This window comes from Myotis yumanensis, unplaced genomic scaffold, assembly GCF_028538775.1.
Source record: "Myotis yumanensis isolate MYYU_CA2020_CCGP unplaced genomic scaffold, mMyoYum1.0.hap1 SCAF_10, whole genome shotgun sequence".
Classification (NCBI taxonomy): Eukaryota; Metazoa; Chordata; class Mammalia; order Chiroptera; family Vespertilionidae; genus Myotis; species Myotis yumanensis.
The window spans coordinates 55,148,959-55,437,316 of NW_027223761.1; the positions used below are offsets into that span (position 1 = coordinate 55,148,959).

The following is a 288,358-nucleotide window of genomic DNA, read 5'->3' on the forward strand; positions in this document are numbered from 1 at the left end:
ACTCAACCATTGAGCCATGCTGGCCGGGTTGTATCCCCATGGGTAACATCAATTGCAGAGAGGCAAACAATAGCCTTTATTTTAAAAGATTATATGGACAACCTACTAGAGCACCATCTGACATACAAAGAAATACAAGAGATGGTCCCTGCCTTCAAAGTACTTTACAGTTTTAAGTACCAGAATTTCAAAAAGTATTGTTAAAAAATAACATAGAGTTTTCACAAAGAAAAATAAAATACTGATACTTTGTGTCATACATAGAGGCACCTCACCAAGGAAGAACACACCCGAATAGCAGTAAGAACTCTATGGATGTAGCTACACCTCCAAATGAATAATTGTTTGAGTCTCATTATGGTCAACAAATAGAACATTGTAGTTAGATTTGGACTTAGGTAAGAGAAGAAGTAGGCCCTACGTTTTGGAGTCCAATAATGTAATCTAAATGGGCGATAAGCAGAATGCAAAAATGATGAACTCCTCTTCTGTTTTTATATTTTAATCAAAATAATGATCATTTATTAGAAAAAAATTAAGGCTAATTGAAGCTCAAGGAGGCTGAGGAGACAATAAGAATTTAGCTACTTTCCATGAATTCCAGGCTCATGGAACTATAATAACTTGTAGATATTACAGAATTGTGGAGCCTATGGATAGTTTTATGTGCTCATGGATAGTTTGAGAGGATCAGAAGCTTGAGATCAGACTCATGTTGTTCCAATATTTTTAAAAAATGAAGTGTAAAAGACCATTTCTACAAACTATAGACTGAGGTGGCCTGGGATGGTAAGCCAAAAATTCGATATGGGAGTCAGTTATTTGTTCCCTCAAAATATTGCAGTTTCACACTAGCATTCTAGATGCTGAGGGAAAATATAAAGATGACAAATAGGCCATAGATTTTGCCTCTAAGAAACTGGAAGTTTAATAGGGAGTTAAGGAAGTAAACCCAAAGCAAGCAAATCAATAAGAAATGAATTCTAAATATTTTTGTCTTGCTTTCTTCTTTTCTTAAAAAATATTTTTATTGATTTCAAATAGGAAGGGAGAGGGAGAGAGAGATAGAAACATTAATGATGAGAGAGAATCATTGATCGGCTGCTTCCTGCACACCCTCTACTGGGGATCGAGCCTGCTACCCGGGCATGTACCCTGACTGGGAATCAAACCATGATCTTCTGGTTCATAGGTTGATGCTCAACCACTGAGCCACACTGGATAGGTTTGCTTTCTTCTTTAAGGAGAAGATGCAGTGCTTTGAAATTTCTCTCTGCCAAGTCTTTCATTTACTATTTATTCAATATTTTATTGTAAAACGTTTGTTCTATGTGCAAGGGACTGTGCTACGTGGTACAGAAAATAAAGAAGAATCAGAAGTAGATTTTGCCTACAGTGAGAGGGAGTTGTATTAAATTTTTTAAATGTAAGTGTCTTAGCTTGTCGGGGCTGATATAACAAAAATACCACAGACCGAGTGACTTAAACAACAAACAATTATTTCTCACTGTTTTGGAAGCTGGGGAGTCCATGATGAAGGCACCTGCTGATTCCATGTCAGGTGAGGACCTGCTTCCTGGTTCACAGCCCGTGCCTTTGGGCTGTGTTCTCACAAGGTGGAAGCTATTGATAGAAGTCCTTGGTGTCTCTTTTATAAAAGCACTAATCCCTTTCCTGATGGCTCCATCTCGTTATCTAGTCACATCCCAGAGGCCCCATCTCCTAATACCACCACATTGTGAGTTAGAATTTCAACATGAATTTGGGGTGGGTGGGAACGACGAAATCAGTCTATTTGCTATTAGTGATGACGATCAGCTTGCATTCGTTCATTTAAAACAAGCTGTACAGTTGCACATCTATGCATTTGAAAAAGGAGGGACCTGCAGAGTATTATGGTAAGTAAAATAAGCCAGCCAGAGAAAGATAAATATCACATGATCTTACTTATATGTGGAATCTAATGAACAAAGTAAACTGATGAATAAAATAGAACCGGAGGCATGGAAACATGGAACAGACTATGGAATCTCAGAGGGAAGGGGAACAGGAGCCAGGTGGAGGGAGATTAAACAAAGAATTTATATGCATCACCCATGGACACAGACAATAGGATGGTGAAGGTCTGGGGCAGGATGGGAACTGGGTGGAGGGGGCTATGGGGAAAAAACTGGGGACATCTGTAATATTCTCAACAATAAAGATTATAAAAAAGAAAAAGGGCGGGTCATGCAGCCCACAAGGGCAAAGGAAAATAAACTGAGAAGAATAGCCAGTTGTTTCACAGGTAGCCTGCCCCTGGGGTTGTTGTGTTTGGCTGAGACAATGGTAAATACTAAACAAATCTCATTTACCTTCCTTTTCATTTCCCATCATCCTTTGAAGTTAGGTTGGGGACAGGTTCTGAACATGGATATAAGCAGAGAAATGTAAACCACTTCAAGCCCTGGCCCTTTAAAAGAAGAACAATTAATCAGTAACTACTAAAGCTACGCATATGCCTGCCCCATGACCTAATAACTCCTAGAAATATGCTCAAGAGAAACAAAAGCATATGCCTACAAAAAGACAAACAAAAGAATGATCAGGCCCGCCCATGTGGCTTAGTGATTGAACATCAACCCATGAACAAAGCAAAAGGTTGCTGGTTTGATTCTCAGTTAAGGCACATGCCAGAATTTTGGGCTCCATCCCCAATAGGGGGAGTGCAGGAGGCAGCCAATCAATGCTTCTCTCTCATTGGTGTTTCTACCTCTCTATCCCTCTCCCTTCCTCTCTCTCTGAAAATCAATCAAAACATATTTTTTTTAAAAAAAAGAATGATCAGATTAGGTTTAGTCCTAATAGACCAAAATTTACAATAACCCAAATGTCCTGGAATGAAAAAAAATTGTGCTGTGTTCATACAGTAGAGTATTACATAGCTATAAAAAAGAATGAATTATAGTTATACACACTAACATGCACGAACTCTTGAGTGAGAGAAGCCAGACATAAAGAAAATATTAATGTACTAGAGGCCCAGTGCAAGAAATTTGTGCACGGGTAGGGTCCCTAGGCCTGGCTGGTGATCAGGGCCGATTGGGGCCTTCTGGCTGCCTGCCAGGGCCTTCCTTCATTCTGTGCTGCCCCCTGGTGGTCAGTGCACATCATAGTGAGTGGTTGAACTCCCAGTAGGTCAAACTCCCGAGGGGACAATTTGCATATTAGCCTTTTATTATATAGGATGCTTTCATTAATGTAAATGTGAGAAAAAGGCAAAATGAAGCTATGGTGATAGGAGTCAGGATAAAGGCTATCTATGTTCACAGGAATATTCACTGGGAAGGGGCACAGAGAACCTCCTGGCATGATAGAAAACTCTTTTCTGGATAGTTGTCTCAGAAGTGAAGGTAAATGCAAAACATTCATAAAGCTGTACACTTAAATTTCTTGTATTTTACTATGTGTAACAACTAAAAATTATGCATAAAATAATCAAATAAGGGGGGGGGGAACCTACCACTGAAGGCCCAATAAAGATAGTATAGCTCAGTGGTCGGCAAACTCATTAGTCAACAGAGCCAAATATCAACAGTACAACGATTGAAATTTCTTTTGAAAGCCAAATTTTTTAAACTTAAACTATATAGGTAGGTACATTGTTATTAACTTAATTAGGGTACTCCTAAGGCTTAGGAAGAGCCACACTCAAGGGGCCAAAGAGCCGCATGTGGCTCACGAGCCGCAGTTTGCCGACCACTGGTATAGCTTAACTTTCTTGGCTAATAGCCACAAACTGCCAAGATCAGAAACCAGGTTTTGTCAGCACACCAAGGGAGGCTCTGTCACAAAACAAGGCTAAGCGACACAAAACAAGCTTATAAATAAATGTATACATCAAAATTCCCATTTATTAAATGACAGGGAGAGTAAAAAGAAGCCCTCTCATACAAACTAGGGTGTTGATGTTGCTATGATCAAGCCCTTTCTCTCCCTCGAGACAGGCCTGCATGGGAAATCAAGCCAGAAGCAAAGTTGGTTTGGAGTATGTGTTCTCAGTAAAAGGACATTTGTTAGATGGATCACATGCTTAGTGACATCCTTCCAACAGAGCTCCCTTGTGTATCCACGCCATCATAAAGATGGTTTTGTCAGTGCAAGGTCCTTGCACTGCAGTTTCCACACCCCTAAGCATATGCCTGAATTGCCTCAGCGGCTGTCCCTTTTTGTATTTCCATTCCTATCAACTTTTCTTTTAGGCATGTTATTGACGCAGTCTAACTTTTTAGACAGACGTGACTGGCTTTTGAGGCATTACTTTTAGATATTTGTTTCTAACTATTCTATGTGGATTTTGTATTTTTCATCTCAAAGAATAATCATAAATCTTTTACTTTCAAATTATGTGGTGGGAGCAGTAGGAGTTTGAAGTGGGGGAGGCTGGTATCCTTCTCCATATTCTCCAAGTGCTGATAACATCATCAAACTAATACAGACGCTGGGAAGTCTAAGGACAGTGTGCCTGGATGTTTTGTAAGGTTATTTGAGAGCATTTTGTAGACTTCTTGAAGGCTTGGAGGACAGAGAGAAAATTCTTATCAGAGGATGGAGAAAAAGGCACCCTTGTTATGTAGTGGAGAAAAATTTGGCAACACTTTTGCCTGCTGAATTGTGGAAAATAAAAAATATCTCTGACACACTGGTGCATTTGGTGAAGGAAAGTTCCAGGCAGAACGTTAAAAGTATCAGTCGATTTTTAAAAATTATGTGTGATAACACATAGGTAGAGATAAGAATAAAGAATTGTTTAATTTTTAAGAATTTAGAGGCAATATAAAAAACCTAGTAAAAAATAAAACTGTTTTCATTCCCAGTTTCTCCAGATGCTAAAATAATAATAATAATAATAATAATAATAATAAATCTGAAAGTAAAGATTGCTTTAAGGCAAAGATTCAATCCAGGGTGCAACTGTAAGACTCTTCTTTAAGACTGTAGAGATATTTAAGACTATTCTCCTTAGACTCCGTCAGCTTGATAAGAGGGCTTCTAAATATTTCACGGGCATTTTCCAACAGTTTGCTGACTCTCAGCTTGAGATGGAAAATGTCTTCCTCAAAGAGATTTGTGGGTACGGTCTTTTAAAAATAGAGTGGTTATAATTTGATATATAGAAATCCCCCCAACTTTTAAAGAGCATTATATTGGCAGAAGCGCTACCTGCGTGGACCAAAAGAGTATAAGAATCTCACAATACAAACTTTCAATGCTTATATGGCAAAAATTTATTTACATCTTAAAATGGAATATAATATTTAAAATAAAATAACGTGAAGAACAATGTGAAGTTACGTTGCAACCAAAATTAGCAGCAAAATCAGAATTATATGCAGCTATTTTGAAAAGCTTGCCTATTATCAACAAAGAGAATGTGTATCTTGCTGGGGTCCAGCCCCAGCAGGTCTGTGGGTTCCCAAAGGTGTGGACGGAGTTGGCGAAGAATGAAGGACACGGAGACAGCGTTCAGTTGGTCATCATAGCCAGGTTCCTTCTTTATTGTCTCTTACATCTGTATTTATATCATTTGATCCTATAAGCATGCCTCTATAATCACATCATGGTATGTTTTGGGTAACGTTCTACAGTTCCTTGTTTCTTATCTGACCTTTGCCAAAAATCCTGTCTCTATCTAGTTCTGTTGATTTTAATCTTGTCTAGGTTAATCTCTGTGTTCCATTAAAAGGGCTATTCCAAGGTCACTATTCTACTGCTCTACTGATAGGCTACAAGGAAGTGACTGAAGGAGATTATCCTTCCCAGTAAAGGTTATGTCCTCCCAGCCGTGCTGCTTGCCTTCCCTGGGACTGCCCTGTGTCGGTGGATCTCCAGGGGTATAGGCTTTGGTGCTTTCCCTGGTGGGCAGACCCCTGGGGATGTGGGCCCAACAAGTCCCAAATTTATTGCCAACAGTCTTAGTCCAAGTTCTTCATAAGTAGTACATGGTATTTCTGTAACACTAGGGGGATTTACAGATTTATTCTCTTCCTTAGTCCTGTTAACCCCTAACGTGGCGAAACAACCTTTCTTGGGGAGGTGGTCCTGGTTAAAACACATAGCGCTTAAGAGGGGGAGCAATCATATGTCATATACGCCAGGTCCCTTGAAACATAAGCTGTGCATCTGTTTCTTCCCTGCAGCGACTGTGTCAAGCAGCAAGGGTGGACCGGCTCCCGGCAAATTCCCCCATTTTTATTTTTTAAATGACAGCGTGTGTAAATCAGCGGCCACCTCTCGGATTGGGTTGTTTAAGAAAACCTGTTTGTGATTTTGCTAACAGGTCAGTCCGAGGCTTAACCCTATATCGGCTACCCATAGTATCTGAATGCTGCTGGAATCAAGGTGCCCCTGTGGCTTTGTCATTGTGCTCATGCCTGACACACATTTTGTCAATGACTGCATGTAAAACTGAATACTTTGGTTTGTTAAGTCCTCTGCATGAGATTCTTTTCCATCGATATCTTCAAACCAGAATCTTTCAAGGGCAACAATTTTCAGCTTGGCAGATCTTCAAAGCCTTTGAATTCAGCCACAAATTGCCAAATTAGTTTCCTTCATTTGCTGTGTGTCTTCTTTGAAGAAACTCTTTGCTGCACCTCGTTGATGAACCCCAAAGCTTTTTTTTTCTTATTTTTTTTTAATGAAAAGAAGCAACATTGAAGTCTCAAGAGAGTATCTAGTCAAGCTACTGGTCATAGGCACATTGGCGGCCTAAAAGTATAAATGGCCCATGCAGACACAGTCTGTAACATCACCATTAAATGTGGTGGCAACTTGATGAGGAGCCTTTCTTTTAAAAAAAAAACAGCCTGCCCTAACTGGTTTGGCTCAGTGGATAGAGCGTCAGCCTACGAACTGAAGAATCCCAGGTTCGATTCCGGTCAAGGCATGTACCTTGGTTGCGGGCACATCCCCAGTAAGGGGGGGTGTGCAGGAGGCAGCTGATTGATGTCTCTCTCTCATCGATGTTTCTAACTCTCTATCCCTCTCCCCTCCTCTCTGTAAAAAAATCAATAAAATATATTTTTTAGAAAACAGCCTGATAAGTCTTATATATAATACCATATAAAGCAATATACAAATGTAAACTACTGGTTTACAAACTGCCCCATTTTGCAATTTTCCCCCCCAATCTAAAAGCCCAGATAATCTTCCCTGAGACCTGTATCAATGCCTTCCCATTCTGGAGTCTCTACAGCAGCGACAGCAAAAATACAGAGTACCCTTTCAATTCCTTTGAATCTGAAAGTTGGTCTGAAATTGTCTCTTTGCCATCCAACTCATTAACACTGTCATCTAACACCTGTGGCAACAATAACTGTGCCCTTCCCTTCTCAAATATCTTTAAGCTTCAAGTCTCCATTTAACAGTTAATTAAAATAAATTGCCTGCTTTTAATTGTATATACAAATTTTCCTTAGTTTTTGGTATTTTCTGTGCCACATGGTAAACATTATAATGTTTATTATCATGCACACAAACCACATGAGCTATTGCATTCAAAAGCAACTGATAGCAACCACATTAATTGTTTGGTGATGAAAATGCTATTCTTTAAGTTTTATACATCCTAACATGATAGTTTATTATGTATATTTGGCATTTTACTTTATTTTAAACATGTTAGCAATTTTGGGGTTGATGTGTAACACATTTTATCTTTTTCCTTTTAAAAACAGGCTCCCATTTGGAAATTTCTTGCAGAACATCAGATTTTCACAGATGGATTATTGAAATTAGGTAGGATAATTGCTCTTCCTGTAATTTCTGAGGACAAATTCATGCTGTATTTCTGATTCATATCTTCATTGGAGAATTTTAAAAAAATCATTGTAATTATCTGCTCCTATCCTACCATTGTATATTAGGTGTGTTACAGGGCAGGGGGAGGATAACTTGAGCATGAGAGCTGTATTAGGTCCTGAGGAAGCTGCTGGAATAACTGCACAGGACTTTAGGTTGTCCCCTTGGAAAGGGGAAGGTATATTTATCTGTGGGAAGCAGGATGTGCTCTGATATTTGGGTAGCCAGAGGCATAGAACTGTGTAGGGCAATGCTGGTTGCCCCCAGTATCTGTTCTTATTTTGCTCAGTAATGAAATCTGAAAAATTAGCTGGCAGTAGTCCAACCAATAAACAAAGACTACATTTCCCAGCCTCTCTTGCAACCAAGTGTGGCCATGTGACTAAACTTGGGCCAATGGGATGTAAAGAGAAGTACTTTGCATACATCTTTTGGGAAGTTTTCTTAAAGAGAAGTATGTCCTCTTTTGCTGGTTTTCCTGCCTAGCATGTGAATGTCATGGCTCGAGGTGAAGCAGCCCTCTTATAAGTCAGGGTGGAAATCACAGGTAACAGCAGAGCAATATGTCAGGAGGAGTCTGGGATCCCTGATGGTTATGGAGCCACTGTCTTAGCCTAAGTCAGTTTATATTTACCTGAGTGAGAAATTGGTATGTCTTCACCACTGTTATTTTGGGCTTTTCATCTAATGACTCTTCCTCTTTCGTTTCCTTTAAACGACTATCTTGTATTATCTTATTGACTTTCTGCTATCTTATATTATTATTACATCTAGCTTATATTATCTTGTTTAGATTTCTTGTTTATAGTCCATCTTCCCTCTCTAGAATGCTAGCGGTAGGGAACTCAATTAGCTTACCCTTTGCAGTATTCTAAGCCATTCACCTTGACAACCATATTCATTGTAATGCTTGCTGCAAGAGAGGCATATAACCAGTTGTTTTGGTTAACATATGATAGAAAAGCATTTCTTGAGTTTTACGTTAAAGTAACAGTATTACTGTTAACAGTTTAACGGCAATCACTGATAGGCTGCTTAGATTAATATTTCCTTCATTCATTGTTTTAGAAGGGACTATTGGGAAGGGGGAAAAAAACCCCAAACCTAATACTATTCCAATGACTGAGCTGAAGAAGTGGGAGTTTCTTAACATTCAGATGGCATTTGACTGTCATTTCATAAAGGATTTTCCTTAAGCAAGGATACTACATGGCCTCCCCATTTCTTTCCAAGTGACGAACATCCTTAATATCAGCCAAGCCAATCATTTTTAATACCGGTAAGTTTTTTTAAATGGCATATTTAGAGCTAGCATAAATCACCATGCTTTTCAAAGGTGTACTTTCAGAAGCCCAGAATATAAACACTAGATCTTCTTTCTTAGACTTTAGTTTTGTGTGTCCCATCTTACAAAGCAAATCGACAGTCATTCAGAGGCAGCAACTTCACGAAAGATGTGTAGGGGTTCTCTACAGTGTCATCCACCAAGATCTACTCTACGTTCTCTGCGATTATTTGTCTTTTGTCACTGCTTAAAGAGAAGAGAACTGCTTTCTTTCTTGTTTTGATGTCCTCTTATGTAGAAGATATTCTCACTTTCATATTGTGGATCCTGAGAAAAAAGATACCTACTGAGAAGGACTTGCCTGGGCTCAATTGAAACAAAGAAACAAACAAAAAAAACAGAGCCTACAGCCATTTCTACACAGGGGCCTCTCACGCAACCCACACTTCAGGGAGAATCCTGCACTAAGGTGCCCGCCTTCTGCACTAGCTGGCTGCCTGCACCGTGTTCCTGTTATCTGAGCCAGCTCTTATAAGGAAGTTCCTGGAGTAGCATGCCAGCCAACAGGACTGAGGCTTTCCCTGTCTAACTGGACCTGTGCAGCTATATATGATCATCCTCACCAATCACTCAAAGAGTCTCCATTCTGACTGATTAATAAAACTTAAAGGATTTGGAGTCCTCATTTGCATGCGGACAAACTAATCAGGTACTTCTGTCTACATAAGTCAGCTCCTCTCTGGCACCTTTCCTATTTGTGGAAGACTGAAAACTGTGTTCCCTGGCCCCAGCAGACCAGCACAGGGCAGAGCAGTGCAGACCAGAGCAGAGTGGAACTGCCTAGCAGGAAAGGGGCCTGGTCCCAGGGCCCCCTGTAGCAGTGCTGTTCCACGGCTACTGCTGCTTCATAATTGAGCTGTAACACTCTTGAGCTGTTTCACAGCTGTGCTGTATCACAGTTGAGCTGTTTGCACTCAATAAAGTTTCCTTCTTCACCGCACACTAAACTGGGAATTCCTGTTGGTGTTGAATTGACACCGACAACCATCAGTTGGCAATATCATTAAAAACTTTAGTGACTTCATCATTCATTGCAACTCCATAAGCCATAGCACAGTGCCTATGGCTGTAGTGGCAGCTCTGGCTCTGTGGCACTGGAAGGAGGAGAAGGAGGGGTGGGTGGAAAACTTGTCTCTCTTGTTCACATGTGAACCTACGGTTCCTGTAAAATAGAATGTGCTCAGTAAATATTTGTAGAATAAATGAAGGAAGACTATATTAAAATAGGGTTCATAATGTTAACGTAAAAACCACTGAAACCTGTAAAGAATTTTTGTGAGTTTATTTGAGCCAAACTGTCGACATATGCCGGGAAGCAGAACCTCAACGAATCGAGATAATGCTCCGGAGAATGGTGGGGTTACATTTGTATTTATACATTTGCAATAAAAGGAGGGACATAGGTGGGTTACATGAAATTCATTGGTGATAGATTAAGGAGGAGGGATAAAGCAAAACAGGGAAACCCCTGGGATTGGATAAAAAGTAAAATGATGAACACATACTTAGGTGGGTGCAGGATCAATTAACATGATAATGAAGGAATTTGTGGTATCTGTCCTGGCGCCCAGCACATTTGGTTGTGCCCCAGGGGCTCCGGAAGAAGGAAAGTTAGAAGTTTCCCAGACATTTCAAGGGTGTGTTATCATAGATGCAAAAAAGACAGAGAGGCTCGGTTAAGGTAAAGGTTGACCTTGTCACTGGCCTAGGACCTAACTGCCCACCATAACTACTTTTAGTTAAAATTTAATTTCAGACCTGATTTCTGGGCCTCATCCTCCGGAAATTCTGTTTCTTTGTTATGGGATGGGGCCACAACATTAGTAACAAAGAAACAGAATTTCTGGAGGATGAGGCCCAGAAATCAGGATTTTAAAAAGATTCCCAGGTGATTCTAATGTGCAGCCAAGGTTGAGAACCACTGATCTAAAGGTAAGAAGCTCCTGCATTAAGAAACTATAGAATTTAGAATTCCAAGGAAACCGGTAGGTTATTGTAGGTGAGGAAACTGACATGTAGAGTGGTTGTATGACTCGTAGGACACACAGCTCCCTTGTCATGCCAGTTGTTGGCAAAGCTCTCTAGTCAGGTGTGTACTAATTGGATGATGAGCACTTGTCCTGGGTGCAACAGACAGGACTGCTCAGTGTCCCAGCGATTGTACAGGATGACCTATGGCCCTTTCCCCACGCAGGAAGTGTATGGAGAGAGCAAACATTTCTCAAGCCCTCTCAGGCCCCACAGAGCTTAGAAAGCCCAGCAATTGGGAGCAGTGCCGTTGCAACCAGCAGGCAGCCTTAGCTAGTCATTACCTGGCACTCTAGAGAAGGGGAGCTGCCCAGTGTAGTCGTCAGGCTCTCCCCTGGCAACCAGCTTCCCTCCCCAGCTCCCAACAAAAACTTTTAATCCCTTTCTTCCACTGCCCTTAGTTCGACTTGGCCGTGCTTGGAGAGGACAGGGACTGTCGCGCCATGTGACCCAAGTCACCAACGTTGCACATCCAACCCAGCCTTCTGTTTCCAGGGCGGGGCCGAGGGCGGCAGGCGCGTCCCAGAGCAGCGCGCGCACACCTTCCGCGCCGCGCGCCGGGCCGGATTTGGAGAGGCGGGCGCGCGCCTCCGCCGGAGGCCCCGCTGGCGGGAGCGCGCACGCTCCGCCTCTCCCCGCCTCCCGGTGCGCGCCCCGCCCCCTCGAGCTGCGATACGCCGAGTGCTCAACATCCGAGGACTTCGGCCCCGAGTAACCCCGTTCGCGTGACCTTTCCCCTCCATCCCCCACCTCCCGGGGCCCGCCCCCGGCGCCCGCGGTGGTTGGGCGCGCGCACGCGTCCTCCTTCCCACCTCCCTCCCAACTTCGGCTCACCCCTCGGCGTCCCCTCCGCGCTTCTCCTCGTCATGGCGGCGCTCAGCAAGTCCATCCCTCATAACTGCTACGAGATCGGCCACACTTGGCACCCGTCCTGCGGGGTTTCCTTCTTGCAGATCACGGGAGGCGCCCTGGAGGAGTCCCTGAGGATCTATATCCCTCTGTACTTGGTGAGACCCGGCAGCCCCTCCCCCGGGGCGAGTTTAGTGTGGAGGGGTGGGCCGGGGGTGCAGTCCTGCTCCCGAGAGGCTTGGGGGACTCGCCCTGTGTCTGTTTCTCATTTGGAGGGGTCAGAGTGTTGGTTGTTTTTTTTTGGGGGGGGGCGAGGGTATTGGGGTAGGGGAGGTCCCAAGGGGGCAGATGTCCCAAATCCTACTGGGGGGGGGGGGGGCGGGAGGAGAAAGGGGAGGGGAATTAAAGGTTGACCTGTCATCTAAATGTCTGCTTTCGGGGGAGAGGATGGGCTCCCAAGTCTGGGATTAAGTTTAGAACACTTAAAATTGTTACTACAGGGACCTGCGTAATTTTTGCTCGCTCCTGCCTGGAGGTGGAGAGGTCAGTGAGGCGACGAGAAATGACCTGCAATCTTTCCTCATATAAAATCCCTCTGTTCCCCCCATCCTCATTTTTTTTTTTTTTTTAAAAAGGACGTATTTGACAGCAAGTCCATGTGACCACAGATCTTATCTCAGTTTGGAATGGCAGGATTGTGGCTTGAGGCTTTTGCACGTTTTTTGCAAGCTCACAAAGCAGACACCTGGTTGAGTGCGTGGTGATTTAAAGGGTGTTCCCAGTCTTAGAGTCAGTGAAGGTGATTAGAGTTAGTGAAGTTTATGTCAACGAGGTCCTCTAATTACTCAGCTTTACATGTAGGGCAATCCTGAGTTTGGAGTTTTTAATAGAGGATATTTGAAAATATGTGTATGTATCACTGAGAAATGGTAAGGAAGTTTGTTCTTAAATGCTCTCACCAGGATCGTTTTTGTTTTTTAATGCCCTGGTCCTTGGTATTAAAGATTTATTACTTTGGTTATTGAAGTTCAGTCTCTTTATTTTGTCGCCCAATAGCTTCTGTGTCCTAAGAAGGCAGAGGTCATGTTGTTTGTGTTTCCTGAAAGTTTCATTCAGTATTCAATGGGTAGTTAATTCTTACCTCTCATTCAGTAATGATTTCAATTTATACCCTACTGTGCCTAGAAATGTGTCATAGCCATACTTGTAGTATTTTAACAGTTTGATTATTTATTACAGAGATAACACAGGAGAAGATGGTAACTATCTCTGAGATTTCAGAAGCCAGTTTTATTTTTATCATATAGACTGGTGCTTTCAAACTTGACCATGTTAGGAATCTCCTGGGCAAGCATGTTAAAATAGGGGTTCTGATTTAGCAGGTCTGGGTGGGGCCCGGGATTTTGCATGCCTAACAAATTGCCAGGTAATATAGATGCTGCTAGACTAAGAGCCACACTTTGAATAGTAAGGATTGAGAGTGGAAGCCAATAATAATAAACTTGTTATTGGAGCTGGAAATTTATCCCTTGATTTTCTTTGGCAAAGATTCCTGTTTATCTGCTCTTCCACATGAATGTGGTCAGCCTGTAGTTCAGTGTTTGTTTTTTTCTTCATAGAACACCTACAAACATTTTTGAGCCCTTGGTATGTTCAATAATACAAAAAGGTTGCTTCTGGCCGAAACCGGTTTGGCTCAGTGGATAGAGCATCGGCCTCCGGACTGAAAGGTCCCAGGTTTGATTCCGGTCAAGGGCATGTACCTGGGTTACGGGCACATCCCCAGTAGGAGATGTGCAGGAGGCAGCTGATGGATGTTTCTCTCTCATCAATGTTTCTAACTCTCTATCTCTCTCCCTTCCTCTCTGTAAAATATCAATAAAATATATTTTAAAAAAAAAAAAAGATTGTTTCTGCCCTTATAGGGTTATGATGTAGGTGAGGAGAGAGCTTATGCTATGTAATTTCTCTTCTGGAAATCCATAATACTTTTATGCAACCCTACTCATTCATTCGACAACTGTTTGCTGAGTGTTTGACTGTTGTCATATCTACACCCTAGACAACTTATTGGTATCTTCTATGATAGAAAGTTCAGGGGAGCAACAGGTATTTCTGTTCTTCTCTTCCAGTAGTTGAGGTGGGAGCAGGAAAGGTTTTGGGGAGAGGAAAGGTTTGTGTTTTACTGTTTTATGTCTTCAACTTAAGTAAATATTCTTGAGGGTAAATTCTCCATCTTATTTGGCCTGTATTCCTTATAGCTGTGTATTTCAAACTTTGGGTTGCTACTCAGAAGTGGTTGTGAAATAAAATTAGTTGGAATTGACCAGTATTTTATTTTAAGTGAAATAGAAGAGAAGAGAAAATAATTAGAGTCCATTGCAGGCGCTAAGCATAAACATTATTTCAAGACAGTTTTATTTTAGATATATTTGTATGTGTGGCTGGGGCTACTTAGAGCATATATAGCAACACTTTGCTCTTTATGAGTGTTGGGTAGTTGTTGATTACATGTGTAACATCAGGTGTCAAGATACAAGTTGGTAGGGGAAGAAGTGGCCTTTTAAAAGGGATTAGAGGCATGAATTTGAATCTCTGCTCCATCAGTTACTAGCTGTTTGACTTTTTGCATGTTACTTTGACTTTCTCTGTAAGAATTGAAGACATATCATTCATATATATATATGTATATATGTATATGTATGTGTGTATATATATATACATATATATATATAGTTAATCCTTACCGGAGGATATTTTCCCATTGATTTTTAGAGAGAGTGGAGGTAGGGGGAGAGGCACAGAAAGAGAAACAGTGATGTGAGAGAGACACATGGATTGATTGCCTTCCGCACCAGGGCCGGTACATGCCCTTGACCTAAATCGAACCCAGTATTCTTCAGTCCTCAGGCCGACGCTCTATTCACTGAGCCAAACCAGCTAGGGCTGTATCACATATTTTCTAGTTCATAATAGGTCTTGAATAATTAGGCCATTTTTTTTGCAGAAGATTATTATAACCATGTTTTAGGGCTACTGTGAGGACATAAATGGGGTAATAGTGTGTAGGAATAGCAGCTATCACATAGTAGGGCCCTAATAAAGTGTTGGAATTATTAAATATAGTGCATTCAACATAATCAATGTCTCTATCTCCTGTTAGAATGGTGGTTTGTATTCAGTGCTAGCACAGTACCTCAGTGAGTGCTTAATAAGTATCTGAATGAGTACACGAATGAATGAAGGAATAACTCAGGAGTAAAGAGATATTCCACAGTTCTAAAATGGAAGGACAGTCTTAGAGGCATTTGACAAGAGGTATTTCACAGAAAGAATGAACAAGACTTAGAGACTGACAATATTAGGGGTAAGTGCGCTGACTGGTTTATGCTTCTAGGATTTCAAGTCATTGATGCTGTTGCCATCATTGATAGAAGTTTTGAAGGCAAACTGATTTCGGGGGAAAATTTTAATTGTGTGTTTTCTGGAGCTTTATAAGACCCATTTTATAAATGGGTCTTGTATATTTGCTTTTTATTTGAAATATTAACCTTATGTTTTGTACTAAACTGATTGCTTTTGTTCCTTTCATATTTCTTCTTTTGTTCAATGCACCTACTCTCATGCTTCTTTTTCGTTTTGGCGTCCACAGCTGTTCTTAGTATTTACCTTATAATGCTTAAGCCATGTTGAAATGTGGATGCACTAAGTCCTTTCAATAGTGAATCTTTGTGTTTTCATAATTTGTAAAAAACATCCATCTTCATCATCAATTCATTTCATGTAGTTTTTTTTAAAAAGAATCCTACATATGTTGTAAAATATACTAACATTTTATGCATGTACCAAAAACGTATTTCAGGAAGTTATATTTTGTTTCTTGAATGTTAGTTATTTGCTGGGGTCCAGCCCCAGCAGGTCCAGGGGTCCCCAAAGGTGTGGACAGAGTAGACGAAGAAGGAATGACACGGAGACAGCCTTCAGCTGACCAGCAGCCTAGCCAGGATCTCCAGCCAAGTTCTGGTCAGGATCTCCAGCAAAGTTCTGTCTCTAGGTTCTCCAGATTCTCCAGCCAAGTCCTGTCTCTAGGTTCTGTCTAGGATCTCCAGCCAATTTCTGTCTCTAGGATCTTTAGCGAAGTTCTGGAGCCAGGTTCTGTTAGCATGCTGGCTCGGAGTCTTCTTAATCGCTCTTTTCTTCTCCTTGATAATGTCTATACTCTGGCTTCAGCTCCCATGTGTTTTTGTGGATCCCTTTCACATTCTGAATACCAATTTCTTTTAAGATTTCCGTCAGGTAGACCACAGGCTGTTTTGTGATGTCCACCAAGTCCTTAAGATTATAATACTGATGTTTCTCAAAAGCCGAAAATAGCATGTCTAAAACACATTGTTTATCAGCTCGAGCTCGTTTTCCATCTTCTTTCTTTTTCCTTTCATATTCAATATTGTATTGATGATTGGCAACAGGTTTGTAATTGGTTGTCACAACTTTGTCCAGTTGTTGTGATAACCGTACAGGTTTAGAAGATTCTATTTGCAGTCTCTTTAATCTCATGTAGTTTTCACTTGCAGCAGGTCGGCATTCAGCTCTTTGTACCACTATTCCTTCCAATGAAAGCTTATCTGATGAGCTTTCAGTAAATACTGTTAATGGTTGTCCTCCAACACTTTGCAAGACAAATGGGTGTTCTCTAGGAGCGCTGACTGAAGCTGGTTTTCCACCAATATCATGAATATTTGCAAGATCTTCATTCAAAGTAAATGACACCTCAGTCCTTCCTTGATTCTTGGCAATCCGCAGTTTCCCGACTTCACCTCTTCCAGGGGCTTTAGCCCACTGCTGTGACAAATATTTAGGAACCTTGACCAGCCACACTCTGGTGTTCTGCTTGGCTCCGGTCAGGTCGAGTTCCCCACGCTTGGCCATGGGTCTGTTGCCAGAAGAGGAGTGCGACCCAAAGCAGGGCTCGGGTGCTGGGTGCTGGGTGCTCGGGTGCTGGGGACTAGGGGCGAGTGTCCGGAGCACGACTTGAGCCGTGGAGAGAGGCCGACGCTTCGGCGCCCAGCTGGGGCTGTTTTCTCTCCGCGCACCCACGGAGAAGGAGACTTGAACCGGTTCCTGCAATCTGGGAGGCGCTATTGGGATTGAGAAATAATCAAAGACAGACATAAAATAGATCAAAAGCTGGGCCTGGGTGGGCTTCTGTCCTCTTCTGGTTTACCTAGGGGTCCCTGTTCGGGTGCCAATTGTTGGGGTCCAACACCAACGGGTCCAGGGGTCCCCAAAGGTGTGGACGAAGTCGGCGAAGAAGGAATGACACGGAGACAGCCCTCAGTTGATCAGCAGCCTAGTCAGGACCTCAAGCCAGGATCTCCAGCCAAAGTTCTGGTCGGGATCTCCAGCCAAGTTCTGGTTAGGATCTGATCAGGATCTGATGTTTATTGTCTTGTTACATCTGTATTTATACCAGTTGATTTTAATCCTGTCAATTTCTATTGCAAAGGTTAGGGCATTTCTTATCTCCATTCCAGGGAGTAAAGATTATGTAGCTTAAGCGTGATTGTTTGTAGTTAAAGTGATTAACTACCCGCCTGGCACTTAGTTAAGGGGTTGTATCCCCTCCCTAACCTCAGGGAAAAATCCCCACCTGGGGAAACAACCTTTCTTGGAGAGGTGACCTTGGTTAAAACACATGGCATGGCGCTAAGGAGAGCAAACATATTAAGAACAATATGCTATATATGCCAGGTCCCTTGAAACATATGCTGTGTAGATGTTTCTTTCCTGCAGCGACTGTGTCAAGCAGCAAGGATGGACTGGCTTCCGGCACTTTCTTACTTTTGCTATTCCTAGGTGACTTAACTCAGGACCACCAGATAAGGGTATTGGCATTTACCTTTAGCTAACTCCAAAGTAGAGCCTTCTGCACTTTTGGGGAAGGAATGAATTAAAAACCTGCTTTTAAAATTGACCTTTAGATGTTTGTTTACACCCTTCTTCAGAATATGAAAATGTTTACTTAATATTTACTTCCTTTGAACCTTTTAATCTAACAATTTTGTTATATTATAGAGGCTCAATTAATCATCTCCAGACTGAATTAAAACTTAAGTAAGAGCGGGAATTTTTAGGATTAAAAAACGATTTATGGACAGTTTAGTTGCTAAAGACTTGAAAACCATTCACTGAAGAAATCAGTTCAGTGATATTGAATACGGTGTTGTTTTTTTAAATGTGCTCACAGTTTTATGGGAAAAATGGCAATTCTACAAAACTTCTAAAACTTAAGTACACTTTCAAGAGGCTGTTCAGATTTCTGTACTTCAATATGGCTTAGGTGGCAGGATCCTGGATTCTGGGATCAAATTGCCTGTTAGAATTCTAGCTTACTACTTATTAGCTGGGTAACCTCAGATAAATGATCTAATCATTCTTAGCCTCAATTTCTGTGTCTGTAGTATTGGAGGGAAGGTAAATTTTCACTCCAGATATCTTTGTGAGGATTTAATGAGTTATAATATGTAAAGTGCTTCTGGCACATAGTATGGACTGAGTATTTAAAGGCAGTGGATTAGCAGTTCTTTTTAGAGAAAATGAGATCAGCAATGAGACTTTTTAGATTTTGGTAATAAGCAGGACTTTTGTAGGCCATATGGAGAGAGAGAGAAGATCATTAAGGAATACCAACTGCTGAGAATATCTGTCTGGATTATTTGACCTTTGGAAATCATGGAATTTTTAAATAATGTGGACTATTCCCCTTGTGATTTTTGCCTGAAGCCTACTTTAGGGGGTGGAATTGAGGGACTCTTTTATCTTTCTATTCAATGAGTAAATGATGATTATTATACTATTTGTTATTCCTTTGGAGATGTAACAGTCATTTGGTCTTTTTCTTTTAAATGAGCAATTAAATGATGAATTTTCCTGTTCATTAATGTGACATTTTTTTTTTTAATCTTTATTGTTCAGATTATTACATTTGTTCCTCTTTTTTCCCCCCATAACTCCCCTCCTTCCACTCCCACCCCACCCTCCACCCTCACTCCCCACCCACTGAGTTCATCCATAGGTGCATGATTTTTGTCCAGTCACTTCCCGCATCTCCCACACCCCTTTTCCCCCCAAGAATAGTCAGTCCATTCCCTTTCTATGTCCCTGATTCATTATAGTCACCAGTTCATTTTGTACATCAGGTTATTTATTCACTTGATTCTTAGATTCATTTGTTGATAGATGCATATTTGTTGTTTATAATTTGTATCTTTACCTTTTTCTTCTTCTTCCTCTTCTTAAAGGATACCTTTCAGCATTTCATATAATACTGGTTTGGCGGTGATGAACTCCTTTAGTTTTTCCTTATCTGTGAAGCTCTTTATCTGACCTTCAATTCTGAATGATAGCTTTGCTGGATAAAGTAATCTTGGTTGTAGGTTCTTGGTATTCAGCACTTTGAATATTTCTTGCCATTCCCTTCTGGCCTGCAAAGTTTCTGTTGAGAAATCAGCTGACAGTCGTATGGGTATTCCCTTGTAGGTAATTGAGCCTCTTTCTCTTGCTGCTTTTAAGATTTTCTCTTTGTCTTTTGCTCTTGGCATTTTAATGATGATGTGTCTTGGTGTGGTCCTCTTTGGATTCCTTTTGTTTGGGGTTCTCTGCGCTTCTTGGACCTGTAAGTCCATTTCTTTCTCCAGGTGGGGGAAGTTTTCTGCCATTATTTCTTGAAATAGGTTTTCAATATCTTGCTGTCTCTCATCTTCTGGCACTCCAATGACTCTGATATTAGTCCGCTTAAAGCTGTCCCAGAGGCTCCTTACACTATCTTCACACTTTCGGATTCTTTTTTCATTTTGCTTTTCCAATTGGGTGTTTTTTGTCGAATCTTTGGTTTGATTCTTGTGCTCCTCTGGTCTGCTATTGGGTATAATATTCTTTATTTCAGTCCGTGTATGCTTACTTTCTAATTTCTTTATCGTAGCATCGAGGGTCTCATTAGTTTTCATGAGGCTCTGCACAAATTTATGGCAAGCCCTCAAAATTGCGATTCTTAGCTCCATATCCTCCATTTCTGTCATGTTTTTTTGTCTCCGCATCTTTTATGCTTTCTCGGTGCACCCCCTTGTGGTCTCTGTGCGCAGTCTTGTTCTAGCCAAGCCTTAATTGTTGTAGTTAACACTAGAGGGATTTGACCACCAGGCCGACTGGCTGTGGAAATCAGCTGTGGGAAAACTTCAGTCCTCAGGGGAGGTGCTAGTCCAGCCCTTGCCTGAGGCGATCGGCAAATGGCTGTGCGCAGGGTTTGGGCGGGGCGGGCTCAACAGGGCGGGGGGAGGGAGCAGCTATGGCCGCTCTCAGTCCGTCCCCAGGGGCTCTGCCTCTCTGTCCCAGCAATCGCTGCAAACCTCGGAGGGGCCGTAGCCAGACAGTCCCGCTTCTCCCGTTTGAGTCTGGGTCCCTAGAGACTCGCCCGGATCTGTAGCCCAGAGTCTGAGACTCGCTCCTGATTGAAAACGACAATCTCGCCCTCAGCCGCCAGCCCGCTTTGCGCGCGCGCACCCTCACCACCGCACCGCCGTACCTTTAAATTTTCCACACTGCGCCTCCGCTGAGCGTCGGAATGCTGTTGTTTTTGCTTCTAGTTGAAGAGACTCTCCTCAGCCAGCCTTCCCGTGGTTCTGGTTGATGTCCGCTCCGACTTTTAGTTGTATTTTTGAAGTGGTTGTCCACGGCGGCAGTCTCCGGTGTTTACCTATGCCGCCATCTTCGATTCTAATGTGACATTTTGAGTTTGTTGAACTTGTTTTTATTTATTTATTTTTTAAAAGATTTGTGTATGCATGTATTTATTTATTTATTTTGCTGCTGTTGTTGTTGTTAATCCTCACCGGAGGATGTTTTTCCATTGATTTTTTTTAGAGAGAGTGGAAGGAAAGGGGAGAGACAGAGAGAGAGGGAAACATCCAGGTGAGAGAGACACATTGATTGGTTGTCTCTACCCCTACTGGGGCCGGGGCCAGGGCTGGAAATCGAGCCTGCAACTGAGGTAATCTCAGACAAATGATCTAACCATTTTTACAATTCCTTGACCGGAATTGAACCTGGAACCCTTCATTCTGCAGGCCAGCGCTCTATCCATTGAGCCACATAGGCTAGGGCTGAAGTTGTTTTTATATGTGACTTGTTTGTTATTCTTTGGCTGAGTTATTCTTGAGTGCAAAGAACAGTTCGAGTACATCATTCACAGTTGGAAGTTGAAGATTTACTATTGCACTAAACACTTTCTCAACCTATTTCTGTAGCAACTATCTCTGAATATAGCTGGCCCAATCTGGCTTACTTTTGTTTGACCCTTTAGTTATCATAGATCAGGAAAAAACATTAATTAATATTGGAATATAGGATTTTAATAATTATGATTCATTCCTGTTCATATTTCTGAGTTAGTAGATTCTTTTTTTCCCCAGCTTACTTTATTTTTAATTTTTAAAAAATTGTTTATTGTTGAAAGTATTACATATGTCTCCTTTTTCCCCCTTGACCTCTCCCGCCCACTCTCGCTCCCTGCCCCCCCCGCCCCCCCAGCACAGGCCCTCATCCCCCTACTGTCTGTGTCCATTGGTTATGTTTATATGCATGCATACAAGTCCTTTGGCTTATCTCTTACCCTCTCCCCCCAAAAAACAGATATTTGGTTGATTAAAAAAAATTAAAAAGCCTTCAAATTCTTAAGTATTTTTCAATGCCAACATTATTTCCTTTTGCCTGCTCTTTAGAAAATTCTCTTCAAATCAAAAGGAGTGCTCCTCTGTCTGGGACAGTTTATCTTCTTCAATAAAATAATACATTTTGGTAGAGAGAGAAAAACCCACCTGGAGGAATGAGGGAGCCAAGTTCACACTGGTACTCCCTGTTGTAACAGATCTTCCATCAGGTTGTCTTTGTACCCAACTCTCTAATTGACTCACTGTGATACAGATTATTTTGATAACCAAACCTCTTATTTACTATTTAGAAAATTATATTTGTCATGAATTTTTGACTCTTTAAAACATAGTTTTGATTATCTGCTGATAAATATTGATGGAAAAAATATGCACTAATGGAGGAGGAATAAGATTTGATGATTAGGTTTAGTAATAGCTGAACCTGTACTATTAGTATTGGAATATTTGTTTCCTATTCAATTACCAGTTATTTAATGAGTCTGCTATTTTTAAGGTGCTGTGTATAGCACCTATGTGCTGTGTTGTATGGTGGAGAATAAGAAAATGCACCGGAGCCCTCACTGGTTTGGCTCAGTGGATATAGCGTTGGCCTGCAGACCGAAGGATCCCAAGTTCAATTCCGGTCAAGGGCATGTACCTCGGTTGCAGGCTCCTCCCCAGCCCAGGCCCTGGTTAAAGCTCGTGCAGGAGGCAACCAATTGTGTTTCTCTCACATCAATATTTCTCTCTGTCTATCCCTCTCTCTCTTACTCTCTGTAAAAATAAATGGAAAAATATCCTCGGGTGAGAATTAATTAGGAAAAAGCAAAAAAGAAAATGCACCAGACATACTTCTTTTGTTGAGAGTTTATAGTCTAGGTGGGAAGATTAAGCATGTATTATCCTGTCATAAAAAGTCATGAGTTAAATACTGTATGCTATAGATAAAATGGTTTGAGAGATCATAGGTAGAAGATCACATTTGACTGAGAGATAAGGGGAGAGGTGGCAGTTTAATACCGGACCTTGAAGGAAAAGTAGGATTTGGAAAGGTAGAAATGGTGGTGGAGTGGCTTGAGCAAAGACGTTCAGGTAGAATAGAATATGGTATGCTTTGAGGAATGGCACATGAAATTTAGGCTTTACTTGATGTAGTAGGCAGTCAATAAAGGTTGCCAACAGGGGGTAGTATGCTTGAAGTTGTTTCATAAAGTTAATGTGGCAGTGGTAGATAGACCTGTGAGATTTAGTGGCTCAGATGTAAAGTAGGGGCAGAGTCAAATGAAGCTAGGAGATTTTTAAGCCTTGTTGCTAGGATGGTGGAAGGTAGTGCCTTGGGAAAAGGCACATATTTTCAGTGAAATATGTTGATTGCTTGGGGGCCTGTTGAGTTATATCTACTAGTGCAGTATATGAGTGGAGAATGACCAGGAGGCATTGAGAAACTCGGAGCTGCTGTTCTAGAGAGAAGGTGGGGCTAGAGATTTAGGTTTAGATATCCTAAGAAAGTTGAAGCTCTGGTAGGTCAGCAAGGAGGTGAGGTCCTTCCTTAGGTCGACTGAATGTTTAGAAAGAGAAGACAACGGAGGAATGCTCAGTGTGGAGTAGAGGAGGAAGAAAGGAAGAGAGCAGCAGTTAGATACGAAGTTGAGAAGACAGCGTTTCAGAGCTGTCTTGAGCAGGGAGTCTTGGGAGGTATTGTTAAGAGGTGGGAAGAACATGGACTTCAATCTAGGTCCTGCCACTTATTAACGTTGTAACCTTGAGCAAGGTTCTTAACATATGGGAATGTCAGTATTCCCATCGATAAAATGGGAGTAATATACCTATCTCATATCCTTTAAAAATATAAATCAGCTCTTGTTATTCTTCTGCTCAGAACTCTCAGGTGTCTTTCCATCGCAATAAAATGGGAAAATCTTTACCTCAGTAAAATGAGAGCCTTATGCAATCTGGCCGTTGCTTGTTTGATTGCATTTCAGACCATTTTCCCTTTTGCGTGTTCACTTCTAATAGACATAATCACACTATTTATGTTTTTTTTTTTTGTAATCTGTTTTGTTATTTAGTGTAGAGCTCTTGATTTCTGAGGAATATCTTAAATCGGACAACAAGTTGTCAAAAAAGCACATGAAAACTTTAAGGAGTGAATGACTAGAGAAAAAATATCTTGCCTCATCTTTGTGCATAAGCAGTATAAGTAATATTGCTTTTATTGATTATGAAGGACGACCTGGGTTGAAAGTCTAGAACACAAACTTATGTTCCATAAACTTATCTGTATAAGCTTTACTACTGTTAAAAATATGATAAAACTTTGATATAGATTTATAATTTATTCATGAACTATCTACCAGGCATTATGCTAGGTGATAATTAGGAAAGGGGAGTTAATTTAAGTGACTGCTTAACAAAGAGCTAAATAAAAAGTCTTGGAAAGTCTTTTCAAATGTGTTGCTACAGTTTCTTGTATTACTTGTATAGTATAGTGAATGTGAAATAAGTTTACATCCTTAAGGACTATACTAGGTACATAGTAATTCATAATATTATTTGATGCTTTGATAATTAAGAGTCTTAAAATATTTTATCATAACGTGGTATTGTATTGAAGATTTGTTTAAATCTCTATTGACCCTAGGCCCGTGGTTGGCCAACCATGGCTCGCGAGCCACATGCGGCTCTTTGGCCCCTTGAGTGTGGCTCTTCCACAAAATACCATGTGCGGGCGCACACGTACAGTGCGATTGAAACTTCGTGGCCCATGCGCAGAAGTCGGTATTTTGTGGAAGAGCCACACTCAAGGGGCCAAAGAGCCGCATGTGGCTCTCGAGCCGTGGTTTGCCGAGCCGCAGTTTGCCGACCACTGCGCCTAACTTTTAAATTGTCTTTTGATTAATCACCAACCCTAGCTTCCTTTCTACTAATGGATCTCTTCTAAAAGAGTGTTGTGATTTGAGATACTTTTCGTGTGTTTTTTATTCATGCTTAATATGAGATGAATCTGTTTTATCTTGGGAAACTAGGAGTATAGTTAATAAGTATTTGTTAATGGCCCTTATTTGTTATTCAAATTAGCATTGTGAATTGACAATACAAATCACATGAGGCTCTTATAATTATACTTGAGGAGAATCAATAATTCAAGTGAATGAATACAGGTTTTAAGTAATTTTGTTTTCAACAGTATCGAAAAATATTCAGTAAAATTAATTTATGTATGAAATTATGAAAAGAAGGAAGAATGCTAGATCAAGTGTCATCAGATTAGAGCAGGTTCCTTTCTAAGAATGCTGAGTTTACAGTGTTTTCAGCTTATTACCATTTATTTTGTATAGTCTTTTGACTCATTACAGGTGTCAGGTTGCTTTTGTTTCTTGATTCCAACTAGATCTTTAGAGTTTGGATTGTGATTAGCCCGGTTTGGGAGTTGTTTTGAAGGATTCTGTATCTGTTGGCAGTGACAGAGGGAGGCTTGTTTGGATCGTTCTTGATTTCTAAACCTTGAAGAAAGTAGACCTGTATCTCAGAAACTTGCAAGCCCAGAAGACATTGAATTAATCAGGATCAGACTGAGTTTCAGATTGTGCTTACAGTTCCATTTGGAGCGCATGGAGTGTTACAGTAACTATTTACTTTGAATCTGCATTTCCTCTCACTCCCTCTTTTCTACCCTCATTTTATTGTTTAATATTACAGATTGCCTACAATGTGTCAGAAATACCAGGGCATGGGAATAAGATGAGATATAGATGGACATTTATAGTTAAGGGAAAGATGTATACTGTGTGTGTGTGTGTGTGTGTGTGTGTGTGTGTGTGGTTTGGGAAGGCTTTCCCAATGAAGTGACTTAGTGAGTATATGAATATACAGTATATGAAGTGAATATGTACTTGGCCAGTCAGAAAGAGGGGTTATTTGATGATTTCTTAAATCCAATACCCTGGCCAAGAATTTGATTTTTTCCCTTTAGACTTTGGGCTTTACTTAAACTTGAAGCTAATGGCAGTAATAAAGCATTTCAGACCATACAAATACCTTAACAGAGTCTCTGAAATTGAACCTCTATTCTAATAAAATCTGTATTTTAAATTAACGTAGTCAGAAAATTTTAGTTACAAATGTTAGACAAACTGTCTTAATAAGTTTGTCTTCACCCCTTTAAAGGTTGTTGTAGACAAAATTGTGAGGTCTGGGTAGATAAGCATGTTTATAACGTCCCTCCCCCCCTTTTTTTCATTATGGTTAATTTTGTGGTTAAATTTATCTTGTGGTTTAGGTAGGTGGTCAGGGTTCTCCATATCAAAAAATAGTAAGTGATTTTGTGCCTGTCAAATAATTGATGGCCTAATTTTTAGTCTTCAGTATAGTGAGTTTTAGCAAATGTGTGAGTACAGTTGCAGTTTAAACCTTTTGAGAATGGCTTCTCTTCTGTTAATGGATTGAATATATCAACAAATGGTGAAGCAATTTGGTATTTTTTAGTCAGCATAGTCCCCTGATATCTGTGACTTCTCTTGATCAAATTGTCTCTACTTCTCTGACTTGAATTCTTAGTTTGCTTGAGTTCTGTTTAGAGGATTTGATTCAATACACCTAATATTCTTATTGGAGAGACTGGAATATTTGTACGTGCCTTCTATCTTTCATATGAATAAAGTTCTTCATTAAGATATGTATTATTAGAATTTTTCTTCATTAATAAAGGTATTTCTTTTTAGAGCTCATGATATTTATACTTATGTCTGCAGAAGATAGTAAGGTATAAAAATGTTTTGGATTAAGATTATTGTATTGCATGGTGAGTTATATCAGTATGTTGAAGTAACAATTGTGTATTTCTAAGACTATCCCTACATTACCTAAAATATTAATATTGCTCAATTTAGAACATGGCTATAATGTATGCAGGACTCAATCTGAGTCATGTTTTTGACCATATTTTTTCTCAATATTATATCTAAAGTATATTTTCAGATTTATCTTTAAAGTCTGTGTTAAATGCCATATCAGTTTGAAAGTGGCTCCTTTTAGAGAGTAAGAATACTATAAGGCTTATTTTGATGGTCATCACTAAAACTTAATTGCATGATTTTCATTATAGGGAGGCTTCATAGTAAGTAGCTAAAGAAAACTTTTGAAGATTTTCTTGTGTTCTCTGGTATATAATATTAACAGAGTTGCCCTAGGTTTTTAGTTTGTTGTTTTCTTTTGGGGGGGGGGGTTGTTTTTAATAATCTGGTTGTATACCATGAGACAGCATGGTGTAGTGCATTGGACATAAGTTATAAGATCTGAGACTTTTTTTGCTCTCAAATTTATAGTATGACTCAGTGTCCTCATCTATAAACAGATGACAATCTATATTTTCTAACTCATTTTATGAAGTCAACATTACTCTGATATCAAAACTTGGCAAGAATAACACACACACACACACACACACACACACACCAATATCTGATGAATATAGGTGCAAAAAGCCTAAACAAAATACTAGCAAATTGAATGCAGTACATTAAAATGAGAACACATCACAATCAAGTGGGGTTTATTCCAGGGGTGCAAGAATGGTTCAAATACACAAATCGATCAATGCAATATACCACATTAACAATATAAATGATAAAAAACATATGCTTCTATCAATATATGCAGAAAAGCACCTGACAATATACAACATCCTTTTATGATGAAAACATTCAATAAAATGGGTATAAAAGGAAAGTACCTCAACATAATAAAGACCAGATATGACAGATCCTCAGCTAATATCATACTCAGTGGTGAGAACGGAAAGCTTTTCCTCTGAGATCTGGGAGAAGACAAGGATACCCACTCTTACCACTACTATTCAACGTAGTACAAGATGTCCTACCCAGAGCAATCAGGCAAGAGAAAGAAATAAAAGGCATCCAGGTTGGTAATGAAGAAGTAAAATTATCACTTTTTGCAGATGGCATGATTCTTTATACAGAAAACCTTAAAGGTTCCACGAAGCCTTATTGTTTCTAATTGCTATTACAATAAGCACATACAGTAAGGTTGCAGGGTATAAAATCAATGTACAAAAATATATTGGGTTTCTATATACTAAAAATGAAATTTCAGAAAAAGAAATGAAAAAAAAACAAAAAACAAACAAAAACAACTCCATTTGCAATTGCAACAGCAACAACAAAATACCCAGGAAGAAACAACAAAGGATGTGAAGGACCTATACACTGATAAATAGAAGACATTATTGAATGAAATTAAAGAAGGCACAAAGAAATGGAAAGATATTAAAAGAAATGGAAGAAGATACAAAAAATGGAAAGGTATTCTGTGTTCATGGATTGAAAGAATTAGCATAGTTAAAAATGTTTATGTTACCCAAAGCAATATACAAATTTAATGCAATCCCCATCACAATCCCAATGGTATTTTTCAAAGAAATAGGACCAAAAAAATTATCAAATTGGTGGGGAACCACAGAGTTCTCCAAATAGCTAAAGCAATACTGAGAAAAAAGAACAAAGTTGTAGGTATCACACTCCCTGACTTCATATTATACTACAAGGCTACAGTAATCAAAACAATGGGTATCCTGACCAGGTGGCTCAGTTGGTTGGAGCATTGTTCCCTACACCAAAAGGTTGCAGGTTCCATTCCCGGTCAGGGCACATATCTAAGTTGTGGGTTCAATCCCCAGTCGAGGCATGTATGGCTGGCAACTTATTGAGGTTTCCCTCTCACATCAATGTTTTTCTTTCCCTTCCTCTCTCTCAAAAAAAATAAAAAAATAAAAACAATAAAAACAATAAAAACATCCTTGGGTGAGGATTAAAAACACCACCAATGTTTTTTTCCCTAAGTAATTGGGTGAATGTGATGCTATTACTGGAGGTAGAAAACCCAGTAATAAAAGCATTTTTGGGAAATATAACAAGTTCTACTTTGGACATGCTGGTTTTTTTTTTTTTTTTTTTTTTTTTATGCCTATGGCACATTCTTATTGACATGCCAAAGACATTTAAAATATGGGGTAAGAATTTAGGAGAGAGGTTGGAGTTAAAATAGGAATTCCTGCTTTTTGAAATAATAGATGATCCTGCAAGAGAGAGCATATGTAGAATGAGTAGAGATCTGAGGAAGACTCTTAACAAGGAAATAGCATTTTGAGATATAATGGGAGAATGAAAAAAATGCACTGTCATAGAAGCCATAGAAACTATACTCTTCTGTCAAAATTCTACCTGTTTGTCAAGATTCATCTTAGAAGGTTTAGTGACATCTTCCATACATCATCATCTGCCCAGTCCCATCTCCTTTAATCATTCTCTAAATGTGTTTCTATAGCAGTTTCTTCTTCCTCTTAACTTAGCATTTACCACACTGCCATATTGTAGATTATTGTTTATGATTTTATATTCCTTGAAGGAAAGGGTTAGATTTTATTCATCATTATTTTTCCCGTGTATGGCATAATTCTTAGTAACAATTTAATTGCATAAAATTGGGGATAGAGTAAGGAAATAACTCAAGAGGTTATTGGATTGGTTGGTCATACTGACCTTAGGGAAAGTGTTATCTCTAGACTTAGGGGAGAGTGAATAGAGAGTTCTCTAGTCTTCTCTCAAGTCAGTCTTGCTTTTTTCTATACTCTATTCCTCATTCCCCAATTATGTCTTTTAAATGTTTGTTCCTTTGATACTACTATTTCATCATGATGGATAAGTATTCATTCATGGTGACCTGTAAGAATTCCACTATTTTTCCAATTTAGCTTGTATTCCCTTCTCAGTGCACTAATGCCTACAGTCACTCTTTGCTAAACTTCCAAGGCTCTTTGTATTACATTGCTAACATTTAATCCTTCTTCAATTCCTCTACCCATTTCTTATCATATGTTATGATTGATAAGATTTTTACTTCTTATAACATTAAATTGTTTTGTTTTAATTTAGAAACCTTTCTTTTTTTTTTTTTAAATATATTTTATTGATTTTTTACAGAGAGAAAGGGAAAGAGAGATAGAGAGTTAGAAACATCGATGAGAGAGAAACACCGATCAGCTGCCTCCTACATGCCTCCTACTGCGGATGTTCCCGTAACCAAGGTACATGCCCTTGACTGGAATCGAACCTGGGACCCTTCAGTCCGCAGGCCGACGCTCTATCCACCGAGCCAAACCGGCTAGGGCTAGAAACCTTTCTTTTAAATTCAAAGTTCACATACAAAAATGTTTAAACACAAATATGTTTTCAATCTCAATTTAAAAGATAAGTCAATGAAGACTCAAAGGTTGATAATCTTTATAAAATATTTTTGTGAGGATAATATCCCTGATGAACATGAATGCTAAAATCCTCAACAAAATATTAGCAAATTGGACCCAGAAATACATTAAAAAGATCATACACCATGACCAAGTGGGATTTATTCTGGGGATGCAAGGCTGGTACAATATTCGCAAATCAGTAAATGCAATCACATAAACAGATTGCAAGACAAAAATCACATGATGATATCCATTGATGCAGAAAAAGCATTCAACAAAATCCAACACCCTTTTTACTCTCAGTAAAGTGGGATTAGAGGGATCATACCTCAACATAATAAAAGCCATATATGACAAACCTACAGCCAACATCATACTCAATGGGCAAAACCTAAAACTATTTCTCCTAAGAACCACTCTTGTTTAACATAGTACTGGAAGTCCTAGCCATAGTGGTCAGACAAGTAGAAAAAATAAAAGAGATACAAATTAGAAAGGAGGAAAAACTGTCATTATTCACAGATGACATGATATTGTACATAGAAAACCCTAAAGACTTCATCAAAAAACTACTAGATTTAATAAATGAATTTGGCAGGATACAAAATTAACACCCAGAAAACTATAACATTTTTATACACCAACTAGAGGCCCAGTGCACGAAATTCTTGTGTGTGTGTGTGGGAGGGTGTCCCTCAGCCCAGCCTGCGCCCTCTTGCAATCCAGGACCCCTCAGGTAGTGTCCCTAGGTCTGGCTGGAGATCAGGGCCTATTGGGGCTTTCCTTCCCCTGGCTGCCGGCAACTGACCCCACCCCTGCTGCTGCCACTGTTTGCCATCTGTGCAGCGCTACCCCCCTCTCCTCCACCACTGATCGCCTCCCTCTCCTAGGTGACAGGCGTGGGGTGCGATCACTTGACTGGCCTGGGCCTCCCTCTGCAGGGTGATCGCTGGCCAGCCCCGCACACCCGCCACAGCGTTGCTGGCTGGTGGCCTGGGCTTCCCTTTTTGGGGTGATCAATCACAGAGCCCCTCCTCCTCTCTAATCGATTGCCCCACTGGCTGGCTGGTGGAGCCCTGCCATTAATTGCCCTGCAGAGCATGGCCTGGGCCTCCCTCTGCAGGGCAATGTAGGGTGATGGTGGGGCTCCCCGACCAATCATATCACACCCGCCTTGGCTGGCCTGGTGCTAATGCATGTCATAGCATGGTCATCTGGAAGGTCGTCTAGACTCGTTCTGCTGTTTGGTCTATTTGCATATTATGCTTTTATTATTATAGATAATGAACTCTCAGAAAGAGAAACTAAAAAGAAAAATTCCACTTACCATTGCAACAAAAAATTAAGATACTTAGGAATAAACTTACCCAAGGAGGTAAAAGACCTGTACTCTGAAAACTAAAGGACTTTGAAAACAGATATACTAGTAGAGGAGGATATAAACAAGGAAGAATATACCATGTTCATGGATTGGTAGAATCAACATCATTAAAATGTCCATACTACCCAAAACAAGCTATAGATTCATGCAATCCCTACTAAAATACCAATGGCATATTTCACAGATATAGAGCAAACACTCCAAAAATTTATATGGAACCAAAAAAGACCACCAATAGCTGTAACAATCTTGAGAAAGAAGAACAAAGTTGGAGGAATCACAATACCAGATATCAAGCTATACTACAAAGCCACTGTTCTCAAAACAGCCTGGTCCTGGAACAAGAACAGGCATATAGATCCATGGAACAGAACAGAAACCCCAGATTTTGAACCACATCATTATGCTCAATTAATATTTGACAAAGGAGGCAGGAGCATACAATGGAATAAAGACATATAATAAATGGTGTTGGGAAAATTGGATAGGTACACACACAAAAATGAAACTAGACCACCAACTTACACCACACACAAGAATAAACTGAAAATGGATAAAAGACTTAAATGTAAGTTGTGAAACCATAAAAATCTTAGAAGAAACCATAGGCAACAAAATCTCAGACATTTCTCATAGCAATATGTCTACCGATATATTTCCTAGGGCAAAGGAAATGAAGGAGAAAATAAATGAGACTACATCAAAATAAAAAGCTTCTGCACAGTAAAAGAAACCATCAACAAAATGAAAAGAGAGCCCACTGCATGGGTGAATATATTTGCCAATGATACATCCAATAAGGGGTTAATTTTCAAAATATATAGGGAACTCATACAACTTAATAAACGGAAAACAAACAGTCCAATTAAAAAATGGAGAAAGGACCTAAATAGACATTTCTCCAAAGTGGACATACAGAAGGCCAAGAGCCATATGAAAAAAATACTCAAAGTCACTAATTATCTGAGAGATGCAAATTAAAATGACAATGAGGTATAACCCACATCTGTCAGAATGGCTGTCATCAACAAATGACAAGTGTTGGTGAGGATGTGGAGAAAAGGAAACCCTAGTACACTGCTGGTGGGAATGCAGACTGGCGCAGCTACTGTGGAGAACAGTATGGAGTTTCCTCAAAAAATTAAAAATGGAACTCCCATTTGACCCAGTGATCCCAATTCTAGGAATATATCCCAAGAAATCAGAAACATCAATCAGAAAGGACATATGCACCCCTATGTTCATAGCAGCACAATTTACAATAGCTAAGATTTGGAAACAACCCAAGTGCCCATCAGCACATGAGTGGATTAAAAAACAATGGTACATTTACATAATGGACTACTACGCAGCTGTTAAAAAGAAAGAACTCTTACCATTTGCAACAGCATGGATGGACCTGGAGACTATTATGCTAAGTGAAATAAGCCAGTCAGAGAAAAATAAGTATCTCATGATCCCACTCATATGTGGATTGTAATGAACAAAACAAATTGATAAACAAAATAGATCCAGAGACATAGAAGCATGGAACAGACTGTCAAATCTCAGAGGGAAAACAGGGGAAGGTGGATGGATGGGAAGAGATCAACTAAAGAACTTGTAGGCATAACCCATGGACACAGTGGGGAAGACCTGGTGTAGGGGGTGGGGACGGGCTAGAAGAGGTCAATGGGGGAAAAAAGGAAATGTATGTACTACTTTCAACAATAAAAGATAAAAAATAAAAGTGTTATTCTTAAAAAAAATAATTTCTGTGAAACTTCTGCAATCCTCTGTTCAGGAACTTGTGCCCGTTTCTGTTTTGTAGTATATACCAACATATATTATGCTAGATTCTTAATATGTATTTATTTTCCAGGTCATTTTTTTTCTTTAATGCCTTCGGTAGACCAAAATCTTTCATTTTATTTTACTTTTCATACTTTTTAAAAAAATATCTAGCATGGGTTTTGTCAGACAATAACCATCTTTGAATAACTGAATGAATTTCTCTGGTTTCTGTCCTTGAGTTTCTCTAATATCCAGGCTGATAAGATCTGTAATGTATTTTTATTTTAGCATTCAACTTCAATTTGAGTTAACTTTATTTTTCCCCCTTAAAATATATTTAATTTTCTTTTTAAATATACTTTTATTTTATTGAATTCAGAGAGAGGAAGAGAGAGGGAGAGAGAGATAGAAATACCAATGATGAAAGAGAATCATGGATTGGCTGCTTCCTGCATGCCCCCTACTGGGGATCAAGCCCACAACCTGGGCATGTGCCCTGACTGGGAATCGAACTGTGACCTCTTGGTTCATAGGTCGACGCTCAACCACAGAGCCACACCGGCCGGGCTATATTCTGTTTTTCGTTTAAAACTTTTTTCTTATTAATCCTCACTTGATATTTTTCCATTTATATTTTTTTTACTTTAAAAATATATCTTTATTGATTTCAGAGGGAGGAAGGGAGAGGGAGAGAGAGAAATATCAATGATGAGAGAGCATCATCGATGAACTGCCTCCTGCAAACCCCCCGGGGATCTGTCCCACAACTGGGGCACCCTGACCAGAATTGAAACCTAACTTCCTGGTTCATTGGTTGATACTCAATCACTGAGCAACAGGCTCCATTGAGAATGAAAGGGAGGGAGTTGAGACAGAGAGAAACATTGATGTGAGAGAGGCACATCGATTGGTTCTTCCCACTAACACCCTGACCGTCTGAGGGATGGACCTGCAACCCAGCTACATGCCCTTGACTAGGAATTGAACCATGATCCTTAGGTAGGCTGGCTGACATTCTACCACTAAGCAACACTGGCCAGGGCTAAAACTGTTTTTTAAGGCATCATAAGTATTTACCTCAACATTTGGTGGTTACTCATTATATGACCCATGTCATAATTTCTTTGTGTATTTTTTACCCATTATACCTTCAATAAACTAAAGTGTTTTCTGTTCTTGAAATTATATTTTTATAGAGGTGCCAGTAAAATACCAGTTTTTACTTTAATTTAAAAATATATGCTGTTATTTAGTAGCTTCCATCTAATTTAAGTGGAAAAGTTGGTTGGATTAAAGAAAAACTTTCTCTTTTCAGATTGCAGCAATTCTCCGGAAACGAAAATTAGACTATTATTTACACAGACTACTCCCTGAGATCCTGCAATCTGCTTCATTTCTGACTGCTAATGGGGCCTTGTATATGGCCTTCTTTTGCATTTTAAGGTTGGTACTCATAATCGCTACTGGAGGTTAATACAAATTCCTGTGTTGAAACGGAAACGAACAGATGTTTATATAAATGTTGTGCAGGTCACTGCTTGTATATTTTTTTCTCTTTCTGAAGTGACATTTATTTATCCCAAGGAAAGCTTGTAAAACTGGGAGTTGTGGGCCTCTTGGTCTAAAGATGTAACATAAACTTCAAATTATTGCTGTGATTAAATAGCAAAAGTATTTTACTTTATCACACATTTTCTGAGGGCTACTGTGTTTACCAAGTTGTTGATGAGGATTTCTTAACTTTTCAATTTCATAAATGATGAATTCAAAGCAGTTGTCCATGATATAGGTTTAAGTCAACATGCAGTGAACAACTTCAAAAGGACTATAAACTGTCCGTGTTTAAATATAAAATAGTAAGTTAACTTCTGGCATATCCTACTGATGAAACTTTTGGTCCTGATTCAATCTTATGCACATTACTTGCAGACATGCTTCAAACAATGTAGATGTAGTTGGAATTTAGTTTTTAGTCCTGTGATATGCCTAACATATTTATTAAATATTTACTTTTTATCTTTCCCCCCACTGAATATTGAAAACCCAAATTAGTGTGTTTTTAATCTGTGAAGTTGAAAATACTAACTTTATATTGCCCTCATATTAGTGTGATCCAATTTAATGTCGTTCAAAGTTCTGCAGGGATGTTAGCAGAAAGTAAAAATATTTCCAAATGTCTTTTAGAGATATTTCCCTTAAAACATTAATATTTATAGATGTTCAGATTATGCATAAAATAATTGATAAGGTTTATACTATTGTGAGTACGTCATGTCTTTAAATTGACCTGGAAATCTGTGTAAGAAACTCTTTATCAGGTGGTCTCTGGAAAGTTTCTAACATTTGTTAAAACTCTAAAAATAAAGTTATAAGATAACTAGGTTTTTAAAAAATTACAGTAATAATAAATTGCTATTGCAGCATATTTCTTTAGGTTCCATGAACTTGTTTGGTTAAGTTGTAGAAACGTAAACTACTTATAATAAGGTAACATCAGTATTTCTCCAGTAATTGACTCATTGAGTTATTTTTCTTTAATTTTTACATTCAGTAACTTCTTAAGTTCCTTGTGGATTTTATATTGGATGGGGGACTACTAATAATTTTCTCAGGCAGAAGGTTTCTGATGTCCGTTTCGGAAATATCCATGTTATATATGCTTAGTAGGTTTTCTAATTCTTTAAAGCTAAGTTTCATTTCAAAAGATCATTTCATCTTTATTCTTAGCCTTATCTGTGTATATCTCAGGAACATACTGTCTTTGAAAGGAAAAAAAAAGTCTTTCCAACATCTCCATTTTTTTTTCTCTTTAAAAATCTAAGCATCTAATGGTTTTATATAATGTGTGAGACACTATGCAGAGTCTTACTTTCAAGGGACATATTCTAGTAAGTGAAAAATTATATAAACATATAACTAAAAGTAGGAAACATTTTTTTAGTAAGTGCTGTAAGAAAGAGTTATCAAGGGTAATAGAAGCAAAGAGGGAGAGACATTTGTTGAATATTATGTGTAAAAAATGATAGTAATTATTGTAATAACAGTTAATATTTTCTTTGTATTTTCTATATGCTGTGTATGGTGCTAGGAAATATTTCATGTAGTCCTCATAACAATATGAGATCAGTAATATTTTTCTCATTTGATAGATAAGGAAGTTGAGAACACAGAGGGTTTGCATAATGAGTGGTGTTGGATCCAGGAATCTCTAAATGAATATGATTGGCTAAATTATTAGAGGAAGAGATATGTTAGTTTGCTATTGTCGTCTGGTGAGAGATGGTGAGGGTCTTATCTAAGACTAGGGGCAGTAGGTTGGAGAGGAATTTGAGAGGATAATTGCATATGAAATGATTTTTAATGTATGAGGTAAGGGAGAAGGAGAAGCCAAGGATGTCTCCAACTGTCACATATGCGTGGGTAGGTAGTTGTTGCCAGTAACCTAGGAAAATAGGGGAGAGAGAACAAGTTCATGAGGAAGGAGAGAGAGATCATGAGTTTATCTTTGGATATGTTGAGTTGGAGGTGCTGTGGACATTTTGATAGAGTGTGAACTGAGAAGGGGAGCTTCTATTTGTAATAACTGAAATGACAAACCAGAAATTTCATATGAACATTCCAAATTTGAATTTCAGGAGGATACTTGGAAAATTCTACTCATGGAGTCCCGGTTTTGGTGCCGCTTTGCCAGCATCTTATATGGCCATTCTAATTGAAAGAAAAAGCAGGTAAACTTTTACATATCTATATATTTAATTGAACTGATTTACTGTCCCCCATGTCAACTAGAATTTTTTTTTCTAGTTGCTTATCGTTTATTGTAGTCCAGGTACGAGAAATATTTCCACATATCTTTTTCAATCTTGCAGATATATTATGGCAAATTTAATTTTATACTGTCATTATTTATGTTTATTAAGCCTAAAAATATAAAGATTAACATTATAGAGCAATAATACCAATTAGTCTTTATTTACTAAAAAATTAGAGAATTCTTTGGTGTACCTAACTAAAACATGGCATGCACAAATTGTAATTAAAAATTTTTTCCATGCCCTAACTGGTTTGACTCAGTGGATGGAGCATCGGCCTGTGGACTGAGGAGTCCCGGGTTCTATTCCGGTCAAGGGCATGTACCTTGGTTGCGGGCACATCCCCAGTACGGGGTGTGCAGGAGGCAGCTGATTGATGTTTCTCTTTCATCGATGTTTCTAATTCTGTATCCCTCTCCCTTCCTCTCTGTAAAAAATAAATAAAATATGTGTGGATTCTGGAGCTGTTCTATTTACAGCTTAGCTAGCTCTGCCATCTATTATGTGACTTCTGTGGCTTATTCCTTACCTGAAAAATGGATAGTGATAATTTACTCAGATAGTTATCCAGAGAATTAAATAAGTGAATATAGGTAAAAGTGCCTAGAACGGTGCTTGACACACGGTGTTATGTTAAGTGTTAAGTATTCTTACTGTTTTTTTGCTCATGAGTAATGACAGTTATTCTGGTGGTTCCTGATCAATTTAAAAATGTGAATATTGGTTTTGGAAATATGATTTAAAAATATGTTACTCATACTTAGGTCTTATTTTTGTAATTTTAGTTTAAAGTAATTAAACATTTCAGTGAAGAACAGAATTTGTTTAACTATAACACCAAAGTAAAATTGTGCTATTGATATTAAAAGCTATAACTTCTTTTTAAAAATATATATTTTTATTGATTTCAGAGAAGAAGGGAGAGAGGTAGAGATAGAAACATCAATGATGAGAGAGTCATTGATCAGCTGCCTCCTGCACGCCCCCTTCTGGGGACTGAGCCCAAAACCTGGGCATGTGTCCTGACTGGGAATCAAACCATGACCTCCTGGTTCATAGGTCGACTCTCAACCACTGAGCCACACTGACTGGGCAAAAACTATAACTTCTTAAGGCATAAGGAGGTTTCTTGTAACTGATGTGATTACTTGGATTTTGGTTACTAATTTATGTTCTATTATTTTTTTTTACTTTTGATAGGGAACTTTATTTAAAAAAAAAAAAGCTTTCTGCTTTTATTACCTTTAAGTGAGCTACTGCCCTAGTGTTTTGTTTGTAGATACTAAGTATTCACAAAAATTTATAAACCTGTTTTAAATATTAATTGGAGTGGTTTTACTGTTTCAAAAACTTATTAAAAAATTTAAGTCTAGCTTCTCTGTAAGTACTATACCTTGGTTGCTGAAGAAAAATTGACCCTTACCTTAATGTGATTGTTACATAGTTGAACTCTGTGATATATGTTGATTTACTTCTGTTTATTAGGTAATGCAATAAATGCCTGGAAATAGTTCTTTAGTTCTTTCATTGAGAGTTTTATATGTATATGTATGTATCAACCACAAATCCTAGTTTGGGGTCTAATTAAAACTTTAAATTTTAGTTTTTTAGTATTGTTGAGAAGCTAGTGACTCTTTTTATAAAGCAGATTTTAAAAATGTTTTTGGGATTAACCTTAAAACATAACAAAGCAAGTCTTTTTGCTCTATTTTAAGGAAGTCTGGTCTGTGTTTATCTGGAATTGTGTAAAAGTTAACTTAGACTTTTTTTTGGTCTTGAAAAATTATTTTTTACTTATCACAACATTTAAATATTTTAATAAATTAAGCATCAATATCCTTTAATAGATTATAACTAATTTATAAAGGTTGAAATTATTTATATTTTAAAATTATTATAGCTAGTGCCTAAAAGGAAGCATATTAATATTATAGTTTTTACTTTAGGGAAAAGAAGTTTATAATTATTAGAGAATTCACAAGGAAAATCAATGATATGTTGGTGCGGATAGCCAGGAGGCAGCTTGAAATGTGAGTGTAGATTCAGGAGAAGCATGGTAGTTATAAAAATGAAATTGGGGAGTTTTTTTCTTATAAGTGGTCATTGAAGCTATGAGAGAAGATCACAGTACGAAAGCCCAGAATACGAGGTCTGAGGTTAGAAGTTGGGAAACAACAACATTTAAGGAGTTAGTTGTCAATTGAAACATTCTGTCTCTTTTAAAATAAATATTAGTAATATACATTGAGTGACCAGATTATTATGACCACCTGACGTTTGTAGGCAAATTAGCTGTACATTGCATCGTATGGGATATGGAAGCCGAAGGCCTGTTCGAACACCTTTGCTGTCTGCAGTTATCAAGATAAAACGTCTCCAATTCGCACAGGAACACAAGGATTGGACAGTCGAGCATTGGAAAAAAGTCATGTGGTCCGATGAATCACGTTTCCAGTTGCATCATGCAGATGGCAGAGTGAGAATTTGGCGGAAACGGCTTAAAGCATGCACCCCACATGCATGAGTATAACCCTTCAAGCTGGTGGGGGCAGTGTTATGGTTTGGGGCATGTTTTCCTGGCATGATTTGGGCCCTTTAATTCATGTGGAACAACGTCTGAATAACACAACATACCTAAGTATCGTTGCTGATCAAGTTCATCCTATCATGTTGATGGTGATCCCAATGGAGATGGCTTCTTCCAACAAGACAATGCGCCATGCCACGGTGCTCGTATTGTGCAGGAGTGGTTTCAAGAACATGAGGGAGACTTTACCTTGCTTAGGTGGCCTCCACAATCACCAGATCTCAATCCAATTGAGCATTTGTGGGACGAAGTTAAAAGAGCCATCAGGCAGCTGGTTCCACAATCATCAAATCTCACAGAACTGAACAGTGCTATTCATCAGGCATGGTGTCAGATTCCTTGCATCACCTTTCAACATCTTGTGGAGTCAATGCCAAGAAGAATCGCCGCAGTATTGAAGGCAAACGTGGCCCAACGAAGTACTGATGGGGTGGTCATAATAATCTGGCCACTCAGTGTATGTGAAAGAGTGGAAGAAATGTTATGTGAGGGGTTAGCATTATTTTCCAATTAGCAGCAATAGTTCTAATTTTTAAATCTCTAAAGATTTTATTTAATAGTGAAATCATTACTGAGATTATACATTTTGGACTCAATTGTATAATTTGTTTTTTAAAAAATAATGAAGTAAGAACATACAATATGATTATACACACATATATACACATGTACGTATGGCGGATATATATATATATTCATAAATATATCTTCATCTATATTGGTTTAACTTATTTCCTCCCCATCCATCCATCCGTCTGTCCATCCATCCATCCATTTTTTCCAGTCTCCCTCTCTCCCTTTATAGAATTAAGCATGCTTTGCCAGCTAGTTCTTGACACTTTGTAAGGGTGCAGCTTACTTAAATCTTAATCACATCACGGTGGGGTTCTGAGAAGCTTTGAAGTTGTTTCCAGGGTTGCTTAAAAAATTTGTGCCACAATGAACTGTGATCATAGTAACTCAGCAGGAAGCATTGGTAACATCTAGTTTATCTCTAGGTGGGCTGTTAAGAACTAGTCTTCTCTTTCTTTTTCTAGGAAGTGCTTTGTTTGTGGTTCAGAAAGAAGTTGTTCTATGGATTTTGTTTTGTGGAATTGCTTTGGGATTTGCTTTGATTTTTAGTACTAGTTTAGGTAAATTAAAACTACAGGGTGCTCAAGAAATGGACGTGGATTAAAATATCAAAAACTGCTTATTTATTCTAAGCTTACTCAAGGGTTAGTTGTTAAATTTCACTGTTGTAGTTATGAAATTTCTAAAGTAATTATGACCAAAATGAATGGATTAAATATAAATACAAATGTAAATATAAATATAAAAGAATACCATATATTTTAGCCTTCTGAAAAATTTAATGTATTATCTAATATGATCACTGACTCTTGCTCTAGACTATAAGTCTATCTTATTTGCTTTTATACCATAAGAAAGTAATTTTATACTCTTCTAAAACATTCTGGCAGATGAAAATCTATTTTATCTTGAAAGACTGAGATGATTAAATAGCATCTTCAGTAAACCGTTACAATGTTTAGGAACTTTCACTGTTTCTTCTTTTGTTTGTTTGTTAGGATTCTAGCACCACCAGAGGCTGATGCTATATAAAACTGTTCTCATTTCTAACCCCAATCAGTATATTGTTAGCTAGCTTAAAGTTTCATTTTTGCATCTTTGAAGTCTTTGTCATGTGAGATTAGATATGGAAGGTTCATTATGTTTTTCTTTAATCTGTAATTTCTCCTCATATGTAGATCACATAAATATTTTTATAAGTATGTATGTATATATATATATAATAAAAATATTTATTTATTTATTTTTTAAAAATGTATTTTATTGATTTTTTACAGAGAGGAAGGGAGAGGGATAGAGAGTTAGAAACATCAATGAGAGAGAAACATTGATCAGCTGCCTCTTGCACACCCCCTACTGGGGATGTGCCCACAACCAAGGTACATGCCCTTGACCGGAATCAAACCTGGGACCCTTCAGTCCACAGGCCGAGGCTCTATCCACTGAGCCAAATTGGTTAGGGCAATATTTATAATTTAGAAGTTATACCATTTCTACTGTACTCCCTGGTAACTTTAGTTATGAAATGTGTTACAAACAGTGTAACTGAGAAGTTTGAGAAGGTTAGCTAAAGTAATATATATATATATATATATATATAGTCCCCCCCCCCCCCCAAAAAAAAATCCCAAAACATTATTATTCATCTAATTTGGTACAAGAATGTTATTCAAAGGTAATAATACCTGGAATTTCTGCATAGTGTGTGGATACCTTTTAATCTACTAAGATGTTAAGAAAACTTAATTATTTAAGTATTTCCTCACAGGAATAAAGGTATTTTGATTATACATAGTTCCTGCAGTAGTGGTTCTTAATACTTTTTTAGGTAGTACCACTTTATGTGCATACCAACTGAAATTTCATGCAAATTTAAGAGATTGATCTCTTTCTCTTACCAAAAAAAAAAAAAAAGAAGCTTATTTGTGGTTTAAAGAAATACTTGACTAGCTGAGGTTCACCAATCTTTTAATCTAGTGATTCTCAGTAGAATAGGAGTATTTGTGTATCAGAATCTCCTGTGAAATGCAAAGTTGTTGTCCTTGACCCCAGCCCTTCCTCTTTAGGCCTACACCACCTTTTGTTCTAGTTGGCAGCATCCCCTTTCCCATCATTGTTGGTGTGACATTTTAATATGTAACTTAATTTCCAGAGAAAATTTACTGCGGAGAGAGTGACCTGTTTGTTGTCAGACTTAGGCTAGATATAGTCAAGTGTTAAATAATAGAATAGCGTTCACTTACCTTATTAGTTTCTTATGATACGAACATCTCTAAAGATGTGATTAAACAAATTATTGTTCTGATGTTCTACCCCTACCAAACTGACATTGGAGAGGAGGCTGGAGACACTGCACCAGGGACACCTACCAGAGGCGACTGGCTATATCATGAGCACATCATGCCCTTCACAGATACCTTCCTCTCTTTCATGAGGCTACAAGCTCTGGTTGGAATTTAGATAAAGCTGGAAAGGAGATAATTTTCATTATTTGGGAATAATAAATTGAAACTCCAGACCAGAAAAGACATAATCTAGTCACACTACATCATCTGCTTTTTCCCAATAGTAAGAGTATGTCAAGGCTTTATTCATTCTCAGAGCATAGAAGCCTTTAGGATACAGAATTGCAGAACTTAAAGGCAGTTTAGTAAAGATTTTCTGCTTTAGAAGCAGTGCACTAGAAAGAACACAAAATGAGTTAGGTGAACTGACTCCTAATTCCAATTTGTCTTTTTTACAACTTTTATATTTTTAAGGAAACCACTTCTCTGATTCTTGGCTATTGGTACAGTGAGGATAATAGTATCTGCATTACACTTCAGAGGACTATTTTCTTTGTTTTCAAAAAAATTTTTTTCAATTACAGTTTCCATTCAATATTATTTTATATTAGTTTCAGATGTACAGCATAGTGATTAGAGGATCATATACCACTACAGAACTATTGAGAGGATAAAATCTGACTTCAAAAAATATCTATATATTGTAAATTGGTAAATTTTATGCAAATGTCAGATCATTTGAGTGAGTCTGTGCTTGCTAATACACCATCTTTTGTGATTATCCAAATAATAAGAGGCTAATATGCAAATCAACCGAACGGCAGAACGACCGATTGCTATGACGCACACTGACCACCAGAGGGCAGATGCTCAATGCAGGAGCTGTCCCCTGGTGGTTAGTGTGCTCCCACAGAAGCCGGGCTTATGGCTGGTGAGTGCAGGGGCAGTGGCGGGAGTCTCTCCCACTTCCGCAGCAGCGCTAAGGCTGTCCGACTGACGGCTTAGGCCAGGAGCGGGGAGCGGGCCTAAGCCATCAGTCGGACATTCCCCAAGGACTCTTGGACTGCGAGAGGGCGCAGGCCGGGCTGAGGGACCCACCCCTCTCCCCGAGTGCATGAATTTTGTCCACTGGGCCTTTAGTCTATAACAGCTGTGGGCAAACTACGGCCCGCGGGCCGGATCCAGTCCGTTTGAAATGAATAAAACTAAAAAAAAAAAAAAAAGACCGTGCCCTTTTATGTAATGATGTTTACTTTGAATTTATATTAGTTCACACAAACACTCCATCCATGCTTTTGTTCCGGCCCTCCGGTCCAGTTTAAGAACCCATTGTGGCCCTCAAATCAAAAAGTTTGCCCACCCCTGGTCTATAATATTCTATCTAATAATAGACAAACATGGTAATTAACCGTACCTCCGACACACGTCCCATTGGCTAATCAGGGCGATATGCAAATGAACTGCCAACCAAGATGGCGGTTAACTGCCAACAAAGATGGCAGTTAATTTGTATACATAGGCGCAATCTTGGGAGGCGAAAGGGATCGGAAACCCAGGCAGCAGGCAAGAGGTGGGGGGCGGGCAAAGGCGGCACTGCCAGCCGCCTTTGCCCACCCCCTAGCAGGTGATCGCCATTGGAAAGCCTGGCGGCAGGCGAGGCAATAACCCCAGGCCGGGGGTGCGGGCTGCCTGCGGCCGGTGATCGGTGATCGCATTGTGGATCGGAGGGAGAGAGCCCGGGCGCAGGCCAGCCGGCACCCCCGGACTCCCCGGGGCATGGGGTGCGGGCTGGCCTGCTTCCCCGCGATCGCCATGGTGATCAGAGGCAGAGAGAGCCTGGGCGCAGGCCAGCTGGCTCCCCCCGACCCCCCGGGGCTGGGGGTGCCGGCTCGCCTGCTTCCCCGTGATCACCATGGCACCCCCAGCACCTCAGCACCTGAGATGCAAAGGTTGGGGATGAAATGACTTTTCTCAACCACATCTGCAAATACCCTGGGGAAGGCATCACGAAGAGTTCACAACTGTCTTACTTGGCGAGGAAGAAAACAGTTGGCAACGGAAACAATCCCTTACATCAAAGTTAAGGTCCCTCTGAGTAAAAAAGAATATTTCCAAAGTAAAGGAGGGAGCAGGCAAAAATAATAGGTTCTCATGACTTCCACTGAAGTTTGAGCATATGACAGAGTCAAAACGAACATACAAATTAAAACAGACAGTGGACATTCAAATGACCCGAATCAACTGTCACTGTTTGTCCCAATAGCAGCAATGCTTATGTGATAATATAGTTTAACAAACATACAAAACAAGTCACATGATAAGAGAGGTTCGGCTTCTAAAGTAAATTGAATATGTTCTTTAAAAATTCTCATGTCCTCCCCTCTGACTATAATTCTTAATTTTCCAATCAGAAAATTACCCCAGGCAATCCAGTAACATGTAGAACTCCAGTAACCTAACTTATTTAAAAACAAACAAACATCCCAACCATTTTTAAAATATTTAAATTGATATTTTAGGTTTTAAATTATAGAAGATATTTAGATCCAAATATATTTTCTGAATAGAAAATATTTCAGTTTTTGATTTAAAAAAATAAACAAAAAAATATATGTGACACATTTTCCCAAGGAACTCTGAATTAGTACCTTTCCCTCTAACTTTCTTCAAATTAAGAGAATCTATGGAGTTCCCTATACTGCACAAGTTTTAATGAAAGAAAATAAGACTTTCTAAGAGCATCAAATACATGTTTTGTTATTTACAAACATATACACTCCTCTCTCTCTCTCTCTCTCTCTCTCTCTCTCTCTCTCAAATATATTCTTACTGATTCAGAGAGGAAGGGAGAGGGAGAGAGATAGAAACATCAATGATGAGCCCTGGCCGGTTTGGCTCAGTGGATGGAGCGTTGGCCTGTGGACTGAAGGGTCCCAGGTTCGATTCCGGGTACAAGGTACAAGGTCCCATGTACCTTGGTTGCGGACACATCCCTAGTAGGAGGCGTGCAGGAGGCAGCTGATTGATGTTTCTCTCTCATCGATGTTTCTAACTCTCTATCCCTCTCTCTTCCTCTCTGTAAAAAAACAATAAAATAGATTTAAAAAAAGAAAAAAAGAAAGAAACGTCAATGATGAGAGAGAATCATTGATTGGCTGCCTCCTACACACCCCGTACTGGGGATCAAGCCCACAATCCGGACATGTGGTCTGACCTGGAATCAAACTGTGACTTCCTGGTCCATAGGTCGATGCTAAACCACTGATTCACACTGGCCAGGCTCAATTCTATTTTATAAATTCATTCCAAGGACATATACAGCTTGAAAAGCTTTGGAAGTAGTTTCAAAAAAACTAGCATTTAAGTAACAAGAAAACAGTTATAGAAGAAAGTTTAAATTAAAAAAAAATTGTTTTGATTTTTTTCAAGAGTGGGAACATCCTCCATGAAAATGTGTACCTTGACTGTGGATGGCTGGGAGGCCTTATCACACCTTAGGAATTCAAATGCTTTTTACAATGAAAAGAAAGAGAGTTTCATCTCATTTCTCTACTAGGGTAGATGTCTGTCAATAGAAGGTGGACATCAATAAAAGGAGGGGCTTGCACAAGCAATCTAGAAAGTCAGCAATCTATGAATAATCCAGAACCGAGTATTTATCTCCTCTGCCACACACCCTCCCTCCCAGCCAGTGAGCAAGATAATTACTCTCAAGCCAAGCTAAGTGCCCCCCAGTCACAGTGGCCCAATGCTGACATACAAAGCATACAAATAATTCTCACTCTGGCATAAAAGTGACAACTTTCTTGGAAGAAAAGCAGATACTGTAAATTTCTCAAAGTCTTCCTGAAACATTTTTTAAAGTAATTTTTACTTCTTTAGAAAAAATGCCATGGGAAACCATCTGTAATAAAATGCCCATTCTATAAAATAATTAATCTATACTAATAAAAGGGTAATATGCTAATTAGACTGGGAGACCTTCCAGATCTTCTGGACAAAGCCATGGTGGCGGGGCCGAGGTAGAGGCGGTTAGAGGCCAAGAGGGGAGGGCAGTTGTGGGTGATCAGGCTGGTGGGGGCAGGGCCATTGTGGGTAAGCAGACCAGCAGGGGGGTCAGTTGGGGACAAGCAGGCCATCAGTGGGGGTCAGTTGGAGGTGATCAGGACAGCGGGTGGGGGGGCAGTTTGGAGTGAGCAGGCCAGCAGGAGGACAGTTGGGGATGAGCAGGCCAGTGGGGAGGGAAAGTAGGGGCAAGCAGGCCAGCAGGGGGGCAGTTTGGGGTGATCAGGCTGGCGGGGGGGCATTTGGAGGCAAGCAGGCCGGCAGCGGGAGGGGGGAAGGGCAGTTGGGAGCAAGCAGACCAGCAGGCAGAGTGGTTAGAGGCAATCAGGCAGGCAGGCAGGCAGGCAGGTGAGTGGTTAGGAGCCAGCAGTCCTGGATTGCGAGAGGGATGTCTGACTGCCAGTTTAGGCCCGATCCCTGTAAACTGGCAGTAGGACATCCTTCGAGGGGTCCCAAATTGGAAAGGGTGCAGGCCAGGCTGAGGAACATACCCTCCCCCGTGCATGAATTTCGTGCACCGGGCCACTAGTCTGTCTATAATGTGTTCCTAGGAACATCTTGTTTAGTAATTTCATACTATTTGTTTAGTGCCCATTAGATGCCAAGTGAAAGTGTTGAAGGTTGTGAAATGTAAAGGTAAACAAGATAATATATGTCTGGTAAAGATGAACAATTATATTATCAGATAGATGGAAGCTAGTGGTTGATACTGTATCTGGATTGAGTATTAGAGACAGAATTAGATTAGTGGAATAAATGTTTTTACAGATAGCATCAGACATTAGTTCACTTAATGAGGACATGAATTATCAGGCACTGCCAGTGAAATTACCGAAATATTTTTATTTTGGTTTTATAATTAAGAATATTATCTTTTTTTTTTTTATATTTTAATTAAATCTTTATTGTTCAGATTATTACATTTGTTCCTCTTTTTTCCCCCCATAACTCCCCTCCTTCCAGCTCCCACCCCACCCTCCACCCTCACTCCCCACCCACTGAGTTCATCCATAGGTGCATGATTTTTGTCCAGTCACTTCCCGCATCTCCCACACCCCTTTTCCCCCCAAGAATAGTCAGTCCATTCCCTTTCTATGTCCCTGATTCTATTATAATCACCAGTTCATTCTGTACATCAGGTTATTTATTCACTTGATTCTTAGATTCATTTGTTGATAGATGCATGTTTGTTGTTCATAATTTGTATCTTTACCTTTTTCTTCTTCTTCCTCTTCTTAAAGGATACCTTTCAGCATTTCATATAATACTGGTTTGGCGGTGATGAACTCCTTTAGCTTTTCCTTATCTGTGAAGCTCTTTATCTGACCTTCAATTCTGAATGATAGCTTTGCTGGATAAAGTAATCTTGGTTGTAGGTTCTTGGTATTCAGCACTTTGAATATTTCTTGCCATTCCCTTCTGGCCTGCAAAGTTTCTGTTGAGAAATCAGCTGACAGTCGTATGGGTATTCCCTTGTAGGTAATTGAGCCTCTTTCTCTTGCTGCTTTTAAGATTTTCTCTTTGTCTTTTGCTCTTGGCATTTTAATGATGATGTGTCTTGGTGTGGTCCTCTTTGGATTCCTTTTGTTTGGGGTTCTCTGCGCTTCTTGGACCTGTAAGTCCATTTCTTTCTCCAGGTGGGGGAAGTTTTCTGCCATTATTTCTTGAAATAGGTTTTCAATATCTTGCTGTCTCTCATCTTCTGGCACTCCAATAATTCTGATATTAGACCGCTTAAAGCTGTCCCAGAGGCTCCTTACACTATCTTCACACTTTCGGATTCTTTTTTCATTTTGCTTTTCCAATTGGGTGTTTTTTGTCGAATCTTTGGTTTGATTATTGTACTCCTCTGGTCTGCTATTGGGTATAATATTCTTTATTTCAGTCCGTGTATGCTTACTTTCTAATTTCTTTATCGTAGCATCGAGGGTCTCATTAGTTTTCGTGAGGCTCTTCACAAATTTATGGCAAGCCCTCAAAATTGCGATTCTTAGCTCCATATCCTCCATTTCTGTCATGTTTTTTTGTCTCCGCATCTTTTATGCTTTCTTGGTGCACCCCCTTGTGGTCTCTGTGCGCAGTCTTGTTCTAGCCAAGCCTTAATTGTTGTAGTTAACACTAGAGGGATTTGACCACCAGGCCGACTGGCTATAGGAATCAGCTGTATGGAAAACGTCTGCCTTCTGGGGAGGCGCTAATCCAGCCTTTGCCTGAGGCGATCGGCAAATGGCTGTGCGCAGGGTTTGGGCGGGGCGGGATCAACAGGGCGGGCGGAGGGAGCAGTTATGGCCACGCTCAGTCCCGTTCCCAGAGGCTCTGCTTCTCAGAACCCCGGCAGCCGCTGCAAACCTCGGAGAGAAAGCTGCCCTCAGGTTCCAACTGATGCCGGGTAATCCCGCTTCTCCCGTTTGAGTCTGGGTCCCTAGAGACTCGCCCGGATCTGGAGCCCAGAGTCTGAGACTCACTCCCGACAGAAAACGACAACCGCGCCCTCAGCCACCAGCCCGCTTTGCGCGCGCACCTCGGTACCTTTGTATTTTCCACACTGCGCCGCCTCTGAGCCTCGATTTGCTGTTCTCTTTCCTTCTAGTTGTAGAGTCTCTCTTCAGCCAGCCTTCCTGTGGTTCTGGGTGATGTCCGTTCAGTCTTTTAGTTGTATTTTTGAAATGGTTGTTTGCGGCAGCGGTCTCCGGTGTTTACCTACGCCGCCATCTTGGTCTCCCCCACGTGTGGGGAGAAGAATATTATCTTATTTGTATATAATTCTTTTAGTAAGAGTGGATATCACTACTCTTACTAAAGAGAAGGATTTAACTTTTCTGCTTGTGTGTGACTCTTAGATATTGATGTCACCCTAAGTTTTCTTTATATAATTTATTTAAAATAAATATTATTAGAACATCTTTGATTTAGAATTTTTGGTAGGAATTTTTGGTAGGAGTTGGTAAGATTGGTAAAGACTAGTAGCAAATATTTCAAGTCATATGTACAAATCATAGAAAAGAAGATCTAAAAGGGACCTTAGAGGTCATCTTATCAGTGATTTTAAAATTCTTTGTAGAGGAGCAGTATAGTTCAGTTGTTCTGCTGAGGTGCTTTAGGACCTACTGCAGAGGGACATTGGGGTGGGCTGGGAGAGGGTTGTGGCTCAGAGGCTATGCCCTGTCAACCAGAGTAGGTCCAATATGATGTTTATATATTGGTGATATATGAAAGTTTTTTTTCTTTAAATAGTTTTTATATTTAAAAATCTAAATTAGAAAACTAGTCTTATTCCCTATTTTAATGACAGAGTACTGGAGAATTAAAGTTAACTGGAACCCTGATTTCCCAACTTCATTTCAATGTTGTTCACTTAAATCATACTGCCTCTATGTGGCTTTAGTAAAAATAAAAATCTTATTAAGCCATTTTAAATAATGAACTATCAAGACTCTGTGTGACTGGATCTGACATCAAGAGGATTTCATTGACAATGTTAATATCAAGACCTGGACAATTGGTACTTGTTTTATATACAAAGTTGTTTTTTTTTTTAATACTAAATATGTTTATAATTGAAACTCATGTAAGTTTCAGAGTTTGTTATTTGAACTCTGCCCTTAAACTCTTAAAACACCTATTTCCTAGAGAATAGGATGTTTCATTCATGGTCTCATGCAAGATAAGTTAAATAAAGTAACTAAAGGCATAGAATTGTCCCTATTTTTGAGTTTCTAGCTGAATTCTTATTAAGTAAACTTGGTAAATATGCATTTTTTTTTGTAGAGTGCTTTTGAACTTTTGTTTGTACTTTGGCATTAGAAAGTTTACTGAGTGCCTGACTTCTCACTTAACAGTGAAGGTAGAACCAAGGTGACTTAGTATGATTTGGAATCATATCTAATGAACAATTGTATTTTGTGTGAAACAAATAGAAGTCCTGATTTTTTTGAATAAATTTGCACTAAGTTAGAATTGTTTTGGCTTTGACTTTTGGGCAAGATGAATTCATTAGGATTCTTTATTAAATTTAGAATTCTCTAGTATACTGTAGAACAGCGATTTATAACTAATTACTAAAATTCTGCAGCATACCAAAACATATATTTTTCATCAGTCTGGCAAAAGGTATAATTTTGATTCATTCACAAAAAATTTCTATATGTGACACAGCACCAGAGTTAAGTTAGGGTTTTTCAAAATGCTGACACACCGAGCTCAAAAGGTTCGCCATCACTGACCTATAGCCATGTATTAGTTTCAGGTATACAATATAATGATTTGATATTGCTATATACTTTGAAATGATCTCCACAATAAGCTTATTTAACAATTACTAGGCAATTGAAATTTTACAGAATTTAAATTAATAAACATTAAACAGAATGACTTGTAGAATCTATTTAGATCCAATTATTGGGGTATTGAAAACTTAGCTCAGCATAATCTACCCCTTTTTCTCAACTCCTGATAATTATTTTGATATATTTTTCAAAAATGATAAAGTGATTATTAAGTCAAATTAATTCTTAATCTCTTTTTAAAATTATTTTCAGGAGAGGGCTGCTCACAATTTATATGGCCAACTTGGTAAGTAATTTTTTTTGGTTTTGAAAGTTTTCCATGTGTTTTTAAATCTTTTTAAATATTAAGTTCCCTTAAAAAATAAAAATAAAGCTGCTAAAATTTGAGAATATTTTTTTTCTCTATTTTTAAAGGATATATACAAACATTTAAAAGAGCCTTGATGCTATCTGGTTTATTCCTGTCACATATGACTGGATTTCACCTATTTCCCGGGGAAAGTGATTCACAGCCCTGTGCCCTTTATAACATTTTAAAAAAGCGTAGACCTTCATCTTTGATAGGATCTATATCTATATCTGTGTATCTCTATACATCTTTATTTAAATTTCATATTACGTTTCTGTTGCCACTTATTATGGGAAAAATGGTGTAAGGGTGAGCTCTTATGAGTTCTTCTTAGACATCAGCATGGCATTGATTCTGTCTTCAAACACTCAGCATATCCTATATAATAAAAGCCTAATATGCTAAGTGTCCAGTCGTCCGTTCAACCAATCAAAGTGTAACATGCTATTGATATGCTAAGGCTGCTCAACTGGTCGCTGTGATGTGCACTGACCACTAGGGGGCAGACAATTGACTGGTTGACCAGTTGATACAACGTACACTGACCACGAGGGGACAGTCGACCAGTCGACATGATTTGCACTGACCACCAGAGGGCAGATGCTCTGACCTGTAGGTTAGTTTGCTGCTGGGGTCTGACCAGTCGGGACTGAGTGAGATAGGCTGGACATGCCCTGGAGGCCTCCCATGGTCCCTTTCTGGCTGGCCAAGCTCCCACACCCCTCCCTGGCTCTGACTGTGCACCGGTGGGGTCCCTTGGCCTGGCTTGTGCCCTCTTACAATCTGGGACTCCTCAGGGGATGTTGGAGAGCCGGTTTCGGCCCGATCCCGCAGGCCAGGACGTGGGACCCCACTGGTGCACGAATTCGTGCACTGGACCTCTAGTGTAATAAAATAATTAGCTAGGCTTCTAAATTTCTAAGTTTACAGAAGTGAAATTAATGTTAACTAGTCTGGTATTCTTTATGGAAAATATATAATCAAAATTATGTAATTTTCACTGTCAACTTCAGATTTAAATAAATATTTATATTAAAATCTTTTAAAGTTGTTTAGAATTAAAAGGAAACATTGGAAAATTTAACTAAAAGATAAATAAATATTTATTTACTTAATGATAAGTTCTTGAATTCTGTAACAAGGGACTATAATTCAGAGTTATATTTACCAATTCATTTCAGTTACAGACCATGTAATTTTTGCTCTGAATTTACCTATGTCAGTTGCTGTGTTCATATGCTCATAGGCAACAAAGAGACAGTCCTTGTACTTATGGAGTTGGCTGTCCAATGGAGAAGTCACATATATAATAATAAAAGCGTAATATACTAATTAGACTGGACGTCCTTCCAGACGACCTTCCGGACAAAAAGCCTGGGTCCTGGGTGACAGAGGGAAGCCGGTGCTGGCAGCCAGGGGGAAGGAAGACCTACTCTTGCACGAATGTCATGCATCGTGCCTCAAGTAGAAATAATAATGTTTGAAAAGGACTGAAAGAGGTATAATAAGGTGCTGCGGGAACTATATTAGTAGCACCAAGTCATTCTGGGTGCTACTTTCCTTTCTTATTAAGAAACAACACTTAAAAATATTATGCTTGCATACTAGAATGGATTTGATTTTAATGTGTTTTTTTTTCCATTTAGCCATGCTCATGCTTTTCTATACTACCACATGGTAGATACTTTAGTACCCAAATAAGTGATACTTTAGTATCACTTATCTTTAAAGTCTAAGTAAACTTTCATGAACTTTTTTTGTATTGCCTGGTTTAGGTTGTAAATTCCTGAAGGGAAGATCTTTGACTTTGATATAATTATTATTGGAAAGTGCCCTTAAAATAATTGTATTTTTTTAAAGATTAAACTTTTTATTTTGAAGTAATCCTAGATTCATCTGTGGTTCAAGAAATAATAGATTTGTACTCTTTACCTAGTTTCCTTCAATAGTGATATCTTATAGTAGCATCAAAATCAGGATATTTCCACAGATATTTATTGTAGCCAAGAGAGAGAACAGTTCTTTCACTGCAAGGATCCCTCCTGCTGCTCTTTGGTAATTACGGTCAGTTTCCCCTTATTCTTACCACCCTCCTCCCAGTTAACCTCTGGCAACCTCTCATTTATTCTTTACTTCTATAATTCTGTAATACCTATAGTCATTTCAGGAGTGATATATCAATAGAATCATATAGTGATTTGTGATTAGCTGTTTCACTCACCATAATTCCTTGCAGATTTATTCAAGTTGCACATACCACTAGTTCATTCCTCTTTATTGCTGACTAGTGTTCAATGGTGTGGCTATATTAATTTAACCATTCACCCATTGGAGGACAGCTGGCTCATTTCAGGTTTTTTGGCTATTAACAAATAAAGCTGCTATAAGTATTCTGGTGCAGCATTTTGTGTGAGTGTGAGTTTTTATTTTTCTAGGATAATTGCCCAGGAGTGTGATTGCCAGGTCCTATGGTAGTTGCTGTTTGGTTTTTAAAGAAACTTTTTAACTGTTTTCCAGAGTGACCGTACCATGTTGTTTTGATAGTTTCTAGTTTAGAATAACCTTTGAATATCTAGTTCTTTCTAAATGAAAAACTTTTGGGGGGGAGGGGCATTTGTCTGTTAAGTAGATTTGTACTCTCTGTCCAGATTAATAAAATTCAGTATTAGAAAAGTTTTTCAGAAAATAAAAAATATGTTTTGGTCTTTTATTCTTTGTCAATCAGTTATAAAGGGTCTGTTATTCAAAAATTTAATGAGACCAAAGGCTTTACACATAGATTTTGACTATGTCTAAGGGAAAGTGAATCTAATCTGTACATGATATATTCTGGATACTAATTATCCTATATAATAAAAGGGTAATATGCAAATTGACCCTAACAGCAGAATCACTGGGAATGACTAGTCACTATGACACACATGACCACCAGGGGGCAGACGCTCAGTGCAGGAGCTGCCCCCAGTTGGTCAGTGCGCTCCCACACGGGGATCTCTGCTCAGCCACAAGCCAGGCTGACGGCTGCCAGCACAGTGGTGGTGGCGGGAGCCTCTCCCACCTCCTCAGCAGCGCTAAGGATGTCTGACTGCAGCTTAGGCCTGCTCCCCGCTGGCAAGTGGACATACCCTGAGGGCTCCTGGGCTGCCAGAGGGATGTCTGACTGCCAGCTTAGGCCCGATCCCCCGGGGAGTGGGCCTAAGCCAGCAGGTGGACATCCCCCAAGGGGTCCCAGACTGCGAGAGGGCACAGGCCGGGTTGAGGGACCCCCCACCCCCGAGCGCACAAATTTTTGTGCACTCGGCCTCTAGTAATCTAATAAGCTTCATCTTCCCTTTATCTAAAGAGCCTTTTATTTATATTGATATTATGTAACTGTTACTACAGTAACAGGTTGGTTTCAGAATAGGTAAGAATTTAAATATTTTTAGAGGTACTGAATCTAGCTTTAAAAATTAACTTTGTTTTATAGCTTGAAATTGCTTAGTAGACTAAATTGAAATTGTTGACTTAACACATCAACAGTAAAATTCCTAAATGTTGGGAGGTTTTATTTAACAATTTTTTAAAATTGTATTTAGGTATGTGTTTCTGATTTGGAAAGTACAGAAAAGCATAAAGAAGAAAGTAAAAGTTTATAATTTTACCGTGTAGTAATTACTAACATTTTAGTGTTTGTTTTTTTCTTATTCCCTTCCTTTTCCTCCAGTGTATCTCTTAAATGCACGGACATAGATGCATACTCACATTATACACTACATGCCTATTTTTTAAAATTGGGGGCGTATTGTTTTGTGACATTTTAGTTACTGTGCCATATAGTCATTTTATTTTTTAAAAAAGTTGTATTGTTTTATTTTTATTTAATTTATTGGGGTGACATTTGCTAATAAAAACTATACAGGTTTCAAGTTAAAATTCTATAACACATCACCTTTATTGCTCATGATGATAATATTTGGAGAGTTGTCTCCTACCTTTTTACTTCTTAACCATGTCTTCATTATGAGTTGATTCTATACATACACACATATACAGCCCCACTCAAAATTTTGGGAGCAGTGAAATAATAACTATTTGGTTAGTAATAAAATAATTTTGTTAGATGTGGCTGTGACAGTTATTTATTCTTTAGTTACGCTGCTATGCCTTTGAATAATATGAAAGAATACACAGAACTGACTCCATATTATTTTTATCATCTTTGTCTTTATTTTTATCTGTGAACATTTATTTATTAAGTACAAAGCACTTTGGTAGGTGTTGGGCACAAGTATAAGCCATTAATTTGTCCTTAAATTTAATTTAGTTGAGGCAACAATGTATAACTAGATGTGGATTTAAAATGAATAAGTAATTAATTGTCCAAGATAACATATTTATGTCAAATATGTGGTTAACAGTACATTTCTTAGGACTTTAGAAAAGGGAGTTAGCTTTTGGCTGGGGGCAATCAGAGAAGGTTTTATGATTTACTTGGGACTTAAACCTTGAAGAAAGGAGAGGAGTTGGAGGAAGCTCCATCTTAGAGATGTGTCATCGGTGACTACAGCACAAAATTCTTGTCTTTCCAAGGATTGCCAAGTTGGGCCAAGGTTTAGGAAGAACTGCAAACAAAGGATAAGAAATATTTATTGAGCATCTATTGTGTTAGGTACCGTAGGTGAAACTGGAGTTACGAAAATAATAGTCTCTGCTTCCGAGGACCTTAAATATTACTGGGGAAGAGAAATATGTAAATCAGTGGGAGTAAAGCACATATCTCTCTTTTTTTTTAGTGTTGATAGTTATCTAAAAATAGAAAATAGTACACTGTTTATACTATGTAATTATGAATATAAATTTTGCTAGTTATGTTTGTGTTGTGGGGTCAGGTAAAGAACTATATACTTTAAATAAGGGATATCTCTATTAATGCTTTTTTTTATTACAAAAATATCTTCCCTTGGGCTCCCCTGTAGTTACTCTTATTACTCATAAGTACCTTTCAGTTAGCCCTGTGAAGTCTCAGTTATTAGACCAGTGGTATATAGTTGTAATAATTAACACCTTTAAAAATTAAAAACATAAGGCAGTTGAATTAATACCCATCTGAAAATGCTGTTTTTTTGTTATATGTTAGTAAACACATTTTGGAAGAAAAAGTATACATTTTTTCAACCAGTATAGTTTTTTAGTTTTTAGAATTGTTAGAGAATTAATTTTTAAGGTGCAAAATGTATAAAAGGTATGTAGAAAAGGTATAAAATAAAGAATTAAACATTTTATCTGGCTTCTGCCCAAGATATGGCTATAAAATGATGGAAATGTTTTCCTGGGGCTAATGTGCCAGAACCAATTACCCACAAGCACACCAGCTGCTAGGATACCAGTGTGATTTAAGTGAGAGCACATAGCCTTGGCCAGTGTGGCTCAGTTGGTTGGGTCATGGGTTTGATTCCCGGTCAGAGCACATGCTCAGGTTGTGGGTTCAATCCCCAGTGGAGGTGCCTATGGGAGGCAACCGATCGATGTTTCTCTCTCACATTGATGTTTCTCTCTCTCTCCCCCGTTCCTTCCTCTCTCTAAAATAAATGAAAACATATCCTCTGTGAGGATTAAATAAATAAAGAAAGAAAAGAGAATACATAAATTTTACGTTCGCATGATTTCCTTTTATTTTGTTGGTTGTTACAATGACAGGATTTCAGTCTTTCAAAATTCATCATATGCTGCCTGTAGTTATTTAAAATGTAATGTCAAGTGTAGTTCATTTATGTTTAGTTTAATTATAATTTATGACATTTAAAAGTCTTTCTATTTAAGTCCTTCTGAAAACTTCTCTCTGCAATTTCTTTTATGCCACTAACCATTCAACAATGCATGCATTTTAAGATTGTAAACATATATCTAGCAGGTTTGTTGCTAGCATTTGTTTTTTAATTTTAAACATGCACTGCCTTTGAATCAAACATCTGTACTTGATTTTTTCAAACATAGGGCTTGAAAATGTTGATTCAAATGTGTTCTTATAAGGCTACTTCAATTTAATTAGATTCAGCAGGCATATATTAAATCAGTGCTGTGCTAGGCACGTTAGGATAGAAAAGAAATACAAAATGGATTGTAAACTAGTTGGAGAAATTTGACAGATGAAATAGAAAGAAATAAACTGAAAGTATTAAATTTAAAAACAGTTATAAACACCCTCTCTCAAATCGCTCCTCTAAGCCTTTCCTGTGCAGCAAATGGTATCAACCATCCATCCAATTGCTCAGGCTAGAAACTTAGGAGCTTTAACTCTTTTCGTCTCCTTCTACTCCTAGTCCAATCCATTAGGAAATCTTATTCCACTTCTAAAATATATTCTGGATCATAGAGTGACTGACTACCTCCACAGTTAGTCCTGAGGCTTCCCATAGCCTGAGCCCTGCCATATCCTGTCTGAGCTATCTCTAGAACCTAACTGGTTTACATCTTCCCATTCTTGTTGTCCTATAATCTGTCTTACAGAGAGGAGTCACAGTATTGGAAATACAAGGTAGAGCATGTGTTTTCTGCTTAAACTCAGAAAATCCTTCCCTTCCCACTACACCCCAAATAAAATTCAAATGACTCACTGTGGCTTCTAGGGCTCTGTGAGAGCAGCTTCCCCACACCTCTCTAATCTGTAATGCATAATCTTCTATTTTTCATGGCACTTATAAGTACTGAAATTGTCTTACTTGTTTATTGTCTTTCATCTCTCACTGTCTATTAGCTGCTTAAGGGCAATGACGCTTGCTTGTTCACTGACATATCCCTAGAACCTACAAAGAGCAGTTAGCATATAATATATGCTCAGCAAGTAATTTTGAATGAGTGTAGATTGGAAACAAATACTCGTGAAAATGGCAAGGAAGAGAGAGAATGATCCTTCTAAGTTGGTGAACATAAAATGCCTATTTTCCTCTCCTTCCATTAGCCCCAAGACCCAAGTTCTTTAAGCCAACCAAATGACCATGTTTTCCCACACAGAGGTAAACAAAGGAAAAGTGAATCTGTCCTCAGCTGAGTAACTGAACTAGTAGATTCCTATGTTGGAAGCTTTCTTAGAAGTTTCAGAATTAAGAATGATATTTCTCTCTCTGTTATTACTCTAATTCTTTCAGTCACTTCGAGGAGAGTGTTTCTGATACCCATTATAACATTAGGAAATGTTAAGCTCTTATCCTTGCTTTGCAGAAGGTGAGATATTGCTGTCTAAGAATAGGCTCCTTAAAGTTTCCATGGCTCACTTGATCACAAAGGTGGGCATAGAGGGATTTTCCCAGAGACTACAGCCAACCTTGTGAGCATGAAAAGGGGAATTGTTAGAGACTCCTTTTTACTTTCTTTTGTTGGGTAATTTAATACCATGTTTTCAAGATATATCCATATTGTTGTATTTACTTTGAACTTGACACTGTTTTCAAGACCTGCGTGTGTTGCTTTATATGCTTCCAATGCATTGCTTCTGATTGCAGCATAGTGCACCAGAATATCCATGCCCTGTTATCCTTTATAGTAGCTTTATTGAGATATAAATAACAAACCATAAAATTTACTCCTTAAAGTTTACAATCCAGCTGTTTTTAGTATACTCACAGAGCTGTGCACCCATCACTATTATCTAATTTTAGGATATTTCATCTGCTACATTTTACTTGTTCATTCTTCCAGCGATGGATATCCAGATTACTTCCTTTTCTCAACATCACAAACAATGTGGTGATGAATATATTTACACAACCATTTTATGAGTTTCTCTGGGCGTGCATGGATACAGGCTAAGAAGATGGATTTTTAGAGTACGTACTTTCTGGTAAAAGGACAGAATGACTTGGGATGTGAGAAAATATTATTTTAGTTCTTTTGGAAGTAGATTTATTGTTACTTTCAGAGAGAATTTTGTCTTGTGTTACTTTGACTTGTATTTCTATTTGAATAATTTGACTGTTCATCTTAGGAACTTTAGGGTTGTATGTTGAACTTTGAAACTAATAGGGACTCTGATATAAGTGGCTTGCAGGACTACTACAGGGTCAAAAAGACCAAAGGAAAAAAAGGTGTAATTTCTTTTTGGGCATGGATTATTATCATTATTCAACTAGTCTTTATGTACCTTTACTTTCTGTTTGCCTTGTAAGGATAATATAAGATACCAGTATATATTAAAAAATTGAAAGAGACAAATGTAAAGGAAAATATTAAATATAAAAAAGCAGATATAAAGAAGCAGAATTTTACAAAGGAATATAAATAAGATATAAGAAGGGAAAATACAAAATACAAAACAACCCATATAATCTGCATTTGGCTTTAATTGACACCTGAAGGAGGGTGTGGCTCCTCTTTACTGCTGGGTAGGAGTGGTCTCTACTGATACCCTTGGTTGGGAGTAGTTACCAGCTGGTGGGGATGAAAGTCTCAGCTCTCTACCTGGTTTTCTCTGAACTTTCCCTGTTGGGGGTGATAGGGAACCTTGTTTACAGCCTTGTGAAAGTAGAAGTCTAGGCTCTCCACTTGGTCACAGTTTTTTTTTTTTTCTGTTGTGTTTGGCTGGAGTATAATGGTTATTGTCTAAAAGTTTCTGTTTTGATAAGCTGCCTTTTTACTGGTCTTTTACTAAGACAAAGCAGGTTTTTGTCTGTGCTTACTAGGATTTCCAGTTTGTGGGCTTCTTCAGCTCCAAGTCTGGGATACATAAGGCAAAAAGAAAACCTAGGTATTTACCATTGTGTCATTCTTTGGATTGTAAGATCTCTAGATGGTCCACCTTCTTTCTACATTTTAGCCTTTTAATGTTTGTTTTATACATATTGTCTAGGATTTTTAGTTGTAATTAATGGGAGGAATAGGGAAAATATGTATACCTGATTTTCCCTGAAGCAGAAGTCCTATTTCATATAGAAATTTTATAAGGTAATCAAAAATAATCAAGCACACAAGGAAACAAGGCACCAAACAAGATCTGGCAAAAACAACAAAAGAAAAATAGACTTTCAGGGAGTACATGTATTGGAATTATCTGCAAATGTTATAAAACAAGTGTGTTTATTATGTTTAAAGTAAAAGATGACTTTTGATTCAGGCCAAATCGGAGTAATGGGGAACAGATTTACCTTTCTGCCTGAAACAACAAAATAAATGAAATAACAGTTTTCAAGACATTGTACATTAAGCAATGAAGGATGATGATACCTTAGAGATTGGAAACTAGTGAGATGAGACCTTTGATTTCCTTGGTTTACTACCCAGACAGCAGTTCTAGGCCATGTAGCAGAGGCAGAGCCTGGCTATATTCCAGAGTTGATGAGACATAGCTAACAGTCCAGAAAGACTCCTAGAGATTGCAGGTAGGAGATGAGAAAGGTAGAAAGCTTCAGAGATGTGCAGAAGGTCCCAGTAAGTACTCAGCTGAATTATGATCATTGCACACAAGTGAAGGAACTACCTGAGACTGGGCGAAGAACCAACCAAATGCATCAAAGGGAAAAATCCTCTGAGCTCATGCAGGGCTAGGAATAGTTTCTGTTCCCATCATTGAGAATAGAAAATTTCATAATTCATGGGGTAGTGAATTTGAAGCCATAGCAATAGAAACTATCCACAATAAAATACCAAGAGAAAATAAAAAATATGAACAGAATATTAGTGATCTAATAGGACAACTTGAATTGCTCAATCTGTATTGAATTAGAGTCTCTGAAAGAGAGAGAGGGAGGGTCAGAGAAAATATATGGAGAAATAATGGCTGAAAATGTCTCAAACTTGATGAAAACTCTAAACTCTCATATCCAAGAAGCATAATGAACCTCAAGAATAGGAACGTGGGCCAGAACCGGTTTGGCTCAGTGGATAGAGCGTCGGCCTGCGGACTCAAGGGTCCCGGGTTCGATTCCAGTCAAGGGCATGTACCTTGGTTGCGGGCACATCCCCAGTGGGGGGCGTGCCGGAGGCAGCTGATCAATGTTTCTCTCTCGTTGATGTTTCTGGCTCTCTATCCCTCTCCCTTCCTTTCTGTAAAAAATCAATAAAATATATTAACAACAACAACAAAAAAAAGAATAGGAACATGGGAACCTCTTCTGTTCTCTGTACTTCAATATATTTTGACTTTTAGTTTAGATTTCTAAGACATTTGTATGTGGCAGGAATTAAGAGACAGAGGGTAGCTAGGCAATCAGGAATTGGGACCATGGGGGAGGGAAGAAATAAAACCAGGAAACACAACTAGGTAGAGTGACTAAGGCACTTCAACTGGGCGGGGAAAGAAGGGCACACATGAAGGGCATGAACTTTAAAATCCTATTTAATAAAGAGGTGATATGCAAATTCACCATCACTCCAACACACAAGATGGCCGCCCCCATGTGGTCAAAGATGGCCAGCAGGGGAGGGCAGTTGGGGGTGACCAGGCCGGCAGGGGAGGGCAGTTAGGGGCAATCGGGCTGACAGGGGAGCAGTTAGGCATCGATCAGGCTGGCAGGGGAGTGGTTAGGGGGTGATCAGGCAGGCAGGCAGGCGAGCATTTGGGAGCCAGCAGTCGTGGATTGTGAGAGGGATGTCTGAATGCCTGTTTAGGCCCGATCCAGGTGGGCCTCTAGTGTATGGATATTGCTAAGACAAGCAGCGTGCAGATAACCAATCAAAAGGCACTAAGGCTTATAAACCAATCCCAAGGATGTTGCTAAGGCAGAATTTTTTAAAAAGACCAATCAGGAGCTAGCACACCTGTATCCGCCCCCTAAATTAAAAAGTGGACACTTCCTCTTCTGCTCTCTCTTCTCCCAGCATGCAAGGGGTTCCTGAGGTTTCTGTGGCAGGGGAGTACATCCCTGTGCCCACGTGGCTTATGGCCATGTGGGACTCTACCCATGGACTAATAAACTTTAATTCGCATGGATGCTCTCAATAAACTTTGGTTCTGCTAAAAAAAAAAAAAAAAAGGAACATGGGAGAAACTAATCATGACAAAGTCAATTAAACTAATGACAAGAAGAAAATATTTAAAACAGCCAGAGAAAAGAGCAACATTTTATATAGAGGAACAAAAATGGTGACAGCAAATTTCTTGTTGGGAGTAATACAAACCAGAAGATAGTTAAGCAGTATCTTTAAAGTACTGAAGAAGAATTGTCAATCTAGAATTGTATATCCAGCAAATTTATTTATAAAAGTCAAAGGTGAAATACTTTTTCATAACTTCCAACTAAGAATACTTTACCCAGCAAAATTGTCCTTCAGAAAGGAAGGAGAGATAGATTGTGCAAAACAAATAAAGCCTTGGGAGTTCATAACCACTGGACCTGCTTTACAAGACATGCAGAAAGGAGTTCTGTAAGCTGAAAAGAAAGGACACTAATTAGTAATGTGAAAACATATGAAAATATACATCACAGTGGTAATGATAAATTGTTCAATTCAGAATACTGTAATTTTGTAATATGGTGTTGTGTCAACAACTTTAGCATAAAGGTTAAAGGATAAAGGTATTGCAATAGCTATATTTGTTAGTGGATATACAATATAAAAAAGATGTACATTATAACATCAAAACAAAATGTGTGGGGGGAGTAAAAGGGTAGAGTGTTTGTATGCAATAGAAGTTAAGTTTTTACCAATATAAAAAGACTATTATACATACAAAATATTTTATGTAAGCCTCATGCTTACTACAAAGCAAAAATTTATAGTTGATGCACACAAGATGAAAAGAAGGAAATCAAAGAAAAACAGTGTGGAAAATAATCAATTCAGAAAGGAAGACAGCCAAGAGAGGAAGAAAGGAACAAGGAAACTACAAAATAGCCAGAGAACAATGAATAGGATGGCGTTATGTAAGTCCTTACCTATCAATAATTATATTAAACTAGAGGCCCAGTGCACGAAAATCCGTGCACTCGCGGGGACGGGGGTCCCTCAGCCCAGCCTGTGCCCTCTCGCAGTACAGGATCCCTCTGGCAGCCCAGGAGCCCTTGGGGGGATGTCCGTTTAGGCCCGCTGGCAGTCAGACATCCCTTTGGCAGCCATGGAGCTGTCCAACTAACGGCTTAGGCCCACTCCCCACCAGGGGATCGGGCCCAAGCCGTTAGTCGGACATCCTTAGCGTTGCCACAGAGGTAGGAGAGGCTTCTGCCACTGCTGCTGCGCTGGCCAGCCATGTGCTGGCTTCTGGCTGAGCAACACTCTCCTTGTGGAAGTTCACTGACCACCAGGGGGCAGCTCCTGTGTTAAGTGTCTGCCCCCTGGTGGTCAGTGCACGTCATAGCACTATCATTAGGGTTAATTTGCATATTACCCTTTTATTATATAGGATGTACTGAGTTCTCCAATCAAAAGGCATGGATTAGTTAAATAGATAAAAAATTAAGACAGCTATATGCTACTTACAAGAGACTCATTTTAGCTTTAAAGACACATACAGTATTTGTTTAAAGTGAATGGATGGAAAAAGATATTCTATGCAAATGGTAACCAAAACAGAGCAGGAGTAGTTACTGTTATATTGGGCAAAATAAACTTTAGTCAAAAGCTGTAACAAGAGACAACGAAGGTTATTATATAATGATAAAGGGGTCAGTTCATCAAGAGATATAATAATTATAAATGTTAATGCATCAACATTGTAGCACATCAATACATTAAACAAATACATACCGACTGAAAAAGAAAAACGATACAATAATAGTAGGGTAGTTCAGTATTCAACTTCAGCAATAGATAGATCATCTAGACAGAAAATCAATAAAGAAACAGACTAGAGACAAAATAGACACACCACTATTGACAAAATGGACTTGACAGGGAATCTTCAGAATATTTTATCCAGCAGCAGGATGCACATTCTTTTCAAGCACACATGGAACATTCTTCAAGACAGACCAAATGTTAGGTCATAAAACAAGTCTTAGCAAATTTAAGAAGATTGAAATCATATAAAATATATTTGCTGACCACAATGGTATGAAACTAGTAATCAATAACAGGAGAAAAACTGGAAAATACACAAATATATGGAAATTAAGTAATATGCTCCTGAAAAAAACAATGGATCAGAGAACAAATCAAAAGGGAAATTAGAAAATATCTTAAGACAGAAGATGGCGGCATAAGGTATAAACCTGTGCATGCTGCCCCCCACAACAACATTGAAACTACATCTATAAGACAAAACAGCTATCATCCAGAACCACATGAAAGCTGGCCGAGTGGAAGTTCTACAACTAGAAGGAAAGAAAGAAGCACATTGAGACCAGGTAGGAGGTGCAGAGGCACCAAGAACAGAGGTACAAAGGCGTGTGCGAGGCGGGCTGCACCTGGATGCGCGTTTTTTTTCAATTGGAAGGGGATACAAGCTCTCCAATGCACTGAGCTCATTTAAGGCGAGATTCTGGGGTCCCAGACTCCTATGGGGAGAAACTGGACTGTCTTGCAGCAGGTCGGAAAGCGAGGGTGGCTTTCTCGCAGAGCTGCTTGCAGGGATCATTGTTGCTGTGGGGGCGTGGGACTCGGGCACACAGAGGGACTCAGAGGGACACAGAGACTGCGGAGTCGCGGAGACACTGACGACAGCCATTGCTGTTTGCTCCGCCCTGGTGACTCCTGAGACCCCGCCCCACTCAATTTACATCCCCACCCAAACTGTGCGCAGTGGCGCAAAGGAATTACCTGCACTTTTGCAGCCTAACCTAACAAACTGCAGCTGGGTCAGAGAGCTCCAAAACTTCCAAACCCCAAACAAAGAGGAGAAATCTGCTGGTATCACTGTAGCTCCTGCTGGGTGGACTCACACAGTGGTTGACTTGGAGATCCAGGAGCCAGGGTACCCCTGGTCAGATACCAGATTTCAACTCCTCACATCCATAAGGGACACACTCAAGAAGCAGACTCAGTGAGCACCAAAGCCCCACTGAAGTAAGTCCTACCCCATAAGGGTGTCTCCAGCACAGCAGTTCTTATAGACACAGTGGGTCCTCGCAGTCAGTCAAAAATGCGAAGACAAAGAAACATGTCACAAATGAAAGAAATGGAGGAAAGCAAACTAATGGAGGACATAGAGTTCAAAACCACAGTTATAAGGTTACTCAAGAATCTTCTACGAACCTCCGAGGAACTTAGTGAGACGTTCAAGGATCTTAATGAGAATGCCAAAAAAATGGAAAAGGACCAGTCAGAAATTAAACATGCACTGACTGAAATTAAAAATAATATACAGAGATTCAACAGCAGACTAGAGGATCCCAAGAATCAAGTCAAAGATTTGAAATATGAAGAAGCAAAAAACACCCAACTGGAAAAGCAAAATTAAAAAAGAATCCAAAAATATGAAGGCAGTGTAAGGAGCCTCTGGGACAACTTCAAATGTACCAACATTCGAATTATTGGGTTGCCAGAAGAAGAGAGAGAGCAAGATACTGAAAGCCTATTAGAAGAAATCATGACAGAAAACTTCCCCTACCTGATGAAAGAAATAGACTTCCAAGTCCAGGAAGCGCAGAGAACCCCAAACAAGAGGAATCCAAAGAGGACCACAACAAGACACATCATAATTAACATGCCAAGGCCTAAAGACAAAGAGAGAATCTTAAAAGCAGCAAGAGAAAAACAGTTAGTTACCTATAAGGGAGTACCCATACGACTGTCAGCTGATTTCTCAACAGAAACCATGCAGGCCAGAAGGGAGTGGCAAGAAATATTCAAAGTGATGAATAGCAAGAACCCACAACCAAGATTACTCTACCCAGCAAAGCTATCATGTACAATTGAAGGTCAGATAAAGAGCTTCACAGACAAGAAAAAGCTAAAGGAGTTCATCACCACCAAACCAGGATTATATGAAATGCTGAAGGATATTCTTTAAGAAGAGGAAGAAGAAGAAAAAGGTAAAGATAAAATTTATGAACAGCAAAGTGACAACAAATAAATACATATCAACAAGTGAACCTAAAAATTAAGTTAGAATAAACTGGTGAATATAATAGAAACAGGGGCATAGAAAGGGAGTGGACTGACAATTCTTGGGGGGAAGAGGGTGTGGGGGGTGCGGGAAGAAATTGGAAAAAATCTTACACCTATGGATAAGGACAGTGGCAGGGGGTAAGGGCATGGGGTGGGGTGGGAACCAGGTGGAGGGGAGCTATGGGGGAAAAAAGAGGAACATCTGTAAAAATCTGAGCAATAAAGACTTATTAATTAAAAAAAGAGAAAATACCTTAAGACAAACAAAAATAGAAAAAAAATATGCCAAAACATCTACCTACAATAAAAAGAGTTCTAAGAGGGAAGTTTATAGTGATAAACACCTACATAAAGTAAAAAAGAAAGATCTCAAATAAAACATAACTTTACAACTCAAACTAATAAAGGAACAAATTAAGGGCAAAGTTAGCTGAGTGAAGGAAATAAAGTGGAAATGAAATAGAAAATAGAATAACAGTAGAAAAGATGAAAGAAGAGCTGAAATAAATAATTGACAAATCTTTAGCTAGACTAATGAAGAACAAATACAGAAGACTCAAATAAATAAAATCAGATACAAATTGGATAACCTAGAAGAAATGGATATATTCCTAGAAACATGTAAATTGACAAGACTGAATCATGAAGAAATAGGAAATCTGAACGTTCACTAGAACATTATGCATGCTAAGTGAAATGAGGTAGGGAACAATGAGTACTGTGTAATCTCACTTATCTATAGATTCTAGACAAGTAGAAAATTATAGAACCAGAGTAGAATAGCAGTTGTAATGGGCTGTCCTAGTAGTTTTGGCAAAATTGGGAGATCTGGTCATAGGGTAAAAACCTACCGTTATAAGACATAAGTTCTGAGGATTTAATGTACAGTATTTTGACTATAGTTAACAATATTTTATTATATACTTGAGAGTTGTGAAGGTGGTAGATATTCAATGTTCTCATCATAAAAAAGTTTATTATGCTAGGTTGTGGAGGTGTTAACAAACATTATTGTGGTAATCATTTTTGCATTGTATACATGTATGAAATCATCGCATCATATACCTTAAATTACATATTATTATATCTCTCTAACGTTGGACCCCAAAAAATAAATGTACAAGCAGATAATGTAGATTTATGGTGATAAATCCACTGAGTAGCTGAAGTCCTATAGTTAAAACAAATTTTGGGTTGCTAATTAGACTGGGACTAGAAAGATTCACTTTTATTTTTTTTTATTTTATTTTTATTTTTATTTATTTATTTTTTTAAATCTTTATTGTTCAGATTATTACATTTGTTCCTCTTTTTTCCCCCCATAACTCCCCTCCTTCCAGCTCCCACCCCACCCTCCACCCTCACTCCCCACCCACTGTGTTCATCCATAGGTGCATGATTTTTGTCCAGTCACTTCCCGCATCTCCCACACCCCTTTTCCCCCCAAGAATAGTTAGTCCATTCCCTTTCTATGTCCCTGATTCTATTATAATCACCAGTTCATTCTGTACATCAGGTTATTTATTCACTTGATTCTTAGATTCATTTGTTGATAGATGCATATTTGTTGTTCATAATTTGTATCTTTACCTTTTTCTTCTACTTCCTCTTCTTAAAGGATACCTTTCAGCATTTCATATAATACTGGTTTGGCGGTGGTGAACTCCTTTAGCTTTTCCTTATCTGTGAAGCTCTTTATCTGACCTTCAATTCTGAATGATAGCTTTGCTGGATAAAGTAATCTTGGTTGTAGGTTCTTGGTATTCAGCACTTTGAATATTTCTTGCCATTCCCTTCTGGCCTGCAAAGTTTCTGTTGAGAAATCAGCTGACAGTCGTATGGGTACTCCCTTGTAGGTAATTGAGCCTCTTTCTCTTGCTGCTTTTAAGATTTTCTCTTTGTCTTTTGCTCTTGGCATTTTAATGATGATGTGTCTTGGTGTGGTCCTCTTTGGATTCCTTTTGTTTGGGGTTCTCTGCGCTTCTTGGACCTGTAAGTCCATTTCTTTCTCCAGGTGGGGGAAGTTTTCTGCCATTATTTCTTGAAATAGGTTTTCAATATCTTGCTGTCTCTCATCTTCTGGCACTCCAATAATTCTGATATTAGACCGCTTAAAGCTGTCCCAGAGGCTCCTTACACTATCTTCACACTTTCGGATTCTTTTTTCATTTTGCTTTTCCAATTGGGTGTTTTTTGTCGAATCTTTGGTTTGATTATTGTACTCCTCTGGTCTGCTATTGGGTATAATATTCTTTATTTCAGTCCGTGTATGCTTACTTTCTAATTTCTTTATCGTAGCATCGAGGGTCTCATTAGTTTTCGTGAGGCTCTGCACAAATTTATGGCAAGCCCTCAAAATTGCGATTCTTAGCTCCATATCCTCCATTTCTGTCATGATTTTTTGTCTCTGCATCTTTTATGCTTTCTTGGTGCACCCCCTTGTGGTCTCTGTGCGCAGTCTTGTTCTAGCCAAGCCTTAATTGTTGTAGTTAACACTAGAGGGATTTGACCACCAGGCCGACTGGCTGTGAGAATCAGCTGTGCGGAAAACGTCTGTCTTCCGGGGAGGCGCTAATCCAGCCTTTGCCTGAGGCGATCGGCAAATGGCTGTGCGCAGGGTTTGGGCGGGGCGGGCTCAACAGGGCGGGGGGAGGGAGCCGCTATGGCCGCTCTCAGTCCGTCCCCAGGGGTTCTGCCTCTCTGTCCCAGCAATCGCTGCAAACCTCGGAGGGGCCGTAGCCAGACAGTCCCGCTTCTCCCGTTTGAGTCTGGGTCCCTAGAGACTCGCCCGGATCTGTAGCCCAGAGTCTGAGACTCACTCCTGATTGAAAACGACAACCACGCCCTCAGCCGCCAGCCCGCTTTGCGCACGCACCACCTCACCACCGCACCACCGTACCTTTAAATTTTCCACACTACGCCTCCTCTGAGCGTCGGAATGCTGTTGTTTTTGCTTCTAGTTGAAGAGTCTCTCCTCAGCCAGCCTTCCTGTGGTTCTGGTTGATGTCCGTTCCGACTTTTAGTTGTATTTTTGAAGTGGTTGTTTACGGCGGCAATCCCCGGTGTTTACCTATGCCGCCATCTTCGATCTCCGGTATTCCAAAAACCCACTTTTATTTTTATTGTCTCTCTGCCCTTGTCTATTTTTGTCTCTCTTCTTTATTGTTTTTATTTTTTTTACCCAGGTATGGTTATAGGTTGGGAGTTCTCAGTATCAATGTCCCTGCTATTAGGATGTATAGACGAGCCAAAATTAGTATAACAAAATGCTCACTAATTCCTACTCAAACATCTTTCTTAGGTTAACACTCTCATTGTCCTTGTCAGTCTCAGATGATGTTGGATATTGCAGATATTTGACAATTCAATGAAGATTCATTTCAAATCATTGAAAAATGAAATTGCAGGTCTTGTAAAAGGGCATTTCATGTAGCCCTTAAAAGTTTATATTTCTGAACAAATTAAATCACAGAGAAATGTGGACTTGGCATTTAATGGCTAAAGAAACTTTTTGAAATTTATTTTTAAAATTTAGGTTCCAGTTAGACCATTTCCTCACTATTTACCCTGAAATCTTACTTCTTGCTTTAAGTTGACCAAAATTCTCTTTGTGGGTTTTTAAAAAGAATGTTCTTAGGTAATGTGGACCTTCTAAAGTCCTTTTTAAAAAATTAAGTTACATCAAGGAAAAAATGAACTTAGATTATAGCTTAGGAGCCCAAGCATCTATATATATAACACCCTAAGCCACTGGTCAACCATTCGGTCAAATGTTTGGTCACTATGATGCACACTGACCACCAGGGGGCAGACGCTCAATGCAGAAGCTGCCCCCTGGTGGTCGGTACACTCCCACAGCGGGAGCACCACTCAGTGAGCTTACCGAGCTGTGGCGGCTGAGGCCATATGCACAGCAGGGCCGGGGGCCCGGGGGCCGGGATGAGCGGAAGGTGTAGCGCTGGCCTGATCTTGGCTCTTTGGCCACCTGCCGCTTCACTTTGCGCACTACTACATCCCTCATGGTTGTCGGACTGCCGGTTTCAGCCCAGTCCCCCGAGGGGTGCCCGTTTGCGAGAGGACGCAAGCCAGGCTGAGGGACCCCACCGGTTCTCTAGTAAGAATATAAAATCCGTGCACCAGGCCTCTATTAAGAATATAAAGTCATTATTGTTTTCTTTGAACACAAGAAAAGCAGCATATACAAAGAATTTTGGAGTGACCTTGAATGTGCAGCTCTGTAAGTGAAGCCCTGATAATTAGTCAGAGATGGGGACTGACTATGTACTTAATGATTTAATTTATATTGTAGTTTAAAAAATATACTAAAGAAATTTGTTTTATTTTAAGAACTTTTATAAGCTAGATTTTAAGGAACATTTGTGTACTGTCTATATTGTATTAGTAAAATTGTAATATGATCAAGGCTTTCAACATTTTGTTGATACCTTCTTAATAATTAAACCTAAATTCTAGATCATTTTAGTTTACGGATTTTTTGGAAATGATTTTAGTGACTTTATTTTTAAATATTTCTGTCTCTATATTTCAAGTTGAACATTTTTAAATGTAATAAAAAGTGATTTTATTTGTTTTGGGAGTTGTGGTTTATCTCTACCTTACCTCATGACAGTCCCTCTTTATTTCAGTAAACACTTTAGTCACCTTCACTTTTATACTTATGCAATTGACTTAACTAACTTTGAGGTCTACAAATTGTGTAATTTAATGGCTTAGCTGGCATGACTTTTCTGTTTTTTTACATCTAGGTGATATTAGGTAGATAGCTAAATTTAGAAATATTCACTCTTGAGTACTTAAATTTAGAAATATTAACTCTTAATTCAGCTTTTAAAAAAATACTATTTATAACAGAGGTTTTCTTGTAACTAATTTTTTTTAAAACAAAAGATAGTTTTATAATAGCATTTTGAGTTTCATGTTATAAATGAAAAAGAAAAAGAGTAAAACACGTAGTATTTAAATTCATAATTGGGCTGGTCATTTTTGAATTCAATCTAGGAAGGTGTTTGGGAAACTTGTAGCATAATCTTAGAAACTTATTAAACTGATTTGTGTAGATTTTGGTTTATTTAACACATCAGCAAAATAAGTAAAAATATCAATCTGTTGTTTACTTTTCATTTATATGAGTATAGATTAAAGATAATTTTAGTTACTTTAGCAAGTCTAAAGATTAAAAATAGGTTTATAAAATCATTGTTCAATTTTTACTCTTGAAGAAAATCAAATAAGATTAATTCTGTTATTGTTTTATAGTTTTGACTTCCCTCTGGCCATTGATGTTTATCTTAGCTGTTAATTGATGTGTTACAATTGAATATATTGACATAGTTTACAATGAAAAATTGCACATTTTCTAGATCTAGAATTGACAGACTTCATCTGAATAATTGTTAGTCTTTGTAAACATACTTTTATTGTGCTTAAAGTCAGAAAACAATGACGTTTGAAAACCTATGCTTTTCTAACATATGGCTTCAATTTGCATTCTAATCAGAATATGGAAGTCATTACTCTGACATCTGAAACTGAGGTAGCAATAAAAAATTCTCACTAACAGGACAGCAGACACAATTTAAGTTTTGTTTATTACTGGGTGGCCTTTTTGCAACTTTCCTGAATGTAATTGATTCCAGATATTAGAAAATTACAGTTATGAAATTTACTTTGGATGCATTTAAGATGGACTGTCTTAATAGGATTTGTATAAATTAGTGATCAATATCTAGTACATAGGTGCACATATTAATTTTAAAATTTATAGCATATGTGTACAAACATAAATATATATATTCATGTGGGTGTATATAAATGTATAGATGAAGAACCAAAAAGATTACTTTGAAAGTGCTAAATGGCTTAATTATAGTTAATATCTCTGAAATGGGAATGTTGATGAAAAAAGAATTTCAGGTTTTATCCTAAATATTATTTTAAGTCATAAAATGGGGATATATTCTATAATAAAGTAATTTATAACATGAGATTAAATTTTATTAATTTCTAAATTTTACTTGAACTAAAGTATATCACAGTTATTTAAAGCACTGGTCAATAAATTATTAAAACAAATTGATCAAGAAAATAAATGCACATTGTTCTATGATCTAGAATGTTGTTGTCTTAAATTTTTAAGATAATCTTAATTTATGCATTCAGCAAGTATATTTTGACCACTCACATGTTCCATACATTGGGCTAAGTGTTGGGGGAAAATAATGAATTTATCCTTGAGAAACTTGAGGTTTAATGAAGAGATAGTACCAGCAAATATACATTACAATATAATGTGGTCAGTAGTATTTTAGCAATGTGGAGGAAGGGCAGAACAACTTGCTAGGTAATGTAAAGAAAGCTATTACTGAGGAGGCTATATTTGAAGGATTAGTAAAGATTTTCCAGGTAGATAAGCAAGACAAAAGGAATTCTCAGTAGAGGGAGCATTATATGCAAAAAACTAGAATCCTGAGTTGCCTTGGCATATTTAGTAATCCTTTGCTCATTTATTCATTCTTTATTCAGTTATATTTATTGTGCGCCTATGTACCAGACACTGTGTTGAGTGTTATGGATGTCATAGTGAACTTAACAGACATGCATCATAAAATTCACTTTAGTGTGGAAGAATAAACAAGTAATTAAAGTCATAATGGGTGTTACGAAGGAAAGCATAGAGTGTTATAAGGTGTACTAGTATGTATAAGTACAACTATCGAAGAAACTTCTGGAATATTGAGAAGTGGTATAAAATGAGACTGGATAGGGGTTGGGGTCTATTGTGAAAGGCATTATACTGAGCATCGGAGTTTAAATAATGTCTCATAAAAAATGAACTATAGATGTACTACAGCATGATGAAACTTTCCATTTTAGGATAAACATTCTGAAAGTACCAGAATGGCTTAGAATAGGAATACATTTATACCATGGCCAATTAGGATGTTTTTAGTGTTTAGTCAGTAAAATGTTTTAATTGCTTAGATTTGTCATTTAGACTGGATAGAAAAGATTAGGGAGTGTCAATCTATGTCTGGATTTTTAAATTATGTTTTCAGTTCCATTTGATACTATTTTCAGGAGACTTCTGGATATTTTCTGCCTAACATAAGTGACTTATAATAAAGCGAATTAATCCTTCCTCTGTACCCAGTTTCTCCATAATGATTAATGTTATCTAACTTATTTCAAAAAATAAGACATATCAGACTATTTTTTTTTTATAAATATATTTTATTGATTTTTTACAGAGAGGAAGGGAGAGAGAGATAGAGAGTTAGAAATATCGATGAGAGAGAAACATCGACCAGCTGCCTCCTGCACATCTCCTACTGGGGATGTGCCCGCAGCCCCAGGTACATGCCCTTGACCGGAATCGAACCTGGGACCCTTTAGTCCGCAGGCCAACGCTCTATCCACTGAGCCAAACCGGTTTCGGCTCAGACTATTCTTGATGAACACCTTTGCATTTTGCTAGTCTTTTGCCAAATTTTGATTTACATTAAAATATTAAACCATTTTGCCATGATAAAAATCCCTGTTTTTTTTTGTGTTTTTGTTGGGGCGGGGGGTGCTTTTGTTTAGACTTTCATTTACTATCTAGCAGCTACTACTTGGTTATCTCTCACTGGTGCAAATCTGTTTTAGAGCTCTGTTATTTGTAACTTGGGCTAATGTTTAAGAACAGGGATTGGCCAACTTGTTCCATGTAGAGCCAGATAGTAAATATTTCCAGCTGGGGGGGAGGGGGCATGTGGTCTCTGTGGTAACTATTCAACTTTGAAAATGTAAGACAAAAGCAGCCACAAACAATAAGTAAACAAATACTGTGACTGTACTCCAATAAAACTTCATTTATAGATACTGAAATTTGCATTTTATATAATTTTTACATGTCAGGAAAGACACTTCTTTTGACTGAAAAAAATCTATTTGTATTATTTGCCTAGGGGTGCTGCAACCAGTTCTCACAAAGTAGGGGGTTGAAGACAACAGAACTATATGTTCATAAAGTTCTGGAGGCCAGAAACCTGGGTCTGCAGGGCCATGCTCCCTCCGAAGTCTCTGGAAAAAGAGTCCTTCCTTATCTCTTCCAGCTTCAGGTGGCTCCTGGAAATCCTCGGATTCCTTGGTTTTAACCTGCATTGTTCCAATCCCTGCCTTTGTTGTCGCATGGCTTTCTTCTTTGTTTCTGTACCCAATCTCCCTTTCCCTTCTCTTGTAGACACCAGTCATTGGATTTAGAGTTCACCCTAATCCTATATGACTTCACCCTGCTTCCATTTGCAAAGGCCCTATTTCAAAATAAGGTTACATTCACAGGTACTGGGGGTTACAATTTCAACATATCTTTTAGAGGGCCAATATTTGCCCTACATTACTATTTAAAAATATAGAAAACATTCTTAGCTGGTGGGCCATGTTAACTAGGTGGTGGGATGAATTTGGCCCATGGCTGTATTTGTTAACTCCTGCTCTAGCCAGAGTAGGCTTTTCATTTATTCTCTGATTAAACATCTTATCCTTATTGGGAAACAAGATGAGAATTAGCATTTATTGAGCCCCTACTTTCTTCCAGACATTTTGCTTTGTGTCTTGACATTTATTATTCCACTGGTAAGCTCTTCCAGACTTGAGATTTTATTTTAATCACCTTTTTATTTTACAGAGATAGATCTCGAGAAGATCTTGTGAAAGAGTATTCAGGGAGAGTGAACATTAAGTAAATAGACCACTTGATGCATTTGATTTGTAGCCAAGAAGACTATTATGGCTGGACAGAATGATGTGAAATGAGGTTGGAAAGATAGGCAGAGGACAGTTCATAATAGGACATTGTTGGCTGTGATGAGGAGTTCAGATTTTATTTTACATCTACAAAAACCATACCATTGGAGACTTAAACAGAGTGATATGATGTGATTTGCCTTTTACAACAGTTACTCTAGCTGATTTGGGAAGAAATAATTGTAGGGGAGGTGGGCAGCAGTATAGGAAGCCTGGGGCCAGCTCTCAGGCTATTGGAGAGATTATAAGAGCTCCTGAAAAGTTTAGTGTCAGGTAAAATTGTTTCAATTAAACTTTACAGATAGTTTTTGTAAGTACAGATAAATTTTGGTTAGCTTTGAAAATTTATACGAATTTGTTTGACTCTTTTACTAAAGACAAATTTGCAGTCAGTATGTGGACCATGTGTCTTCTCACTCAGCACCTCACCTCCCACCCATTCTCTTAGTGTGGAGAACAGTATTGTGTTGAGATCTGCTATGGGCATGCTCTAGTACCATGGTCGGCAAACTGCGGCTCGCGAGCCCTATGAGGCTTTTTGACCCCTTGAGTGTGGCTCTGCCACAAAATACCATGTGCAGGCGCACGCACAGTGCTATTGAAACTTCGTGGCCCATGCGCAGAAGTCGGTTTTCGGCCTGGGCGAGTCTATTTTGAAGAAGTACTGTTGATATTTGGCTCTGTTGACTAATGAGTTTGCCGACCACTGCTCTAGTACATTTTTACTTGTAACAGTGAAATATACATAGTTATCTATATATATAAAAGCCTAAGTGACCGAACGACCAGATGACTGAATGACCATTTGCTATGATGTGCACTGACCACCATGGGGCAGACGCTCAACGCAGGAGCTTCCCCCTGGTGGTCAGTGCACTCCCACAGCCAACCTCCTGCAGCCCCCTCCCCCTGGCTGGCCAGCCCCAATGGCCCTGATCGGACCAGCTGGCCAACCTCCCATGGCTCCTCCCCTCTGGCCGGCTGCCCCAACATCCTCAATCCAGGCAGCCAACCTCCTGCAGCCCCTCCCCCTGGCCAACCTCCTGCGACCCTTCCCTCTTGGCCGTCTGATGGCCCCAATTGGGGCAGCCAACCTCCCGCAGCCCCTCCTCCTGCCAACAACCTCCTGCAGTCCCTCCCCTCAGCCAACCTCCCACAGCTCTGATTGCCCGCCAGGCCAAGGGACCCCACCCCTGCATGAATTTGGTGGGGTCCTGCATGAATTCGTGCACCAGGCCTCTAGTCTTTAATAATATACCTTTCCTTGAATTGCATCCTGATATCTTGAATTCTAGCTTGCATGATATTAATTATCCATAATCTTGGGAATACCCATGGAAGTATTGTTAAGTCAGCCATCTTAGCAGTCATGATGCAAAAAAGGTTAAAACCCCTATTCCAGGTGAAAGGTAACCTTTTTATTTGTTTATATATTGATAATTTTATTTTTATTATAGACAATTTATCTTTTAAATTAGAGCATTTACTAGTATATAAAAGTGATTTTTTAATTTTAAAGTGCTATACAAATATAGAGTACTAGAGGCCCGGTGCAGATTTGTGCACTGGTGGGGTCCCTTTGCCTGGCCTGTGGGGATTGGGGCAAAATCAGCAGTCGGACATCCCCCAAGGGGTCCAAGAGTGTGAGAGGGCACTCTGCAAAGTTGCTATCGTTCAGCAGCTACTGCGTTGAGTGTCTGCCCCCTGGTGGTCAGTGTGCATCATAGCTACTGGCCAATTGGCTGGTTGGCCGGTCGCTTAGGCTTTTATATATATACTAGAGGCCCGGTGCACAAAAATTTGTGCATTCTGGGGGGGTCCCTCAGCCTGGCCTATGCCCTCTTGTAGTCTGGGACCCCTCAGAGGATGTCCACCCGCTGACTTAGGCCCGCTCCCTGGGGGATCGGGCCCAAGCTGGCAGTCAGACATCCCTCTGGCAGCCTGGCAGCCCTCGGGGTATGTCCACTTGCCAGCGGGGAGCAGGCCTAAGCTGCAGTTGGACATCCTTACCGCTGCTGAGGAGGCGGGAGAGGCTCCCGCCACCACTGCTGTGCTGGCAGCCATCAGCCTGGCTTGTGGCTGAGCAGAGCTCCCGCTGTGGGAGCGCACTGACAACCAGAGGACAGCTCCTGCATTGAGCATCTGCCCCCTGGTGGTCAGTGTGTGTCATAGTGACCAGTCATTCCCAGTCGTTCTGCTATTAGGGTCAATTTGCATATTACCCTTTTCTTATATAGGATATATATTAAATTCACAGGATTAATATAAATCTTCATTGATCACTTTGAAAAATAATATAATTAACATTTTTATCAGTAGGTTTGAAACAAATTTTTTAGCTGTGTCTTTATAATTCTGGACTATTGCGGCTATGTATATAAGTGTATATTTTTACATATATAGTAGCACCAAAATTTTTAATCGTAGTTAATTTCACTTCTATCAAATTTTTAAAAATATTTCATCTAACAATTGTTGATAATTATTCTTTCATTAAAAATGAGTTTAAGTGATCATAATAAAAATTACATTACTTAACTTGCTAGAAAAATTTAGTATACTGTAGTCCTTTTTTTTGTTTGGGAAGGAAATTTAGTCCTTGCTAACAGTATACAGATTTAGAAGTGCTATAGATTATTTTTTAATCATATAGCACACTATTTATATGTATACATACTTGTGAGAGAAAGGGACTCATTGATTGAACCTTTAAGAACCTGATATTTTTAAAGAGACATGTTTTCCATTTTTTTTGTTAAAAATTGCTAATAAAGTTTCTAATAAGTATAGACTATGCATATTTGGAAGTACTAGAATGGCAGTATTACATTTAAAGAAGGCTATGTAGGCATTTAATTTCTTTTTTTTTTTTTTTTTTTTTTTACTTTTAGTTTATTACTATTATAAAATATTTCTTAGGCATTATTAACCATAGAGTGAATCAGGATAATATTTTAAGTATTATGCTTTCTTGCATTTAAGTTCTAGGTAATACATTTTCTTTTTTTTTTTTTTTTTCGCTAAAAGTATTACAAAGGGTATTACATAAGTGTCCTTTTTTCCCCCCCACCCTTGACAAGCCCCTGCCCTCCCTTACCCCCCAGTGTCTTATGTCCATTAGTTATGGTTATATGGATGCATACAAGTCCTTCGGTTGATCTCTTACTCCCCTCCCTCCTGTCCCCCAACCCTCCCTGGCCTTACCACTGAAGTCCGACAATCGGTTTGAGGCAGCTCTGCCACTGTATTTGGCATTTAATTTCTAAGTAGGCGTAGATACTGTATGCGTTTACCAAATTTATATTAGGATTCTGAATTCTTATTGGTGTAACTTATGATGGAAATAAAAGTCAACAGCAGAAGCAAACTAGTACAGGAAATAGTGAGAAATAGTGGAATTAAGGGGAAGGATTAAGAATTGGAGTCTATTACATTCTTTTTAAGAACACACATACAAGTGTAGATAAAAAAAGGCTTAAGTTTATTTACAATGTATTTTTTATTAACAGCCCAAACCTAGTAGAAGCCAACATTGATTGAGAAGTTTTGGATTTTTTCCAATTTCTGTTTACTTTGTTCAACCCCTAACAAGGTAATCTGGTTTCTTTTGACTTAAATAAGACAAAGAATTCCATATTGAGTCACTGTTTATAGGTTGTTAAATATTTTAGTTTGGTGTCTGAGGATAATGTTTAGCATTGTGTTCAATTAGTGTGAACTAACCAGTTGAAGTGCCAGATTCTTAAATGTTTTACTGCAATTAATACAAAATTCTAAGGGCTCCATTCATTACAAGTCACTTGCTCCATGGGTGCCAGCCGCACAGTCTCCGTAAGCAGGCTTTTCTGGAGAATAATCAAGACTCATGGCCTCCAGGTTTGTGGCACTGGCATTTCACTATCTGACACATCACTGTTTCTTTTTATGAGCTTCTCCGTTTTCATTCCTAGTTCTTTCTCCTGTTTTAAATTATGTATGGAATTGAATTTGTATGATGTTCCCATGTAGTTAGACATGAGTGTAATTTGGTAGAGTATACTGGAAAGGTATAACAATAAACAAACAAGCAAATAAAACTTTTATGTAATTTAGGATACTTATTCGTCTTCAGTAGACGAAATTTTCAGTCAATTAACTATAGCAGTAATGTTTCTTCCTATTGATGTTAAGGTTAGATGTCTGTAAAATGATGAAGTAGGCAGGCTTTTTGTTTGGTTCTTTCCAACTTCTTTTTCAGTATCTCTGTTCCTATTTCTGTTTTTCTTCAGGTGCCTATCCTTGTCAGCTAATTTTTCATAAGTTTCCTGGGTCCAGAGATATTTGCAATTTAATGCAGATATTTGTTAACGAATAAAAAATCCTGAGTGTCCAACAGAATACAATAATGCAAATGTGGTTTCAGGCACTGTGGGAGGAAATGAAGATCTGTTTTGGAGGTGAGAGGGACTTTCAACATCTTTTACATCCAAATAGGCAATTAAGTGCTCTGACTGATCATGCTGGATCTAAGGTTCACGAGTGTTATTGTGTCCAGCTCCAGTTATTCTCTGAATTTGTTACACAGAGAAATTGCTCTATAGTTGTATAGTCTAGTAAAGCTCTTGGCTTTTAACCTTTCATAATTTCCCATTAAGAATATTAGAGCTTGCCCTAACCGGCTTGGCTCAATGGATAGAGCGTCGGCCTGCGGACTGAAGGGTCCCAGGTTCGATTCCGGTCAAGGTTATGTACCTTGGTTGCAGGCACAGCCCTGGTAGGGGGTGTGCAGGAGGCAGCTGATCAATGTTTCTCTCTCATCAATGTTTCTAACTCTCTATCCCTCTCCCGTCCTCTCTGTAAAAAATCAATAAAATATATTTAAAAAAAAAAAGAATATTAGAGCTGGAAAACACATCTATAGCCCTTCTACACTTTGATGACACCTTTTATCCTGGTTTTGATTGCATGCGTGTGCATGCATGTTAGCATGTATAATTGCACATGTGTATATGCATGTACAGAGATACTTTAATCCTTCTAATCCTCTGAGTAGGTCTTTGCTCCAGCTGTTCCAACTCTCTGAATTCTCTCTCTCTCTCTCTCTTTTTCTCTTAATTTTTTACCCCTTGAATGTTTCTTTTTACGTATGAGAATCTTTAGCAGAGCAAGTATCTGTGACTTTCTTGCTATCAAGAGAAGGTTAAGGAAATGCATTTGATTACTGAGTTACCACTGTACCATTTTTGGTAACATTAAGTAGGTAGTAAAAAATATTTATTGAAGAAATGAATAAGTTTGCTTCAGAGTTTCTTTAGATATTTTCACGATACTTGATGAACTTTTTTTTTGTTAATCCTGACAAAAAATATTACTAGGAAATAATGAAAACTGATATCTGTTGTTGGTAGGAGTACAAATTAGTACAACAACTTTGGAAAACACTTTGGCTCTTTTTTCCTTTTCTTTCTTTTAATCCTCACCCGAGGATATTTTTTCTATTGATTTTCAGAGAGAGTGTAAGGGAGAGGGAGAGCCAGAGAGAAACACGGAGATGAGATAGCCACATTGATTGGTTGCTTCCCATATGCCCGGGCAGGGAGCCTGTAACCGAGGTATGTGCCCTTGACTGGAATTGAACCCTGTACCTTTCAGTCTGCAGGCCGACACTCTATCCACTGGCCAGGGCCACTTTGGCTCTTTTTGATAAAATTGAACATACACACATTTTACAATTCATTGATCTGTTCCTTAAGTATGTACTAGAAACATTTTAACCACGTGTACCAGGAGAAAACAACAAGAATGTTAGAGCAGCAAGTTCATAATTATAAAATTTCATCTCAAGGATCCATCAGCAGTTGATAAGTAAATTATGTATTCATATACTTAATGGCTTAGAAGCCTCAGGTTGATTTTAAGAAACAGTAATTAACTACTTATTTCTTCCAAATGCCCATGCAATTTTCCTTTTTGAAAATTAAACAGCTTTAAGTTTATTTTTCTTAGGTTTATAGCTTAACACTGTCAATATCTGAGGCTTTTGCATCTTCTTAGTTTCTCATTTTGTAACTTATAACCTCTGTTTTCCTTTAAAAAAGTATTAGTGCTATGGCTGTAGTTGAAAGGAACAGCGAAGTTTGTATGATCAACAGAGTTTGTGTGTGTGTGTGTGTGAGGGATGCATGTTTCTTACTGTTTTGTAAATAATCTTAAACTGTTTACATTCTCTTTTTGGACAGAATGAGCCCCAACTTACTAAAATATAAGTATTTAGGAAACTATTTCATAATTCTCCAGAAATCTAGAACCCAGAATATTTAAGGACTAATAAATAAATGTGGAGTTCTACTCCATGATAGAGATTTTATTTTAACAAATTCTGAGGCAGATTCTTCACTGGATTTATAAATACAAAACATTGGGTGAGATTAGATGACTCCAACGATATGAATTTAGCTAATTTAAAACATGTAATAGCTACTCATTTCACACTTATTTTATATTTGGATGCAAGTAGCTGGGTAACTAACTACTAATGACATAGTTTAAGTACATTTACTTTTTAAAAGTAAGTTACAAGGAGTCTTAAGAGTAGCAGTGATGACATCAAAAACTCAGGCTTTTAAAATAAATTCCATGATAATAGTGATGGTAATGAAGAATATACAATTACTATTTTTTTTTTTCTGGGAGCAATTGGATGAATAGATTAGAACTTAGGACATAACTCCTTGAAAGTAATGTTCTATTGATATTTTGGAAACCATATGACTGAAATTCTGACATCATAGAAAAGGACTGGCCTTCAGTTTCCCAGTTCCTCCTTCTGTTTTGCCCTCTCCTTAGTGTCCTTTTCATGGTCTCTAGAGATTAGTCTGTGCTTCTGGAAATTATAATCTTTATTAATGTACTCTTGGTACCCTAGTGTGAAATGAGTAGCTGTTACATGTTTTAAATTAATAAATTCATATTGTTAGAGTCATCTAATCTCACCCAATTTTTTTGTATTTATTAAATTAATTTGGTTGTATAATAGGTGCTATTTTAAAAAAATATGTATTTTTATTTATTTCAGAGAGGAAGGGAGGAGAGATAGAAACATCAATGATGAGAGAGAATCATTGATTGGCTGCCTCTTGCACTCCCCCTACTGGGGATTAAGCCCATGACCCTGACTAGGAATCCCACAGTGACCTCCTGGTTCACAGTTTGATGCACAATCACAGAGCCACGCTGGCCAGGCGGTGTTATTTCTCATTTATTTGTTTTGTTAGAGTTTTTTTTCTTTTTATTTTTTACCTTGGTATATGAACTTCTATTTTATTTTTCTTTTTAGGTTGTATGTACAGGGGTGGATAAAAGCAGGTTTACAGTTGTTCATATGGAAAATTCAGTTGAAAGGAAGAGTGACTCAATTCTATAATTTTGTTTTGAAACCGAATTGAAGCATAATTCCAAATTTCAACATTTGTATTTGCTTTTCTTGTTATTCTTTCTTAGTTTGAGTCTAAGTCCAAGAAGATGACTGTGGGAGAAAAATACCCCATGCTTTTCTTAAGTTTTATCACGTTCAAAGAAAGAAAGTAGAACATAACACAGTACGCTCTTCCATCCTGTCACATTGGATACAACATGACAGGACATATATTTACAAAAGTACTTTCCTTTAGAGCCAGATGACTGCTGTCAATTTGAAAGCATACCATCTGCTTATTGTTTAAATTCCTGGATAACTTACCAACCCACATCTGTAAACAGAAGTAACATTCTTTATAGCCTTAAAACTGCTGCTAAGGTCTGTTGTCGTCATATACAATGCATATTTGCTGTGTACTGAAGGAAAACAGATTTTGACATGTATGATGTCTAAAAAGATCAAGTTGATTTCATTAACATGAAAGGCTAGTGGATTTTACCTTCAGCATTTACAATTGCTATAATAAAGTTTGGGACATATTTGTTCACACCCCACAGACCCCAAAACTGTCAATCAATAAGTGCTCAATTGACGTATTCTGAACAACTACTTATTCATTAGCTCTTAATTCTTGCATTCATTAAACATTTATTGTTTCTAGGTGTTAAGTGCTAGGAGTATAATGGTGAGTGAAATACAACCTACAGCCTAGTGAGAATTTTAGGTGATTAAGACATTATTATAATAGGATATTGTAATAAGTGTAATGTTGTAAGTATTAATTGTATATGTTGTTGAGAGAAATGAAAGATTCAGGGATGACAAGTTTTTGCTTGGGCAAATGAGTGGATAGAAATACAGGTACAAGAACTGTGTATAAGAACAATTGGTCAGTTTTATATATAGTATTTTATATATACTTATTTTTCTTAATTATCAAGTTAAGTGTATAGGAGAGCAATGGTGCTTAAATGGTGATATGTACAGAATTTTGAATGGAATGCAGAGTTTTCCTAATAGTTTACCCTTCTGGGATCCCTAAGTCTTCCTATGAGTGTGACAAGCCTACTCTATTGTCTTATCCATCCTAGATTATTCATCTCTCGCATTTATTGTTGACTTTAGTATTACTGCTAATTTTTTTCTACCTTGGTCACTCTCTACCTCTGCCTAAATTGATATGAATTTAAGATGAAAGGTAAATATGTCTCATTTCTAAAGAAATTTTCATTAGAGTAATACCAGGTTTTTCCTAATGATTGGTGAGAATTAAATTCCCAATTAATTGAGAATTGCTTTGGTGTCTTTTAAAAGACAGCTTTATTTATATTTAGTTAACATCACCTGTTTTAAGTACACAGTTTGATGAATTTTGACGGATGTTTATAGTTATGTGACTACAACCACAATCATGATGTAGAATATCTCTCTCTTCCCTAAAAAGTCCCTCTTTCTCCTTTGCAGTCAGTTCCCTCCCCCATATCCCAAGTCCCAACCAATCACTAATCTACTGTCTGTCAGTATAATTTTGGCTTTTCTGCAGTTCATACAAATGGACATATGTTTTTATTTCTCTTGGGTAGATACCTAGGGATAGAATTGCTGGGTCTTATGGTAAAGTGTATGTTTAACTTTATAGAAAACTGCCCAATTTCTTCCCAAAGTGACTGTATCATTTTTTATTTCCACTAGAAACATGAGGGATCCAGTAGCTCTATATTTCCATTGTCACTTGGTATGGTCATTCTTTTTATTTTTAGCCATTCTGGTGCATATTTAGTGGTATCTCATTGTGATTTTAATTTGCATTTCCCTAAAGATTAATAATGTTGGACATTTTTTGTTGACTTTTTGCCCATTTATATATGTATGTATGTATGTATGTATTTATCTATATATACATAAGCCTAAGTGACCAAATGACCGAATGACTGATCGACCGGTCGACATGACATGCACTGACCACCAGTGGGCAAACACTCAACACAGGAGCTGCCCCCTGTGATCATTGTGCTCCCATAGTGGGAGTGCCACTCAGCTGACCGATCCGTCCCAGCAGTCCACAAGCCTGGCAGCAGCCACTCACTTCCTCAGTAGTCTTGCAGGTCCAATCTCCAGAGAATGGGCCAGGCACTGACGGACTGGTGCCACCGGCACAATTCCGACAGTGCTGCAGGCCTCCTGGAAGTCAGCCTCGGGCACCATGGCTGCTTCTCTTCCCTCAACGCTCTGTAAAGAAGAAACAATATGAAAGCGGCCACCAGGTGGCTCCCAACAACTGGCATGAACGTCAGTGGGCTGAATCTGGATCCTGGGCCGGCAGGGGTGTCCCACTGCCTGCCCGGAGAGCTGATTGTCCCGCCCCCCCTACCACCCTTGGGACAGATGCCAGATGCAGGGCTTGGGTGCAAGCCCACGGCAGGTGCAGCGGGGTCGGAATGAGCGGGAGCAGCAGGCAGGAGCAGCAGGTGGTGTTGGACAGCCAGTTTCGGCCCAATCCCCGAAGGCCATGCTGAGGGACCCCACCCATGCACGAATTCGTGCACCGGGCCTCTAATTGTTTGTGTGTGTGTATGTATGTATATATCCTATATAATAAAAGGCTAATATGAAAATCAACCAAACGATGGAACGACTGGTCGCTATGACATGCACTGACCACAAGGGGGCAGACGCTTAATTCAGGAGCTGCCCCCTGGTGGTCACTGTGCTCAGGGGAGCACTGCTCAGCCAGAAGCCAGGCGAGCACAGCAGCGGTGGCGGGAGCCTCTCCCGCCTCCACAACAGTGCTAAGGATGTCCGACTGATGGCTTAGGCCTTCTCCCCACTGGCCTATTGTCTGTGTCCGTGGGGAGCAGGCCTAAGCCATCAGTTGGATATCCCCTGAAGGCTCCCAGACTGCAAGAGGGCGCAGGCCGGGCTGAGGGACCCTCCTTCCAAATGCACGAATTTCATGCACCGGGCCTCTAGTATATACATATATACTAGAATAGTATATTCACACACACTATGAATACACAAATGTATACACATTATGAATAATTATTCCAATATTTCTTTTCAGATTTAACCCCTTTGGAATTAATAGTTATTCAAAGTGTGTTTGTATATTTTGGGACGCCCAGTATGTGTGTGTGTGTGTGTGTGTGTGTGTATTTGTTGGTGTATCTGTATATACGCATCTATGTATATTGAAATCTTTTGCTCTCTAATTTATTTAGTTGTATGTCTTATTTTTGAGTTGTAAGAGTTATTTATATATTCTGAATGCAAGTGGTTTGTCAGATATATATTTGCAGATATTTTCTGTGAGTCTGTAACTAGCTTTTTCATTTTCTCAATTGAGTGTTTCAAAGAACAAAGGGCTTTTAATTTCAGTGAAGCACTTTTATCAATATATGGTTATCTGATGCTGTATAAGAACACTCAACATTTAGTGGCTAAAAATAGCAGCAGTATTTACTTTGTATGGATCTGCAGTCTGGGAAGGGCTTGCCCAGAATAGACCATTGCTGCTCTACTTGACATCAGCTGGTGCAGCTTGGAAGCTAAGGGCTGGAATCATTTGAAGACTCACTCACATGAATGGCATCTGGGTTTGGAGTACTTGAATAGATGTATGTTGGGATAGCTGTGGCACCTCTCTATTTCTATGTAGTTTCTCTAGCATGCCAGTTTTCAATCTTTTTCATTTCATTGTATACATGAACTAATTACTGAAATTCTGTGGTAGACCAAAAAATATATTTTTGCCAGTCTGCCAAAAAATAGGAATAATTTTGATTCATTCACACTGGATGACTATTGTTGTATTGGCTGTTGTCATTTTTGTTGTTGTTAATCCTTACCTGAGGATAATTTTTCTATTGATTTTTTTTTTCTTTAGAGAGAATAGAAGGGAGGGAGAGGGAGAGAGAGAGAGAAGAGAGAGAGAGAGAAAGAGAAAGAGAAAGAAGAGGAGAGAAAGAAACATTGATGTGAGGGAGACACATCTATTGGTTGCCTTATACGTGCACCCCAACTGGGGATGGGGATCAAACCTGCAACCTAGTTGTGTGCCCTTGACCAGGAATTTAACCCAGGCACGGGCAAATGCTCTAACTACTGAGCAACAGTGGCCAGGGCTGTTGTCACTTTTTTATTTGACAATCTAAGGGAAAAGAGGTCAGTGTCCTGACTAAACAGTCAGGTATTGCATGTTTTAAAAATTCTTGTGGCACACCAGTTGAAAATCTCTGCTCTAGCATTAGCATGCTGGCTTCAAAGAAGTTAGATTTGTTACATGGTGGTTCCTGGCTCCTAAGGCATATGTCCTAAGAAAGTGAGAACAGCAGTTAGAAGTCATTTTGCCTTTAAAATCAGCATCATTTCTGCCTCATTATGTTTGTTACAGTTATAAAGGCAGTTTCAAGTATCTTTTGTTCATGAGATATGGGAGAGGATGTATATTAGTGTGGCCATTTTTGAACAATACAATCTGCTATAATTAATTACTTTTTTAAATGTTTTGTTCTCCCCCATCTATGTAACATATCTTTGCCTAAATGAAGATTATTAAATATTTTTCTGTGTATTCTTTCAGTAGTTTTTTGGTTTGAGTTCCACCATTAAAAATCTATGTTCCATTTTGAATTAGTTTTTGTATATGGAGTAAAGGATGAACTGAGGTTCATATATTTCTGTTTGGAAATACAGTTGACTTCATTTCCGTTGGGTGACAAGACTATTCTTTCTCCAGTACCTTGGTACCTTTATAGAAAACTAGAGGCCCGGTGCACAAAAATTTGTGCACTCAGGGGGGAGAGGGGGTCCCTCAGCCCATCCTGTGCCCTCTCACAGTCTGGGACCCCTCAGGAGATAATGACCTGCTGGCTTAGGCCTGCTCCTGGGTGGCAGAGGGCAGGCCCAATCCCTAGGTGCAGCCCCTGGTCAGGCTCAGAGCAGGGCCGATTGGGGAGTTGGGGCGCCGCCCCCTGTCATGCACAGAGCAGGGCGGATGGGAAGGTTGTGATGCCACCCCTAGTCACGCTCAGGGTAGGGCCGATTGGGGTTTGGGGCACCGCCCTCTGTCACACTCAAGGCAGGGTCGATAGGGAAGTTGCGGCGCCACCCCCTGCCACGCACAGAGCAGGGCCGATCAGGGGGTTGGGGCGCTGCCCCCTGCCATGCACAGAGCAGGGCCGATCAGGGGGTTGGGGCGCTGCCCCCTGTCACACACAGAGCAGGGACCATCAGGGCTTGGGGCGCTGCCCCCTGCCATGCACAGAGCAGGGACCATTGGGGGTTGAGGCTCTGTACTCTGTCACACACAGAGCAGGGCCCATCAGGGGTTTGGGGAGCTCCCCCTTGTCATGCACAGAGCAGGGTCAATCAGGGGTTTTGGGAGCTCCCCCCTGTCATGCACAGAGCAGGGCTGATCAGGGGGTTGGGGAGCTGCCCCCTGTCACACACAGAGCAGGGCCAATCAGGGGGTTGAGGAGCTCCCCCCTGTCACGCACAGAGTAGGGCCAATAGGGGAGCTGGGGCACCGCCCCTGTCACATACAGAGCAGGGCCCGTGGGGGGGGGGGGGGGTAGTTGAGGCGCCACACCCTGTCACACTCAGGGCAGGGCCGATGGGGAGGTATGGCTCTACCCCGTCTCACATAGAGCAGGGCCCGTGGGGGGGTTGGGGCGCCGCCACTGTCACACACAGAGCCGCAGGGCAATCGGGGTTGGGGCGCCGCCCTCTATCACCCACAGAGCCGCAGGGCTGATCAGGGGGTTGGGGCGCTGCCCCCTGTCACACACAGAGCCGCAGGGCAATCAGGGGGTTGGGACGCCGCCCTCTATAACCCACAGAGCAGGGCCGATCGGGGGGTTGGGGCGCTGCCCCCTGTCACACACAGAGCCGCAGGGCGATCAGGGCGTTGGGGCGCTGCCCCCTGTCACGCCGAACCCGGTGCCGGGAGGCCTCGAGGCTCCGCTGATCCCGCCCGGCAGGGTCACAGATCCGGGTCCCAGGCCGCAGACAGCCTTGCCTGCTGCCGCCTGCCTTCAGTATGCAAATTAGCCGCCATCTTGTTGCTTCAGGGTGGGGGTCCCCACTGGGGTGCCTGGCCAGTCTGGGTGAGGTGCTGAGGGCTGTTTTCAGGTTGGCGGGGGACTGAAGCTCCAAACCTCTCCTTTTTTTCTTTTTTCTTTTTATTCTGGCATTTATTTACCTTCTATGGCTGTCACTGGAGCTGAGAGCTGGCTTTCTCTCTGAGGCTCGGCTGAAAGCAGGTTTCTGGCCTTTGTTTTCTGTATTCGAAACAATGTTGTGACTCCAGCTCTGAGATCCCTGCTGACTGACAGGAGGTTTCTGGAGTTTTGTTTATCTTCTGTAAATGTTACTATGTTTCCAACTGAAGCTCAGAGGCGGGCGGGGAACGTTGGAGTCCACAGCAAGCAAGCCTCCTGTTAGCTTCCAGCTGCCTGGCTGCCGGCCGCCATCTTGGCTGACAGTTAATTTGCATAAGGATACGCTGATTAGCCAATGGGAAGGGTAGCGGTCGTACGCCAATTACCATGTTTCTCTTTTATTAGTGTAGATAAGTTGAACAACACAGTGTGGGTCTATTTCTGGATTGTAACCTTATGCTAATACCACACTGTATTGATTGCTGAAGCCTTCAAATCACGTGGGATAGGTCTGCCAACTTTGTTCATTTTCAACATTGTTTTGGCTATATTGTATTGTGTTTTTTTTGTTGTTGTTTTTTTGCATTTCTGTATAAATTTTAGAGTCAGATTGTCAGTTTGTACAGAAATGTCAGGATTTGGCTTACAGGCCATAGTTTGATGATCCCTGGTGTAAAGAAATCTATTTCTTTTATGATGAATGTTTGGCCACGTAAACTACTATTTCTTAACCATGTGGGATTAATCTAAATGTCAATTTTTTCATGAGGAGGAAAGTATTACTTTCAACTTTCTAGTTTGAAGTAAACATTGGAATTCAGTCTATCTAACCCTGTCTTTGGGGCACACATTTTACCAGGTGCTCTTCAGTTGTCTCTGTATAGTATTATTGTAGTTTGAAAATGAATATATAAGCATAACATAGATGGAGATGCAGTCATTCCAACATCAGTTTGTGTTTGATGCTACTTTGGGTCTGTCCCATTTATGTGCCACTCATGAGTCATTCTAGGACTTGGTTGGTAGTTTTTTTTTTTTTTTTTTTCTAATCCTCTCCCGAGGATATTTTTCCACTGATTTTAGAGAGAGTGGAAGAGAAAAGGAAAGACAGAGAGAAACATCGATGTGAAAGGTACCCATCGACTGGTTGCCTCCTGCACAGGCCTCGGCCAGAGACCGGGCCAGGGAGGAGCCTGCAACTGAGGTATGTGTCCTCGCCCAGAATCGAGGCCGATGCTCTATCCACTGAGTCCAATCAGCTAGGGCTTGGTTGGTAGTTTTAACTGCAGTTTTGTTCTCAAAGCCTTTGCTTTGCTGCTTGGGTCTGTTCTGTGCCTACGCTCATTCGGGGTGAACCCTGTACTTGTGCCAGTTCAAACAGAGATTTAGGGTAACTCCTTTTCTAGCTGTCCTTCTTGGGATTACCCCTATATTCTCTGACTCATTGGCTTTCCTTTTCCTCGTCTCTGGCCAGAAAGATGGCGTTTCTCTTAGTTTTAGTGGCCTGCACTGCTGTCACAGTTGCAGAAACTCAACAAGCCTGCCATTGAGACAAAGTGGCTAGAGAAAAAAGAGACTGAAATAGATAATGGGGAGTCTTCCTCTTTTCTTTCAATTGCTAAGGTCCTCTTTCCTTGTACCTTTGACCAGAAAAACAGCATATTTTTTCCAGTTTTAACTACTGGCACTGCTGCTTCCTGGGACCTATCCTTGGGGCTGAATTAAGATAAAAAAAAAAAAAAAAGAATAAAAGAAAAGAAAACAGTCCCAACAACCAGGGATTAATTTCCTACACATTATCTGACCCACTTGGTCCCCTTCCCCCTGTTTTCTGCCCAGAAAGATAGAGTTTCTCTCAGAAGGTTTTTCTATAGGCAGCTATTTGGAAAAAAGAGAATGATCATGGTTTGGGGACGTCACAAAGGTCTTGGTTGCTATGACAATGTGTTTATGTAACTTGAGGCACGTTATTAGATTTGTATCGTGCACTGCTTCTTGTGGGAGAAGCCGATAGCTAATGCTCAGTTTTCTTATTTTGTATTTTTATCATCATAAGGAAGGAAAGCAGCTGGTGTTTAAAAGCCTCAGTATTTAAAATTTTCTTCTATGGTCAGGAAAAAAAGCTAGGGAATGAACTTTGCGTATGATTTCTGATGACTTTTGTTAAATCTTCTTGAAATAATAAAAGTTTACTATTTTTTTCTGATTGACTTGTCAAGAATTTTAGTAATAATGGCCATATAGCATTACTTGATAATTGTAGTTGACTGTTTTATATAGTATCCTTTAAATTGCCAACTGATGCAATTTTTAATTGCAGTCTGATGACTGACTTTTATTTATTTATTTTTTTTTATTTTTTTTTTGTGGTCAAGAAAAATAGTTTATTTCATACTAGAGGCCCGGTGCACAGAATCCGTGCATGGGAGGGGGGGTCCCTCAGCCCGGCCTACACCCTCTCACAGTCTGGGACCCTCGGGGGATGTCCGCAGTCAGACATCCCTCTCACAGTGATGACTGACTTTTAAAGTAGAATTGGAATTCTGCATTTTCTTTGAGATATTAATAGTAATATAATTATCATTTTTTGAGCATTTACAGTTTCCTTTGAGTTACATACTTTTATTATCCTTATTTTGCTAATGATTAATTTGAGCTCAAAGAAGTGAAGTTGTTGCCCTGACCATTTTGGCTCAGTGGCTAGAGCATCGGCCTGTGGACTGAAGGGTCCCAGGTTCGATTCCGGTCAAGGGCATGTACTTTGTTGCAGGCACATCCCCAGTAGTGGGTGTGCAGGAGGCAGTTAATGGATGTTTCTCTCTCATGGATGTTTCTGACTCTCTATCCTTCTCCCTTCCTCTCTGTAAAAAATCAATAAAACATATATTTAAAGATAAAAAAAGAAGTGAAGTTGTTTGGCTGAGGTCACACATCTCACAAATGGCAAAGGTGGCATTTGAATCCAACAGTCTGTTTCTAAAACCTTCTCTCTTAATCTTCATGCTGTATATTGTTATATATTTCTCAAGGTATGGGAATCCTCCTTCCTCCTATATAATAAAAGAGAAACATGCAAATTACCCATCCCTCCACTACGCTGAAGCCACGCCCACCAGCCAATACGAGTGACTATGTAAATTATCTGACAAAGATGGCGGTTAATTTGCATACGCATGTGTCAAGCGCCCCAGGAGGTGATGGTGGCCGTGGCCGCAGGCTCCTGGGACTTTCGCCGGCTCCAGGAGGCAAGGCCGTAGCCATGCCCGCGGGCTCCCGGGACTTTCATTAACCGTCACTCCGCGACAAAGATGGCGGTGCCCATAGTGGCCGGGGCGGGACGCTGGTGGCATTGCCCCGGCAACTCGAGCCCAGCGTCTGGCCCAGCTCCATGGAGGGAGGGGAAGGGAGTGGCCTCCGGCTGGAGTCTGTGCTGAAAGAGGGGAGGGGAGGGGCCTGGGGCCAGAGTCCCTGGCAAGGAATGCTGGACTCTCGGCGATGTGTTCAGCTTTAGAAGTTTTTTACTAACCATCAGTAAGTAAATAACTTCTAAAGCTGAACATGGGTGCTTGGCTGGGTGAAGAGAGGGGGAGGGCAGGGGCCTCGGGCTGGGGTCCGTGGCGAGGGATGTTCGTGCTGGCATCGTTGCAGGCCGGGTTGAGGTACCCCCCAAAGCATGAATTTCGTGCATCGGGCTACTAGTACATAAATAAAAGATGTGATTCATGCCCTTCATGACCTCACTGTTTAACTGGTGAACTAAACAATAGAGAGTCATAAAACAGGGTAAAGTGCTGTGACTCTGTGACATAGATTTTGTTTTTCAGATTCACAGCTGTGATTAAGACTCATTTGTTTTTGATCTTTCATTAGTCCATTTCTTAGTTTTACGTTTGAAAAATCAAAAGTAGTATTTCTCAAACAACTTTGCATCTCCAGAAAGTGCTGTCCTAAACTAAACCTTGGATTCATTATTTTACAATTATCTAGCTCTTTAGAGAGCTTTTTATATATCTTGACACCTGTATTTACCACAGTAGGAAGAGAGGTTGATATTAGGAGGTCAGAGCTTAGAGAGTTTAAATGCTCTGCCTAAGGTTGCCCAGATAGTAGATAGTGGAAATAAGATAACTAGAAATATATTGCTTGATTAATAAACAAATATTTGCTAAATACAACAACTTCATGTTAAATTAACCCACTGAAATCTTTCTTAATATGATGCTTTAAGTTATTACAATTATACTGCTTTTCAAGGTAAAAGTATATCAAGTATATATTTCTTCACGTTAATTTTACTTATTTTGTGTTGGTTTAATGAATTAAAAAATATTATACTGTAAGAGCATGAGTCTCTATTGAATTTGGATTATTTTCACTCTGGGAGCTACTGAAGGTAGTACTGGCTGGTGGTATAACATTTTCCCAAGCTTCTGTTTTAAATCTGTTTTATCTTTTAGTATAACAAAAATTGATACTTTTAATTTTTTGCATCTTATTATTACCAAATAGTACATGTGCATGGTAGCACATTAGAATAGAAGAAGAAAAATACCCAGAGATTACTGCTCATATGAACTCATATATTTCTGCATATCTTTTTTGATTTGCAAACATACACAGACACAAGGATCCGGCCCAGAATCTTGCATTTGTTACAGCTAGATTTCATGCCTAAGTCTTTTATTTAGCATTATTCTTCTTAAAAAGTCTCTTTTGATAACCTGTTTTTAAATAAGGATGTGTCCCCTGCCCTCACCCTGCCATCACTGACAGAAAATGTTTAATGAATGTTTTTAGTATTTGTAGTATTAATCACTTAGTTGTTAACAAAACTCAAGGAGAGAGAAATTTCAGTCAAGAATTTGCTGGTGGTAAACTTACAAAGGTTGAAAATTTGCCCTGTGTCTCATTGTTTTTGACATTTGTTAGTCATTGTTTGGGTACAAGTAAATTAAAAGCAATCTTTTTAGTGGAGGTCAAAAGGATGCTGTACACTCCAGTGCTTCCCTATAGAATCAAAGGAAGCTGAGCTCAGTTGACCAAGTGCTATTAGAATGAGACATCCTTAAAAATGTTGGTGATGAAATAAATCAATTTAGTTGGAGACAAAAGATTGAATTTAGTGTTCTTCTTCTACTGGAGAAAGTGCAGAAAAAGAACTAGATCTTCAAACAGCCTGGGTTTTTGGCACGCAAAAATGTAAGTTATTTGATCTGGTTTAGTTGTTGCATACTTTATCCCAAGTGCTTGCTGCCTCTGCCTTTTCCCTTTTGCTCCTCAAATATACACAGTAACTAATCTGACTTAGGTGAGTACTGTTAACAGTCACATCACTAGATCAGATAAGGTCTAAAAAGGAACAGGAAGATGGAAGATATAATTTAATATTCATATCATTAGGAATAGAAAAAAAATACATCATTGGTGAGATTTTCTTTCCTTTAATAACATTTCCATAAATAGTTCTTGCAAGTTTTGTGTGCTTTAGTAAAATCTGTTATAGCAAAGTCATTCATTTATAATTTGATTTTTATTTGGGAATGTGCATAACCCCTCTCTCTTCCCATTACTAACCTGTTTAACTCTCAGTAAATTATGGGTTGGAATTATATTTATATTGTGCTACAATCACAAAAGTTAGTGTAGTGTTTGCCCTAAAATATTTTATTTTTCTCTTTTGTTTTCTTTATTTTTTCTCCCTATAATCTCTTCCACCCCTCTCCCCCAGCATTCACCACACTGTTGCCCCTGTTTTCTCACTTAAAAAATTTTCTAACTTAGCATTTAGACACTAACTCTGCACCACCGTGTGTGTGTGTGTGTGTGTGTGTGTGTGTGTGTGTGTGAGAGAGAGAGAGAGAGAGAGAGAGAGTGTGTGTGTGTGTGTGTGTGTGTGTGTGTGTGTTTTAAAGATTACTACCCCTCACAGCTAAGACTGTGATTGTGTTATAGAAACTATGGGTGATTAATTTTCATCCAAAAATCTTTGAAGGAGTTCCACACCCAAGAGTAATTTTAAGTACAAGATTAGTGACATTTGGGGTTTTTCCCCCGTTTGGTTTTAAAGATAAAGTTGATTTATTTAATTTGAAGAGTTTCCTGAGTCTGAGATTGTCTCTACATTTTGAGTATAAAACAATTGTGACACTGTGTTGTTAACATTGACGTTGTTTTATTCATTTATTTATTTTTTATCTTTTTTGAAAATCTGAACTTTAATCAATAAATTCTGACCTGTGGAAAAAATGTTAGAAAAATTTGCTTTTATTTCTAAGTTACATGCTGTATTTTACCAATGAAGTTGAATTAAAAGGAGTTACCTTTTAATCCATATCCTCTCTAGCCTTGCTCATTTTTCCTTGACAATTCTTAAACATTGAATTTTGCAAAACATGATTTGCAATAACAAAGACGTGATTTTCAACCTTAGCTGGGCTTTTAGTAATGCTCGGTAGTTAGTTCTGTGTTCCTTTCCCTTATGTTTTCCTTTTATATGCATGCCATACTCTCACCCTTGTCCTTATGTTAGTATCTTTGTCATTCTCAGAAGGTTATCCTGTCTCCTATTTCAGATGGAAAGGGAGGCGAGTGGAGAGGGATAAGAGGAGAACAGGGGTAAAGGCAGAGAGAGGGAGAGAATTTACCTACTATATTTGCCCTTTTCTCCTCTGCAGGAATCTCAGTCAATATTCATTTTCATCCTGTGTCTATAAATTCTCCCACCTTACTGAGTACTTAGTCATTAAGAACATGTTTACATCTCATCTATCCTAAAAATTATCCTGTTATCAATTTTCTCTCAACTCTGCTCTTTCTAGCAACAACTCCATCTCATTCTTTACATTTATTGCCAATCTTTTGAGTTTACTTACACTGTTTGCCTTTATATCCTTCTATTCAGACCTCAACTATATTCTTTTTTTAAAATTATTTATTTATTTATTTATTTTTAAAAAATATATTTTATTGATTTTTTACAGAGAGGAAGGGAGAGGGATAGAGAGTTAGAAACATCGATCAGCTGCCTCCTGCACACCTCCTACTGGGGATGTGCCTGCAACCAAGGTACATGCCCTTGACCGGAATCAAACCTGGGACCTTTCAGTCCACAAGCTGAAGCTCTATCCACTGAACCAAACGGTTAGGGCCCTCAACTATATTCTTTAAAAATTTTTTTAAATTGAATTCATTGGGATGACATTAGTTAATAAAATTATGTAGGTTTTAGGTGCACAGCTCTATAATAGCATCATCTGTATATTGTATTGTGTGTTCACCACCCCAAGTCAAGTCTCCTTCCATTGCCATTTATCCCCCTTTCACTTACTTTCTTCCACCTCCTCCTACTCCTCTTTTCTTTACCTAATCACCAGACTGTTGTCTGTGTCTCTGAGTTTTGTTTTTTTCTTAGTCTCTTCATCTTTTACACCCAACTATCCATATATATAAAAGCCTAATCGGCCGTTCGACCAGTAGCTATGATGTGCACTGACCACCAGGGGGCAGACGCTCAACGCACAGGCATGGAAACATGGAACAGACTGATGAATCTCAGAGGAAAGTGGGGAGGGGGAAGGCTGGGAAGAGATTAACCAATGATCTTATATGCATACTAGAGATCCGGTGCACGGATTTGTGCACTGGTGGGGTCCCTCGGCCTGGCCTGTGGGGATCGGGCCGAAACCAGCAGTCTGACATCTCCCAAGGAGTCCTGGATTGCGAGAGGGCGCAGGCCAGGCTGAGGGACCCCATGCGCCGGGCCTCTACTATTCTTATAAACACCAGTCTGTTAAAATTGTGAAGTATTTGATTTCTTTGTAAGATTATACATTGATTTCTTATTCCTTTAGTAGATAAAAGTTTTGATCAAGAATTTACAAGTAGTTTAAACAGTCAAACAGTATGCTGCAAAGCTAGTAGAAAAAGAGTACCCTTCTTCACGCCTTCCAGTGCCTGATCTCCACAATCCAGAGGCAGCCACTTGCAACCCCTTTTATCATTTCTTCTGTTACTGACTTTCTTATATCCAGATTAACATGTTACACTGACTTTTGTATACATACATCAATTTCCTTACAGTTTCCTCCAATTTTCCATCTCCTGGATTTCTTAAAATTTTAAATTTTCTTTTTTTTTGTTCATATACTAATTCTTTAAAATTGATGTTTAGTAGAGCATTCTTTGAATTTTATTTTCAATTATTAAAGGACTAGAGGCCCAGTGCACAAAAATTTGTGCACTGGGGGGGGGGGGGGGGGAGTCCCTCAGCCCAGCCTGTGCCCTCTCGCAGTCTGGGACCCCTCAGGAGATAACGACCTGCTGGCTTAGGCCTGCTCCTGGGTGGCAGGGGGCAGGCCCAATCCCTAGGTGCAGCCCCTGGTGTAGCTCAGAGCAGGGCTGATTGGGGAGTTGGGGCGCCGCCCCCTGTCATGCACAGAGCAGGGCGGATCGGGAGGTTGCCAGCCTGCACCCCCCCTGAGGGAACTCAGATTGTTGACTGAAGCTCCCAACTGCTCCTTTTTTTTTCTCTTTTTTTTATTTTATTCTGGGCCAGCTTTAGCTTTGGCTCTAGCTCTGAGGCTTCGTATCTGGTTTGTTTGCCGTTCTATAATCAAAACAATGGATAACTTCAGCTCTGAGATCCCAGCAGGCTGAAAGCTGGTTTCTACATTTGCAACATAGTACATAGTTGCTTAGAGTTGCAACTCAGAGGCTGGCAAGTCAGGCGGGGAACATTGGAGTCTGCAGTCACTGGAGCAAGCAAGCCTCATATTTGCTTCCAGCTGCCTGGCTGCCGGCCGCCATCTTGGCTGACAGTTAATTTGCATAAGGATATACTGATTAGCCAATGGGAAGGGTAGTGGTTGTACGCTAATTACCATGTTTCTCTTTTATTAGTGTAGATGGTAATGCATTTCTCTTATGCCAGATGAAAAAATAATAGCACATATTGAACAGAGGAACTTACATCCTCTCTTTTCCAACAAAATCCTCATGCAATCTTTTCCTTTCAGCCTCATTGGTATCTTACTCATCTTTGAACGTGCCAAGCATGATTCTACCTACTGGCCTCTGAACTTGCCCCTTCTGAATGGAACAACCCTGTTATGGACTGAATATTTGTGTTCCCCTCAAATTCATTTGGAAACCTTACCTCCCAATGTGATGCTATCAGGAGTGGGGCCTTTGGGAGGGGATTAGGGTTAGGTGAGGTCATAAGGGCTTTGTCCTCATGAATGGGGTTTAGCACCTCTGGAAAAGTACAGAGAGAGCCTGCTTCTGTTTGCTCCCGGCCACGTGAGGATGCAACAAGAAGGTAGCCACCTGGCAGCTGGGAAGCATGTCCTTTCCAGACCTTGAATCATGAAGCTTATCCCTTATATTTTTTCTAAGAGTTTTATAGTTTTAGCTGTTACATTTAGTCTTTTCATCCCTTTTGAATTAGTTTTTGCATATGGTATAAGGTAGGGGTTCAGTCTCACTCTTTTGCATGTGGATATCTAGTTTTCCCAGCAGCATTTGTTAAAAAGACTGCCCTTTCCCCATTTGAATGGTCTTGATACCCTTTATTGAATATTATCAGAATATATATGGGTTTATTTTGGGGCTCTATTCTATATCATTGTCCTATATTTCTGTCTTATGACAATATCACACTACTGTTTGATTACTAAAGCTGAATGTAGTAAGTTTTGAAATTAGGAAGTGTGACTTCTCCAAGTTTGTTCCTCCTTTTCAAAATTGTTTTTGCTATTTAGGTTCCTTATAAAATTTAGGATGGATTCTTGTATTTCTGCAAAAAACACAAAAGTTTAATCACACTGAATCTTTATATCACTTTGGGTAGTATTGACATCTTAGTGATATTAAATCTTCTAGTTTGTGAACATAGGATGCTTTGCCATTTGTTTATGTGTTCTTTAACCTTTTTCAGCAGTGTTTTGTAGTTTTCAGTGAACAAGTCTTGCTTTTTTAGTTAAGTTTATTCCAAAGGTATTTTTTTATGCTATTGTAAACAGAATTCTTAATTTCCTTTTAGGGTTACTCATTATTAGTGTATAGAAACCAATAAGTCTTTTTTTGTTATTTAATATATTACATTACTGAATTACTTCATCTTTTGTCAGTATTTCACTGGCAGTCAAGTGATTTTAACTAAACTCAAATGGAAACAAAATCAGAACAATTTCTTATTTGAGTGCAAGTATTAAATTTTTATTTTATTAAAACAATTTTAAAAATATTTTAATTGATTTTAGAGAGGAAGGGAGAGAGAGAGAGTGATAAAAACATTAATGATGAGAGAGAATCATTGTTTGGGCTGCCTCCTGCATGCCCCCCACTGGATATGGAGCTTGAGACCTGGACATGTATCCTATCAGGGAATTGAACTGTGATGTTCTGGTTCGTAAGTCGACACTCCAACACTGAGTCACGCCAGCTAGGCTAAATTTTTATTTCATCTTTGTTAATCAAACTAAGGTTTAAGCTTATCTAAGTGTACTAATTTGGACTATAGATCTGGAAAAATACTAGCAAATCGAAATTACCTTAAAAAAATTTAGTTTGAGCTCCTGATATTATTAAAAAGCTTCTAGAAATGATATTTCGGGAGTATAAGTTAGAGCTTGTAGCCTTTACTGTGCCTTATTGATGTTTCTCTAGAACAGCGGTTCTCAACCTGTGGGTCGAGACCCCTTTGGGGGTCGAATGACCCTTTCACAGGGGTCGCCTAAGACCATCAGAAAACACATATATAATTACATATTGTTTCTGTGATTAATCACTATGCTTTAATTATGTTCAATTTGTAACAATGAAAGTACATCCTGCATATCAGATATTTACATTACGATTCATAACAGTAGCAAAATTACAGTTATGAAGTAGCAACGAAAATAATTTTATGGTCCGGGGTCACCACAACATGAGGAACTGTATTAAAGGGTTGCGGCATTAGGAAGGTTGAAAACCATTGCTCTAGAAGTTACTGGAAATGTCTTGTACAATTTGGAGGTGAGATATACAGTTGAATCACTCTAGATTTTTTTTTTTTTTACAGGCCACAGAAACATTATTTAGAATGGGCGTAGCAAGAGGAACCATCACAACGTTAAGAAATGGAGAGGTAAGATGATAATTTTGATATAATTATTACTTCTTACAGATATAGTCAGACTTTTAAAAATATGGTTTTATTGATTTCAGAGAGAGAGAAAGGGAGAAGGAGAGATAAATAGAAATATCAATGATGAGAGAGAATCATCGATTGGCTGCCTTCTGCATGCCCCCTGCATCTCAGGCCCTGACCAGGAATGAAACTGCGACCTCCTGGTTCATGGCTCAACCACTGACCCACACTGGCCGGTCTAAGTATTAGTACTTAATTCATAGAATGACATTTAAAAATGTGAATTTTATGATGCTTTATGTAACAAATTGAGAAAAACCTGTTGTATATCTGACCTAATAATCTATTTTAAATAATTCAGTCATATTGGACCCTGATCTTGGGCTGGAAATGAATTGCTGAGCCTTTTAATCTTTACTTACCAATTGTTTTTATGCTTAAAAGAAAATGATATTTTGTTTAATAACAACTTCTGGAAATATATATTTTTTAATGAAAATAATCCCATACTCTCCCCCTTTTATTTTTCCTGTTTTATGCTCTATAGATCTGATACTTCTTTTTAGGATAAAATTATTTGAAATGCTGATATATATTACAGATAAAGAGAGACAGAAGGAGAGGGGTGGGGAGAAGAAGAGGAAGAGGAGGGGAGAGAGAGAAATGGAATTTAGTCTGCTCTTTTTTATAGTAGAGACTCAGATACAGATTTTAAATTTTGACTTTTATGTTTCTACCAATTCTTAAAAAAAATTCTACCACCTGAAATAAATTTTTATTGAAAACTATTACTAGCCTAATTATCACTCTACTTTATAAAATGTATTTGTCAATATATCTGCTTGCTAGGTGAAAATGTACAATCATTTGGAAATCATTGACTCTTAAATGGCAAATCCCTTTGGTATTAATTTGTAACATATTTTTTGTATGAAGAAGACAAGTGACCCCTTTGTATTCTCAGCAAACTCTAGTATGTGGTGCCAGTTTAAGAAAACATTCTCATTAATAAAGTCAGATATATTTATCTGCCTAGAAGGCGTCAAAATGAATATCAGATTTTAGTAATTACTATGTATTTTCTCATGGCGGGAATGAACTTTTGAACTTTATCTTCGGTAATAAGAAGTTTGGGAAAATGTATGCAAGGCGATTTTATAAGAAATCTTCTGAGCACACCAACACATAGTACATATATACCTATTTGGGAAAGTAGTCAAAACAGTGTATTTTGATCCATTTCTCCCCCAGATTGCTACAGGTGACTAATGTGGTTAACAAGTATTAATGTTGGACAAAGTGTTTTTAAAATTTATTTTTAAAGAATAGTTTATTGCCCTGGCTGGTTTGGCTCAGTGGATAGAGTGTCGGCCTGGGGACTGAAGGGTCCCAGGTTCAATTCCAGTCCATGGCATGTACCTTGGTTGCAGGCACATCCCCAGTAGGGGGTGTGCAGGAGGCAGCTGATTGATGCTTCTCTCTCATCGATGTTTCTCTCTATCCCTCTCCCTTCCTCTCTGTAAAAAATCAATAAAATATACTTAAAAAAATAATAGTTTATTGATTTTTAGAGGGAGAAGAAGGGAGAGAAGCATCCATGTGAGAGTGGAACGTTGAATGGCTGTCTCCTGTAATCCCCTCCCCCGCCCCAGGATGGAGCCCCCAACCTGGGCATGTGCCCTGACTGGGAATTGAACCTGCAGTCTTTTGGTTCACGGGATGACACCCAACCAACTGAGCCACACCGGCCAGAGCAATGTTGGATAAAGTTTCTAACAAAATTGAAACTGGAAGTACATTTTCCCCCTTACATTTTAAGATCCCTAAAGATGGACTGTGTCTTCCCTCCGGTGGCACCCATAGTCACCATTCACTATTATTAACCTCTCTTAAATTGTGAGATTTCTTATAAGACTCTGATATTTTAGAGTTGATAATGTATGGTACTATTTTGTAGTTTAAAAAAATAGAGAGTGAGATATAGTAAATATCCAGCAAATGGTAGGTAGGATAGGCCACTAATTAGTTTTAATTATTTGACTTTTAGAAGTAGAGTATTAAAACAAAGCAAATATGTTATTGTATATGTGTATGTATATGGGCGGCATATACAAATTGGAGATGATGGTGGGCCGAGTGCTATATAATATGGCTCCTGTCTTTAGAGTAACTTTCTGCTGCAGGAGACAGCTGTATCATACCGGAAAAAAAAAATCTGGAAAGAATGGAAATGCTTAGTTTTGGTGGAGTCTGGAAGTACCTGGAGTGCAGATTCCACTTGGAATGTGCTAAATTTTAGTGTGAAGGCAATAACAGAGATATCATTTGGGAGTATGAGATAAACTAAAAGGTTAACAATATAAGGGATTATTTAAAACAGAAGTGGAAATCACCATATTTATCGTAATGGAAAATTTTTGATATGTTAAGGGAGGAGAGTGGCAAAGAGTTTACTTATCCTAGGGGGTTTAAAAGATTGTTCTAGCCCATTACTACAAAATTACTTGTTAAATGGGGATTAATAAGTAATCCTATGACAATTATGTCAGGTAGGAGGAATAAAGACTGGTATATCTACATTACAGAAAGACCAGTTTTTGAGTAAATTTGTTATCTGCATGCGTGATGACACTGTGTCTGGCAGTTCAATAGCTTACCCTTCGCTGCAATCTGTCACTACGTCTACATTTTGTCTACCTAATTAGACATTTCTACTTGGACATTTTAAGATGTTGAAACCAGAAAACATGGTTCCTGTCTCTGAAAGTAAGAAGGTGTTTTTGAAAGAGTCTGAAACGTACTTTATAAATTATAATGAATCATTGGAGGGTTTAAGTGAAGAAGTGATATCTTTTAAAATCTTCACAACTCTGCAAGGGAATAATTATTATGCCCATTTTATAGATAAACTGAGGCTCAGAGAAGTTAAACATTTTACCTGTGATCAAACAGCCAGGAAATGGGAGAGCTGGGAATTGAACCCCAATATGACTCCAAAGCCTATGTGTCCCACTATACAGTGCAATCTCCCTCAATGTAATTTACTTACTTGACTAAAGTTTTTTAGTCATTCATTTGTCCTATAGTTTGACAATTGAAAATAACATAGTAGCTAAGACTCCAAGATTATGTAATCAGCCAGATTTTTAATGCATTCTCATTATCACTATTATTTTTTCATATATGTAACATAGGACATAAAAATGAATAGAAAAAAATGCTGACCCTTTCACAATTCTGTTTGTGACTAAATGCCTAGCCATGTTGATGTGCACTTTGCACAATTCTGTATAAGAGCTAGCTGAATTTTTGTATCTTGATTCAGTTACATAAGCTAGAAAGCAGATAATTTTCTGGGTAGAAAATTTTAAAATTGGTTTCTTAATTTTGGGGTGGCAGCTGAACCCAAAACCTGGGCACATGCCCTAGACAAGAATTGAATCAGCAACCTTTTGGTGCCTGGGACACTCTCAACCAATTGAGCCACAATGGCCAGGGCCAGGGGTGGGCAAACTTTTTGACTGGAGGGCCACAATGGGTTCTTAAACTGGACCGGAGGGCCGGAACAAAAGCATGGATGGAGTGTTTGTGTGAACTAATATAAATTCAAAGTAAACATCATTACATAAAAGGGTACGGTCTTTTTTTTTTTTTTTTTTTTTTTAGTTTTATTCATTTCAAACGGGCTGGATTCGGCCCGCGGGCCATAGTTTGCCCACGGCTGATCTAGACAGAAAAATTAAGGCCTACAGAATTTTTATAACAAGCAAGGTATAGATAAGGAAGTTGCAAACCTGTTTCTAATGAAGTGGGAAGTTATCGCTGAGATAACTGGTGCTGCTGGTCATTATTTCAGGATGAAGAAACATTAACTGAGGCTTCAAAGAAGTTGCGGAATTGTTACCTTGCTCATTTATAAAAAGTTGTTTTCTTTAATAGCCATCAATCTGGATGATATAGATATTGAACTGCCAGACACAGAAGACTGGTATAAGTAACATCTTCAGTTCTCCAATTCTATGAATCAAAACAACATGTTACATTTTGGCAGGTGCTTAGAAAATTTAGAGTCTGTGCCAGAATTGCATTATAAAACATTGAGCGTCAGAACTTGTATTTTATTCTTGCTGAAATAGCTTATCTTTGTCACTAAATCTGCTTTAAATGGCTCATCATGTTATATACTATGGGATTTCATACTCCTGGTGAACAAACTGAATTTATTTGGAAAATTCTGGTGAAGATAAAGAAGGCCAAGGGCCAAAGTGAGATTTTAAAAATATCAGATCACAATGTTTAAGCTTGGTGGTCTTGTCTGTACCCACTTTGTACCTTTCGGTACAAGATAATTATCTTTTGAAATGCCCTTATTTTCTTCACAATAGTAACTCTTTTGATTTAAATACAAAAATAAATGTACCACGATTTTGCCCTTAAATAAAATAAACAATATCTGGACAATATCTGGCTAACTATGGAACACTTAGGTTTTATTTTTCAAAAATTAGAAGGGTTCTTAAGATAACATCAATTTGTTTTGATCCTAATAAGAAGAGCTTTAGGCCAGGAAAGCAATTATTTCCACATGGGTAAGGCCAGTCCCAACTACTTCCTGTCCACCAACTGCTCACTGAACTTAAACTTGTTTCCCTTGGTTTATATAGTTGGATGTGGTTGAATGCATTAGGAAATGCAGCCTCTACTTAAAATAAAGTCTTCTGAGATATAGAAAACATTTCTTTGTATAAAGGATTTTTGTGTATAATGTTCAACAGCAAGTAATTTAAACTTTTTGAATTACCAAGGGAATTTAATTTCATACACATACATATGTATAATTATTACCATTTTGTTTATACATCATTTCTCTTTGTTGACTCTTGACTGCATTCTTAATGGGTGAGTTTGCTATGTAGAGACAGGTATTGCTTGTGGTGGTTGAGTAGGGACATGGCAGATCAAAAATGAAAGGATTTGTATTAAGTGATGTGGTTGATTATTCCAGTGATGAGCCTAATTCTAAAGCTGTCACCATGAATCACTCCATTAGCATAGCAGACACTCCTGTCACTAAGGAAATTTTAAGGATTTTTGAAGCTGTCTACCAGGAACTGGGAACAAAGACCAGATCTATTCCTTATTATAGCATAATCTATAGATTTGCCTTCCCTGAAAACTTTATATATACAGGTGTCCTCCAAAAATGTATACACACTTCAACAGCTGATAGCTCAGTTTTGAAAATGAAATGTATTTAAATAAACACTGCCTTTATAACTATTTAAAGTGTATATATAGATTTTTTGGGTCACTCTGTATACTCTTTTGTTTCCGACTTCTGTCACTTAGCATGTTTTTAAGGTTCATCCATATCAGTTTTCCTTTTCATGACTGAATGGTATTATATTGTATGGATAATATTTTGTTTATCTAGTTAATGAACATTTGGATTGTCTCTAGTTTTTGTCTTTTATGTATACTTCCATGAGCATTTGCATAGAAGTCATTGTGTTGACATATGTTTAAATGTCTCTTCGGTTGCTACTTCAGAATAGAATTGCGAGGTCATATGAATAAATGTTTAAGAAAAGTGGCAGTACCATTTTACATTTACAATGTCAACGGATAAGGGGTCCTGTTGTCAGATTTTTGTCAACATTTGGCATTATCAGTCTTTTTTATTATAGCCATTCTAGAAACATGTAGTGGTATCTAACTTATTGTGGTTGTAATTTGTACTTCCCTAATGATTTTGGACATCTTTTCATGTGTTTTATTAGTCATTATTTTTATGTGTTTTATTAGTCATTATTTTTGATTATTTCTGTCTGCACAATGGATCCAGACAGAAAAAGCTCTAAGAGAAACCCTGTGTTCCTCTGTGTATGGTTAGAGAACTGGAAAGGAAGGCCCATCATGAAGGAGACTGTGCAGAAAAATACCATTTTCTTTTTATGTTCTGTATTTTGATTTCATTCTTCTGGTGGAACTGCAGGTGTCCCCAGTCATGGGGTTGTCCTCCAGCTGTGGCAGTGGCAGCTATGCAGCCATTAATACTGAATGATAATCTGTCCCTTTGACCAAAGAGACTGAAAAAGGGGCTCCTGTAGTCCAAGAAGTGTGGGGAGACTATCTGTTAGATTTTCCTCCTTTCCCCTCATCACTTCACCCCTGAGGCAGATGTAATTACAGGAAATGTACGATGATGGGAATCAAAAAACCAGTGTAGGCAGAGGATCAAGAAAAGGGGCCTGGGAGACAGACTGTGGGAAAAGTCATAGAGAGGCAGGAGGTAGAGAAAAAGATGACCCAAGTCTGTGTGTGAAGTCTGAAATCACCCCTGTGCTGAGCATGTGTGGAACTCCTTTGTGGAACCATAATAGAGGCTTTGAGTAACTACAGTGTAGACCACTGCCCTTAGGTGGCACAAATGGGGGTACTGAATGGCATTGAAAAGACCTGGGAAATGGAAAATGATATTGAAACCACAGCCCATAGAAGGTGGGTCAGGACTTGTGTTTGGAACCTAACAGGGTTGGTTGCCTACAACAACAGCAAAAATAGCAACAAAAATGACAACAAATCAATTTTCCACAGGACCAAAAGTCTTTAACATGACCAAGAGTGTCATAATACTAGTCCCTAGGGTACAATCTAAAAATATTTGACATACCAAGAACCAGGGAAATTATAACTAATTGTAGGAAAAACATCAGTCAACAGATGCCAAACCTGAGATGATCTCAATTTTAGAGTTATAATAAAAAGTGCAAACCCTTTGACACGAATGGGGATATTGAAGTTTCAGCAAAGAAAAGAACCCATAAAAAGAACCAAATTCAAATTTTTGGACGGAAAATTAAAACAAAATATTATTATTAAATGCTAAAGCAACTAAGAATTTACTAGATAACTTCAGTAGCAGAGTGGAGAAGGCAGAGAAAAGAAAAGTGAAGTTGAAGACAGCCCAATAGTAATTGTGAGTAAAAGACTGAAAAGCAAAGATTAAGAACCTAAATGACAACAGCAAAGGTCTAACATTTGTGTTATAAGTGTTTTAGAAGAGAAGAAAGAAGTTTGTACAGAAAAAAAATTTGAAGAAGTAATGTCTGAAAACATCCAAATTTGGTGAAAGAGATACATTTACCCATTCACAAAGCTTAGTGAACTTCCCTCCCACAAGGCTCATATTGTATCAATTCCATCTATTTGACATTCTACAGAAACCAAAACTATAGAGATGGGAGATCAGATTAGTAGTTGGCAGAGATTGGAGGGGTTGATTCAGAAGGACAAAATGAGGGAATGCTTTTGGTGATGGAACTGTTCTGTATCAAAGTACTGAATACAGTACCCAACTCTATGAATTTTTTAAAACCCATAGAATTATATACCTTAAAGAGTAACTTTTATTGTATGTAAATTATAAGACAAAAAGATAATGGTTAAAACAAAAAACCCATGTGTATTGAAAGACAGTACTGCTCAGATCATTTTCATACTTTTTTTTATCCTCACTTGGGGATATTTTTCCATTGATTTTTAGAGAGAGTGGAAGGAAGGGGGAGACACACAGAGAGAGAAACATTGATGTGAGAGAGACACAGTGATTGGTTGTTTCCCTCATGTGCCCCAACTGGGGCCAGGGATTGAGCCTGAAACCAAGGTACCTGCCCTTGATGGGAATTGAACCTGTGACCCTTCAGTCCACAGGCTGATGCTCTAACCACTGAGCAACCATCCAGGGGATCATTCTCATTCTTATTATTTTCCTTGGACTGTTGAAGATTAAGGAGGCTAGTTCTAAAGATTATTTTTTCCTTAGGCTTCTTTCAGGATTTTTACTTTCTTTAAAAAATTTTTTTCCTCTGGTTTGAAAGTGAGATGCCTGGGTATGGTTTATTTGGTATTTATCCTGTGTAGTGTTCTGTGAGCTTGCTGAAACTATTTGGTGTCTGACATTAATTTGGGGAAATTCTCATTCTTTCAAATATTTCTTCCCTTTCTTCTTCTTCTGGTATTGCCCTTACACGTATGTTACACCTTTTGTAGTTGTTCATAGTCCTTGGATATTCTGTTTTTTTTTTTTTTCCATCTTTGTTCTCTTTGCTTTTCAGTTTTGGAGGTTTCTATTTGATGTATCCTCAGGATCAGAGATTCTTTCCTCAGCCATGTCATCTACTACTAAGCCCATTAAAGGCATTCTTCGTTTCTGTTGCAGTGTTTTTTATATCTAGCATTTCTTGTTGGTTATTTCTTAGGATTTTTATCTCTATGCTTACATTGCCCATCTGTTTTTGCATGTTGTTGACTTTGTCCATTAGAGTCCTTAGCATATTAACCATAGTTGTTTTAAATTCCTGGTCTGATAATTGCAACATCTGTGCCATATCTGGTTTTGATGCCTGCTTTTGTCTCTTCACACTGTTTTTTTTTTTTTTTTTTGCCTTTTAGGATGTTTTGTAATTTTTTTTTTTTTTTTTTTTTTGATAGCTGGACATGGTGTTCTGGGTAAAAGGAGCTGCTGTAAATAGGACTAGTAATATGGCAGTGAGGCGTGGGGGGAAGAGAAGCATTCCATAGTCCCCTAAATCTCAGTCCTGTAGGGAGCCTGTGCCTCTGGACTGTGAACTTCACAGGTGTTTCTCAGGTGAGACAGGATGGTTCCAGTGGGCAGGAGCTGGGTATTCCCCCTTCCCCAGGCAGTTAGGCCCTGATGATACCCTAGCAGGTTAGGCTCTGGTTAACTAGTTTCTTTTGAGGGTAGGCATTTTCCCCCTGCTTGGAAGCACCAGGGGATTTTCTCTGAAATGTATTGTGAGAACCTAGTCAAGTTCTTGGAGGTAAAACTCACGTAAGTATGAGGTCCCCTTTTGACTGCTTCCCCTGGAGTTCTTAACTCTCAGACTTGTCTGTATGAGCCAGCAGCAGTTCATTCAATGATCGTTGAGGTTTTCCTACCCAGGCCCTGGTTTCCTGCCTAGGTGAGCCAGGACTCCCTGTGGCCTCAGTCAGGGGCAGAGGTTCCATTCGCCTGCTTCCTCACCTCTCTTACAGATCCAAGAAGAGTTGTTGGTTTATTTAGTTCGTTCAGCTTTGTACTTGTTGGGGTGGAGTGGCACGTGAAACTGGAAATCCCCCAGATTTTATTCTTTTAGGAGAATTGAATCCTTGCTCTCAATATTTCTGTATGATGTTGAAGTCTTTAGTTTGTTTTATATGAAGATGCCAATTTCTATATTATTTTAAAAATAGGATTGGTATTGTGGACTGTATTTGAAATGGGAGTAATAAGCCTTGGGGTCCTTAATAAAGCCCAAGAAATAACTGGAAAAGCATTTGCCAACAATAAAGTTTCAGAACAGAATTTTGAATATGTAATGCTATTTAGCAGTGTTAGAATGAAGTCTTTGTTTATTTTTCCATGCAAACTTTGTAAATTTACAAGCCCAAATGAAACATATATATGTTCTGTGTTTCCTGTTAACCGTAGGCATATACAATGTACATTTTGTGATTTGCATGTTATTTCTTTTTTAAAAAATATTAACATTCAAATTAGGAGGAGGAATAGAAACCAAAGTACTTTCTTACATGTGTGTTTAAATTAAAGCTACGGTTTCTTGTTCATTGCTCAGACCTTGTGATAGTAGATAATAGAGGGTTGTGTTTTATGAAAATGAAACAAGGCAGATTAGGAGGAGAAATACAGACTCAAATAGATTTTATAGCTCTGACAGTTATTTTAAAGTGTTGTTTATCCTGTTCTTTAAAAAAAAAGGGGGGGGGGGTGTTTGCTGTCTGAAGAGCCATCTTTAGCTTTGGTTTGATGGGTTTTGTCTAGGCTACTTTGGCGTTACAGTTAGTTTTTTTTTTTTTTTAAGTACATCAAATTTTGCCAGACATGGTAAGAGCTAGTTGCTTGCAAAGAATTACGGTAAAACCATATGAAGGAGTTTTCCATTTTCTTGTGCTACCTGGGCTGTGCAACAGTGTTGGGAGGCAAAAACCCGGACATGCATCCTAGATCACCTCTTCTGTCGCCAAAGAGAAAGGATCAAGATGTTCGCTTACCTCACAGATTGCTAAAAAGCAGATTCTAATAGCTAGCTGTACTGTGCCAAAGATAATGAAAGGTTCAAAAGCCAGTCAATATTTGTTGAAAACAAACTGTGTGCCCTTTCCCATTTCTTCCACTTTTCATGTTCGAATCCTGCCTCTTCCTCATGAGAGTTCCATCTCAGTCCTTACCTCCTCTTCCCTCTCCCCAGCTGGAAGTCATGCCTGCATTTACATTTGTTACTTAGTCTCTTGCCTTATATCTCCTGCTAGATTTTAAGCTCTCCAAGGACAACTTTTGTGTCTGATTTTCCTTTGCATTGTGGATAGCACTTTGCACATAATCCCAACTTATATTCGGTGAGTCAATGGAAGACAAATTGACAATAAGTTAAGAGGAAAAATCTAAAAATGAAAGTTCTCTCCTGCATGTATGTTTGTTTAAATTGCAGTTTCTTGTTCACTGCTTAGTGACGGCGGGTGGAAAGTTGTTCAGTACAGGAATACTTTAGAGCAGTGGTTCTCAACCTTCCTAATGCTGCAACCCTTTAATATAGTTCCTCATGTTGTGGCGACCCCCAACCATAAAATTATTTTTGTTGCTACTTCATAACTGTAATTTTGCTACTGTTATGAATCGTAATGTAAATATCTGATATGCAGGATGTACTTTCATTGTTACAAGTTGAACATAATTAAAGCATAGTGATTAATCACAAAAACAATATGTAATTATATATGTGTTTTCTGATGGTCTTAGGCGACCCCTGTGAAAGGGTCGTTCGACCCCCAAAGGGGTCGCGACCCACAGGTTGAGAACCGCTGCTTTAGAGATACGTGAGTTTGGTTCCAAAAGGCTGCAATAAAGCAAGTCATAATCTTTTTATTGGCTTAGGGTTCAATTTGTAAAAAATGTAACATATTTAAAGTCCAGTAAAGTGAAGGTATGCTCGTGTAGCCTGTAATAATTACATATACCTGTATGATAAAATGGTTAAAATGGTAGCACCTTAATCAGGGTGCTGTGAATAGTAGGTGGTGAAAAATATGTGTTGGTGGGCAGGAATTTGTATCTCCTTAAATCTCCAACATCTAGCCCTATTGCTTTTCTATTTCTGTGGTGTTTGATTATTAAAACAATTGATTTTAATGTTAATGTGACAGGAATATCCGAAGGTACTTTGCATAACTTACTTATTAATTATTTAATTTAATGAATATTAGATATGATTTAGGAAATATGTTTTGTTTAGAATATTATGTTTTTAAACTGTGTTCTAGATACAGGGGAATGTAATGATAAGTAAGAAATGTAAGACATGGCACCTGCTTCCATGAATCTCATGTAAAAAAATTTTTTTAAATTGATTTTTAGCGAGAGGAAGGGGAGATAGTGGGAGAGGGTGAGGGAGTGGGAGGAAGAGAGAGAGAGAGAGTCTCAGAGAGAGAGAGAAAAGCATCACTGTGAGAGAGAAACATCTATGGGTTGCTGTTTATACTCCAACCAACTTAGCCACACTTGCCAGGGCCACGAATCTCACTTTTAAAAGTATTATTTTTTTTGGGTTTCTCTTAATTTTTCTTTTGAATATTTAGTGTTAAATATTTTAAATGAAGTTTTTCTTAAATAGTTTTTATTTGGAATGTTAGTAAAATTAATATTTGGTCTTACTATGGTATTTGTTGGACTTTCACATGTACATGACCTACTAGGGCTTAATTACTTTTAATTCCAATAGAACATAGCTCTGCAGAGTTGAGGTTAAGGAAGGGCAAGGAAAGAAAGCGATTGTTTGAAGCTGAAGCTTTCTTCTATCTGAATTGTAACTGTCTAAATGACTGATTTTTTTTTTTTCAATTGGCATGGTTTAGTAATCATTAAAATTTTTTTTGTGTTTCTTCTGTAATCTGTAGGTAAGTTAAAGGCAATTAAAAATTCCTCCTTAATATTTTTAATAACAGAGCAATTTTAAATAATGGTCGTTAATCATCTGATAAATGTAAACTCTTTTACAGATTGATTTCTTAGGATAATTGAAATGTGTAAGCATTGATACTGAGACTTGCAAATCACATTTTCTTTGTGTTGTTTATATATTAACACATTGTTTAAAAGTCCCAACAGAGTTTGATAAATCTTAATCTGTTTTGTACTAAGAGCAGGTTTAGCGAACATTCTCTAAATAGAAAATTTCTGCAGTGTGTCTTTCAAATATTTTAGAATCTTTTAAATTCAAAAGGCACTTTGTGTCAGTTATTTTATTTGCTCTTTTGAAAAATTATTTGAGAGAAATTGAAACTTTTACTTTACATATTTCTTTGTGGATTAGAAGTGATCCAAAAAACTCATCAGGAAAATTAGAGGACTGTGGTGTGAATATCATATATGTGTTATATATAAGGACAGTTTAGTTTCAGATTAATTACTTTTAAATTAATCAATTTTCAATCTTCAGTAGTAATAGAGTATGCTTTTAAATGTGGCTCTTTGAAAAGTGGGGAGTGAGGAGTTACTCTGTAGTTTTGCCTGGCAGAATAGCTTTTAGATAAGAATTTCATAGAAAGAAGTAACTTTAGGGTTGTTGTTTTCTAATACTCACATGAGGATATGTTTTCTTTTTTTTTATAATATATTTTTATTGATTTTTTACAGAGAGGAAGGGAGAGGGATAGAGAGTTAGAAACATTGATGAGAGAGAAACATCAATCAGCTGCCTCCTGCACACCACCCACTGGTGATGTGCCCGCAACCAAGGTACATGCCTTTGACCAGAATCGAACCAGGGACCCTTCAGTCCGCAGGCTGACGCTCTATCCACTGAGCCAGACCGGTTAGGGCATGAGGATATGTTTTCATTGATTTGAGAGAGAGAGAGAGAGAGATATCAGTTGCCTCCCATAGGCTCCTTGCCCCCTCCCCACATCCCTCCCCTTCCCAGAGATCTAACCTGCAACCTTTTGGTATATAGAATTACACTCCAACCAATTAAACCACCTGGCCAGGGCTACTTTAGGTTTTGAAAAACAACAGCAATAGAGTGGTTTTTAGAAAATTATTATTTAATCCATATAATAAATGAAGGAGCTTCTAATGCTAAGTATGTTTTAGAAACTATAGACATGACAAATTGTGTTTACATATATTCCATAGCATTAGTTAGGTGCTCTTCTCTCTTTTTCCCCATAAATATTTTTGTGTTATCTAAGGGGCTTTACATATAATCAAGTTATCTTTATTCTGTATATATTGCTTTCTATATTAAATGCCTGTAGCTTCTAGCCAAATGGCTTGAATGTGATATATGCTCAGTAAAACACTCTTTTGAGTCATCATTGCTTCTTAAGATTTAAAAATGCCCAAGATAGAAGTGTTATACTTTGGCTTACCTCTTTTTATGAAAACCCAGTGGGCAACATCCTCTTTGCTAAATAAAAAAATTTGTGGTGCCATATATATACATTATGAAAGGATTTTTCTGGTAAAACTTTCTTTTTATTATGGAAAAAATCAAACTTATATATATAAAAAAGAGTAGCCATCTTCTAGCTTTAATAATTACACAATGTCTTTTATCTATATCCCCACCTACTTTCGTATTATCTCCCCTCAGTAATTTTGAAGCAAATTTCAGACATATAATTCAATCTGTAAGTATTTTAGTATGTATCACTAAAAGGTAAGGACTTCTATTTTTAAATATAAGCGTAATGTCATTTATCTCAAGTTTCCTTATTCACGTTATTTACTCAATCAGTGTTCATATTTCCCCTGTCATCTCTCTTGTTTGCTAAAGTGAGAATGCAAATAACATTCTAATTGGTAAATAAATCTTAAATTTGTTTTAATTGGTTGGTTCTGTCTCCTTCATTTCTCACTAGTTACCTAGAAACCAGTTCAAAAAATGAGTAATTAGGTATTTAAAATTATTATAACATCATAGATTTAAACATAATTTATATGTTTCAGTCCACTGCAGCTATCCCTTTTTTCAAATTTAAATTTTATTTTTTCCATCACCATTTATCCCCTCTATGGCCTCTCCACCTCCTCCCATTTCCCTCCCCCCAGCAATCATCATACTGTTGTCCGTGTCCATGAAGTCTCTCTCTTTTTTTTCTTTTTTGCTCAATCCCCTGCCCTCCACCCATTACCCCTCCTCGCCCACCCCATCTCCCCCTAAGCTGCCACCACCAGAGTTGTCTGCCTGCTCTCTATCTATGAGTCTGTCTCTATCTTGCTTGGTAGTTCAGTTTGTTCATTAATTGCCACATATGAGTGAATTCATATGGTACTTGTCTTTCTCAGACTATAGTAATCCTTCTTAATTGTCAGATTGTTCCTCAAGATTGCCAGTAGAAACCTCCACAAGGTCGCACCTGAATTTCCTGATAGAACCTAGTAGTATTCTGGTAAGGTGAGATGTTCATCTTCCACATAACACCAGCCATTTCTTCCAGGAGCCACGGTTAATTTACACATGGATTTTAACTTATAAAATGTTTCTGTCTTAAATCCCATGAGTTAAAATTTTGACTTGACTTAGACAGTTTTGACTGTGTAGGATATATGAGTGGATCATTTCTTAAGATTAATCCACAATTGAAGTTAGCAGTCTGGGATTTAGGTTTTCCCCTAGGAATTTCTATTATTGACAGTAAAGTTTATCTTTAAAGTTGATAGATTTTTGTGATATGAAATTTGAATCAGTAGCATTATAATATTTATTTAGCTTCATACATATATTTATAAGCAATTCTTTTCACTTATAAGCAGTAAAGCAGATTTATAAAAGTATGATTTGGCTTTGTTTGAAACATTGTGAAATTTAATAATTTGAGTCACCCAATTGATGGTCCAATATTTTTCAGTCAGTGATATGCCGCATTTAGATTTAAAATTGGTGTGGAAGTGAACATAAAGTTATTTTATAAAAAGAGAGAGGGGAAAATTAAGGACTAAAAAAACAGTATTTAAAGATGATGTACTAGAAAATGTGGTTATTATTGTGTGGTTAGTATTATATTTACTTTGTTCTCATGGTTTATAACTAAATGTCTTAGCCAAAATAATAGTTTGACCAAATGCTTGATTGATTAAGATATTTTATCCTATTGAGTTCTCAAACTTTTTTTGACTTTGACATTTTTCAGTGTTTGGAAATGTCAGTGCTTAGTTTGTGTCTTTGATATGTCAAACCAAGTAGGGTCATTAATAAAACTCTTGCAATTTATTTCCCACAGAGATTTAGCTGGAATTTATATGTCAGAGGTTACATAGAAGTACTTCACAAAAAAGCTCAGAGTTAAAGACAGTAAGTTAGAGGGGCCAGGCAGGGAAAGCATGTGTACCAAGTTGAGTATCTGAGGCCAGATTCTGATTAATGTGTCCACGTGAAATGAAAACAGGGAGTAGAGAAACAGTTACTGCCCGTGATAAAGTATTGTATTGCCAAATCTAAGAGATCCTGTTGAACTCAATATAACCTTCCTATATTGGGGCTTTGGGGATCTTTCAGATCGTGACCTTGCCTGCCGTGGATTCTCAAACCACCTTCTCTCTGAGCCCATGCAGAATGTGGTCTGTTGTAACGATTGCAGTAAGAAGGCCAGAGACATGCTGTGTATGTGTGTATCTCCATGTGCACTGTGTGTGCACGCAGGACCATTTAACTTACTTTATGATGATAGTATTTTGACTCTTGAGAATCGTTGACAAGTTGAGGTCTTTTACAACTTTAGATTTCAGATTGGAGCATTTTTTAACCAAAAGGTAAAACTGGAAAGAAAATGTCTAGTCACCATTATTTCAGTAGCTTCTTTCTGTTTGTGGTAATGTAAACAAAGTCAGATTCTTTTACCATTCATTCATGAACCACAAAATGTTACGTATGTCTGGCTAGAGACTATTTAATTGCCTATCTTTCAAAATTAAACCTTCTTAGACTGTATTATACTTTGAGACTCAGTTAATGTCTGTATCTGACTTTGTTTAGAAAGAGAGATTTGTATTTATGCTACAGAATATTTTGTTTAACAAGGTTATTTATTCAGAATGACCAGCTACAAATTCAGACTTGAACAATGAGAGAGAGCATGGTCACAGACTCCTCTTTGTTGTGACGGTGAAATTTAGCGGATAACTACATGGTGTTCAGATGCCAGTTTCTGTAAAGAGTTGTAGAAAGGGAGCCAGTGCAGTTGGCACAGTCATCTTTTTGTTCGTGGCCCACCCCCAATCTCATACAGAGGCTTTTATTAAAAAAAAAAAAAAGTAAGTCATAGAAATTCCCTAAAGTAGTTGAATTGAGCTAATTTAAAATCAAATCTGAAAGAAGTTATGACCTAGCATTTTGTACATTTTTTAAAATCACTCTACCTCTCCTTAAGTCTTTTAATGTTTCCATTGGATTTAAAAAAGTTATAAAAGTAATATATGCTATTTGACAATTTTAAATTATGTAGAAACATATAAAGTAAAAACTGAATGTCCCTCTTTTCAATCTTTTTCATTCTCCACCCTCTGGATTAACCACTGTTAATAGTTTGTTGTGTTTATACACACACACACACACACACACACACACACAATATTTATGTACATATTTTCACTGTTTTATAGTTATCTATCTATCTATATAAAAGGCTGATATGCAAAGTGTCCTTGTGGGAGTTCAACTGGGAGACCGGGAGTTCTGTCGCTCGCTATGATATGCGCTGACCACCAGCGGGCAGCGCAAAATGAAGGAAGGCCCCGGCCGACAGCTGGAAGGAAGGCCAGTGCACATCATAACAAGCGGTCGAACTCCCGAGGAGACAGTTTGCATACATCCTATATAATAAAAGCCTGATATGCTGTGTCCAGTTGTCTGGTCAGCCGTTCAACCAATCAAAGTTTAATATGCTAATGGTATGCTAAGGCCACTCTACCACTTGCTATGACGTGCACTGACAACCAGGGGGCAGACTCTCCAACCGGTAGGTTAGCTTGCTGCTGGGGTCTGGTCGATCAGGACTGAACGAGATGGGCTGGACACGCCCTGGAGCCCTCCCACAGTCTGTCCCTGGCTGGCCAATCTCCCGTGTTCCTTGCTGGCCCTGATCGTGCACTGGTGAGGTCCCTCAGCCTGGCCTGCACCCCCTCAAAATCTGGGACCTCTTAGAGGATGTTGGAGAGCTGGTTTCAGCCCGATCCCGCAGGTCAGGCTGAGGGACCCCACTGGTGCATGAATTCCTGCCCGGGCCTCTAGTATATACATAATAAAAATGGGATCATGCACAATCTGCATATTTCCTTTTTAACAGTAGGTTAGGATCATTCTTCCAATTGGTGCATATGCCACTCTGACTTACACTTTTTTTTTTTTTTAATCCTCACCCTTGAATATTCTTCCATTGATTTTTAGAGAGAGTGGAAGAGAGAAGGAAAGGCAGAGAGAAATATTGATGTGAGAGAAACACATTGATTGGTTGCCTCCTGCACAAGCCTGGACCAGGGCCCAGGCCAGGGCAGGCTGAAGCTCTATCCACTGAGCCAAACCAGCTAGGGCTCTAATTCTTTATAAACTGTTGTACAGATACACCATCATTTTTTTACTCATTCCTTTATCGTTGAACATGTGGGTTTTCAGTATTTTAGTTCTCTAGTGGTAAAATGAGCATCCTTGAGCACTTTCGTTTATTCTTATGTTGGCTAGATTTCTGGAGGAATTGCTGGGTGAAAGAGTGTGTACATTTAAAATATTGATCAATAATACCAAATTGCCTTCCCAAAGTTAGGATTAATTTATGCAGCAGCATACATTATGACACATTCTTTCCCTTACACCTTTGCCAACACTGTTACTTCTAGTTGAAGAGTCTCTCCTCAGCCAGCCTTCCTGTGGTTCTGGGTGATGTCCATTCCGTCTTTTAGTTGTATTTTTGAAGTGGTTGTTTGCGGCAGCAGTCTCCGGTGTTTACCTATGCCGCCATCTTGGTCCAGGTCCACTGTTACTTTAATAGGTTAAATAAAAGTCACTTTTTTTCATTTTAAATTGATTCCTAGGGTTCCTGAATTATTCCTCTGATTTTTTATCAGCTTACAGAGAAAACCAGCTATATAGTCAGAGATCTCGCTGAGTAAATAAGAAATCTTTGACATTGGTAAAATTCCTTGTTGTTTTGGGAAACTTCCCTTTGTTACTTTTTCTGGTCAAATGTGAATGAAGCTTGTTATGTTCCTGCTGGAGCATCCAAACAATATTAGTTTTGTTAACATCTGTATATGTATATATATTTTAATCCTCATGGGAGGATATGTTTAGAGAAAGGAAGGGAGGGAGGGAGGGAGGGAGAGAGAGAGAGAGAGAAAGAAACATTGGTCAGTTGCCTCTTGTATGCACTTCAACTGGGGATCGGACCCAAAACCTAGGTGTATACCCTGATCTGGAATGGAACCCACAACCTTTTGGTGTATGGGATGACACTCCAATCAACTTGGGCAACTTGGCCATGGCAACATTCATATTTTTACAATTTATATCATGTTTTAGGTTTTAGAAGATGAATGACAAAAATGAGATAGTATTATAGCACATTTTTAAAACTTATAAGTTGATTAAAATGAATAGATTTTTGAAAAATTTTTAGTCTTTTTATTATTACTTTTTAAAAACTAGGGGATAGTAAACTCTCCAGGGAAGGATGTATAGTACTTCTGTATTTTTCTCCACAGAACTTTCCATACTCCTTAGTAAGTATTTGTTGACTCACAGTCAGTAATATAAATTCATGAAGGGAATGTATTTATTAGAAAAATTTTTAAATTTCAAATTTGAAGAAGTCAAGTCTTAATTTTTTTCAAACATGGTCAGCTCACCTGCCTGGGAAGATGAATTATCAATATTGTGGAACATTTTCATGGCCAGTTTTGAGTCTTGATTAACTGCAACTCTCTGCCATTCCCCATTTTTAAGATATTTTCCTTCAATATTATTTTCTGATGCTTCCTGTAGTGTGCCAAATTAATTCAGACTAATCTTATGCGCTATGAGGACTATCCTATGAATATAAATTTGCTGCAGAAGGTATTTTATGTTGCTACCAAAACATAAAATAGATTCTAATGCAAATGCAAACTGTATGTTTAAAATACACACACATATATTTTATATGCCTCCCTTATAGTCTAAGTTTTAACTTTTTTATATACATTTAATCCTAAGTATTTTATTCCATATAGTCACTTTTCCTTGATTTTGTGTTGTTCTTTACTTGCTTTTTGCATATTATCTCATTGCTTCATAAGTTCCCAAGAGCAAAGAATATCAGTTTATGAGTTATATAAAAATTTACATTTTTCCGATGCATATATTCTTTCCATGATTGTATAAAGTAGAGGAATGCTTTTTTTTAAAAGTCTTACTATTGGATGGTATCATAATTTTTGAAGGCTTAACTAAGTCCCAAGCACAGGATTATCTATATACTAGAGATCTGGTGCACGATATTCGTGCACTCGGGCGGGGGAGGCGGGGGGCTGTTCCTCAGCCAGGCCTGCGCCCTTTCGCAGTTGGGAAGCCCTTGGGGAATGTCTGACTGATGACTTAAGCCTGCTCCCTGCAGGCCTAAGGCTCAGTCAGACATCCTTAGTCCTGCCATGGAGGTGGGCCGCTGCGCTCATGAGCTGTCAGCCTGGCTTGTGACTGAGCAGTGCTCCCACTATGGGAGCGCACTGACCACCAGGGGGAAGCTCCTGTGTTGAGCGTCTGCCCCCTGGTGGTTAGTGTGCATCATAGTGACTGGTCGTTCTGCTGTTTGGTTGATTTGCATATTACTCTTTTATTATCTAAAATAATAAAAGCCTAATATGCTAATTAGACTGGACAGCCAATGACCTTCTGGACCTCATTCCGGATGTCCTTCCGGACAAAGCCTCAGCGGTGGGGGCCGAGTCAGAGGTGGTTAGGGGCAATCAGGCATACAGGCGAGCAGTTAGGGGTGATCAGGCAGGCAGGCAAGTGTTTAGGGGCTATCAGGCAGGCAGGCAGAGTGGTTCGGGGCGATCAGGCAGGCAGGTGAGTGGTTAGGAACCAGCGGTTCCGGATTGCGAGAGGGATGCCCAGGATCGGGCCTAAACTGGCAGTTGGACATCCCCCAATGGGTCCCGGATTGTGAGAGGGTGCAGGCCGGGCTGAGGGACCTTCCCCCCATGCACCAATTTCGTGCACCGAGCCTCTAAAACAGGATATAAAAGCCTCAGAGACTGAACGACTGAATGACTGGTTGACTGGTTGCAATGATGCGCACTGACCACCAGGGGGCAGATGCTCAATGCAGGAGCTGCTCCCTGGTGTTCTGTGAGCTTCCACAGCCAACCTTCCACACAGCTGGCCAACCTCCCGTGATCCCTCCCCCCAGCTGGCCAACGTCCTGCATTCTCTCCCCCTAGCCAACCAGCCCCTTTCCCATCAGCCCCGATTGGGGGGGCAGCTGGCCAACATCCTGTGGTCCCTCCCCTGGCTGGCCGCCACCCCCTCTCCCCCCCATTGGCCCTGATCGCAGGCCAGGCCGAGGACCCCAGCTGTGCACAAATTCGTGCACCGGGACTCTAGTTTCCTATAATATACCAGTTGTAACCATGGCCTTGTTCACATTTCCCTTCTAGGAATGCCAGGCATTCTCAGCTGCATAGTAATAATTTTAAAGATGTTAAGAGTTTGTTTGGTCATGATAGAGAATCTCAATGGGCAGCATCCCTCTAGTAACATTTAGAGATATTTATAGGACTGGGAAGTCTGTATTCTGAGACTTCTGTTAAAATAGGATTAAAAAATCATTTTGAAAAGCCAAAGATAGAATAGCAGATCCAGGTATCCTTTTTAATGAAATCATGCAGAACAAGGAGCTACTATTTTAACATTTTTGAATCTACTGATTCCTAAGAGAGTTGTCTTACAAAAATCTACTCACTTTATTTCATAACTTTGTTAGGACCCAAGTTGATCTACCCCTCAAATTCTTACTTGTTTACAGATATTCTCCAGACTTCAAAGCTCTTCTCCCTGATAAACATAATCACCATCTTTCTGAAGTACTGTCACTGCCTAAATCCAGTTTATCTTTGTCTGCTGTCTTTGAGGATTATTATAGATAATGCCATGGAAAACAGAAAACCATCTGGCCAAAAAAGTAGTAGTAGTGAAAGTCGCACTGGGTGAAAGAGAGTGGGGTTGGGGTGGGAGAAATATGTATTTTTAATAAGAATCAAGCAATCTTTTTCTTAGCTTTTTCTTTTTTGATGGTACTTTAGTAATTGGAAAACTCGAAACTGACTCTTAGACAATCACATCCAAATACTTGACAAATCTTTTGGAATTTCAAAGAATTTTTTTTTTAAAAAAGGTACCCTAATAATCTCCAGAGTGTGTTTCAAAAGGAAGCAAGGAGGAAGCCACAATGTCTTATATGGCCAATTTCTGAAGTCACACACCATCACTTCAGCCACGTTCTGGTCATTAGAAGCGAGTTACTAAGTACAGCCAACACGTAGGAGGAGGGTAAATAGGTTAATAGGTTCTACCCTTTGAAGGGAGGTGTATAAGGAATTTGTGCAATGTATTTTAAAACCATTATAATCATTATATATGATTTAAAAATTTTTGCTTTTAAAATATACTATTTGGGACTTTTGCAGCGAAGTTAACAGATGACATATGCTATAGTTTCTTTTTGATGAAGTTCTTTTTAGCTTTTGCAATCAGTGTTATACTCTTTACAGAAATAAATTGGAAGTTTTTCTTATGTTTTTGAAGTAATTTCAAGTATCGTTGAGTGTTTACAGTTTTTAAAAGTATGCTAGAATTCTGAGAATCCATCTGGGCCTGGGGCCTTTTTGTTGGGAGCTATATAACTACTTTTTCTATTTCTTTCATAATATTTGACTTCTGTAGACTTTCTGTCTCTATTAAAGTCATTTCTGGTGCCAATTTCAGTATTTTTAAAGATGATTTAGAAAGCAAATTTATAGTCAGAGGACCATATGCTTGTTTTTGTACTATAAGCCAATGAGAATAAAAATGAAATTATATACATATTTTACGTATAGGCAGACATTAGAAATATATTGTTTCTTTAAAGAGAAGTATACCTTTCTTATTCATACTTTTTTTTTGTAACCTGAAGGCAATGTTAATTAGGTAAATATGAGGGAATATAAAAGTTTTTAAGAAAACATATACTTTTTTGTAGTATGTGTACTATTCGAAGATATTAGTGATCATAGATTGTAGAAGATTTAGCTCATGTAATTTGATATAGTGACTGAATTTGTTCTTTTTAGATCTATTCTTATTTAGACAATTGTGCTTAAGTTTATTTCTTTATAAAATCAGTTTCCATATTGGCAAGAATGTGAGCATGTGTGTGAATGAGCCATGTGGTATTATTTTTAATAAATATTTTGGTTATAAAATTTTCATTTTTTGTTTATTCATTTCTTTTCATCAAATATTATAGTCCATTGTTAAGTTACGATTGGGTGATATACACAGTGGAGATAACATGGTATGTACCTGCTTTTGAGGAGCTTGTGTCTAGTAGATTCTAAGCTAGGGTAGTGGTAGTGAGATATGATTTGAGAAATATTTAAATGTCTGAAAATAGTAAGATAAATTTACAAAACCACCTTATCTACAGTTTTTCTTGAGATTGAGATATGGATCATTCAATAGTTTAGCCTCTGTTAATTTTTTAAAAATCTTTATTGTTGAAAGTATTACATATGTCTCCTTTTTCCCCATTGACCCCTTCTAGTCCACCCCTGCCCCCCATCCCAGGCTTTCACCACCCTATTGTCTGTGTCCATGGCTTATGCACATATGCACACAAGTTCTTTGGTTGATCTCTTCCCACCTACTCCTGCCTTCCTCTGAAATTCAACAGTCTGTTCCATATTTCTCTGTCTCTGGATTATTTTGTTCATCAGGTTATTTTGTTCATTAGATTCCACATATGTGTGAGATCATGTGATACTTGTCTTTTTCTGTCTGGCTTTATTTCACTTAACATAATACTCTTCAGTTCCCTCCATGCTGTCTCAAAGGGTAAGAAATCCTTTTTTACTGCTGCATAGTATTCCATGGTGTAAATGTACCACAGCTTTTTTTATCCACTCATCTACTGATGGGCAGTTGGTAGTTTGTTAAAAATTTTACTTTATTATTGACAATATTACAGATATCCTCTATTTTCTCCATTTTTCCCCCTTCCACCCAACCCCCTGCCCTACCCCAAGCCTTCCCTATGCTGTTGTCTGTGTACATTGGTTATGCATATATGTTCCTTGGTTAATCTCTTGCTATCCCTCCCTCCTACCCCCCGAGATCGTTATTCTGTTCCATGCATCCATACCTCTGGATCTACTTATTTCTGTCTCAAAGAGATCTTAGCCCTTGAGCTTCTGTTAGGTTTTATTAATTTTCCTTGTATTTTATACAAATTTGAAAGGTTTTAACCATTTTGTTTTCCCATTTATTTTTCTAGAGACCTAAATGTTAATGAGACCATATACCAAAATTATTTTAGTTTGTTACTAATAATTGAAAATGAATCCTTTTTGTGGGTGTTGTAACAATTAATTGCTACCAAGTACTGAGGGGCATAACTGTTAAGCTTTACAATTTTTGGTTATGACATTAAGAGTATCTGAATTCTTTTTTCATTGTATAATCAGAAAAAGAGAATTAACTAAATGAGGTTTTTTTTCATTTTTCTTTAGTTCATATTCCTGTCTGAGGTGTTTATTAATGATGAACTTCTTTTAAATTTTTACTGGGCCTTGGTCATGCTAGAATATAGTAGGATGCCCAATAAATTTCTATTTATTTCATGGATATTGAAGCAGTGCTGTGGAAAATGATGAAATATTTTTGTGGTAAGACGTAGACTTGTTATTTTTGCTTTTTTCCAGTTACTGGCAGGGACAGTTAATGTAGTAATGTTCAAATTATGATATTCATGCTTATTCTTTAAAATCTTCATATGTCTGTTTTGAATCAGCAAAACACGTTTAAAATGTAGTATGCTCTTGTGTGAATTTTAAGTCTCTTAATGGTTTTTCCATTGCTTTTAATGAAATAAAGTAACCTTTTTTTTGGCTTCACACAGAAGGCAGCATTTCCCCTGCTGAAGTTTTTTAAAAAAAACACACAACGGTTAGTGAATATAGACCTTCATTGAGTGAAGTGCTGGGAAAGCTACTATTTCTTGCACATATTCTTAAAATCAACAAAATACTGCCATAAGACAGCTAGTCCCTACTGTGGTGGGACTTAAAAAGCACTGTGCACCATGGCTAAAGCATGCAGTATCTTAGTCCAGCTAGCTGTATTTCTTCCTGCAAATTTTCAAAAAGAATCTCTCAAATCATTTAGTGGAAAACACTTCAAAAATTCTCTCCTAATATAGTATATAAATTCTTTTTTGGAAATATTTACTATTTTAGTTTTCTCTATTTTTTATAGTTTTACTTTCTTAAAGAATAATAATACCAATATATTTATGTATAGTAGAACATTTGATTGTCATAAAGCATACAAATGAAAGCAACCATAAAACTATAGATAAAATGATTGCCTTTTATTCCTAATCTACCACATCGAGCAAAGTTCCTGTTGCCCTTCACATCCTCTGTCAACCCTCCAGAATTCTCTTTGAAGTCACTGGTGGCTGCAAGTATGGGAATAAAGCGAGAAAGGGAAATCTAACCCAGGGTACTTAGTGCTCTCAGTGAAGTTGATGACAGTTAGCTGTGAACAAGTGTGTCTATCTTTCAGCACTGAAATATCTGCTCTACATAACAAGTCACATGTGCTTTGGTATTGTTTCTGTAGAAAATTTTAGTTATCTTGCTAATTTCCTGACACTGTCATAATTTTAGCTTTTTCATAACATCATAAATAGATGAATTACATCTTCTTACTAAAGGTATGCATGCATATGCCATTCAATGAATATTGTATGCTATGTTTCTAACCTTTAAAACCATAGTATTATATTTTTTAAAAGCAAAGTAAGCCTTTTTATTGCAATGTGAATCATACATTAAAAAGTAAGTCTTAGCTACCTATTACTTGAAGGAATTTTATTAAAATCTGAATATTCTTTGCAAGGTATCAAGTTTAACTAGCCAAACAGGTAATTTATTGACTGTGAAATGTTTGTCTTTCCTTCCTCTTTATCACTTGTCTACTCTTCTTTTCTTGCAAATGATGCTGTAAAGAATAAATTTTATTCCGTATGATTAAAAAGTTATTTCCCTACTGAGTACAAGTGAACATTATTTTTACATGTCTGTTCTTTCCACCCTGTGGTATGTTTCCTGCTGATGTTAATGTTCTATGTTAATAACAATGAGTAAAGCTTTAGACATTTCAACAATATGGCATTTGCTTGATATTATGGTAGCATTTTAAAACAATTTTTAGTATCTGGTCAAGACTATTTTAAAGCAATTATAATCATATGTAGAATGATACTATTCTGTTGGCTAGAACTATAAAACATTTCAACCAGGTTTTAAAATCTGCTTTCATAATTTTTTGGGAAATAAAATCATGTAAAAATAATATTTGTGCCAATTTTATTAGGAAATATTTCAGAATTATGCACTAAAAAGCAGTAAATAATATCCATCAACTGTTGCAATGCTGAAATATTCAAAAATTAAGTTAAGTATTTGAATAAATGAAGGTACATTTATAATTTTTATATAGTTAAAATCAAAATGGTTATTAAAATTACATTAACTATCACTTAACAGACTTTTTCTTCACTGTAGTTGACTTAACTTGGCACACATGCTGATGAAATAAAAAGAATGATACAGTAACAAAAATCTATAATATGTTTGATTATTTTAGGCTATGCCAGTCTTTCCAGCCTAAAAATTGTTGTAATTTAACTATGTCAGATTTAGATGCCTGGCTGTTGGAACATTTTCTTTTTCTTTTGTGTGTAGTTGGGACCATTATTTTTATGGAATTTGGTGCGAGGAACCTGAAGTTGAGGCTTTGTTTTCCAGGAAAAGTTTTTCAGAGTTGCCAGGAAGTAGATTCTAAATATAATTATACGCAATCTGGCCACTTATTTCCTGACTTTCTGATAAGACAAAGCCCAGATTGAGTGAAATTTTCAGTGAAACCTGAACTTTTAGAAATGCATAATCCTACAACTGAGATAATATATGATTTTAGGGGTCTTTAAAAATGCTAAGAGTTATTTTCGAAAATTACTACCCAAAAAGGATTTAAAATTACTTCATGAATAGATACATATTTTTGGAACACATAAATATGGGTGTTTCTAAATTGAAGATTTGGAACACTGAGGGGATACTGAAGAAACATAGTTACATTTCTCCAAGTTTAAAAACATGAGCTGAACTTATTTATGTCACAACAAGAAAAGGAAATAAAATACTTTCAAGTTTAGGCAATTTTAATATTCAGACAAACAAAATTAAATATTATTACTCTTTTTAGAAATAGCCTGATCTATATATATAAAAAGCTAATATGCAAAGTGTCCCCTCAGGAGTTTGATTGGGAGACCGGGAGTTTGATTGCTTGCTCTCTATGATGTGTGCTGACCACCAAGGTGAGGTGCAGAACAAAGTGAGACCCCGGCCGGGAGTCAGGGAAGGGAGGCCCTAGCCGGCAGCTGGCAGCCAGAGAAGGGAGGTCCCGGCCAGCAGCCGGAAGGCCCCGATTGGCCCTGATGACCGGCCAGGCCTAGGGATCCTACCCACTCATGAATTTTGTGCACCAGGCCTCTAGTATAAGCATAAGGTGCACTAACTGCATGATTATGTATTATTTTAATTTAATGTAAGAAATTTCCATTTAGCATAAATGATAAAACATATCCACATCTCATACAGAGTATTAAATAGTATAAAAGGAAAATTACACTAAATTCCATTGTGTTGTCACATAGAAGAGAAAACATTTTATTCTTATATCAGAATCAAGAAAGGAGAGAGTAACCTGTAACTTGACATTAGATACAGATCTCTTTCTGAGTTAGCAAGCAAAATTTGCTAACTTAGTGCTACCATGGTATGGAATGGATTTTTTTATGATGGTAATTAACAGTTTTATTAAAATTAGTAGTTTTTCATTATTTAATGGTTTATTTGTGATGACAGTGGTTTTGCCTGTGGCTTGCCAAAAATGTCACTTAGGATTTCATGATTCTAAACTAAGTTTTATTTTCATATTTAATTATTTAAGGTATTTCTTGCAAGTCTGTTTATCAGAGATGTCATATAAATATAATACTAATTAGAATGAAAAAGTTACAAATTTTTTTATTTGTATGTTATCAAAGAAGAAAGTTGACATTTTTATTTATTTGGAAAACAGTTAATGAAACACAAAATAATTCTATCTCAGAATCCATTTTTATTTTTTCATTGTACATTTTTGTTAGGATACCTCTTTTTGATGTAAATTTATTTAGGAGGCGTCATACTGGAAGAGCAGGAGCCTTGGGAAACCTTGAAAACCATTAGAGTATTCTAGAGAAAACAAGGTGGGACAAAACAAAAATAACAAAGCAAGTTAATGTGGTTACTTTCCCAAGTTCAGATCATCTAATGCCTGAATTGGGTTGTTGGTCTGTTTTCCTTTCATTTTGTCCCCTTTTTTGGTCTTTTCCTTCCTTTCCTCCCTCCCCTCTTCCTTTTCTACTTCTTCCATGTCTTTCTTCACTCTCTCACTTTCTTCGTCTTCTTTTTTTAAATGAATGGGCAAATGATGATTGAACATCTACCATATTCAGACACTATTCCAGGTGGAGAGGACAAGTAAAACTAATGGAAACAAGTTTAAAAAGATGCTTAGAAATGAAGAACGTTTGACTGAGTACCTAGTTTTGTAAATTTACCTAACAAATTTTGAATCCCTTTTTGCTTTGCTAGACACTGACTAGGGATTTTCTCACTCACAGGAGGCTCATAAATATATCTGTTGCTATCATGGGAGTATGTGTAAAATGCCATGTGAGTAGAGAGACAGGAGCATTTTAGTTGGTCTTTGAAAAAGATTCTTAAAAATATATATTTTTATTGATTTCAGCGAAGAATGGAGAGGGAGAGAGAGAGAGAAACATCAATGATGACAATCATTGATCGACTGCCTCCTGCATGCCGCCTACTGGGGATTGAGTTTGCAACCCAAGCATGTGTCCTGACCACTGAGCAACGCCGACCAGGCTGAAAAAGATTATTTTATTGTTTCGAAATCCAGTTCAGACACCTCATGGGTCATTAACATTTATGTAATTAATATCAGATTTTATGAATTTCAAGCCTGTATTTTTGCAGACCCAGCCTTAATCCTACCCCAGAACATTTAGAATTATGAGTTGGTGGCAGTGGGAAAACATACTTAAATGTTACTAGGGATAGAGGAAGATGTATTTCACTCAGAAAAGAAAGTGTTCGATTTTTAGTATATATCAAAGGATGGCTATAGCTGTGCTCAGATCCTAAGTTTTCTTGGGCTCTCACACTGACTTCTTGCCAGGTCTCTGCTAAAAATATGTGTGCTCCCCAGTTTATTACCTTCTTGCCACAGCACTTATACCGTATTAAAACTATTTTGAAATTTTTTAGATTTTTAAGGCTTGTTCTCAAAAGTTTATATTGGATCTGAGATATAAAGATATTTGTATTTCCCCCAAATCAACTGAAATACACAAATGAAAACTCGTGTGGAGAGGGGTTCTTGGACTAGATTGTGGTGTTTGTTCTGGAGTTTTGATCGACAACTGATTATCTCTGACCAAACTAATGTGTAAAAAACTTCTTTATCATTTCAGGAGAATTTAAATAGTCAAAAATAACAACTTTAAAGATGATTACCACTTAAAAATTTTTATGCTTTCTCAACATGTTTATAATTGTCAAAGCAGAATCAAAGGCAGTATTCCAAATTGGAGTTTTGAATTTAAAATTATTTAAATATTTAAAAAACCAAAACACATTTAGACTTTTATCTGGTCCTTCTAGTTCTCACATTTGCTAATGTACCAATATATTATTCTGTAATAAATTCTGTGTACAATAAATTAAAAGACATGGTTCCTGCCTTCAATATTTTTATTGTATTGACCTCTGGGGTGCCTACAATCAGTATGTAGGGTATTCTCAAATAACTTATATTGCAGTTATTTAATGTAGCCTTCTTCATCTCACAACCAAGCAACTTTTTCCCTTTCTCCTTCTTCCTGCCCTTTGAGAGTGAACAGTGGGTTTGAAAACAGCCAGTTTCAGCTGGTAGACAGTTTTGATGGTTGATATGATAATGGACATAATTATCTTGAGACCTCAATATAATAGGAAAATTTTTTGTTGCTATGCTCTGTAATATGATATGCAAAAATAAAATATTAAATTACTCTTGTATGTAGAAAAAATGCTGATTAAAATTTATAAGATATACAAGGATAAGTAAGTCATTGTCCCTTTGCCCCAAGACCTCAGTTTTAGTTTTAAGAAATTCTAATACTACTAGAGGCCTGGTGCACAAATTCATGCATCGGGGGGGGGGGGGGGGGTCCGGCTGGCCCACCCTGATTGGGGTTGATCAGGCTGGGCCAGATGGGGGGAGGGGCGCAGGCGGTTGGCCAGCCTTGCCCCCGATTGGGGTGGAGGGGCCAATCGGGGATGGGACCAGCCAGGGCAAGGGGCCGCAGGTGGTTGATGGGCCAGCCCCGCCCCCTGGTCAAACTCCCAGTTGAGGGGACAATTTGCATATTAGACTTTTATTATATACTAGAGGCCTGGTGCATGGACTTGTGCACCAGTGGGGTCCCTCGGCCTGGCCTGCAGGATCAGGCCAAAACCGGCAGTCGGACATCCCCTGAGGGGTCCTGGATTGTGAGAGGGTGCAGGCCGGGCTGAGAGATTCCCCCCCCCCCCTCCATGCACAAATTTTGTGCACCGCGCCTCTAGTGTGTGTATATATATTTGCTTTTTTTATATTTGGAAAATGTTGTGAAATACTATAGGAACTACCTTTTGGGAAAATTAATTTATAATTCACTACTTGAATTACTTTCATATTCATGTATCACTTTTTTTATATTCATCTATGCCTTTGTTGCATTAACATAATTATTGGTATGAATGACCTTATTCATGATTTCTATTTTGATTAAGACAAATTACTAATTTATATTTTGTAGGAGAAGAATTTAACCTTAAATCCTCGGTTTGCAATCATTATTTTTATTTTTTAAGCTTTGTTTTGGCTGAAATGGTATGACATCATCATTAGAAATTTGGGCTGTTGCTTGATAATAAACTTTTGCTTTTTCAAAAAGCTATTCATAAAGAAGGATGCATGCTCAGGCTACCTTTTGCAGCGTAAATAATGCAGCACTGACCGTCGAGAACTTTCTTAGAGTCTAGACGCTGAGAACTTGTGCAATGCTATTACAAGTGGTTTAATGTTTCTGAATAGCATAGGTTAGCGGGAGTGTCAAGAGGATGGAAACCTCCTTGTATTGACCTCTCTGAGACAGTGCATTCTTGTCAAAAACTAATCAAGTGCAGCTGCAAGATTAATTGTGTGGGGAAGCTATAAACACAGAAAGCTGTGACCTCTGCTCCAAGCTCTGTTTTATGTACAAGCATTCACTTTGGAACTACTGACTATGAACTTGAATGGACAATAATTTACTCAATTGAGCATACAGTAGTAGCATTTAATCATCACTGAGCTTGTAGCATGAGATGGACACTCCACAGATTTCTAGTTGAGGCAACAGAGGAAGTTAGAGGAGGGCTGAGTAAATGAGAAGAGGGGGAAAAGAACTTAGGTTTCTTGAGAGAGATTTGTCATTATTAACCTTTGGATTTTTTTCTTGAACACATCTAATTATAATGGAATTTCACTTCAACCCTCAATCCAACTCATTTCCCTCTGTAAGTCTTAATAATTGTCAAAAATCCCTCATTAAAATATGTAAGTTTTAGTAATTATTCACTTGATAATTATCTGATAGAACTGAAAAGTTTTAAAATTATGATAGAATAGTTAATTTTTATTTTTGATAGGCAATTGTTTATCCACCTCATATTTATAATTAAGATGGGCATTCACAGGGCATTGGGTTTTGTCTACATACATACAAAACTCTTATTATTTGGAAAGTAACCTATCTGGATATTTGTATTATCTTGTTAGGATTTTGGTAATTGTAGAATTCAAGATTGTTAAAGTTGCATAATGACTTATCTTTATAGTGTAAAAGTTATTTTAATAATTATTTTAGGTATTTTGTTACAGTAATAGACTTTATTTTTAAAAATATATATATTTTATTGATTTTTTACAGAGAGGAAGGGAGAGAGATAGAGAGTTAGAAACATCGATGAGAGAGAAACATTGATCAGCCGCCTCCTGCACACCTCCTACTGGAGATGTGCCCGCAACCAAGGTATATGCCCTTGACCAGAATTGAACCTGGGACCTTTCAGTCTGCAGGCCGACGCTCTATCCACTGAGCCAAACTGGTTACGGCTAGACTTTATTTTCTAAAGCACTTTTAGGTTGAGCAGAAAATATGGAGAGTTTCTATATTACCCCTTCCTCTTCTAGTCTCCCTTATTATTAACATTCCCCCACCAGAGTGGTAAATTTTTTATAATGGCAGAACCTATATGGACATATCATTATCAATGAAAGTCCATAATATACTTACGTTAGGGTTCGTTCTTGGTATTTTTCTTTCTGTGGGTTGTGACAAAACTATAATAACATATATCCATCATCATAGTATGATACAGAGTCATTTCACGGCCCTAAAAATCCCTTGTCCCACCTGTCCATCCCTTTCCACAAACTGCTGGCAACTACTGATCTTTTTACAGTCTCTTGGCCTTTTTCAGAATGTCATATAGATTAGCTTTCACTTAGTAATATGCACTTAATGGTTTCATCTTGTCTTATTGTAGCTTGATAGCTTTTCATGTTGAATAATATTCCATTGTATTTTTTTAGCTTTTAGGAAGAGAAACAAGTTTACCTATATTAATGCTGTTAGTTTAAAATATTTTCATTCCTGCTAAATGAAGTACCTGTTTTCACCTGAAGAAACTGAGGTACAGAGAAGTTATAACTTTCCCAAAATCACATTGCTAAGAATTATAAATCTAGGAATTGAATCCTGGAAGGCTTTATTCCTGTTATGTCATCCTATCTTAGAGAAAGAATATGTAGCATATATAAAATATTAATGTAATTTTAAGTGCTTAATTTTGATTAAAATAGTGTATTTTTACATCTTTCATGTTCCAAAAACTTTTTTTAGTGTGTGATGAAAGTAAATAAACTGCTTTGGAAAAGAAAATGTAATGAGTCTGTTTAGTATGCTATAGTGTCATTTTACTGAGGTTTTAACAAGGGTCTAAGTAGTTGCAGTTTAAATTTCACTAACTTTTAAGATTTCATGCAGTAAAAGTGTTTCTTGGCTTTAATTCTTGTGTAATCTTGTGAATTGTATAGCTTTCTTGGTATAGCAGTCAGTTGCTATACCATAGTAATTGTTACGGTCATTGCTAAGAAGCATGCTACTTGGAAGAGTTAATTTTATCATATGATGACAGCTGATGTCAGCTGTACGTAAGAAAGCTCCTACTCTGGGAAACCTGAGAAGTGATTTAGGTTCATATTTAACATGCCTTTTCCTCCTATTTTCAGAAAACTGATACTTGAGACAAAATTACACATATAATTAATACATTGACAATTTTTATTCAGTTTTCTAAAATATGTTACTACTGAATTTATATTAAGCCATCCAGGAACTTTATTTTAATGACCATTAGAGAGGTATTACACATACGTAATACTGTAATGGAACCTATCATATGATTACATTTTCTTAGACATAGTACAAGATTAAAAACACATTTTCTCATATATTCACACACACAATTCTGTTTTTTATTATAAAGAAAATTCTGTAAAAGTATTTCTCTCATTACCACTTTAGTAGTTTAGAGTTTTATTAATCTGTGTAACTGCTGAGGGACAAGTGGCAAACCATATGTGTATGTGTGGAAGACACTTTTATATTGTGCATGTGTGTACAATGTGTTGCATATAAATAATAATGACAGAAATTTATTGTCAAGCACTCTGCTAATTTATTTATATGTATTTTCTCAATTTGTTTTTAACCTATGAAGTGGATGTCATTATTTTCATTTTACAGAAAACTGTGGCTTGAAATTGAATGCCACATGATAACATTCTTGATAAGTGGGATATTATTAAGAATTATAATGAGATTTTACCCTACTTGAAGGCTAACAAGTTATCTTGCCATAGTTTCATGGATGCGGGCAGAAGACATGAGATTTCTATTCAGAGACAAAAGACTTTATGATAGTAATAGCAGTTGACAGAATATTATCATTTTCTTGCAATGGTTCCTTGAGCCTCATTCCTTTCCTAGGGTGAAGTAAAGAGGGCCAGGTGACAGCTGCAGACATGGTAGATTAATGACAGGGAAGAACCCTGAGCCTGGGGAACCCAAATCCTTTATAATGAGCAGTAAGCATGCCTTTTTGCTCCAGAAAAAAACTCTATGTTCCAAAGTTGTTCACTATATACGGAAATCCTTGAAAGATAGCCTGGAACAAAAGATGGGTATCTTCCTTGTAAGATGTGCTAAAACATGAAAGGCTTATGCAGAATCCTCATGCCCCACAATTGTATATTGATAGAATGACTCCAGAGAGAATCTCTTAGCTATTTCTGTTATATTGTCTCCTTGACTAAAATATTTTTGTTTTTAATTGTTCTTTTCCTTTTCTCCCTATGAAGTCTTTTCTAGATTTTTTTTTTTTCAATCAGTCAAAAAAGTTTTGAGAACTATCCCTTTCTCTCCAACTTCAGTGCCATTACCCATTTCTGGACCCTTGTACTCTTTTGATGCAGCTGCTGCAGATGACTTGGGAGGTCTTTCCCTTTGCTTTACCCGCCCCCCCCCCCCCCTTCAGTTTTATTTTTGGCTGAAATGCCTCTTTCTGAAAGTCTCTTATGACTCTGTAATAGGTTTACTTAGCTAATCTTTGCTCGATGAATGAATCAATTGAATATTCATACAAATGATCCATAAAATCCAGGCCCTTTGGCTTAGTATTTAAGGCCATTTATAATTTGTTTCTTTCTTGTCTATTCAACTTTTCTTCCTAATGCTTCCTACAGAGTCTAATATAATACTTATTCCTATAACTATTCTTTCTTCACATAGTTTCTCTTGTCTGAAATGCTCTTTGTAGCTCTTTTCTGAATTCTATTGGTTAGGCTGTGTCTTCTCCATGAAACTCTCAAGATAGTACTAAATGTGCATTCTGTGAGCTGTTACTGTGGTTTTCCTTTTACTGTGTTTTTAATCAGTATTTATTCTTTAACATTAATTATTCTTGAATTAAAATCATTTTTGTTTTGCCTTTGGCAAAAGTCAAAGACTATGTCATCTGTGTTCTTTGTATCTCTGCTGCTGAACAAAATGATGGTTGTGGGCTTCAGAAGAAGTGAGAAGTAACAGATGGGAAAAAATAGAGCTGTGGAGATAGTTGTAAGGAAGACAGGGGAGCATGGTTGAGACATGTTTGTTTTAAGGAGTAATGTTAGAGGAGATGGGATACAGACAGATGGAGTTGTGGCTGTGGCTTTTCACTGGGCAGTAAGGACCTACTGTTGATATTTGAGTAAGAATGGTATGATGAAAATGGTCCATTAGGAAGATGTATATAGTTTACTATGTATTGGGATAATTAAATGCTAATAAACCAGCTAGAAGGTGTTTGTAGTTATCTGAATATTAGTGGATGGCATAGATACTCAAATGTCAACACTAATACTTGGAGGGGTCAGAGGCTGGAGGAGAGCGCAGACATCACCATTGCTGTAGAGAGACATAATTAAACACCACAGTTTAGATATTCTTTGCAAGTTTGATACAGCAAGCTATATTATAGCCAGATTTTAAAAATCAGTTAACTAACATTTGTGATGCTAATGTTGTTGGCCCTTGAGGTAGACAGATGAGTAAGACACAGTCTTCTTTATCTCAAACCTAAGATTAAAAGTGACTCCAGACAAGAACAAAATCTAACTTAAATTAGTTTAGATATTGTTCTTGTCTGGAGTCCATATCACATGAGATCGTCGCTGGCCGATAGGTTCGATGGGACGGACATGGGCATTCACTTTCTTACTAATTATAATCTTCATTTTCCTTTTATCGTTAGCTCACACTGGTCACTTAGGTTTGCACAGGTGGCTGTGAGCTACTGTTCTAGTCATTTAAAATGTGATTCATTTTGTAATACTTTTACTGAAACGTAACTTTGTAGTAACATTTCATAAAGTGAGGAAATGATGTGTATCTGGTTTGAAAAGTTTATGCTCTGTTCCAGATTGTTGGCAAAGCTTCAGATACTGCATCTGTGAGTAATATGTAGTAATTCGTAAAGTCCTGTGATTTAGTGTTCAGTAAGGCTAATAGTACATGTCGGTAGAGAGTGGATAAAAACTGAGAAATGTGAAAAATTGTTATAATTACTAATCTCAAATTACTCATGACTATCGAAAGGGAAAATGATAGTGCATTTGATTCATTCAGGAATGTTTAAATGTTATGCTCTTTTTATCTCGGGGTACAAATTGCTTCCATAATTGTTCAGAGATGAAGATTTACTAAATGAAACAGTGTAAAAACAAATCTCACAGTGAAGGCAAATTTTTCTGAAGTATCCATAGTATAACCTGTGATAGTGTTACTAAGAGGCTAATCAGAAGCACCTGTTAGGGATATTCACATTTAATGTTAGTTTAAGAATAGTCATTACATACATATAGTATACTTAACTGGTATAAAGAGTTTAATCTACATGAATTTAGTGTTTCAAGGTACTTTGGCAGGGTATTCAAAGTTTTAAAACTTTATAGCTGGAATCATTATTTTGGCTTTAGTGTTGTTCTGAGTCTTAATTTCTTAATTCCATTTCAAAGTGCTCTGAGAAGTGGTTGAGAACCTCTGTTCTAGACTTCGAGGAATCCTCAATGTAATAGACTCTGGCTAGGGACCTGTGGGACCACCAGGTCATCTTCTGCAGGTTACTCCAGGTTACCAGTAAAAAGCAGCCTGCTTTCAACCTTCCATGCACTTAGTAGGACTGTTGGTAGGTATGCTAAAGTCCTATTCACTGAAGACCTGTATTAGGAAGTTACTTTGTTTTTGGCTCTCAGTGGTTGCCATTCTTTCGGACCTCACGGACCACTGATTGCCGACCACTGCACAGATCGTCAAGTAAAGGAGAGCTTTGAAGGAAAGCATGCTACCTACGTAGAGCCGACCATGTAACACTTCCTTTGTATTTTCTTTTGGCTACAGTAGCAGGTTATGAGACCAGAAATACATAGATGCTAGTAATTATGGTGTTTGCTTAATTAAATGGTCTTATTTTAAGTATTTAAAACATTTTCCCCTATATTACATCATTATGGAATGTTATGGGGAGGAAAGACTGAATCTATGATTCACTTAATGTAGAGTTTCAGCTGTTATAACAACTGATTAGTTATATTTTGCAGCCAACATTTTGAATAAGGTATTAGCTAAAGATGGGTTAGCAGCCAAAATATGCATCTTTATTAGTCCATTAAAAAGTATGTTCTAAGTTTTATATACCCATAAATGACTTCCTATTTAACACTGATGGAATATTTAACGAAATATAGGTGCTAAAGAATTGTATTCTATTACCTATTATAATTTCAATTGTAGATCTAACACCAGTAGAAGTTATTGCTATTTAGTAATGCAAAACCCCACGTTTTCTCTGTTTTAGATTTACTAAAAATATTCAATGATCTTAGATTATGTTGTTTCTAAAAGGTATCAGACATTTCTGTTTCTTATTTAGAAAATGTCAAATTACATTGCTCATTATTAATATTGTTAGTATGAAGCATTTTTTAACACCTTAATATTTATACATTTAGGACCTATCAAATTGGGTAAGTCCTAAATGTATTCTACATTAAATGCTCTCTAGATGACTATTAATTTTGAGTTTAACTTATAATTATTATCTATTGCTGTGTAATGAACCACCCCAAACTTAGTGGCTTTAAAGCAGCAGCAGTTTTATTTACTTACGATTCTGTGCATCAGCAGTTTAGTCTGGTCTTAGCTGGGCAGTTCTTCTGCTCTGCTCTTTTGGGATCGCTCACATAAGTACACTCTTCTGGTGCCTTGATTGGGGCTTCATGGTGTCAGGTGATGTTGAGCTAGTTGTTCACTTCTGTCTTTTCCTGGTCTCTCATCCTCAAGTTGGCTAGCTCGGTTCTTTACACAGTGATCTCAAGGTTCTAAGAGGTGAAAGTGGAGTGTAGGCTTGGGAGTCACATAGTGTCACCTTTGCCACATTCTGTTGGTCAAAGCAATTCATAGGGGGTTACCCTGGAAGGATGGGGAACTAGTCTCTATCTTTATCTCTAACTCTAATGAGTAGAGCAGAGAAGTCATATTGCAAAGGGGTAGGCATACAGGGATGTAAGAAATAGTTGTGGCCAACTTTGCACACAATATATCATTCTTACCATTTTTTTTTCATTTTACTTTTAACTATTCATTATTGTTTTTATGCCTCTTTCCACTGTCTCCTCTTTTCTTTCCATCCTATGCTGAATTTGCTTTGTTTTTGAAAATCACTTAACCCATATTGCTAGGGTGATATGTGAACTAAGGAGAGACTTACTTTGAGAGAGGACCTGGGATATTTTGCTACATATCAACTGTGTGGTTGTGGTGGCATCTCTCTTTTCTGTCTCTGATTTTTTTTTAAGGTTGGGTTTAGGAGGAAGGGTACAGTGACTTTCCCTCACCCCTTCCTTACCCCTCTTTTTTACCCTCTGTCAAGATAGTATTTTCTAAGATATTCGTCACATATTTCACAGAGGTTTGCAGTCTCCCAGGAACTACTATGCAGTGTGGTATGGGGGACAGTCTAAGCAGTACCTCAGGCAGAATATTTCTACATTCATTTATTTTACTTAATTTTTTTTAGGTTTGATTTTATTTGCACAGAGTTCCTTTGCTAAAAGAACAAAACCACCATTTTAGGTAATTAGACTTGCTGCTAGTTGAGTTTTGGATATGTGAGATTAATTATATACTTAAAGCACAAATGATTTAAGGTCTTATAAGAATATTTTTGCCTTAGGCTATTTCTAAATATATATTCTAAAGTGGAATTTATGTGTTTTGATTTTATCAGATACTTTAAAACCATATTCTAGAATTTAACAGCTCCGAATTCAGAGCATCATTACATGCACAAAAATATTTATATAAAATTAAGGGCTAACTTACATCTAAAAAAGCAATGAATATAGTAAACCAGCAAAGTGAAAAGTGTTTAAGTATATCGAAGGAGGTATATCATTTAGTCCACCAGTGAGGGAGTAGATATTTTTTTAAGAAACGTAGTAATCTTTATCAGAAATTTACAGACTATTTAAATATAAAGGAAACAATTAGAAAAGAAAAAACTTATTCCATAACTTAAAGGTATATTTTTGAGGATATAAAAGTTTAAATGAAACAAACAAAAACATTTATAAACTTTGTAAATGCATATGTGATCCAGGATTGGACCTGCCTGGAGTTGAGAGATAGTCCAATTTCCCTCTATACCCATCAGATGGTTTGGGGGCTCCCTGACCACTGAGTACTTAAATGTTGATTGAAATTGTTTAGTGTTTCTTGCAGTTCTGACCTAGAAAGGGGTCAACGTGTAGAAGTTACCTTATATTTGAAGGACTGTTTTGTGGAAGAAAGATTTGTTTTCTGTAAAACGAGGCATTACAGGTATAATTTAGAGAAAGGCACATTTCACTGTAATAATGAGAAAAAAATTTCAAATAGAACTGTCCAAAACATAGATTCAGTTGCCTGGTAAAGTTGAGAGTTTCCCACTATAGGCATTTGTAAGCAAAAACTGTACAGTGACCTTTTATGGTCATTACAGAAGGTATTTATGTTGCAGCGAAGGGGTTAGATCAGACTGTTCTCCGGTTTTAATAGTGCTTAAGATTGTAAGAGTGGTCCAAGTAAAGAACCTCTAGGCTTCCTCTAGATCAGCAGTGCCAACTGGGGGCAATTTTGTCTGTCCTTCAAGAGACCTATGGCAATATTTAGGGACATTCTTGGTGAGGGCTGCTATTGTCATCTAGTGTGTAGATGCTGTGAAACATCTACAATGCACAGGGCAACCATCTACCTCCTCACCCCCCACAATTAGGAATTATCTACTCCCAAATGTCACCAGTGCCGAGAGCGAGGAACTGGGATTTGGCTCGAGGGATTTGGCTGAGCGAACGACTTAGATGGTGGTCCATTTGATCTTTGAGAGTCCTCTGGGCCTGAAGTGATTAGGCTACCTAATACTGGCCTTAGGCAAAGGGGTGAAGTAGGGAACATTTCTTTCCAACAACTCCTTGCCATGCCCATCACACCATCAATTCCATTGCTTTTAAGCTCTGTCTCTGTACTCCCTTCTGGGCCTATCCTCTCTACTGACTCTTGATCTCATCAAATTTAGCTCCCTTGGGCCCTGTTTCTTCAACATCTGTTCTCTGTTATCTCGATAATCTGAAAAATGAATACACCTACTGATATTAATACTCTTTCCTTTCTTGGCGATAATGCCTGAATCTCTCTTTCTCTCCGATTGATCCATGGTGATCTGCTGGAGGTTTCCAAGGTAGCTGGTTATCCACTCACAGGTTTATATAATTGTAAAATTTGCAAGTTGTCATTCACATAGATTATATATGAATACTTTATTAAAGCAAGATAATGTGACACTTATAGCATCTATTCAAAATTATTTAGATAAAAATTCAAGCGAGACATTAAAAATATTTACTTGCATATTTATGAAGCTAATTAGAGCTAGTAACTCAGAGATGGACTAAAGTATCAATAGAAGCAGTTCAAATACTGGAAATTATTAATACTAAGAATGGTCTAAACAGTGATGGCGAACCTTTTGAGCTCGGCATGTCAGCATTTTGAAAAACCCTAACTTAACTCTGATGCTGTGTCACATAGAAATTTTTTGATATTTGCAACCATAGTAAAAGAAAGACATATTTTTGATATTTATTTGATATATTTAAATGCCATTTAACAAAGAAAAATCAACCAAAAATGAGTTCGCGTGTCACCTCTGACACGCGTGTCATAGGTTCGCCATCACTGGTCTACAATTACTTGGGTAGAGTTCACTTAACTTTTGCAGGTAAACTAGTCTTCAGTTTTATTTGCATATGTATATAGAAATGAAATAATGTGGCAATAGTTTGTGTTGAAATTTAGTAGATATAAATAAACTGCTCTGATTTGTAGTTTGGGGGCATAAAAATCCAAAATAAAATTCATAGATGATGGGGCAAGTTTTCTTCTATACACTCATACTATACTCACTACTAAGTACTGCGTATATTTAATTGGAGAATTTATTTTTATTTATTTATTTATTTATTTTAATATATTTTTATTGATTTCAGAGAGGAAGGGAGAGGGAGAGAGAGATAGAAACATCCATGATGAGAGAGAATCATTGATCAGCTGCCTCCTGCACACCCCTTACTGGGGATTGAGCCTGTAACCCAGGCACGCGCCCTGACCAGGAATCAAATTGCGACCTTCTGGTTCAGAAGTTGATGCTCAGACACTAAGCCATGCCGGCAGGGCTGGGGAATTTATTTTTTTTCTCAAGTAGGTCTCACTATATGTCAAAATCTAGTTATAATGACATTTTTTGAGACAGAGTAATTACCAATATTTTAATGTTTAGTTTTCATTAAAAAATGGTTATTTTACCCTCTTTCCTTTTTGTAAAAATGAAATCACACTTTCACAAATGCCAGTTTATACTTTGGCTTCTAGTTTGATTGAGATGAAGGAATGTGTACTTAGGATAGCTCAGATGGTGAGACTGTGTGCCAGGAACCACCTGCTTTCCTTAGGGGCCTTTCCTATTAAAATATTAATCAGACTACTAGTGGTTATAGACAGAACTTTCATGTAAAAATTTGGCTAACATACACACATACCTAATTTTTGCCGTGCCTCACATTTAACACACTAAGAAAATTACATTTAGAAAAGCTCTTTAGAACTTTGCAGCTTCCACCCCTAATTAGTCTGGTTTATTGTTACTAATTAAACTTTGAAGACAGGGAAAGCCAATTTATCTTAGTTTCAAAGTTCTTTGGGTGTTGTGAGGACTTATTTTTAAGGGTATTACTCCATTTTACTCCTAATCGGCTTCCCAGCATAACAATATTGAGTTGTTCTGCTTTGCTGATATACTGTTAGTTTATCTCATTCTAACTTTGTGGGTGGACAGCAATGGTATTTAGACATGGTGTTTTAGAAATATCCCAGGGAGATCTTTGTGTGTGCTATGATTTGTAGAAAGTGATTTTGAGAAGATCTAACTTTGTGAACTGTAAGAAATAAAATAGCCACTTGAAAAAATCGGAGTCAGATGAAAGAAATAACTAAGTCTATAATTTAAATGAATGAACAAAATGACTGTTTCTTTTGCTTCAAGATAGATAAACATTTACCATGCAATCATGTCCCAAATGTCTATACATCCAGTAGCCTGCATTTTTAAAGTACTACTTTGGAATGTAACCTAGAGTAAGTATACATTTATGCTATTGGTATTTTTAAGTAAATGGATGTGGATGTATTCATAAAATACTGGAGAAGATAAAATTCTGCAGCTATGCTAATTGCTACTAAAACAGACTGTGGGACCATTGGGAATGCTCTTGTGAGAAAGCTTAAGAAAACCTTTGTTCAGTTCTTCCCATGGCTTTTGATGACATGGAGGAAAAAAATGAGGAAAAATACCAAAACTATCTTTTCTTTCATGAAAGTTTCTATATGAGTGCATGATTATCAGATTGTGAATATAATTGAGGGACTAAAATATTGTATGAGGATCACATTCTTCATTATGAAACCTCCTAGTTCCCATAGAAGCAGGCATTGTGAAACAAACAAGTGATATGGAGAGAAGAAAAACAAGCTAGAGCTTTCTTCCGGTACAGACTAAATTTACAGGTACATTGTTTTGAGTTTATTTAGAAAGTTCAGGAACTACTATCCTTTAATAAGAAGATTCTGAATAGGTATTGTACATACAAATCTATCTATCTATCTATCTATCTATCTATCTATCTATCATCTGTCTATCTACCTATCTATCTATCTTTCATCTATCTTCCATCTATCCATCCACACATGCATACATACAATGTGTATTATTGCCATTAGCAATATAAGAGTAATATGCTTTTAATGGGTGAAGAGTTTGTGCAAACATTTCCAGATATCAGTGCCTAAAATTCTGATCTTAATTTTATATTATTTTATTACTAGAGGCCCGGTGCACGAAATTTGTGCATGGGTCGGGTCCCCAGGCCTGGCTGGCGATCAGGGCCGATCAGGTTCCCCGCCTCCCTGCCTCTTTCTTCCCTTGTTCCCTCAGTGCCCTGTGGCCATCGTCACTGGTTGCCTGCCATGTTCTGTGCTGCCCCCTGGTGGTCAGCGCACGTCATAGTGAGTAATCTAACTGTCGGTCGAACTCCCAAGGGGACACTTTGCATATTAGCCTTTTAAATATATAGGTTATTATTTTTTATTTTTCTAATTTAAAAAATATTTTTATTGATTTCAGAGAGGAAGAGAGAGGGAGAGAGAGATAGAAACATCAATGATGAGAGAGAAACATTGATTGGCTGTCTCCTGCACACCCCCTACTGGGGATCGAGCCTGCAACCTGGGCATGTGCCCTTGACTGGAATCGAACCCAGGACCTTTCAGTTCGCATGCTGACGCTCTATCCACTGAACTAAACCAGCTAGGGTATGATCTTGATTTTAGACAGACACAGAGTGCCTCCTTCATTTTGTGTCATAATGTAGATTGATCTTTGAACCCAGCTATACACAAATTTCATAAAGGTGTGGACCATGTGCAACTAGAATACAAAGCTTCTGCTTTGCATGAGAGAAGTAAGCCCAGTCTATAGATCTCTTCTCTTTAATCATTTTGGTATTCATAAGTATAGCTAATCCTGGATAAAACTTGATTTTACAGTTGTGGTAAATTTTTATCTTTCTTTTTATTCTTAATTTATTTTTACTGTTTGAACAGAATAGATAAACATTTAAGATTCTTCTCTTTGCCCTAGACCAGCCGTGGGCAAACTACGGCCCGTGGGCCGGATCCGGCCCGTTTGAAATGAGTAAAACTAAAAAAAAAAAAAGACTGTACCCTTTTATGTAATGATGTTTACTTTGAATTTACATTAGTTCACACAAACACTCCATCCATGCTTTTGTTCCGGCCCTCCGGTCCAGTTTAAGAACCCATTGTGGCCCTCGAGTCAAAAAGTTTGCCCACCCCTGCCCTAGACCCATTAGATGTTGAGCAAAATTGACGTTGGTTGTGAAAAAATAAAATAAAATAAAATATTTTAAAAATATCAATAGTGATTTTTTTTATTTTTATCACATTCTTATCTATAAATTGTTAAGTACTTTTGTAGGTAGTTTGAAAAGCTATGTATTTCAATATCATTATGTCTCTTAGTGATAAATTTGATAGTGAATCCATCTTGGTGATTTGGAGGAAAAACAAAGCATAGAAAAAAGGTGGTCCAACAAAGCTAAGAGGCCTTGACCTATAGCAGCAATTCCAACCCTTCTCACCTCATGGCACACGTAAACTACTAAAATTGTGCAGGATACCAAAAAATATATTTTTTGCTGATCTGACAAAAAATAGGTATAATTTTGATTCTTTCACTCTGGATGGCTGTTGTTGATGTTGGCTGTTGTTGTTTTTTTGTTTGACAATATAAGAGAAAAGAGGTCAGTGCCCCTGACTAAATAGTCAGGTATTGTATGTTTTTGAAAATTCTTGCAGCACACTAATTGAAAATCACTGATCTAAAGTGTTTCATTAATAAGGATGGGGGTTCAAAAGGAAAAATCTTATGTGTGTATAAAGTTTAGAAGAGATGACTGAAAAATATCTTACAGTTTATTTGAGTCAGAGTTTAAGCATTTGCTACCCTACACCTCCCTCCCTTTTTTGTAGAGGTAATGATTACTTTAATTGTCCTTTAAAACTTTAAAAATTTTCATTAGCGAAAGAAAACCCATTAGTTCTGGACCTTTCCTTCCTGAAGAGTTGGGAGTCGGTGGGAACTGAGAATGCAGAGAGGAATCTGCAGCTGGATAGAAATAGTGAGAACCAAGACGCATCTGAGCAATGCCATGCCTAATTGAGGAGGGATTTTCTCAGATGAATTCTGGAATGAGCATATGCCCAAAAAACTGACAGCTGGCTTGAGTGTGGGCACAGAACACACCATTTTGGAGAACTAAGTGACATTCCATTATACCAGGACATGAGTACAATTTTCATATGCTGTGTTCGAAACAACAATAAAGATATTACATATTTTTCTATTTGTTGCTGGTGGCCATGTTTAGGGGAGATTATACATTGGCATTGAGTTGGTTCTCAGTGGACAGTTAAAATGTGGAACTCAGCTGGAGAGCAGTTGTTGGCTTTTTGTCCGTAGGACAGTGTGGTTTGGTGCAATAGTGAACAAGTGCTGTCTTACTGGCCACCTTAGTTACATTTAAAATAACCCTCACTCGAATGGTCTTTCTTGCCTTTATCAAATGATAGATAGACATTTGAACTGCCATACTGCCTCGTGTTATTTGTGGCCCTGCTGTGATCTCTCTCAAGTAATCTGGAAGCTCTTATTTATTTATTTTTGTAATGTCTTTGAGAGAAAAACATAATATCACCCTAAGCCTGGTTCTTATTTGAGGTTAATGGGAATGCTAACCTTTGGATGAGAATAACTAACTTACTACAAATTGTCTTACTTATAATAATAAGGTTTCACTTGGGTGACCCGTCTACTTTGCCCTGCTGAAAACACAATATTTTTTCAGCTTTAACTTTGCTCTGAGTTCATTTAAAACCTTTCTCTTCCTCCTCCATGTGCTTAATGACATGTGAGGTTTTTGTTTGTTTTGTTTTCTGAATTGAAAAAGTAACTTGTTTGGCAGCATTAAGGTAAAGAATGGTGGTGTCTTACACATAGTTATGTAAACATATTGGAAAACTGGCTCATGCAACTTTTGTGTCATCTCACTTTATATGTAAAGGTTTTTAGTTTTTTATTGTAATACTTAGATTTACTTATTTGGAAATTTAAAAGTATATTTCTTAGATCTGTTTTTCTTTAGTAGGATAAGTACTTTATAGAAGTTTTGAGGATTATTGACTTTTCTTATCACTTTTTCTTTTTAAAAAAATATTTTTATTGATTTCAGAGAGGAAGGGAGAGGGAGAGGGAGAGAGAGATAGGAACATCAGTGATGAGAGAGAATCATTGATATGGCAGCCTCCTACATGCTCCATACTGGGGATTGAGCCCACAATCAGGGCATGTGCCCCGACTGGGAATCAAACTGTGACCTCCTGGTTCATAGGTTGATGCTCAATCATTGAGCCATGCTGGCTGGGCACCTTTGCTTTTCTTAAACCTGGTTTGTAATGTAAACAGTGAGTTCTTTGACATGGAGACTATATCTTAACTTACTGGTTTATCTGTTGTGATGAAAATATTTTGTAAAAGCTGTCATTCTTTAATGGGAGATTTCAAAGGAATCTCAGAGAGAAATCCAAGACAGCTCATGGACCTTGGAATTAAACACATGATGTTGTTGTTACACTAGTATTTTAATGATGTAATACTGAACTTTGAAAGGTTCTCCCCTTACTTCCTTTTTAATGATAGACACTGGTTAGAAAAAAAAGAATCATTATGGGGACTAACCTTGGAAGCACAGTAACCACTAAATCAACATTAATAAGAATAAAATATTTTCTAAAGGCTGATGGGTATAATTAAAAGCCTCGAATTTGAAATCAAGTAGTTCTAGTTTTGAGTCTTAATTTAGCTTCTTAAATATTCTGTGATTTAGGTGAGTAACTTATCTTATGAGTCCAATTTCCTCATCTTTAAAATGGGAGTAATTTAAAAAACCCAGCTGAAGAGCTATTGTTAGGCGTAGAAATAATATTTTTAAAACACCTTATACAGTGCCTGGCACTATCTCTATCTATATTAAAGCCTAAGTGACTGTTACAACCAGTTGACCAATCGACCAGTTGCTGTGACGTGCACTGACCACCAGGGGGCAGATTCTCAACACAGGAACTGCCCCCTGGTGGTCAGTGCGCTCCCACAGCCAACCTCCCACAGTCCCTCCCCCCAGCCAGCTGGGTGGTCAGTGTACTCCCACAGCCAACCTCCCGCAGCTGGCCAACCTCCCGCAGTCCCTTCCCCTGGCTGGCGAGCCGCAATTGGTGGCCAGGCCAAGGGGCCCCACCCATACACAAATTCGTGCACCAGGCCTCTAGTTAATCAATAATAGTTTATTATCTATTTTATTCCTCTGCTTTCCTCTTTGTCCGTGTTCTCTAGTCCTTTTTATTTTCTTGATTTACCTTTACTAACTTTCTATCTAAACTTTTCCATGGTTTCTCTTGGCTTCGTACTGTTCCTCTACATATTTATTTCCTTTTCTGTTTATTTTGAATAGCATTTTAATGACTTTTAATGACCAAAGAGAAATGGATATGCAAAAGAAAAGGAGCAGCTGACAATGTTGATAATTTTTAAATATAAGTCATTGCCATCCTTTATTTCCAATAAACTGCATTTCCTTTACATGATAGAATAGAAATGGGAATCAAGTGAATAACTGGCTTTTATAACTTCAGTTCTAAGAATATACTTTCAGTGAGTATTTTGTTCAATGAATGAATTTGCATATTATTTTTTTAAGTTTTTAATGAAGACTGATGTTTTCTACATATGATCTTTTATCTGTAAAGTTTTAAATAGTGAATTGTTTTAAAGCTGTATATTTTATAAAAATCTGCCAGCAGAATTAGACTTTTGTTGTAAAGAGGAATGTAACTTCTAGGTTGTATTAGTTATTACCTATTGACATTTTCTATAGTTATATACATTAAGTTGTTTTATTTTCATGGAAGACAAACAGCTTACCCAATTACCATAAAAGAAAAGGGTGTCATATAGTCTGTACTCCCCATCCACTATCTAACCTAACTGTTTCTACAACTGGAAAATTTCAAGGTTAATATGTTGTCAGACTCTGTTTGCTGACCTTGAGGTATAAATCAAGAATGGTGAGCAGTGCAAGGCAGAGACGAGGCCTAAGTGTTTGGCATATTTAATGTAATTTTCCTTAATTACATTCAGTTCAGTAAGAACAAGTACTTTCATCTGCTTAACATATGTATATGTGAATATATGTATACATATGTTTATATTTTTATATAAAATATACATATTTTTATGAGATTGGTCTCTATATTAGTGACATTTTACTTTAAAATAATTTGGCTGTGTACTGAAGAAAAAGGACTTATAGAATCATAGAATTGTGGAGTTCAGAAGGATCATACAGATTAATCTAACTATTTAAAGATGAAAAAGTTAAGGCTTAAAAAATGAAAGTGATTTGATTAAGTTTATAATCTGAAATTTGGAAACCTAAGACATTTTTCTTAATTCTAGTCTGACGTATGTGGCCCTGAATTCTTATAAGATATTTTGTATTTTTCCCGTATTTGTTTTGTCAAGGAAGGGAAACCTTAAAAAAAATCAATAATAAAACTGCTAATTTGAAACAAAGGGACAGATTTAAAAGATGGGCTACATAGTATGTGACTTGAATTATGTAAGGATTTTTATAATTACAGAATAATACATAGCTTTTTAATTTGAGAATAGTGCTGCTGAAAATTATGTGTTAGCTGAAGCAAATCAATATTGTGGTAATATGTTGTGTGTTCAAAGTCAAAATAAATACCTTACAAATTGTGATAATGCTTATTTATCCAATAAAAATGGTTTCCCCCAGAGACCATGTGTTTTCAGAAAAGTTGAAAATGTTTAATGGACATTAAAGTACAATTTATGAATGGGAGTACTATTTAGTTTTTTTTTTTAATTTTTAAAAAAATGTATTTTATTGATTTTTTTACAGAGAGGAATAGAGAGAAATATCATCAGCTGCCTCCTGCACACCCTGTATTGGGGATGTGCCCACAAACAAGGTACCCTTGACCGGAATCGAACCTGGGACCCTTCAGTCCACAGGCCGACGCTCTATCCACTGAGCCAAACCGGTTAGGGCTACTATTTAGTTTTTTGAAAGATGGTTGCTATAAATGGAAACTAACATCATTATGGAAAGCCTTATATATCAAGAATCACACATGCATGAAGTTCGGTAAAGTAAAGACTCTGCCTTTTGGGACTTTATGTTCTAAGTACAGACAACCAAAAAGAGCATTGCCTAAACATATTGAGTAATCTAAATAATAATCAGATGTTTTGGTGCGTACCTTTGTAGAATGCAGTGTAAATATTCTAACAGTATATTTTATTGGAATGATTTGTTAATATGCCTGCATTTCCACTACACTGACCACATAAGGGCAGTAGGAATTAAGTATTATGTGGATTTGTTTCCCTAGTATGCTGGCAAAATAGCAAGTACTGATAAAATATATAAACGATGGTGAGAACTTATGGTTCCTTGTCTATTCTGTTTCACTCAAAGATCTTGTGGGCTCATGATAGTCCAGAGCATACCTCTGTGTCCCTCTCCCTTTGGCTTGCTGAGTCACAAAGTAGTGAAAACACATAGACACCAAATCAATTTTTGTGAATGGGTGGGTAGTTACCTTGCTAAAATCCTATATAATAAAAGGCCAGGACTATAGCGTATTGAATGGAACGACCGCTTGACCAGTCACCATGAGGTGCATTGACCACCTCTCGGTTCCTCCCAACCCTGCCCTGCAGGCTTCAATCGCAGCATGGTGAACAGAGCGTGGAGGCGGGGTGGGACTGGGGACTGTTGAGCAGTGGCAGGCAATGGGCGGCAAGCAGTGGTGAGCATCAAGTGGCGAGCTGCAGCGAGCATCACAGGGCAGCAGCAAGCGGCGCGGAGTGTCACGGGGTGGGGAGTGTGGCAGGGTGGGGAGCATTGAGGAGTTTCACGGGGTGACGGCGGCAAGCAGGGCGGTGCGGGGCAGTGGACATGGCCCTGATCGCAGGCTAATCCTAGGGACCCTACTCGCCCATGATTTTGTGTGCTGGGCCTCTAGTATGAATATAAGTACACTTGGGGCAAAAGGAGGTGTATTACTTCTTTTCCAGAAAACAGATAAGTTTCAAAATTTGTTTGAGTAATAGATAGAAGAGGGCTCAATGAATGTGGGGGGAAATGGGCTTGATGAGTATTAAAGGCCAGGCAGCAAAGGACATCATTGTCTTTGGACATTCAAGGAGCGGTCAAAGGCACTGTGATCAGGAACAAAGACCATTTAATTGATTATGTTGAAGAAAAGCAGAAGAGTTCTGTGGTAGGAAATAATTAAATGCACCATCTAGTAAGGTCTCTAATAGATGTTAAAATGCTTTCAGCTTGTATGTTTTAACCATTTTGTGGCATAAATGTTAAAAACAGCTTTCTATATGATGGCATATTCACATTGAGCCGTATTCACATTTGTTATGTTTCTGGTTATTTTTAGGAATGTGAAGTATTTATATATTGTGATATAGTTTCTTTTTTAGAACATTGAAAAGGGATAGTTTTCATATAATTTTACACGACACAGTGAAGACAGCAGTAGTATAGGGTTGTTGTTGTTGTTTTTTTATGTGAGTTTTATAAGTTCTGTAACAGGAAGCCATGTATTATAAATCTGTCACTTCCTGAAAATTCATTCCAGAGAAAACAGTATTTTTCACCTAAATGAACTTTACTTTCACATTATTTGTTACTACAGACCTAGTGCATGAAATTCGTGCACGGGTACAGTCCCTAGCAGCTGCTGGCTGCCGGCTACCAGCCAGGGCCTCCCTTCCCCAGCTGCCGGCCGGGGCCTTCCTTCATTTCACAGTGCCCCATGGTGGTCAGCGCAAGTCATAGCAAGCAATGGAACTCCCGAGGGGACACTTTGCATATTAGGCTTTTATATATATAGACTAGGAACGCAGTGCACGAATTCATGTATGGGTAAGGTCCCTCTAGGTGGCCTGCAGGGATCAGGCTGAAACTCAACACAGTCCAACACCACCTGCAGTTCCTACCTGCCGCTCCCGCTCATCCTGGCCCCACTGTGCCTACCGCGGGCTCACACCCAATCAATCCCAATCAGGAGAGGCTGGCGCTGCCATAGCAGCACTCGCTAGCCATGAGCCTTGCATCTCTCACCCTCCCAAGGGGAGTGGTCTGAGGGATCAGGCTGAAACCGGCTCTCCGACATCCCCCGAGGGGTCCTGGATTGTGAGAGGGCACAGGCCAGGCTGAGGGACCCCACCGGTGCACAATCAGGCTGGGGAGGGACCACAGGAGGGCTCCAGGGCATGCCCGGCCCATCTCAATCAGTCCTGATTGGCTGACCCCAGCAGCAAGCTAACCTACCAGTCAGAGCATCTGTTCCCTGGTGGTCAGTGAACGTCATAGCGACTGGTTGACCAGATGACTGTCTGCCTCCTGGTGGTCAGTGCATGTCATAGCGAGCGGTTGAGCAGCCTTAGCATATCACTAGCATATTACGCTTTGATTGGTTGTTTGGTTGTTCTGCCGTTTGGTCTATTTGCATATTACCCTTTTATTATATAGCATACTTTCTGTACACTATTGACTTAAAATCTTTTGACTTAACACTTGGATTGCGGGAAACGAGTTAAGTCGGCTCGCGTGAATTGCGCGTACTCCGCGGGAGCTGTCTTAACTCGGTTCATATAGATTTGCGGTGGAGTGCGGGAAACGTGTAAACTCGGGCCGATTGTAACTGTGTATTACCAAATATTTGTTTGTTTGCCGTTCACAAAGATACCTACCTGCGTATGCGAACCGTTTCATACCCATTGGGGTAATAGGTATCATAAAAATCCCTTGTAAGTAGAGAACACTTTATGGCGCTGGTCGAGTACAATACCGTTAGGGTACCAATGTATTGTTTTCTCATTTTATAACCGATATCCCTGGATATCTCACCATGCAAAGAGAATAGTTATTGAGAAATACTTCTTGTGTCCGGACGTCTTTAGTTTTGAGTTTTGTGAATATTATTACATGTTTAAATATTTAAATATATTGTGATAAAGACATTCATATAGAATTTTTTAACCAAATAAAATAAAATCGTTCCGCAAAGTGTTCGCATAATAATTATTTTTTTATATCAGATATCTATCGGAGTACCGCTATTTTCAGTTAGTATTATTTTTATTTGCTTTAACCTAGAATGTTGCAGCATTCAGACTATAGTGATGATGAGTTTTGTGCAGAAAAGTTGTCCAATTATTCTTGTGATAGCGATCTTGAAAATGCGAGTACAAGTGATGAAGATTCTAGTGATGATGAAGTAATGGTGCGTCCCAGGACATTGAGGCGACGAAGAATTTCGAGCTCCAGCTCTGACTCAGAGTCAGATATAGAAGGCGGGAGAGAAGAATGGTCGCATGTTGATAATCCACCGGTCTTAGAAGATTTTTTAGGGCATCAAGGATTAAACACAGATGCTGTTATAAATAATATAGAAGATGCCGTGAAATTATTTATCGGAGATGATTTTTTTGAATTTCTTGTAGAGGAGTCAAACAGGTATTATAATCAAAATAGGAATAATTTCAAACTTTCAAAAAAAAGCCTAAAGTGGAAAGATATAACCCCTCAAGAGATGAAGAAGTTTTTAGGGTTAATTGTTCTCATGGGACAGGTGCGCAAAGATAGAAGAGATGACTATTGGACCACGGAGCCGTGGACGGAGACGCCATATTTTGGTAAAACGATGACGAGAGACAGGTTCCGACAGATATGGAAAGCTTGGCACTTCAATAATAATGCGGATATCGTAAATGAATCAGATAGACTTTGCAAAGTGAGACCAGTACTAGATTATTTTGTGCCTAAATTTATAAATATTTACAAACCTCATCAGCAATTATCACTAGATGAAGGGATCGTACCTTGGAGGGGAAGATTATTCTTTAGGGTATATAATGCTGGCAAGATCGTTAAATATGGAATATTGGTTCGTTTGTTGTGCGAAAGTGATACAGGATATATCTGTAACATGGAAATTTATTGTGGCGAAGGAAAGCGATTATTGGAAACGATACAAACAGTAGTGTCTCCATACACTGATTCGTGGTACCATATATATATGGACAATTATTATAATAGCGTCGCAAATTGTGAAGCACTTATGAAAAACAAATTCAGAATATGTGGAACAATCCGGAAAAATCGAGGTATACCTAAAGATTTTCAAACAATTTCTTTGAAAAAAGGTGAAACAAAATTTATAAGGAAAAATGATATATTGTTACAAGTGTGGCAATCAAAAAAGCCTGTATACCTGATTTCTTCGATTCATTCTGCGGAGATGGAAGAAAGTCAGAATATTGACAGAACATCAAAAAAGAAAATTGTCAAACCGAATGCACTCATTGACTACAATAAACATATGAAAGGTGTTGACCGGGCCGACCAATACCTTTCATATTATTCGATATTGTGGAGGACGGTCAAATGGACAAAAAGGTTGGCAATGTATATGATAAATTGCGCATTATTTAATTCTTATGCAGTTTACAAATCAGTGAGGCAAAGAAAAATGGGTTTTAAAATGTTTTTGAAACAAACAGCTATCCACTGGTTGACGGATGATATTCCAGAGGATATGGACATTGTTCCAGACCTTCAACCAGTACCGTCTACTTCTGGAATGCGGGCTAAACCACCTACATCTGATCCACCATGCAGGCTATCGATGGACATGAGAAAGCATACGTTACAGGCAATTGTCGGAAGTGGAAAAAAGAAAAACATTTTGAGAAGGTGTCGCGTATGTTCCGTTCATAAATTGCGCAGTGAGACACGCTACATGTGCAAATTTTGCAATATACCTCTACATAAAGGGGCGTGTTTTGAAAAATATCATACGCTAAAAAACTATTAATTTCTATTTGTTTTGATTTATTATGAAAATTTTATTTTAAACTTTAAAAATATGTGTATATTTTTAGGTAATAAGTATTTTTTGGGTTTTTCGTATTTAGTTTATATATATCGAATTATTTATGTACTGAATAGATAAAAAAATGTCTGTGATTGAATAAATTTTCATTTTTTACACAAGAAACCGAAAATTTCATTTCAATCGAACCCATACTTCAAAAGATATAGGCATTTTAAACTAACTCTGATTTTGCGCGGGAAACCTAAATAATTGCCCGCGCCATCTTATATTTTGGCGGGAAATTCACCCGACACCGTAGTGTTAATACTTTATGAGATTTCCTTTACATGATTACTTTTATCTAACCACCCATATTCTTCATAGAAATTGCTAATAATGAAATTATTCCTGGGATTTCATAGAAGTATAATCAGTTTTTAAAAAATGGTTTCTGCTTGGCTGGTGTGGCTCAGTGGTTGAGCATTAACCTATTAACCAGGAGGTCCCGGTTAGATTCCCTGTCAGGGCACATGCCTGGGTTGTGGGCTTTATCCACAGTAGGGGATGTACAGGAGACAGCCATTCAATGATTGTCTCTCATCATTGATGTTTCTATCTCTCCCTCTCCCTTCCTCTCTGAAATCAATAAAAATATATTTAAAAATAAATAAATAAAAATGGTTTCTAAAAGATCAATCCTAAAATAGGCAAATGATATGAAGAAGTTAAACCTACTGATCAAACAACAAACAAAAAGGTTTATAAACCTTCAGTGCTCATTTCACTCATAAGAAGAATAAACCCATAATGTATATTTTATTTTATCCATCAGTTTGATAAGGATAAGGCAGTTTGATAAATCACAGTTTTTGCGGGCATAGGGAAATACTAGTCTAATGAAATAGCGATTTTCATATATGTTAATGGAGTGTATCAAATTAAAAATGCACCTGTCCTTCTATGCAGTGAATCCAGCTCTAAGAATTTACCTCCAGAGATATAAGTGTACATGTTTACGAAGTGTAGTTTGGTATTCAATATTTATTTCATCTCCTCTAAATAGCTATTTGTTGACTGTTGAGTAAACCAGCATTTTTTGTGTATGTGTAAAATCAAAAAATATAAAACATGTTTTTACTAACTAGGTGTCTATGTACAAATGTATATACACACGAGAGAGAGAGAGAGAGAGAGAGAGAGAGAGAGAGAAAGAGAGAGAGAGAATTCTACACAGATATAATACCAGAGATCTGGAATGGAAGGGCACTTTCTTTTCATTGTACTTTTATTATTGTTTTGAATTTAGTGTCAATCATGTACATGCCTTAAAAGTGTCAGCTTTAATAATGTTTTTTTGAGATGAAATTTATATGCTATAAAATTTATCAGTTTGAAGTGTCAATTTCATGGGTGTTTAGTACATTTACAGAGCTGTGCCCCTATCCATACAACCTAATTTTATAACATTTTCATTGGCCCCAGAAAAAACTTTGTATCATTAGTAAACAAACCCTATCATCCTCACTTCCTTAGCTCTAGACCAGTGTTTCTCAACCTTCCTTAATGCCATGATCCTTTAATACAGTTCCTCATGTTGTGGTGACCCCCAATTTCATTGGTACAAATTGAACATAATTAAAGCATAGTGATTAATCCCAAAAACAATATGTAATTATATATGTGTTTTCCGATGATCTTAGGCGACCCCTGTGAAAGGGTTGTTGGACCCCGAAAGGGGTTGCGACCCACAGGTTGAGAACCGCTGCTTTAGACATTAATTATTTCACTTTCTGTAAATAGGTTTGTATAATCTGGAATTTCATGTAAACGGCATCGTATGGCATGTGGTCGGTTGTAACTGGCTTCTTTCACTTAAGTAATCTTCTTGAAGAACTATATTGTAGTAGACCTTACATAACTTTTGATTTTTAAAAATGTTAAAAAATTAAAGTGAAAATAGCAATTTTAAAATTACTTATCCAGTTTAAGTATACCATACAGTGGAAGGGAAGCACAGAGAAATTATTTCATGTTAATAGCTTTCAGTTATTGAGCATTTACTAGTCACTCTATTAGGCTTTACATATGTTATCTTATTTAATTTTTACAATTTATGTAATAGCTTGTATTCTATTATTTTCACAAATGTGTGAATTGTGATATTAGTGTTAATTTTAGGTGTTTAGACATAAAAGTGTAAAATGTAAAAACAGATGTGTGCAGATTTATACCTGATAGCTAAAGTTTGAATATTTTAAGTGTTATAACATTAGCACTTAAATGTACAGTGAAAATGTGATTCGCTAGCCAGACAGGTCTAATGGAACTTTTTGCACTTACAGATAATGTCCTATGTCTGTTTTATATAGTATAGTACCTACTGCCACATGTGGCTGTTGATTATATGAAATATGACTAGTGTGAATGAGAAACTGAATTTTAATATTATTTCATTTAAATTAATTTTAAGTTCAGTAATAACCACACTCTGCTTTTGACTATGAGCTAATAACAGTTCTGGGGCAAGTGAAACAATTCAAACGCAGGTAAAACATCTGAAACAGTGGACATTAGACAGTGAAGGGAAGAGATCCCTGAGAGATAAGGAACAGAAAAAATGAGCCCTATGCTTACGCTAGCCATGCATTGAGAGAGTTTCCAGGCATGGATTGAAGAGGAGTCATGCAGACAAAGTCTAGAGGACTTTCTGAGTTAAGGAAACAGAGTGGAGAGTAGACCATGCCAGATAGAGTTTACAGAAGAAAAGATTAGAGAGAAAGTACTCGGCTGATTACTAATTAGGGCATGTAAGTGAGGAAAATGCCACAGTACAGGGAAAGAATAACCTGGAAGCACTGTAGATCCTTACCTAAGTGCTTGGTACTCAAATAGCAGCAGGAATAGTGTCTGTTCCTACCAGCCAGACTGTTACTATCAGATAAAATAGATTTCAGAGTAAAGAATATTATCATAAATATTGAACAAAGGGAACAAATGGAAGTATACCAGTAGTATCACAAGTTTCTGTATTACATGGTAAGTGGTATAATATCACTTGAATGAAAACTATCAATTTAAAGATGTAAACTATAAACCTTAAAACAAACACTAACATAAGCCAACAATGGAAAGAAAATGGAGCCATAAAAATATTTAATTAAAAAATTAAATAAAATTGAAATGAATGAAGTAGGTTGATTCCAGTAAATTTGAAGGCATAACAGTAGAAATGATTTAAAATAAAACACAGAGAGTAAAGAGAAAAACTGTGTTGGCATAACTCAGGTTTTATTAGGACTTGGGTTCTGGATTCTTTCCATATACATCTTAGTATATAGTGTACTTAGTATGGTAGGTTTGAGGGGTGCTTTAATCCACATTTACTATGTTCTGATGCCTGCTTTTAGAAGAAATTTCAGTAGCTGGTTTATATCCCACAAAAGATGATTATATATTTTAGGAGCTTTTCTTATTGATTAGAATTGGTTGACAACTGGACTGACTGTATTTTACATTTAAAAAAATGTGGTCATCTTAATGTAATAGTGAATAAATATTATGATTTACTAGAGGCCCGGTGCACAAAAATTTGTGCACTAGGCGGGGGTGGGGTGGGGTGGGGGTGGGGGTCCCTCAGCCCGGCGTGTGCTCTCTCACAGTCTGGGACCCCTCGGGGGATGACCACCTGCTGGCTTAGGTCCACTCCCTGGGGGACTGGGCCTAAGCTGGCAGTCAGACATCCCTCTGGCAGCCTGGCAGCCCTTGGGGGATGTCCACTTGCCAGCGGGGAGCAGACCTAAGCTGCAGTCGGACATCCTTAGTGCTGCTGAGGAGGCAGGAGAGGCTCCCACCACCACCGCTGTACTGGCAGCCATCAGCCTGGCTTGTGGCTGAGCAGAGCTCCCCCATGTGGGAGCTCACTGACCACCAGAGGGCAGCTCCTGCATTGAGCGTCTGCCCCCTGGTGGTCAGTGTGTGTCATGTGACCAGTCATTCCCAGTCTTTCTGCTGTTAGGGTCAGTTTGCATATTACCCTTTTACTATATAGGATAGAGGCCTGGTGCACGGGTGGGGGCCGGCTGGTTTGCCTTGAAGGGTGTCCCGGATCAGGGTGTGGGTCCCGCTTGGGTGCCTGGTCAGCCTGGGTGAGGGGCTGATGGCTGTTTGCAGCTGGTCACACCCCCTTCAGGGTGGGGGTCCCCACTGGGGTGCCTGGCCAGTCTGGGTGAGGGGCTGAGGGCCTTTTTCAGGCTGGCCAGTGACTGAGGCTCCCAGCCTCTCCTTTTTTTCTTTTTTCTTTTTTCTTCTTTTATTCCGGGATTTATTTACCTTCTGTAATTGAAACATTGTTGTCATCACTGGCGCTCCCAGCTCTGAGGCCGCGGCCGGCTGAAAGCAGGTATCTGGGGTTTGTTTAGCTTCTATAATTGAAACATTGTTGCTTTCGGGTTCAGAGCCAGACCGCAGCAGGCGGGGAACCTTGGCTTCCTCCATCACTGGAGCAAGCAAGCCTCCTGCTCACTTCAGCTGCGTGGCTGCCAGCCGCCATCTTTGTTGGCAGTTAATTTGCATATCGCCCTGATTAGCCAATGGGAAGCATAGCGGAGGTACAGTTAATTACCCTTTTTGTCTCTTATTAGATAGGATTTGCTGATTTAATTATAAAAGCCATTGTCTTTTTAAAAACTTGCTTCTTTAGGCATTCTTGTTTTGTTTTGTTTTTACAATTACAGTTGACATATAATATTGTATTAGTTTAAGGTGTACAACATAGTGATTAGACATTTATATAACTTAAGAAAGGATCAACCCACTAAGTCAAGTACCCACCTGACGCCACACATAGTAATTACAATATTATTCACTATATTCCCTAAACTGTACTTTTCATCTCCATGACTATTTTTATAACTGCCAATTTATACTTCTTAATCCTTTCACTTTGTTCACCCCACCTTCCAAACCCCACCCCCTCCCAAAATCTGGCAACCATCATTTTGTCCTCTCTATGAGTTTATGTTTTGTTCTTTCATTTATTTTGATGTTTAGATCCTTGATATAAGTGAAATCATATAGTATTTGTCTTTCTCTGTCTGACTTATTTCACTTAGCATAATACCCTCTAGGTCTATCCATATTGTTGTAGATGGCAAGGTTTCATTTTTTTCTATGGCATTCTTAGAGATAATTTTAAAAATTGACTGTTCTTTTTTGAACTGTATTATCCTTCTGCTCAGTCTATATACAGACATATATGTAATTACAGCATATATATATACTTATATAAATATTTATATGTGTGTATACACTCTTTATTATCTTAATACAGTTTATTTGAAATTAGAGAATGAAAGATGTATGACTACTTTTGCACATCTTTAAATTGTCTCAGGTACAAGATTTAATAGTAGGCATTTTGCTTTTTAGACAGCCCGATGACAATGTCAGTGTTCATTTGCAAGTAATGTGTTTTCTCCTTGTTATAGGTCCTTTTGTTCTGCATCACAGCTGCCATGTACATGTTCTTTTTCAGGTATGTTCTGTTACACCTACTCATTTTAATAGAAAAAACAGTGCTCCTTTGTAATTTTCATCAACCATGTAACTAAAGTGTTACCCAAATAATTGTGTCCCATGAGTGGCATGCGTTTTGTTTTGTTTTGTTTCTAGAGTGGTTGAGGTAAATCAACGCTCCTTAGTAAATAGAGGAAGAGGGAATGGAGATTTATTTGTTCACATTCTACTTATAGAATGTGAGAGCTGAATATGTAAATTAATAGTCCTCAAATTCTGATAGGTGTTTTTTTCTGACCTGATTTCAGATATTCTTATAATACAGTTAACATTTTAAATTTAAAGAAGAAAAAGTGATGGTAGGGTTTAATCTAAGTCTTCTGTGAAGGTAACCTAGCACATTAATCATAGCCTTTCAAATATTAAATTAGCTCAGCTTGTCAGAGCTGTATTTTACTTTTCTTTTTAAAAAAAATATATTTTATTGATTTTTTACAGAGAGGAAGGGAGAGGGATAAAGAGTTAGAAACATCAATGAGAGAGAAACATCGATCAGCTGCCTCCTGCACATCCCCCACTGGGGGTGTGCCCACAACCAAGGTACATGCCCTTGACTGGAATCGAACCTGGGACCCTTCAGTCTGCAGGCTGACGCTGTATCCACTGAGCCAAACCGGTCAGGGCCAGAGCTGCATTTTTCATTGACACTGAGACTCTGAGGAATAAGGGGGAGTGTTAGGATGGCTCAAGATTTTAGTGCCAATGAAAAGGATGTCTGTCATTGTTACATAACCATAGCAGCATGAGAATAGGATTTTTGTTCAGGAAGAGTCCACTTCTTCCTAGTCTTCCTTTTCAGTAAGACCGTAATTCCCATTTAGTTTACTCCTGTTGCACTCATTTGAATAGACCCTTTCTTGATGTTTCTGGATTTAAGCAGAATTCAGTCACAGCAGGAAAGACCAGGCTTTTAAAATTAAAATTTGTATTTAATTGACAAAGGCAGTTATGGATTTTAATAAGATATATTTGGTAGATATTTTACTTTTTTTAACCTAAATGAGATAATTTAACCATACCAGAATTTTTGAACAACTAATTCCCTGCCAGAACATCCTAAACAAATATTTGTTAAGCACATTTTAACTTTATAAAAAATGTTATGCAAATATAAAGTGATGATGTTATTATTTTTATAAAGGGACAGCCAGGCTGTTAGAAGGAAGAAAAATAGATAAAGTTTCAACTTGATCTGCAAAGGGTTGGTAATGGGATATGTAATATTTTATGGCGGTTAGTAATGACAGAAAAATCATTGAAGCTATCTGGTGGTTTTTGTGAAATTGTTTGACTTGCCATTTTAATACAGCCTCATGCATACCGTACAGTTTCTGTTGTCTCATATTTTAATAATTTAGGGCCGGGGTAGAGGCGTTAATAGCAAACTATTTCATTTTTGTCAATTTTCCCAAACTTCATAATCATATAGAGACACATTATTAGGACAGTATTGCAAAAGTTTATGTGGTTTATCTCTATGTTCTGTATTGTCTGAGGATAAAGCATACCTAGTGGGGAAAATGTAAAAAAGATATAAACTTAGAAACATATTTTTTATATATACACAAGAGAAAAGTATAATATCAAGCAAATTTTCTTTTTGTTAAAATTTCTAACAGAACAGGTAGTTAAATAAAATAACCCTTTCCAATATGGCACCGGAAGACAGCATATTTCGTCAACATTTAGCATTTGTTAGTCATCAGAAGTGTTTGAGGCTTAACAAATAAATTGTGTGTTGAATATAGTGATAATGCTCAATTTTTAGCATGGTTCTTTGAATATTGCTGCCATCAACCTAGTATTTTTGGTGTAGAAAGAAAATCAACCCTATAAATATGTATTTTGGTGCAGAGCTGCAGAGCCTTTTCCTGTTTCAGTCACAGAAACAACAATTTAAAATACTTTCCAGAAAGCTCAATATAAGGTTTTACTGCCAAGATAAACATTTTCGATTTTCTGAGGAAAGGGGTTGTTTTTCTCCTAAAAGAAGCACTATCACCAAATTCCTAGTGTTCTTGGCAGAAGTTAGTTTGAATAACTCAACCAAATGGGTTTGGTAAATAGTAAAGTAAAACTATTTATAAAGTACTACAACCAAATAAAACAATGTTATATGTTTGTTTGGAATGAACAAGCAATATTGTACATAACAGTTAGCAAGTCCAGTTTCATTACAATATTTTATTGTTAAGATTCATTTTATTGTAAATATAGATATTTTGAGGACACATTTATTCCATTTATTAACAATCATTTTAGTTCTAATTGCATGACATTTGATAAGTAAATATCAAATAATATTGTCCCCAGGACTCCATTTATGGTCATCTCTTTTGCAAAGAGGATAAGAGAAATATTTTATGTTAGAAATGAGTTAACTTGTGTTTTTATTCTAACCCATAAATGTGGAAAAAGGGAAATGAGACCCCCTTTCAATAGAGAGAAAATGGTCCAATTTTTTTTAAAGAAAAACTTGAGGAAATCGCTCCATAAATATTTATTGTATGAATTTACTTACAATGTTTTTAGTAATGAAATATTGGTTATTAAAACGTGTTGAGAAAATACACTATTGCAGTTTTTAATAGCTTTCTTTTACAGGTACGATTATTTTCACATACATTATCTCATACATGGTGATCTCAATTTTCAATCTGTATGCCAGAAATAAGGCTCACATTCAAATGGAATCCTGGGAACTCTTTAGAGGCTTGGGTTAAATAAAGGTAACATGTGAAGAGAGAGTTCTAGTTTTCTTCTAGCTCTTAACCAGCCTGCCCATCCAGCCATAGGCTGTCTATTGATACCAACACATACTATAATATTTGGAAGATGTTTTGAAAGACAAAAGCTCTCTGTGTAACCCTAGTGAGCATACTTCATAATTGCTCTGACTCCTTTGTTCAATGATTTATTATTTTGTATGTTGTTATCATAGCTTCACCGTAGAGCATTGTCTGTCACTTGCAATTCAGACCAAGCAGAAGTCATGGTTGAAAACTTGATAGAATACTTTGTCTCATGCACCCCTTTAAAACATTTCTTTACTTCCAAATGTGTGTTTATGGGTAAAGCAACCCACATTTTCTCAAGCCAAAGAATTCATCATAGTCGTTGATTCGGGCTTCACTAGGATCTTCCCAGCATCTTGTGGAGAAAAGAAATGTTTCTTTTGAACTACTAGCTCTTTTTTATTTTAATTAAGAAGCAAAAGAAAGACTCAACAACACAAACGCTGTTCCGAAACTATTACAATGAATCTTGCTCATAAAAAAATAATGAAACAAGCAATACCTGTAAACATCATAAGTTTTATTTTCAACATTAAGTTTCTGTATCTGGAGAACACTAATATTTTTTGAATGATATAAATGAGCTTCATTTTTCTTCTTTTAAAGATTTTTATTGTTGAGCGTATTAAAGATATCCCCCTTCTCCCTCTTATACCCTTCTCCACCCAGCTCTTAGCCCACACTAGGCCTTCACCTCACTATTGTCTGTGCCCATGAGCTGTGCGTATATGCATGTAAGTTCTTTGGTTAATCTCTTCCTGCCCTCCTTGCTCCCTTCCCTCTGAGATATCTGTTAGTCTGTTCTATGCTTTCATGTCTCTGGACCTATTTTGTCAGTTTATTTTGTTCATTAGATTCCACATATAAGTGAGATCATGTAATATTTATCTTTCTATGACTGGCTTATTTCACTTAGCATAGTACTCTCCAGATCCATCCATGCTGTCTCAAAGGGTAATAGGTCCTTTTTTACTGCTGCATAGTATTCCATGGTGTAAATATACCACAGCCTTTTTATCCACTCATCTACTGATGGGCACTTAGGCTGTTTCCAGATCTTAGCTATGGTGAATAACATAGGGATGCATATATCCTTTCTGATTGGTATTTTGGAATTTATAGGACATATTCTTAGAAGTAGAATTTCTGGATCATAAGGCAGTTTCATTTTTAATTTTTTGAGGAACTGCCATACTGTTTTCCACAGTGGCTGCACCAGTCTGCATTCCCACCAGCAATGTACTAGGGTTCCTTTTTTTCACATCGTCACTAGCACTTGTTGTTTGTTGATTTATTGATGATAGTCATCCTGGCAGGTGTGAGATGATACCTCATTGTGGGTTTAATTTGCATTTTTCTGATGATTAGTGATGTTGAGCATTTTTTCATGTCTGTTGGCCATCTGTATGTCCTCTTTGGGGAAGTGTCTATTCCAGACCTATATTTTAATTGGATTGTTTGTCTTCCTCTTCAGTTGTGAGCTTCATTTTTCTTTATATAATTTAATTTTAAATAGACAGCATCATAAAGCATATTATGACAACGTTGATCCCATCCTAGTGAGTACCTAGCTGGAAATTTTTTCCACCTGCCTTTGCAAGAACAGCAGCAACAGTTCAAACGTGTAGAACAAAAGGCTCAGACTTGTCATAGCGCATAATCTACAGACTATAACTGATTCACAACAGACTTATCTCAATCTATATAAACATTGAAAAGCTTTGCATTTTTAGATAGAAACCAGTGCAAATTAAAATGTATTTTGTTTTAGACAGAAACAGTAGTGATGTGGCTGCCATTTAATAAATTCTCATCAGCTGTCTGGAAAGGCACAACTAATAAAGCATTTCATTAGTCTCAAGATAAAGATGTAATGTTTGTATTTAAGAAACATGAAACTATTTATTGGCTGAATAACCTACAGTTATTAAGTGAAATACATTTGATTGTCCTAGAATCTCTTTACATAAACTTAACTTAATATCTTTGAAATAACTTTAAATGCAAGTAAAGAACTTTTGATCTGGGTCTTTCAACCATTTTCTGATTTTAATGAAAGTCTTTTAAATATAGAGGTTCTATTTCTTAAAGGATTGCCTAGACATTCACAAAATCTTGTCTAGAAAATTATATATGGCATTCAGATCTTAAATGTTGTACTTTAGGGTTAGGAGAGTTTGCCCTAAAAATTAGATTTTTATTTAGAAGGTATTACTTCAGCGATGTAGAGAGTGTATTGGGAGTTTAGAAGGGGGACACCATGACAAATAATGGAAGAGTATTATAGCAGTTATCCAGGAGAGAAATGGTGAGAACATGACTGAGTTGTGGTAATGATATGGCTAAGAGTAGATTTAAGATATGAGGATTGCTGCTTGGATGTGGAAGAACAAAACACTGGAAGCTGAACAAATTAGAAAATGTGTAGAAATTGAGGACAGATTCTGCAAACACTGAGGTCCAAGTATTTTTTTAGACATTCGTATAGAGTCATATATATATCAGTGGGTATTTGGAGTTTAGGAGATAAAATAGTCTTTTCTTGACTGTCACTCTAGCTGCTTGACTGTGACAAATTGCATAGCTTCTGTTACATCAATTTCTTCATTATTAAAAATGTAAATTACTATATGGACCTAATAAGTGGGTTTGGGGGATTAAATAAGACATTGTCTTTCAAACTTTTTTTGCTGTAACATAAAATAAGAATTGTGAATACACACACACACACACACACACACACATCCAAGAGTAATACCTAATCTTACTACATGTAATACATTTGGACCTTTTCTATTCTAATTTATTTTATTTGTTGTAAAAACTGCTTTGACCCACTAATGGGTAACAACAATCAGTGTAAGAAAAATACTGAAGTAATACATGTGAGCGCTAAGCACAGTGATTGTTACCTTGGAAAAAGTAGAGTTAGAATTAGTGATTGCTGTTTTTAAACTAGGAAATAAAATTAATTAAAATAAAGAATTTCAGGAATGAGGACATTATCTTTAGTAGTAATGCTGTACACATTCAGTAAGGTAAGTGTTAAAATGTGTTCATTTGCTCTAACAACGTGGTGGTCAGTGGTAATCTGCTAGAGAAATGTCTGGTTGAGTTGGGGTAGTAGATTAAGAAATAAATGTGACATATTGTAGACTTTAAATATATACAATTATATTTGTCATAAAGTTACAAAAAATAAAATGTAAAAAAAGAAATGTGAGATGAGGAAGTAGAATGAATATAGTAAACTCAAGAGAGGAGAAAGGGCAAGTTGTTACGGGATTAAGGGTTTTTCTTTGTATTTTCCATAAATAATTAATTACTTTATTTATTTCAGTAGACTATGGGAAAGGTTAAGGAGATAAAAAATGGTTGCAGAAGCAGGAGAGAGTGACAAGTTGGAGACTGGGAAAGAGAAGAGAGATAGTTTAAAATGTGATCCAAAATGGCAGCATATATAGGTAGATTGTTAAACCTACTTGTCTGGGAGAAATCATGATACATGATTAGGAGGAAATTGAAACTGTTTAAAGCCTTGGACACATGGTTTAAATGAAACAGTACTGATGCATAGAAGAGGTAGGAAATGGAAAAAAAATCTAATGGTTTTGGCTTCCTAAATTCATTGTCATTTTTAAAAGTTTAATTAACTTGTTATAAAAATATACATAGGCTTGCAAAACCGTATATCCTGAGAAGATATATAAGGTGAAAGAAGGCAGTTCTATAATTAGCAACTAAGCCAGTGGGCTTACCAAAGAATGCAAAATTTACCCTATGAAAAGAAAAAGTATAGAGATTGTTAGGACTCTTGTTTTCCTCAAAGCAAATGAAAAGATGAGAAAACCTGGTTTCATAAATGTAAATCACTTCCTCTGAGGAGACAAATGCTTAGTTTCGTGTCATCTATAATAATAAAAGCATAATATGCTAATTAGACTGGACATTTTCCGGACGACCTTCCTGATGAAGCCGGGGCTGCGAGGGAAGCCCAGGTCCTTGGTGCCTGCCAGCGGCTGGTGGCAAGCCCGGGTCCCAGTGCCAAAGGGAAGCCGGTGCTGGCAGCCAGGGGAAGGAAGGCCTACTCTTGCACGAATTTTGTGCATTGAGCCTCTAGTATGACTATAATCTGACTTTTTTGGGAGAGTAGAAAATTAGTCTGTCCATTTAGTGAATGTACTCTTTTTTTAAAAAAATATATATATTTTATTGATTTTTTACAGAGAGGAAGGGAGAGGGATAGAGAGTTAGAAACATCGATGAGAGAGAAACATCGATCAGCGGCCTCCTGCACACTCTTTACTGGGGATGTGTCTGCAACCAAGGTACATGCCCTTGACTGGAATCAAACATGGGACCCTTCAGTCCGCAGGCCAACTCTCTATCCACTGAGCCAAACCGGTTAGGGCTAGTGAATGTACTCTTATCTATGGTAGAAAGTTGTGGTAAATCTATTTTCACTTTTTGCTCATCAGCCTTTGAGATACTTGTGCCTAAAGAACTTGCTCAAACATTTTATAACTAATATAAATGTTGATTTTTTTTTAGTAGAATACAAAGAGAAATAAATATTGTATGGAGAATTAGGATGGACTTAAATTGCAACTCGATATCAGAAGTGGCCAGTTGCCTTTCAAAAATTTGCTGTAGCTTTATTTTCAAGAATAGAAATGGCATTTTTAGGTGATTTAAAAAGAGAAACATGCAAATTGACCATACACTTACAAGCCATGCCCACCAGCCACGCCCACCAGCCAATCAGGAGCGAGTATGCAAATAAACCCAACCAAGATGGTGGAGCTAGAGCAAACAGGAGGCTTGGGTTGCCCCTGGCGATGGAGGAAGCCAAGCTTCCCGCCTGCCCTACTGGCCCTGGGCTCCGCTCAAGGCTACAAAGTTTCAAATATGGAAGATAAATAAATCCCAGATACCTGCTTCTAGCCCAGGGGTGGGCAAACTTTTTGAATCTAGGGCCACAATGAGTTCTTAAACTGGACCGGAGAGCCGGAACAAAAGCATGGATGGAGTGTTTGTGTGAACTAATATAAATTCAAAGTAAACATCATTACATAAAAGGGTACGGTCTTTTTTTTTTTTAGTTTTATTCATTTCAAACGGGCCGGATTCGGCCCGCGGGCCGTAGTTTGCCCACGGCTGTTCTAGCCTCTCTGGCCTCTGCTCAAGGAGGGTCTGGGAGCCTGGGTTGCCCAGGGCCATGGCCAGCCTGCAAACAGCCATTAGCCCCTCACCCAGGCTGGCCACACCCCCATGGGGTGAGGGTCCCCACTGGAGGGCTTGACCAGCCTGCAGACAGCCATCAGCCCCTTACCCAGGATGGCCACACCCTCATGAGGTGAGGGTCCCCGCTGCGGGGCTTGGCCAGCCTGCAAGCAGCCATCAGACCCTCACCCAGGCTGGCCAGGCACCCCAGTGGGGACCCTCACCCAATGGGGGTGTTGCCAACTTGGGTGAGGGGCTGAGGGCTCTTTGCATACTGGCCACAAGCCCCTTCAGGGTGGGGGGGTCCCACAGGGGTGCCTGGCCAGCCTGGGTGAGGGTCTGATTGTCTGTTTGCAGGCTGGCCTAGCTCCCCAGTGGGGACCCTCACCACATGGTGGTGTGGCCAGCCTGGGTGAGGGGCTGAGAGCCATTTTCAGGCTGCCCACAGCCCATTCAGGGTGGAGGCATCTCACTGGAGTGCCTGACTAGCCTTGGTGAGGGGCTGATGGCTATTTTCAGGCTGGCCATGCCCCCGGCGACCCAAGCTCCCAGCCTCTCCTTTTTTTCTTTTCTTTTTTTTCAGCGCCTCCTTGAGCAGAGGCCAGGGTGGGCTGGAAGCAGGTATCTAGGATTTATTCATCTTCTATAATTGAAACTTTGTAGCCTTGAGCAGAGCCCAGGGCCAGCCAGGGCAGGCGGGAAGCTTGGCTTCCTCCATTGCCGGGAGAAACCCAAGCCTCCTGCTCACTCTAGCTTCATGGCCACCGCCATCTTAGTTGGGTTAATTTGCATACTCGCTCCTGACTGGCTGGTGGGTGTAGCAGAGTGGTGGAATGATGGTTAATTTGCATGTTTCTCTTTTATTAGTGTAGATAATGAGTAGAGAGACTTTTTTAATTTGGGAATTTATGATGAATATAAAAAATTGATAAAACTTACTTTATAATGAGACAGGATGTATTGCAAATTAAACAGCCAGAGTTTTGTGATGCACATTAGAGAACAGATTGCCTCAAATTAAGATTTTATTAAAGTGATTTTTTTTTTTGTAAAAAAAAAAAAAGACTTTTTTTCTCATTGTAGAAAAATACTGCTAAACAAAATCATCATCATTAATATACGTATTAATACTAGGCAAACAGCTACCACTGTTGTTTATATTCTTACAGGTCATCTGCTAGGTCTTTTGTCTGTCAGTCTGTCTCTCTTCTCTTACCTGCCTGCCCTCTTTTCCGCCCTCCCTCTTCTTTCTCCTCCTTCTTTGCTGGTTTTCTTCCTCCTTCCTTCACTTCCTTCCTCTCTCCTTCACTTACATATTCATATGTAATCAAGTGAGATCATATTACGTAGGCTGTAGGGTAAAATGCCTTTTCTTGGCATGTCTGCATTAGGAAAGACTAAGAATTTTCCGTGTTTAGTAAGTAATAGGCACCATGAAGCAGGAAGCAGGCAACCCAACACAGACAGCCCGAAACACAATGCCTTTAATTTACACACACTCCCACTTGCACACATATCCATTTGTACAGACAGCACATTATTAGAAGTAATAGAAAGGATTCTGCTACCAGTCTTCAGTTCTTCACTAAGAAACTGGTGATAGCTTTTAACAATGTGAATGTGACTAACACTGTTTCTGAGCACCGTTCTTCCATGTCCTGGGAATCCTCTTCTGTGTGCTAAAATATCCGCTTCTTGTTTAAGGAGCATTATTACCAATCACAGAAAGTTTCAGAACAGACTTTGCTGATACAGATGTTCAAACTCGAAGCCATTAAGTTTAATTACTCACTTTACCAGCTATGAGGTATGCTATAATTCACTATGGTTTTTTTTTCAAGCCCTTCTCTTTGTTTATTTTCTACTTGAATTCTCTTAGAAGTAATCAAAGGACACTATTGTGGAGCAGAGTTCATTAAGAGCGTGAACTTTGGAACCAGACTGTGTAGGTTCAAATCCTCATTCCATCTAACTTGTTTTGTGATTTGGTTAAGTTATTTAGCCTCTCTGTGCCTTGGGGATGATAATAGTACTTACCTCATGGGTTTATCATGTGTATCAGATGACTGCCACATTGTAAACAATAAGTGTAAGCTGTTTTTATTATTTAAATATGAGCTGTGAAGATCACATATTATATGTTCCATTTGTATGAAATGTCCAGAATGATAGGCAAATACATAGAAATAGAAAGTAGATTTGTGTTGCCTGTGGAAGGGGACTTGGGGTGGGGCATTGTTGGAGAGTGACTACTGATGGGTGTGGGTTGTTTGTTTAATGTTGATGAAAATGTTCTAAAAGTAATTATGATGATGGCCACACAAGTCAGTGAACATGCTTAAAAATACTTTTTGTTGTTTTGTTTTTTTAATCTTTACCTGAAGATATTTTCCCCATTTTTTTCAGATAGAGTGGAAGGAAAGGAGGGAGGGAGGTAGGGAGAAAGAAAGAGAGAGAGAGAGAGAGAGAGAGAGAGAGAGAGAGAGAGAGAGAGAGAGAAACATTGATGTGAGAGAGACATCACATCCGCAACCCGGGTCCATGCCCTTGACTGGGAATTGAACCTGCAACCCTTCCGTGTGTGGGCTGACACTCTAACCAATTAGCAACACTGGCCAGGGCTAAAGATCACTTTAGTGAGTTCTATAGTATGTGAATTATGTATATTAAACTCTTATAGAAAAATCTAGTATGGAAACATCTGGTGTACAGTGGCATGGTGTTTCTTGTGTTACTACCATTAAACCTTCCCCTGGTTTGAAAGAGAATGACAGAATGGAGAACATGCAGTATCCTGCAAGGCTTGACAGCTCTCTCTCTAGACTGCCAGAACTGCCGTTTAGAATATGCATTGTTCTGAGACATTACATTTTAGAATTACAAGGGAAATGATAGAAGTCACAAATATATATAAGATCGTTATTACAACATTGTCTTAATAAGAATGAAAATTTTTTGGTACTTATGAGTTAAGATGTTTTTTGCTTGGTAGTGACTTTGAAAAGTACAGTTAAAAAAGCTTTGTAGGATTATCAACAAAGAATAATGTCAGAAATATATGCAGATATAGTACAACATTAAAGGTACTTATTAATTGGAGAAAACAAGATTGAAGAACCAAAATAAATTTATTTATATGAAAAATTTAGGCTTTTAGTGAATATATTCTCAACTATAAGTCTGATGCATTCCTGCTGGTCAAAATGAAAAGTCATAGATTACCATTTAAAGACTGACCACAAGAATGCACATTAACTGTGAAATCCATTTCTAATACATTCCAATTTAGTTTGATTGAAAATTAAATTTGGAAATATATTGTCATTTCATAACTTGGTTACATTTTGATATATATTTCACAAATTATATTTGATTATGTATTGATTAATTTTTTGAAGAAGAATTTTACTGTATTTCTTTTTTATTTTGGGGGAAGTGCTTTAAAATCACTTTCCTTGCAATAAAAAATTATTAAAACGAGTAGAAGGACATAGAAGGAAATTGTTTTAATATTTATATGCCATATTATATATTTTTCTTCTTGCATGATCTATTCTAGACATTTTTCAAAATATAGAAGCAAAAATTGGAAATCTTTGGATTTATTCCAATCTGTATCCTTAAAGCTTCAAATAAAATATCCATGTATGTAGGTTTATTTTTCAGGCTGTGTAGTTTTAGTGACCTGGCTTACTGGGAGAGGAAGTACATTACAGCTGTACTGAGCTGAAATCCACAGTAAAATAATATTTTTTCACTATTATCAATTTTCAGCCTGGATTCTGTTTCTAACGTGTGACTGAGTCACTGAACCAGGAAGGTGTTCACCTGCAAGGTGAACTGGTTGAAATAGGAGAAGCTTTTAAGTTCTAAAATTTCAGCCAGAGTCTTCCTTAGAGAATGGAAAAGTGGGTCTCCTCCCTCTTTTATGGTCTCTTGTCAGTCACAAAGCCTTCTTGTACTGGTAGCACCTCCATGGTGACTGAGTGCTGGCTGTTTGTCTTGTTCCTGTCGCCCTAAAATGCATAATGAAAGGAGGGGGAGAACAGGCTTGGGATCTCAGGCCTTAGGGAATGAGCTGCTTGTGGCAACCCAGGCCCTCTGAATCCAGGCTGCCCTGGAATGCTTTCTCATGTGATTTTTCACTGAAATGGAGCATGTAATTCTTATGGGTTTGAGTCTCTTAGGTATATTCAGGGCAAGAATGATATTCAGAATCAGATGATGGAAAGCAGTAGAGTAATGAGATTTGATTTCTTATATCACAAAAACATCAGCGATAATACTGGAAGCACAATTGCTGTCTTCTGTTTCTTGCTTGAATGTTAAAAAGTGATTTTTGAATTAGATAATTCTAAATTCTAATATTTTGGATAAACCTCCCTTATAGGATGTCATTTTAAGATATTTTCAGGGATTCTTATGAAAGGTAAGACTCTCCTCACGTCAACCTTTTCAAACACCAGCAACTTCTACTGGTATGAAATATTTATTATAGCTACCCAACCTTACTGAAATCACTTGAGTCCTAAGAATTTTATAATTATTACTGAGTAGCCATTTGATTTCATATCTTCTACCCATTTCTTATTTTTTGAATTTATTGCGCTGATTTGTAGGAGCTCTTTACATGCTGTTAATATTTAGTATTCCCTGTTATACTGTTGTACGAATCAGCTGTTGTGTAAACAACCTCAAAATCTCAGTGGCTATAACAAGCAAGCTGGCTGGGCCGGCTCTGTGTCATACTGCAGGTCTGTGGGCAGTTGGGGCAGGTCTGCTCTGCTGTATTTGGGCTGAGACCCAAGCTGTGCAGGGAAAGCTGTCCTCTTGGCAGTGGCACGAGATTTGTTTTCAAATCTCTAAAATATCAATACGAGTATATCTCACGTACAAAGTATCACATATAAGCATCTGCTCATTTACAAACAAAGCATTATCTTTGTATATGAGTTCCCTAGCTGTTGTTCAGAGTTGTTTTTGTTATATGAGCCATACTTATTAGGTGTTGTCTTCCAAGCATTCAACTCAGTTTTCATGGAAGCTAACTTTATTCCTATTTGGTTTATGTAATATGTAGGCTAGTCACATAATTACATTAACAAAAACAAATGATGTAAACACATTTGTAGAAAAACAGCTGACTATTGGCAAGCATATTACTCAACTGGTGTGAATAGACATGCCTGTGGTCATATTTGGGCATGGCATTTTTATCTTTGAGCAATCAATGTGAATATTAAAATGTATTACAGGGAGAAAATAGGGAAGCTAAAATAAATTTCTCTTCTGTATATAGTCTCTTACATGGAAACTGCATTAGAGAATTTTTACTGCAAAGAGCACATTTAAAAAAATATTTACCAACACTGGATTCTACATCTTTGGTCTCTGTAATATCATCATCTCTGTCCTTTTTTTTCCCATTCTTTTAGGATTTTTTCCGTGACTTATCGCTTTCAAGATTTGTCTCCTATTTTTTTGTTGTTGCTATTTATTATAGTAAAGCCAAACTTTTATGTCATCCTTTTACTGTAGAAACCATTTTATATATTTGACCTATATATTTTTATTTTTTTTTAAATATCTTTTTATTGATTTCAGAGAGGAAGGGAGAGAGTGAGAGAGATAGAAACATCAATGATGAAAGAGAATCATTGATTGGCTGCCTCCTGCCACTTCTCCTACTGGGGATCTAGCCTGCAACCCGGGCATGAGCCCTGACAGGGAATCAAACTGTGACCTCCTGGTTCATAGGTCTACACTCAACCAGTGAGCCTCGCTGGCCCGGCTTGACCTATATCTTGATGCTTGTTTATTCTAACCTAAAAGTAACTGAGGTCCAAGAACTCATGAAGTCTATGCCAATTGCATTATTTTAAGTTAATTTGGTATGTTGCAAAATTCCAAAAGACGTATTTTCTTTAAAGTGAATAGTACTGTTAGCTGTTGATATTTATAATCATTTCTGATATTTATCATTAATTGATCACAGATTTATCATTGTTTCCTTTATGAAATGTAAACAGATAGGTATTGACAATTTATTTGAACAACAATTTGTACATATTAAGGATTTTAGTGGTTTTAATTTAGGCAATGTAGTTCCAGCCTTAAGCACACTGGATATAGTCAATTGTCATTTAAATGCAATCTCCCAAATTTAAGGTGTAAGAATTTCTTCTAGGAAATCAGAAATGTCTTAAACTTTATTCTGTTTATTACGTTTGAGGACATTATTTTATTTCTACTGTTAATGTTAATTTTGTTGACTAGATTTCCAAAGAGATTATAATTTTTAAAGCAATGAGTTACTTGAAATTTTATGAGTCTGAAACTATGTTTTAGAATATAGGTTTTACTTCTTATTTTTTCTGATCAAATTTGCCATAGTAAGAATAAGCTACAATCGAAATATGAAACTTTTGACATAAAGAAGAAATTGGAATGTTATTAACAGCTGTTGTCATAAAAAAGATTGACCAGAATTGTATGTGTCTAAAACATTATTTCTCACAAGTCTCCTTTTTAGCTAACTGAACTTAAGTTCTAATTCTGCTCTGCTTAATCTCACTTCAGCAGTCAAATATCATTTCTTTTTGTTCCATACATGAATTAAATAGATACTAAGCTGGTCACGTCTACCTTGTATAAGGTTCTGTTTTGTCTAAAAGTATTCTTTTCGAAACATAATTCCTCTGGATTTAACTATTTTTTACTTGTTAATAACATCCAGATCTGATCCAGATCTTGACCTCTCACCCATTTCTAGCTCTATAAATCTAATGAAGTTCCCTGTTTTAGGCTGTTGAACCTTTTGTTTAAATTCAGCGTATTCCTTCTTTTCAGCATTCCCTTCTCTTTTTTTTTTTTCCACCCGTCAGTTATGTCTTCTTCTCTGAGTGGTCGTCCACTGGGTGGGAATAATGACACAGGCCATATTGGGGGCATAGCATACTTTCTCTCAGTGCCCAAGCTTATTTGGAATGTAAAGCAATTGAAAAAACTGCTAGTGTACCCTAGGTAGAATCTGTTTGTATTCTCACATATTTCTAACACTTTTCTATAGGAAATAGTGCAGAAAGTCAGTGAAAGAAACTTCAAATTCTTAGGGGAAGAACTAATAACACACGAGCGAGAGACAATGAATTTGAGGAACAGGTACCCATCTATATGTAGTCAGCTTTGGCAGAGTCATATGTTAATTGGGATTTTACATGTAAATAGCATATAAGTACATGTGACTTAAAAAGGCACCATATCAGTCTGTGCCTCCTGGAGCTCGAGAGCCAGTTTGGCCCTTCTTCCTGCTGGTGAGGCTTTGATGAAAATGAAATAATTATAGCAAGGTACTAGTAATATTTAATGAGTGCTTGCTTTGTGCCAGGCTTTGTGCTAAGGGCTTTACAAACACTATTGAGTTAATCCTTACCTCTACCTGCTACCCACTAGGGTAAGTACTGATGTTTTCTCCATTTCACATGGGAAGAAGCTGAGGCTTTGAGAGGATAAGCAGCTTGCCAAGGATTGTACAACTAGAAACAAACCACTTGGATTTGAATTTGGGTCTTCCTAACCTCAGAGCCTGTTCTTTTCATTTCTCAGGCTACCTGACTACACCAGGACCTCCCAATCTTTTCCACTTCGTGTTCTACTTGGAAAGTGTTAGTGTGGGTTTTCACAGCATAGCGGGGGAAATGACTGAGGAAATGATGATTGTTGCTATGGTCTGGGAATTTGTGTCTCCCCTTCCCCCATCCTCCCCCCTTCCTCCCCCAATTCATGTATTGAAATCTTAACCTCCAAGAAGCTGGTGTTAGGAGGTGGGGCCTTTGGGACTTGATTTGGTTATGCAGCCTCAGGGGTGGAGGGGTGGGGGGCCGTTCTTGAATGGGATTAGTGTCCTTATAAAAGAGGTTCAAGAGAGATCCTTTGTTCCTTCTGCCTTGTGAAGACACAGCAAGAAGACTCCATCTCTGGACCAGGAAGTGGGCCCTCACCAGACACTGAATCTGCTGGTGCCTTGATCTTGGACTTGTCAGCCTCCAAAACTTCCGGAAATAAATGTTTGTTGTTTATAAGCTACACACTGGATGACATTTTGTTAAATCAGTTCAAATGGGCTGATATTTGTATATAAATTACTTTAATATGGAATGTGAAGTGTCATAACATAGTGACAAGAGCAAAGTGCAACTAACAGGAATGGTGCTGTGATTAGTGTAACTAGGAAGTATAGTGAATATTTCACTAACGAGCATCTTATCCCAGCCTGGAAAGAATAACAGAATTAAAACGCAATAGGCCAATAGGTTGGTGCTGAGGACAGTAATGCAGATTGAGTTGATAGCATCAGGAAAGACTTAGATGTTGCTTATAACTATGTTTACATGTGGGAGAAGGGAGGGAGAAAATAAAAGAACCCCATTATTCCTTCCAGTCACTACCTTATTTCTTTCTTCCTGTTTATAACCAAATTTCTCAAATCAGGTGTCCACATTTCAGGCTTTCATATGTGCCACTATAATCTGATTTCTACTGCATCGTGCCTTTCAAATTGATCTCACTGAGGTCATCAAAGACACCCTGTAACTAGATCTACTGGACACTTTTTTGTTCTTATCTTACAAGGTCTCTCAACTACTTAGGATATTGTTGCCCATTTCTCATCTTTTAAAACACTCCTTAGTTTCTCTTTTTTTTTTTTTTTTGATGGAATATCATTTTTATTTGCATATTTTCTCCTTAGTTTCTCTTAAATCATGCTCTCTTGATACTTTTTGTCTGGCTGTTCCTCCTCCTCTTCGTTCTTCTCTTTCTTGTACTATTCCTTAAATGTTCATATATTCAGTATTGTTTTCTAGGACCTCTGCTTTTCTTACTCTTTATATTCCCTGTGAGTTATCTATGGCTTCAGTTACCATTTACATACCAATGACACTGTAGTCTATATCTGGAGCTCAGATTTCTCCTAAACTTCAGACCCACATATTAAACTGCTTACTTAGCTGTCTCACTGTCCCTTCGAAATAAATTTGTCCAAAATTGAACTTATTTTCTCTGCCTCAGCACTGCTCCTAATCCTGTCTCCCTCGAAATATTTTTCTTTGAGTATTCACCTTAGTGAGTGGAATTGCCACTTACCCAGTTGGTTCCAGTTGGAAATTTGGCCAGCATCCCAAACTTCTCCTCTTCAATTACTTGAATATCCAGTCACCAAGAATTATCTATTTTACCTCCTTACTGTATCTTGAGCCCCCGAGACTCTCTTCATGCTCACTGCGGGTGCTGTATTCTCTAATCGAGGCTGCCATTGCCCTGGTTACAACTACTTTCTCATAGGTCTCCACACATCTACCGTCTCTTCTGTCCAGTTCATTTCCCAACTGTGACCAGAGAGCATTCCAATTCTGAGCATTCCGATTCAATGATACACTCTTTCAGGCAGTTTATAAGGCCTTCACAAAGGTCTGGTCTCATCTGGGGGACTTTGAGTGCAGGATTGGAGTCTGTTGCTTGAACTTGAATACCACTTACTAGCTTGTGTGATTTTGGGACAAGTTACTTATCTTCCCTTTGCCTCAGTTCTTTCCTATTTTAAAAATGGGGCTAATAATGTGACCTAGGATTATTGCTATAATGAATGACTTGTTAGAACAATGCATGGGACTGTCACCAGAAAGGGACTGGGACCAAGGCCAGTCCACCTTAGCAAGCTCTGGAATGTGTTGGTTCTTGACTTCGTGCGGGAAAGATTTCACAATATGAGTCCAGGTGATGTTGAGAATACATTTATTAAAGCTGGGGACAGTGACACAAAGATAGAGAAGAGGCAAGATCATAGCAACAGGAGTGAGCCTAGGCAGAACTGCCTTGGCCCCTTGGAAATGTAAGGAAAAGAGTTGAGCCTAGGCGAAGCAGCCTTGGCCTTTTAGAAAGAAAGGCACAGAGGCAGAATAAGTGAGCCAGATGGGCTGTGTGGTTGCAGGAAACAGTTACAGAGGCAAAAGGAGGGCCCTTGGAGACAGGTTCAGGGGATTAGCCTGGGACGAGCTGCCACTGCCCTCTGCTTCCCTGGTTGCAAGTCTCCTGGGAAACTTTAGAGCAGTGGTTCTCAACCTTTCTAATGCCATGACCCTTTAATACAATTCCTCATGTTGTGGTGATCCCCAATTTCATTGTTACAAATTGAACATAATTAAAGCATAGTGATTAATCACAAAAACAATATGTAATTATATATGTGTTTTCAGATGGTCTTAGGCAACCCCTGTGAAAGGGTCATTTGACCCCCAAAGGGGTCACGACCCACAGGTTGAGAACCGCTGCTTTAGAGCTTAGGAAAAAGAAAGCAAAGATACAAGCCTGAGGAAAGGGGTGGGGAATGGCTCAGGCATGCTTAAGAGAGAGTGCATACTGGGTTCTTTGTCTTATGGGTTTTTATCTGTTTTCCAAAGGCAGCAATTTCAGGGGAGGACTCAGGGGAGGATCTCAATAGAATTTTCACCAGCTTTCCAGGTGTGTCCTTTAATAATGCCATTTCATCAAAATGAGCATAACTGGGTCAATCACTGGTCAGTTTCAGCTTCAAAGAATGTCACCAAAGGAACCAGGACTGAGGTGGGCCTGCCTGGCAAGATCTGGAGTGTGTAAACCATTTGCTCCTAAGTGTCCTTGCTTAGGAAAGATACGACCTGGCAATTTATTACCTGACTATAAGATTCTTAGGTATTTAACTATCTACCTCAGTTTTTCCATTTCAATTGCCAATGAATTTTCCTAGCTTCTTACTGCCCTGCCTCATTAGTCAATAGATGGTAACTCTTATTATTGTAACTAGAGGCCTGGTGCATGAAATTCATGCACTGGGGAGGGAGGTGTCCCTCAGCCCAGCCTGCGCCCTCTCCAATCTGGGATCCCTCTCACAATCCATGACTGCTGGCTCCTAACTGCTCCCCTGCCAGCCTGATCACCCCCTAACCGCTCCCCTGCCAGCCTGATCAACACCTAACTGCTCCCCAGCTGGCCCGATTGCCCCCAACTGCCTTCCTCTCCAGGCCTGGTCGCCCCCAACTGCCCTCCTCTGCAGGCCCGATTGCCCCCAACTGCCCTCCCCTGCAGGCCTGGTTGCTCCCAACTGCCCTCCCCTGCCAGCCATCTTGTGACAATGTGGGGGGGCGGCCATCTTGTGTCCACATGGGGGCAGCCATCTTGTGATGACGTGAGGGCGTGAGGGTTAATTTGCATATTACCACTTTTTTAAAATCTTTTTTCTTTTTTTTTCTTTTTTCATTTTATTTTATTGTTTAAGGTATTACAAATAGTAGTACATACGCCTCTCTTTTTTCCCCCACTGAACTCCCCCTGACCTCCCCTACCCCCCAGCACTTTCATATTACCTCTTTATTATATAGGATTATTACCTTACCCAATATATTATTTTTAAAATTTAATCTTATGATATTCATATGGTCATTCACTGGTAAAGCATAAGAATTTCTGTGATTTCAACATATGTGAGGAACATGTGGTAATCAATGTTCTTTTTAGACACATCCTGGCAAAAAATATGCTGGGTATTAAATGAGAGGATAGACAGTTAAACACCATAGGAGTTCAAAAGAGGAAGAACATATTTTGTGAAAATCTGATCTGTTGTTTAAAAGCATAAGGCAGTGGCATCTGCAGCAGTTAATGTTTATTGGGCCCTACTATGTGCTGGGCACTGTGTTAAACACTTAATGTGCGTTATTTTTCTTCAAAGAACTTTAAGAAATATTACTGGTAGCTCTATTTTACAGATGAGAAAACAGGCTGAAAAGATTAGGCATCCCTATCCAACAACATAAAGCTAAAATGTAAATCCAGATAAATGAAAAAGAAATTCTCCAATTATTCATGCTTTAAAATGTTTCTTTCTTATCTGTCACATATCTTTTGAGGCAATGTACACACACACACACACATAAACATGCACACACAACTTCTCTAATGGTTTTTAAAGACAAGCTAGTGTTATTTTAAATGTATATAAAATATAATATCTGAATTTTCTCATACATAAAATATATTCTGCAAGTAAATTATAGTCTCAGAGTAGAAAGAAAAAAATGCCAAGCTTCAGCCTGTAACATGAAAGATTTTGGAAGAATAAGATAGTGAATTTCAGTTGCAAAAAAAAAGAGAGAAAGAAATATTACTGATTGTATTACCTCAGGCTTTTTAAGTGAGACATTCTGAATTATGTTTAGTGGAGCTTGTGTTAAATATGTGCATCACTTTGGTGGTGTTTTGTAATTTTGCAAATGCACAAAAGAACTAATATCCTATTGACAGTTCAGAAGTTCTGTTCAGGCTTGATTTAATCTGACTCTGGGCTTAGTGCATTTCATTGAAAGGAGAGCATTTGGAATGGAACTTTCGTTTGAAGATTTGGAATGTTTATATTGGGTTTTTATTTTATTTGTGGTAGACTTTAAATGGTGTTACATCAAGTACTGTATTTTTAAACACCAAACAGGCAAGATTTTCTTGTGAGAATAGATTGGCTTTGGTTGCCACCTATCTGGTAATACCTTTTTTCTTCAGTTCTCTGGAAGAGATTATCTAACAATTATTATCATTCATTCCAAATTTAATTTGGTATCATGCATACCAATTGCATAGTTTACTTTTTGTTCTCTGTTTTGAAGAATCTTTAAAAGTTAATCTCGATTTTTTTTTTTTTTTATAGTTTGCCCTAGCAGGCCAAAACTATGAAAAATTTTGTTTGTATAGGTTTTTTTTTTTTTTTGGTATAGACTTTTGCATAGTCTTTTGTGTGTGTGTGTGTGTGTGTGTGTGTGTGTGTGTAGACTATACAGAATGTATAATCTTTTGTTCTTTTTATTTCTTTGATAGAGAGATTATAAACTATGCTCTTGACTGTCAAGATGTAGACAACACAATTCATAAGTTAATTGCCTCACTGCTTCTTTACTAACACCAGGTAAAGGAAGACTTTTTCTTTGATGATTTTTCTTACAGACATATTAATTTGTATTAGTTGGTATTACTCCAGGTGACTTCTGATTTTTAATCCACTTTTAATAACATCTTGGAAACTATGTCTGTACTGGTGATTTCAGATCATCCATCCTGGCATTTTAGTTTGAATTAGACGTAGGGGATAAGATAATATTAAACTCCTTTTTGTTTTCTTGAAAACACAGATTATACTTTATTTTAAATACTGAAATGAATTTCAATACAGAAAACAAAGACAGCGTTTTGCAAATTTATCACTCAAAGGGATATCTCTATTTGAGGGAATCTGCATGTTACACTTTGAGAGATGGAATGTTACAGTTTGTACACCAAAATTAAAAAATGAAATGGTTACCTAGGTAATTGAGGTCAGGGAATCAAAAAGGTGAAAGGTCACATATTAAAAAGAACTCCAGAGAGAGTGCTGCATCATGATCTCTCATTAGTGTTCCAGACCTGCCTCTCTTTGGGTAGACTTGAACATGTAGGCAGACATTCAAGCAGTTCCTCCTTCTCATCTTCTTCTCCCTCTCCCCCTTCTCCCTTCTCCTCCTCCTTCCCTTTCTCTGAACAGAGAGCTCTCCTTCTGTGAACTTCCAAGTGTGAGCAAAAAATAAACTTTTATTGTATTCCACTGAGATTGTAGGGTTGCTCCTTACTGCTGTGAAACCATATCCTGAATGATACAGAACTACTAAAAACTTATTTGCAATATTAATGTGAATAAAGCAGTCTTTACCTGTAAATGAAGATATGGCCTTTAGAAAATCAAATTGCTTATGATAATTCTTTACCTCAAAATGAATCTTGAGTACCCTGGTCTTTGAAAATATGGAACATATTTTATGAGAATGTGGTGTTTACACGGCATATTGGAGTCTAGAAGTTAAATTGGTAACCCATGTGCTTAGGGAGTAGCAAAGAGCTGGGGCCTCTGGGTTTCCTTTTGAGTACAGCACCCCAGGCCTGAGTAGCTGTTTAACACCACTGGCACCACAGGTCCTATGAGAAAGGTAAAATAAGATTAGGAATTGTAGATAAAAGACCATCAGTATTTCAGATTACACAGCTAGTGGTTGCCACTTACACTGCTGTTGTGGTTGCCTGTCAAGCATCTGCTTTGCATGCTTTGGAAGTTGGGACAGAAAGTGGCTCAGTTGACAGGAATAGTTTGCCTACAGTTGTGAAAATATATATCATTTGTTAGCTGTTTAATTTTTATTCCTTTTGATTTTGTTATTTTACCCATAAAATGGTCAGGATAATGTCCACTGATAATGTAAAGATATGAGATAATGTGTTGGTATAATATATTGAACTAGAGGTCCAGTGCACAAATTCGAGCACCAGTGGGGTCCCTCGGCCTGGCCTGTGGGATTGGGCCGAAACTGGCTCTGTGACATCCCTCAAGGGGTCCCAGATTGCGAGAGGGCTCAGATCAGGCCAAGGGACCCCACTGGTGCAGGATAGGGGTCAGGAAGGGATGCAGGAGGTTGGCCAGCCAGGGAGGGACCGTGGGAGGGCTCCAGGGCATGTCTGGCCCGTCTCAGTCCTGATCAGCTGGACCCCAGCAGCAAGCTAACCTACTGGTAGGAGCATCTGCCCCCTGGTGGTCAGTGCACATCATAGCGAATGGTTGACTGGTCAACTGTCTGCCCCCTGGTAGTCAGTGCCCATCGTAGTGAGCAGTTGAGCGGCCTTAGCATATAATTAGCATAGTATGCTTTGATTGATTGAATGGACGACTGAACACTTAGCATATTAGGCTTTTATTATATAGGACTAGAGGCCCAGTGCACAGATTCGTGTACTGGTTGGGGGTGCCTCAGCCTGGACTGTGTCCTCTCCCAATCCAGGACCTCTCAGGGGATGTAGCAGTGCGCGAAGCGGCAGGCGGCCGGGGAGGAGCCTGAGCTGGGCTTAGCGCTTAGTGCTCCTAGCAGCTCGCTGCTGGCTCCTTGCCACCCACTCCTTACTGCTTGCTGCTTGCTGCTTGCTCTTTAGCTCCTTAGCACTGCCACAGAGCCTCTCCCTCCACCACCGCTGCGTTTGCCAGCCGTGAGCCTGACTTCTGGCTGAGCGGCGCTCCTGCTGTGGAAGTGCACTGACCACCAGGGGCCAGCTCCTGCATTGAACATCTGCCCCCTGGTGGTCAGTGCACGTCATAGTGACTGGTTGTTCCTGTCATTCTGTTGTAATGGTCACTTAGGCTTTTATATATATGTAGACTAGAGGCCCAATGCATGAAATTTGAGCACAGGTGGGTCCCTAGGCCTGACTGTTGATCAGGGCCGATCTGTGGGGCGACTGGCGGGGTAATCAGGGGGCCCCTGCTGGCACCCGTCTTGGCCATCCTGGTGCTATCCGCTCTATGACCCTGCCCCCCGCTGCCGCCACCAGTCGCCTCCCTCATCGGAGGGCCCTCTGCTGGCTCCCACCTTGGCTGGCCTGGGGTCTGCTGGCTGGGGCAGCTCCTGCATTGAGCGTCTGCCCCCTGGTGGCCAATGTGCATCATAGCGACTGGTCATTCTACCAGTCATTCCATCGTTTAGTTGATTTGCATATTAGGCTTTTATTATCTAGGATGCTTAGCTCTGTGACTACAATTTAGAAGGCGCTAAAAATATCAGAGTTCCTATCCCCTTTTGTTCACTTCATTTGAGAAAGGTGATGCTAATGCATTATCAAGATCTTTCCTACATGATATTAGAAAGGAATAACACTGGTCCTTTGCTTGTGAATAGTATCTTTTATAAATCTCTTTATTTTCCTCAGGAGCACATAAAACTCGGGAGACTTTGAGTTTCTTGTAGGGCATGAGCTCTTTTTTATTCCAAAGGCTTTTACCAAAGTACGGTATCAAAATAGTTCCTCATGTCCTTCTACAGTATGGGCCCTCAATCAATAGAGATTGTATTTCTTCTTTATCATGTTCATATTTATCCATTTAAACTCTGCATAAATTAATATTATAGAGACATTATTTTTGCACATAGTGAAATCTATATGAATAAGTATTAGACTAGTTGTCAAAATGCTGTTTACCTCATGCTCATCCAATAAAAAGTTGTTGATGGCCCATCCGGGTGACTCAGTGGTTGAGCATCAACTCATCAACCAAGAGGTCACCATTTCTATTCCCTGTCAGGGCACATGCCTGGGTTGGGTTTTGGGCTCAGTTCCCAGTAGGGGGCATGCAGGAGGCAGCCAATCAATGTTTCTCTCTCATGGATATTTCTATCTCTCTATCCCTGCCTGTCTCCCTTTCTCTGAAATCAATAAAAACATTTTTAAAATGTTGATGAAGCAAATTTCTCATATCAAATCCTGCTTTGTCCATTGTCTTACATTTGAAAATTCTTGGTTCCTTGTTCAGAGCTCCTTGAATATTGTTGCCACATGAGAGAAGAGTCAATATTCAGCAGAAATTGCAGCAGAGGTTAAAAAAAAATCCCACAATTGCAAGTTTATCCTAATCTATGTAAGGACACTGTTTACTGGTACATTACTGATTCTGTAGAAGTGACAACATTTATAGATTTAGTAATACACAGTTGAAACATCTTTTATGGTAAAATGTCAATGTAAAAGAAGTTTAAAACAAACTCTAGTTTAGTTTTAGAAATAGTCTTGCTTTATGTTGGAGTAGCCTTATATTCTTTTTCATGAATCTTATGCCATGTAAGAATTGGATTTCATACTGTGATTGAGACAGTCTTATAATCAGAACATTGACTTCTTGGGTAATTAATTCTACCCTTAAGTAATGTATAAAATGACAGTGAATTATCTAGAATTTTGATCCACTTGAAGAAAACAAAATTTTAATTATCATGTTATTGTTTTCATGGTATTTTTTGTATACTAGAATTTTGTATGATAATAAACAGAGTAAAGAGTATGAGTGACATAAGTATTAAAGAGTGCCAACCTTTAAGATATTTATAATAGAAAACATATGCTCTTCCAGAATGCTCAGATCCAAGGGCTGATGAGATATTTGTTTTATAAAACAGTGATGAGATGTTTGTTTTATAAAACAACGATGAGATGTTTGTTTTCTAAAACAATTACTAATGTCTAGATAATAACTTTAAAGTCTACTGCGTGTACATGAAAGCTTTCTGTATTGCATGCTCATGCTTCTGTTAATAATGTTGTAAGATAGGGAAGAAAAAAATCCTTTGTTTTTTGTATTGTAACTAGAATAATTTAAAAGTAGCATGTGTTCTTTATTTTTCATTGTTCCCTTTTAAAAAAATTACATGTTTTCTTAAAATGTACAATTTTTCCCCTTGATATATTAGATTTCTATTTATTTAGTCTTAATAGCATAATTTTTGGATTCAAATTCAAGCTAAATTTTATCCTCCTCATTGTTAATGATACATAGCTGTTATCTACCAATTTTATTCAAATGTAGTAAATAATTTTACAGTTACAAGATGGCTGTTGTGTTTGTGACAGTCTCAGTTATTAGAAAAATGACACTATTACTTAAGAATCTGAGGTAAAAGTTTCTATCCTATATAATAAAAGGCTAATATGCAAATCGACCAAACGGCAGAATTACCAGTTGCTATGATGCACACTGATCACCAGGGGGCAGATGTTCAACCCAGGAGCTGCACCCTAGTGGTCAGTGAGCTCCTACAAGGGGAGTGCCGCTCAGCCAGAAGCCCTGAGCCGCACTTATGGCTGACGGGCACGGCAACAGTGGCAGGAGTCTCTCCCGCCTCCTGTGCAGTGCTAAGGATGTCAGACTGTGCGGGCCTAAGCTGTCAGTCAGACATCCTCCAAGGGCTCCTAGACTGAGAGAGGGCACAGGTCGGGCTGAGGAACCCTCCCCCCCAGGTTCATGAATCTTGTGCACTGGGTCTCTAGTCTATACTAATTAAAGGGTAATATGCTAATTAGACCAGATAGAGCAGACCTCCTTCCGGACGTCTTTCCAGACAAAGCCATGATGGTGGGGGTCGAGGCAGAGGCAGTTAGGGTCAATCAGGCTGGCAGGGAGAGCAGTTAGGGGCGAACAGGCCGGCAGGGAGAGCAGTTAGGGTCAATCAGGCTGGCAGGGGAGAGCAGTTAGGGGCAATCAGACAGGCAGGCAGAGTGGTTAGGGGCAATCAGGTAGGCAGGCAGGTGAGCAGTTAGGAGGCAGCATTCCCAGATTGCGAGAGGGATGTCCGACTGCTGGTTTAGGCCCAGTCCCACAGGGGTCCTGGATTGGAGAAGGTACACGCCGGGCTGAGGGACTCTTCTCCCTCCCTCCCCCCTCCCCCCGCACAAATTCTGTGCATCGGGCCTCTAGTTTAGATAATAAAGTGAAAGGTATCATATTAATTGTTTAGGGAATGAAAGCATTGTTGGTATTCAGCCACTGAAGCTCTGAGAATCGAATTATATAGGAGTTGAGCGAACATCTGAGTCCATATGCAGTATCTGGAAAACAGCCAGTTGCAGCTAAAACATTTCCTCATGATGTTCATTAACTTTCCATAGAGAAAGTGTTTCACACTTAGATCAGCTCTTTTAGAATGAGAAAATTTAGAGCTAGGACAAATAATATTTAATGCTCAGTTTATAGACCAGACAGAAGCCAAGATTTTTGTTTCTGCACATCTGGTCATGATGGTTTTGGAATCTTTACACTCTGATGATATGTCTTTGTTATGACTTTAGAATATTTTCTGGCCAACTCATTAAGCAGGTATGGAAACAAATCCTGAGTCAGACCAAGTTTCTATCATGCATGAAGAACACTGGACTCTTTTCATCCTGAAAGAGAAAAACAATTCTTTGTCTGGTGTCAGGGAGCCATTTTGCCATATTGTACATAAATGAAGAGTTTTACTCCTTGATGTTTTGTCCTCCTTGTCTTCCAGAAAAAGAAAATCTGTTACCTTTCATTTGAGTAGTACTTTTCTATATACTTAGAACAACTTTTGATAAGGATCTGAAGACTTCTTGAAAATAATTGTCATGCATCATTTATAAATTATTAAAATATTCTGTTAAAGGCACATTTAGCCTAATTAGCTCTCATTTTGATATAATATTTTTTAAAAATGAAAGAAACATTAAACTTTCTTCAGATGGCTTGTATAGTGTGCCAAATAGTCAGTAATAAATTATCTCTGGCATAAGAACAGGAGCATAGAGCATTTGGTAGTTTATTTCATCCCTTGGGCATAGCTTATTATTGAATGCTACGCAAAAATATAAGTGATCACATTGTATGCACAGAGAGGACTTCTCATTAAACATGTTTCCAGTTTATTTAAGAGCACTCCTGGAAATACTGAGAAAATCATTTAAGATCTTTTTATATGCATTTAATGAGGAGTAGTATCCTGAACTATACAGACTTATAGAATATATAGACTTACAGTTAAAAGGTTGTATTGAAAACCTTTCTGTTTCTGAACAAAGATTGAATCTCTTCCATGACTCAAGTAATGAAAAAAGAAATATTTTTTTTGAGGATAAGCCAATTTATATATTATTGGACATAACACAGACCACCCAGGCCTGAAGCCTACTGTTTATAGTTAAGGATCTTAAGTCTACATATGCTCTTGATGAGCAAGACTTATCTTTGTTCCAACTAGAAAGTTTTATGTCTACAAAGGGTAATAATTTCATGTTTCTCCCCCTATCCTTGGCTAGTAAAATTCTGTCATGTAGATTATTTTATTTACACAGGGGAAAAGATTTCTTTGGACCTCAGTAATAATAACATTGCTAAATTTCATCTATCAAAGGACTAATGTTTAATATTGTTGGAGTTACATTTGCCTTCCAAACCAGTTTCTTGTATAAATATATATGTGTGTATGTACATATATGGGAGTATATGTACAGACACATAAAATGTAGCTGAAATGTGTTAATACACACACACAAAACACAATGTAACTGACTTACTTTTAGTGCAACATATATAGTTTGACTTGAAGTTTCATTCTCCTTTACTCAGCCATCAAATTTTAGAATTCTTCAAAGTTGATTCTAGGCTCTCCTCTTGGCTCTTTATTCTCCTTGTAAACAGCTTACACATTCATAGCTTTAACTGCTACTTAATTGGTGGGAAGAAAGAGAAAATGGTACAAAGCAGAAGATACCAGTCATGGGTCTTCTTTTTTAAATCTTCACCCGAGGATATGTTTTTCATTGATTCTAGAAAAAGAGGAACATTCATGTGAGAGAGAAACATCAATTGGTTGCCTCACGCGCATGCCCTGACAGGGGCTCAAACCCACAACCTAGATATGTGCCCTGACCGGGAATCAAGCACTCAACACTTCAATGCAGGGGATGGCACTCTAACCATTGGACTCACTGGCCAGGGCAGTCATGAGTCTTCTTAACTTCCCATTGGAAAGTCATGTAGTATCTATGTTTTTCAATAAAGGTAGGCTCTTTGATGTAACTGAGGATAGAGAGTCAGAGGGTGGAACAATTTAGAGCAGGGGTCCTCAAACTTTTTAAACCAGGGGCCAGTTCACTGTCCCTCAGACCGTTGGAGGGCCAGACTATAGTTTAAAAAAAAACTGTGAACAAATTCCTATGCACACTGCACATATCTTATTTTGAAGTAAAAAAACAAAACGGGAACAAATACCATATTTGTATTTGCATGTGGCCCACGGGCTGTAGTTTGAGGACCCCTGGTTTAGAGCATTTGAAATATTTGTTTTGTATAGATCAGAGGAAAATGGTAGGATTGCCAGGCTGTGTTCAGGATCCATTTGAGCTTGGTGATCGTATTTTGTTGTGTAGTTTTCCCTCATAGCACACATCCAGGGTTGCAGTTTTGCCAGTGGAGGTGGTGCAAGGACTCAGTGGGAAAGGAGCTTAGGAATAGAGTGTTTTCTAGGGTTATTTAATTGAAGCTGGATAAGGAGAATAGTGAAGAAAGGAAGCATTGATAGATGGGAAGAAATATGAAGCTAATGAATTGGAAGTCTCTAAAAAGGCCAGAGAACCTTCCTGGTGGGAGTATGTCATCCTCAGAATTAGAAGTAAAGGAGAATGTGGTTGAAAGGTGAACTGTTTGAATAAACAATTCAAGCGCAGTTAGGATGACAGGATTATGGCAGTAACTGGAAGTGGATGGTTGAAGTGAAGTGGAGTTATTCACTGGAATTGAGAAGTCTGGAGTACTCTATGGATCACACATGGGGATGTTTGAAGTCACCCAAAACAATGGAAGGATTTGGAATTGAATGAAAGACTGTGAATTAAAGTCCAAAGCCTTTGATGAACAAGGGAGAATGGCAGGGAGATTAGTGTATACACAGTGATGAGGAGGCAAAGAGAGGGGTATGACAGTGGCATGAGCCTCAAATGATTGAGACCTTTACTAAAGAATTGGGGATAATGGTATAAAGCTAGAAATAGTGAGCAAGGAAGAATGTGGCCCAAACCTTAGTTTGAGATGGCTGCAGGGCATATGTGTTTTTAAAGAACAGCTAGTTTTCACTGGAGACAAACCCGTTTTCAGATAGGGTTGGGGTTATAGAACAAGGTAAAACAGATAGTATGTACTCAGTAAATGTACTATATATATTGAGCAACAATAAAAAGTTGATTGAGCCCTAGTCAGTTTGGCTCAGTGGATAGAGCATCGGCCTGTGGACCAAAGAGTCTTAAGTTCTCTTCCAGTCAAGGGCACGTGCATGGGTTGCGGACTCCATCCCCAGTAGGGGGCATTCAGGAGGCAGCCGATCAATAATTCTCTCTCATCATTGATGTTTCTATCTCTCTCTCCCTCTCTGAAATCAATAAAAATACATTTTTTTAAAAAAAAGTTGACTGAAACACTGTGTCCACATACGTTTTGGTTTTCGTGTGTATTGGTGTTTGGGAGGGAGAATACATGTTACAGATGGATTTTAATAATCTCAGCATTAATAGGGGATGAAGTCAATAATACTAAGGTGAGTGGGAGAAAACATCAGAATTATGGGTGAACAATCAGTGCAAAATTTTAAAATTATTGACACATTTACTATCTAAGGAATATAGAATTCTATTTGTAAATGTGGTAGATAGATTATGTACATGATAGAATTAAGTCTTGGTAAATGTCAGGTACTGCTTAAAATGCTTCAAAGTTGCCCCGGCCAGTGGTTAGAGCTCCGACCTGTGGACTGCAGGGTCATGGGTTCAATTCCTGATCAAGGGCATGTACCTCAGTTGCAGGCTCCCTAGTGGGGGTGCGTGGGGGAGGCAACCAATAGATGTGTCTCTCTCACCTTGATTTCACGTCGATGTTTCTCTATCTCCCTCCCCCCACCTTTCCCCCTCTCCCCGCCCCCCCCCCCCCCCCCCCAACACACACTCTGTCGCTTCCATTCTCTCAATGGAAAAAATATCCATGGGTAAGGATTTAAAGAAAAAAATGCTTCAAAGTTTTATATTCTTTGAGTTAATGATCATGTTTATAAATTATCAAGATAATATAATAGTTGCTTTCTATTTAAAATAATGATTCATTTAATCTGTAAAGTGGTAAAAAAAATACAAATTGTTTTCTTAATGAACAATGTCATTGGTCTTTCTTGGAAATATTTTGTTTAAATTTCCTAGTGGAATAAAGTGCCTCTTATTAAACAGATATATTTGGCTGCACCCATATTCCTTTATTGGACTCTGTATATGTTTGAGGAAAGCTCTGTGTGTTGAGCAATTTTCTCAAATCCATTTAATATTTAAATATAAATGTGTAATGAAGACTGTTATCAAAAGTCTCAGTGGTAGTTATGATAGCTTACATATATATACTAGTGGCCTGGTGCATGAAATTTGTGCATGAGGGGTGGTATCCCTCAGCCCGGCCTGCACCCTCTCCAATCTGGGAGCCCTTGGGGGATGTTCGACTACTGGTTTTAGGTCTGAAACCGGCATTCGGACATCCCTCTCATAATCTGGGACCACTAGCTCCTAACCACTCACCTGCCTGCCTGCCCAATCACCCCTAACCACTCTGCCTGCTGGCCTGATCGCCCCTAACCACCTCTGCCTTGGCCCTGCCACCATGGCTTTGTACGGAAAGACTTCCAGAAGGTCTCCTGGTCTAATTAGCATATTACCCTTTTATTAGTATAGATAGAGGCCTGGTGCATGGGTGGGGGCCAGCTGGTCTGCCCTGAAGGGGTCCCGGATCAGGGTAGGGGTACCCTTGGGGGGAGGTGTCGTCCTGGGTGATGGGCTGGAGCGGTATGCAGGCTGGCCACACCCCCATCGGGGTGGGGATCCCCACTAGGGGGCGTGGCCAGCCTGGGTGAGGGTCTGAGGGCCCTTTGCAGGCTGGCCAAGGGTGAGGGTCCCCGCTGAGGGGCGTGGCCGGCCAGGGCAAGGGGCTGAGAGCCATTTGGGGGTGGCTTGCAGGCCAGCCAAGCCCCTGGCTTTGTCCAGAAGGTATCCCGGTCTAATTAGCATATTATTCTTTTATTAGTTTGTATATATAAAACTCTTAATATTGTGCCAAGCACTGTGTAAGTATTTTACATATGTTAATTAACTGGCCTTCAAAACAACCCTGTGATGGTAATAGGTACCATTATTACTACGTCATTTTCACAGATGGGTAAACTTAGGTACAGAGAGTCTTAACTAATTCGTTGGTCAGTAGCAGAGCCAGGACCTGGACACAGTTGTCTGGATCCAAAGTCTATGCTCTTAACGATTGTGCTAAACTACTTTATGTGATGTGAGGAAGAGTATGACTCTTAAAAAAAAACCTTTTCCTTTCTTACATTGTTTCTTATTTTCTCAGCCTCTATGGATTACTTAGGATTGGGCTCAGTATTTAAGGTGGAAAATACAGTGGCTTAAACACATGAGAGAAATTTACTTCTTACATAAAGACGGACACTCCAGAGCTGATAGGAGAACTCCACAGTCATTGTGTCCTGACCAGTCACTGCCTGTACCACGGTGGCTGCTGGAATTCCAGCCATTGAATGAATCTGTTTTACCTGCTAAAAGGAAGGCAAATGGTGAAAAAGAAAAAAGGATGGTCCTACAAAATGAACTTTCTTTAAACAAAGCCCCACACAACACTTCTCTTCTCATCTTGTTATTCAGAACGAGCTGGGAATTGTGGGGGTTTTTTTATTCTGGGTAGCAGCATGCCTAACTAGATAATGGGTTTCTGTTACTAAAGTAGAAAGGGAGAATGAATACTGGGTAGGTATCTGCAGTCTGTGAGACATCATCCTTGGTATCCACATGTTTTCAGACTGGTCTTTTACACTGATTGTATCGGTACATTTTGAACTGAGAATTTAAATAACTGACAGGTGAAGACAAGAATTGAGAAAGAGTAGAATGGGGTATTTTGTCCCTCATGGCATACAGTGAGGGTAATAGTCATAATTGCTGTCGTTTTCAATTAGAGTAAAACTCTTTCCTAAAGTGTTAAGTGACGTCTCATTATGTATTCACATAACATGTGTTATACTTTTAACGGGCCAATAAGAAACAGTATTTTAAAAGTGAACTTCTAGTTCCTGTGTGGGGGAAGGGATTCCCTTCTGTTTCATTTCTTTAGGTTTATAGGAAGAATTGATTATTGAACTGCGAAAGTCCTAAATGATCAGTTGAAGTCCCTTCCTGATTCTCCCTCTCTCATAGGAGAGAAGCACTTTGTCCACTGCATTTTGAAGAATGGAGGGCCTGGGAGTTGTGGGAGTTTCATTACATAGAGAAAGAAAAGAAGATTTATTGAAGAAAAAAATGTTGCTTTGAAAAGATTTTTTTTTTCTATTGAAGAAAATAGTAAGCCTGAAATAGTTACTTAAGCTTATTTCTTGTTTTAGTCACAGCTTGGATTTCAAGATTGTTTTTGGTGATGCATGAAAACTTTTTATGAAAGTAGATAATTTTATGCATTATGTACATCTCAAAAATAATACATGAAACTAAATGTCATGATGAATTCTTATTTCCCCGTAAGACAGTGTGTTCTGGAATATAGGATAGCTAAGTAAGTCTCCTTTACTTTCAGGGGAGATTAAATACCTACTCTTTAAAAGATGGTCTGAATATGAATAGTTACATGACTTGTTCATTATACACACTCTGTCATTTGTCACATTTTAGCTGACTCAAGTTTCCAGTAAATGATTTAAGGATTTGAACTAGAATGAGAAAACCTCCTGTATCTTTTTTACAAGAGTGTATTAGGAACAAAATTCTGACCTCAAGGGTCGAAGATATTGAATGGACAATCATGGATTTCACAAAGAATTCTTTTCTGTCTCTTCCTTGCTATTGTATTTTCACTCTTGCTGCACAACTAGTTAAACCCAGTTTACTAATGTCGTTAATGTTCTTCATTTGTTTTGTTTCGTTGCTTGTGGAAACCTGATTAGAGGTTTTGAGAGTGGAGTTTAGTCAGAAGTGATTTATTTTCTGTATCTAAGCTGGATTCCAGCTGTTCAAGGTTTTTGTCTTCGAAGTCTAGGTTTCAGATGGCATCCAGATTGAAAGACAATTCTGGTTAAGATGCCTATCCTTGTCTTTCCTAAGTAGTTGAAATTCTTTGTTTTTCTAATAATTTTTCAGGATTTTACTTAGATTTTCATGTTAAAAATTACTATTTTAAAATAAATTTGTTATACTGGTAGGATTATAGACTCTAAAATTTTAAAATGGTTAGTTTTAAGGAAGGATTTTATGTGTTTAAAAAGTTATTTATATTTTTCTAATTTTAAGTAGCCAAATGAATAGGATTCAGTAGGCTGTCTCTGTGAAAAGTCCTGCCTACTATGTTACAAAACAATATTTCCTTCATGCTTCTGATTCAGAAGTCACAAGCTCTACCGATGTGGAGAGACCGACTCCTGTTCATGCTTACCATGTGATTTGTCACACCCTGTATCTTTCCCTGAATCCTTGCTTTTTATTTTATTCACCAAAGTGTAAGCAGTTTTACATCTAGTTTTGACTTACATGGCTTGTCAAACTCCTGTTTATTACTAAAATTATGTTTCATAGCCTTCTTCCTAATGTTATAAATTTTAAAAGTTCTATAACATTTTCTGGAAAGGTATCAGCCATCATTATTTTTAGACTACAGATTTCTGTTGACTCTCTCACAAGTTGTTTTTTTTTTTTTTTTAGAGGAACTTTCAGTTTTTCTCATTAAAATTATACCTGAAGACACATCTGTAAACATCTCAATTCTGTTTCTCTTTTGAGAACTCTCAGTTATAAAGTACTTTTCATGAAACTTGCTGTATCAGGTTACCTATCAGTTTTCCTTTAGAAAGGTCATTTGTGATTGCTTCCTTCTTGACTATAATCCATAGAAGAAAATCCCCCTTGAAAATTATACACCAGCACTAAAAAAAAAAAAAAAGAAAAGAAAAGTCTGTGATCATAGTCTTATTGGGTTCAGTTGATCCATCACCAGGTTACATCGACTTCCTATGGATTTCTATGAGGTTTTCGTGGTTCTAATAGCAATGAAAAGAAGAAAGTTGTATCGCACATTCTGTTACCACCCTATTCATTTTAATCTTTAGAAAGTGACTTAACTTATACTGGTTGCAGTTACCTTTGTGGTTATCTAGAGTTGCATTGTTCGGTGGGGTAGCCACTGGCCACATACAGCTGTTGAGCACTTGAAATGCGGCTAGTCCAAATTTAGTGTGCCGTTAAGTATAAAGTACCGCAGATTTTGAAGACTTAGTACAGAAAAAGGTATAATATCTTATTAATAATTCTCTTTGTGTTGATTATTTGTTGACATGATCATATCTTGGATATGTTGGGTTAAGTGAAATATACTATTGAAATTGATTTCACATATTTCTTTTTACTTTTTAAAATATGGCTGCTAGCAAATTTAACATTACATCTACAGCTTGCATTAGGTTTCTTTTGGACAGTGCTGCTCTGGCAGATACAAGATTAGAAGGGATCTCCGTGGATCCACTGATCCCAGCATTGTGATGATTCTGGCTGATGCTCTGATTAATTCTGGAACCATTATTTTGTCTTTGATGGTTATGATATTGTGGCCTCTGTGGTGGGTTTTTGCAGTGTGTTCTTTTGGAATGTAGGACTCTGGAGAACCCTTTCTGTTCATCAGGGCATGAACCAAACTACCTTTGTTTTTGAAAAAAGTTGTCTTTTAAACCTTTCATTATGCTCAGGTCTTGTCATTGCTGATGTTGGACTTTTCTACCTGGTATAGCAATTATCCTGCCTTTATCCTTTTATTATTAAAAACCTTAAGTTTATAAATTTTATCTCAGTGATTCCATTTATTTAAAAGTAAATGAAACTTGGTTGTGTTTTTTAAAAGGATATCAGCTAATGAGATTGATGAAATGTAGTTTTTACTGTTTGGGGAAACAGGTTTCTAGACCAGGCTTTAGAGTGGGTGGAAGGGGTGGATGCAGCAATTCGGGAAGCCTTCCCGTCCCAAGCTGGAAATGTCAACAGAACTTTCAGGTCTGAAGCTGCGGAACACTAAAAATGCAACCCTTCGATGTCTGACGTTCTTTACCACATTCCCTGGGGCCCAGCTCTGGCTCTTCAGCCAGCTAGCTACTCCCCTTACTGGTAGGCAGAGTTAAAATGGTACTTGTAAATTTGTGAGTTATGCTGAGACTTTCAGAGCTAAACCCAGACTTATTTGAAATGTCTTCACAAGTGTGATTTTTAGCAATCTTTGCCTACTTCCCTGGAAGCTTTCTCCCTGTCAACATTTGTCTGCCTATTAGCTCCCTAATGCTCTACCCCTTACATGTCTTTCTCACATTCCATCAGTGCATTCCTACCTTCTGACTTTCTGGCCAAACTATGTTAAATATCTTGTGCTTTAGAAGTCTTGTGGCAAGTATTCTGTCCTATAGACCTAGTAGCAGGAGTGAGTGAACTCCTGAGAAGTAAATACGTATTTTCAGCTGCACGTCTTCATATTAAAGAAGGCTAGACAAGACATTTATAAAATATGATTTGTCAGTGCACTGGTTTCTAAAGAAATCCCCCCCCCCCCCCCCCCCCCGCCAAAGGAGTCCTAAGAGGCATCTGCTGTGTTTCTAGAGCAAAAATAACCTTTAACCTCACCTTCATTTCTCATTTTAAGTGAATGAATATTTGAGAAGCTCTTATCTCCATGTTCAGGCCTCTATACTTTTTCTATTAAAAAAAATATGTGAAGTCCTACTATGACAATTGGGTAATTTTATTTCAAATGAAAAAGAAGAATGTTATTTTCTTCTGCCCTGCCGTATGGTTGTCTTTTATATTTTCACTTGACTCTCCTTCCTCTTTTAGCCTTTTAAAATTTTGACCCTGATGCTTGAATTCCCTTCCTTTCTTTCTACAAAAAATGGGATGCAGAATAAGGCATGGCCTGAAGTCAGAAGTAAATTACTACACTTAAATGCTAGCAACCATGACAGGCTCCTTGAGGCAAGGCTTGCCTGCCTGTCAGCCCTTTGGCTGTTGGGTGACCACATGGCCACGGGGCTGACTCTAAGAATGTTCAGTTGTAATACACTATTGACAAAAAAAAAAAAAAAAATAGAACAAAACATCACTCTGTGTTAAGTATTTTTCTTGCAGGATACTGAAAACCTAAAACATAGCCTACACATAAAAACGTGCAAGAATTTTTCACCACGTTGGAGTCTCAGAGTGAGAAAAGCCAAGCTAGTTTGGATTTTAAAGTTTTCCACCCACTTTTCCCCGCTGCCAATCTCTACAGGGACCCCTAATCGTGTAGCACTGAAAAATATCAGCTTTTGCATTTCTAAATAATAATATGTTTTTGACTCAACATCATTTTAATTTACATATGCAATGGAAATATGAAATTAGTAGCTAGGGTGGTATTCAAGGAGGGGATTAAAATGTAATTAAAATGTAAACCCATATATTAGTTTTGCCCATCTTTAAAAAAAAATATCGGAGTTTAATCTATAGTGGGAGCAGAGATTAGACCCCAGGGAGCCCTGAGCAGCCCACTGCTGCCGCCACTGGCCTAGTTACCATCACATCCCCAGAGGAACCACAGCTAACCCAGCCAGCTCCAGTCACCATCACCGCAACCTGAGCATCAGGCCAGGACCCTGAGCCTCCCCCTGCCCCACCCTCAGTGCTGCCAACGCCAAGCCTGGTACACAGACAAGCGGTGCAGGGAGAGGCCAGAGGGCCTCTCATTGGGGGCGCTTGCCATAGAGGACAAGAAAGTCATTCCAAGGAAGGTTTTGGAAACAGTAAAATGGTTCAGTGTAAGAAATGGGTATGGTTTCATCCACAGGAATGACCCCAAAGGAGATGTATTTGCATACCAGACTTCCATAAAGAAGAATAACCCCAGGAAGTACCTTCCTGTATAGGAGATGGAGAAACTGTGGAGTTTGATGTTGTTGAAGGAGAAAAGGGGGCGGAGGCAGCAAATGTCACGGGCCCTCGTGGAGTTCCAGTGCAGCAGTATATATGCAGGAGAACAAGGTAGACCAGTGAGACAGATGTGCATTGGGGTATAGACCACGGTTCCACAGGGATCCTCCTCATCAAAGAGCCTGGAGAGGAGAGCAATGAAGAAGACAAGGAAAATCAAGGAGATGAGACCCAAGGTCAGCAGCCACCTCAATGTTGGTACCATAACGCTGCAACTTCAATCACTGATGTGATGCCCAGAAAACTCTAAATTACAAGATGGCAAAGAGACAAAAGCAACTGATCCACCCGCTGAGAATTTGTTGGTTCTCAAGGCTGAGCAGGGCCAGGCTGAGTAAATGCCAGCTTACCATCTCTACCATCATCCCAGTTTAGTCATCCAACAAGAAGAAATGAATATGAAATCACAGCAGTAAGAAATGAACAGAAGATTGGAGTGGGAGACCTTAAGTGCCTTATTTTTGCCCATTGACCAGATAACTGGAACTATCTGCATTATCTGTGCAGCATGGGGTTTTTATTATTTTTATCTCAAGATGCATTTTTGGTAATGACCAGCGTGTTTTAGAAAAAAAGCCTGGTTTTTCTTAGTACATCTTTAAAGATTTTTAAATTGTTTCATATCTGGTCCAATTGGAAATATAATTATTATAGAATATACTGTTTTGAGTTATCACACAGATAAAAATTTCTTACTGAGTGACCCATGTGCTGTGCTCTGATGTACTAGTACGCACTAAGGATACGTTAATTGACAATAGCACTGTGTATTTTATATGAAAGTACTTTGTATCATGTACTGCACTTTTCGTATATATATATTCCCCGCTGGATTGTAAACTCCTGGAGAACATGCTCAATGGCTAGCCTCAGCACTTGGCAACCTGCCTGGTATTTAGGCGGCTCCTAGTAAATATTCGTGAAATAGCTACCTGTGTGAATGAGTGAATTAATGATGAATGAATGTGACTAATGCCCCAACCTACAAACTTTATAGTCTCAACTTGTTTACTCAATCACAATTCCTAGTACGCTGACAAACATGCCTATATCAACATCCCCAGTATCCTGCCTTTAGGACTTGATAGTTTTATATTAGAGTCATTGTTCTATTTTATCTGGGGAATTTAAAAACTGTTCCTAATTAAAAAGAAAAACAACTATTTAGACCCCAGTTTATACATATTTATGTCTAAATTCATACTAAATTGTCAGTGTAAAAAATCAATAAAAATTTATATTAGGGATGATCACTGGGAGTTGTTAATAAGTATTGGGATAGCTGGCTAAAAAATAAATTTCCTTAGAAACTAAATAAGAAGAAACCCTTAAAATTACTGTTAAAAATGAGTCTAAGAACATGGTACCCAATTGGAAATATAATTACTATAGACTACAATGTTTTGAGTTACTATGCAGATACAAATTTCTTAATGAGTGACTTATGTGCTTTGCACTGATGTAGGCACTTGGGATACATAATTGAACAATGCAAAATTGATGAATGCTTTAGTAATTAAAAAAACCTCAGAATACACAGGTGTTTATGTATACATGTAAAATGTTAATAATATGTTGTAGGACAAACCTATTTCTGAAACAAGTTGCAAATATTTTAAGATTATCACACTTAAAATGAAATATTGAAGTTATTGTAGAAAAGATTAAATGATGTTAGGATTTGAGAGGAAAAGGGGCATTGTGCTTTGAATTTCCTTAAATGTAATGAACAATTAAGTATAATACAATTGATCTTCAACAATAATGTGGTTGGCCTGAGTGTAGACTATGTTATTGTTCAAAGAACTTCGCTTTTCTTCCCTGGGGAAGCATTATACTTCCCTGCCCTGTTGACATCATGCCTGGCCTTGGATTTGCTTTGGCTAATTAAATATGAGTGGAAATGATGTATGTTTACTCTTGAGCTGAAGCTTTGAGTCAAAACCTAGTGTCCTATATTCTCCTTTTCTCTCTCTCTCTAACAATCAACCAAACTGAAAGATGCTTCTCCATAATCCCTAGGTCCAAAATAAAGATGACATGTAGCATGAGCAAGAAATAAAGTTTTGTTGTTGAAATCATTGAAATTTTCCCACTGTATCATAACCTAGCCCAGTGGTTCTCAAATGAGAGCAAACATAGGATCATGTGGAGATTTTGTTAAATTATAGATTATACAGCTTGTTGGACCCCAGTCTTAGAGTTTTTGAATATAATAGGTCTGGGGTGAGGATCAAGAATTCATATTTTTGACAAATTACCATCTGATTTGATGCTGTTCCAGGGGCCACACTTTGAGGCTCACTGGTCCTAATTGATACAGCCCGTTAAATTATATTCCTGGATACCTTAATTACTCAGTCAATGCCATGACAACAAAATGCAGAATGTTTCCCAGCCTCATTATTAAAGAAGTAAACTCTATATCATTTGCTCCTTTGATCCTGAGACATGGACACACAAAATGTCATAAGAAACCCTAAATTTAGTAGAGTGGATTAGATAACTATGGATATTACTATGATATTAGCCAGAGTCCATTAAAAGCCTCCCCTTTCCCCCTCCTCTCCCTCCCCCCCACAAAGAACAAAGTCTCAGAAAGAGACAGTCACATCTAATTGTGAGAGAAATTGCCATTCCTGGTGACTTGGCAGGAATTCTCTTGGAAAAGGAGGGTAGGTGAAGAGGCCATTGCATATGGAAGGACCAGGATGAGCAAGGACGAGGTGAGGAGACATACAATGTGTCTGAAAACAATAAGAGACAGAGAGACAGATAAGGGAAAGGTGACCTCATGAATTTCTCAGAAGTTAAATTTCTTGCTTTTTGTATAATATGAAACAGAGAAGCTTCAATTCAGTACTGTTTTTTTGTGTTCATGTCTGGAATTGAGGTGCTTTTAAATTGTAAGTTCCTAAAGGTGGCAAATTAATACCAAGGTGGGCCTTCTGATTGTCCAGGAAATTCTGCAGGGACTAATGTGAAAAATCGCCCTTGTGAGGAGGAGGGAAGCCTGCTCGGATTTCTGGCCAGAGCACCCTTTCAGGCACATCATGTTTAGATAGGAACACGGGTGGAAGTGAGATATTGGAGCCTTTAACTCTATCCATACCCTTAGGTCCCTGGTAAAGTCTTTGTGTAATGTCAGTTGGAAGAGCATAGCTCTCTCTCTCTTCATTCAGGTGGAATGTGGTTTCTATTCTACTACCCAGGATCCCCTACTTCTCTGTAGTATTTCCTCTCCACAGTGAGCCCTCAGTGGGCAGTTAGACGATTGGGATGTAAAATGATTTTACTGTTGTGTAAGGATGTCTGAGACCAAACTCTGTTTTCTGGCAGATCACTTGACTTCCTTGGGCCTTGGTTTCTTAATCTGTAAAATATAAATCTCAGGTTACTCGAGTTCAATATTCCATTTTTCTAATACCATTTACAGGCCAGCAAGATTCCAATATGTGTTAACTTGCCCAATTTCTGTTATACACACCACAAATTAAATAATCATTTTGCGATGAATAAAGTAAGCTGAAGGATTTGAAATGGATGCTTTCTTTTAGAGTTGGGTTACTCTGTAGTCCTCAGTTAATTAGAAAATAGTAGTTTTCCAAAAGTTTTCAAAATGATGTTTTTGCTCCATTACCTGTACATGCATATTTTATTTATTTTAGATTTGAACTTTGATGTAAGATAAGCATCAATTTATGAGAAAGTATCTCCTGATGTTAGAGTTTCAAATAGTTGCCACTTTATTCACTAGTAAAGCCAGATGCCATCTTATTATTTATGATCACAAAGAAGCCACATTTTTTAAATTGACAACTCAGTCACTGTATATATTCAGTATTGTATAAATTATAAGTGGGTTGAAAATTATATTAACACGAATGCATGAGCTGTTCTAGGTTTTGTGACAGGGACAGAGACTTTAGTAAAAGTGACAAACATCAAGGAATTCAACTACTTCTATTCGTAAGAATTGGCTAAATAAAGCATATATGTCATGTCATAAACAATATGTCAACCCCAGGAAAATCAATAGTTAAATGACAAAAGGAACACTGTTAAAAAGAAAAATTGGTGATAAAATGTTAAGTTAAAATATTAGATTTAAAAATTTTAGCAGTTGGACTTAGGATCCAGAAAGTATATGCCTATTGGGAATATTTGGGAAGTCTTTGTGTAATATGTTCTGCTTCACACTCACTACAGCATTCCAAAAGGGTGCTTCTGGGTTGCCACAGTGTCTTCCCTGCTGGTATAAATCACTGCTTGATAGTTTAAAAGAAACAACATGGTAATTCATATAAATAGGTTTTAAAATAAGATTCTTCTAACTCAGAATAAAAATACGATCTCCTTCAAATTACACAGAAATCTTATTGAAGCGTCAGTCAGTTAGAGAAGCCAAACGAACCATTTACCTTCACTGCCTGCGTCAGAGTGCCTGACTGGTGTCACCTACACAGAAGGGGAGGTGTGAGCAGGCCCCGCTCTGCAGTGTGTGGGTAGACACAAGCCCTTCTGCTTCCCTGGGGTTTTGCTTCCGCAGACATAGAATTGAAGGGGGTAGGCTAGTGGCTTGTAAGAGCCCTTTCAAATAAAGGCACCTAAGTGGGCTTGAAATCCCACCTTGAGCAGAGGTTTAGGATGGCAAAAGAAATGGATGAAAAATGGTGAGGTGGGCACAATATTTCTTACCTTTCAGTGCCATCACTCAAAACTGATCTACAACACAGTTCAAGGAAATGTTTGATACTTTCATCTAATGGCTGATATTGCTAAAGGGTGAGCAAATGAGGCATGGGATATGAAATTTTGGATAAGACTGTAGAAAGGCTGTACCAAGCTTGTGTAGAAAAACAGTGCAATGCCATGTCAACCCAGAAGTCAGGACTTTGGTCTCTGAATTTTAAGAACCATCAATCTGGTCTGGAGATACACAAACCTATAGGGTGCACACCTATTAAGAAGGTGTTTCCAGAAATCCTCCTAGGCAGGCACCTTCCATGAAACTGGTTCTAACAGAAAGGATGCAAGAGAATTAAGTGCAGGGTAGGCTTTTTTCTTTACAGAGCAAAAAATCACCCCAAAAGAGTGATGGCTTCTCACATTCTGGCCCCTAAAAAAATTACAAATATCACTTCTGAAATCTAATACTTCATTTTCAAAATGCATCTCTTTACTGTCTCATAAGGCAGCCATGCTTTATAAACCTTAAGCACGTGACAGTCATATGATTTCTTCAGTAAGCCCAGTGCTTCCACAGCTGTCCCAGAGCTCCCAGCCAGAACAGTCCTGAGGAGTCAAATATTAAAGCTTTCTCCACAGCCACACGCTCCTTTGATGTTTGGGTTATTGAACACAACTGCACTGGGTAATTTGTCTTCAACATAGTCCATTTCTGTTCCTACATTGTTAGCTGTGCTTTCTTTCCCATGAACCCTCTGACTCCACCTTGAACAACTTCATCAGAATCTCCCCTGTCTTTGTGTATTCGAGAGCATAAGAAAGGCCATTACAACCCCTGGTTCAACACCAGCCTTCACACCTACATGTCCAGACTTATCTAAGAAGTGTTTTATCTTGTTTCCTGCTGAAGGTGTCAGGGTGAAGGCGGCCCTGGTGGGCTGCAGCTTCCTCTCTCACAGCCTGGACAGGGGCCCAGACTAAGGAAGTGACATCCTCGGGGTCCGGGCACACAGGTGCCTCGGGTGGGAGCCCCACCACCACAGCCTCTCTCCATGGACACGCGGCCACATTGGCACCGCCATATTATTTTAATGACATAGATACCAACATGCATTTGAAAACAAATTTATGTTGATTCCGAGATTCTATATAATTGAAAACATTTGTTTTCATCCTTTTCACCACCATTATAGAAGGGGGGAAAGTGAAAATACTTGCCAGTCTTGAGGACTTAAAAAATAGATTAGTTCAGTATTGTGGTTATCATTTTGTTTAACGTAAATAATTGTTGCCCATAGCAATCCCATCTTAAAAACTTGCTAAGCTTTTTCTTAGATTTGCATAAAATACCATTTCGATCTTAAATTTGGTTTTTGCCTATAGTAAATTTGTCAAGTCTAAACACATGACATTTCCAGTTTGACTAGTATTGTTATTCCTTCATTTTGAAAGGGAATTTCATCCTAATTAACATTTCTCTTAGACACAGTCTGAAGGTAACGCTTGGTTCCTTAGCAATTGAAGACAGCTTGGAGCGTGACCTTCTTTAGTTTGGATTTTAAAGCAAAACAGTTCGAATCTCTCCAAGTTTAAGGAGAAATCTGATTCTATTGGAGTTGTTACTGTAAGTTTGAATCCAAATGTTTAGGCCACACTAGGAAAAAGTACACAACATTCATCTGGAGACTTAACTATCACACTTGATTACCTATAACTGCTGCCTTGCTTCAGCAGCGTTCCTGAGGTTCTTGAGAACAAACAGTATTCCATTCTGTAGGAAATAAATGTACTGTGAAATATTTACCAGAATCAAAAGTAATATTTTTAATGCACCAGGAGAATTTACTATTTAAAGAATCCAATTGGAAATTATTTTGTAGATTTCTAATGTGTTCATGAAGCTAACAAAATAATCTTCCCCAAATTTCTTAATTTGCTGCTATTCCAACTTCATATTTTTGTATGTGAGTTTTCTTAAAATAGGAACATAACATTAGTTATCTGATTTTCTCTTATTAAGTGCCATATGTAGGCTGAAACTGAAATCTCTCAGTCTGTTTTGTTTTCAAACAATAGTAGACGTAAGAGGAAAAACCTGTTGTGTGCATGTAAGCAATGTAATTTATTTTAGTCACACATTACAGATTCTGAGTAGTAAATCCAACTGACTGAGTTAATCTGTTGGAACATATTAGTATATATGTGATTAGGAAACTGAAGATTAAAAAAAAAATGGAGGGATCGCTTACCTTTTGGAACAGCATGGATAGACCTGGAGAATATTATGCTAAGTGAAAGAGGCCAATGTGAGAAAGACAAATATTACATGATCAAACTTATTTGAGGAATTAATGAACAAAATGAACTGACCAACAAAATAAGACCCAAACCATGGAGGCATGGAACAGACTGGCATACCTTGATGTGAGGTTGGGAGGACGAGAAGAGATAAACCAAAAAACTTATATACTTGTATGCATCACCCATGGGCATGGGCAATAGGGTAGTGAACACCTGGGGCAGTGGATAGGAGCTGAGAAGAGGGGGGTTGAGGGGGGATGGGAAATATCTGTAGTACTATCAACAATAAAAATATATATTGAAATAATAATTAATGAAATTAATTCCATGTCATTATTTTTTATATTCTTATGATAAGTAGGTGTCAATAAAAATCTATAGTTGTTGATCACATTTTAATTACTAAATTATAACAAATTTAAGGTGAACTTCAACATTTGAAAATGGATAAGGAAAATTAATTTTAAAAAGTGATTCTTTTAAGTGGGTTTTTAAAAACAATAAGAAAATTTAACTTTAAAAGAAACTACATAAAATTGCATGAGTTTTTCTTTAAAATGAAGACAACTGTGGGTAACAAATTTAAGGCATTTAAATATATTTTGATTTTTTTATAATTTTCAAATTAAACTTTTCAGTTGTGTTATTCCAAATGTATTTATGTTTTTAGTACCAATGGTAATAAGATCATTAGATTAAACTTTTGAAGATCCAGCTATTGTCTGTAACTATAATTTATCATTAAGTTATGTCATTCTTTTCAAACCCCCAATATATTTGAATTTTAAAACAAAATGTCTTTATTGAATTCAGAGAGAGGAAGGGAGAGGGATAGAGAGATAGACACATGGATTGTCTGCCTTCTGCACACCCCATACTGGGGATTGAGTCAGTAACCACGGAATGTGTGCCCTGATGGGGAACAGGACTGGTGACCTCCTGGTGCATGGGATGATGCTCAACCAACTTGCTACACCAGCTGGGCTATACTTGAATTTTTTTTAAAAAATTCTGTTAAATAAAAGAATAACTTTTACTTTTAATACTGAGTGACTTAGATGATTATGGTATCAATATATTAAAATATTTTAAGAATTATCACATTTGCATGACTTTTAAATTCAACTTGTCCTTTTTGTGCCAATCTGTTAGCACATTTAATTATGATTTTGTATATATTACTTTTTGCAAATCATTTAAGGAGTTAGATAATGTAAAATGCTGGACTAAGGAAATTTGAAGCTGAATTAAAGTGCAAATACAGTAATTAAGCCTCTAGAAAGAGCTACTGATAAAAGAAATTGTATGTTAGAACTTTTAGTCAAGATTATTTTCACTTATTTGGCAAACATACAGATAACTTTACAGACTCCCTTTTTCATGGTCAGATGTGGTATATAACTTATCTTTGCATTTCTGAAGTGATCAGCAAAACAGCATCATCTGTATGTTAGATGCTCAATAAATGATTGTTAAGTGAAGAAAGATAGATGATGTAATATTTAACCAGTATTTGAGTTTCCTTCTAACCAACTCAGTGAGTAAAAAGGGACAAAAGAACTCTGAAATTGATACTTAATGAATGTTTTTATCATTGTAATGACCTAATTACCCGTGTTTATTGGGATCATAGTTTCAGAAAATTCTACTGTAAGCCATTTATTTTAGTTAGCAATTTTTTGCCTTCTAGCATAACTTTTACATCAGTGTTAATTTGTAAAGTTGACTAATTTGAGATTTACATCTCTGCCATTGTGTTAATGAAATGGAGATGATACCTTTTATACACCTTTTATACTGTTTAATCTGTTCTTAAATGTTTAGGTATGGATGTTTTGAATTAAACTACACAAATAATATATTAATGGTACCTTTAAAAAAATTCAAAATGATGTATAAATATAGAGTAATACTGAAAACTATTTGAGTTATATCCTTGTGAAAATTTCTATAACTGTATGCTTTCACTCATACGTGGAATATAAAACAAGAAACAATCAAAAACAAACTCTTAGATAGAGACACAGACTAGTGGCTACCATAGGGGAAGGGAATGGTGAAGCGGGAAGGGTGAATTGGGTAACGGGGCTCAAATATATGGTAACGGAAGGAAACTAGATTTTGATGGTAAGCATACAAGAATATACAGATATCAGGTTATAATGTTGTACACATGAAATTTATATAATATTATTAACCAGTGTTACCTTAACTTAAAAAAAATCAGTATTCTAAAAAGGCATGTTTTGGTGTGGCAAGTTCTGCTCCCCTATAGAATAGGAATCACCCATCATTTAAAGTTTAATATTACCATATTTACTTGGGAGAATTTAATGCAATTTAACTAAGATGAGAAACATTTTGAATACCTAAAGATGTATTTTTAAAGGAAAACATACAACAAAATGTTTGATATAAAAATCACATCAAAGAGCTACACATTGTTCCAAAAGTGGTTTCCTAGCGACATCTGCTGGTACAATGCTGTTGTAAAGCTAATAGTAACTCATGGAAGTAATTTCATGGAAATTAAGCAAGATAAAAAATTTGGGGGGAAAATTGTTTTTTTACTATCATTTACAATACTTCTCACTGAAAAATTATTGTGTTTTTGTGGGTTTTCCCCCACTGGCATTTCACCAATAATATTATTTTAATAACAATAATATTAAACTTTGTACTTTCTTGTATATAGTCTTAAATTCTAACTTGAACCTCTATGATTAGTTGTGTATCAACTAAGTTGTTTGATGTAATGCTACAAATTCTTTTTCCTCCTCTTCTTCCCTGGCTTTGTTTTTATGTCATACATAGCAGAGAACTTTGCAAATGTAGAGATTCAGTAACTATGGATTTAATCATACTACTTACTTATTTGTCATTTGAATAGACTAACTTTAGTAGAAAGGTCTATGTATACATGAATTAATTACATTATATTTATGTACACTGAAAAATAAAAATGAGTGAATTTATTAGGAGAAGAATTTTTTTTTTTATAGAAGAGATTTTCTGCACTGCAAATTATGGAGGAATTAAATATACTCAGTCTTTGGATATTTTCTCTATTGACACTTATTGATTGTATCCAGTCCCATGGATTTAAGTATTACTTATATGTGAATCAGACTTCATTCATTTTTGAATCCAAACCTGTATAGCCAGCTCCTTGCTTCCTTAACATTTCCATTTATAGCTAATATGCACCTCAAACTTAACATGTCTAAAACAAATCTTTGATTTTCTCTTGAAACCTATTTCTCCCATAGTCTTTCTCACTTCAGTACATGGACATTTTTATCTTTCCAATTTGCTCAAACTGGAAGCATTTCAATAATTTGTAAATTCCCTCTTTTGTTCATAACCCACATTGAAACTGTCAAGAAATTTCACCAATTTTGCTTTTGATATACATCCAGAATCTTACCACTTCTCTCCACCTCTACCACTGTGATCTAGACAAGCCACACCTTTTCCCTGGGAATTAGCCTCCTTGCTTCTAACAGTGCCCTCCTGTCTCCTATTTCCCAACCAGCAGCCAAATGATTATCTTCAAATTTAAAACACATCTTGTCACTCCTCTGCTGAGAACCTTTCAAGGTTCTTAACGTGCCTAGAGGGCCTTATCAGAATTGTAGACCACTCTCTCCCTCCATAGCTATTACTGTGACCTCATTTCCCACCACTGTTTCCCTCTCCTCCTCTGCTCCAGCTGCAGTAGCCTTGTTCTCCTTACCTGCTACGCAGACTCCTCATCAAGGGCTATGTACTTGCTCTTCCTTCAAACTGAAATGCTCTTCCCTCAATTCAGTAAGGTTTCTGATCAAATTACCAAATTCCACCTTCTCGGAGAGGCCCTTTCTGACCACACTATTTACAAAAATAAGGCCTGACTCCATCACTGTTTCTCCCCTTATTCTGCTTTTCTTTCTGCCATAGCAATGATCATCACATGACATATTTACTTTTTTAATGATATCTCTCCCCAACCTAGAATGTCAGCCTTTTGAAAGGAGGGATTCTATTGTTCACTGTTACATCCTTAGAACCGAAACCAGTGCTTACACATAGTAGGTACCAGTCAATATTTGTTGAATAAATCAGTGAGCCTCCATACAGGAATGGACATTGCGATTTAATTTACATTATAATAACCAAACCCATGGAACAGTGAGGAACCTTCTGATGAGGTCTGCTTTGTAGAAATCTTTATGTTGATATACTTTTTACATTTAACCCAGAGTACAATAGTGTTTCACAGTTAGGTTAAGGCTCAAACAATACTTGGTGTCAAAATTCAGGGCAGTATTACTGTTTTAAAGATTCTTCTTATAGGAATAATTGCTTTTTTGTTCTTTTGACATCGGCATCTGACCCTCAATTACATTAACAGACCTTACACACATGAATGGAAAAAAGAATAGCCCCTTTGGAATCCAGGCTAAGACTTTATCAATATGAAGTGCTTCCCACAGGGTTCAGCTGAAAGAACCCAACTTCCATCATAATGAAATTGCAAATTCATTTGTATATGCCCTTTTATATTTGAAAGCTACTTTTTGATGTTTGGTCTGCAATTAGATTTATTGTTGAAGGTCACAATATGCCATCCTGACTAGACCAAGTTGTCAGAATCCTTTATCTATTCACAGCACTGCACAAAGACAAATGGCTATCTTTTAACAATAACACACTAAAGCTGCAATTTGTTCCCAGTTGTATATAATCTTTTAATCAATCTGCTGCTTTCTGTTTTCTAGTCAGTAGACCCCCTCAGCACCACACCTATCTAGAAATTGCTCAATTATGGGTTTTAAATTACTGAGAAACACTTTCTTCAGATGGAAGAAGATAAGTTTAAGATTTATTTTTAAGTTTAAGATTTTTAATGCTACAGTTTTCCCATGCACTATTTTTAGCTTAACATATAAATTCTTTTGCCTTTACCTTCATTCTGTAGGTAATTATGCAGTGTGTTAGCTAAATTCTGTGGTTACATTTCTCACTGTTAACATGACCACAGAGTAAATTATGTTGCTTAATTGAAATGAATTCTTAAGTGTTTTAAAACATCTCTGTGCACACGGATGAAATTCTTTTCTGAGATTTTATATGCTCTCCAATAAACTGTACTTATCTAAAATTGTAAGATAGATTTCTTATGTTTTTGTACATTTTCTTTGTGACTTGTTATATAAAAGGTATACAGAGAGAATTGCCCAAATAAACTTGAGGTTGTATTTTTTTGTCCAAGAATAGCTAGGGTCATATTAATATACATTACAACATTATTATATCACCAATCTTTATAGTTTCTCCAAGGGATTTTGATACTAGATACCCAAAGATTCTTTAGTAACTTGATCATAACTATAAAGCAAAGTAATGTCCTCATTTTTAAATTTTGTTAAAATAGTTTTTGCAGATCTGACCCTCTTTTTTTTTCTTTACTTAATTGTCATGTGGTTTGAGTCTCTCTTAATTAAAAGGAATACACTTTTTCAGGAGGAGGTATGACTTTTAAGTTAGACGAACATTTCTCCCCCCAGAATTCTGACTACTATTTATTTTGTAACATATGGGAAGTTGCTACATTTTGGGGGCCCTCTGCACAGCTATGGAATAAAGAAACGACTATTCATACAGTTGTGATATAATGAAATGAAACAACACATAAAAAGGCCCAAAGCAATGCCCAGCAATAGGAAGTACTCATGAAATATTATTTGGAATCCTCGCTCCGTGCTCTCCCCACACTCCTACCCTGTTCCCCATGCTCTGTGATATGAGTGGGCTTACTCAGAAGTTAAAACTATTGAACTAAACTTGAAGCTTTGTGTGTGTGTGTGTGCGCGCGCGCACGCGCACGCCTGTCAACTCTGCATTGCTCTGCATTCATTGCATTAATAAGTAGGGAGAAGTCAGGACCTTGAACTGACCTTTGCATAATACCCAGCAGGTGTATGTGTCCTTTTACTTCAAAACAAATTGCTCCCCTATGGATTGAGTAGAATGAAGAATGTTCCGCTCCCAACCTTCATTTCAAGTCCACGTGGAGCCCTGGGAAGATTTGCTTAAATCTCTCTTCAACTTGAAAATCTCAGAGTTGAGCCTTAAGTTATGGCAATATGATGTAGGAAAACAACATTTTATGTAAGATAGTTTCACTATAGTTTGTTTTGACCACTTGTACTGCTCTGATTATCAGCCTAAAAGTTTCACCTTTAAAAAAATAATCATTTTTCAGAAAAATTTTAATAGCTAATTAATATGCTACTTTATATCTCAAAACGTGTATTTTTAATCATTGCACATTTTTGTTGTTTTAGGTGCAAAGATGGTTTGAAAGGATTCACGTTCTCTGCACTTAGGTAAGGAGCATATTTTACATACTTTAAGAAGTAAATAAAAAGTAATGTTGTTATACATAATTATAATATTTATTGACTCAATTTTTAAGTTTGAAAGTAATTTTAGAAGTCACAAAAGTGACTGTGAGTATTTCATTGAAAGCATAATTTATTAGATTTTCACCTAAATGGTCAGTCAGTCAGCATCTACTTTGGGGCTTATTGTGTGCCTTATACCATGGGGCATTAGAAAATAATTACCAGAACTCTCTCCTCAGATGGCTTAGAAAGACAAAGTTTCACATGAACAATTATTGGAATATTAAGTACTTAATAGTGTGGTACCAAATTATGGGCTTTTTTAGGGCAAGACTCATGCTTTGTCAAATATCTTATAGCCCAGCGCTTGCCATGGTAATTGACACATGGTGGACACTCAATGTGGAAATGTTGGTTAAAATTAGCATTGTATTTTGTAGTTCACCAAGCACTTTAACATAAGATTAGAAAACTGAATTTTCACAGCAATTCTATGAGATGGTATTTTTATGCCCATGCGACATGATGAAAAATCTGAGGTTTAGAATGTTTGACTAATTTAATTTAACATCACACAGTCATTATATATACTTATTCCAAACCCAGTGCTTTTCCAGTTTATGTCATAAATGTTGCCTGTTTTCTTCCTCAAAGTACATACAGCAAATGCTTAGTAAAGGTTAGTAGTGTGGTATTTACTGCAAATATGGGAGGGAAGCAATAGGGTGGTCTTCCATCTTAGAAGCTTTTCTATGATTGTCTCATCAGATTATTTTGAGGGTCAAATGAGTTAATGTAGGAAATGTATTTAGAACTATATGCATGGCACATAGTGCTCAAAACATTGGTTATTATTATTTAAATTTTATTTATTTATCAGTTACAGTTGGCATGCTATATTAGTTTTCAGGTTTATAACATAGTGATTAGACATTTATGTAACTTATGGTGTCATCATCTGGATAAGTCTAGTATCCATCTGACATCATACATAGTTATTAAAATACTAGAGGCCTGGTGCACAAAATTCGTGCACTTGGTGGGGGCGGTGTCCCTCAGCCTGGCCTGTGTCCTGTTACAGTGCGGGAGACCCATGATCAATTGCCCCAAAGAGGTAGGCCCCTCCCACCCATCCAGGGCTCCTCAATGGATTGCCCCAAAGAGGTAGGCCGGACCCCCAGGACCTCCAGGCAGGCTTCACCACGCAGAGCTGGGAGGAGGTGGTACTCCCAAGCAGGCCTTGCCGCATGGAGGCGGGACCCCCAGGCAGTCCTCGCTGGACTCCCAGGCAGGCCTTGCCTCTCAGAGGCAGGACTCCCAGGCAGGCCTCACTGTGTGGAGCTGGGGGAGGCGGGACCCCCAGGCAGGCCTCGCCACGCAGAGCCGGGAGAAGGCGGAACTCCCAGGCAGGCTCCATGCCTTGAACACAGCATCAAGCCCAGCCCCGCCCACCTGCACATGCCCACTGTGCACATAGTCATTTTGTGATGGCGTGAGGGCATCACGGCATGAAGATTGCTTAGGCTTTTATTAGTAAGATTATTGACTATACTCCTATGCTATACTTCACCTCCTGGTTACTGTTTGTATAACTGGCAACATGTACATGTTAATCCCTTCACCCAATCCTTAATTCCTTTCCCATCTGGCAACCATCAGTTTTTTCTCAGTATCTATTTGTTTGCTATGTTTGTTCATTTATTTATTTATTTATTTTTTATTTTACATGTGAGTGAAATCATATGGTATTTGTCTTTCTCTAACATATTTTACTTAGCATAATACTCTGTAATTCCATCTATGTTGTTGCAAGTGGCAAGATTTCATTCTTTTTTATTATGGCTGATATATATATATATGTATATACACATACATATATGTATATATTCACATATATATACAAACACATACATATTTTGATGGAGCAATATTTTGATATATGTATATATATATGTATATGTGTGTGTATGTATATATATATCTACACTAATAAAAGACAAAGATGCTAATTGACTGTACCTTCGCTATGCCCTAAGCCATGCCCACCAGCCAATCAGAGCAACTATATGCAAATTAACCCAACCAAGATGACAGCCGGCAGCCACGGAGCTGGAGCAATCAGGAGGCTTGGTTGCCCGGGCGATGGAGGAAGCCAAGCTTCCCGCCTGCCCTGAGCCAGCTGTGGCCTCTGCTCATGGCAACAAAGTTTCAATTATAGAAGATAAATAAATCCCAGATACCTGCTTCCAGCCAGGCTCCACTGGGAGCTTGGGTGGCTGGGGGCTGTGGCCAGCATGCAAACAGCCATCAGCCCCTCACCCAGGCTGGCCAGGCACCCCAGGGGGGACACCTACGTTGAAGGAGCTGTAGCCAGCCTGCAGACAGCCATCAGCCCCTCACCCAGGCTGGCCAGGCACCCCAGTAGGGACCCCCAGCCTGAAGGGGTTGTGGCCAGCCTGCAAACTGCCATCAGCCCCTCACCCAGGCTGGCCAGGCACCCCAGCGGGACCCCCTCCCTGACCCGGGACACCCTTCAGGGCATACCAGCCGGCCCCTACCCATGCACCAGGCCTCTATCCTATATAATAAAAGGGTAATATGCAAATTGACTCTAACAGCAGAAAGACTGGGAATGACTGGTCACTATGACACACACTGACCACCAGGGGGCAGACGTTCAATGCAGAAGCTGCCCCCTGGTGGTCAGTGCACTCCCACAGGGGGAGCTCTGCTCAGCCACAAGCCAGGCTGATGGCTGCCAGTACATCCGTGGTGGTGGGAGCCTCTCCTGCCTACTCAGCAGCACTAAGGATGTCCGACTGCAGCTTAGGCCTGCTCCCTGCTGGCAAGTGGACATCCCCCGAGGGCTCCCGGGCTGCCTAAGCCAGCAGGTGGTCATCCCCCGAGGGGTCCCAGACTGCGAGAGGGCACAAGCTGGGCTGAGGGGACCCCATCCCCCCCGAGTGCACAAATTTTTGTACACTGGGCCTCTAATGTGTGTGTGTGTGTGTGTCTGTGTATGCGTGTGTATTATATCTTTATCTATTGATGAACCTTTTGGCTATTGTAAATAGTGCTACAATGAACATGGGGTGCATATATCTTTTTAAAGTAGTGTTTTGAATTCCTTTGGATAAATACCCAGAAGTGGATTTTCTGAGTCATATGGTAGTTCTACTTTAATTTTTTGAGGAACCTCTGTACTGTTTTCCATAGTAGCTCCACCAATTTGAAATCCCACCAATAATGCATGAGGGTTCCCTTTCTTCACATCTTCGCCTACACCTGTTTATTTATTGATGGCAGCCATTCTGACAGATGTGAGATGATATCTGATTGTGGTTTTAATATGCATTTCTCTTATGATTAGTGACATTCACCATCTTTTTATATATGTACTAGAGGCCCGGTGCACTAAATTCGTGCATGGGGGGGTTGGTGTCCCTCAGCCCAGCCTGCACCCACTTCAATCTGGGACCCCTTGGGGGATGTCCAACTCACAATCTGGGGCTGCTGGCTCATAACTGCTCGCCTGCCTGCCTGCCTGATTGCCCCTAACCACTTCTGCCTGCCAGCCTGATCATCCCCTAACCACTCCCCTGCCGGCCCAGTTGCCCCACCTGCCCTCCCCTGCCAGCTCCATTGCCCCAACTGCCCTCCCCTGCTGGCCCGATCGCCCCCAACTGCCCTCTCCTGCCAGCCCGTTTGCCCACAACTGCCCTCCCCTGCTGGCCATCTTGTGGTGGCCATCTTGTGACGACATCACGCAAGGGTGTGCCGCCACCTAGGCTTTTATTATATAGGGCTAGAGGCCCGGTACATGAAACCTGTGCATGGGTGGGGGGATGTCCCTCAGCCCAGCCTGCACCCTCTCCAGTCTGGGATGCCTCGGGGGATGTCCGACTGCTGGTTTAGGCCCGATCCCAGCAGTCGGACATCCCTCTCACAATCCGGGACCACTGGTTCCTATCTACTCGCCCGCCTGCCTACCTGCCTTATTGCCCCTAACCACCTCTGCCTGCTGGCCTGATCACCCCCTAACTACTCTCCCGTGCCGGCCTGATCATCCCCAACTTCCCTCCCCTGCCAACTTGATCGACCCTAACTACTTGTTCCCCCGCGCTGGCCTGATCTCGCCCCTAACTGCTTGCTCCCCCATGGGCCTGATCACACCCCTAACTGCTTGCTCCCCACACTAGCCTGATCGCGCCCCTAACTACTTGCTCCCCCGCGCAGGCCTGATCTTGCCCCAACTGCCTCTGCCTTGGCCCCCGCCACTGTGTCTTTGTCCGGAAGGAAGGCAGGACCCAGTCTAATTAGCATATTACTATTTTATTAGTATAGATTGGTCATCTATATGTCTACTTTGGAGAAATGTCTATTCAGATCCTCTGCCCATTTTTAAAACAGACTGTTTTCTTTTTGGTGTTAAGTTGTATGAGTTCCATATACAGTTTGATTATTAACCCATTGTTGGATGTATCATTGGCGAATATCTTCTCCCATTCAGTAGGTTATCATTTCATTTTGTTGGTGGTTTCCTTCCCTGTACAAAAACTCTTTAGTTTGATATAGATCCATTTGCTTATTTATTTTTCTTTTGTTTCCCTTGCCTGAGGAGATATATCAAAAAAAAATTACTAAGAGTAATGTCAAAGAGTTTACTGCCTATGTGTTCTTCTAGGAGATTGGGTCTTCAGTTTAAGTATTTAATCTATTTGGAGATTATTCTTGTATATGGTATAAGAAAGTGATCCAGTTTCATTTTTTTTGCATGTTTCTGTCCAGTTTTCCCAACACCATTTATTGAAGATACTGTCTTTATCCCATTGTATATTCTTGCCTTCTTTGTCATAGACTAATTCCATATAGACATGAGTTTATTTTGTGTTCTTTATTCTGTTCCATTGATCTATGTGTCTCTGTTTATGCCAATCATGCTGTTTTGATTACTATAGCCTTGTAATATAGTTTGATATCAGGTTACATACCTTCAAATGTGTTCTTTCTCAAGATTGCTTTAGATATTATCCGTACTGTGTCCTTTGAAGCAGTTAGTCCACTTACATTTAAAGTAATTATTGATAGGTATTACTTTATGACTATTTTTGTATTTCTTCTCTGTTTCTTATTTATTTTGCTCTCTTTTCTTGTATGCTGTTGACTTTGTGTAGTGTCATATTTGTATTCCTTTTTATTTCTTGTAGGTTTTTGGTTTGTGGTTACCATGTGCTTCATATATACCAAGCTATGTTTATAGCTGTCTACTTTAAGTACCTAAGTTCAAACACATTCTAAAATAACTACAATTTTTACTCATCCCCTCCATGTTTATGTTTTTGTCATTGTTTTTACTTTTTGTATATGTATTTGTGTGTATTCCTTAATTTATTGTTGTAATTACTCATCATCTTTCTACTTTTGCCTTTTAACCTTTGTACTAGCTTTATAGTTGGTTGATCCCCTCCTTTTACTGTTTACCTTTGTGAGAATTTTTTTTCTTATTCATAGTTTTGATCTTTTCTACTTAAAGGAGTACCTTTAACATTTTCTGTACTCTGGGTTAGTGGTGATGAATTCCCTTAGCTTTTTCTTGTCTGGGAAGCTCTTTATCTCTCCTTCTATTCTAAATGATAGACTTGCTAAGTGTAATAATCTTGGATGTAGGTCTTTGCTTTTCATCACTTTGTATATTTGTGCCAGTGTCTTCTGGCCTGCAGAGTTTCTGTTGAGAAATCAGTTCACAGTCCTATGGGAGCTGCCTTATACATAATTAACTGCTTTTCTGTCACTACTTTTATGATTCTCTACTTATCGTTCACCTTCAGCATTTTAACTATGATGTGTCTTAGTGTGGGACTCTTCAGGTTCACCAAGTTTGTGACTCTCTGTGCTTTCTGGACTTGTATGTCTATTTCCATCACCAGGTTAGGGAAGTTTTCAGTCACGATTTCTTCAAAAAAAGTTTTCATCCTTTGCTCTTTTCTCCTTCTGATATCCCTATGATGCAAATGTTGGTATGCTTGATGTTGTACCAAGGGTCCCTTAAACTATTCTATTTTTTTTTTCTTTGCTGTTCTGATAGGGTGTTTTCTGCTACCTTGTCTTCCAGATTGCTCATTTGATAAACTACTTCATCTAATCTGCTCTTGATTCCCTCTAATATATTCTTCATTTTGAACTGATTTTTTCTTTAATGTTTCCTGTCTCTTTGTTGACATTCTCAATGAGTTCATCTACTATTTCCCTAAGTTCCTTGAGCAACCTTATAACCAGTGTTTTGCATCTGGTAGATTGCTTGTCTCCATTTTGTTCAGTTCTTTTTCTGAAGTTTTTCTCCTGTTCTGTTCTTTCATTTGGGACATGTTTCTTTGTCTCTACATTTTGGCTGACTCCCCATGTTTGTTTCTGTATATTAGGTAAATCTGCTATGTCTCCCACTCTTGGCAAAGTGGCCTTATGTAGTAGGTATTCTGTGAGACTCAGTGTGTAGTGTCCCTGTTCATCTCAGGCAGGTGGTTCAGGTGGTCTCAGGTGTTGTGTGCGCCCTTCTGTTGTAGGTGAGCCTTGATTGCTATTGCGACATCAGTGCATGGGATTGTCTCTCAGGCTGACTGGCTGAAACTACGGCAGACCATCCCACAGTGCAGCAGTTGCTTTAGTGGGGCTCTGGTGCCAGCCAAGTCTGCCTTTTGGGTCTGTTGTTTGTGGACCTGGTTGGGTGCTGCTGTGGTGTAATTTGAAGCAGGCCCCTGGGTTGGTTGATTCTGGAGGCTCTTGGGAGAGGCTGTGGTATAGGCCAAGGTCAGCTACTCCTGGCTTGGGCTGACCAGTGGGAGCTACAGAGTGATCTGTGGTTTGTTGCTGCTTTTGCTAAACTTGGAGGTGTTTGGGAGAGGTTATGCTGTGAACCAAGACTGGTTGCCATTCCGGGCCTGGGACCCTTTAGTGGGCCCCAGAATGTAAGTTGAGGCCAGCTACTTTGTGCTGGGTTTTTGGCCACTTACTTGAGTTATATTCAGGCCAGCACTGGACACAGCTTATGTCAGGCTTGAGGCCACCTGATGGAAATTGCAATGTATGTTGAGACCAGTTACCCCTTATACTGGGCTTGGGGCTGCTTCGTAAGAGGTGCAGGGCACACCAAGCCCAGCTGCTGCTTGTTTGGGGTTTGTGGATCTTTGAGAGATCTTAGGAAAGTCTGCAGCGGAGCTGAAGAGGCTGCTCATGTAGAAAAGTCTCTGGAAGCAACTTGGGTCAGGTGTGTGTATATACTGTAGATGGCCTTATACGGCACTGCAACTACTTAAAGTGACATTAGATATAATCTTACACTAAAAAATGAGAAACACATTAAATTGTAACTAATAAGTTTTAGAGATAAAATGAATTTTTGTAATTAACTAGTTGATCCAGTTAATAGTTCATGTGTTTCTTTGTTTGAAAAAACTTTGTGTGTAATAGCTTAGAAAAGTGGTGACAATTTAAAAGGGTGCTTTATAAAAGCACTGTTATATTTTACTTGGTTAATTTAATTTTTAGAAAACCTGCATTGTCAAACAAGTGACTATTGACATTTTTTGAGTATTCAGATTTCAAAAGCCAATTTTTAACTTTTAATACATTGTTTATATTGTGAAAAATATTTCAAATGATAAGGTATTTTCCATATTTTATTTATATATAAACAAAATCAGTTTATTTTCTCATTGTTATTTAAAAAAAAAAAACACGGTGAAAAATGCCTCACATTGTGCTTTTTTCTTTAGGTTCATTGTGGGGAAGGAAGAAATTCCCACACATTCTTATTCCCCAGAGACAGCATACGCAAAATTGGAACAAAAGACAGAAAAACAGGAGGAAAAATCTAGAGGAATGAATATAATTGCTCTAGTCAGGAAGCTTGTGGATTCAATGTGAGTTCTTTATCTTGATATTTTAGCACACTTTGTCTTGTTTTATATAATATTTGTACTATGCGAAGGTATTTTTGTGTTTGTTTTTCAGGTGATGCTAATTTTTTGTGCAGAATTTTATAAAAGGCACATGATGGCAAGTGAATGTTATTAATATTTCTGGCACGACTATAGATAACCATATGCCTTTAAAATAGGTTACATGAAATTGAAATACTTTTCTATTGCAAATGAAACAGAATTGCAGGAGTTTAGAGTAGGGAACTTTAGGAATAATTAACATGTGCTAATCAAATGTGCCAAGTTTGGAAAGGAGAAAGAAAAGTCCTGAGAGAGATTCAAGAAGATGCAGGAATAATATGGAGCAAGCCTTAAGTAAAGGATATTTTGCAAGAGTGGAAGTGTTTACGGCTTTGGAAAGAAAATAAATCTTTAATTGTATTTTTTACAAAGAAGTCTATATTTCATACAAATAAGCCTTGATTTGTATTTCAAGTGTAAATATTTAAGAAAATAAATTTAATGGTTTAAAATTAAATCAGCTGATTAAAATAATATTGGTAGTGATGTTTTAGAGAATATGACATGAGTGGGCAATATAGAAAGTCAGGGGGTCAGTTAAGGGAATTTGAGGCCCTTTAAGGAATTGGAAGACCTACGTTTGGCTCTTATTTTGCCCCTGCTGGCTGTATCCCAAAGTCCTCCTGGGTTAACCAGGGTTTATAATCTCTATTGAGAAGTGTTGTGTGCATTAAATGAAATAACATATGACTTGCCTCAAATTCATGAGCACAAAGTAGGTGCTCAAAATGTTTATTGAATTTAAAGACTTTCTCTTCATTTTGGCATACACCACACACAGAAGCTAAGAGAACAAAAAGGAATAGTAGAAGGCAGGAATAATTATGGTAGTGATCTTATTAAGATCAAGAATTTGCTTAATAGCAAGTTCAAATAGTTATGGGTTACCTTAGTGGAGAGAAGGGGGAAGGGGCTCCTCTTAGGACATCATTTCAGCAGGAATCGTTTGGGAATGCAGAGAATGTATCCTGCGGGCGAGTGATGCCATGGGGTCAGAACTGATCAGGTCATGGCAGGACTTGTCTAGTAGCCTCAGGGAGTGCACTGGTATGAGAGCAGATGCAGATAATACAGAAGCAGAGCAGAAAATGCAGGGCCTGGGCAGTCCAGAACTTAGGAAGCCATTGTAATGAAAGCATAAGGAAAGAGTAAATGACAGTGCAGTTGCTATCAGAATTTAACTGCACTAGCAAAGAGAGTTTAATAACTTCTGTTGTAGTTCTGGTAGCAATGGCTGAGAAATGTCTTTGAGAGGACACTTAGCTGTGTGAAGAGTGATGGTTTACATAAGGCACCTCTTCTCTGATTCACGTCTTCTCAGGCCCCCAGCTTTAATCACTCAGCAACTTCACGTGACCAGATATGTTCTGTCATCCTAATGATATAAGGGCTGTGGTCCATGTGAACTATTGCTGTCACCCTTGAGTAGAAAAGGCTGCCTGTAGACTCCAGCCACAGAGCAGAATTGGATTTCAGAAAAAGTCTTGCTAATCAATTTGCACATGGAACTACAGTTGTGTGGAGCCAGAATATCACTCTACAAGTAATTGTTATAAGCAGGAGTGAGTGTGTTTCAACCAAGAAGCTAATTCATTACCCACCATCGAAGAGTTATAAAAACTACTCTTCAAAGAGAAAGGGGGATTGCTAAACCCTCGTTAGATGTCCTCTTTACTTTTTTATGCCCAGAGTACATAAATGGTGCTGGAGTCAGCACACCAAAAAATCACAATGAGTGTGTCTTGAACAGTAGTCCTCCCAGCAGAAATGTTTATTAAGGACTCGAGGACTAAGTGCTTTATGGTTAAATCACAAATAACCTACTTTCAAATTCCCCCACGATCTATATCTATATTTATTTTAAAAACTGAATTTTGAATTCCAATACTGTATCATGTTTCTTTTCCAGATGTTTTCTCTCAAATATAATTAAGTATAAATTCCTGTAACTTGAACACATTCTCATTACGATTTTTGCTCAAGTGCTGACTTCATGGATGATTTATGGCCATTGTATTCTACAACAAGTGATTTAAAGCTTCCAAAAGCTCTGGCAGAGTAAAGAGATATATATGCATATTTTTAATATTTAGTCACAGATATTTACCACTGTGGTTTTTCTGTTCCACATTAAAGTGTTTTGACTATAGTCACGTATTTTATACAATGTGTCAAATGGTGAGCAGCAAAGGAAAAGAATCTGTTATCTTTGCTTCTGTGTGTCCTAAGAAACCAAAAGATGCACACATTTAGAAACAAGTAGGTAATGATTTCTGCTTTTTTGGTTAGAGAGGTTTATGCAGATCTACACACATTTTAATTATAATTAGTGTTTTGCTTTAATTTCAGATGTAAGCATGGACCAAGGCATAGATGTTGCAAACACTATGAAGATAATTGCATCTCTTATTGCATTAAAGTAAGTACATAAAAGTATCTTCTTTATTAAATAAACCAATTTCTATATTTCTAAATTAAATATAGAAATAACTTACTTATTAAAATATAATTTCAAAGTAAATTGAAAAGTTGACAATAATTCCTATCATTCTTTGCATTTGACTTGAAAAATAAGAATTTTGTGATATATAGTAACAATTTAGCTTAATATTCACTTACCAGATCTTTAGTTAAATAATTTTAAAATTTGCTTATTTAAAAATTAGTGTAAAACTTACAAAGTAGAAGACAGGGTGAAAGAAACAACACAACAACAAAGACAAGGCCCCTGGACTGTGTTGTGTGCTGGCAGATCAGCAGTCACCCACGTACACTGCATAGTCTGGTACAGTAGCGTTTGATTTTGGACTTGTAAAGCTGCTACATTTTTTTTAGGCATGGAGTAACTAGAGCATGTCCACAGTTGCTCTGCATTAAGCAAGTTAGCTGTGCCCACTGGCATAAATTCCTTGCTCCCTAATATATTAGTGTACCAGTGTGACTCTCCCTACCCACCCCCATCACCACCCGCTCTGGGAAGGAAGTTATTTTCCTTACACTTAGTCTGGCACAGATGGCACCACCTGCTGCTACAAGTTCTCCAGTTTTGGATGGTACTCTAACAATTCTGATGCTTTAAAAAGTTTATGATCTTTCTCACAACATCTGATCTGCACTCAGTTGCTGATAAGGGCAGAGTTGTACAGCATCCCCAAAGACAGCCTCCTGGCGGTCACTCGAGAAGGGAGGGACTGTGTCACATTAGTGCTTCTGAATGCGTGCCTGTGGCCCAGTGCTGATAGCAGCATTAGCCCAAGCCAATACCTTACCCTTGGGGTCCCCAAAGACATGACCAGGTGTAAGAGCGGTGGAGTATTTTTTCAGTTGTGCAATGGTTTTTGACACACTCCTTCCAAATCTGATTTCCTGCTGCACTTTTAAAATGGCAAAAAAAGAACAAAAAACATCATTGCTGGCAGCCTCAGAGTCTGCCCCTCTGCCATTCCCAGAGGTATTCTTCCCTCCAACTGGACATCACTCTTTTTCAAGGGGAGACCTCAGGAGGGAAACCAAGAGAAGCATCTGATTAAATCAGAAGTACTTGAGAAAGTTTGGAAAGAGGAGGGTCATATTAAAATTATATGAGAAAATTAATGAGCATTGCTAAGCAATGAAAGAAAATGTAGTCTTTCTTTCTAATGCGTACCACTCCTATAAACTTGGTAATTTATGTATAAATTGAAGTATTTTGTCTATGAATATAAAATTTTGAGACCTGTGGGCAAGGAATTTACTACACAAATATAGTAAAATATTTTGACAGTGTACCTCATGATCCCAAGGACTCCGTTGCACCACATGTTAAATCATATCCCTGGGTAAATAATCAAATGATTACATTCCTCTCAGCTCACTATACTCCATTCACAGTAACTTTTGACTGCTTTCTCATACCCAATCTCATTTTTGGTTTTGTGCTTTCTGTCTAAGCTACCTGAAATGTTTTTCTCATATTTGCTCCTCCTCTTTTGTGTCTACTTAAGTGTCACATCCTCGGTAGCCTTCCCTTACCAGTCAATCCTAGTGCCCTACTTCCCAGAACACTGCGATCTGTAATTATTGTTGTTTTATAAGCTTCCTTACTTATTTTCTCTTCCTCTAATGAGCATGAAAGCCTCAATGAAGGCAAGAACTTTGTATCTTCTTCGCTTTTCCCCCAGCATCTAGTGTAATGCTTGGCACATAAGAGGCATCAGTCAATATCTTTTGAATACATGGAAGGGTGAATGGATGGAGGAATGAATGGCCTCTTGAAAACCGGGTGAAAAGACTGAACATGAGTGTGATCCTTGACTCTTTAGATTAATATTATAAGGTTATCAAAGATAGAAGTGTGAACATTTCATGCTTCAAACTATCACTAGGCAGTTTCAGTTAGGCAAAAGCTTAATAATTTATACTAATTGATTGGACAATTTAATTTCCATTTTTTAACCAGGTATTAAATAGTTTCGGGTAAATTAACGAATGTTTCTTCATAGTAAATTTTTTTTTTCTAAAAAAGAAGGCTGTTATCTGGAAGATACAGACCTGACCTCTGGCACTTAGCAGCCAAGCACTGCTAAGAATATAGACATTTCCCCATTTCACTGGAGCGAGAGGAGAATGGGAGTCCAGTATTAAAATGTATTGGTTGAATCATGTATAAAATACTACTCTTTTTGATAACTTTTGTTTTGTGCTAATTGGCATTTTTTAGCCTATCAGTGTTAAATGACATCTAAACTTCATTTTCCTAAACACTGAAATAAAATTGACCAACACTAGGCCTCTCTCTGTTCCCTTTTGCACTACAGAAATAGTTGCAGATAATATGAAGGAATGTTGGAAGCAAATATGGATTTGTAGCAGATTTTCTTTTTCCAGTTGTGTTGAGTATACCTCAAAGCTACCATTCTCTAGAGATGTTTGAGCAGAAATATAAACCTAGATATAATTACTTATTTTTCTAGGAAAGTCTTTTAACCCGATCATTTAAAAAGTTGATACCAAAGGTCTAGATAAATAATAAAATTCTCTTTCTGTCAAAAGAATCCCTGCTCATACTGATGAGTAAGGAGTTGCCAAAAGGATTTGGTTTTGTTAACTTCTTTTTATTTCAATGCTTTTGTTTCTAAAATTTTGACGTGGTTTAGGAATTACGAATCCTGATTATTATAAACAAAATGTCAATTTTGGTGCATAGACAAGTTTGGCCAGGTGCTTGTGAAACTTTTTTCTTTGTAAATCAAAGAAAGTTTATTTACTGCAGGTTTTGCCCTTATTTTGAAGGTAGTTGTTTTAAAATTGAGGTTTTAACATTTAATTTTGAAAATGGCTGTTAAATATACTTGTGTTAATTTTTTGGAATCCTGTTTTATTCTGAGACAGTGAAATTCAAATCTATCAGACTTCAAAACTTGGTGGTAAATGAGAATTTCCTCCCAATTTTCTCCAGGGTTTCATCAGAATGTTTAGCGTGGGATACTTGATCCAGTGCTGCCTCCGAATCCCCTCTGCGTTTAGGCATCTGTTTACAAAGCCCTCCCGGCTGCTTTCTCTCTTCTACAATAAAGAAAATTTTCAGCTTGGAGCTTTTCTGGGCTCTTTTGTTAGTATATACAAGGTAAGGCTTTCAGAAGAGAAAGGAAAAATGGGAAATAAATAACATGGCTATTGTTAGTATGTGCTCTGTGTCCTTATCTGTCATTTTTTAAAATGCTTCTTTTTGTAGTATTCACAGATGTATATAATATATTGGAAATTAAGGTTGGAGAAATTTCTTATTTTAAAATGTTATTTAATATGCTTGAAAGTACATACTTACTTGGCATTTATACATAATATTAAAGATGTTCAGACTCACATTCTTTTTTTCCAATAATGGAGACACTGAGAAAATACAAACTTTCTCACATTTCTAATATAAAAAAATGACATTAATATGCTTGGTTTATTTGTTTTAAATTATTTTTAATGCCTGGTTTTAATTTAAACATATTTCAGACACTCCTAACTGATGACAACACTTAATAGAATCAGTATGATTTTCTGTTGTAACATACATATAGGCAATGACTTATTTTTCTTTTCCACTCACTATTCCTATTACACTCTCTTACACCCCTTTTTTGCATGTTCCTATAACTGTACCCATACATATATAAGCACATTCCTAAACACATATTAACGATACAGTACTCTACAACTTTAAATAATGGCCTTTTGTTTAATGAGAATTACTAATATGTAAATAATATTTCTGGCACATTATTACACAGCTAAAATTTAGACTCTAAATCTAAATATAGATTCTAAATAAATGTGATAACTAAGGTCGATCTGTATGCATACACCTGCAAACACATGTTAAACTCAAAATTATTTCTGGAAAAATGGAATTCTGGCATTATTTTGGGTAAGAAGGCTATGTACAAACTTACTTATAAAAGGTAGATACTCACATTCTTTTTCATTTCTAATTCTAGTGTTTGTATTTATTCTTAATATAAACTTTTAAGTGCTTACAGGTGGACTATCCAACACTTTTTGCTCACGTAGGTTATTCTCTACCATCTAGCATATCTCAGAGCATGTTTTTTTTTTTTTAATTTCTGTTACTATTTATTTGCTTAGGTAATACAAACTAATGATATTAAACTAAGGAAAATACAAGTGGGTCAGAAAACCTCTTAATAGAAAATATCCCTACAGCGTGTTCCAAAGCTGTATGTAATTTAAAAAATATATATTATCAGTGCCTTTAGAATCTTCATAAGAATGTAATCAGGAGAAAGACAAGCCAGCTTATTTCTTCTGTGTCTTCTTGGTGAAGTGACCGTTTCTCCATTTTGCAATGTTCCTTTTTATCCCTGGTGATATCCCTGTTCTGAAGTCTACTTTGTCTGATAGTAATATAACTACTCCAACTTTCTTTTGATTATATTTGATAGTGTACTGTTTCTATCTTTTTATTTGAATTTTTCTGTCTTTAGTTTAAAGGTTGGTTTTTTTTAGACTGCAAATAGTTGGTTCTTTTTTATCCAATTTGATAATCTCTATCTTTTAACTGATGAGTTTAGACTGTTTATACCTAATGTATTTATTTGTTATGGTTGAGTTAAACTTATCTTCTTGCCAGTTGTTTTGAATTTGTTCCATATTTTATTTTGTTCATCTTTCTGTTTTTTCTTTTTCTGTCTTCTGGATTTTTTAAAATATTTTTTAAATTAATTTTAATAGCTTTATGTATTCTATCTGTACTGTAGGCTTATTATTTATACCTCTTTTTAAAATTTAGTAATTGCCTTAACATTTATAATAAACATTTTCATATAATATTATACCACTTCATTATAGTGTAGGAATCTTACAACACCATAATTCTAATTTTTCCTTTCCATTTTTTTTGTGCTACACTTTTATCTTTTCATATGTTATAAACACCACAACACAATGTTACTATTTTTGTTTTGCATAAGGAGTCAGAAGACTTTTTCTGTAAAGGGCCAGATAGTAAATATTTTTTAAAAAATATATTTTTATTGATTTCAGAGAGGAAGGGAGAGGGACAGAGAGACAGAAACATCAATGATGAGAGAGAATCACCAATTGGCTTCCTCCCGCACGCCCCCAACTGGGGGCCAAACCCACAACCCGGGCACATGCCCCTGACTGGAACCGAACCTGGGACCCCTCAGTCAGCAGGCCGACGCTCCGTCCACTAAGCCAAACCAGCCAGGGCCAGATAGTAAATATTTTAAACTTTGTGGACTACGTATATGGTCTCTGTCACGACTACTCAACTGTCTGTTGTATGGAAGCAGCCAAAGACAATACATAAATGAATGAGCATGGCAGTATTCCAATAAAACTATTAGCACATTGTAATTAGAATTTTATATAATTTTCACATGTTGCAATATATTATTTTTGTATTTATTTTTATCCATTTAGAAGTATAAAAGACAATCTTAGCTCATGAACCATATAAAAGCAAATGGCAGAGCAGATTTAGCTAGTGAGCCGTACATAGTTTTCTGACCTCTGCTTTAGACAGTTAATTCAGTTTTACAACAGTTGAACATTTGCATTCATTTTACCATTTCAGGAGCTCTTCATTTCTTTTTGCAGATCTAATTTTTTTATCTGGTATCAGATTCCTTCTGCATGCAGAACTACCTCGGTAACATTTCTGGTAGTGCAGTTCTGCAGGTGATGATTTTTTTCAGCTTCTGTCTGTCCGAGAAAGTCTTTTTTCACCTTCAGACTAAAAAAATGTCACTTCTGGGTATAGAATTCTGGCTTGACAGATTTGTAGTTTATCCAGCTTTCTCTCCTTGTTAGAGTGGGATTGATACTTTTCCCTAGTATTCTGCATGTAGACCAAAGTAGAATCTACATGCATTTTTTTTCTAGAAATGAAACAACTGAAGTCACTGTATTTTCTTTTTGACACAGGGTACTAGTTGCTTCCTGCGCTGGGTCAGAAACCTGGATGATGAACTGCATGCTATTATAGCTGGTAAAGCAATGATTAAAAAAGAATCATTATTGTATCAATCAGTGGTAGAAATGAATCAGGACTAGTTTCCAAATTTATCTGATCTCTTTGTATATTCTTTTCTCTGTAATAGAATCCCTATTGAAGCATTAGTCTAAACATTTTGTATTTGTGAAGTTTAACTATCAAGGCACTCTTGCCATCTGGTGTTTTGAGTTGACAATATATCTGCCCTCCTACAGGCCAGAAATCCTAGGGAATGTGTCACAAAAGAACATGAAGTCTTAAAATATTATAGAAGTGACTATGGTACTATTTTAAATGAAATTAGATTTCTTAAAATATTCTGTTTTTACCAATGGTAAGTGACATATTTTAATTATTTTTTAGGCATGTAAATAATTTTATAAAAACTAAAGAAAATTTTCTACAAGTGTATTATATGTACTATTTAAGTTGAGTAGACAATTTTTTCAGGCATTTATTGGTAATTTTCCTATTATTAGAATCTCAGGTCTCCTCCCACTTTGGTTTTCCATTTATAAAATGAAGACAATAATATGGAAAGAAGTGTGATGATAGCACTAAAAATAATTTGAGCTGTTAGGAGAACAGATGAGTAATTATTTTCACTTACAATTAGAAATAATACCAATAGCCTTTAAAAATTATTTTTGAAAATTATTATGTTTGGTAAAATCATCACTGTTTTAAAGTTAAATTTAGAATGTGAAATTTCTTGTAATATATGTATCAGAACTGTGTGTCACTAACTCTGAGGTCAATTTCTTAATTTAAAAATATATGATAATAAGAACTCACCCATTTTAATGTTATTAAGTATATTACTGCCTTTGATTTTGATGTAACAAGAGGCAGTGCTATAGATCAATTTTTTTCCTACTTAAGTGAATTTAAATTTCCAAATGACTTAATAACAGATACTTCAAGGTCTGATGAGTTTTGCCTTATTTGTTTCAGGGTTTTTGGCAGGAGTATCAATGATGTTTTATAAAAGCACAACAATTTCCATGTATTTAGCTTCGAAATTGGTGGAGGTAAGCAAACATTTTTATCCATGTATAGTACCAAATTATATATAGCTGTTAAGCTGCTTTAGCAACAAATATATATCCTAATTTTTTAAAGCAAATTCTAATCCTATAAAAGTATTTACAAAGTCAATTGCTCTATTTACTCTTCTTTCTTTGTATTATTTTTAAATATATACAAATGGAGAAAGAATAATGTAATTAACCCTCATGCACCCATTACACAGCTTCAACATTAAAGCATTTGGCCAATCTCATTTCATCTACCCACCCCAACCTCTCAGGTACTGATTTATCATTTTTATTTTTAATAATGTTTTATTGATTTTTATTTATTTTTTTTTAGAGAGAGAGGAAGGGAGAGAGAGAGAAAGAGTGAGAAACACAGATGTGAAAGAGACACATTAATCAGCTGCCTCCTGCACACCCCCTACTGGGGATTGGGCCCACAACCCAGGCATGTGCCCCCGCTGGGAATCAAACCGGTGATCTTTTAGTGCATGGGATGATGCTCAGCCAACTGAGCCACGTTGGCCAGGGCAAGTACTGATTTATTTTAAACCAAATCCAGAATCACTTTGTCCATAAGCAGCTCAGGATAAAGACTCCTGAAAGAATAGGCCAATGGATAAGAACTCCTTAAAAATAAGTAGATCAGCAATATCACCAAAATATAGCCAGTGCAGTCCGTGCAATTGGAAGCCACTGGAGTTTAAAGCATGCAAATAATATTATTTAATTCATATTTTTAAGGAGAACATTCTGGCTGTTATATAGAAAATGGGTTAGAGACAAGACTGGAAGCTGGTTAAATAGGACAGGAGATGCTGGTTTGTGTAGTAACAGAAAAGATTGAGAGAAGTACACAGATTTAGCACGTTTAGGAAGTAAAGTTGACAAGTCTTGCTATTGGAGAGGAAAAGGGGAATGAAAGAGAAAAAATAACCCCTAGCTAGCAAAATATGTTCTTTGACACTGAGGGAATCCATTATTGACACCTAGTTTGTAAAAGGTGTGTTTCACTAGTACAGCCGCTAACCTAAGTGGCTAGAACAGCGGTTCTCAACCTGTGGGTCACGGCCCCTTTGGCAGTCGAATGACCCTTTCACAGGGGTCGCCTAAGATCATCCTGCATATCAGATATTTACATTATGATTCATAACAATAGCAAAATTACAGTTATGAAGTAGCAACGAAAATAATTTTATGGTTGGGGTCACAACATGAGGAACTGTATTTAAAGGGCCAGAAGGTTGAGAACCACTGGGCTAGAGGTTTTTTTAAACCAAGCAATGGTATTGCTCTTTGTCTCGTATCAGCAGTTCATATTTGATCTTGGCCAAAGAAGCTGGTATATACAGTGTGCTTCTGAGAGCTCTTTCAAATATAGGAAATTAGCATTTTAAACTTACCAGGTCCTTTGTTGGATTTACTTACTATGGTGTAATAGGCAATTGTTTCCCTATGATTGGAGTTAATTTTATATTAAAGTGCTGTATTACTATATAATAAATATTAAATAAAAATCGGTTGTATAAGCAACTTTTTTTCTTGGAAAAAAGTATTTCCAAGATATATTTATTGAGTATCTATTATGTTCCCATTGCTGTGCTATGTGCTGTTAAGCATATAGAAATGTAGGATATGGTTCCCTCCCTTCATCAACTTAGAATCTAGTTCAATAGATAGGTTTTAGCATAAGAAATTGGGAACACAATTATTACATATATCAAAAGATACCTGTTTCATATAACATATCTATGATGCCATTTTACCACATTTGAATTTCATTTTCATCACTGTGAATATACTGCAATGTGTCTGAACCTTGTAAATGTATTGTCATATTACTTTCAAAATAATGGTCAATGTTTATCTTGATTCCTAAGTAGATAGATCTACTTAGGATTTTAAGTAGATTGTAGTTCTTTGCACATATCTTGCAGATTGAAGTTAATTGTATATTAAAATGCTGTATATTTAAATGAAAATTAAAATGCTTATTAAAATGAATATTAATTAAAAGTCAGTTATACAGATCACTTTTCTCATGGAAAAAATTATCTTAGGTTCTTTATTTTATGAACTACTCATATCTTCTTGAACATTCCTCCACCCTTTTATAACATCATTCTCTTTTAAACTAGTTTTACTTTATTGTTCCCATGTTCTAGAAAACCAGTTTCCATGAATTATTCTGTGTTCTGTCCATATAAGTTAGCTGGCTGTTCCCCATATATATTGTGTACTTGCACCTGCTTGTTAGCCCTGCTTTTTCTCTCTTATCTAGTTGTTGATCCTATGCCTCTTATAATTCAACACTATTAACACTAGGGGCGTAGACCAGTACTAGTCCATGAACTGTTTCCAGTGATGACAGGATAAATAGAGACATTGAGAGTCAGAAATTGGACCCTTTTGTAGCCACTTGACAGAGTAATTATCTTTTGAATATAATAGTGAAAATTCAGTTCAATTTTGTGTGTTTTAAATTTGTCTTTCTAGTAATTTGTTTTTGTTGTATTATGAAAGTATCAAGTCATAACAACTGGACATATTTTAAAGTTTTTGGCTTGTTTGTTTGTTTTTATGCAGATGGTTTGAGAAGCACTACTCAAATGTAGTCATTTCTGAAATTCTCCATGGTCCTAGACAGACTAGTTGCTTTCTCCTCTGGGGGGCCAAAATATATTTATTTATTATTAATTTATATCCACAGACACATATCTAATGAGGCTATATGATATCTATATATACCTGTGTAGCTATCTTACAGCCTCAGTAGAGTGCATTAATAATTTCTGTTATACACTAACCATTTTTATTCATTTTCAGACCCTAGCTCCTAGCATAGTGTCCAGCATATAGTTAAACAAACACCATTAAATATTTAATGCATGAATGAATAGATATAACAGGGAATGGAGGACCTGAGCATTTTGCAAAAGCATTGAAGAGTAAATGATGTAAAAGAGGTAGAAGTAAAGTGACATAGAATTTTACAGAAAAGTATTATTATTGGTACCTGAGGTTTGGGGTAAGAAAATGAGGGCATGCGGGGGAAGGCTAACACTTAATGCTGTTGTGGAAGATGTGACCTATGATTTGAGCCTCGAAAGAATTGTTAGGATTTTGAAAATTTAGAAAAAGACTTAGATAGGAAGCATATTGCTCAACTACATTGTTAATGCTATTTAAAGTTGTTTTCTTTATAAGTCTTGCATTTTGCTTGTTTTGCAGACAATGTATTTCAAAGGCATTGAAGCAGGCAAAGTTCCCTATTTCCCCCATGCAGATACTATCATCTATTCCATCTCTACAGCAATTTGCTTCCAGGCAGTAAGTATAGCTTTTTGAAATGAGAAAATAGAATTATTTCTCTTTTTAATGTTCATTGAACCAATGGGTGGAAAATAAAGGCCTAGGAACATTTTTATTTATTACATTTTATGATTTTTTTGTTTTTTAGCAAGATAGCTTGCAAGTTTCAAATCATTAAACATATTAACTTAATGGGCCAGTTCCTGTTTATGAGCACAATTTTTAGGTTTAAATAGAGTGCAGTTTTTATAGGTAAATTATTACTTTAGTACCTTGGCTAGAATGGCCCAATTTAATTACACTTCTTTTAGAAAAAAGATACCATAGTCATAAATAAGAATAATTGCATTTCTACAATATTACTCAGGCAGTGAGGATAAGGGTAAAAATCTTGCTTAATAGAGGCATTGTTCAATCTCTTTAAATCCTATAATCATCATTATTGATGTTAATGGTTTTAGGGCTGTTGGAAAATTTTGGGGACAGCTTTTATTTGCACTTTCAGCACAATAACTTATAACTAGTGAAGTGCCAGCTACCTAATGGGTATTCAGTAAATGCTTCCTGATAATACTGACTTAATTAACTCAATGATTATTTCCCAAGCAATATTTTCAAAGACGATAGTTATCAACTTAAACATAAATACAATGTTTTTTATTATGGTCATCACTGTCATTTTTAAAACACAATGAGCAATAAAAATAGAGGTAAACTACTCTGTGGCCTAACACTGCTGATAATCTTTGCCATTTACTGAAGGAAATCTAATACCGAATACTCTCATCTTAGGCCGTCATGGAAGTTCAGAATCTGCGACCGTCTTACTGGAAGTTCCTTTTAAGGCTCACCAAGGGCAGGTAAGTGATGGAGATGTTTTAATTGCTCATAGAAACAAAGTAAGATTTTTTTTTTTTTCATAAGAAAGATCTAGAATCTTTTGGTCTCTTTACAGGAATATTCTTTTATTCGTAAAGTAGGATATCTAGATATAAATAAAATATGACCAACTTAATAAGAATAACATGGGGTATTCTTTTAATGAACATTATTTTGATTACTTTCCCCTATATTATTTTAGATATTTTAAGTGTTGTAGATTAATATCATGTTGATTTGCAAATTAGTTGCTACATAACATACTTAAGTCTCACTTTTAAAATGTCTGATCTCTTCTTTTTGATTAAAAATATTAAACAGCTTCATAAGAAATGATGCCTAAACAATGAACTGATTTCTATTTTGGAAAAACAATGGCATTCTTTTCCCTAATAGTGTAACCATACCGTCCTTTATCTTTATTATCTTACTAGAGGCCTGACGCATAAAATTAGTATAAGAGTAGGCCTTCCTTCCCCCGGCTGCCAGCACCGGCTTCCCTCTGGCCGCTGGCAGGCAACTGGGACATGGGCTTCCCTCGAAGCCCGGTCTAATTTGCATATTATGCTTTTATTATTATAGATTCTATATTGTCTTTGTTAGCATTTCCTTATCTTAATCTGATTCTTTGGGAGGCAGCTTGACCTCCTAGAAAGACCATGGGCGTTGGAGTCGGATAGGCCTAGGTTTGTCAGCTCCGATTCCTTTAGCTGTGTCGCTGTTGGGAAAGTTGTTTACTCTCATGAGCCTCAGTTTTTTTCTTTCAACCATGAAGCAATAATACCTACTTTGTAAGGCTGTAGGAAAATCTAGATGTTGATAGTAGCACTTAGCACTTAATAGATACTCAGTAAATTGTTGCTGCTATTAATGTTACCACCATTAGTAGTAATAATAGAAAACAGTTGTATAGTGCTTATTATGTCCCAGATATGGTTTTAAGATACACACATATGTACTCATACAGCTTCCATATTCATACATGTGTGTTTCACCCTTAAAGTAACTATGAGGTAGGTACTGAAATCACCCCGATTTTACATATCTGAGATGCACAGAGATGTTAATAGCTTTCCAGAGTCACATAGCTAGTAAGCGACGGGCCTGTGATACGAGCCCGGCAGTCTGGCTTTAGACTTCCCTTTAGCTTAGAATAATGATGCTGGCTAATGACTTAAAGGGAATTTCCCTGCTCTCTTCTCCAGAAGGAAGTGCTTTGGACAGGCCTGGCGACTCAGGGTCCTTCCAGCACAGCAGCTAGATCTGTGTCTTTTAAAAACTTTGAATCTCTTAGGTTAGGGGACGGATAAAATGAGGGTGTGCTTTAACTCTGTTGAGCCTATTAGACTTTTGAAAACCTATGTGCTGATTATCTTTTAATTATTAAATATTTGCTCATTTGGATGTGTTTTCTGTTGTTGTGAGACATTAAAATCACTTATGAGAGAAATTACATTTAATAACGTTGCCTCGGTAAATGTTAGCCCATTCGTTGTTTATTTAGTTTCTTGTGATTTCATCCATCAGAAAAATGGTCCTGAATGTATTTTTCTGTTGACATTATCTATTAGAAAGGGTTTGAAAGAATGATGGTAATCTCTGGGGTTTCCAGCCTGGGGGTTAGTATCTCCTTAAAGAAAATACGGACAGTGCACCTTGAGGAAGAGTATCAGAGAGTCTGACAGTGAGTCTTTTGCCATGTCAGCCTTTTCTCTTTTTTCACCTCATAAGTCAGGTAGAGTGAATCATCTCATTTTATAAACTCATTAAATACTTGTTTACTGTATCCTCTGTCTTACAGATTTGCTGTCATGAACCGAAAAGTCCTTGATGTTTTTGGTACTGGTGCATCTAAACACTTTCAGGATTTTATCCCTAGGTTGGATCCAAGATACACGACTGTAACGCCAGAGTTGCCCATCGAGTTTTCTTGAAGATGGCTGTAATTTATTCACTGTGTCTTAACGTTCCATTATTTTATCCTGAAGAGTTAATTATGTTGAACAAAAAGAAGGGGGCCTGAGCTTGAATTTCAGTGTTATTTCAATGAGAGATGCTCTTTTTTGTTTGTTTTTCTTACCAATCAGAAATACAGAAGCTTTTTAGGAAAGTGTTGCTTAATAATTAAGCTCCCTCTGTAGCCAGAATCTGATTCTAGATCACTATAGTGGTTGACATTATGATATATTATTGATTAAATTATGTCAACAAGCAATATTAAATAATCTATGTAAGAAATAAGATATACTTAAAATTACTTTAAACGATGATTTTAGTTCATTCCAGGATAATTCTTGGTTAAAACTGAGAATATTTCTACATTTTAGGATACAAGGCTCATGGGTACATGGATTTGGTCTGTACGTTTTTGGAACTTTTGACTTGGTGACTTGAGTAGTGAAATGCTATGGGTATGAAGCGACTCTTCACAGACAATGCTGCTTTAGTGTAGAGCGATTTAAGTGGCCATCCTTACTGCAGGGATTCAGAGGCGGGTCTCTTACTGTCTGGATAAATGCCGTGGCATCCACACTCTTCTTCCACAGGCACCCTCGTCTCTCTCCATGGTCAGCCGGGCTGTTTTGCAGCCCAGAGAACCTATGTGCTGATGGCAAATTAGGTACAAATGGAAGTTGACATAACTGATAAAATTGAAATGTATGTTTTAATCTTTTGCAGAAATATTACACTTGAATATTTAAAAGCAAGTGAAATTACTTTGAAACCTCCTGTAGGTTTGTTATGCTTGCTTTCATTTATAAGGACTGAATTTTTCATAGCTAAATCTGTATGCCATTGTCGACTTAGAAGGGATCAGCATTCTCTGAAACAGAAATAGTTTGGGCAGGTTTGGCAGTTTTGTTTTCTCTCAGCTCTTTCACCTACACAGTGGATGTTTTACAACTAAAAAGTGTAAAAATCCAGCGGTTGTTCAAGAGTTCACTATGTCACTAATGGCCTTCAGATTCTCTAGCCTCTTTTCAAAAAAACCATTGTCACCATTTTTACTCCTGTTAGAATAAAGAAGTGACAGAATCCGTCACCACTGATTTTGAGTTAGTTCAAGACAGATGTGATTGAAAAAGCATCACTCTTAGGGTTTTTCAGAGGCTCAAGTGGTTGTGATGTCTACAGTTAATATAGGGGTAATGGTATATTTTTAAATATAATTTTGTTGCCAAAAAGTTTTAAGCCATTGTAAATTAATTATGCAGTGGGACTTGTGTCACAACAAGAATTATAACCCAGAATTTAAAAATGCTTAATCCTCCATATTCAATTTCATCAAGCCTTGTACACTTCTGTTTACATGTAATCCTACTCTTGGTTGTTATGGAAAATTGAAACCCAACAGCAAGACAGACTCTGGTGCCATGGTAACAGAGAGCAACTCTTTAATTTGGGCAAAATTTTGCATTATGGTTAACTTTTTAGAATTGATTTGTCTCTTAGGCAGTACTGTTTAAAAGATCATTTTGGTTTCAGACTTCAAAATTGATTAATAAATTAAGTTTTAAGTTTTTATTCACTGGAATCAAAATGGTGATTAGTACTGGGTTTACTTGTAAAATGGAGCATGACAGCAGGGGAGAAAGCTCTGCTGCCGGTACCTCATTTTCTCCATTTAGAAACTGTCTGTAACATCTTCCTGCTGGTTCAAAGAAAAGACATTTTCATCCATAAGTTGTTTTAATTGACATTAAAAGGCTATGATATTGGAAGACAAATTCTACTGAACTATGATGGGGTTGGTGAAATTTTACTGGTTTAAAAGGTGCATTTTTATGATTTACTTTTTTATTTCTTTTTTTTTTTTTACACATGACAGTCATTTTTTATTTTATATAAAGTGTGAAATGAAATAACCATCATGAAGCAGAATACAATAGTGAATGTACAGCTTGAATGATTACTTAACTGATTTGCACTGGTGAATAGAGAAGGCGGGTTTGACTTGCTTGGGACCGACTGCAAAGTGGAGTTGTTTGAGCAAACACACAGAAAGTATTTTTGCGTTCCTGAAGACAATCAAAATGAATCTCTCTCTACCTCTAACTAATCAGGTATTGACTGACAACTTGGCATCATAAATAAAGGCAAATATATGTCTCCATTCCAAAAATATGTTTCTACTCCATTTATACACTGAATAAATTTTGCGTATGGTAACTTCCCACCAGAACTGATTATATTAAATATTAATATGCCCCCTTACATTTCTTACATCTTTATGTCAATTGAAAAACAGTGCATTGGAGTAATTAGTAGTATTATTGCCATTTGTTTCATTGCCATTTCCTGTATTAATAAAATCCTAGAGTTAGTACCAGCCAACTACAGACTGAACTTATAAGATAACAAATTGTCTCAAATCTGTTGGATTCCTACCAGTTTTTCATCAGATAGTTTAATTCCATTTTATTACTCATTTCTGCAATAAAACATTTGGTTCAGTTATCTTTTTTATAAATTCCATGTTTACTTCAATAATTTTTTTCTTGATCTCTAAATATTGTCACTCAGCTGATACTGAGTTTATTTCTTGCCTTCATTTGTTGTTTAGTCGATTGTTATTAATTTAAAATTTTATTCTTTGCTCTCAGATTTTACAATTTACTTTTTTCTAGAATGAACATGTCTTTTGTGATAAAACCCAAATTGGTTCATTGTCACGCAGTGTTTTCTTGTTGAGCTTGAGTATCGTCTTCTTGTGGATAGGCTAACGTTTGATTTAGTTGTTTATGCTGACAAAATTCCTTCTGCGTGTATTTCACCACATCCCTGAGTTTCTGAGCCCTCTGCCAACGCATAGTTAATGGGAATCAGTTTCCCTGACCCTCGGGGAGCTCCATCGCTTGCTCACGTGGCATCCTCCTGTGGTGGCGTCCTCCAGGCAGGGCAGAGGGTGCGTGCCCCCAGGGAGCAGTGCCCGGTGTTCTTGCTGCCTTTGAATCCGAGAAGCTACCAAGTTCAGAGTCCTTGAATGCTCCCTGTGATTTATTTCCATTTGTGTAAGTAGAAAGTAGTTTGACAGGGCAACAAAATCATACTTACATGGATGGCGTTTTATTCATTGAAGGCAAAAGTGTCCATTCCTGAACTGTGACCTCGCTAAGATACCTGATGAACTTTATCTCCCCCGGCACCTTGAACTGCTGCTGATTGTCTCCTCCATATTCATTTTCAGATAGAGAATTTTAACTGAAAATGAGTGACCAAGAAAAAACAAACAGTGAAAGTATAAGAAATGAATATTGTTTATATACATATATATTTCAGAGGGGAAGGGAGAGGGAGAGAGTGATAGAAGCACCCATGATGAGAGAGAATCATTGATTGGCTGCTTCCTGCACGCCCCCTACTGGGGATTGAACCGGAAACCCGGGCATGTGCCCTGACTGGGAATCAAACTGGAACCTCCTGGCTCAACCACTGAGCCACACCAGCTAGGCGAAATGAATTTTTGTTTTTTGGTAGGACTGGGCAGAAACCGAGAAGTAGGGTTAGCTTAATTGCGTATGCCAGGAGCCTGTTCGTATAGTTACCTCAGCCCTGTGCCTTCCTCTTCATAGCCTTGTCCTATTGATGCCTTAGCTAGCTTTGCAGATCCTTCTTGTGGAATCAGCAAGGAAAGGGGTGTCAGGGACTGAGGTGACCTGAGATCAGAAGGCCGGGCTTGGATCCTGGGGCCCTGTGGTACTTCCCTCAGCTGGCATTGGGGGACCTCAGGGTGGAGGCTGTGTTTCTGTTTCAAGCTATGCTCTCAGGCGACTGTAATAGCTCTGTAGTGTGAAAGGGTAACTACAAAGAAATGTGACGGACAGTGATGAGTGGCCTCTGGAAGCGGAAGGGCGGGAGCCGGGCCATGATGTGGCGTGTGTCCTCGGGCTGCCGCGAGGGGAATAGGAATGTGTGCTGTTTCGCACTGAGTGAGAAGCAAGTGGCTTTATTGGAGGAAAGCATATCTGGTAACCGTTTTCTTGCTCTCTGATGTGGCAGCTCTCTCTCCTCCGCCCTCGTGCCCCAGCTCGCTCCTCTCCTCTTTCTCGGCTTTGGAATCTTTATGTCTGACCACTTGTTGCCCTTCCCCACTCCCCATCCCACTTCTTCTTGCCTTTCTTCTGTTGGCTGCTGTGACAGCCTGCAGCTCGCATCCTGAAGGAGAGCGCTCTATCGCTCCCTTCGGTGACAGCTGGGGTGTGTGTGTGCAGGGGGAGGGGGGTTCTGAAGGAAACATCTCCAGGTTCAGAGACTTTTGATGTAACTGCATTTCTTAGGCAGGAAGGGGTGGAGGATAACTGCAGATTATGCATACAGACGTGGAAGGATGTTCCTCTGTACGCGGGCCCTTTAAATCCAGGACAGTCAGTCTCTTCTCAGCAGCCCCATAGCTTCACCTGAGTCTTGCTGTGGTTACAGGGAAGGGACGGAACTCCTTTGCTATTTCCTACTGCTTCCTCCATTATTTTCCCTAAGTGAAATCATATATTGGGCTTTATCCTTGCAAACCTGAGAATCCCAGTAATAACACACCCTATCTATCTGTTTATCTATCTATCTATCTATCTATCTATCTATCTATCTATCTAACTATCTACCTATCTATCTAGTCCACAGCAGCAGCATCAGGCCAGGTGCAATTTGTACTCTTTTTCCAGCACACAAGCCACTGTGCTTGCCTGTTTTTGTTGTTGTTGTTCAGTCTGTTGCCCACCGCTACCTACCCCTCCAGAGCCTATCATTCTAGTTTTGTCAGAAACCCCCAGGCAGGAGGTAGTTCCCTGACAGCCTCAGCATCTCCAGGGTGAGGAGGCCCAGGCTTGCACAGGGGGCCTGTGGACCTGCATTGGCTGAGGTCACCCAGCAGTATTACTTTCCTCTGCCCCTGAATTTGGACCAGGCAATTTCTGAACCCCATTTCCTCAATGCTTATTAAACTCCTCCGTCATCAGTCAATCCCTGAAGTGTATTTTCTTTTCAGATGATTTGGTCCACAAGAGGACCCTGTGGCTAGAGAGGGATTGGCGCCAGCAGTCTAAAAAGGTTGTTGGTCATTATGGGATGGGGTGCCAAAAGGGATGGATGAGGAGTTACAATAAACATGTTTTCAAGTCTTCCCTCTTCCCCTCTGCGTCTTTCTTTACCTTCCCAAGCCCGAGCTTTTCTACCACATCTTGGCCATTTATTTCTGCAGTTGGAGAAGTACTTACAGGGTGGGCAAAAGTAGGTTTCCAGTTGTTCCTACGGAAAACAATACCACCTCAGTGTTCCATGTACTCACAAGTGTAAACCGACTTTTGCCCCACCCTGTATTTTCTCGTTTGCTTCAGGGAGAATTGGAGGGGCCACATTGGCTGACACTTGATCAGGGAAGAGCCTGCAGGAATGTTGTTGAGTCTGTAAAGAAACAGGTCGCTTCTCTTCTCCTCTTCCCTCAGAAGTGAGCCGGAGGGGTTCATTCAGAGCAGGAGTATTTGGAGCCGTGTCCCCGTGACATGTGTGGCAGGTGTATGCTATCAAACTTGGCTGCTGAAGAGACGGTCTGTAAAGGGGGAGGAAAGGGATCCCCCTCGGCACTAAGACAGCAGGGGCCATGTCTGCAGCCTTGTTACCAATAGAAACCTGCCTGGAGGCCCGTGGTCAAGTGGAGGGATTGACTGCTCAGGTGCTTGGCTTTGTCAGCGTCAGTGTTGGTGGCATGAATGGTTGGACGGCCTTGTGATGCTTAAGAAAAAACAGCAGTTATTTCCTCACCAAGTTAGAAATGTACTGAATGTGTTAAGAGGGGTTTTATATGAGTAAAGTTTTTAATCATCCTTTTGAAATTTAATTTGTAATGTAGGTGAACTCTGTCCTTGCAAACCTGAAAACTACAAATTTCTTCAAAACTACAGAAATTCAGTCGCATCTGGGTGTGAGCCTGCAGTTTTTGGGGAGCCCGTGGTTCTCAGGAAGAGCAGTAAGGTTCTCTCAGATCCTAGGAGGGCAGGACACATAAATCTAAAAACTGGAGGGATAATTGAATCATCAGCATCTTTTTTTCTCGCTAGAACTCTTTCTGTAACTTGGATTAACGTTCACAAATGGGATTGCAGTCAGTTATTAATTGCCCAACTACTGGCTGTTTAATCCTCTTCCTTGCTGATCAAGCTCTGATTTTGTTTAAAGCAGCAAGTTGCTGAGCCCCAGGGAAGGGGTTATATTTTTTTCTAGGCCTTTCATGTCACGTCTTTCTTCTTGTCCCGACATGTTTCCCACCTTTCCTCTGACGGTGGTCACAAGACCCATTTGGGGCCAATAAGATGGAATGGAAAACGGGGGAACTCTTGGAAAATTTTTTCTCCCTTGATTAAAGAACTTGATTTCTTGTTCAGAACACCAGTTAATGGGATCTGGATCTGTGGCAACAATCTTGCAAATAGGAGGTGAAAAATACAAAGATGAAAAACCACCATGTCAGAGATGTCAGATCAGAAAAATGGAGGGAACCTGCCTCGCAGATGACATTCTTGAGCCACCGAGTCAGTGCCAGTAACCACATACCTCAGAGCGTTTAGAGAACACAATCCTCCATAGCTCAAGACTGTATTAGTAAAGGATTCTTATAGCTAAAAACATTTCTGAGTGACACATTCCAATCCTACATAGATCAGGCCTCAGATTCGTTTCCCAGGGTATGCCTCCCTCCTTTGATTTGAAAGCTCCCTTTTCCTCCCCTCCTCTATGTTGTATGTATCCTAAAATATTCAGCATCTCCTCTTCGAAGGTTCTGCTGATCTTTCATCTCTGTCTTCCTGAAGCAGTTTGCCAGTACCCCCCACAAAACACGTTCCAGTTGACTTTGATTAGCTGTGTACTCCCCTGTTGCTTCTTTAGATTGTGGGATATATTTGAAGAGCAAAGACCACAGCGTATCCCCCACCTCTGTGCCTCAGTCAGGTTTGGGAGGGTTCTGGTGGGAGATGGTAGTCTCAGCAACTGCCTGTTGAACACGTGCTAACTCTGTGGCATCTGCAACTGAAAGTCTGTCCTTAGCCCTCTCCGTAAAAGTCTGGAAGACATTATCCTTACAAATGACTTTGTAAATACTCCGGGAAACTGGCTTCCACTGCCACTCCAGCAGCTAAGCCAGTTTGGCTCCAGGTCTTAGAGAAATGATTTGTCGTCTGTTTCATTTGTTTGCTTTTTCCTGACACAGCTGGAATTCTGGATTGTTCCCCACTTAGAAAACTGCCAAATCCAAACCACAAGTAGACAGGGCAGGACACAGGCTCTTCCTTCCCCCTCGTTTTCACAGGGTAAAAAGTCACAGGCAGCTTTCCTAGGGCTACCCTTCATGTGTGTTTTTCTCAGGAGCACATTAGGAGTATTGTTTTCCTGTAACAGAGGGGATTGTAAGATACTTGAGAGGGAAAGGCTTGGGATCATTCTTATCCATGGAGGCAGGTCCCTTACAAATAGCTTCTTGTCTCACTTTTAGGGGGAAAAGAAGGAAACCGCAATGTCTGAGGTGCCTTTGACATGTAACAAACTGCTTACATCACATTCAGACCTCACAGCCTATGAGGCAGATATTAGTGCTGTTGTACCGATGGGAGAACTGGGGATCAGAGAGGTGGTGCTTTGCCCCAGTTGGCAATACTGGGATTTGAGCTCAGATCTCTAAGAGTTGAACGTTTGCTTGTTTCTCTCCCTTCAGAACATGACTGTACCTCTTCAGAAGTGGCATCTTCACGCCCCTTCCGTAAAAGTAATCATATAACATTGTAATAAAAATCTTGCCTTCGAAATGATTTTGACATTTACTTTTACCTCAGAGAGAAGAACAGGAACTGGAATTATCTTCTCACTTGAAAAAAATTAAAAAGAATTCCTGATAAGATATTTAAAACAACAGTTTTAAGACACTAGACATCAAGCACTGCAGAGCAGTGGGCTCAGAGAGAAGGAAAACAAATGGGTTGAGCCCTGTGCTTGCCCCAGCTGATTGCAGCTCCGGGAGAGAGCACCACAGCACAGCCTGGAGGTCTCCCTGAGCTGAGGAAACAGACCTGGGGTCCAGAGAGGCCAAAGTGGGTGAAGCTCAGGGGGTGGAGTACAAGAGAGGAGTGCGCTGCCCAGAAGGAAAGCAGAGGGCTCTGAAGAGGGTCCCCTGTGAGACTGTATGCACGGGAGGAGACCGCTGAGGCTGCAGAAGGAACCACCATAGGAGTTCACACAAAGCAGCGCCGAGTTTGTGTCCCTGCTAGCCAGAGTAGAAAACAGAAAACTGTCATTCTGAGGGCTCTGGATAGGAGAGTCTGACATGTTTTGCTTCAGTAGGAGAGCAAAGTTAGCCATGGTCTAAAGGCTCAAAAGTATCAAACCGTTTCTAAGTAACAATCTCCTAGAGCAAAGTATAAGAATATAGGGATGCAGGTATGTTAAATATGCAACAAGGTAAAATTCAAAATGTTTGGCATCTAATAAAAAATGGCCAGGCATGCGAAAAGTCAGAAAATACAACCACTAAGAGAAGGGGGTAGGAGGGCGGAGAAAAGGAAACAGACCCAGAAATGACACAAATAATACAATTCTTGTTTGTACAAAAGTGTATTGTAACTACATGCCCCGTAGTCAAGAAGGTAGTGGTCAAGAAGTAGAAAGGAGATTGAGCATGTTAAGTAGAGGCACAGAAGATATAAAAAGGATGGGAAAATAACATGAAAGAGATGAAAAATACACCTGAGATTTTAAAAATACACCGGGTGGAATTAACAATGGAGTAGAAAGCAAAAGAAAAGGTTATAGAACTTGAAGACTTCTCGGTAAAAACTACTCCAAACGATTTGAGTGACACATGACAAACAGTGGTCAGAGCTTCCATAAACTGGGTCACTTCAGGCAGCCTGGTAAACAGGAGGAGACATGGGTGTGAGAAAGGAAAAGGTATGGAAAATGTTTTTATTGTGTGTTTTCATTGTCCTTCAGTCATTTGAAGACACAATGTCCAACATTTTAAAAAAATTTGATGAAAACTATAAATTCACAGATCCAAGAAGCTTAATGAACTCAAGGACAAGAGACACGAAGACAATTGCACCAAGCACCTCTTAAGTTAGTTTAAACCAGTAATAAAAAGAAAATGGCATGGGGGAGGGGCAGTGCATGTTACATGCAGGGAAGGAGCTCAGATAAAAATGGCAGGAAACTTCTCGTCGGAAACAGTGGAAACCGCAACACAGTGGAGCAACATCTTTAATAAAACGATAAAAGGAACAAAACCAAATCTGTCAACCTAGATTCCTGTATTCAGTGAAGATATCTTTCAAACGAAGAGGCCAAATGCTTTTTCAAATATCCAATAGCTGAATGACTATATCACTGGCAGACCTGTACTACAAGAAGTGTTTTAAGTCTTTCAAACAGATATAAAATAATGCCATGTGGATATGTAGTAAATGTATGGATAAATATGAAAACCTTTATATTATTTTTAAATTTCTTTGAAAGATAATTGACTACTGAAAGCAAAAATAGTAACCATTTATTGTGGAGTTTATAACACATTTCAAAGTAAAACATAACTACACAGTTTAGGAAGGGGAAATGGAGGTATTGTATGGTAATAGTCTTAGACTATACATGAAGTGGTATAATATTACTTGAAGGAAAATGGCATTAAGTTAAAAGATGTATAGTATAGCTCTAAGGTAATCCGCCCCCCCCCCCCCCCCAGAAGTGTTATAGCTAATAAGCCAACAACAAGAACAAAAACACAATGGAATTAATAAGTATTCAGTTAATCTGAGTGAAAAAATAAAAATGTGGGGAATGGGAACAAAGGTAAAACATAAATAGCAAGATAATAGATTTACTGGTAAGCCCCAACTATATCAATAATCACATTGATTGTAAATGGTGTAAACACTCAATAAAAAGGAAGAGATGGTCACATTGAGTAAAAAAGGCAAGGCGCAACTATGTGCTGCCCACTCAAACCCACTTTAAGTATAAAGACACTAGGTTTAAAATAAAGATATAGAGAAAATATATCATGGTAACAATAATTTAAAGGAAGCATATGAACTGAAGTAATAGCAAACAGTTCGATTTCAGAACTTGAGGATATTGCCAAGATTAGGATTAGCATGGTTGTTTATAAAGGGTCAGTTTAACAAGAGGAAATTACAATCTTCAATGCTTATGTGCATATTAATTTCTCAATACGTGAGGAAAAGACTGATAAACTACAGAGAGAAAAATAACCAACCCTCACATATAGTTGCATGTTTCAACACCTTTAATAACTGATAAATACGTAGACAGAAAGTCAGTGTTTTGAAGCCACTATCAGCCATCTTGACCTGCTGGGCCTTTAGACAGCACGCCACCTAGCAGCACGATGCACATTCTCTTCATGTACGTCCAGGACATTTCCAAAAGAGACCGTATTTGGGGCTACAAAGCAAGTCACAATAAAAGGTTCAAATCATACAAAGTATATTCTCTGGCAAAAGAAAAAGGAAAATTAGAAATCAATAACAGATCTGGAAAATCCCCAAATATTTGGAAACTGAACAACATGCTTCTAATGAAGAAATAAAAATAACTTAGAAATATATTGAGTTGAATGAAGATGAAAACAATATATTGAAATTTATTAGCTACAGATAAGGTAATACTTAGAGTAAAAATTATAACACTAGCTGCCTATATTAAAATAGAACAAAAGTCTCAAATCTGTGATTTCAACTTTCATCTTAAATATCCAGAAAAAGAGCAAGTTAACCCCAAAGTAAACAGAAAAAGAAAGTAATAAGCATAAGATCAGAAATTAATGAAATAAACATGGGAAAATGAGAAAAATTAATGGAACCAAGGGCTGCTTCTTTGAGAAGAATCAATAAAATTGACAAACTTCTAGCAAAGCAGACTGATAGAAATAAAAAGACCACACAGGACTATCAGGAATAAGAAAGGAATATCATTCCATAGTCTTCAGAAATTAAAAGTATATTCAACTTTGTAAACAACTTTATGCCAATAAAATTTATGATTTAGATGAAATGGGCAAACATCTTAAAAGATACAAATAAACAAAGCTCTTGCAAGAAGAACTTGTCAGTCTGAATAGTGCTGTATCTATTAAAGAAATGGAATTTTTAGTTAAAAGCCTTCCCACAAACAAACCTGTAGTATCAGCTGTGCTCACTGCTAAGTTCCACCAAACATCTAAGTAAGAAATAACACCAACTCATACTTTTCAGGAAGTGAAAGAGGGAAAAATCCCCACCTGATTCTATGAGGCCAGCATTTTTCTGATACTAAAATCAGGCAAGCAAATTACAAGAAAAGAAAACTAAAGCCCAACATCCTTGCTGATGATAGAGACACTTTTTTATTTTTAATCCTCACCCAATGATGTACTTAAAGAGAGGAACTGGGAGAGAGAAACGTCAATGTGAGAAAGAAACATTGATCAGTTGCCTTCTATATATTCCTCTCCCCACCTTCCCGCTCCTCCCCACCCCCCGGGATCGAACCTGCAACCCACGTATGTGCAACCGTTCAGTGCATGAGGCAGTGCTCCAATCAACTGAGCCACTCTGGCTGGGCATAGACAAAAAATTTAAACAAAATTTTAGCAAAGTGAACATAATATCTAAAAAGATAATACATCCTGATCAAGTGGAGTTTTTCAGAAATGCAAGATTGGTTTAACAATGGAAAATCAATATAACCCACTAAAAGAAGAAAAACTATGATCAACTCAATACAATCAGGAATAACACTTGACAAAATCTAGTCATTCATTTCTCATAACTCTCAGCAAACTAGGAATAGGAAGGAATTTCCTCAAACTAGGAATAAAAAGGAATTTTCTAACAGAGCATCTACAAAAAAAGCCATACAGCTAACATCATGCTTAATTGTGAATGACTTAACGTTTTCCAATAGCAATAAGGCAAGAATGTCTGCTCTTACTACCAATTTCTGTTCAATGTTGCACTGCAAGCTCTAGCCATTATAATCAGATATGAAAAAGAAAGAAAACCACCCAAATTGGAAAATAGTAAGTCTTTATTGGCAGACAACGTTGTGTATGTAGAAAATCCTATGACATCTACAAAAAAAACCACCAAAAAACCTATGAGACTTGATAAGTGAGTTTTGCAAGTGAGCTCTAAAATGTATATAGACATGCAAAAAGATAATAAAGTGGCCAAAACTACTTTTAAAAAGAACAAAGTTAGGGGGCTTAAACTATTTGATTTTAAGACTTATTATAAAGCTACCATAAGCCAGGTATTCTAGTATTGGTATCAAAACAGACAAATAAGGATAATATGTAGTCCAGAAATCAACCTAGATATATTTAGTTAACTGATTTTTGGCAAAGATGCTATGGTTATTCAATGGGGAAAGGAAGATCTTTTCAATAAATGTACTGAGATAGTTGGCTGCCCCTATGCAAAAACAAAACAAAAAGAAGGACAGCAAAAAACTCTCACAAAAACAAAGAACACATTGACCCTTAAAAAAAAAATGAACTCATACCATATATAAATTTTTAACTCAAAATGTATCATAGACCTAATTATGAAACCTAAAATTATAAAACTTCTGGAAGAAAATAATAAGACAAAGTCTTTGTGACCTTGGGTTAGGCAAAGATTTCTTAGCTACACCCAAAAGTACAGCCCATAAAAGAAAAAATTAGTTACATCAAAGTACAAAAACTTTGGCTCATCAAAAGATACTTTTAAGAAAACGGAAAAGAACCAACATTGGGAGAAAATATTTACAAATCACATCTCCAATAAAGAAGGCTTTATGCACAGCATATAAAGAACTCTGGAAACTCAGTGGAGAGAGATACTTCTGGTATGACAGCATAAGCAGGTCTGCTGACTTGCTCTCCAATGAAATTGGTGAAAATTATTTTTGGAAGTTCAACTATTTAAAACCTTAGGAAATGGTCCTAGGGACAAACAGTAAATGAAGAGCCACTCCTTTAAGAAAATCCATGAAAATTCATTAAGAAAGATGAATCTTACTCTGAGTAAGAAAAGTGAATCTTAGTTTCAGTAAGGAAGTCTGTGGTATTTGAATCAAGACTCTTCCACTCCCTCCCCTCCCAGTTCAGCAAAGTGAACACTCCAGACTCCAGACACATGGTCCCCTTTCCAGCTCCACGCAGGAAGGCCTTCCAGGAATTGCAGGATTTTAGTGATTCCCATCCTGCCTGCAGCTGCTGGTTCATGAGGCTAAGTCCCAGGCAATTGGAGGTGAGTGGTTGGAGCTCCCTTCTACCCAACCCCCACTCAGGCGATGGGTACAGCATGTAGGCAAGACTGGGGCCCTGATGGTCCTTCCCCATCTTAGGTGGTGCTTCCATGCTGTGAAAGGCAAGCAAAGAGGCCCTCAGGCTGCTGCCCATCCCCTCCCTCACTGAGCACTCGCTCCTGGAGTGGCAGTGTCATTCCGTGAGAAGCTTGCCATGGTCCCCACGCCCAGCTTCAGCGTCAGGGAAAGGTGGGAGGGAGCCCCATCAACTGGGCATCCCCAAAGCTGCTCCACCCTGCGGAGCAGCATCGAAGGCTAGCCCTGTGGGGGAGAAATGGTGTTCACTAAAATTCAGCCAGTCGCTGAGAATGATAAGCCCTGGAGGTAGGGAGGGGTCCATTACCCAGAGCTGCTACAATATTTTATCTAAAAAGTCCAGTTTCCAACAAAAATGTATTAGGCTTGCAAAGAAGCAGGAAAGTATGACCCCTATACTAGTGAAAACAGGCAGCACAAACTGCTTGTAAGAGTGACTAGGTATCAGCCTTCATAGGAAAGTTTTTTAAAGTAGCCATTATAAACATGCTCACAGTAAAGGAAGGTATGATAACAATGTTGCATCAGATAGAGAATACCAACAAGGTCGAAAATTTTTGAAGAACCAAATGGAACCCTGGCTGGTGTGGCTCCGTTGGTTGGGCATCGTCTTGTGCACTGAAAGGTTGCCAGTTTGATTCCCGGTCAGGGCACATGCCCAAGTTGGAGACTCGATCCCTGGTAGGGGCCATACAGGAGGCAGCCAATCGATGTTTCACTCTCACATCAATGTTTCTCCATCTCCCTTCATCTCTCTCTAAAGATCAACAATAAATCTTTAAAAAAAAGAAAGAACCAAATAGAAATTCTGGGGTTGGAAAGTACTATAACTGCAAATAAAAATTCATGGGAGAAACTCAACAGTATACAGTTGACACTTGAACAATGTGGGGGTTAGGGTGCCAACCTCCTGCACGTTTAACAATGGCCAGCCCTCTGCATACACAGGTTTCCAACTGTGGAACTGACCCTTGAACAAGACAGGTTTGAACTGCATGGGTCAACTGAACCTGTGGTCAGTTGAAAAAAAAACTCATGTATAAGTGGATCCATGCAGTTCAAATCTGTGTTCAAGAGCAGACTGTATTTGAACTGGCAGAAGAAAGAATACCTGAACTTCAAGATAGATCAACAGAGATTATACAAACTAAAGAATAGAGATTAAAAAATGAAAAATGAACAGAGCCTTACAGGAAGATGGGGCGTCTTTAAGAGCACTGATATATGTATAATAGGAGTTCCAGAGGAGGACAGAGAAAGAAAAAATTGAAGAAGTAATGGCAAACCCCCCAAATTTCTTTAAAAAAAACTATAACCTACATATCTAGGAAGCTCAATGAACTCCAAGTTGGATATACTCAAAGAGATTTTTAAAAACAGACACATCATAGTAAAAATGCTAAAAATCAAAGATAAGGGGAAAACCCCCACAAAATCAGGAAGGAAAAAAACAATGCTTCACAAGAGAACCCCAATAAGATGAACAAAATACTAATCAGCAGAAAAAAATGGAGAAGGCAGTTGGATAACTCAAAACTCAATATAAGTAAACGATCTGATTTTTTAAATAAGCAAACATTTGCATACATGAATGACAAATAAGCACATGGAAAGATGCTCAAAACCTTTGCAAATTGAAACCAGAATGAAATATCACTATACACTCACTAAATGAATATGCAGGTTCACCCTCGACAATGCCGGGGGTAAGCACACCAACCCAGAGCACAGTAAAAAACCCTTGTATAACTTAAGCCAGCCCTCCCAGCTGCAGATTTAAATGACTTAAAAAAGACTGACTATACCAACCATGTATACCAAGCAAGAATGGCAATGACGTGGAGCAGCTTGAAGACTAAGATACAGCTAGTGGGAATGTAAAAGGAAGCAACTTATTTGAAAAAGGTTTTTGTAGTTTCTTAAAAAATAAACATACAGTGGCATTTGACTCAGGCATTCGAATCATAAGTACCTAAGAGAAATTGTATATCCATACAATGGCCTTTGTACATGAGTGTTCATAGCAGCTTTATTTGTAATAATCAAAAAGTAGATACAAACTAAATGTCTTTCAGTAGGTGGCTGGATGAAAAAAATGTAATAAAATACTATGTGGCAATAAAAAGAATGAACTAATGATACATGCAACAGCATGTTAAAAGGTTTGTTAACCTTTTGATTGTAAAACATACATACATAAAATTGTACCCTCCCCCCACAAAAAATTTAGTTCAGTGATTATTTACAAAACAATTATGAAATCCCCACCAAAATCAAGAAACAGAATGTTGTTAGCGCTGCAAAAGCCTATCTTGTACCCTCTTGCAACACAAAGCTCCCAGCTCCCAACGGTAACCAATGTCCTTTTTATAATAATCATTTCTGCCTTAACATGCATTCTCAGGCACTAGAGATTACATTGGCTAGTTAATTGGCCTTTATGTCAGTGGAATTATGCACTATGTATTCTTTGCATCTGGCTTCACTCAGCTCTAGATTTATTATTGTGTTGCTCTAATTTATTTTCATTCTGTACAGTATTCTGAACATACCACGGACATGAGGTGTTTCCTGTGTAGGGCTATTGTGAAAATGCTACTGTGAACATTCCCATATATGTCTCTGGGAGCCTTGCAGGCACTTTTCTATGATTATGCACCTGGGAGTGGAGTTACTGGGGCAGAGGGTATGTTACATTTCCAAGTTTATTAGATCAAACTCTTGCAAAGCGGTTGTCCCAGTTATACTTCCACAGAGCTCTGTGGTGGTCAAGCTTTGTCAGGCCTCACAGTCTTTGCTGAAGTAACTCCAAATGCCGCCCACCTCACCCGGCTTGTCTTCCTCAGGGAATGTGGCTCATTCATTATTTTCTTGTAAGCCCTCTAATGACTTTGGGAAGTCGTTTCATTTGTATTTTGTCCATTTTTGGTAATTGTCTTTATTTGGAGGGTTGTTCTGCATGATCTATCCCACCATTATGGGAAACAGAACGTCTATTTATGGAAACATTTATTGTGCGTCTAATCTTAAAAGAGTAATTCTTCTAGTTATTGGGGATGGCCTCCCTGATCCCAAATGGCTCTTCACTGGGACCACGTGAGATTTCTTAAAGCCTTGTGTTTTAACCCAAGGAAGTTGTTGTGTACGATATAGAAAAACTGTGGGGACATCCATTAAAATTTGCCGAGCCACATGACCTCCTGGGAACTTCACACTTGGAGTGCGGGAAACGAGTTAAGTCGGCTCGCGTGAATTGCGCGTACTCCGCGGGAGCCGTCTTAACTCCGTTCATATAGATTTGCGGTGGAGTGCGGGAAACGTGTAAACTCGGGCCGATTGTAACTGCGTATTACCAAATATTTGTTTGTTTGCCGTTCACAAAGATACCTACCTGCGTATGCGAACCGCCATCTTATATTTTGGCGGGAAATTCACCCGACACCGTAGTGTTCACATAGGTTTCTAATAAACACCAAGGCCACACCTCCATGTGATCTGAGACCCACAGATATACCAATCACAGTGGTAGTATAGGAAACTGTAATTTATAACCCTACTGGTATAAGGCCTGGGAGCAGAACTTGGCATAAGTGAGAAAAACGGCTGGGTCTCAGTAAGACTTTGCTGTAAGAAGAACCACCTCAGAGGCCCACCTTGATGGTGTAAACGTAAGGCACTGGGCACCTCTTGTCCTGAGAGTATGGGCTTCTGTGGCTTCACAAAGTTCAAAGTCACCTTCAAGACTTTGCTTAAATATCACTCCCCTCAAGGCTTTGCTTAGATGTCACATTCTTAGGCTTACCCTGTCTTAGCATCTCAGACCCACGGAACCACCTTGATTTTTTTTTTTTATCCTTAACACTAACACCCTTCAACATGCTCATTTAGTTATTTATGAAAGGTATTGTCTCGATATTCTCACCCCTCCCCACTGCTAGAGGGTAAGCCCGCAGAGGTGGAAATCTTTGTTTCATGCACCGATGTATCTCCAGCACCTAAGCATTTCCGGGACCAAGCAGACCTTTGGTAAAGGGCTACTGGACTTCCTGATCATAAGAGTAATCAATCAGAAAACCGTAAGCCAGTTATTGCCTCATCTGTGCACCCGCAGCTTATTGAAGCTCTTCTGTCACCCTCTGTCTTGTACCTTGGTTAACTGTAAGTATCCGAGCATAGGAGTCCTTGAAGGAAGGGACCATCGCTTGGTGATTTTTAATCCCTAGCTCAGTGCCTGGCAAAAAGTCACTGCCAGGTATATGGTGGGGAGTCGTTATTTTGATGTAGATGTTACCCTTAGCGTTGCAATTAATACGGTTGTGAGGACAGAAGGACCAGGGGACGTGGAGTACAGGGTGGCTGGGGAGATGCGTGGTGTCCATAAGGTGTTGCCATCCTTACAGTCGCTGTGGGGGTAGCCTTTGTGATCCCTGCCACCTGGGCTCGTTCTTCGGGCGCTGGTCACGCCAGATCTGGCCACTAGGTGGCAACCGCGTTCCACGAGTGTTGGGCACAGCGCTAAGCTTGGGCTGGGCTTTGGCTCTGCTTGGTGGCCAGGCGACGGCCTGGGGAAGCCGGTGCCAGGGACGTCAAGCTCTCGACAGGCCAGAGGGTGGTCCGCCCTGCCCCACGCTGGCGTCCTGCGATTGAGGTACCACAAACCCAGCCCTCGGCTCTTCCAGCCACTGTGCCTTCCGCCAGTCTCCGCCCCAGTCCCGTTCCAGGCTCCTCCTGCCAAGCCCCTAACTGTGCTAATTCTGGTCCCTGCAGACTGGGTGTGGCCCCTTCTCCCAGGCTCCCTACCTGCCCACGAGGAGGGCTGGCAGGAAGTGCAGGGGAGGTCCAGTCTCATCCCCATCCCCGCGGGACACAGTGAGCTCTTAGCACCTCCGTCAGGAGTCCGCCCGTCAGAGGTACACACCCAGAGGCCCCGGGTCTGAAAAAGCGTGTTCACCAGGCAGCCCCCACCGCCCTGCCTCCCTGCACCCCACCCCCCTCGCCCCCAAATGCCACGCACGTGCCCGCGCTTGTTACTTATGACGGCCCCTGGCTGGCTCTTCCTCGAAGGAACATAACTTGGGAGAAGTGGGTGTCAGTGCGGTTGTGGGGAGACTTGGGGAGCCTTGCCAGAGGGAACGCCTGCTGAGCTCGGGCAGGTGGAGGCGCCTCTGGAGTCTCCTCATTGTCTCTCCTCCTGGGCCCAGGCTCTGAGCGCTCGACCCAGTCCCTCCACTGTCAGTGGGCACCACACTCCAGGCACCACGCCTGGCCTGTCCACTCCCCAGGCTGGTAGGAGCTGTCAGCTCTCACCTGGAACTGAGAGATCTCACTCCAAGTGCACATCAGCCCTGGGATCAGCAGGGTTTAGTTTGTTCCGTGTCAAGCACACAGCGGCAGTGGTTCCAACCCTCATATATTCACCTATGTATGCATTATACCAGCCACAGCGGGGCAAGGTTCTAAAAAGGATGCTTTCGAGGTGTTTATGCAGCCTATCTGACAGACGCAATGTACTTAACCCTGCCCCCCCCCCCCCACACACACACATGTCGGGGTGGGGTGGGGGGGGGGCTGTGTCACACAGGAGGAGCCCAGCCAGGGAGCCTCTGCCTTGGGCTTGGTGTGTGGAGTAGAGGGAGCCATTTAGTGCCTGGATCACAGCCAGGAAATGACTCCGCTCCCCAAAAGCTTATGACACCTTCTCCCCTCTGAAGAAAACTTGCAGGGTGAGGGTGCATCTGAGAGAGGACCCCAAGACTTAGGGGTGGGGCTGCACTGGCTCCTGGGTTCTGGGCCTTGACCCAGGAGGACCTCCCAAGGGAGCCGACCTCCTGGAAGTTCCCACAAGTGAACCTGAGAACGAGGACCAGCAGAGGCATGATTTCTTCCGTGAATCCCGCCCAGGCCCTGGTGCTGGGACAGGAGAGCAGCCTGAGGAGAGGAAAGAGTTAGCAGAGCGTGGGGCCTGCTAGGAACTGGGGATGGCGAGGACCTCAAAGCAGTGTCTGGATGCGGAGTGGGGGGCGCTCACCAGCCCCGGGAGCTGATATCAGAAATGCCTCTTGGAAAACCACAAAAACACTGGACACATCGTTTCTTTCTAAACTCCAAGCAGAAAAAGTTTTCAGAACTTCACACAGATCACCCTCTCCATGCGCTCGCGCCCGCTGTCCGTGCTGACCTGCCAGGTTCATCATCCCCATCGCCCAGCAACTGTCTGGTTCCTGCTCCCGATGAGCCTGTAGGAGGGTCACCGTCTCCCCAGAGAGCCCCAGCCTGAAAGGGCCTGAAAAGCTGTCTTCTCTTTGGCACCCATAACATGAGCACCAGCCGCTGCCTGATCTGCCTCCTAGAGGTGACTCGAGGTAAGACAACACTTGAGAAAAAGCTCTTTGCAAAGCATGGAGTATTGATGTCGCTCACCGACAGGGTTATATCAGTTAGGTTGTGGGTCCAACACCCTCAGGCACTTCTTTAATTAATTGCTTAGCATTTATTTGACTTCACATGTCGTTTTGGGCCTCTTCAAACTACAAGTATTTTGTAGAAGTCCAAAGTTGCCCCAAAGATTTTTGCAAGTTCCCAGGGAGTGAGAGTAGCTCATTTTCTCACAAACACTTCTGCCTCCAGACAAGAAACTCAGCTCCTCCTCCAAGCTCTTTCAATCTAAAAGAAAAAAAATTCCCTCTCAAAGGGCTCACAAGTGTGACAGTTTGCTGAAATGTTTTGGGGGGGAGGTGGGGAGACAGCCAGGTTTACACCACAGCAATGAAACACTTTCGGTTGAACATTAGGCATCCTTATATTTAAACTTTTCTGGCGCTAAACTCTCTGGGTCAAGGTCTGGACCCCGCCTGCTCTGGGGCTCTAGACCTGGGTTTATTCTCCTGCTTCTCCTCCTTCCCTCTGTTTGCTACCCCTTCCTCTCTGAGAGCAAAGCAAGTTCCCTTGTCCTCATAGGTCCACATTAGCCAATGGCTTTGCAAGTTCTGGTCAGTCTCACCTCTACCCTCAAGGTATTTTCTCAAAACAAAAGTAGTTTCCTTCCTACCAGGAACTCTGAGACCAGATGTTTTCACCTCCTAACGTTCACCTTAACAGAATCCAAAAGTTATTTTCAATAGCTTGGATGTTGGGGACAGATTTGACCTGGGGAGGATAACCTGCATATTTTATTAATAATGAAATATAAAGAAAGTGCATGAATAACAGGGAGGGAAGGGGATAAAGTACTTCCAGAATCCAAGCAGCCCTTTCCAGTAACTCAGGCTAAAAGGGAGGCAAGGGGCCGAAACCGGTTTGGCTCAGTGGATAGAGCATCAGCCTGCAGACTGAAGGGTCCCAGGTTTGATTCCGGTCAAGGGCATGTACCTGGGTTGCGGGCACATCCCCAGTAGGGGGTATGCAGGAGGCAGCTGATCGATGTTTCTCTCTCATCGATGTTTCTAACTCTCTATCTCTCTCCCTTCCTCTCTGTAAAAAATCAATAAAATATATTAAAAAAAATAAAAATAAAAGGGAGGCAAGGGTGCACCTTCTCAGCTTAGCACCCAACCCCCCAAGGCCCCACACCCCCAAGGCCCAGTGGTGTGGGGAGGCCTTCTGGGTTCTGGCCCCTGCAAGCAAAAGTTTCTGGAGGGAGTGGAGGCCAAGGTTACCTGGACATCTAGGGACACGGGTGATGGGGGAGCTGGGGTCTGGAGGCCCACTAGGATGGACGCTCCTGGGGTCAGCATCAGGGCTCACTCCTTCCTGTGTGACACACACCAGGCAGCACAGAGGGTTCTCAGTACCCCCTCTCTGCTCCCCAGTCACACACACACACACACACACACACACTGTGTCACACAGGAGGCTCCTGCCCTCGCACTAGACTGCACCCCCTCCAGCAGGCAGCAGGCCCAGGTTATTGCTGTGTACTTGGAAGGTGTGCAGAAGGTATGGAAAGAAGGGGAGACGTTATCAGATCCCTGACTGGTGCGGGGGGGGGGGGGGGGACGGGGGGGCAGGGTTGGCGGGTGATCCTAGGTCTGACTTTTGCCTTCACCACGGACTTACTCTGAGCCCTTCGGCAAGTCTGTAAACTTCTCTAAAACGTCACTTTTCTTAGACTTGCATTGGAGGAGGTGCCTGTCGTGAAGGGGGGATATAGATCTACTGACTACACAGGGAAGTGCTAGGAAAGTTGAGAGGACAAGGAACATGGAATCCAGTCAGAAGCTCTCCGCCAGCACCACCTTATGTCCAGTGCTTGACACAGTGTCACCTGTGTACCCCACTTTCCCCCCAAACCCCTGAGAGCGCAGCTTCACCCCCTGCTGATTCAACACGGCATAAATGGAGACTCAGAAGGACACGTTGCCTGCCCTGAGCCACCCAACTCTCTCTGAAACCAGGCCTGTACTCCTGGGTCTCCCCGCCCCCCCACCCCCCACCCCGGGGAGTGGTGGTGGGGAGAGTGCTGGGAATGCGGGCAGCGCCTGGGAAAGGCAGGTGCAGAGCTGTTGTGGATCAGAGGATGCTGCAGAAGCCATGGGCTGTGCATGCTCATTTTAGAAGGCGTTTCCAGCCTAAACTCCAGGGCTCTGCAATTCAAGCAGGCAGAGCCTGAATGTGAAGGAAAGAAAGCTGGGAATGTGCTCACATTTAATTTATTCCACCCACTCTCTCCTCCTGAACCCTCCTTCCTTCACTCACTTCCCACTGCTGCCATCTTCATCCTAATGGTGCCACACGCGGTACCTAGGCCTCTCACGTTGTCTCTCCCACACAGCCAGGGCCAGCAGGCCTGCCATACAGGAGGGACTGATTCACATTTGAGGATGAACAAATGAATGAATGAATAAGTGAGTGAGTGGGTGAGTGGGTGACTGGGAGGCAAGAGCACCAACGACAAATGGACCCTAAACCCTTAATAACAATGTGTTATAGCCCCTCCCTTCGAAAGTATGGACATTCACACAGCTCTCACAGGGGAAGCTCGGCACTGCGATGCCTTCGTGAAGGAAACTCCATTTAAGGGATTCTGTCTCTGTGCCCCAGGCTCCTCTTTTGAAAAATAGTGGCAATATTACTCCTGCCGCATTCGCTTTTGGGGCTTCCAAATGGGCTCGTAGACACCAAGGTGCTAGGTCCATTGTAATCTCTCAGTATTACATGTTTTGTTTCAGGGAAGGCAATCTGCTCACCTCCTTCACCAGTCTGCTCACCACTTCCCTCTCCACACAGCAGACACCTGCATGCACACATATGTGTATGCATGTTTATACTGGCACACACTGTCTACACTTACACGCATGCCTCCAGAGCCTATGCACTGTACACATGCTCCAACTCAGGCCCAACAAACCTGGAAATGTGACCATCTCCTGCTGCCACCTGCATTACATGATCGATAGATTTTTTTCCCCAATATTCCCTTTAGGGCTGTTTCTTGATAAAATATTGCTAGACATTTTCAACAGTAACAACTGGCCCATACTTTTTTCCTCTCTCGTAAAAACCACCTGGACCTCCTGAGGGTGGGTGTCATGCTTGCATCCCCTGCTTGGGGTGAATATTGATGTACCCCGAGACCCTTGGTCTGGGATAAGCTGAGCTACAAGAGTTCCCAGTGGGGTTTGGCCCAGAGAGGGTCCTGGTGTGTGGCTGGGAGCCCTTCCTTCCATAACTCTCAGCAGCCAGTAACTTCCTGGCCCCAGTGCTCATTGCTTGTCAGCTCTCAGTTCCTCATGCCCCCACACCCCAGGCTGAGGAACAGGCTCACTGGGGATGGGGTTAGACACAGTGATCATTCATTTGGTTTTGAAAATGTTGGGTTTGAGACAGTTGCCACATCAGCTAAGAGGGAAGCTTTGGAGCTAATGGGAGAGATCTCAACTAAAGATAAATAAATTTGGGGATTTTCTGCATATTTATAGTATATTTGTTAGGCGTTACATTTAGTTACTGGAATCAAAGACTGGAAGAAACAGTGGCTTAAATAAGATGAAAGTTTACAGTACTTAACATTAAAGGACTGGTGTGTTGGTTCCATGGCATCTTTTAGGGACCAAGGAACCCTTCTGTATTTCCATTTCATCATTTTAGCACATGGCTTCCATCTTGGAATTGCTTCCCAGTCAAAGACGGCTGCGAGAGCACCGGCCATCATCTTTGCGTTCCAGGCAGGAAGCAGGAGAGAGGGCGGAGGGCTGAAAATAAAACTGCCTGCAACTGTCCGCCTGCTAAGCCCTACTCAGCAACTCTGCTTACACATTATTGGCTGAAATTTAACCAAATGGCTACACCTAAGTGCAAGGCGGGCTGAGAAATGTAATTTTTTAGCAACTTACACCCGGCCCCAGGGCACCATTTGACCACCCAAAACACCCTTGTTCTTTTGCAAAGAAAACACTTACCTCCTTCCCAAGGGAGACAGCGCCAAAGTGTTGACCGACTTGAAACCCAAGATCTCCCGTGATGGGCAGTGTGTGCCTTCACACTGGGATGTTCTTGCTTTCCAGTGGTTTAAACACTAGAGGGCGACACCATCTCTGCACCTCCACAAGCTCAGTGCAGCGGTGGAGTAGGAGCAGAACCACTGAACACGCTGATGGGTAAGGAGAGACTGGGGAAATGTGGTCCCATCACTGGTCACTGGTCTGACACAATGATCAATCCTCCAGGACAGAATCTCTGAAGACTCCCAGCCCTCGTAGAGGAGTCAGGTCCTTGGCTCTCTCATCTGCCAGCCCCCTGTTCTGCTCTCTGGAAGGATTTTCCTTATGGATTGTCTCTGTGTCCCCTGGGCCTCGTTGGTCCTTATTCCATTTTGGTATAGATTAGAAAAGGGTGCTCCTCTGGCAGGTTGCAGCCTTGCCGGTGTGCGGTTTTGGCAGCAGACAGTGCCTTTGTGCTAACGAGGAAAGGAAGGTGTTCTCCCCGGCACATGCAGCCCTGTGCCAGGCGGCTCGGAGAGTGCAGCTCAGTCTGCATTCCGCCCCTCAGCTGGGTTTCCACGGGGCATTTTGGGGCAGTGCTCAGCACGTCCATCCTAGATGGTGCCCTGGTGGTCCCTGGCTCCCCCGTCAGGGCAGTTCTTTTTGTTCAGAATTCTCCATGGATGTATCTGAGTCTGTTCAGAGAGGGTGCCCTCCCTGGATGGTGCGGCTTCAGCTGTAGGTGTGGGTGTGGGGAATCTGGGATTGTATTGGGGGTGACAGTCGCGGGCTGTTGCTGGGCTGGAAGTGAATGACGTGGCCCAAGAAGAGTGTGTAATAAAAAGAGAAGAGAATCTCAGATCTCTGAGAAACACTATCATTTAAGAACTCGGTGAGGGAACAGAGAGTCATTAAAGAATACTAAGCAGGTGGGGGCAGAAAGCCAGAGGACAGGAAAGAGGGACTAGAAGCAGAAACTGAGAGACCAGCGACAGGGGGAGAGGCTAAAAGTCAAGTCAGATGAAGACAGAAATGACAATGGAATCTGGCCTTTGACCCTCAATTACACTTTAACCCCTCATGACAATTACCTTACTTTCCCTCACAGCTTTGATTGGGGGGGTGTATTTCCAGTTTTCCTGGGAGATGGTCATCCTTTTCAATTCCTGTGATGATGGCACTGATGAGCAGTCCCTCTTCCTCATGCTCTCCTCCTTCAGCTTCTCATCAACTCCTTTTTTTCCTTCCATCTCTGGTGGCTCCTTCTCAGTCTAATTGGCAGGGTGCCCGCTCGCTGCTTTGCCCTGGCTTGGACGTCAGCCAGTCTGCTGCCCTTTGGCACACCTGCCACACTGACAATGCCACTCGCTCCTGAGGATTCACTCCCCACGGCGATGTTTCCAAATTTATTGATGCCTCCTGACTTGTCTCTTGAACTGCAGACACATTTGGGACACACCCATCTGGATGGCCATCTGTATCTCAGACTCACTGTCTCAGGACAAAACCAAAAAAACAGAATTTAAGCAAGAACGCTAAATTATTGCTTCATATGACTGGGAAGTCTAAGCAATGTCAACTCCAAGTTTCAGGCTCGACTGGATCCAGAGTTTCAAGCTGTGTCCCCTGGGTGGTCTTCTCTCTCTGTTTCCCATTCCCTCTGACAGCGATGATTTCACCATGGCCTTAGCTGCTGACAAGCTTTCTCCTAGTGGCAAGACGACCCTGGCAGCCTGCACTCACATGCTACCAATTTAGCAACCCCAGATGAATGAAGACTTAAAAAACAGATCTGGAAGAAAATTATCCAGGAAGGTATTGTTGCTTCACCTCGGGTCATGTGCCTGCTAGTCGCCCATTCGCTTTTGGTTGGGCTACAGTAGCTGGCAGAGCTGAGTCATGGTTGGCATCCTCTGGGCAGGGCTGAGTGGAAGAAGAGGTTAGGCCTCCTCAGCCACACTGTGTGGGTTCTTTCCCCCTCCCTCCTGCCAAACAGAATCATCCGTTGTTTCTGTATCCTTAACAGCTCTTTAGTATTCTTTTGGATGTGATATTCCCAATGTTTTAGTCCTGAGTCCCTTTCTAGCCAATTCCTACTCACCCTGTACACTTGGATGGACTCCCCTCCTCTGGGAAGGCCCCTGCTCGCCTCTGCTGGATGAGAAGCTGGTGGTGATCCTGCAAGACCTTGGGAGGCCCTCTATCTGGGCACTTAGTTCTGTAATTATTGCTTTCATGTCTGTCTGTCCCCTGTTCTGTGAGATACTTCAGGGCCAAAACCGCCTCTTCAACTATGTATCCACAATATCGAGTCCAAGCCCAAAGGTCTGTTGAAATGAACTGAATCAGTGGGTGAATTTCAACAAAGTAGTAGAACACAGCAGTAAGCAACCACATCACACTTTTAATGAAAACCTGCATTGTTGGCCCAAAGGTAGTGAGGGCATTCTAAGGCAGATTCCACCATTTTTGGAACCCGTATGATGGCTGTGATGAGAATGGATATTAGAGTCAGACAGACCTGGGTTCAGATGTTGGCTCCTCCCCTTACTGCAGCGGCTCTCAACCTGTGGGTCGTGACCTCTTTGGCGGTCGAACGACCCTTTCACAGGGGTCTCCTAAGACCATCCTGCATATTAGATATTTACATTATGACTCATAACAGTAGCAACATTGCAGTTATGAAGTAGCAACGAAAATAATTTTATGGTTGGGTCACAACATGAGGAACTGTATTTAAAGGGCCAGAAGGTTGAGAACCACTGCCTTACTGCCTCTTCAAGCCTGGACAGGTGACTTCATTGTCTGGGCCTTAGGCCTTTATTAGTAAAGTGGGAATAAGTAGCATCTACTTCGTCAATTGTGAGGGTTAGAGTGAGAGGAAGTGCCGGGAGCCGGTCCATCCTTGCTGCTTGACACAGTCGCTGCAGGAAAGACATCTGCACAGCATATGTTTCAAGGGACCTGGCATATATAGCATATTGTTCTTAATATGTTTGCTCTCTTTAGCGCCATGTGTTTTAACCAAGGTCACCTCTCCGAGAAAGGTTGTTTCCCTGGGTGGGGATCTTTCCCTGAGGTTAGGGAGGGGATACAACCCCTTAATTAAGTGCCAGGCGGATAGTTAAGCTACATAATCTTTACTCCCTGGAATGGAGATAAGAAACGCCCTAACCTTTGTAATAGAAATTGACAGGATTAAAATCGGCTGGTATAAATATAGATGTAACAAGACAATAAACATCAGATCCTCATCAGTTCCTAACCAGAACTCCAACCAGAACTTTGGCTGGAGATCCTGGCTATAGGTCCTGACTAGGATGCTGATCAACTGAACCCTGACCCCGTGCCATTCCTTCTTCGCCGACTCCGTCCACACCTTTGGGGACCCCTGGACCCGTTGGGGTTGGACCCCAGCAATTGGCGCCCGAACAGGGACCCTTAGGTAAGCCCCCCATTTCCTTAGGTAAGCCCCACTCTCGGGACGGATAGGACTCCACCGTAGAAAGAGGGTGGATAGTCTTCGCTGACTCCGTCCACACCTTTGGGAACCCCTGGAACAGGATTCCCCTAGGTAAGCCCCCCCCATTGAGAACCCCCACACTCGGGACGGATAGGACTCCACCAGGGTGCTACAGACCCCCCTATAGAGGATAAGTAGGGTAAGAAGGTGGATAGTACAGAACTTAGATTGAGAAGATGAGAAGATGTGCCATACTGAGTCCAAAGAAAGAAGACTCTGTATTGATCTTTAGATTAAGAAGATGTGCCATACTGAGTCTAAAGAAAAAAGACTCTGTATTGATCTTTTAACACATATGCTTGCTAGCAGAAGAGTTAAGGTTACTCCCAGTCAGACGGAATGTTTTATACAAGAAGTATGTCCATGCTTTTCTGAGGAAGGAAAGGTGCCGGAAAGGTAAATGTAGAGGCATGGGAGAAGGTAGGCCCAAGGAGCCTTATCCTTAACCCCACTGCAGCCTTTCCACCCGGAAAAGTGCAGGATTGGAAAGCTCTCCCTGGGGTGATAGATCAGGACTCAGGTAATAGCAGAAAGTGCCAATCCTACTCTTAAAATGGATACAAGAGAGCATTTGGGTTTTTTCTTTTTAATGCCTGCTTTGGATTGAGTAAATGCATTATGTGCGTCACCACAATGGAAGGTCCCATCGTTCCAAGACTTAGAGTTGCCCCAATGACAGAAAAGCGGAAAAAAGAAGAAAAGGAAGGCTATGCAAGGGACTGAGGTGCCAACATGGGGTCGGCTGAAGAAGTTAACAACTGAGGCCCAACAGATGGTAGAAAAGCAAGAAGTGGAAGCTACTCTCTCAGCCAAGTCCGAGGACTCTGAGTAAATCAGCAAAATAAACTTTCATTTAGCAGAAACTCACTTATTTCGTCAAATGGAAAGACTTACTTACAGGAGCCTGGAAGGGACCTGATGTACTTTTAACCTGGGGGAGAGGAGATGCTTGTATATTTCCACAGGATGCAGACTCACCTGTGTGGATTCCAGACCATCTAATCCGACCTTATGTCACACCACCCTCCATCTCCACTTCATCCTCCTCCCCGGTATCATCCACATCGTCTGAACCCAGAGGGCACAGCTGACTCCTCCATGGACACTGACACCACCATCAAGCACGGCCCTGATGGACCCTTTGATGCAGCCCTTCAACTCGCTGACGCTTCAGGAAGCCCGTCGCCAATGATGCCGCCCACTAGCCAGATCAACAAGGACAACCAAACCACCGACTTGAGGACAGCTGAAATCCCTTGACTGAAGAGACCAGTAATCTTCTATAGAAACAAGGCTCCTTGTGCGCTTCATCCACTATGTTTATAGCTATGCTTATTGTCATTGCTTGCCAGTCTTCTTCCAAGTCTTAAACAGCCCAATCTGAGAGGTGGCCACTGATTTGCATGCGCTGTCATTTAAAAAATAAAAAAGGGGGAATTTGCCGGGAGCCGGTCCATCCTTGCTGCTTGACACAGTCGCTGCAGGAAAGACATCTGCACAGCATATGTTTCAAGGGACCTGGCATATATAGCATATTGTTCTTAATATGTTTGCTCTCTTTAGCGCCATGTGTTTTAACCAAGGTCACCTCTCCGAGAAAGGTTGTTTCCCCGGGTGGGGATCTTTCCCTGAGGTTAGGGAGGGGATAAAACCCCTTAATTAAGTGCCAGGCAGGTAGTTAAGCTACATAATCTTTACTCCCTGGAATGGAGATAAGAAACGCCCTAACCTTTGTAATAAAAATTGACAGGATTAAAATGGGCTGGTATAAATATAGATGTAACAAGACAATAAACATCAGATCCTGATCAGTTCCTAACCAGAACTCCGACCAGAACTTTGGCTGGAGATCCTGGCTAGAGGTCCTGACTAGGCTGCTGATCAACTGAAGGCTGTCTTCGTGTCATTCCTTCTTCTCTGACTCCGTCCACACCTTTGGGGACCCCTGGACCTGCTGGGATTGGACCCCAGCAAGGAAGCTTCGGTGGACAGCTGGTGGAATGTCACACAGCAGCACAGCGCACCTTATTGCCCCTCTGTTCCTGCTGTGGGTACTGACTCCTCCTCGGGGCAGTCTGGGTTACCGAATATGAATGAGATGGACAAACCTGCCTTTGGCCCTAAGTGAACTTTCCAGATTGGAGTGGGTTTTGTGCCTTTTCTTCATGGCCCCTGTGGATGCAAGGGCTGGATTTATCTGGAAACAGTCCCAGGAAGTGGGTGGCCTGGGCTCAAGATGTCCCAGGGACATGTATCAGAGATTCCCTTTGGCTTATTTCAGGGGTTGGCCACTGCATCCAGGAAACCGAACTTAATTGCCCACATGAGATCTTCCTGGGGAGAATCAATATTTATTAGCAGTTGTTTATAAAAACCCACGTCACAACTTTCTCATTTCTCTCCATGGTAAAGAGGCAGAGGCTTTAGAGCAGGGGTGGGCAACCCCTGGCACACGTGCCAAACATGGCACGCCAATAACTTTTGCTGGCATGCGAAACCCTCTCTTATAATCTTCCATTTACAATTTTTTGTGAACATTTGAATGACTTAAATGTTAAATTACAAGGAACTGTCAAGACACTTGATGTTATGTTTGGTTACATAAAGGCTTTTGAAAAGAAACTGGAAGTCTTTAAGAGGGATGTGGATGGTGAGAGATTTAGATATTTCCCAAACCTCAAGAGGCACATCAAAAACCTACCAAAAGATGACCGAACAGACTGTCAGAGTCTTCAAAAGCTATTTTTAAACATCATCAAGTCAACTATTGAGCAGTTCTTCTCAAGATTTGCGAAATTCAGAGAACTGGAAGAGAGCAAAATTCATGAGGTTTCCAGACAGCATGAAACTGGAGGAACTAAACTTACAAATGTTTTCATGGATAGACATGGCTGACTTTGAAATGCAGTTGATAGAATTTCAGAGTCGCTCAATTTGGAAGCAGAAATTTATTGACCTTAGAGTTGACTTGGGAAACATTGAAAAAAAGCGATTAGAGACAGGAGTACCAGAGAGAAGTGTTGAAAACGAACTATTGAGGATTTGGAATGCCATTCCAGAAAATTTTTTCTGTTTAAAAAACTTTGCAACAGCGTTACTCTCCATGTTTTCATACACATACGCTTGTGAATCTTTGTTCTCAGTGATGGATTTTGTTAAGTCTCATAATAGGAGTAGCCTGACAGATGAAAGTAGTAGCTCGTGCATATCTCTGAAGGTCACGAAATATAAACCTGATGTAAAATCTCTGTCATTAGTGATGCAGCAGCAAAAGTCCCACTGATAATATCAAACGGAGTCATAAAGTTTTCTGTTGGACTATCAGTGTACATGTATACATTAAAAAATAAATGTATTTTTCATCATCATATACTGTGTTTTTGTCGCTTGAATGAATTTTATTATTTCTTCAAGGTTCTTCACATACGTACACCTTAAGAGATATCAAGTAGGCATAACATGTTCTCAAAAAATTAGGGTTGGCACGCAGAAGAATTTTGAGTCAGAGATTTTGCTGGTTTTGGCACGCACTCCCAAAAAGGTTGCCCACCCCTGCTTTAGAGAAAACAAACAAACAAACAAACTTGAATGAGTGAGGGAAGGAGTGAAGGGAACTTCGAGTGAAGTAAGCAGGAAGGACAGTCGTTCATCCCTATGCATGTAACTCACATGTCTGTTTGGTTCTCCTAGCTTAGATGGGATCCTGTGACCCAGACTTTGCCAGCATTCCTAGAGCTTGCAGAATTCCAGGATCCATTCAGTCTTGCATGTCATCCCCTATGTTAGCCAGGGTTTGGTTGGAACAGAAGTCACTCCAGGTATTTCACGTGGGACAAGGTTTGATACCGGGAATTAGAGATTGCCACGGCCCCTGGATGGTGGAGATTCTGCTTTCAGGAAGTCACGAAAGACAGAGATCACAGAGAAGACCTCAGCTGCTGCTCCCGGGGGAGTAATTCCCACGTGGCTGCCAGACGTGTTGGGAGCTGTGGTTGGTGATTCAGCTGCTGGCAACACCAAAAAAGGTGATTCTCAGGGTGATACCCCCAAAATCTGCCTCTGCCAAATGCCCGTTTGCCTGCAGATCGCTGCCCCTGGGACTTCTCTTTCTCCTCAGTCTTCCTGAGCCCCTCTGTAGACTCTCCTCAACACAACTGATCCTTGGAAAAGGATTCTGGGAAAAGAAGTTCCAGGCTTTTCCCCTGGGTGGATGAGGTATAGATCACAGACAGTCCTGACTATGTATATGTAGTCCACATAGACCTGCATTCATTCATTCATTCATTCATTCATTCATTCAATGAGTAGTTAATGAGGACCTGCTACATGCCAGAGTCTGCATTTGTACAAGTTTTGTTTCTCTTAAGACTTTTGAGCACGGGTCTGTATCTTCTAATTTTTTTGACCTTTCACAGTATGTGGCATGAGTCCAGACACTCCCCCAGATGTGCACTGATTGCTTGTTAACTGACTTAAACATGGTTAGCCAGCTGTTTCCAATGGGAGAGGGTGCAGCAAGAAGCATCATTTACTTATGTCTATATACATAGCATCTATATACTTATATCTATCTATGTAGTGTATATCTTAGTGTCATGAAGGTATAACATGATAATTAAAGACAACTTAAAAAAAACTAATTAAAATTTTTAAATTGTTTTTAACTCATCATTATTTATCAACATTTGAAATATATTTGCCTTTTCAGTTATTTTTTCTGTTTTTTCTTTTAGATAGTATTAATATGTTATTACTTTATATTTTCTCTTCACATTTATTATAGGCTTTTTATGTTATTATATTTGTAAAAACTTAAATTGCTCAGGAACAGTCAATTGAGTGGATTTATTACTAACTAGTCATTCTCCTAGTGTTGGCAGTTGAGATTGTTTCTAATATCAGGCATTGCTTAAGCCTTTCTTTTCCTTTGGAAGTTGGTTGGTAGATTGGGTCCTGGGTGAGTTAGTTGGTAGGCTGGTCCTCTCTTTCCTCCCTCTCCCAGCTGGTGATACGACCAAGAGGGCTAGTGGGTGCTGTTGGCTCAGGGCTGTTAGTGCACAGTGTTAGTAAAACCCTCCTTCGTTGGCCAGAATGAACATCTTTGGCCCTCAGGGCTCCTTGCTTTAGTGCAGAGAAAGAAATCCATGCTCCATGGCCAAGAGGAAACCTGGCTTCTGGTCCTGGCTTGGGGGGGGGGGGGGGGGGGCGGGGGGCGCGGTTCACTGCTGTGTGACACTGGGCATGTGTCCTCACCTCTCTGACCCCATGTTCCCTCATTGGAGAGAAATGGCCAGTTAGTCTAGGACCCCTCTAACCCTGCTGCTCTTTAGGTTTCTCTCGGCTCTAACCTGCTTTGGTATGGAGAGCTGCCCTGCTACTCTCCTCCCATTCTGATTGGCCAGGCCGGCTTTTCTTCCTGGGGATGTCCTGTGGCTCAGCTCCTACCTCCACTTGCATTGGCTCTTATCCCGGGTGAGAGAGGATGTTTGTACAGGGCCCAGCTCAGGGTGCCCATTTTACTTTCCCCTCTCCTATCCATCCAGTGCACAATGGGGCTTAAGTGTTCCCTCCTAGAAGAAGTTGGCCCTAACAGTCTGTGCTGCTGCAACTCCAAGCCGGCCCCTGTGCAGCCCTGACCACCGCATCCTGCCGCCCTGCCCTTGCCCCAGTTGAATGAGTTCCAGGAGGCCCACACCAGCTCGCTCCTCCGCAGCCAGGTGCCTGGCCCAGAGGGGGTGCCCGTGATTGTTACATAAAGGAGAACTGCTCCACCCCGCAGGCCTGCTGTGCACGGACAGGCCTGAGCTGGCAGAATTCAAGCACAAGCCCCCTCCTCCGCTGACACAGGAAGCGACTGTGGAGGTTTCCTGTGCTTTCCTCGCGGAGCAGGATGCACATTTTAGGAGGATTTACCTTATCAGCGAAATCGTTTCCAGCATCTTCAAGTGCTAATTCGAGTCTCTCCCCAGGGAGAGCTGTTAGATGCAGCTTCACTGGGATTAATTCTCATCCTCTTCGTGCAGCGCGGGGGGATGGGGCAAGGGTATTACCTGGCCGGCTCTGAAGCCCTCAGACCTGCATTTGAAGTTTCTCATTTGCAGTCCCCGCCACCTGTGGCCTTTGCAGCTCACCTCCCAGCTTGGGGAAAAGGCTGCATTGGTGTGCCTCCAGGTAGAAATAAAAGTGAGTAGCAATAATTCATTTACCCTCCATGACCATCTTTGCAGGTAGGTTTTATCACCCCCACTGTAACAGGCGAGGAGGCTGAGTCCCAGACAACTTACCAACTTGCCCAAATCACAAAAGCTAAGTAGCTGAGGTGGGGAATCTGTGCCTCCAAATTCCATGATACCCCCACCCGCCCGCACTCAGAGAAGGAAATCAACACTGTCGGGGGCAGATTCTGTGCTAAATAATGCTGTGCACATATTAACTCGTTTCCTTTATATGAATCCTCACAAGACCCCCTGAGGCAGCTACATTGGCCCCATTTGTCAATAAGAGGAAGAAACCACAGCAGCTGGGGCAAGGTCACAGGGCTTCCCCCCATCATGTCTGACTGGGAACCGTCTCTGCCTGCACTGCCTCCTCTTCTGCCAGGTGTCTTTTCTCACTCTGGGACAAGAGCTGCATTTGGGTCACTGCCATGTCGTGCAGCTCTGAAAGGATTTGTCCCCATAGAACCTCATGGACCAGCCTGCAGGCAGTCACCCAGGCCCTCCAGGGGGTCTCTGTGAACCCCGAATCTTGCACTCCAGAAATCTCTGTCAATGAGCCACATGGCTCTGACCTGGTGAACAGTATGCACCTTCTCCCTAGGAGCTCCAGACACTCAGTTGAATAGGATTTTCCTTTGTGTGGGCTGCACCTCCACTGCCCCCAGGAGGGCATCTGCATTGCTCCCTAGGTTACTGCAATGCCTCCCAGAGCCTCTCTTGCCTCCTTCCGGCCCATCCACCACACAGGAGCCAGAATAATCATTAAAAAATACAAGCTGATGATGTCACTCATTCCCTAGAAATGTGTTCATGGTTTCCCATTGCTCTTAGGATAATGACCCGAATCCTTAACTTGATCATGGGAGTGCCAGGGTGTCCTCCGTGCTTCAGCCAGACTGACCCTTCAGTTTCTTGGTTTGTTCCTTTCCACCATAGGACCTTTTGCTCTTGGTAGTTCTTTATTCTAAAACTAGAGGCCCGATGCACGAAAATTTGTGCAAGAGTAGGCCTTCCTTACCCCGGTTGCCAGCACCAGCTTCCCTCCAGCACTCAGAACCCGGGCTTCCCTCCTCCGGCCACCCACAGGCACCCGGGACCCTGGCCAGCTTCCCTCGGGCCCCGGCTTTGTCAAGAAAGACGTCTGGAAGGCCATTTGGCTGTCTGGTCTAATTATCATATTACCCTTTTATTAGTATAGATACCCTTTATGCTATGGCAGGACCACTTCTCATCTTTCATATCTTGGCTTACATGTCCCTTTCTCAAAGATCCCTCCCTAACTGCACAGATCTATACCAGCTCTTCTTGTAGCTCCTTGCACTTCTCTTCCATGATATTTGTCATCATTTGTCATCACATCTTTACTAATCTAGGCGATGTTTCAGAGCTGGTACCTCATTGGCACATAAGCTCCCTCATGGGTAGGGACTGCCTTGTCCTGGACCCCTAACATCCAGCATCACACCATAGACATAGTAGGCCTCTGACAGATATTTGTTGAATAAAAATTGGAGTTAGGATTGGGCCATTCATACCTTAAAAGCTACTTCCTGCAGATCCCTGAAATTTCCAATCCTGGTTTTGTAGAAGCCCTTCCTGAAAACTTTGTCTCATCCAAATGAAGTTGTCCTTATACTCTGAACATCAACAGCTATGGGGAACATGCAACTGGAAAGAATTTCTGCTTGTAATTAAGTTATAGCTAATGAAATTAGCGGCACGTTGATCGCATATCCTGGACTGTGTGTTGCATAATAATTTCTGGTCTAAGTCAATTAAACTGATTTGGAAAAAACCCTTTCTCCCTTTAGAGCCAGAAGTAAGTGTTCAGAGGATTGTAGAGACAGTGGGCTCAGGGAGAGACTGGGAGGGACAGGAGGGAGGGGAGCGATCCCCCCTCGTTGAGGGAGTGGCAGATGAGTAAGATCTGGGTTTTGAAACCTTAATCAACTTGGATTGTAGAAACACACCTTACAATCTACTGTGAAGCTTCTTAGCCTCCAGGAGAGGCAAAAGACAAGAAAACAATGAGATCCCGGGGATTTCCTTTAAACATTCAGAGTCTCCAAAGCTGTCCCACAGTTAATACAGCTTCCATGTCCTTTTTTCTTCTCCAGTTGCAGTGGCAGGTAAGGAGGATGGATGCCAATAGTGAGGACCTGGGGCTTATAACATCCTCAGACACCAGGGATGGTGAGACTGCATGCAGAATGCTCTCACTTACTAGGACAGGAAAGTAAACTCTACATCAAGTCATGAAAATTTTATATCTCTTCTTGCCAATTGCTGTATCAGTCATTCAGGAAATCAGTGTTCAGTTTATACAAAGGGGACCCAGACACAGTGTGTATCCTTGAGGCCTGCGCCTGGTGAAGGAAATAAAAAGTGCTCTCAGCGATGCCTGATTATGGTTTGGAGGTGCTATAATAAAGCCTGCCCCACCAGCTACTATATACGTGTGCCTCTTGTGATAGCTGGGCTTTCTTGGGTTGTATCCCGATAGGATTAGTCAATTTAATCTGAAGGAAAAGGTCTTGTATGTAGACTGAGAACTCTCTAATATGTTCACTGTCAATCACCTGTGGAAGAGGCGGGGTTCTCAAATCAGAAAGTGAAACTTGGAAAGCATTAGGCAGAGAGATAGAGACTCATCGCATGTACTCACCATGTGCTAGGCTTTGGGCTAAGTTTCTTTACAGTATACTAGAGGCTTGGTGCACGAATTCATGCACCAATGGGATCCCTTGGCCTGGCCTGTGGGATTGGGCCGAAACCAGCTCTCTGACGTTCCCTGAGGGGTCTGGGATTGTGAGAGGGTGCAGGCCAGGCTGAGGGACCCCACCGGTGCATGATCAGGGCTGGGGAGAAACCACAGGAGGGCTCCAGGGCATGTCTGGCCCATCTCGTTCAGTCCTGATCAGCCGGACCCCAGCAACATGCTAACCTACCGGTTGGAGCATCTGCCCCCTGGTGGTCAGTGCATGTCATAGTGAGCGGTTGAATGGCCTTAGCATATCATTAGCATATTACGCTTTGATTGGTTGAACGGCTGACCAGACGACCGGACACTTAGCATATTAGGCTTTTATTATATAGGATACTTCCTTTAATACTCTGAGCCCTAACAATGAAGAAATTATCATCTCCATTTATATAGAAGGTGGACATACTTTGAGAGATTAAAAGTTTCCTAGCTAGTAAGAAATAATTTTGGGATTCAAAACAAGGTCTATTTAAACACATAGCCTATGCCTTAATTCATGGAGCTATTATGCATTCTGAGTGGTGTGTTTAAAGCAATGATACATTTGTAGTTGTTGGACAACCAACTCTCCAAAATCAATGGATAACACCCTGATTTTTGCCAATTTCTGTGGTGTAAATATTCCCACTGTGGCCAATTTCCAGCTACCAAAATGAAGACACCCACTAAACATGGAGTTGAGAAGAGATATTCACAACTAAGCCAGCTCCAGCACACCTCTGGAGTGAAGTCACCTGTGCCACAGCAACAAGCTAGCAGCTTTCATGGGGTGAGACCTACAAGATCTGGAGAATATAGCCTATTGTTGAGCTGTGTGAAACCTTGAGAGCTAGTTCATTTAGCTACATATTGCTCTCTTTCTTCTTTGTTTTCCAGAAGCCTGTACTGAGGCCCTGAATGAATGCTTCTCCTAGCTCAGCTCTACCACGGGAATTGGGGGTAGGGGGGAAGTGCCCCCTTGCCACCATCAGTCTCAAGTGGTGTAGCAGAGATGCTTAACGAGGCTCTCCAAGGGCACAGAGAACCTTGTGGGAGTAGGGGCTGTGGCTGCCCCCCCCTCATGAAAGTTTTCTTTCACTTGACTATTTAAGGGAGATGGCAGTTTTCCCCTAAAGAAGCTCTGACATTATTCTCTGAGATAACTGAGCTCTGGCTCCCTCTTTTTCTTCATTGTATGTGGCTACATCTTGACCTTCAAGCCCAAGGTCATCATCACCCTCGTTTTTCCATTACTGTCAACTTTGCCCTCAATGTGATTCTTGAACCACCTGCATCAGAACCACTAGAGACCCTGATGAAAATGCAGGTCTCGGGCCCAGGAATCTGCATGTAGCTGGTCTCCAGATGATGATTATGTTCAATGCCTGAGAGCCGTTTCTGTAAACGGTATTTTCTAAATTGTCTCTCGCAGAAGTAGAGGTAATGGCACGTTAGTAAGCAGTATGTAAAGGAAGCATGAAAGAGGCCTCTATGGCAGGGGTCTGCAAAGAACACAATATCAAGCAGTGGCTCGTTTCTGTACGCCTCCCCAGCTAAGTGGTTTTTACACCTTAAAGTGTCCACAAAATAAAAAAGAAAGAAACTCGCCTGCAGGAAGACTTGGCCCTTTCTATGCTGACGTGCATGGGCTCTTTGAGAGGGTGCACAGCATTTCTCAGTCTTGTTTGAACATGTACGTCCTCAGTCCTGATTTTTATTTATTGTTTATGGAGCATAGTGTGGGACCAGTGTTCTGTGGACTAAGCTCCAAGAAGCACTGTTCTAAACAAATTAACTCCAATTCAAACTTGGCGGGCAGTTTCCCTTGAATCTTTCATTTCCATTTATCTGGGCCAGGAATGCCATCCCTTCTCCTGACTCCATGGATCCAACCCATCCTTCCAGGCTCCCTCTTCAGGTAGGTCTTCTCTTTTTCATCATCTACCTGCGGCCTCCTGCATCAGTTCCAGCCTTTTTCCTTCAGAATTCTTGGACCGCTTAGTATTTGTTCCGTAAGACAATGACTTTCTGAAGCTCCCAGAAAAGGAAGCATTCCAGAAAATGGGATTTTCTGAGGGATTACCATTTTGGCATGAACATATTATTTAATCTAATTTTTCCAGACAGAAAACTTTTGAACCATACTGAATAATTCACTCACTAATTGAAAAGAGAACATTGAACATAATTTAACTTCATCTTTATGGCATGGTGTAGACGGAAGATCATTTGATGGAAGGATGAGAAAGGTGGTGTTTCCAGATCAGTTCTACCCCTAATGAGGTGAGAGGCCTGGGAATTCACTTTTCCATCCTGGCCTCTGATATAATGAGCTCATTGGCCTAGGTGGTCTTCAAGGTTCCTCATAACTCTAACATTCCGTGATATTCTGGGATTGCAGTTTCAGGAAAGGAATTGAGATGAAGCAAGGACACTCAAGTTTCTATTAGATTTATTTATGCTGATTTTTTTTACTAGTCACCCAAATCAGTTAGTATTGCTAAATTGTGCTTACAATACAGATTTAAAAACATTCTAATTGGTATTTAATTCCATGTGGTGGGCAGAACTCAGAGTTTTGCACAGCAACAGAGTTAGGAATCAAAGATTTTCTTAATCCTGCTAAGTGGATTTTCTTCCTCTTGAGTGAGTCTGCAAGCCTTTGATCGTGCACTTGGAGAGAATGTTGGTATTTTTATGTCTTCAGAAAGTCCCAGCGGTCTGAGACACTGTGTCCCTGAGGTTTCACAAGTCCTATTTGATCACTCTTAATTTATTTTCCAGATAAAGCTATTGACTGTGGGAGGGTTGCTTTTTACTTTACAGGAAGGTCACAAACTTCAATTTTGTGGATTCCTGTTTATTAGCTGATGACATTGGCATGCAAACTTCAGCTCTGCTCTCACTGTACTTCCAAATCCTTCCATCATCTCTGACTTTCCATTGAATTCCCAGCAGAGACTGCCTGACAGTTCTGCTTCCTCCTCAAGCTTCAACCCATCCATCCTCTGGGCCCAACAAGGGGCTGTAGTTTTCTTTTCCATCTCAATGGCCCTGAAACACCCAGTGACTTTTCCTTTCTTTTCTTCTTTCTTTCCCTCCTTCCCTCCCTTCCCTCCCTCTCTCTCTCTCCTTCCCTCCTTTCTTCCCTTCCTCCTTTTCTCCCTCCTTCCCCCCTTCACTGAATATATTTTAATGTACTTAAAGCAAATCTGTCCTCTTTTCCCTGAACATTTATGAAAGGTCAGTGACTCCTTTAATTCCAAGGCCATGGGGATGCTCGTTTGGTGCAAAGGCTGAAACAGAAATCCCTTTTGCTTTATTCTCACTCAAAGAACTGTGCAGTAATGGGAAAGCAGCAGAAGCAAATGAGAGAGAGAGAGAGAGAGAGAGAGAGAGATGGTTCAGACTGTCAGGGGACAATGCCATAAGTGCTACGTGTGCCCATCTGTGCAGTGGTCATCCTGCCATTCCAGCTAATTCACAGACATTTGCTAGGTGTTACTATGAGCCAGGCGGTGGGGATACTAGCATGCAAGCTACACTTCCTGAATTCATGTGTTCATAATCCGGGGAGACAGATCAAAATGCCAGAGGTTGCAAGCTAGCAGTTTACTGGGGGCAGGAGGGGACTGCAGAGAACAAACACCAGTGATAAGAGCATATGAGGTAGCCTTGGGGGGCTAAGGTGTTTTGAAGCCCAAATAGGAAGGTGGTTCTAGGCAGAGGGAACAGGATGGAACAGGGCATCTAAATTCACAGAGACGTGAGAAGGTGGTACATTCAGGGAACTGCAGTTGGTTTCATTGCTTCTTGTGGCTGAAATTTAGTGTAGCCGGTTTGGCTCAGTGGATAGAGCGTTGGCCTAGGGACTAAAGGATCCCAGGTTCTATTTTGATCAAGGGCTTGTACTTTGATTTCGGCTTTGATTCCCCAGTAGGGGGCGTGCAGGAGGCAGCTGATCGATGTTTCTCTCTCATCTGTGTTTTTAACTCTCTATCCCTCTCCCCTCCTCTCTGTAAAAAATCAATAAAAATATATATTTAAAAAATTAGTGTAGAGAAGTAGACAAAGGCTGTATAATGAAGATCCATGCATAAGAGACTAAGTCTACCCTTCAGTGATAGGAGCCCCTGAGGGGTGTTAACTGGGGGCAGTAATGTGACTAGAAAGGTCTTAACTGACGTGTTAAGCCATCCTTTCCCTGTCTTACCTTGGATATTCTCCCTAATCTTTATATTCAGATTCTTGTTCTTATTAAAATACATCTGTTCATTCTTCTTTCTCCCAACCCCACCCAAACTTGCCATTCTTCTTGGTTTTCTTGTTTAATGACAAGGTTCTGCCATCCCTCCCTCTCTAGGCTAGAAACCTCCTTTTTTTCATCTCCCACATTTAAATCTTTCAGACTTCTCGCATTCATTTCCTCTTCTCCATCTCCCTGATAGATTTTCTGATTTTACTTAGGCTCTCATCATTTCTGGGTTAATACAACACCATCTGAGCTGATCTTTTGACCTCAGTGTGAGCCTATGCAGTGGAAATCAGATCATCTGAAATCCCTGGTGCAAATCACCACTCTTCGAAAGTAGACTCCCACAGCCCTGCTGAGTGGGCTGACAGAGATCATGGGTCCAGGGTGGGGAGACCATCAGACCCCTACCCCCCAAGAAATTGGAAATGGGCCTCAGAGCCATGAGCTGGTCTGCAGGAACCTGAGCTGAGCACCGAGAAACAACAAATTCCAGGCAGCAATGCTTAGCCTGTAGAACAAGGAAAATTGCTCTGCAGAGAGATGTGCAGAGGGAAGAGAGATTGAGAGATCATGTGGCCCCACAGAGAAGGGGACTCAGGGATGGGTGGTCCGTGGCCTTGTTTGGAGGGTGTGTGTTCAGTTCCTGGCTCTTGGTCTTCCAGGGGCCTATGCAGTTCTTGACTTTGAGTTCATGTTGATATTTATCTTCATCAACAAAACAATACCAGGTCCACCTGTTGCGTAACGTTGCTCAAGTAAGTGGGTAACAGATGGAACCTAATTCACACTTAGGCTTCTCTGACCCTAAAATTTGTGGTTTCTTGATGCCCAGTGGTTTGCCCAAGATATCACAGAGTCAAGTGCTAGCTTGAGGCAGAATCTGTCACACTTCCCACTGAATCTCAGGTCTAGGCACAGGCTTTCATATGCCCAGGACTCTTTTCATCATAATTGATGGCTGTTACTGCCATGCAAAGCTGTTGATGATGTCAGGGGGTTTGGATATTTCTGTGAAGTCACAGTTTCAGAGAACCTTAGATATGCGTTTATATAAATTAATCTGATGCCTTCTATTTGACATAATAGTGTTTTCCATTGGCGATACAGAGAAAATGAAATGCAGTCCTTGACCTCAAAGGACTCTCAGACTTTTAGAGGATAGATAAATGTTTAAAAAATAATGCGCATAGTACTGAGGCCTAGAATAGAAGATGTGATTTAATGAGACTTAATGCTCATCTCTGTGTTTTCCATGCCGAATATATATATCTTTTTTGGGCACTGAATTATTCTCAGTCTTTTGGCCCAATTGGAATAGGCAGTGGTGGAAACTTAGAGGCTGGCATTAGTGACTTCAAAGAGAATGTGAAATCCAGCATTCTTGGCAATTTCATAAGTGTTAAGAGTGCCAGCCATTAGGCCTACCTTTGGGAATAACCAATTTAGTTCTATGAGGTCATTCTACTTGGTAAACATGAAATAAATAGATGCAATTACTTTCATAATTGCCTACTCAGTTGATTTCTGGTAAGAGTGTGACTAGGTCAACAACAGTGGTGTACTTGTTATCCTGAACTCATGGATTTTTGTAAAATCTGGACAAAGTATATTATTATAACACTAGAGGACCAATGCACAAAATTCATGCAAGAGTAGGCCTTCCTTCTTTCGGCTGCTGGCACCGGCTTCCCTCTGGCGCCTGGGACCCGGGCTTCCCTCACAGCCCCGGCTTCATCCGGAAGGTTGTTCAGAAGGACATTCAGTCTAATTAGCATATTACACTTTTATTATTATAGATGGAAGAACAAGGTCAGCAGAAAGGGAGGGATGCTCAAAAGGGATGACTCGCCTGGTACTAGCTGAGCTGACAGTGAGGTGGTTGGGGCTGAAAGAACAGACAGGAAGGAGACATTTTACAGTATACCCTCTTTGCTGTGGGATTGCATGATGGAGCTTATGGCAAAGCTACCCAGGCTTAGGAATTGGATGGGTTCTCCTGAGGAGCTCCAATCCACTGAGCCATACCAGTAGGCAGATATTGCTTTTGAACCAAGCTGTTGGCCAATCTACTCATAGTTATCTTTGGGTCAGGTAGTCATTCTTAGATCAGGAGGTCATGTTAGAGCCTGAGGTTACCTGCTACACAGGATGGAAACCTAGGGGTAAGGACGTTCTCAAAAGATAGAAGTGTGCCAGGCTTCTCATGGTTTTGCTTGGATATTCAATATAAACACTAAGAGGAAGAGTATTGTGGGATTTACATATCCATTTTGCAAATGAGGAAATGGAGCCTTGGGGACTTGTAGTAACTTTCCCCAAGTCACATGGCTTACTGAAATCAAGCCCTTGTGTTTCAGAGCTGAGAGTCAGTCCTAGGGGTTGAGTACAGGACATTGTGATCCTGTATTAACTCTTATTCAGTCTCCATGGGTATTTTGATCTGGCTATTTTGACCTTGAGCATATTTAACCTCCATATTAAAAATATAAATATTTAAATCAGGATTATGCCTTAGTGATGAATGCCTATTGAAAAAACATTTTTTATTTTGGAGGACGCTGCACTAATCAAACTTATTTTTTTTATCATTTTTTGATTCACTACAGTTAACCCAGTTCCAGTTTCACTTTTATTTTTACTGCTGATGAATTCTTTCTGTGCATATTTTATAATAAACTTTGATGTAGCCATTAGTTTTTGTTATTGTCATTTGTTTTGCTATTGAAAAATGTCATTGATTATGTTTTTTTCCCATTTCTTGTCTTCTTTGGCCTTTATAGGTATTACTTAGATGTGTATTTTGCAAGAAGATTTGACTCTTTTTGCTAGTTTTATCCAGCGCAGTTTTAGCTTTGACAATTTTTTTTTATTGCTGTTGATAATTTCTTTCAAACAAATCTTTTTTTCCTCAGATCAAATTTTTTTTTTGCATAGTACAATATGTTCAGTAATGTATGATTCTTCAATTAGTTTTTGCCTGTAACAAATTTTGCCTGTAGAGTTTTCATTGTCATCAGTTTCAATGCTGTGTTTTGTGCCAGTTCTTTCTATCAGCAATGCTTATTATGAACTGGAAAAAGTACTGAAGATTTGTATTACTTTCTTGGGACAAAGCAAAGCATATGCAAAGGGCAAGAGCATAGGATTTGAGTGAGCAGCGGGTTGAAGTATTGCATGTGGCCAGGAGTTTGGATCATATTGGCAGTGTTCTTCCTCTTCAACTGCGGGTACCACCTGGATACCTGGCATTTCTTCTTATCTTCCAGGAATGGTTTGGGGCTAAAAGGTTAAGGATCAAGCTCGTTGCCCTACACGGCTGCTAATGGAGAGGAGGAGAGGTCACCTTGAGTTTGTGGGTAAGGGTTGAAAAAAAACCCATGTAAACAGAACAGCTCCCCAGACCCTACTTGCCTCTGTCAGGGGATAAACTATTCCTGACCTTGGCTCCCAAGGTCCCCAGGCTGCCTTGGGGCTGAGTCTGGAGCTGGAAAGAAATGACCTTTCATCCTCCTCTGGATCCGTCCAAGTTCCTCCAGGCTTGGAAGGGCTCCCAGGCCGTTCTCGGTTCCCCTGCAAAGCACAGGCTCCCTGCGGGCTTTGCTTGTCTGAGTTCCTGGAGCCAAGTGTCAACTAAAGTACTCGGAGGTCACAGACAGATGTCTCCCTAACACATCCAACTGCAACTCCCCAAACTGTTGCATTAGGTTCAACCCAGTCCATGGTTGCTAGGGCCAAGGTGTCCAGTGGGATATTTATTATGAATAAGACCATAGAAACATGGCTAAGAACCAGACAAAGCAAATGAAAGCTACCATATCCTTACAGTCAGTTTTTATGATGAACTCAGCACCATATCCCATGATTCCAGCCTTGGCACTCTCTGGAGATAAGGTATTCCATGGCCTTGTCCCGAGGTGACCCTCCCTGCGTGGATCAGTGGGTTACACTCAGCAAAGGCCGCTATGTAACACTCTTGCCGATGCCCCACAGGACCAGCTGAAGGGGTTCATTGGTTGGCTAATATTTGTGGTAAAACCAAGCGTCTTTCTCTTTCCCATTATCCATGGAAGCATGGTATGGCCAATATTTATTGCAAAATAAAGTATCTTTCTCTTCCCTTTATCCATGGAAACATGGTGTTTACCAGGCTGATCACAAAGTCAACAGAAATCGGTTGGCTCTGACTTTTTCACAGCTGCTTGCTGAAACTTCTGACCTCCCTTTCCAGCCTGTTTTCCAAGTGGCTCCTGATCTCAGCTCTGCATCTCTTGCTCTGTATATGGACTCAATCCTTCATAATACTGATTATTATTATTTTTTAAAAAAATATTTTATTGATTTTTTACAGAGAGGAAGGGAGAGGGATAGAGAGTTAGAAACATCGATGAGAGAGAAACATTGATCAGTTGCCTCCTGCACACCCCCCACTGGGAATGTGCCTGCAACCAAGGTACATGCCCTTGACCTGAATCAAAACTGGGACCTTTCAGTCTACAGGCTGACGCTCTATCCACTGAGCAAACCAGTCAGGTTGATTATTATTATTTAGCATACTGATGTGTGCTTTACTCTTAGCTGCACCTTGGATTACCCCACTGGATTGTAGTCTTGGGTAGCTCCCAGGAAAGGCCTGTCCTCTTTCTGTCCGGTTCCTGGAACACTCTGAATGCCACAGCCGCTACTGGCTTTGCCCCGGACTTGGAAGGGGAACCAGAGAGAATGTGAGGAAAGTTTGCTAGTTTCACTCTGCCTTCCATAACGGTCCACTGGGTAGCTAGGTGAGTATCTTTCGGAATCCCACAGCCTAAGGAAACAGGGTCAGTGGATACGACTTATTGTGAGGCCTAGTAGGGTCCTAATGAAGTATGGTAGCAATCATCTCAGGTAGAAACTGTAGTTTAACTTTAACCCTGCTGCTTGGCTTCTGTACTTATTTGCTTTGTTTAACAATAGAAAAGTTATTTTGATTTTCTGAATTATATAAATCATCCCATTCGATTGAATACCTTATTGATTGTAATGTGAATACCCCATTGGTTGTGGTCATAGTGGTTTTAGAAAGCACATTCTTCTGTACCTGAGAACCAGGACAGCACAATTATCCCAAGACCTGAGGGTTCCAGATAATGTGTCCCTGTCAACTCAGTGGTCCCAAGACCCGAGGGCTCTAGATGACGTGTTTACGTTGATTCAGTGACCCGGAGACCCAAAACTATAATTTAGCTAACATGCTTAAGTCTGCTTCTGTAAACTGCTTTTTGCAAACCAGGTTCCTCATTCCAAACCCTGGGATGTAATCAATACCTTTATGATCTTTGCCGATATAAATCTGGTGGTGGGCCTGGGGAGGGCACTGCGAGATTTGGAGTGCATGGCCCTCTGGTAGTCCCGGATTTGCAATAAATGTGACTCCTTAATTCGACCTCTTGAGGAGTCCTTGTGTGATTCGCGGGGTACATTATAACACTATGGTCTTGGAATAGACTACTTTCTGCTCTTTACCTTTGAGGGATCTGTCCAAAGTCACTCAGAAAACCTGTGTTCACTCTTCCCAAAGAAAGAGCTATAAGGGGTGCAGGTGCATATTGCAAATCTTGAATCGAGGACTTGTGCTATATGTGTCATTCCTGAGAAAATGTGCTAGGCTAATTGAAGCAAGAATTGAATGTTTTCCATCTCTCTGTCCACCACAGTGCCAGGCAAGTGCTCAGTAAGTATCATTTGAACTACACTGGATATGATGTATAATTGTAAATCTACCTTCATGTGATCTCATCAATTAAAGCTGTGTTGATTATATACAATATTGACATACTATATAGAACTTGCACAGTAACATATGGCTTGGCAGCCCTTTTATAACTAATATTTATCTCACAGCTATTAATATTCCTGGTATGGTGTTTGGTAGGCCTATTGGGAAGTATGTGGGCTCTGGGGCCAGAAACACATAAGTTTTAATCCCTCTCGATCGCTTCCTAGCCATGTGCTTGCATTTCTGTTTCAGTCACATAAAGGAATGACACCTGTCCTGCTGGACACACATGAAGACTGAGAGGCAGTGGCTAAACAGAGCCTGGTATTACTTCACAGCGAGTATCCCATTTGTTCCTCACCCTGTTTACCTCAGAGAAGTAAGCAATACATGTTTCCCCCGCCCCCACCCCTATCCCCAAATGAAACATGAGCAATGTAATGACTTGCTACATTTACTGGTTTTTGAGGGGAGGAGCGAAGACTAGGACCCAGACCTACTGACTTCTAATCACGTGCTTCTAGCAAATGTGATGTGAGGCAGAGGAGTGGAGTTGGGCTCTCCAGCCATCTGCTCCCTAGCTGTGCGGTTGTGGGTAAATCCCTTCATGCTTCTGAGTCTTGTTTCCTAATCCTTAAAACAGGGGCAGCAATAACATGTACCTTATGAAACTATTTTGAGGACCAACTTCCCTACCCTGAGCTGCACCTCAGATTATCCCACGTGGTTGGGGGTCTTGGGATGGCTCCCAGGAAGGGCTTCTCATCCTTCTGTCTGGCTCCTGGGCCCTTTGAAAGCCATGGCTGCCCTAGGGGTTCGTAGGTCGGGTGTTGGTATATGTTTGGAAGTGTCTTCTATCTTCGGATAAAGCTTTCTTGGGTAATTCCGATGCACCCTAACCCATTCCAAACTCCTGCCTGGAGAGAAGTTACACTTCTAACAATAAAATTCTACACAAATGTGAATGATTATTAGTAATCAAGCCACAGTAGGTGTTTTACCCTGGCATCACCACAAACACGTGAGTAATGTGTGTGTTATGAAGATAGCACGGCTACCTCACTAGGAGACAGGGGTTTCTCAGCTACATTATAATTTTATGGGACCATCATCGTGAATGTGGTTTGGCGTTGACCAAAATGTTGCTATGGGGGTATGACTACTAATGACTGAAACTTGTGGTGATTGTGCCCCATTCAGAGTGTGTGGATAGAGGATGAGAGGAGGAGAGCATCCCAGGGAGGAATGTAGCTGCTGTCCTAGTCTCTAGGACACCTTCTAGGCTCCCCTAGATGTCTCCTTATCACCATTTTCATTTTGGCAGAAATGGAATGAATGGGAATCTATCCCCAGCTATACAAACCCAGAAAAATGGGCATAAATCAGGGGAAGGTCCAGGTTTTGTGGGGATTAAAACTTAATACAATTTGGGGACTCTGTTTAAGAAAAAGAATGCAAAATTATGAATACAAAATTAGTTACAAAGCCCATATTTAAAATAACTACAATCTTAATAAAAACCCTCACAGACATAGCAAAAACATATAATTTAGAAAAATAATGTGCTATTATTATTCAACTCCCTGGCGTACCTCTATAATATTCATTTTTCTTATTTTTTGGCTAACTACTCTCTGATTACCTTTTAATAGGACAATGGTTTTTGTAACATCTTTGTTTATAGAGAGAATAATAGAAAGAAACTGTATTCCTCCCTCTTGCATGCTGATCAATATTTTAATTTATTCTTAAGAGCATTGAGAGTTTTTTTTTCTTAGCTTTACTAATATTGTGTAAATTTTTGTAACTGTCAATTTTGGGAAACCTATCAAGTTTTAAAAATCTGTATATATAAGCTGTATTCAAGTATTCTTGCGTAGTACTTGCATGGTATTAAAGTACTATTCAAGAATATTCTCTGAAATGAGAGTATTCTTTAAGGAGTGGTCTTCAAACTATTTTACATTGTCATTGTCAACATGTCAATCAGCAAAAAATATTCGAATGCCTTTATATTACTTGCCCCTCTTTACTAATTGAATTGTCAAGTAATCTAGGAGCCTATTTGTTATTCCTACCTGGAATTTATCTCTTGTTTTTCAGGATTAACTGCATTTATTTAAACCTGAAGTTTGTTTTTTCAGGTCAGTGTCAGAATAATTTCTGTTGATTTCATAGTTCATGAATGGTTTTGACTCTTCTCTCAGTTGTTTAATACACCCGTGATCTGCACTGGTCCTGCTGCCTCAGGGAGCTATTGGACACTTGCATGGCATGGGCCTTGTAAATGGCCAAATGTTATGTATTTAAGAATCAATAGAATTCTCTCCTGCCCACTCTCTGCTCTCACCACTCAGATGGGAGACTAGCACTGGGCAGGTGGGGCCCACCCCACATTTTCTCTGTTATTTCCTCCTAGTGAGGCTCCTGTTCGTGAAAACTTTTCAAGTACTAGTATACCCCGGGCAGGTTTCCTGCACAGCAGGGACTCTTCTGGAGCTTGGATTACATGCCAAGTCTAAAGCAATCCACCTTCAAAAGAATATTTTTTTCAACTTGAAAAACCCACCCCTCAGGGATGATTTTATAGGAAAAAAATTAGTGAGTGAAATTAATTTCAACTGGTGATTCTTTTTAAATTGAATAATGGAGCAGGCTTACCCTTACAAATGTGCTGTTTTAGCATCTGTTTGTTTTTCTAAATGCAGTTAGTTAAGCCTGGTGATCCCAGTGGGTTGTCTGGGGAACAGAGTTATCACCTCCCCCTGGAAGTCTCCTCGGATTCCCCAGGCAGAGTTAGGAGCGTCTTCCTTTCTTCCCCTCTCCTCCCCCCACAGCACTATATATTCACTCCCATCACAGGACTCAGGTTAGTACTATAAATCTACGCCTGTGTCCTGTGCTAACCTGCGTCCTGTGCTAACCACCTCCTGAGGGAAGGAGCTGTGGTCTTCATCGTCTCTCAGGCTTCACAGCCTGTAGGTGCTCGCCAAGTCCTCCCACCCTTACTCCCCCTCAAGTGGGCTCCTGTACTTGCTTGAACTTGGCTGAGCTACAGGGCCCTCTGCACTCTGCCCTGGGGCTTGGCTGTTTCCAGGTGGGTCAGCCCTGCCATAGACACGGACTCTCCAGTCCCCCAAGTCTAGGCCCACACTCACTGATTCCTTCTGGTCAGGAGGGCAGTGGTCCTGGCAGGCTGGATGGAGCCCTCTGAAGAGAGGACAGGTGCCACCCGTGGCAATAAAGGTAGGTGGACTGGTTTTCCTTGTGAGGCCGGGCTCTTAGGGGCCAGCATGGCACCTGGAGACTGGGTTTGCCAGGATCTCCCTGGAAAAATAGGTCGTGTCTGTTGCCCAACCAGTTGCTCCTGTTGGGTAGGAAGCCTAACCCTCAGAAGGCCCAGCAGGAAGGTTTTCCAGGGAGAGGATCCCAAGACCTGGGCTCTGGCTGCTCTCAGGCAGCCTGACTCCGGAGGACCTGGCAGCCAGCCGAGATGGTGACAGATTGCTCTTGAGAGCAGAAGAAATTGGGTTTTGTGAAAAGTCATTTGTTTCCCCCATCCTTGTATCCCCACAGCCACAAATAAATAAAAGCCACTCAATATTTCATCCAATTGAAGAAACAGCAGAAAACCCAAGTGCAGTGCAGGCAAAGATACCTATCTACGCTCTGTGCCTCCTTCCCAGGAGAAACGCTGAGCAGGAAAGGTGGGTGTTGCTTTCTGATGAGCTGCTCCCCTCAGAAGTTGTTCAGTAGTAATGATGGTTTCCCACGTGTCCCAGTCCCTGCCCATTCCCGGGTGTCCCTCTGCCTCCAGGGGCAGAACTCCATTCACAGACTTTCCAGTTCCATCCACTGTTATTCTGCACGCGGTGCCCCATCCATCCCCCGGACCATGGCCTTTGCCCTCTCCTAGGTCTCTCTTTTCCACTGCGACGCTTCAACCCCTCACCCACATGGAAACCAGGGCAGTCTTTTAAAAAATGTAAATTAGATCCCATCACACCCAGCCACACACCTTTGCTGTGCTCCTGGGTGGTGCAGTCTCCTTCCCACATGAGCTATTTGCACATGTTCTTCCTCCCCCTCTCTCTTCACTGGACTCACTTCTCTTCCTCCCTCGGGCCTTGTGTTTTATATATTTGTAAATGATTATATTTTAGTGCAGTAAAACCTTGATGTAACAGGCTAATTTGGGCTAGGGGTGGGGGCTCTTCGTTAAAACCGACAGTCCGTTGTATAATATAGATTTTCGGAATATGTATGTTCAAAAATTGACAAATTAGTTTACCTGTTTTTACTTATTTACACACATTTGTGTAATTAAAATTAGGTATGTATGAAAAGTTTAATTTCACAGAAAAGTTTTCTATATGTCTTACAGGAATTTTAAATTTATTCTGAATAAGTCTAGTAAATGTGTGCACTCACTAGTCACCCAAGTAAACAATGCACAGGGGTGGGGCGTGGCTTAGCGCGCGTGGGAACATCAGACTGCACACGTTAAAACGGCCGCAGAAAGTCACACCCCTAGACAACAGAACCAATTACTGCTGGAGATGCGGTGTGAGCACGTGCTAATCATTCCTGAACATTGTTTATGAGCGATGACTCTTGGATTTAAATACATAGACCAGGGGGCCAGTTCACTGTCCCTCAGACCGTTGGAGGGCCGGACTATAGTTTAAAAAAAAACTATGAACAAATTCCTATGCACACTGAACATATCTTATTTTGAAGTAAAAAAAAACAAAACAGGAACAAATACAATATTTGTATTTGCATGTGGCCCGCGGACCGTAGTTTGAGGACCCCTGACATAGACTATAGTTGTAGATATGTAATATTTATTTGTGTCGGTGAAATTACTAGTGTTTTTCCCCGACATATGGACTACTCGCTACCATTTGTTAAAAATAACAGCAAATTAATAACAAAAAACCTGTTAATTTAATTATAAGCAAATCTTAGTTAAGCATTTTAAAATTAACAGTGTTAATTTTCACATGTGACATACAGACTGGAAATTTTGTCTGTTAAATCCAAAGTGCATTAAATCAAGGTCAACAAAATCATGGGGTTTACTGTATCTAGTTCTTTGTGCATATATTCAGAAAACATGTGTTGACTGAACAAATAAATGAATAAATGACTAGCATGAATTTATGTGCTGAGCTGCTTCTGGTCCATCCTGGTGGTGGGCTATGGCCACAGTGTAGGGTGACCAGTTGTCCTAGTTTCTCCAGGACCGAGGACTTCCTGGGATTTGCGACTTTCAGTATTTGCCTTGAGGCGAGCTGTCACCCAACCATAATAACTGTTTTAATGTGATGTCCAACCTTCCTTTCAGCTTGCAGTTTAGTTTGCAATTGATATCAGAACCAAAATATCCAACATGAATAACAGGAGTAAGTGGTGTGTTTCAGGAGAAAGTGTCCGTAATTATTGGAATTGGGACAGGGAAGGAAGGAGGGGCAGCCGATCAGGCCAGGATGCCTGGGTTAACTCCTCAATCCTTGTTCTTTCCTCTTCCCTGAGCCTGGCTCATGCATACTCGGCTGTGTGTCCTGGATTAAATGTTTCTCTCCCTGAGAGGCCTTCCCTCAACACCTGAAGACTAGCTTCAATTCAATTGCTCAGTGTTCCTTCTACTTTACCTCTGTGATGTGTTTTCTACATTCATTTATTGGTTTAATGCCTATACCCTCTCGGTTATAGGCTGCATGAAGGTAAAGGCTGGAATCGTCTTATTCATTACTTAGCCCCGATGGCAGCATAGTGCCCAGTATACAGTAGATAGTAGGTAAATGCCTGTTGCATCAATTTCTCTTAACTGATCCCTCTTTCTGCGAAAGGGTAATGTTCCCCTGGGAGAATTGGACAGAGAATGGAAGTTGTACCTAGAAATATATGAGATGCCATGTCAGCACCAGGTAGCTAGGAGCTCAGGTATAGAAAGAACTAGATATAAAAAGCTGGTAGAACTTTGAAGTAACCTAACAGAAATTAACTGACAAATGTTTATTTTGTGCTAGTCCTCCATCTTTCTATGCATTAATTCTACAAACATGTGTTGAAGTCTTTCTCTGTGCCAAGCAGTGGTCTAGATTAGAGGTACAGGATGAATAGCATCTAGTCTCTACCCTCAAGCACCCCATGATTAACTATTAATTTAGTAGCTACTATGTGTTAAGCTTTATGCTGGAGGTGATGCGGTAACAGTGAGAGACACGAAAGATGTCATTAAGATGCTCAGAGTTCAGACACACATGAACTAATAATTCCTTAGAAGGGTACTAAGAGCTATGACAACTGCAGGTGCAAGGTGTGCAAGACAACGGTCCTGAAGTTCAACCAGGTGTTGATCAGGGAAGACTTTCAAAAGGAGTGATGTTGAAGGTTAAGCAAGTTAAATAGAAACTTGCCAATTAGGAAGGGAAATAAATGCGATTTGAGAGAGTTTGGCCCTTCTAGAAAGATAGGTGTGAGTTGAAGCCTATCTATGGGGAGATCCTGGGAGTTGGGCTTAAGGGGTGACCAGGTACCAATGGGGAGAGTGAGTGGGTCCATTCAGCTGGTATGTAGGGAAGGAATGGGACATCATGGGAGCAAAGGTTGAAAGTATAGGTCAGGGCTGGACCATGGTGACCATGAATGCTGGCTAAAGAGTTTGAACTTCATCCCACTGGAAATGGGGCTATCTATGGAAGGATTCAGCTGAGATAGACTCAGAGTTTATTTTGTCTACCTTGACCTCCTCCCTCCCACGCCCCCAACCAAGCTCTCCACAGCCAGTGTTCACAGCATCCATTCGGAGCTAGGGCCATTCTCGTTGCCCCTTCCTTTCTCTCTCCGGTCTGTTGCACATCCCACTCCCCACCCTCCTGCTAGTGTGTCTTCCTCCAGGTGTCAAAGCTCCTAATAAGTTTCAACAGATACAAAAACTCTATAATGATTTTCTGGGAGTGAAAAATCACCCCAGAGGTGGAAATGTTGAGCTGTTTTAACTTCTGCTAAAGGCGGAGGGGCCTAGAGTGTGAGATTAGCGCATGGATGACCTCACTCTCTGCTCTTTGATACAACTTTGGTGAGTCCACAGGCTTCTGAGTTTCCATTATGTTATTAGTTCCTTACACCAACCCCTGTCCCTGGGGCAGTGTTTCTGAAAGAGGAGCAGGGAGAATGCCTGGAAGTAAAGAAGGTGCTGCTCTGGGCTAGACCAGCTTGCAGAATCAACTACCCAGCGAAGGAGACGGAGCCAGCAGGGCCTGCAAAGAGCACAGAGCAGGAGCCAGAGGGTGCACGTGGCTCTCTTACTGGTGGCCTGTGCCCCAGTTTCCTCTCTGAAAAAGGCCTCCTAAAAATCCAGTGGCTTTGTAGTAGCTTAGTTTAGCAGGTAAAGTGTTCATTTATTCACTCAAAATATATTGTTCACTTCCACTGTGGTTAGTTTTGAGGATACGATAAGTGAAAAGCCACATCTCTGCACTCAAGGTAAGATACACCATGGTGATTGTATGTAAATGGAGAATGGGGCAGGAGCCTGCTCTTTGTCTCATGCAGGGCAATGGGGTCCAAATGGATTTCGATAGAGTTTTGTACTGGTAGGAAAAGGCTTCTTTAAGCTTAAAGGAGCCGGCCTCTTCGCCTGTGCTGCTCCATCAGCCTAGAATGGCCCATCCAAGTGCTCTGCACTATCCCTGAGCATCTTTCAAATCTCAGCCCAAATGCTGTGACTGACCTGACTCCTTCCCCTCCATGCTTGTGGCATGGGGTCCTTCATTTTAGCATTTATCACCAGGTTGTGGTAATACTGACATGTCTCCTGTGAGCTCGTGAGGGAAGGGGATGTACCTTTCTTCTTTGTGTTGTCAGCTCCCAGCACAGGTCCTGGCACATAGCAGGTGCTCACTAAATTATGATTGAATGAGGATGAAGGAAGGGCTGGGCCCATTAGCTCGGGCAGATGTGCACTGTGCAGGCCCTGTCACTGGTCAAGTTTAAAAACCTGGCATGCAGGGACACAAGGTGTGCAGACACCTGTAAATAGTTGTGTTGACTCTTGGAGGGGAAGGGTCCAGAAGGGTAGATGCAAATTAGATCTAAATGCCTCAAGAACCTAAATCTGTGGGAGAGTTTCCAGTTAATCAAGTTGAGAATTTGAGAAGAGGCTTTTGAGGTGAGACAGTGACACCTTGTGGTAGAAGAAGGAAGGCCCAGGTATCAGGTTCCCTATCCAGTTCATGGCTGACCTCTTGTCCCCTGGCAGGTCAGGATTCTGTGATGTGGTTGGTGGGTACCTGCCGTCAGATGTGTGTTGTCTAGGGATCCAACTGGACCACTGGTCTCCAGGGTGGAGTGGATAGACAGATGGTCAAGAAACACCACATCATAGTTAATGATACTGTATTGTACACTTACACATTGATTAAATGTTCTTAGTACAGTTACACACACACATACACAGAGAGTCTCATTCTATGACAGGGCCAGCATACATGATTATAGAGGCTCTCTGGTCAACCATCTTTGAGTTCTGAAAGCTAAAAAGAGCGCCCCCAAAACACTCAGCAAATTAGTTCCAAGTCAGACTTAGAATCCAGGTTTTCTGATGCTCATTATTTTCTCTCATGATTCTTCATCTCCTGATGGCAGTTCTTTCTGGGAAAGTACCCTAGAAGGTCACTTTGTAACCAGACAAACAATGGGTCCATGCTGCCTGTCACTACTTGAGCCAATTAAGCAGAGAGTTGAATCATACATGACTGCAGTATGGGAGAGCAGCAGGTCAGCCAAAAAAATCTGCTCTGCAACCCCCCAGAAGCCGGCTGCTTATATAGGTAGAACTACAAAGGAAAAGTAGGCAAAAGGGCAGTTTACAGATATGCAAAAGAATTAGGGGTCCTTTCAAAGGGCTTAGTGATATGCAAGGGCTGGGGTTACATGGGAAATAGCCAAAGGGAGTGCCAGATGGGCAGTTAACAGGTAAGCAAAGGC

At 39.2% G+C, this 288,358-nt stretch overlaps 1 protein-coding gene and 1 pseudogene across 1 annotated transcript; one reads left to right on the top strand and one right to left on the bottom strand.

The window, feature by feature from the left end:
* Positions 1–11,896: 11,896 nt before the first annotated feature.
* On the top strand, positions 11,897–234,608 carry TMEM135 (transmembrane protein 135). Its single transcript, XM_070425819.1, has 15 exons — positions 11,897–12,222; positions 34,504–34,631; positions 36,824–36,916; positions 51,049–51,082; positions 99,528–99,593; positions 158,411–158,457; positions 209,293–209,334; positions 217,122–217,268; positions 219,699–219,768; positions 222,787–222,954; positions 225,789–225,852; positions 226,813–226,889; positions 230,124–230,222; positions 230,997–231,064; positions 232,885–234,608. The coding sequence occupies exons 1-15, from the start codon at positions 12,082–12,084 to the stop codon at positions 233,015–233,017; spliced, it is 1,377 nt and encodes a 458-aa protein (XP_070281920.1). The 5' UTR covers positions 11,897–12,081; the 3' UTR covers positions 233,018–234,608.
* LOC139018230 (general transcription factor IIF subunit 2 pseudogene) lies at positions 16,226–16,996 on the bottom strand (annotated as a pseudogene).
* Positions 234,609–288,358: the final 53,750 nt, after the last annotated feature.

Bases quoted from the DNA above. Each gene is read 5' to 3' on its own strand.
- TMEM135 (XM_070425819.1), top strand. From the start codon at position 12,082: ATGGCGGCGCTCAGCAAGTCCATCCCTCATAACTGCTACGAGATCGGC. The intron at 99,594-158,410 runs GTAAGATGATAA...TCCTTGTTATAG, and splicing joins CAACGTTAAGAAATGGAGAG to GTCCTTTTGTTCTGCATCAC. The intron at 226,890-230,123 runs GTAAGCAAACAT...CTTGTTTTGCAG, and splicing joins TAGCTTCGAAATTGGTGGAG to ACAATGTATTTCAAAGGCAT.